The sequence below is a fragment of the Dendropsophus ebraccatus genome, chromosome 9, assembly GCF_027789765.1.
Source record: "Dendropsophus ebraccatus isolate aDenEbr1 chromosome 9, aDenEbr1.pat, whole genome shotgun sequence".
NCBI classification, from domain to species: Eukaryota; Metazoa; Chordata; class Amphibia; order Anura; family Hylidae; genus Dendropsophus; species Dendropsophus ebraccatus.
This window is the reverse complement of record NC_091462.1, coordinates 57,843,753-58,132,110: the sequence shown is the minus strand read 5'-3', so window position 1 is coordinate 58,132,110 and position 288,358 is coordinate 57,843,753. Positions and strand designations below refer to the sequence as shown.

Below are 288,358 nucleotides of genomic sequence, written 5' to 3'. Positions count from 1 at the left end.
CCATATACTAATAATGCCCCCAGAGGTGCCCCCATATACTAATAACGCCCCCAGAGGTGCCCCCATACACTAATAATGTCCCCAGAGGTGCCCCCATATACTAATAATGCCCCCAGAGGTGCCCCCCATACACTAATAATGCCCCCAGAGGTGCACCTAAAAAAAAAACATCCTACTCACCTAATCCGCGCTGTGCAGGCAGCAGCTCTTCCTTCTCCTCTTGGGGCTCCATCTTGTGAGCCGCAGGGACGGGACTTCCGGCAGACGTGATGACGTCACATCATCACGCCTGCCGGAGGGGCACATGATCACGTCCCGGCCTCCCATAGGCTGCTGGTATGAAGTGCCGGCAGCCTATGGGAGAGAATACAGGAGGAGGACGCTGACAGGTCCTTCTCCTGTATTCTGATCGCTTTAATGTTCCGCCCGCTGTGCCCCCCCCCCGTGTCTCTTAGGGTCCGGGCCCCATACGGCAGTACCACTTGTACTGCCCTATCGGCGGCCCTGTATATATATATGTGAGCTGTTGTGCTTGATGCAATGTATATGTATTATTTCAGGACCAGGGCAGGCCAGCGGGAAAAAATGGTAGCACTCATGACACAGTTAAAGTAACATCAGTATGTAGACAGTATGTTGTATGGGTTTTTTTTTTGTTACATGTCCATTCTTTTACTCATAAACATGATGTCATCTTCCAGCTCAATATTCATGTAAGATGTAATGATTTGCATTTCCTTTTAGCTATATGTAATGCAATGTGTTCTGTTTTTATTGTATTAAACACATTGAGTCATGCTTGCAATGACATACTCGGAATGATGAAGCACACCACAGATAGTAAGTGATCTACTTGTCTAAATGTTTTTGCATGATGAGGTCATGTTTGAGAAGGTTGCTCAGAGGGTATCTATATCATTTAGTATATATCATCTAAAATGCAAAGGTAATTTTTTTGTAGTTGTTTTCACCAATATAATGCCTTTAGTATTGGTATATACTGCTTTTCATTCTGTTTTGTACAAAGGACTAGCATGTGAATGTGCAAAGGGCCTGGGCTAAAGCACTGTTTTGCATGCATGGGTTGAGTGTTTCTTTTACAGAGCTGACAGAGTCTGTACACTCCAAGTGAGTGATGTAAGAATGCAAAAATATAACTATATACAGCCCTGTGATTCTACATCTGAACTTCATAGCCTATCTTGGTAGTTGAAAAATGAGGTCTCTGGAGAAAGGACATGTATAATATTATAAATTTAGGTCAGGCCAGGCACAAGTTGAGATGCGGCGTGGGCAAGACCAACCCCCTCCAGCTCTCAGCAGGCATGTGGAAAGCGCACATGCAAGAGAATTAAGATGAACAAAACCACGGAGAAGTACAGCGTCAATTCCTATAAACCCATATTGATTTCTGTCTTGCTGCTCACTCACATCAAGGTGAAAGGGGCTTCAAAGCAATGGACTAGAGTTCTCATGATTTCCTAGCAGTTACTGCAACAGGCAGAGGTACAAAGTGATGTTTGATTCTGCTTTAACTAAATGAAAAAAAGAAAAAACTTCCGAGTGCAACAAGATTGCTGATTGATGTCTAATAGTTCTTACTGGTACCATGCCCCCCCTCCCCCTATTTTCGTCCCTACTGTCCTTAAAAAACATAAACAGTGCTGGAATAATGTGCTGTCCTTGTCAATTGAACTCTCTTATCCTTCAATACAAACATACAGTACATGCGTTGTTTTTTGAGAAATTACTTACAGTATTTACACATTTCTTTAAACAAACAAGTAGAAAGAAGCTCCTTTGCCCTAATGGAAACTATGTCCCAGGGCCGATTAACCATTATGTTTTATAGTACTGATATCCTCCTATCTAGGAGAGAGACTATCAGGGGCTGGGCAACACTACAACCTCTGCATTTCTTGAATGGCCTTATAGAGACACTCATCTAGTATATGTTGGAACTCCTTTGGCCTTCACAACTGCAGTTATTCTTCATGGCATGGATTCCACTAGGTGCTAAAACAGTTCTGCAGGTATATTGGCTCAGGTGGACAGAATAGATTTTTTTTTCAGCACATCAGATGGAGGTACTGATATGCTCTAAATAGCCTGGTTCATCTTGTCCCAAAGATGCTTTATCAGATTAAGATCATGTCATGTTCCTAAAACAAATCCATGACCAATGTTTTCTCTGAGGTTTGGCAGCCGATGAACTGATTGGTTAGATAGCTAGACAATGTTTAAACAAACCTAAAAACCTTTAAACAACCTAAAAACCTATCATAAGAACAGAACGTAAGCCCAAAAGTTAACATAGCGTAGTCCTGCAGTTACTAACAGCTTTATACATTGACCCCACACACCCAGACCACATTTACTGCATCTTCTCCTTCTTCTTCCCTAATGCAACTAATCACTGCAGAGTATGGTAGCTCCTTTAGTGTACAATCAGTGTAGGACTGCGGTATCTACCTGGGAATTTGATTCTTGGGGCCCACCCTACATACACCAGATATACCAAGCGCCAAACTTTTCACATTACTATAGCGAATTTGCACAGAGCTGTGTATCTGACCAGCTAGCATCAGATTACTGCTAGTAACTGGTCAGTCACTCGATGCAAACAGCATAGCGTGCCACTTAGTTTCATGGGACATCCCCTTTAAAGAAACTTACCTGGGGTATTATATATCGTCCTGGAGCTGCTAAACAGGGAGGCAGACCTCCTGCTGAGAGGCCTACCAAAGGGTAGGGCCCACCGGGGGATGCCCCTGCTCCCATGTTGGCCAGTCCGAGCCTGTGTACAATACAATAATAATGATGTCCCAACTTTGCCCCTCACAATAAAGTCACCATGCCATGCCCCTACTGTGCCGTATATAGTAATAATGTCCCCTGTGCCTCCACATATTAATAATATCCCCTATTCTCCTCACTCATTAATAATGCACCATATAGTAATAATGCCCCCATTGTGCCCTTTATATTAAGAATATCCATCTGCCTCCATATAGTAATTATGGCCCCTGTGGTCTCCCATATAATAATCATGCCCCCTGTGCTCCTACCATATAGTAATACCGTTCTTGTTGGGGCCTCATATAGTAATAATGCCCCTGCTGTGCCCCCAAATACTAATAATGCCCACACTGTGTCCCAAAATAGTAATTATGCCCTATGCTGTGCACCCCCCATATAGTAATAATGCTGCCCTGCTGTGCCCTCCATATAGTAATAATGCCCCCTGCTGTGCCCCACATAAAATAATAATTCTGCCCTGCTGTGCCCCCATATTGTAAAAATGTCCCCTGCTGTGCCCCCATAAAGTAATAATGCTGCCCTATGCGCTCCCCATAAAATAATAATGCTGCCCTGCTGTGCCCCCCCCCCCATTTAGTAATAATGTTAAAAGTGCCTTTATGCCATTGGCTACAATGAAAGGATGAACTAGGTCAGCCACAATACTTGGATAGGCTTTACTGCTCAAATGCTATCCACAAGAAGCCAAGTTGTGCCAAGAATACATTCCCCATGCCATTATACCATCTCTACCAGACCTCTCTGTTAACACCTGACTGGTATGGTTCATCCTTTCATGCTGCTTTTGACAAATTAAAACCTTACCATAATCTGGTGCAACAAAAATCTGGATTCATCTGATCGCATTGCACTGCAGTCTTGCCTTTCTGTTTCTCATAGACCACAATACATATATAGTTACATATATTTTGCTAAATGCATTGTATTCCAAATGAAATAAAAAGACTGGACCATCTTTTCCTTAGCACAATGCATTGTGCCATGCAATTAAAGGGGTAGTCCAGCAAAAGAAAAATTCTTGAAAATCAGTTGGTGTCAGAAAGTACCAGAGATTTGTAATTTATTACTATTGAAAAATCCCCAGTCTTCCAGTACTTATCAGCTGCTGTATATCCTGCAGTAAGTGGTGTATTATTCCCCTGAAACAATACTCTCTGCTGCCAGCTCTGTCCGTGACAGAAACTGTCCAGAGCAATATCAAATCTCCATAAAAAACCTCTCATGTTCTCCAGAATGGAAAGAATACACCATTTCCTGCAGGACATTCAACAGCTGATAAGTACTGAAAGACTTAAGATTTTTTAATAGAAGTAAATTACAAATCTCTGGCACTTTCTGGCACCAGTTGATTTAAGGGGATTTTTTTGTGCTGGAGTGTCCCTTTAATATTTTGCCTGGAAATATACAACAAATCTAATATGGATTATACTGTGGTTACTGTGTCTTTTTGGCACATTTACCTTCTGCCAGAGGTAAACAACTGTTTAATGCGGGGTAAACAATTTATGGATTTAAGAAAAAAAAAAAAAAATTGCAAATTGCAAATTGCAAATTCTAGCGTAATTTGTACCACAGATTTGGCTTACATGACTTTGCCATTCTTATTATGAGCTTTAGGCTATGTTGTGCCTACAAATCAATTAGCCATTCACTTTAATGTAATGTGTAGCCCCTGCTGCACATTACATTGCGGGACAGCTATAATTTCTGGACGCTGTCCACTAAAGAATGGGTGTTATAATAACAATGTGTACATACAGCGGGCAGCATTGCATTGACTTCAATGCAATGCCGCCCCTGCAGTAAACAATGGACACTGACTCCATTACAACCAGCATCTGTTCTTTACTGAAAAATTACGTTGTGTGAACATAGCCTGACATTCTTTGGATATCTTTTTGCCTGCGCCTGATCAAAAAAAAGGGTCTAGCCTTCAGAAAAGGGCGCGTTTTGTCATGAGACACAGTGTGCCACAAATGCTCCAGAATTCTTGCATATCTGCAATAGGACATCTGGGCTGTTGTCCTTAAGGCCACATACTGTATCTGTTTTTGTTTTCATTCCCTAATTAGTGTTTAGTTGTAGGTCTACACATTCTACTGATTGCTGGTATTTATGGGAACCAATACCCAGAGCAATAGCATGTCCAATTGTCAATTTATTCATACATATTGAAGAGCAATAACAGAGGAATGCCACATTGCTAAATCTATATAATAAAAATCAAAGTCTGTCTGTCTGTCTGTCTGTCCTCTATAGACTTCCAAACGCCTGAACCGTTTGACCCCAAATTTGGCACACAGATACATTGGGTGCCTGGGAAGGTTATTGCGAAGGTCCAGTCCCCGCCAGATGTACAGGAGGGGAGGGGGAGGGCAAAGAGAGGCGCCCCATAGAGATGAATGGGAAAATCTCCTATATATACATATACAGGACCCCCTACTCCATCTATACAGTACATGTATATACAGGGCACCACAGGTATACCAAACTGTGACTGGGTAACACTGCTACACCAGACCTGACCAATACCGCCATACTGTGCTGGATAACACTGTCATACCAGACCTGACCAATACCGCCATACTGTGACTGGATAACACTGCCAGACCTGACCAAAACCGACATACTGTGACAGGATAACACCTCCATACCAGACCTGACCAATACCGCCATACTGTGACTGGGTAACACCGCCACACCAGACCTGACCAATACCGCCATACTGTGACTGGATAACACTGCCACACCAGACCTGACCAATACCGCCATACTGTGACTGGATAACACTGCCACACCAGACCTGACCAATACCGCCATACTGTGACTGGATAACACTGTCATATAAGACCTGACCAATATCGCCATACTGTGAATGGATAACACCGCCACAACAGACCTGACCAATACCGCTATACTGTGCTGGATAACACTGTCATACCAGACCTGACCAATACCACCATACTGTGACTGGATAACACTGCCATACCAGACCTGACCAATACCGCCATACTGTGCTGGATAACACTGTCATACCAGACCTGACCAATACCGCCATACTGTGACTGGATAACACTGCCATACCAGACCTGACCAATACCGGCAAACTGTGACTGGGTAACACCGCCACACCAGTCCTGACCAATACCACCATACTGTGACTGGATAACACCATCATATCAGACCTGACCAATACCGCCATACTGTGACTGGATAACACTGCTATACCAGACCTGACCAATACCACCATACCGTGACTGGATAACACCGCCACACCAGACCTGACCAATACCGCCATACTGTGACTGGATAACACCCCCATACCAGACATGACCAATACCGACACACTGTGACTGAATAACACTGCCATACGGGTAAATACAACCCTGCAGGTATACAGGACACTACAGGTATGCAGGACCCCAAAACTATACACTACAAGTGCACGGGACCTCCACAAAACTATATACTACAGGTATACAGGACCCCAAATTTTACACTACAGGTATACAGGACCCCCAAAACTATATACTACAGGTATACAGGACCTCCACCAACTATATACTTCAGGTATACAGGACCTCCACCAACTATATACTACAGGTATACAGGACCCCAAACTATACACTACAGGTATGCAGTACCCCAAAACTATACACTACAGGTATATAGGAACTCCACCAACTATATACTACAGGTATATAGGACCCCAAACTATACACTACAGGTATACAGGACCCCAAAACTATACACTACAGGTATACAGCACCTTCACCAACTCTATACTACAAGTATACAGGACCCCAAATATACTACAGGTATACAGGAACTCCACCAGCTATATACTACAGGTATACAGGACCTCCACCAACTCTATACTATAGTTATACAGGACCCTCAAACTATTTACTACAGGTATACAGGACCCCCGAACTATATACTACAGGTATACAAGACCTCCACCAATTATACACTACAGGTATCCAGGACCCTCAAACTATAAACTACAGGTATACAAGACCTCCACCAACTATACATTACAGGTATACAGCACCAACTATATACTACAGGTATACAGGACCCCCGAACTATACAGTACAGGTATACAGGACCTTCACCAACTGTACACTGCAGGTATACAGGACCTCCCTCAACCATACACTATAGGTATACAGCCCCCCAACTATGCACTACAGATATGCGAGACCCCTAAAAACTATAAATTGTGGGTATACAGAACCCCTCCAACTATGCACTACAGGTATACACTAATTTCACTGATTAACTCAGATGAAACAATACCTTTACCTTGGCCTCCTGGGCACCTTAGAACAAATCTAATTAAACACACTGACACTTTATACCCGGGCAGCGCCGGGTACATTTTCTAGTACTTACTAAATAAGATGGATCAGGAGAGCTGACAGATTACCTTTAATTCATGTGCATGATGGCCATGAGTTTACATTGCTTCTGTCAAATGTTTTACAGTGAATTGTATATACTATATTATGTATATAGACTTTTTACATGGACATTTAATTGGCAGGTAAAATAAAAGCTCAGATTGTGCTGCATTTTATAACTTAAGAAATAGACTTGACCCATTGTGTAACCTTCTGATTTAAGTTGCTTTAAGTGTCGGCTTAGATTCATGTCACTTACAGAAGTGAGCAGGATTTGCATGGCATACCTCTTATATTGTGATTAATCAAAGTCTGCACATACTGTGAAATTATTTTTACATTCTGTCAGTGCAAAAATTCCACTGAGGGTCCTAAATGCTCCGCAGCTATTAATCTACCTCAAATGTAAGAAACATGATGTGTCAAAAAGAACCAGTCTATGGGCTTGCAAGATACGTTATAAACCAATTGCAGAGAAAGATTCCAGTGCAGCTCAATTTATTTCTGACCTGCTCAGGAAGCAATCATATTAAGTGTTACATATGTCGACCCTTGGCAGCATTGCATGTCATAAATAGGAAATATAGATAATACAACCATAAACAACAACAACAACAACAATAATAATAATAATATTGCCAACAATCTTATAAATCCATAGTCATTCTTTAAGCTACCATTCTTCAACTTGCAATGCTACATTTTTCAGCAGTACCTGACATATACCAACAACATTCATATGTATCTAACCTTACCTTTCTTACCTACACTTAGATAAATTAAAGAAAACAGTAAACAGAAGAGAATTAGTAAAACCATGGTCTAGTTGACAAAAGAAAACTGAAGATGATGTATAGTTACCCTCAGGGTACCTTCACACATACCGTATCGCAGTGGATTTCTCACTGCAAGTTTTGCTGTGAAATACACTGCAAAACTGATTCCGATTAAAGTCTTGCAGTGGATTTTCATTCTGCTGCCAGAATATATAGTGCCATAGCCTTGTAAAAGTGAACTATTCAGCTGCTGTGGGGTTTAAAATAGCAAACAGATCATTTTTACCAGTCCACGTTCCCCCAATGTTATTCTGTTTGCTTCTCCAGGTTCCCTGCACAGTGATGGCCCACTTGCTACGATGGGACATTGCAGTGGTTGGCTAAGCGGGCCGTTACTGAGCAGGAAACCCAGAGGAGCAAACTGGGTTTGTTCGGTTTGTTATTTTTAACCGCACAGCAGCTAAATGATTTAGTAGTTATAGTACCAGATCAAACAGAGGGAAAATATGGAATCATTTAGTGCTGGATAAATTATGGAATCATAAAAAACAGCAATTAGAAGTGTTGCAAATTTTGCCTGTTTTTTCTGCTGCAGCACAACATAAAGGGAGTGTGCCCCTGCCACCCATGCAGTGGCGTAGCTATAATAGAGGCAGGGTAGGCGGTTGCTTTGGGGCCCGTGCAGGAGGGGGGCCCGAGAAGATAAGAGCCTCTTGTGTCCTTCTGCTTAACTCCTTATGTACTGCAGTGCATAAGTGACCCAATGTTTACTTACATGCTGCAACACAAAAAAGGGTTAACAGGCAGAAGACAAAAAAAAAAACTTTGCTTCCCTGCATTGATAACCCCTGACCTCTGTTCTCACTGCCTGCCCCTCTGTGCAGAGGTCAGGGGTTATCAGTGCACCAGCAGTAGAGCAAAGATTTCCTTGTCTTCTGAACATTGGGTCACTTATACCCTGGAGTACATAAGGTAGTCTGCTCCTGCACCTATATATTTACTCATTAGGGCTCCTAATGGACCCTTATAGTTAAATGGACTGTCAGTGGACTGACATAGCAAGCAGCCATTGTCTCTCTGCTCTGCTAGTCAAAATTTGAGGCTGCAGCCAGGATTCTGCCTCTGGCCACAGAAGATTTTATTTTTTGGCTGGAGTATATATATATATATATATATATATATATATATATATATATATATATATACTTCGTGCTTCGTGTTGTGCATAGGGGAGGGGGGCCCTTACAGGTTTTTTTTTTGCTATGGGGCTCCGTGAATCCTAGCTACGCCCCTGCCCCCGTTCCAAATTTACAACTATTTACACCTGTGCACAAATTTCAGTATGGTTGCAACCTTGGCTCTAGAGCATGGTTTCCCAGCTCCAGTCCTCAAGTACCCCCAAGAGATCATGATTTGAGGATATCCCACACAAAACACACGTAGTAATGCCTGATACACCTGTGACATAATAAGAAAACCCTCAAAACATGACCTGTTGGAGGTTCTTGAGGACTGGAGTTGAGCAACAGTGCTCTAGAAAGTTACACCACATTAAAGGGGTTACCCAGCGCTACAAAAACATGGCCACCTTTTCCCCTCTCTTGTCTCCAGATTGGGTGGGGTTTTGGACTCAGTTCCATTGAAGTAAATGGAGCTTAATTGCAAACCACACCTGAACTGGAGACAAGAGAGGGGGGGAAAGTGGCCATTTTTTTGTAGCGCTGGATAACCCCTTTAAAGTTTTGGTGTTAACTTGGGTGTACTATCTAACAGGCTTTGTAACCACCAAGTTTACTGTATTAGGTTTTAAAGGGGCATTCTGCAGCAGTGTATTGTCCTAGTTTTAGACTGGTTAAGCATGCACTGCATTAGCCTACCTCAAAAGTAATGGTATCAGCTAAAAGAGAATGGTGATAGCAGCTAGCAAAACCTAGCTCTGACACACAGCGCTATACAGAACAGGGCCCTATTCCCCCTATGTAGTGGATAACCTTATAGGCTGACATGACTGCTGTGTCCATCAGCCTCTACACAGCACTGTATAGTGCTGTGCAGCAGTGCTAGATCAGAGTAGGGGTTCAGAAACTACAGGGCTTAGATAGCCCTGCAGTTCCTGATACAAACGTTAGTGGTGGCCGAGGGGATTCCTTACTACGAAAGTGAATATGCTAATGAAAAACTATACATTTATTTTACAAAGATATATTAAAAAAAAATAAATAAAACTTTATTACAGCAATATGTTAAAAATAAATTTTTAGTCTCCGAAGGTCCATTTTGAAGGAGATCCCTAGGATAACAACCTTACAAGCAGGTATTAATTTTCCAAAGGGCATTGACAAATGAACTTTGCATGAAATGGCCCTTTTATTCACTAATTATACAATTTTCACCATAATTTTCAATTGGATTGAGATTTTATTTTCTCTTTGGCAAGAAGATAAAAAATGACTTAAATGGATATTCTAGCGAGGCAGGCCCAAAACAGAATAAAGAGCTATTTTTTTCCTCACTTTCCCATTGTTGCCGGTATAATGGCGCTCCAGTCCTTCTGCACTTCCAGGGCTGGGGTAAGCATGTGGCTGAGGTGTCACACCTTTGCAACAACTGGTTGGCCAAGTGGGCAGTTCCACATGCCAAGTCCAACCCAGGAGGGCTGTACAGTAGAACTGTGAATGTTGGCAGAGGAGCAAAGTCATAAGCAAGTGGGAAACTGTTGTTTTTTATAAATATGAATTCCTTTTTATTTAGCTGATTCTTTATAGTTCTGTCACAACTGATTCCTATTTCTGCCTATTTTCTATTTCACTGCATATACTATTTAATTAGAAAGAAACCTTACCACTTTCTTGGTCTGCATGTATGTTTTTCTTTTATGATTTTTTTTTTTAATCTATTTTCACCAAATTTTGACCACAGTTTTCTGGGAACAACCAAAATATTGTGCCACACAGCCAATCAGACTCCAACTTGAAGAAAGTTTTGTTATTTCTCGTTTTGGTTGATTGTTTGGTTCATGCTTCCTTTCTAGCAGCTAAGCCCAACAGCTCAGTAAGTTTTGTTTGCTGTTCATTTTAAATGAAGATTTATTAAAATTTTTAGATTTGTTCAAGTTTTTGTTTTAGAAATGCAGAAGATAAAGTAATTCCTATTTTGATCTAGAAAAAGATATATCATGTGGCTTTCCCTGATAATCTAAATTAGGTAAACATTGTCCAAATGCTTAATAAATACTCCTAGGTTTAAAATAGAATTTAAAAATGTATGTATACATGTGCCACTCTGAAAAAGACACATTTGGCTCTCTCCATATTGTTGGGCATTTACATAGATTATATGAAAGTATGTACATTCACTTTGTGTTTTCAAGGACTCTTTTGCTCTTAGGCTACAACATTTTTGCATGTTTCACTATATCTATTTCTGTACATTTAAAGAAGAAGTCTGGCAGGGGAGGGGGGGGGGGGGCAAAAAATCATTACGGGCAGGGGGTGGGGGGGGGGGGGGCAAATATAACAGAAGTTCTAGTCACCTGTCCAAGTACCCGTGTCCTGCTCCTGGACCCTGCCAGCTCTCTTCTGAGCTCCACTCTGGCTACGTCACGACCCGGCTGACAGATGCCCTGCTCAGACACTAAATCCCACCCGTCTGTGACATAGAACCTGGGTCATGATGTACAGCCGATGGGGTCAGGGAGCTCTGGGAGCTGACATCCCGCTGCGAGTATGTGACATCCCCGTTAACCCCCCGCCGGCTGGAGCATACAGTACTTGCTCCACGTTCTGGCTTGCTTCCGGGGTTCCCGACTGGACGTCCCGCTTAGTCAATCAGTCCTCTGCCCCGTCGCAGCCACTGATTGGTTGAGTGGGACGTCTAGACACCGGGAATCCCCAAAGCAAGCTTGCGTGTGGAGCAGGTAATGTATGCTCCATTCGGCAGGGGGTTAGTGGGGCTGTCACTTAAATATTTGCAGCGGGATGTCAAAACTAACAGGCAAGGGATCCGCAGCGGATTTCACTTTGAATTTGCATTGTTGAATCCGCTGCGGATCCGGTATGTGTGTTTGTACCCTAAGGCTATGTTCACACTGCGTATGTTTCCGGCCGTAGTGTGAACCGCGAATATACGCACGTAGTTTTGAGGTTGATGCGTTCGCTTGAAAGTATACGATATACGCCCGCACAGTGCACACTACGTATGAGCTTACGGCCGGATCGTATACGGCGCCGTGAAAAATGAACAAGACCATTGTTTGAGGACGGAAATGTTGAAACTCACGGCCGTGGATTTCCATGTGGTCCCGTGCGGAGTACTTATTTCAGCCAAATTGAACTTGATTTTTCGATCCAAAAGGTTCTGTGTGGTTTACGGGGCTGGGCGAAGATTTCCAAGTAAATGACCTGCCTCAGATCGCTTCGAAACAAGCTAGGGAAGCATAACTGTACTTTAACAAGCTAGGGAAGCATAACTGTACTGTAGTTTCAGCCGCACATGTACGGCGGCGTATGAAATGCGGCCGGACTCATACGCAGTGTGAACATAGCCTAAAAATGAAAACTTCTGTTATTCATGTTTTTTTTTTACCTCAAATAGAAGACAACCTTGTCTTCAAAATGAAGGCTTACCCAATAAAACTATCACAAGCCAGTATGAAATTTGATCTATTTCCCAGCACTCTAGTTCTGCAGTAACATTACAATGTGCCGGATTTTCTGCCAAGTTTCCTTTTTTTGAGTCTGATGATGCATTCTTCATTGGCTGTGAGAGCACGTAGAGTAGCTTTTGACTTGTGTGCACACTTTGTATACTTTGGGGTTTCTGTAATTTCATCCGTTTTTAGCTTTGCACAGTAACTGATAATGTATGTGCCTGTCTATAAAACAAGGCAATATGCATTAATAGCTATTCTTAGGCCATTGGAATTGGTTAGAATTACAGTATCTGTACAATAGTATCTCTTCAGTAGTGGCAGCTCAGATAGCATGTACTGGTCTGTAAGCACCTTGATAAAATATAATAACACAATATTATTGTTCCTGTTTAAATGCAAGAATTATATGTAAGTACATAACTAACATACAAGGCTATTTATATAGAGATACTGCTATTATTTGTATTTATTGGATTATATAGTATATTATATGCAGTATTTGTTATTGAGGTGGTAAGGAACAATTCAAGAAGGAAATAGACTACATGACCAAGTGAGCACTTTGTAGGGGACACAGGAAAAGCTTATACACTGGGGCCTAACAACTATAAGATATCTCTCTAAAGCAGCTGGCTGGCAATTACTATGTAATGACTGAAGAAGTAAGGGGACTATAACCTTATCAGTCCTGGTCCAGATCACGCTGAGCCTGCCCATGAGCATGTTTTACATTGGTGCTAAACTTTACTGGTTTGTATTGTAGATCAGGGCTAGAGGTATGATGCTGTATAAGTCTCCTATACTCTCAAGCCACTGCAAAAGGATGAATCTCATATGTTGTTCCAGATTCTCCTGGCAGGTTTGCATCATGGCTGTTTAAAAGTTGGTGAAGTGCAGTGTAAATCTATGCAGTGAGGTATAGCTGTAGCATTACTGACTTTAGGTTAACCCCTTAACCCTTTGAAGTCCAAAATGACCCAGTGGACCGCGCAAATTTTGATTTTTGTGTTTTCGTTTTTTCCTCCTCCCCTCCTAAGAGCTCTAGCTTTTTCAGTTTTCTATCTACAGGGCCATGTGAGGGCTTGTTTTTTAAAGTAGTTGTACTTTGTAATGGCGTCATTCATTCTACCATAACATGTATCATGGAATCCCAAAATTATTATTTATGAAGATATAAATAGGTGAAACTGTAAAAAAGAATGCAATATGGTAACTTTTGGGGGGTTCCTTTGTCTACGTAATGCACTATATGGTAAAAGCGACATAATAACATTATTCTATAGGTCAGTCCGAACACAACCATATGCAGGTTTACACAGATTCTCTAATGTTATATATTTTTTTTAATGAAATCCTTTTTTTTGGCAATTAGTTATTAATAAAATGGGCCTATTGTGACGCTTATATTTTTTCACCCATGTGGCTGTATGGGGTGTCATTTTTCCGCCATGATCACTAGTTTTTAGTAATACCATATTTGTGAAGATCGGACATTTTGATGACTTTTTATTTATTTTTTTTATATATAATGTGACAAAATCGGTAATACGCGCACTTTTCCCCCTCTTTTCGTTTACGCCGTTTGCAATGACCCTTGTTATATTTTAATATGTCGGACAATTACGCATGCTACAGTATATTATATGTGTATTTTTTATTTATTTTTATATGTTTTATTTAAATAATGGGAAAGAGGGGTGATTTAAACTTTTATTGGGGGAGGGGCTTTGGGGTAGTGTAATAATGATTTTATCTTTTTTTTTTAACACATTTTAAGTCTTTTACATACATTACTTTGATTGTAGACACTGATCATTGCTATGCCATAGGCATAGCATCAGGGCCAGACTGGGACTGAAAAGCAGCCCTGGCACAAAAACCCCACCAGCCCAAATATATATCCGCCCCCCCCCCCCCCCCCCCCCACACACACACACACACACATTGCGCCAACTATGTTGAGCAGAAGAATTTTTAGCTCTACTTAGAATTTTCTTACATATGTGAAGCCCAGAATTATCACAGGCGAAAAATAAGTGTACACTACCAATATAATCAATAATACCGCAATACACTGACCATAGAGCCACCAGAATACAGCAGTGATATCACATACCAGGTGTACACAAATGCTGCAGAGTATTACACCCCGCAGACTAGAAGAATACAGCAGTGATATCACATGCCAGGTGTACACCGATGCAGCAGAGTATTACACCCTCAAGACTACAGAATAGAATATAGCAGTGATATGAGATGGCAGGTGTACACAGATGCTGTAGAGTATTACACCCTGCAGACTATAGAAGAGTATATAGTATATATGATCAGACGCAGTCACAGGTAGAATACAGAACAATTACAGAGGATCTGTCCCCACTCCTGTCATTGTGCTGTTCCCCTCAGATTCCTAAATAAATTATCCCAGACCCCTGACTAAATGGAATTTGCCTCTGGTGGTGCGTTTACACAGAGAGATTTATCTGACAGATCTTTAAAGCCCAAACCAGGAACAGACTATAAACAGGGAACAGGTCATAAAGGAAAGACTGAGATTTCTCCTCTTTTCAAATCTATTCCTGGCTTTGGCTTAAAAAAACTGTCAGATAAATCTGTCTGTGTAAACGCACCAAAACTCGCTCAGTAAACACTTGCTGATATTAGTACTATTAGTACTAGTATATAATGTGTGAGCAGCAGGACTGTACTCATAAGATGCAGGGGCAGACACTGACAGCAGGGGCAGACACAGACAGCAGAGGACCCCTGTACAAGGATGTGCCTGAGCCCGCCATAACCTAAGTGTCCGCCCCCATGTAAGTGATTACATTGGACTCACAGGTGACGTCTTCTCTGATCGGAGTTGTTCACTTTCTTTTTTCTTCCCCATCAGGCCCGGCCATCATGACGATTCTCCCGAGCGCAATTCGTCTTCACAGAATCTGCCAGACAAACTATTTAGGCTCCTGGCATTAGCACCATCGTCACCGCTATACACAGTCCCCATGTATTGCCCCACACTCTAAGGCTAGATTCACACTGCGTTTTTGCAATCCGTTTTTTTGCAAAAAACGCATGAAAAACACGGATGCATTTGTGTGCATCCGTTTTTCCATTGACTTCCATTGTAAAAAAAAATGATCAAAACGAATCTGTTTTTTTTAACGGGCACAAAAAAAAGTGTCAGCTACATTTTTGTGTCCGTTGAAAAAAACGGATTGCAAAAACGCAGTGTGAACTCAGCCTAATAGTGCCTACTCTGTGCCCATATAATAGTCCCTCTCTGCGCCCCCATATAGTATACATAGCACCCTTTGTGACCTCATAGGCTCTGTTCACACTGAGTAAGAACGTCGGAATTCTGCGATCCCGCCGTGCTCAGTGTCCTGCTTTGAGTGAATGAAAGGGTGCGTGCTCCTCCTATGCCGCCGCTCTCCGCTCAAAGAAATGACATGCTATTTCTTCGAGCGGAGAGCGGCGGCAGCACCCTCTCATTCACTCAAAGCAGCACACTGAGCACGGCGGGATCACTGAATTCCGACGTTCTTACTAAGTGTGAACGGGGCCATAGTTTTTTCATGCCCCCTCTTTGCCCCAAATACTTTTCTATGTTGTCTCTGTGCCCTAATTATGCTATGCCCCCTCTGTGCCTTGTATTTTGTACCCCCCCCCAGCAGTGCCCCCACCTGCAGTGCCCCCCACCAGCAAAAAACAAACAAACAAGAACTCACCTGTCAACTGTTCCTGCAGCTCCTCAACCGGCAGCGCACGTCTTCTCTCATATTCCGGCGCAGGCAGCTAGGTACAGGAGACTCTGCCTGGGCCGGACATCCCCGCAGCCTCTGTCAGATTCAGCGTGTGCGTGCCGCTCCTCCCCCGGCAGCGGGCATCTTCCCTCTCCTCTTCCGGCGCAGGCAGCTAGGTACAGGAGATTCTGCCTGGGCCGTACGTCCCCGCAGCCTCTATCAGACGTCGGCGTGTGCATCTTAAAGACACACGCACACGCTGACGTCTGATAGAGGCTGCGGTGACGTCTGGCCCAGGCAGAGTCTCCTGTATCTAGCTGCCGGCCCACCACGCAGTCTTCAGCCCGGCAGCGGCCCTCTGCTGCTGATTAAGCAGTACAGCGGCAGAGGGATGCAGCGGTGCTGTTTATTTATAATAATGTCTTTTTTTTTTTTCAGTCCGGACGGCCCACGGACTGGTAATCCGGCCAGCCCAGCGGGCATTTGCCCGCTTTGCCAGATTACCAGTCCGGGCCTGCATAGCATTGATCAGTGTGATAGGCAATCTGCCTGTGCAGGCTCAGTGAGCAGATCGACAATCGGACAGCATAGAAGAAGGTGAGAGACCTTTAGCGGTCCGTTACAACGATCGGGACCCCCGCAGTCACACTGCGGGGGTCCCGATCGGTAAGTGACAGGGGACGGCCCCTGTCACTTACACTTAAATACCACGGTCACACCACAATCGCGGCATTTAAGGGGTTAATGACACAGCGCGATCGCTGCGGCCTGACTTTAACGATGAGGTGCCGGTTGCTTAGTGCAGCCGGCCGCAACCTCCGAGCTCGTTCCGGAGCGCGCTTCATAGCAAAGCACGTACCAGTACCCCGAGGGTAGTCTGGGCACAGACTTCCAGGGTGTACCGGTACGTCCTCGGTCATCTAGGGGTTAAGGACCTATGACACACAGGTACTTCATGGACGCCTGTAATTTAAGGACCCATGCCGTACCTGTACGACATGGAGTCCAGCAGCGCTTTGAAGTGAGCTCAGGAGTTGAGCTATATGCAGCCAGGTCCTCACTGTTTATCATAGGCCGCCGCGATTGCGCCGCGGCTCGCCATTAACCCCTGCAGTACTGTGATCGGAGCACTTACATCAGTGACAGGAGCTGCCTGCCTGACTGCCATAGTTCCCTTAACTTATTCCCAGCAGTCAGATCGGCGATCCATGTAAAGAGTCTAAACAGGCAGGCTCTATGCAATGATCGCAGATAACAATGATCAATGCTATGCTATGGCTTAGTAATGATCAGTGTTAGAAATCCAATGTAAAAATGTTAACCCCCTCCCGCCGATGCACAGTAAATTCAGGTCGCTGCAGCCTATGCCTGGTGCTGCAACGACATGAATTTACTGCAGAGGATGACACAGGCGTAGGAGCTACGGCTATCCGCGGATAGCCGGAGCCTCGCTCCGGTGCTGAGAGTTAACCCTATACATACTGCGGTCAGCAAGACCGCAGTATCTATAGGGCTCTGGAGAGACAATTCTCTCTCTACTGAGGGAGAACTGTCTCTCCGGTGTCCATCGGGGCTCTGCGTACTGATTGCAGAGTCCCGATGGTAGTCATAGAAACTACGGAGGCCGGCAGGGGGAAGGAGGGAGGGCAGAACGCATGCCAGGTGCGCGCCTGTCAGCTCTGCTGCCTCCCCTCTCTCCCTGCCTGTGATACAAGATTGTAAAAGCGGCAGGGGACATCGGAGAGGCGGCAGAGCGTGGGGACATCAGCTTATGGGATCTTTATGATCCTATACGCTGATGTAAAATCACGACCTGGGCATTGAGGCATTAATGATCCCAGGTCGTAAAGGGTTAAATCACCACCTTTGCCATTTTATAAATAAAACATATAAAATAAATAAATAAACAAACATATTATATACCGTAACATGCGTAATCGTCCGATCTATTAAAATAATTCAATATTGTTCCCACAGGGTGAACAGCGTGAACTAAAAGCAGTAAAAAAAAATGGCAGGAGATTTTAAATAAAATGAATAAAAATTGATCAATTATGTTGCATCTACACAAATATGGTATTAATAAAAATGAATTAAAAAGCCCCATACACCCCTGTATGTGGAAAAAATAGAAACGCTAAAAAAGTTTTACTGTTAATAAAAATAGTAAAACATTAGAAAAGCTATATAAACTGCATATGGCTGTATTCAGACTGACCTATAGAATAAAGATATCATGTCAGTTTTACTGTAACGTACATTACGTAAACAGGGAAACCCCCCCCCCCACACACACACAATTTGCAGAATTGGATTTTCTTCCCAATTTCACCCCATAAATTATATTTTAGTGGTTCCATGACACATGGTATGCTAGATTAAAAAGCACCTTTACAAAGTACTCATGTTCCTGAAAAAAACAAGACCTTACATAGCCCAGTAGCTTGAAAAATAATATTATATAACATTATAAGAGTTATAGCTCTTAGAAGGGGAGGAGGAAAAATTGTCCTGGTCCTTAAGGCCATTGTGGTATCTGTCCTTAAAGGGTTAAGATATAGGTATTTGATAGATAGGAATCCAACCTCATTGTTTACTGTATATGGACATTGTAGCTTACCCGTATGAGTAGCTGTGCCTGGTACTTCAATGAGTCCTATTCACTTGTACATAACAAGCTATAGTACCAGAGATGCTTCTATAGATGAGCTGCTGCACCTATGTGAACACTCAAGGGGATGTTAAATAGTTATAAGTAAACATCCAGATGTTTGGTTCGGAAAAATTATTGGTTTTATTTCGTATTCGCTAAACATTCACGAACAAATAACGAACATACAATAAAAGTGTACGTTTCGGTGCGTACAGATTATCAGTTGCAAAGTGTAAAATACATAATAGTGGAGCAATTACGAGGTGTGTAGCATTGCCATATCTTTTATTCGCCCGTGCGTGTATACGCAATGTCGTGCATACATGTATCACGCAATATGCGTAAGGAATGCTATGCCGCAGCGTACAGCCAGATCAGCAAGTCAAGATGTCCCAGCAAGCCTCCGCTTTTGGCCTTGGAAAACTCAAATACATTGTGAAGATAATGGACATGGTGGACTATGATGGCTCCCTGGTCACTACAGGGTTAAGAAATGAATCCACACAACGTTAAGTATTAATCACGGCCGTTGTTGCCGATTTTGCTGGAGCCCTGCTGCGGTCAGGCAGGGGTTAACTGAAGCTAAATTAAAAAAAAAACAAAAAAAAAAACATTTAACTCACCTGGGGCCCGTTCCCAGCAGTGCCACGCCTTCCGTATCGTCCTAGTGCAGGCAGTGTGACATACTCTACCTGCGCCAGAGACGGAGATGGCCAAACCTCTTCCGGGCAGCCAAGCATCTCATTGGAGAGGCTCGGAGACACTCGGCTGCCGGGAGAGCTTCGGGAGAATGAGAGAGGCTTCAGGAACTTCCGGCCTCTCTCATTCTCCCTAAACTCTCCCGGCAGCCGAGCGTCTCCGAGCCCCTCTGATGAGACGCTCGGCTGCCCGGGAGAGGTTCGGTGATCTCCGTCTCCGGCGCAGGTAGTGTACGTCACAGAGGTCGGGAACGGGCCCCAGGTGAGTAAAATTTAGGGTTTTTTTTAAAGTGGTCACCCCATACGGTGGGGATGGGGCATTTTTGAGGCCCCCCTCCCCACGTATGGGGCGACCATACCCGCGTATAAGATGACCCCCGACTTCTAAGAACATTTTCAGGGTTAAAAAGTAATACGCCGGAAAATACGGTACATTACCCGATGTGCCCACACGTTCACTGGCTCTTTCAAATTGTTGGGAGCAAACTTAAGCAGTTGCGCACATTGTAGGATAAATGTTTGCACGCGTTAATATTTTTGAAAATGATCGTTATAATCATTTCAATCATCGACGAACACAAACAATTAGCGTCATACGAACATTTACTTTACGAACATGTTTGCTCATCACTAATGTTAAACAAAGTATAATGACAAATATTACCATACAAAGGACGAAGCATTAGAATGAAATCTTCATATGTACCTTAAACAAATGTAATAAACATACTGTTAAAGAATTCAATCCTAATAAAGGCAAACATGGTGTAAACGGAGTCTCTGAATAATCATTGCTGGAAGTGTGCGTTTTAGGCTATTTTTACACTACATCTTTTTTTCTGCAAAACGCAAAATACGGCCAAGCCATTGTGTGAACATAGCCTTAAGCTTAATTGACTTAATTAGAAAAAGATCCTTCTGTGCCAAGTGAATGATATCAAGTTGGATCTGACCAGTTTGCAAAGTAATAATAAAGTATGACTATTCCTTTCTAATGCTATGTTGCACATAAATTATAAGTAATAACCTGCATGTGATCCTATCTATTACAAGATTTAAAAAAAATCTAATGTTCCCTTTTAAATAATAGATACAATTATCTTCTGTGCTTTAAGACCTAATCTACCACTTTGATGTACAATTAGTCAATAAATATTTTTCCCAAAGCTAACACTACCGTGCACCATAATAAATATTTAACACAAAATGTCTCTAATAAATACATTGAACACTTTCTGCTGTGCGTACACCCATTAATGCTGACATATTTTCAATAAACGCCAAGCAGCTATCTGGAGTAATTTACAGTTTCATTTTGGCTCAAAACTGTGTTTGTTATTTCTTCCTGACATTTTCCATATCTTGCCTAGTGTACAGAGTGCATATTGTGGGAAGCTGTGTTGTGCAGCCTCTGTTCACACCCCTGCAGCAGCTGAGAAGGAAAGGAGAGAAGAGTCAGGAGCTGCTAATGAATGCACCAGCTGTGTGAGGAAATCTCAAGCCTGGCCAGCCTCTGGGCTTTCATTTTTCCACTTGGGTTGTCATCCTACACAGGCTCCAAGCGCTGCATAAAATCGCTGCAAAGGATGAGAGGAAGATACAAGAAGCTGTGATGGAAAAATAGCTTGGAACTCAGATTCAATCGTGTTTGGGGAGCATCAGTCTCGTGATGGCGCTGCTCAAATGTAGAGCAGTAACAGAAATCATAAAGCAGGTTCATGGAATCCCTTATTGCCATGATGCTAAGTGTGTCCAACTCGCTGTCTTGCCTAAGGCTTTAGTTCCATATAATAATTGTAAAACAGGGTATTCTGTACAGTTATGGCATCACTTTCCTACTGCAGTTATTATTCACCACATTAGTTCCTAGCTCAAGGAGCTCTTGTTTATTTTATGCTATGAATTCAACATTGACTTGTCAAGTGGTAGATAAAATGGCATAAGATCCATAGCCTTCTCTGAGCGCTCAAGTAATGGGACACACTTAGAGGCATTCGACCGACCTAAACAGACTAAGTTGACCATGCTCGATTGTACTAAATTGCTGTTTGCTACATATCGCTGTGAAAAGAAGCATTCAAATTATTAACACATTAAAGGGGTATTCCCATCTCAACTAACATAGGACTTGTAGGACTCATCAAGTTAAATATTTCTGCAACTACATTTATTTAGTAAACTTTTTACTCTCCTTTTCCTGATATGCTGCTCTTTCTTTCCTATTGTAGATAGCTTGGTGTCTAGGTTTACACTTACACCGTTTTTTAAATTAAGCCTTCCCCTCATTTCCCAGACCGGATTCACTTCGAGACACACACCTCTTCATTAACCTGGCCAGTCCTGTGCTTCCAGCATGTGTAGATTTTTATCATGATTTACGTCTGCAAGCAGGTGTAAATCATAATAAATCAGGCACAGAAGGAGGCCATGCCTCCTCCCCGCCTTGCCGCTCACCCAACCAATCTGCAAGCCCGATTTCTCCCTAGTGTACACCCCAGCTGCAGCCTTAATAAAGCTCCCCCTTCATCTCTATACACCTAAATTATATAGCTATGTATACACCAGCCAGACCAATTTTTTTTTAGAGCAGAGAGGTGGTCGGTAACCGAGACAACGAGCTGTCAACAATAAGAGAGGAAGAGCTTCATATCAGTAGATAAACGCCAGTTTGCTAAATGAATGTATTTGGACAAATATTTAACTTGACAATCTCTACAAGTGTTACTATATTAGTTGAGAGAAGAATACTCCTTTAATGCTATGTGATATAGCTTAGTACTTTGCATCATTTCCTCCACACCCATCTAAAATGTTTGAAAAGTACATCAATAGGATGATTTACACTATTGATCTTAATAATCTACATAAAGTAAAGCAAAACCCTCTCTGGATGACAGAATTATGCTAAATTACTTGCATACAAATACCACAATATTGGTGGTCCAGTGGACTTGGCTTTGATATAATCATAGGAAGTCGATACTTATAGCCTGGGGGCTCTTCAGATCCTTTGCCGACTCACCGATTGCTACAGACTGCCTTCAGAAACCTGTAGTAATCAAGTGAAGATCAGATTGATCAATGCAGTATCTATGTACTGCATTGATCTTTATGAGCAATCACAATATTTCTCATAGAAGTCCCCTAGGTGGGCTACAAATAAATGTAAAAAAAATTTATAAATATTATATATATTTATATATATATTCCTATCCATTATTAAAAGGTTAACTCTTTTCCCTTTCCTTTTAAAAAAAAATAAAAAATCATAATGCACATATGTGGTAGTGCTGCATGCAGAATTGCCCAAACTATTAATTTATCACATTCCTGATCTTGCATGGTAAATGATGTAAGAGCATCCCATCAAAACCCGTCAAACTGTAAAATTGCTGATTTTTGGTCACATAACAGCCATACAAAATATATGGTCCATGTTGTAGACCAGTAGGTATCTTTACAGTACAACAAAGTGATGAAGCATAGCACAATTTGTTCTCATACATTTTGATGTACATGCCTCAATATAAAATGATATAGCAAACTATTTGCACCTTATTATGAATTCATTCAACATGGATCCATAATTGGATTGTGCACATGACATGAATTTTGATACTGGATTCCTTAATATTCTTCTATAAATAAATGTTCTAAAGATGAAAGCTTTCATAAGATGGCATGTGGGCTAAGGGTACTAACTCACAGATCTGTGTAAAGAAATTTACTATACTTTTCTGTATTATCAATGTATTATTATATTCATTTGTGTTGTGGGCTTAAAGTGACACTGTCACCCCCAATAATGATTTTTCAATCTTTATAGGTGTGTGTAACCCGCCTATATCTCTCTGCATACCTGTAATTGTTTTTCTGTTTCATGAGGTGGCTTTGCCTGAAATTGTAACTTTGCCGAGTATCTTCTAGCGCCACTGGGCGGGGCTTGGTCCCTGAAGCGCCACATAGCCCCGCCCATTACAGCGTAGTTGACCCCGCCCCCTTGGGCACGTCATATGTCCCGGCCGCCGCTCCCTGTTTTGAGGCCTCCTTGACGTCGGTGACGTGCGTGTCCACATCCCCCCGCCGTCTTCCGCGTGCGGGAGCGTCATGTGGCGCGCATGCGCAGAAGGTGACCGCCGGGTCACCCACAGCTGATTACACTGGCTGCACCGTCCTTTGTTGTTTGGGACTCTCCGGAGGCCTCGCTGCTGCTGTGAAACCCTCCTCACAGCCAGCAGCGACTGCGCATGCGCCGAAAAGGACCGCCGCAGTGCGCCTGCGCACTATGTCTGCGCCTTGCTGCTGGCTGTGAGGAGGGATTCACAGCCGCAGCGAGGCCTCCGGAGAGTCCCAAACAACAAGGGACAGTGCGGCCAGTGTAATTGGCGGGCTGTGCGACCGCATGCACAGCCCGGCTGTGGGTGACCCGGCGGTCACCTTCTGCGCCTGCGCGCCGCATGACGCTCCCGCACGCGGAAGACGGCGGGGGATGTGGATGCGCACGTCACCGACGTCAAGGAGGCCTCAAAACAGGGAACGGCGGCCGGGACATATGACGTGCCCAAGGGGGCGGGGTCAATGGCTCTGTAATGGGCGGGGCTAGGTGGCGCTTCAGGGACCAAGCCCCGCCCAGTGGCGCTAGAAGATACTCGGCAAAGTTACAATTTCAGGCAAAGCCACCTCATGAAACAGAAAAACAATTACAGGTATGCAGAGAGACATAGGCGGGTTACACACAACTATAAAGATTGAAAAATGATTATTGGGGGTGACAGTGTCACTTTAAATAATTGTTTTGGTAAAATTGGTCAATACTGTTGTTTTTTTTATTTAGAAAGGGATATAAGTATATAGAAAAAAAAACTTGAATTCAGGACCCATAGCTTTACTACTATGATACATATGGTAGTTCATGGAATAATTATTCGAAAGAAAATGACAGATAAACATATACATGTCCTTTAACTCACACATTGTGTTCAGCACAGGTCACTGTCAAAGGCCACATGTAATCTCCTAAGTAATAATACATTAGTAGTGTAAATATAGGGATGTAGGGTCCATGCAGCAGATAACAATAGAATGAATAAACATACTATTTTATTTTAAAAAAATTGCATATATTGATAACCTAGACGTGTACATGAAAATGTTTAAACATTGTAGGTTAAGCTTAAAAAGTTCTGACGTACATATAATACGATAACTTTGTGTTATTGCAAGTAATAGGATATCAGACTTGTGTAGTTTTCCTAGTAAAGGTGATAAAGAATTATATCTGTTTATATGAGATAGGAAATTTTACAGAGAGGATGGTAAATGTATAGAATAATCTCTGTGTAGGCAATGGTGGGTGCCTCCAATAGATACATCCGTCAGAATAAATGCAGTGGTATACAGAATTATATAATATGCAATGTTACAGTATAGTTAGAAAAGGACAAATAAAGATTCAAAAGGGTATTCCCAGTTTATAATTGATCATTGGGAGCCCAATATCTATAACCCTCACTGATTTTGAGAGTGAAGGGGCAGCACCACATCCCATTCCTATTTCACCCTATACAGCGGCATTCCTGGCTATCCAGTGGAATAGGGAACTGCAGCTGGAGGTAGAAGAAGATGGAGTTGAGGTAGGCAGGGCCAGTAATGGTAGCACATCATGTAATTCCCTGAACAAGCTTACTGTAGAAATGGTTACAAGAAAATTTAAATAAACTGAATGTAAACAAATCTCTGGGGCTTGTTGGATTATAACCAAGAGTTCTTAGGGAACACAGTTCTGTTATTTCTGTGCTCTAGTATAAAATATTCAGTGACTATTTGTTGACTGGTATTGCTGGTAAAGCTCTTTAGGTCTTCCCCAGGTAACTATAGAGCAGTAAGCTTAACGTCCATTGTGGGGAAATTATGTGAGGGGCTTATAAGGGACTACATACAGGAATGTGTGTCACGGCCGCGGCGGCGTCCCGTGTTCCGGGCCGCCGCCGCGACCTCCTCCTGCCCCTTGCAGCCGCTGGGGTCCTTGTGCAGGGACCCGGCGCTGCTGCTTGTTCGGCCCCTGGGGGCGCCTCACCTCTCCTCCGCTCCTGTCTCTGTCTGTGCCGGCCGGCGCGCACGTCCCCGCCTCCTAGGGCGCGCGCGCCGGCTGTCTCAGATTTAAAGGGGCAGTGAGCTCCTAATTGGTCCACATGTCAATCACTCCCCTATAAGTTCCAGCCCTGCCCCACTACAGGTGTTGGAGCCTCTATATGCTTCCCATAGCGTTTGGCCCAGCTCCCTGTTGTTCCTGACCTTAGTCCTTGTCCCTTGTTCCTGTCTTCAGTCCTAGTCCCTAGTCCTTGCCCGCTGCCTTCCCATTGTTCCTGAGTCCTGTCCGCCACCTGCAAGCACGTATACTATCCTCCGCCTGCACTATCTCCTGCCTACTGCTCCTGCCACGCCTCGCCTGCCGTCACTAGCAACCAAGCCAGGGGTAGCGCCCTGGGGGTCGCCTGCCGCAGCAAGTCCATCCTGCCTTGCGGCGGGCTCTGGTGAAAACCAGCGGCCCCTTAGACTCCGCTCCCTGGTGAGGTTAGTGCCATCGCTGGTGACGGTCCAGTGGATCCACTACTCCAGGTTTTACAATGTGTAGGGGGTAATAGAAGTATAAGTGATAACCAGCATGGTTTTACTAAGGATGGAAGCTGTCATACAACCTAATATGTTTTTATGAAGAGTTGAGTAAAAGCCTGGATAGGGGGGTGGCTGTGGATATAGTGTGTTTGGGCTCTCAGTACAGAGATATAATATTACTGCATTATAAAGCTTTGGTGCGGCCTCATCTGAGGTTTTGGGCTCTTTATTCATAAAAAGGACGTCCTAGAGCTGGAAAGGGTATAAAGGCGGCAACTTAATAAGGGCAATGGAACAACTTAGTTATAAGTTAAGATTAAAGCCCCTATTACATGGGGCAACAGAGAGCGCTGTCAGGGTTTGCTTGCTCCTCATTCCCCAGGTGAGTACAGGGGGGGCCGAAGAGAGCTGTGGGGGGGCTGCCTGGGTGATCGTTTGATTGTCCGGGCAGCCCATAGCAGATAGCAGTGGTCTGCTGCTGCCGCTCCTATTCCAGGGAGGGACGGCAGCATATTGCCGCTGTATTAGTTGTTTGTCTTTCAACATGTTGAAAGACAAACGACAGCAACGATCAGCCGACATTGTTCATGTTGGTTGATCATTGCAGTCTATTACAGAAGACAATTATCGTCTGTAACGGCCGATATCGGCCAAGTGCGGCCAATAATCGATTAGTGTAATAGGGCCTTAAGGGAGTTGTTTAGTCTTGAGAAGAGGAGATATGATCAAGTTACTTAAGTATAAAAATGGCCCATAAAATAAATACTGTGAAAACATAGGTAAAACAGGCTTAGGCTATGTTTACACTATGTCAAAAAAAAGAAAAGGCGGCCGATTTTGCTATTTTAAAAAAGTCTGTTTTGCCACGATTTAACTGACTGCAATGGCAATTCATTGAAGTCAATGGAAAAGACGGACGTCTAATGCACACAATGCATTGAAAAACGGACGTTTTTACTGCGGATGTCAAAATAATGAACATGATCATTATTTTTGGACGTCTTTTGCAAACAGCGGACATTTTTTATTAGTTGATCACACACAGTTTTTATTTTGTCACCATTCTTTCTCCCTTTTTACTATTAAATTCAATGGACTTTTCAATTAAGACACACCCAAATGGCCAATTAGTAATCCCAAACTAGAATAATGTACAAACACCAGTCATTACACTAAGGGGAGGCCAGACAGCTAAATGACTTCAGTTATTTTAGACTAAGGGTGGTATTACACGGGCCGAGCAGGGCCCGATAATACCTGTAAACGAGCAGCGATCTGCTAGATCGTTGCTCGTTTACTGGGCCTATTACACGGCCCGATAATCGTTTGACAAGAGCTGCAAGGACATCGTTACCGATGCCCTTGCTAAACTGGCATACATTACCCATCCACGTTCCAGGGCTGCTCCTGCCGGCCGTTTCTCCCGGGGTCCCGTGCGCGCTCTAGCTTCAAAGTGGCCTGTCAGCTGGTAGGCCGCTCAGCCAATCACAGGCCGGGACTGCTGCGGCCTGTGATTGGCTGAGCGGCCTATCAGCTGACAGGCCTCTGTGAAGCTAGAGCGCGCGCGGGACCCCGGGAGAAGCGGATGGCAGGAGCAGCCCTGGAACGTGGATGGGTAATGTATATCGTTAGTCGCCGGCCACGCATCGCTATTGCACGCAGCGGTGCGTGGTCGGCGCCCGACGAAAATAGGGTCTAACCTATATCAACGATCAGCCGATGATCGTTGTCATCGGCTGATCGTTGCATTTATTACACGGAGCGATAATCGGCCGAATCGGGCCAATTCGGCCGATTATCGTTCCGTGTAATAGTACCCTAAAACTAACGGACGTCATTTTAAACAAAGCTGAAAAAACATTGTGTGAACATAGCCTTAGACAAGTATTTAGACCTAAATAACATAAGGCTGGGTTCACACTACGTATATTTCAGTCAGTATTGTGGTCCTCATATTGCAACCAAAACCAGGAGTGGATTAAAAACACAGAAAGGATCTGTTCACACAATGTTGTAATTGAGTGGATGGCCGCCATTTAATGGCAAATATTTGCTGTTATTTTAGAACAACGGCTGTTGTATTGAAATAATGGCAGTTATTTACTGTTATATGGCGGCCATCCACTCAGTTTCAACATTGTGTGAACAGATCCTTTCTGTGTTTTTAATCCACTCCTGGTTTTGGTTGCAATATGAGGACCACAATACTGACTGAAATATACGTAGTGTGAACCCAGCCTGCAGGTGTATGCAGGAGTATAAAATTTACCAATCAATCCACTTCCCCTTATCCATTCCCTGCGTTATGTGCATTGGACGTCCGTCCTCCCATTGACTTCAATGCATTGCCATTGCAGTCAGTTAATAAAGGCAAAAACGGCCTTTTTAAATATAAAAAATGGACGGTTTTTGAGCGTTGTGTGAACCTGGCCTAACTATGTAACTACAGTATGTAACTATGATCCCTGCTCTTTGGTTATTGATAAAAAGCTACTTGTTCCTGAGTCATGGTACAAATATTCTTGAATTGCTGCACTTTACAAAAAAAAAAAAAAAAAAAAAAACGAACAAGCCAACAAATTGCTTACAGATACAGTACACATTACAGATTTATTATTGAATCCTGCACAAAAATGCTGTTTTTTTTTTAACAAATCTCAAAGTTGTCAGAAAAAGTCAACAGGAATGTGTAGGTAGAGAAATTTTTATTATAATTTTTCTTTTTCAGGGGGTATGTCCTACCTCTTCTCTGGCACTCTACTTCATCTGACCATCTTTTGCAGACAAGAGGGAGAAGGGAGCATTGCGCCAGGGTGAAACCACATCTGCATGTAACCCCCACCCCTCCTTTCTTCTGTGGAAGTTATGAGCAGAGGCAGTGAGAGAGAATGTGAAGAGCCAGAGAGCAGAAGACATATGACCTTTTCTGCTCTCCCTTTAAAGTTTTTTTTTTTCCAAATGCATTTGAAGTGTAATGCGGCACTTTATATTGATGTTTCCATTTTTTCCAATTTTCAAAACAAATTGAATATAAGAGAGGTAAGTACAAAGCTCAAAAAGTCACTTGGTAAAAGGTGCAAGGTCCATTGAAGCCCTTCAGGCACTAAATGACTCAGTATACTTGGCGAGATATCCTATTTGAGTGGGTTACTTATTCGTAATAAAGGTAGTAGAGTATCTCCAAACAACCAATATTAAAGTTACATAACACCAGTTGTTTTCCCCGTAAACCAGTATTCACATTCTGGTAAATACCTTACAACTTATCATAGCAAAACTAATAAAAACTAACAAACAAATCCCATGAGCATGGTCCCTGAGGAAGACCATTATGATAAGCAAATTGGGGTCTCCCACCCAACAACCCCCAAGAATAACAGACAAAAATCGTAGATGAAGTGGTGGCAGCGTCATGGAGAAACCATTGGAGGGGAGGTAGGAGAGACATTATCTAAAGGGTCTTAGACTTTAAGTATGCCCAAAGGACCTTTTAAGTCTGTCAAATACCATGTCGATTGAGTAACAGGTTGTACTATGTGCTTCAACTCTGCCCTTGAGAAGTATTTGATAATAAAACATGGTGTTCCTTAATTTTACCATGACAAGTAAATTAGTAAATCTGATGAAAAACACAAGTCACATAATACCTAGATTTAATTTTCTAGATAAACCATAGACAAATATCTACAATTATTTTCTTATGCATTTTAATAGCAATGTTTGTGGTCCTGAAGTGGGCTTGTTATACACAAATTAACATTCAACACATGCCACTTGCTTGCTTGTTTTGGTCCTTGGGATTATTGACATTCACATTATCATTTATGGACTTATGCCCAAGCATTTGGCAATAGTTATTTTTCAGTCTTCCTACTATAAAAATGCAAAGTTAAAGTGCATGATACTCATCACAGCAGGCATAGGAAATAAATCATGCAAATGTCCATCAATTACCAATAATTAAAGAAACCTATTGTATATATCTGACCATTTAGGAAAAACTAAAGTGTCTCCAAAGCTTATGTATTATTATATGTTAGTGTTAGCTTGGTCAGTGACAACCAGTGGAAAAGACAAGGAAATGGACAGTGAGACCTGCTCTGTTCCTTATATGCCTACTTGCCACTGACAGCCTTAGGCAGCTGTGGACAACCATGGTCCCTGCTCTGGTACACGCAACACCGACAGACAAACAAAATAAGGCAGTCGGGTAGTCAATAGGTCAGTCAGAAAGGTCTAGGCATGCAGCAGACAGGGAAGTCAAAGAACTATGGCAAAAGGTCAGAGATTCACAGACAGATTGCAGAGGTATAAGCTGAAGCAGAGAATTAACTCAATAGCCAGCAGAGATATGGTGGACAATGGGTGGTATATGTATAGAACCAGAAGCCTGATGCAGAGATGATTGGACTGGATTCTGATTAGCACACAACACATCTAAGCAAGAAAACCCTGACTGGCAGAGGCACCTCTAAGTCAAGGGAAACAACACAGTACAGCTAAAAAGAACTGACTAGCAGCACACTTAAAGCCACAGAGAATCCAACAGGAGAGTTAAAGAAATAGTACGGTGATTAACTTTTTCTGCTTAATTAACACACATTATAAAGTTATATAACTTTGTAATGTGTGTCAATAAGCTATCTGCCCCCCCCCCCCCTTCTTACAATCCCATGATTCACACAATATTTGTACTCAGGCTATGTTCACACAGTGTTAAAATAATGGGCATTTTTATTGGGCGGCTGTCATTTTAAATCAACGGACATTATTTGTATAATAAAGGACATTATTTGTTGTTAAATGACGGACGTCCAATAAAAATGGCCATCCTTTTGACAGCATGTGAACATAGCCTGATACAGACTTTACATGGCTTTAGAAATATGACTATGACTGTCAGGAATGTGCAGTAGACTGGTGTGAACTGGGCCTGTTTTTGCTTTTGTGTGACACACCCACTTGCTCCTCAGCTTCCAGCAATGCAGGAGTTATGGTGCGTTTACACAGACAGATTTATCTGACAGATTTTGGAAACCAAAGCCAGCACTGGATTTGAAAAGAGGAGAAATCTCAATCTTTCCTTTATGACCTGCTCCCTGTTTATAGTCTGTTCCTGGCTTTGGCTTCCAAAATCTGTCAGATAAATCACTCTGTGTAAACACACCATTATACTAAGCTCTGCTAGACTTGATTGCTGCAGTTGAGCAAGGCTTTTGGTTGACTTTTTCCTCTGCCTGTTCGGAACCTGGAGAATCAGAGCACCGGTCTAATGGGGATCCGGACCGGGCTCTTGATCCTCATAAAAGAAAGCTGAGCCAGTCTCTCAGCGCTGGCTATTAAGGTTCATACCCTGATCCTGTCTATTCCTGCGATCCCTGTACCTAATTCCTCTGCTTGATTTACCTGTTTTCTGACCTCCCGCCTGACCTTTGATTATCTGATTGTTTACTGATTTTGTACTGCGTTGCCCATTTGGTTTTGACTTTGGCTTGTCAACTCTCCTTTGTGTTTGTTTGTCTGTCTTGTTCTCTGTTCCACTTACACCAGAGCAGGGACCACCTTTGTGGTTGTCCATGACTGCCTAGGGCCGATTGAGGCAAGTTGGTAGGGACAGTGGGTGGGTTCAGGCCTTGGGCTCACTGTTGTGTCTTATCCCTACCTCCCTGTCCTGACAATGACATTACCACAGGTTTTAAAGCGTAACTATCATTTCAGGGCCATTTTTTTTAAAAACATTAAATATCAACAGTTCAAGCGATTTTAAGAAACTCTGTAATAGGTTTTATAAAACAAAAGAGTTTCCTTCTGGACTAAAAAAGCAATCTCCCAGCCTCCCCCCTCACTTCAGAAGCAGCAAGATTTCTGTGTCCATTATGTGGCTATGGAGAGGGGAGGGGCTGTTAGGAGTGACTGAGCACGGAGCAGTCTTGCAAAGCACAACACCCTGCAATCTTCTTTCAGTAAGTTCATAGATAAGCACTGACCTTTCTGACCCCAGAATCCAGCGTTTTAGGTGCCCAGAAAGTCTAGAAACAGCTGACCTTCATGTCACCTCTTCCTGCTCCCTCATCTCCCCCAGCCCCTCCCCCCTCCATAAGGATAGAATGGAGAGAGCAGAACCCGTCTTCACTGGCTTCTCTGTAATGAAGACGTGTTTGCCTGATAATGCACAGATAAGAAGTCAGGGGGGGAGGCTGGGAGATTGCTTCTTGAGTACAGAAGGAGGCTTTTTTGGCTGATAAAACCTATTACAGAGTTTCTTAAAATCGCTTATACTACTGATTTCTGCAATAAAAAAAAAATATGACAGTTACGCTTTAAGCATTGTGAAGAATCCAGGACCTGTGGTACATTTAATCTGCTGCAGATTACAAACAAGCACCTGGCTCTCATGAGAACTATCACTATTCTACAGTAATGCACTGCACTTAACTTGGAAGAAGCTCCCATGCACCAGATGCAAGGACATTAAGTTGGAAATAGCCATCAGATCCCCTAGAAATATACTTCAATCCACCAATCATTCTCAAGTGCTTTGAGAAATCATTCCATGTAACCGGCCTTAAAGAAAATGTTGCTAGGAGACAGTAAAGCAGGATTATCAAAAATATTTATTTCTGTTTTCTGATTAAATACATTGAAAAATATGTGTTTTAGCCGAATGCCATATTTATGAAGTTTCTATACAACCTTTTCCATCAAATATAAATGAAAAATAGGACATGGAGAAAGAGGAGCGGCTGCACATCCCACATATGGCTGACACTAGTGCCGCTAGGCATATTTTAAAAACCGTCAGGGTGTCGGTATATAATTTGATCAAACCATAATAGCCCCGTGTACCACGTGCAGGTCCCCTGGTTCACACGGATCCCTACGCTAACTGCACACCGTGTCGGTCAGCAACCGCCACCCCCACAAAGCCTGCACGTGCAGGGAAGGGAGGCCATGGAATGGCCCTGCAACCCCAATGTCACAGGACCAAACCCAAAGTGCCCCCCCCCCCCAAAACCCATCCGGCACCACCGTCGGGGAAGGCTGCCCCCAAACAAGACAAGTATGAATATGGTATTGCACTCACCAATGCTGCTGCAAACAGAATGGGAAAGACATGAGGTACTGACATGTGAGCACAGGTATATCCTGCCAATTTGGATCATGTGGGTCTTAAGGGGGAGTGCCAGCTGCTCAGATGAAAAATGGGCAGACGGACAGTGCAACCTTCCATTGTATGAATACACAGCCAGATTCATAAACAGGACACACCTGATTACTATACCGACCTATAAAAGGGGTTTTAAGTACAAATATGCTCAGACAGGCGGTAAAAAAATAAATATATATATGTACATACTCCCTTGCTCCCTCCCAGTCATTATTTTGGAGCTTTAGTTCCGCTGTTTCCGACGTTTCGAGGGCGTATCCCTCTTACTCACGCATGAGTAAGAGGGATACGCTCTCGAAACGTCGCACGGCAGACGGGACCCACGCCACTCCGTGCATGCATGCCTCCTAAAGCCTCCTCAGCCTGAATATACTGAGAAAATAAGAAAATAAAAAAGCACATGAAGACGACTAAAAGTGAGTCCATCTCCTACTTTATGAATATCTATTGTGGTTAAGCATAAAATACGCTGGCTCCAATTCACATTGAATACGTATTACTGATGACCGGTGGTGGTTGGAATTGTATGAGCCGGATTGACACAGGTTCACTTGCATGGACTTTGCTGTCAGCGCTTGTTTGCTCCTCGTTACCACTCGCGACAGCAGCAAGTGGGTGAGTCCAGAGGGGCGCAGAGAGGTTCGAGGGGGCTGCCCAGGTGATTGCTAGATCATCCGGGCAGCCCATAGCATACAGCAGCAGTCTGCTACCACTGCTCCTATTCCACAAAGCGACGGCAGCATATTGTTACTGTATGAGTAAGGATCAGCCGACATATAGGATATCGGCTGATCCTTGCCTTCTATTACACGGAATGATTATCGGCCGAATATGGCTGATAATCGTTCCGTGTAATAGTGACTTTAGTCTTGTGGTGGGGCGGGGGTGGGGGGTATTCAACATCTATTTATTTAAACCGGATAACACTTTTAATAGCTGTGTGAAAGAAAATCCACACTGCATGTGCTATAGCTTTTTATGGTTGGCACACCCCTAACAGAATCTTGCAGAATCTTGCAGCTGCAATTCAGGTTCCAAACTTTTAGATCAAGCTGTTAGCTCAAGGAGACACACAGTACCTTTTCTATATCTGCCTGTGCTTTCATGATATAGAAAAATGCTTTTATTCTCCTATTTATTCTCCGACATTGTCAGAGGCTTTCCCAAGCTCCTAGTCTGCTGCAAGCGATCATGTCTCCTCACTTCCCATCTCTATCCCTGCTTGGAGGACAGTCAGCTGGAAGCTGATCCCTAACAGTTTGGTACAATAATAACAGCTGACAGATTTCCTTGAAATAACTTAACCCTTTAAGAACCGGGCTAACTTTCGTTTTTGCGTTTTCGTTTTTTCCTCCTTGTGCTTAAAAGGCCATAGCACTTGCATTTTTACACCTACAGACCCACATGAGCCCTTTTTTTTTGCGTCACTAATTGTACTTTGCAATGAAAGGCTGAATTTTTCCATAAAATATGCTGCGAAACCAGAAAAAAATTATATACGCAGTGAAATTGAAAAAAAAAAAGGCAATTATTTTTCTTTGGGGGGGGCTTCATTTTTACGTGTGTCCTATGGAAAAACTTACTTGTTATATATGTTCCTAATCGTTACGATTAAAACGATATATAACATGTATAACTTATATTGTATCTGATGGCCTGTAAAAAATTAAAACCATTGTTAACAAATATATGTTCCTTAAAATCGCTCCATTCCCAGGCTTATAGCGCTTTTATCCTTTGGCCTATGGGGCTGAGTGAGGTGTCATTTTTTGCGCCATGATGTTTACTTTCTATCGGTACCTTGATTGCGCATATGCGACTTTTTGATCACTTTTTATTATAATTTTTCTGGATTTGATGCGACCGAAAATGCGCAATTTTGCACTTTGGGATTTTTTGGCGCTTACGCCATTTACCGTGCGAGATCAGTAATGTGATTAATTAATAGTTCGGGCAATTACGCACGCGGCGATACCAAACATGTTTGTTTATTTATTTATTTTTATTTGTAAAATGGGAAAAGGGGGGTGATTCAGACTTTTATTAGGGGAGGGGATTTTTTTTATTAATAAAAACACTTTTTTTTACTTTCACTTACAGTAATATGAAGCCCCCTGGGGGACTTCTATATACACAGAACTGATCTCCCATTGAGATCAATCCTGTGTATATAATAGAGCAATGATCCATCAGATCATGGTTCTATTATAATGGTCTGCTGCAGACCATCTAAATAGATTGCCGAGCCGGGAACAGCGTCAGAGCGACGCTGAGTCCTGGCCGGCTCAGTACAACGGATCTCCCCGCCGCGATCGCATCGCGGGGGGGAGATCCCCCACTAGACACCAGGGAGAGGGTGCACATTCACTGTTCAAATGCAGCTGTCAGCTTTGACAGCGGCATTTGAATGGTTAATTAGCCGGCAGCGGCGATCGGCCGCGCCGGCTAATACACGCGGTCCCTGGCTGCACATAGCAACTGGGGACCGCGCGCTGCAGAGAGGGCTCACGCCGGAAGCCCTCTCTGTTTACCCTTAACGGCTGCATGACGGGTATACCCGTCATGCGTCGTTAAGAGGTTAAAACATGAAATAACATAAAAACTTCAAAAAGACATTATTTATGGAACACATTTTTTTTATAATTTTTGGAAGTATTTTTTATTTTATTTTATCAGTTCTATGTAATTAAAAATGAAACACAAATTGGTTGACTTGTTGTTGTTGACTTTGGTGCTCCTTTCCCGGCTGAAAATTAAAGGGGTATTCCTGTCAAGCAAAATACCTGTTGAATCATCCCCCTCCTGAAGACTAACACTTAGTTCCATATTTGTTATTACCTATTCAGTCTCCTTCCCCCAGTTGTGAACCTGCTTCTTTGTTGTATTATGAATTGTCCCTCAGGTTTCCTTCTGGTTTCCATGTACAGTATGTATGAGAATTTAAGCAAAAACATGAGCAAAGAAGCAGCAATCTACACCATCTGTAACTGGACTAGCACTTTACTTTGCAGATCTTTTACCAGGTTAGCACATAGACAATATAAGCATGGGCCTCATCCACATCTGCATCTCTCACAGAGTGTGTTCACTGCAGAAAAACTGAGCAGGATGGTCAATTAAATATTGGAACGAAAAAGGTCCCATTGATGTTAATGGGGTCCCTCAGGTATCCTATTGGTTTCTATTTATGTGGCAGGATTTGAGCCAACAAAAAATATCAGACAGCAAAGAAAACAACAATCCACAATATCTGTAACTGAATTAGCACTATACCTCACAGATTCTTTAAGGTGCTCAGTCCCCAAATAAAGTGCCCCTCATTCTTTACATGGCTATCCAGCCTTCCCTCTATATAACACCATATACATGTCAGTCTTTACGTGCCAGGCTTCTCAGCCTCCATAAGGACCACCACACAAAATACAGCTCATAGCCCGCCAAACTATTTTCCATTCCCCTTGCAGACACCCTATGCTGCCCTCACTACCTTCTATTCCTGCCCGATTGTGTTCCTTTAATTCATTTTCACACTCTGCACCATTAAAAAAAAGGAGGCTGCTATTAGACTGTACACACCAAGATTTACTTTTACCATTATTTTCCCCTCTTTCGATCACATTAAAGATAGATAAGGCATCAGTCTTGGAACACACAGTAATATTTCTTTTTTTGTTTGTTTTTATTGTTGACTGAAGGTAAAGTACAAAACCACACCGCTCTCTTACTGCAAAGCTTGATGCGTTTTTCCTTTGACTTGCAGTAACTTTGCGTATATAAACACATTGAGAGATAGGGTCATAATCTAGTAGCACAGCTGTGTTGTCCATAGCAACCAATAAGAGCTCATTAGGATTAAATATAGGCTCTAGTTGGTTGCTATGGAAGAGAACCAGAGATTTACTAGTAGACAGATATTAATGGTCTCCCCTGTTACATAATGTGCTGTCAGTAGCCGTATTGTGCACCTGAGGCCATACACAGCAATATACAGTCACTAATATACCAATACTTCCTCATTGTCTCTATTTATATTGTATTGCCCCTTCCCCCCATAAGGACATCATGTGATGACAGCTCTTGTAATAGGGACAGATGTAATAGCGATAGATAAGTATGCTCATTGACCATAGCAGCCAATCAGATCATGGCTTCAACTGTCAAAGCATTAATCTGATTGGCTGCCACTGTTATTGAGCCTAGCAACCAATCAGATCATCGCTTCAATTGGGAAACCTAAAAGCACTAATCTGATTGGCTGCCACAGTAGTAGGACAAACAAAGTGATGTAACCATGTGGTTGTCATCACAACATCTGTAGAAACAAAGAATTAAGCATCAGATACACAGATGTCATACAATGCTTTCTGCCACCAGAGAAACGACACCACACTGTATTCATCACAGGAGTGTCCTCCATCTCCTGCTACAAAGACAACTCCTCCTGGGACATTGGAACAACGTCCTACATGTGTATGCTGGAAGGCCATAGACCACTGAACTACAATACAGGTGGGTCTATCTAGGCAGACTGTGTGCACTTGGAGGAGTTATTTGTAAGATTACAACCTCTAATTGTTTGTTATGGGAACAACAGTTGCTCTAATAAACAGTATTGATACAAATGTTTCTTCTTTCTTTTAAAGTTTGCGGAGCACTGTAGAGAGAATGATCCTGGGGAAAGACCACAGGTGACCTCTATCTAACATTACTAGAGGGGAGGATTGGGTTATTCGGCTCTGAACACTGGTTGCTTTAGGCTGTGTTCACACTTAGGGGGAGATTTATCAAACTGATATAAAGTAGAACTGACTCAGTTGCCCCTAGCAACCAATCAGATTCCACCTTTCATTCTTCACAGATTCCTTGGAAAATGAAAGGCGGAATCTGATTGGTTGCTAGGAGCGACTGGGCCAGTTCTACCTTACACCAGTTTGATAAATGTCCCCCTTATTGTTTAATTAGCAATAATTAGCCTTATTGCACAATCAAGGATAAACATCGCCATTTTACTGTGACTTACACAATTCGCTGCGAAATAGCAATTATCAACGCTAATTAAACACTAGATGTGAATATAGCCTTATGTAGGTATCAATGTAAATTAGGGGATAGATGGTATATTATCTATGGGGTAATCATAGTATTTTTTTTGTAAAATTTGTTGGGCAAGATATTAAAAAAAATTCTGATCAGTACATGATTTGGTAAGAGAAAACCACAACTAAACATGGCCCATGATCTTGAGTTTTTATTTGTAAAACACTGTATTGGTGGGAATTAAAATCTAATAAAAGTCCTATGGCAAGGGATTATCCAGTAAGGGCAATATGCCAGCTAGGGATAAAGACTGGTACAGTACCCAGATTTGGAAAAGAAGACTACCCTCATAGGAGAAGAAGAAACATAAAGACTGTTTTCGTACCCATCATTTCTTGCCACAGACTACCTTCCAAGTACTGCACATGTGAATGTTGTATGATGTATGATAGTTATGGTTTACATCTGAAATCATGTGCTAGAAGTAGCTGTGGATTCTGCAAGAAGATGCGGTGGCCAGAAAGAAGTATAAACAACAAAGAAGACGTGGGAATGATGGCTACCCTCCTTGGGAAAGAATCCAGCTAAAGATACTCATCATTTCCTACCACAGGCTATCTTCTAAATATTGCACCTGTGAATGTTGTATGATGTATGATAGTTGTGGCTTATGTCTGTGATCATGTGCTAGAAGTAGCTGTGGATTCCGCTCTGCAAGAAGATAAAGGGGTCAGAAAGAAAATAGACCAACAAAGAAGACCTGGGGTATATGTTTACCCTCCATGGACAAGAAGCCAGCTAAAGATGAAGATTGATATGTTATCATACCCATCATTTCTCACCACAGGTTATCTTTCAAATTGCACATGTGAATGCTGTATGCTGTATGATAGTTGTGGCTTATGTCTGTGATCATGTGCTAGAAGTAGCTGTGAATTCCGTTCTGGAAGAAGATTCAGTGATTAGAAAGAAGATGAAAGAAAAGAGTAGACCTTGGACAAATGACTTCCCTCTTTGGGCAAGAAACCAGCTGAAGATGAAGATGGGTATGTTATCATACCCATCATTTCTTACCACAAGCTATCTTCCAAATATTGCACATGTGAATGTTGTATGCTATATGATAGTTGCTGCTTATTTATGTGATCATGTGCTAGAATTAGCTTTGGATTCCGTTCTGCGAGAAGATGCCATTGCCAGAAAGAAGATAGACCTGGGAAAGAGACCTGGGACAGAGGACTATCCTCCATGGGCCAGAAGCCAGCTAAAGAGAGAGATGGGTATGTTGTCATACCCATCAATTCTCACCACAGGCTATCTTCAGAATATTGTGCATGTGAATGTTGTATGCTGTATGATTGTAGTGGCCTATGTCTATTAACATGTGCTAGAAGTAGCTGTGGATTCATGTCCAAAAAGAAGATACACCAAGAAGAACTAGAACAGAGGACTACCCTCCATGGGCAAGAAGCCAGCTAAAAAGAAAAATGGATATGTTATCATATCCATCATTTCTCACCACAGGCTATCTTCCAAATATTGTGCATGTGAATGTTGTATGATAATTGTGGCTTATGTCTGTGATCATGTGCTTTAAAAAGCTGTGTATGCCAATCAGCGAAGACCCAAGAAGACCTGGGAAAGATTCCTACTCATCATTTCTCACCACAGGATAGCTTCCTAATATTGCGCATGTGAATGTTGTATGATGTCTGTGATCATGTGCTAGAAGTAGCTGTGGATTTTATTCTACAAGAAGATGTCATTGTCAGAAAGAAGATAGAACAAAGAGACGTGGGACAGATGAATACCCTCCATGGACAAGAGGCCAGCTAAAGAGAAAGACCAGTATGTTGTCATACCCATCATTTCTCTCCACAGGCTATCTTCAGGATATTGCACATGTGAATGTTGTATGCTGTATGATTGTAGAGGCTTATATCTGTGATCATGTGCTAGAAGTAGCTGTGGATTACATTCTGTATGAAGAAGCAGTAACTAGAAAGAAGATGAAAGAAAAGAGTAGACCTGGGATAGATGTCTACCCTCTATGGGCAAGAAGCCAGCTTAAGAGAAAGTTGGGTAAGTTATCATATCCATCATTTCTTAACCACAGGTTATCTTCCAAATATTGCACATGTGAATGTTGTATGCTGTATGATAGTTGTGGCTTATGTCTGTGATCATGTGCTAAAAGTAGCTGTGGATTCCGCTCTGCAAGAAGATGCCGCTGCCAGAAAGAAGATTCAACAAAAAGACCTGGGACAAAGGACTACCCTCCATGGGCAAGAAGCCAGCTAAAGATGATGATGGGTATGTTATTATACCCATCATTTCTCACCTCAAGATATCTTGCAAATATTGCACATGTGAATGTTGTATGCTGTATGATAGTTGTGGCTTATGTCTGTGATCATGTGCTTGAAGTAGCTGTGGATTCCTTATCTGTAAGAAGATGCAGTGACCAGAAAGAAGATTAAGAAAAAAAGAAGATTTGGGACAGATAACTACCATACTTGGGCAAGAAACCAACTGAAGATAAAGATTGTTACCATTAGTCATTGTGTGGCTGATGTAATGGGTCATGTTATAGGGGAAGCTATGGGATTCATTTTTGTAAAATGATGTATTGGTAGAGTAAAAATGTGTAAACACACAATATCTGGGGTTGGTGAATGTCCTCTATGGCCAAAATGCCTTTTGTAACTATGTATGAATGTGGGGAGTTTTATATGAGTAAATTAGGAGATAATATCATATATAAGACAATACATGTGTAGTTGTGCTATTGAAAGATCTATCAATCTTTCTATGTTTCTATGTTTCTCTTTCATGATGAGCTGAACAAAGAAACTGCGCTCTGGAGGCCACGTGACTCCTGGAAGCTTCTGTGGCGTTCCTGAGACTCTGGCCCTTAATAACAAAGACAAGAACAAGGGGACACAATCTGAGGTTAATTTGGAAAGGATTAGAAGCGATATGAGAAAATATTACTATACTGAAAGGTTAGTAGATGCTGGGAACAGCCTCCAAGCAGATGCGGTTAGTGAATGTACTGTAACTGAATGTAAACCTGCTTGGGATACACATGTAGCTATCCTAGGATAATAATACAGGAAATATTAGAAGGGCAGACTAGGTGGACTCGGTGGTCTTTTTCTGCTGACAATCTTCTATGTTTCTTACAGTACATTTAAACCAGAGAATGGTTGTGCAGTATCTGGAGCTTGGATTACCACGCAGCTATGACTGTCCAGTCACAAGTGGTTGTTAGGCCAAGTGTAATGGAAGAACATCCTAGCTCTTTAGATGCAATCCTACCATGAAGAAAGATGCCGGATTATTGTATTAAAATACTGAATGCCTCATTTGTGTAATTCGTTGTATGGATTCTGACCTGAGAGCTCATGAACATGGTAGAATTTTGGTGCTGTCTTCTAAATTTTTCATTTCACCATCTATATTATAAATTGATCCTGCGATCTTCATCTTTGTTCACTTGGCCTAAAGGTCCCAATACACTTTACCCTTCAGTTAGTGGTACCCTGGACAGTTCCTGGCACAGACAGAGGTGGCAGAAGTGGGCACTGTGTGATAAATCTGGTGCATTATTAGACTGTCTAGGCTAAATATATACTCTCTAATGGTATAAGGGTATGTTCACACTGAGCAAATACGGCGTAATTCCGGGGCGGAAAGGTCCGCCGCTGAATCCTGCCGTGGTCAGTGTCCTACAGTGAGTAAATGAGTGACATGTCACTTCTTTGAGTGGAGAGCGACAACAGCGGAGGAGCGAGCGCTCTCCCATTAAAGGGCAATGACACACTGAGCACGGCGGGATTCCGCCTGATTTCCTCAGTGTGAACATACCCTAAGAATTAGAGTTTTTATGTGCCCCATTGTGTGTCACCAGCTTAAAGGGTTATTCAGTTAGGTAAAATATATGTTGAATCATCCCCCTACCTGGAGACTAACAATTCATTTTATACATGTTTTTACCTTTTCTGTCTTCTTCCCTCAGTTTTGAGCTGCTGCTTTCTGCTAAAGACACAAAAAATTGTGTCTGAGCTCCCGGCATTACAAAGTTGTTACAAAGGGGGAGACAGACACAGAAAAGGTAAAGACATGTATGGTGTGAAATAAATTGTTCGTCTCCAGGAGGGGAAATGATTCAACATATATTTTACCCAACCAGAGAACCGCTTTAAGTATAGGGCTTCTTTTTTTTTTTTTACCACTTCTCCTCTACATATAAGTTATTCTACTACCCCTTTAAGCTGGCTATACATTTATGATAGCTCTTGGATGGCTTATTTGGCTGACAGCTATTGTTCCACTATACATATGCTCCAGCATACTCAACCCTTTTCTCCTCTGACATTTGCTATGCGAGGAGACTGGGGATGCCCCCCTACACAGTAGATGGTTGGTCTGCCTAAATCAGTGGGTTTTGCTAACATACATGTAATGTATATGGCCTTCTTTACAACGCTAACTGAATATCATTGTGTATGGTTTCTCTATATTTCTTAATTGTAGCCAAGCATTTCATGTAGTTGCCTGGTGTTGTAGCATTTAGGTCATTGTGCACATTTACCCTCACTACGAGATCATCAGAAGTTCTATAATACATTATAGGATATATATTACATGGACGAGAAATAAGAATTGAAATGCACTCAGACCTATTTTCAAAAGGCATCCTTAAAAATTTCATTCGCATGTGGAAATGATTTTCGAAAAGTCAGATGTAAGGATTTACACTTTTAAGGTCTGCTTTGTTCACTGCATAAAGTTATTCCCTTTAGTGATCATAACACAGTTTCGCTCTTACAATACTGATATCTCTGCGCATGCAGATAATTACTGCAAAGCCTAGATAGCTATCCAGGGATACATTGGGTATTCCATCTTATTACTAATAAAATGACCTTCAATGGTATTCCTATCGCTTAAAAACACTACACCCACAGCTACAATTTCCATCATAACCCACAGTCTATTTCCAAAAGAATCTATTTCCTACAAAGGAAATGAGTCTCAGGAAACACATTAGAAGCTGCTGAGGTATAAATTGGCTTCAAGAGAGTGATCAAAAGGCTGAGCAGGAAGTCTTGCACTGGGGAAATGACACAGGGATTCGCCAGAAATGTTTGGCTATTATGGCAAGTAGCATATTTGGTGCTACTAGTCATTCTCCATCCTGCTCTTTCATATGTATGTCTTTGTTCTAGTCTTCCTGGTCATACTACAAGGTTTAGACCACACACCTCACCAGGAAGCAAGAAGAAAGAGATCCTAAAAAACAGAAGGGTACCCACGACATGATTGGAAAATCATTACATTAGTATGGATTGTCTGGTGTGTCTCTGAAGATTTCACTGCAGATATACTGGTTTTTCAGCAGCATCGCTGGGGACTTATGCATTGAGCTCTACTTAGATTTCCGCAACAAGAGAGTATCATATTAAGAGGAAAAGAACTAATATTCCAAGAAATAATCAACCCCTCTATCTAATAGGTCCTATTAATCATTCTACTGACAACGTGATACAAACCATGGTTGAGGCAACTGACGTCGCAGAGTGTTACTGCAATTACCACATAATAATACAGATAATCTTACATTGTCTTATGTGTTATCATCATCCAGAGCAATATACTGGTCCTAAACTAAATGAACACATTTGTATTCTAAAGTAAAATAATTATTCATGATTAAAATATGAGATACTTTCTTTTAAAGGGGTAGTGCAGAGTTTTCGTTTTCCGCTTAATTAACACACATTACAAAGTTATATAACTTTGTAATGTGTGTTATTAAGCGGTCTGACCCCATTCCCCCCCTTTCCCACCTCTGGTAAAATGATAGCTGAGCTGTGATTGGTTGCTGCGGGCAGATTACACCTGTTTCTATTTTACACACTTACACAAAATTTTCACATAAATGTTGGCCAGAGTTTTCCATTACAAGGGTATGCGCACACTATCACAGCTGTCGCTGTGGCTCATACCTGTCGCCACGGCCACGCTGTGTTCCCTGGCCATGGCTGCTCTCTCCCCCGCCACACCCACGTCCATCGGGTTCTGGCTCCCCCGGGAAGCTCCTCCTTCCCTCTCAGCCGACGCGCGTGTCCCCGTCTCCTAGGGCAAGCGCGCACTGGCTCTGCTTAAATTTAAAGGGACAGTGCCTCCCTGATTGGTTGCACCTAATCACCTTTCTACACTATAAATGCCTGCACCTGTCCTACCCTGGCTTTGTTGGAGCCTCTGCATGCTTCCTTTAGCGTGTGGTCCCAGCTGCCCGTTGTTTCTGCCCGTGGTTCCAACCCATGTTGCTGCTGTCTGCAGTTCCAGCCATGAGTCCTGCTGCATTCCTGCTGCATCTCCAGCTGCACCTTGTCTGCTGCCGTTAGCAAGCCCAGCCAGGGGTAGCGACCTGGGGGTCGCCTGCCGCAGCAACTCTGTCCCGCCTTTTGAAAGGCTCTGGTGAAGACCAGTGGCCCCTTAGACTCCGCTCCCTGGTGTGTCTTACGCCATCGCTAACGTTGGTACAAAGGATCCACGACTCCAGTCGTGACACACACTGAGCAATTCTCAGAATTCTGCCTGTTTAAAGGCAACATTGCTCCTTTCCATTAAGCAAAATGAGATTTTCATCTGTCCATGCAAACAACGGAAATTTCCGTCCAGAATTCCGTCCGAAATCCGGGTTTAACCCAAAGAATTGACATGTCAATTCTTTGGCCGGATTGCGCTGGAAGAATTCCATAGAACATTATGGGAGTTTATTTTTCCTCAGGATCATTCCGCGGAAATTCCACAAGCACTATAAAATGTGCGAAATCAGTCAGCGGGAATTTGGCACGAAATTCCGTGAGAATTGCTCAGTTTGCACATACCCTAATAGAGAAACCTATGTGATGGCAAATATAAATAATTGTTTATTGGCTACTGTTAAAAGACAGCATTTTACTAGGTAACAGAGTAGTAGAATTTATTTTACAGAGCCAAAGTTTTTTTCTATTCATAGAATAAGTAGGGGAAATCTAGTTGCAGCAGCATTGCGTGAGCCTGTCTTACACATCTCATATAATTTTCGATGATCATTCTTTGACGTGTCATTTCAACTGATCTATGCATAGATAGATTATCCTCTGGACAGATATTCTGTGCACTTTATAGCCTAACTAATTTTATGATGGTTTGTGGAATGGAGCGCATCCTCCTTTAATTTAATGTATACATATGTAGATGCATATGCTATTCAGCCATAACATCAAACCACTTGTTTAATATTGCATAGAGTCCTTTTTTCTGTCAAAGGCACTGGATAGTTGAAGTATAGATATTATAAGACCTCTGAAAGTGTTTTGCGATAGGATGTGGTATGATATTGTTGTCTAATTTTTGTAAGGCCAGGAACAAAGTCTATGATTAATCAAAACATCAGCTAATGTGATTCGGGATGTTCTATACTATTTACAAACCTTATTTAATTGACAATAATAATAATAATTTAATTGACAATAATAATAATAATATTGTTTGGAGTTCCATTATGTTTTTGTATATAGACTCTTGGGTTGTCTGCCCTACCAGTGAACCCTTACACTAGAGCAGAGACCATCTCAGTGATCAAAACATCAAACTTGTTTCCACAGACTTCAATGGAAATCATTGAATATTGAAAACAAGGGCTGTTATTTAAAATTTAAATGGCGGCATGTGAACATGGCCTGAAAAGTAAAAAGTAAAGGACAGCCATATAAACCTATATGACAAAAAAAGAAATTATAAAAAAAAAACATGTTCTAAAGCCCATATTCGAGTTACCGTGCAAAACATTATAAAAAATAACAAAGCAAGGTGTGCAAAGTTCTCGTGACCACAACCATCTGCATCAGCAAGAGCCTGCACTCTTAAAAATGCTGAAATGACATGTATAATAAAGATATAATGCTTCACACCAGAAGTGAATACTATGCCTCCGATATCTACATTTTTGAAAGGGCATAACATTCTAGTAGAATTTAATTATCTATATATCAGACTACCTTCAAGCAAATTTGCATTAAACAGGGATTTTGACAAATTGCACGAAAATGAAATTTGCAACAAAGATGTGTGTTCATGCGGAAGACTTGTGCAAGCCAACTGTACTGTGGGAAAAATTGTAAAATATAAAAAGTTTTTACATACCACATGTCTACCTTTATGGTTGTTTGCTTAAAAAAAAAAAAAACAGAAATGCAACCAAGTTTTGCATGCAAATTAAATTGGGGATTTCATAGGTATCTAATTTTCCATGTCAGGGGCACTGAGTAACATGAACAAACGTCTATGTTACCCCCACCCTTTTGGTTATCCACAGGCAAAGAGAGATGAGAGCAAGACTACCCTCCTCCTGTCTCTACATGTTCATTACATCCTCTAATGCCACTCCCTAGCCCATCACCATTCTCCTGCTCCACACAGCTGAAGTGAAGGCTAGCTTTACTTCAAATAGCCATATCTCAGGCTCTGTAAAGGAATAGTGGCTTTAAGGCTATCTTCCCACTAGGTAAAAATGATCGCCGTTGTTATAAAGAAATGGTCTATACTTACTGTGAATTGATAGCCTTTCAAGTAAAACAGTCATTATTTTGACAGGGTGTGAACATAGCCTAAGACAGGACTAGGATTATGACTGTAACGTTTATACTTCCTACTTTTACAGGCATTACCGCTGGTTGGGTAAAAACTACAGCCAAGACCTCTTAGCTTTAATACAAGCCAGAGATCAAGATTTTATGGAGCCTGTATCTCATATGTCCTTGGCTCCTAAAATGTTACCCTGTAATGAAGTATGAGAAACATCTTTGGTAGTGAAAGAGTTAAAAAATAATGTATTTATTTCTATAGAAAACATGTGATATAGAAAATGATAATATAAATACAAAAATATCCTCTGTGATTTCTTTGGCATTCTTAACAAACTCTGAAAGTGCTCAGACAGATACAGTGAGAGACTACCTGTTTCTTATACCCTTAGGCTATGTCATTTAGCAGCCAAAGATTACATGTTCCTGCAGCCAACACTGCCATATTGGCCACAGGAACGTTATCTTTTTCCCACTAGGATTGCAGGCATCAATGCCAATGTATTGAATTCATTACCAGTGGCTGTTCTTTTTAGAGAAAGGAACGGCCGTTGTTAACAAAATTAATACATAGAATAGTGACAACACAATGCCCCCATTACACCGACTGGGTCTCCAACTAGAATAGTCTGCCACAGTCCAATGAGATCTAATCACAAGCTCGTATTTTGTGCCAGCCAGGAGCCACCCATTTAGTGCTAGTCAAATCCCCTTTAGTACCATCCACAGAGGCCCAATCAGTGCCACCAGCCCTATTGTCCCATCTATTCCATTAGCCATAATTACTGTATCTTGCCCTTCCTCCATGCTGCTACTCCAACTTTGGAGGTCCTGAATAGGGAAGATGCATGAGCAGTCTTAGATGTCTTATATCCGTATGTAACTACAGTTTATTCTAAAATGCTGCAACATTTCAGAAAAAAAGCTTTTTAAACTGAGCTGTGCGGCCATGGCAGGGAAGAAAGATCTGGGAGGCAATATCCCTGGGTCCATTGACAGTTCTCTCCCTATGCAGAAAGCCAGAAGAAGGCACTCCACACACAAGTAGTTAGATGATTCCTTTTAGATTTATTAGAAAAGGAATCAAGGTATTAGATGTTTTGGATGCATGGGCACTGCACACACAGCCACCACAGTACTCTCTTCAGTGACCATCACTACTACACTGGCAGTCCAAATCTAGGTCTTAACGACCCAAATGTCCTGAAATATTTAATACCTTGGTTGCTTTTTTAATATATTTCACAAGCATCATCTAACTACTTGTGCATGGAGTACTTCCTTCTATAGTGATAGGCACATCCCTTCTCTTTCACCTACAGCAAGGGCCCACCGTTGATCCATACTATTACATACAGAAAGTCAGGGGAAACATATCAATCAAGCCAAGCCAAATTGGAGGAGGGGGGTGTATACCACCACACAGACATTTCCAAAATGCCTCATTTCAGTTTAAACCTAAATTGCAGTGAGTAAAACTCAAGTTAGCTGTAATGAGGGAGCCTGTTGGAAATAGACAATGCCCATACAAATGTGGTTCAGGCAGCATGAATGTGCTAACAAAATTAAGAAATAAAAATAATAGAAATTAAGGACATTGACATAAAGTACATAAAATTAATAGGCACTTGACCCCTAAAGAAAAACTCACAGCAAGTTAGAAAAATTTAACTTGGTGTTAAGCTCCCATAGAACAGACAATGCTGGTGAAGAAGCTAGTTTTCTTACCTTTATCCTAAGCACTGTTTTCCTAAAATCTTGAGTTTTATTAATATATTGCTTTGGTGCACTGGTGGGGTACTACAGTCCTCTTCCCACCCCTCCTCAGGAATATTGAGGTGATGCTCTGCAGTGAAGTCACTTCAGGGCTCATCATTGCAGAGCACTGGATGAATAAGGAGGGAAAAGGGGATGGCAGGAAAACCAGTGCACCAAGGGCTGTAGTACCACCACTAGTGCACCAAATTGACTAACATATAAATAAAACGCAATCTATATCATAAAAATGAAAGTCTGTCTGTCTGTCTGTCTGTCCATCTGTCCCATATAGACTTCCAAACGCCTGAACCGTTTGACCCCAAAATTTGGCACACAGATACAGTACATTGGGTGCCCGGGAAAGTTATAGTGATGGTCCTGTCCCTGCCAGATGTACAGGAGAGGAGGGGGTGGGGGAAGAGTGGCGCCCCATAGAGATGAATTGGAAAATCTCCACACTGCACACAGGTGATATAATTAGCTGCAGCTGCCCAGAGAAAATGGCAGTTGGGAGCCTTAGCAACCAATAGGATTACTGCTTTCATTTTCAAAGGGAGTTGTGGTTGCTAGGGAAGCTGCCTCACAACATCCACAGAAATAACTGGTAGACCCCCTACTCCATCTATACCGTACATGTATACAGGACCCCCTACTCCATCTATACATTACAGGTATACAGGGCCCCCTACTCCATCTATACAGTACATGTATACAGGACCCCCTACTCCATCTATACAGTACATGTATACAGGACCTCCTACTCCATCTATACAGTACATGTATATACAGGGCACTACAGGTATACAGGACCCCCTACTCCATCTATACAGTACATGTATACAGGACCCTCTACTTCATCTATATAGGTATATAGGGCAGTATTACCAGCTGCTGCCCTAAGCACTAAACCTGAGGATGACCCATCTTCACTCACCAATTAGCATCAGGACTGGTAGGTAATAGCTCCACACGTCACATTTAACACCGCCACACCAGACCTGACCAAAACCACCACACCAGACCTGACCAATACCGCCATACTGTGACTGGATAACACCGCCACACCACACCTGACCAATACCGCCATGCTGTGACTGGATAACAACTCCATACCAGACCTGACCAATACCGCCATACTGTGACTGGATAACACTGCCGCACCAGACCTGACCAATACTGCCATACTGTGACTGGATAACACCGCCATACCAGACCTGACCAATACCACCATACTGTGACTGGATAACAACTCCATACCAGACCTGACCAATACCGCCATACTGTGACTGGATAACACTGCCACACCAGACCTGACCATTACCGCCATACTGTGACTGGATAACACCGCCATACCAGACCTGACCAATACCGCCACACCTTGACTGGATAACAACTCCGTACCAGACCTGACCAATACCGCCATACTGTGGCTGGATAACACTGCCACACCAGACCTGACCAATACTGCCATACTGTGACTGGATAACACCGCCACACCAGACCTGACCAATATCGCCATACTGTGACTGGATAACACCTCCATACCAGACCTGACCAATACCACCACACTGTGACTGGATAACACCTCTATACCAGACCTGACCAATACCACCACACTGTGACTGGATAACACTGTCATATCAGACCTGACCAATACCGCCATACTGTGACTGGATAACACCGCCACACCAGACCTGACCAATACCACCATACTGTGACTCGATAACACTGCCACAGCACCTCCACCAACTCTACACTACAGGTATACAGGACCCCCGAACTATATACTTCAGGTATACAAGACCTCCACCAACTCTATACTTCAGGTATACAGCACCTTTACCAACTCTATACTACAGGTATACAGGACCCTCTATACACACTGACACTTTATACCCGGGTAGCGCCGGGTACATTTTCTAGTATTATATAAAAATGGGAAAGGTTTAAGGTAAGAAAACTACCTTCTTTCTCAGAGTCCCCAGCCTTATGGGAACATACAGTAACAGCAGGTTAGAATCTTCTTGAAACATGACTTTTTACCTAGTGAATGCTCAGACCCTGACTGGTCATTAGAATGAGCAAGAAGAAAAGCATACTACTGTGAGCCTGTCTCCCATCTCTGTGTCTATGTGAGTTAGTCTTGGGAGTCACAGTCATGGTCACATGACACAGAATTGGGAAAGGATGAACATCGTACTGTCAGTTTTCAGACCTTTCAAATGATTGGTGGGCTCAAACCTATAAACCTATAAAACTCAGTGACCCTTTAATGGCAGAAAATAGTCTTCAATGACAGATAAACTGCCATGTAAGAGATGTTTGTACAAACCATTCCCACATTGTAATACCCCTTAAGCTAAAAGGCGCCATTGAACTTACAATGCTCCATCTCTGCTGTTGCTGTTATGCTGATAAAGCTATTCCTAAGTAACCAACAATCTGCAACATTATGTTAGATAAGCAAAGACATTTGTTAAAGAAGCCCAATCAATTGATACCTCTAAACCAGGGGTGGGGAACCTCCGGCCCGCGGGCCACATGCGGACCCTAAGACCTCCCGATGCGGCCCGCGGCTCCCCTGTGATGTGCGCTGCTCTGGTGGGGCAGGAGCCGGCATACACAGCATCCTCCTTTCTCTGTGACAGCTGCCAGACACAGGAGGATGCTGTCTGTGTGGGCTCCTTCCCCACCAGAGCATGACTGGGGGGTTAACTAGGCTACCAGGGACATGACTGGGGGGGATAACTAGGCTACCAGGGACATAACTGGGGGGTTAACTAGGCTACCAGGCACATGACTGTGGGGGGGGGGGGGGTTAACTAGGCTACCAGTGACATAACTGGGGGGTTAACTAGGCTACCAGGGACATGACTGGGGGTTAACTAGGCTACCAGGGACATGACTGGGGGGGGGGGTTAACTAGGCTACCAGTGACATAACTGGGGGGTTAACTAGGCTACCAGGGACATGACTGGGGGGGTTAACTAGGCTACCAGGGACATAACTGGGGGGTTAACTAGGCTACCAGGGACATGACTGGGGGGGTGGGGTAGCTAGGCTACCAGTGACATAACTGGGGGGTTAACTAGGCTACCAGGGACATGACTGGGGGGGTTAACTAGGCTACCAGGGACATAACTGGGGGGTTAACTAGGCTACCAGGGACATGACTGGGGGGGTTAACTAGGCTACCAGGGACATAACTGGGGGGTTAACTAGGCTACCAGGGACATGACTGGGGGGGTTAACTAGGCTACCAGGGACATGACTGGGGGGTTAACTAGGCTACCAGGGACATAACTGGGGAGGGGGGTTAACTAGGCCACCAGTGACATGACTGGGGGGGGGGGGGTAACTAGGCCTACCAGAGGCATCACTGGGAGTTAACTGGACTACCAGGGACATCAGTATCGGGTTAACTACAGCTACCAGGGGCATCACTGAAGGTTAACTCTGGCTACAGGGCATCACTAAGTATTCACATCAGGTACAAGGGGCATCACATAGGGTAAACTACAATAGAAGGGGCACTAGAGGAACAATACTTTGCCTTGCCCCGGGTGCTGCCAACCCACGCTACTAACTGCCGCGCACAGTATGCTGCCCTTAAATGATTTTAAAAATGCTGGCTGGCCCTCGACATGGAAAAGGTTCCCCACCCCTGCTCTAAACAGTAGCCAAGACTACCCTGGATGACTTCTAATACGTCTTGTAAAGCTGAAATAGATAGACATGAGAATGCCTGTAGTAAAGTATGCTTTGACACTAGATAATTCTTTCTCTTCCATTTCCCCAACCTTCCCCTAGCACAAAGCAATTGACCAATAATTCATACCCACTCTAATGTTCCATTGCTTGGCTTAGCTGAACAGAAAGCTGTTTATATTCTTTATGTAATATGTTCCGTTGTGCGATCTTAAACCTGTAATGAAGGAAGCGATGTACCCAAGAATTGAAATGGTAATACAGGTATTACACTGAAAGCATGCTGGAAGTTTACATAATTTATTCTAGAATAATGTAATCTAGCTGTTCCACTGGGAGCAGGACCAAAGTAAAATTCTTTAGTAGAGTTTATATCCTATAAATCATGGAGTAACACCAGATAGCCCAAGTTTTTTTTGGGTTTTTTTTCGTAAAACATTTCTAATGAGACATTGTCAGGCCCATTATGCAAGAGACTGATAGATACTGCACTGTACGTATTCTGCACCTCTAGAGGCAGCGTTTGCAATTCAATTACATAATATTGCCAGATTTTCACACTAAGAATTACATCTCCAAGCAATGTCTTGAACTGGTGCAGGCAAGAAAGTCAGGGCTGAAATGATTAACCCCGGACACTGGCAGCTGCCAAATTAGTAGCACTTCGATTATTTAGGCACGTTTCGTGCTCAACATATTCATTTTAAGAGGTCGCTGACCCTAAAGCCCTTAGGAATATAGAAAGAACCAATACTAGATAAGCAGGACAGCCGGCAGGAATAAGTATAGTGGTGCAACTATAACTGTCAGAATGCTTAATAAATGACTACATTTTACAAAAAAGACCAATGTAATTTAACAGAGCTGGTAGGTACCCGAAGTGTAAGCATAACTATGCCGAGTCTGACAGAACTGTGCTACAGTCTATAACACATAGAGAGAGTGAAGAGGAAATTGAAAATGTAAGTTTTAGGCTATGTTCACACACTATAACAAAAAAAGAAAAATACAGCGATAATTTTGAGATCCAAATACGGCTGTATATAATATAATAATAATAATAATAATAATAATAATAATAATATAATGCATTTCATTGAACTCAATGGGAAATAGGACAGCAGTGCACACACTGTATAGACTAATGGTTGTAATTGATTACAGCGATCCAAATAATGAACATGCTCATTATCTACAACCTGCTTTTGCAAAATACAGCCTTTTTTCCATCTGTTCACACATATTGTATTTTCCTTCACAATTACAGCCATATTAAGCTTTTACTTTACTATGTGTGAACCTAGTCTTAGACTTCTAGATACATTATGATAAAGGGTATATACAAACCCAGTTTTGTTTATCTGTAAAAACATCAATTTTACAAAAACAAGATTCCAGCTGTTTTTTTCTGCCTTTTACTTTTTTACTTTGTTTAAACTTTTTGAAACCAAAAGCCAAAAATTGACCATGTACTTATGGAATTAGATTTTTTTAAATGGTCTGTCCTGGTGCCCAGTAAGTAGGCATGAGGGCAAAGCTGCAGCTTCATGTAGTCATGCTGCCTCTGCCCTCTTACCAGCCAGCCATGCTTGATTGGCAGCCTGAGCACTGGATTTTACATTAAGTTCTCAGCACTGAGGAAAGTGAGTGGCTGGGAAAGGGGTGGAGGCTCAGCCCCACCAGAGACTGCAGGGCCCATTATCAGAAAGCTGTGCCCAGCAGCTGTAAGGTACTGGGTCAGTTCATACTCCATCAGGGGGTGACTGGTTCCCTTTAATGACAAATAACGATTGTTACGTTATGACAATAGTTACTAACATATGAATAACAGCATTTGTTATAATATAATGGTCGTTCTTTGGCCCTCCAATAAAAACAGACTTCATTTGGACTTTATGAATATAGCTTTAGGCTATGTTCACACTATGTATGTGTGCGGCTGTATTTTTTATGCGGCTGGAAATGTGCGGCTGAAACTACGGCCGTGGGAAAAAATAGACATGCGGCTGAAAACATACGGTCATTTACTTGGAAATCTGGTTCAACTAAAAATAACAAATAAAATCTTTAGAAAGTGATGCAAACACCTCTGGATGCATCTGGGAAAGCAGGGAACACAGTTTACATGAATTGCTATTACCGGGGTTTGCGATCCTCTGCAGTAATGCCGATGCCTCTCATGGTTAATATATTTAATTAATAAAACACATTTTGGTTGTATTAAAGTCCCTTTCATTGTTCAATAATTAAATTTAAAGGAATCCATCATTTTGCAATTAAATATACTGTTAAAATAAATATATATATAAATAAATGTATATTTATATATATATTTATTTTTTGACAGTATATTTATTTGCACAATAATGGATTCGTTTAAATTAAATTATTGAACAACGAAACTGATTTTATTACAACAAAAATGTGTTTTATTAATTAAATATTAATTAGTACAGGAAGCTCCATTAAGCCGTTAATTCATATTGCCAGCAATAGAGCATTCTGTACTAATCATCACTTTACTTCAATTAAAACATCAAATGTTTCTTCTAATTATGTTATCACAATAGCATTATTAGAAGAAACATTTAGAATTATATGTGCACTCAGCTGATTGGCTGATCGGCTGAGCGCACATATAATTAGCGGGTCCGCAGCACAGTGACTTCATTGTGCTGCGGACCAGCGAAGAGACAACATCGGGGTGAGTATACAGCTCTCCCCACCCCCTCCCCTGCACTGCACCCCTCCCAGCAAGGAAGGGGGGTCACTTAACCCTTTCCTTGCTGGGATGGGTGCAGTCTGACATCAGTCTGGCCCCCAAGGGGTTAAGGGGGATGCAATACATCCTCCCTTAACCCCTTGGGGGCCAGACTGTAAGCAGCGATCTGTAAAAATGCTGCATACTGTAAGGAGCACAACACCGCTCACAATGATGGGTGTTGTGCTCCTGTTTGTGTGTTTTTTGTGTGTTTCTCCCTTTTTGTTTTTCAGATATCGATATCCTGGGGATTACGTCGGATTCCGCGGACTACGTCGATGATCAGCGGTTGTTTGGTGTTTTTTTTTTTATAAAATGGTCAATGAGGGGTGTTAAATAAATAAATAATTTAAAAAAAAAACGCATAGGGTCCCTCCTATTTTTATAACCAGCCGGGTTAAAAACCAAACGACAGCAGCATGGTAACACCAGGGTGGAAGGAGCCATTGGTTTAGGCCCTCCCCAGCCTAAATCTTACCAGCCTGCTGCCGCCCGGTCCAGGAGCGCCAATTTTGATGCTCCGGGACCACTGGCACCCGGCTCTTCCCAGTACTTCTGGTGGCATTGGGTACTGGGGTAATAATGGGGGGTTAGTGTTAGCTATTTTATACCGGCTAACACTAGGCCCCGACTTAGTAATGGATTCCGTCTATTAGACGGCTTCCACTACTAAGTCTATAAAGTAAAGAAATAAAGACAAGACACAAGTTAAACATTTTTTTTATTCAAATAAAAACACCCCCACACCCCTCATTGACCATTTTATTTAAAAAAAACAACAAACAACCGCTGGTCATCGACGTAGTCCACGGAATCCGACGTAATCCCCAGGATACCGATATCTGAAAAACAAAAAGGGAGAAACACACAAAAAACACACAAACAGGAGCACAACACCCATCATTGTGAGCAGTGTTGTGCTCCTTACAGTATGCAGCATCTTTACAGATCGCTGCTTACAGTCTGGCCCCCAAGGGGTTAAGGGAGGATGTATTGCATCCCCCTTAACCCTTTGGGGGCCAGACTGATGTCAGACTGCACCCATCCCAGCAAGGAAGGGGTTAAGTGACCCCCCTTCCTTGCTGGGAGGGGTGCAGTGCTGGGGAGGGGGTGGGGAGAGCTCTATACTCACCCCGATGTGTCCTCTTCGCTGGTCCGCAGCACAATGAAGTCACTGTGCTGCGGACCAGCTAATTATATGTGCGTTGAGCCGATCAGCCAATCAGCTGAGCGCACATATAATTCTAAATGTTTCTTCTAATAATGCTATTGTGATAACATAATTAGAAAAAACATTTGATGTTTTAATTAAAGTGAAGTGATGATTAGTACAGAAAGCTCTATTGCCGGCAATATGAATTAACGGCTTACTGGAGCTTCCTGTACTAATTAATATTTAATTAATAAAACACATTTTCGTTGTAATAAAATCAGTTTCGTTGTTCAATAATTTAATTCTAACGAATCCATTATTGTGCAATTAAATATACTGTCAAAAAATAAATATATATATAAATATACATTTATTTATATATATATATATTTATTTTAACAGTATATTTAATTGCACAATGATGGATTCGTTAGAATTAAATTATTGGACAACGAAAGGGACTTTATTACAAAGAAAATGTGTTTTATTAATTTAATATATTAACTATTAGAGGTATCGGCATTCGGCATCATTGCCGGCTATTTTTGAAGTACTCCGTACGGACCGCCTGTCAATCCACGGCCGCATTTCCAGCCGCAAACAATTGTCTTGTTCATTTTTTACGGGTCCGTTTACGATAGGGCCGCAGATTCATACATAGTGCACTGTGCAGCCGTATATCGTATACTTTCCAGCATACGCATGAACCGGAAAAATCCGGCCGATGATTTACCGCCCGCAATACAGCCGCACAGATACATAGTGTGAACCTAGCCTTAATCTGTAAGACTTTGAAAAGACCTGTGGATATGCCCAATCTGACAAAGGGAGTTAAAATTCCCAAAATGCATTATTGACGTTTTTATGTATTATTTTATGTTGGTTTTATACCAATAAATCCCCCTTCAGATTTTACATCACACTCTTGGTGGAGAAATATTTTTTGGCAGCTCCAGGAATTTTCCCATGTATTTTTTCTCTTCTACTGCATTGCACAATTCCACAGGTCCCCAACACTAGGAGGTTTTCCATTCCCTGGATCCTTCGGCTGGCAGCCATAGTCTGATACCACATGCTCCCTCAAAGCGAGGTGATACGTACTAAACCTAAGGGGGGTCTAGGTGGGAGTTCACCTTTAATTCTGTAACGACAAATAATTACAACAGCCTCCGTTGTTTGAAATAACGGCTATTATTTGCCATTTAATGGCGGCCATCCACTCAATTTCAACAGTGTGTGAAGATAGCCTTTCTGTGTTTTCAATCCACTCCTGGTTTTGGTTGCAAAATACTGACCAAACTCCAAACTACTGAGCAAAAATCCTGTTTGGGAACATAGCCTACAGCTGTATTTTTGCTTCAAAATAACGTCCGTCCAAAAAGACAGCCAAAATACATCTGAAAAGAGATGTTGTGTTAACATAGTTTAAAAATGCAATGTGTTGTTCAGGTTTTTTCTCTGTTAAGCTTTAGGCTATGTTCACACACGGTAAAAGAAAGGCCATTCCGTGACCCCGACCGCGTCACGTAACGGCCGGTCTCTGCCCAGATCATCCCTTAAGTACTTAAGTACCGGCCGGATGATCTTTCCAGCCAAAGGGTTCTGATGCGGGCGCATCACTGCACACCTGCATCAGAACCTCCCATAGCACACAGTGAAGCTCCGGCCGCTCGCTTCACTGTGTGAACTCACAGGGTTTCCTACGGCCGCAATTCATTGAATTGCGGCTGCAGAAAACTGACATGTCAGTTCTTTGCGGTGCCGCACGGGATCCCGGTCGGAGCGTATACGATGTATATACGCTCCGGCCGGGATCCCGAAGCAGAATAGGCTATGTTCCACAATGTGAAAAGTACGTCCAGTGTTGCCAATGGCAACAATGGCCATACTTTTACGTAGTGTGAACATAGCCTTAAACTCCAAAATTGTGTTCTAAACCCTATGTTCATACACCATTGAAATGACGTCTGTAGTGATGAGCGAGCATGCTGGTCCGAGCTTGGTACTCGATCGAGTATTAGGGTACTCGATGGTACTCGTTACTCAAACGAGCATCTTGCGATACTCGAGAAAATCTCATCATCCGTTTCCTGTAAGTTTGGGCGCTATTTCTCAGCCAATAAACATGCAGAAGACTCTTTGGTTCATCCTGCGATCACGTGGGACCCATACATGTCGATAGCAGCGATTGGTTGGCCAGATCAGATGACCCTGCCATATAAAACGCGCAGCCGGCAGTACTCGCTTCAGACGCATGCTGTGAGAGATTAGGGACAGAGCTGCTGCTTCTCAGGGAGAGTGTCAGTGTAGGATTTAGGGTTCCAGTAGGCAGGGAATACTAGCAATACAAACAAACAGCCCTTTTCAGGGCTTCAAATCGTTTTTTAATAGTATTACTACAGACTGCTGGCTGGGACTTGCAGTGCTGCTACCACGATTTAACCAGCACACTGTGGTGATCGGCTGCTGGCAGAAAGGGGACATTAGGTGTTGCATACAGGCCCCTAAGAAGTGCTCAGTGTACTCTTTTTTAATTATGGGGCTGGTGGTGCTGCTGTACTACATTGGATTGCTGGGATTTGTAGTACACCTATTTAAAACTTCACTGGTCATTGGATGGGGGTATCACAGTGTGTATCTAGGTCCAGCCAGTACCAGATAGAACCGTACAGCCCCCCCTAAACTAGTGGGTACTACACTGTATTGCTGGGATTTGTAGTACACCTTTATAAAACTTCACTGCTCATTGGACGGGGGTATCACAGCATGTATCTAGGACCACCCACTACCAGATAGTACCGTACAGCCCCCCCCTAAACTAGTGGGTACTACCCTGTATTGCTGGGATTTGTAGTACACTTTTATAAAACTTCACTGCTCATTGTAAGGGGGTTTCACAGCGTGTATCTAGGTCCAGCCATTAGCTCAGCCTCCTTCCCCACAGCCTGGCCCCTCCAGGGAAAGAAGGGATTCTGATCCACCACCATGCTCCCAGGAACTCTTTTCTGGACCCTTCCCTGAGTCACAGCAGCCGGAGCAGTCGATCTGTCCTGATGCCCAAACTATGCAGCTCACGCAGTCAGTGGGTGATGAGAGTGGGGACTTGCAAGAGGGGTTGGAAGAGGTGTCTGATGATGATGATGAGACCCGGTTGTCAGACAGTGAGGTTGTTGTCATGGATGTAACTCAAAGTGAGGAGGAGAGTGAGGAAATGGAGTTGACAAAAATGACGTTTAGGGTACAAACCCACACACCGTATACACAGCAGATACGCAACAAATACGCAGCAAATACGCAGCAGATTTGTTGGTACAGATTTGAGGCTGTGTTCAGTTATTTAGATATAATCTGCTGCGTATTTGCTGCGTGTTTGCTGCGTATTTGCTGCGTATCGCAGCAGTAAATACGCTGCTTATACGGCGTGTGGGTTTATACCCTTAGGATACACACCGCCACAGTTAATAGTTTGTTAATGCTGTTTGTGCCTTAAAGGGGAGGGAAACTATCACTTCATAGAACGATTGATGTGACTATAACTTTCATATTGACATGTCAGTCTCCTAACCTCCAACAGTTGCCAAAATAGGGCAGAGGTGGTCAGGTCGTCACCTTTTTGTTTCTGTTTGTCTATCCGGGAAGTGATGATCAGGAAGGAACAGATGCCGCACTCTGCTGAGGGCCCTCTGCCCCTTCCTTCCTGTCAGAAATTTGGAAATGATGGTTACCCTTCAGTTTAATTTGTTGGGATATATACATATTGTAAGTTTGCACAGTATGAGAGAGAAATCTATCTAGCTGTGCTCATGCTTGTTGGTTAGCACTTAAACCAGTTAGCACTTAGAATTGTCACATTAGTCAACTAGGGAATGGGATGTCACTATTGTTGGGTGACTGTTTTCAGTTCATAGTTCACATTGTAAAAGTTTGAAGTTCTGCACTTATCTCACTTTTCATTGGTTGTTGTTTGATTGCACAGTTTGAGTTCACTTTTACCACTTTGATAGTTTAGAAGGATGTGTGCTTTACCCCCCAAACATTTGCACTATGATGTTCCACACCACCCCTTACTAAGACACCATGTATAGATATATTGTACTTTTTTCTTAATTTAATATTTTCTTTTTTTTTCTTAAAGGGGAACTCCGAATCGAGGCAAGAAAAAATGAAACTTCTGCAGAAGCATATAGCATTATTTATTACCTATCTATCCCAGTTTTGAAACTACCAAAAATCCATTTGTTTTGTAGTTTTCTGTATTTTCTGGTTGAGCAGATGTACTCAGTACTACAGGTTCCAGAATGCATTGCTGTCCCTCTGTTTTAACCAGGCTGTTGCACAGAATTAGGCATAATGGTGCCATTAGGCAGCCTCAGAGGCATGCATACATGCTGCCCCTGCTGTTTCCTGTCCATTTCCGTTGTGTTTCCATCAATTTCTGAGGTTGACAGGTTTTCACACGACCTTCCCTCTACCGAACTTGAGTCTCCTGCAAAAATACTCGAGTCTCCTATTGACTTCAATGGGGTTTGTTACTAGAAATGAGCACTCGAGTATCGGGAAATACTCGTCTCAAGTAACGAGCACTCGAGCATTTTAGTACTCGCTCATCACTAGACGTCTGTTTTTATTGGACTGACATTTTTGTCTTAAACTTTACACTTAAAGATTATCTTTATAGAAGATATAAGTAATATAAGAAATAATAATGTTAATACAGCATGGATTTAGAAGTTTATAGCCTGGCATGATTCCCTTTTAACCTAAAAATAATAATGTTACAATGCATCCTTTTTGCTATTTTAAAGAAGTTAAGGATTTGCCTTTATTACTCATGCTTCGTTTGCAGTAAATGCAAATAGTCTGGGTTAGATGGTATTACTCCAGTACTACATGTACATGAGTATATTGTCTCTGATAGGTAATACACTGTCTGGTTATTAAACATAAAATGGCACAAAAGGATTATTTAACACATTGTTACATTAACATGACATAAAGATTATCAGTGACCTTTCTTAGATATTGTGCAGGTGGACATAACGTAGGAGACAATGATTGGAGCAGGTGCTGTATCAATTAAGTGAGCAGGACGGACTATGAGCCATTCACAGAGTAATCAGATTACAATTCAGAGGAGAAATCACGACTTCCTCACAAACTCCATTTACTCTCATGCTGTAATTTAGATGGCAAGCATTGCTTCTCCTTGCATTTCCATCTCGGAGCTGCATGTGTAGTAGGCATTAGTGGCCTGCTTAAAAAAAGTATAGTATACTGTTCAAATCCCCTTTCAGAAAATTTCAGAAAAACCTATTTCTATAATATGACGCACACTAACCTAATGTGCATCAGGCTTTTGAATAAAAAACAAAAAAAACAAAATAACTTTGCCTCTAGCAACCAATCAGATTCCACCTTTCATTTTTTTTTTAAATTAGGAATGAAAAGTGGAATCTGATTGGTTGCTAGGGGCAACTAAGACAATTCTTCTTTACACCAGTTTGATAACTCTCCCCCATTGTGATTATTGCAAAGAAAGAGAAGTAAGAAAAGTTCATTTTATGCATGAGATTGGCAGCATTTGTAAGGCTTCTGCCAGATGTTTTCCTGATTTTTGGAGTTTTTTTTCTGGCAATTTTTCTGGTATTTTCTTATTTCAGTGTAAATTAGTATAGGTGTGTTTTTATTCCTGGCATTTTATCCCATGCATTTTTAATGTGCAAACCCATGGAAATTTGAGTTTAAAGGGGTACTCCAGCGGGGGGGGGGCATTGTTTTCCTGAGAACAGGGAGGAGGTGGCTGAGGGAAACAACGTCCACTCACCTCCCCGGTTCCAGCGGCGGATCCTGCATTGCGGCACTCCGGTTCCCGGCCGCTTCCTGGTGTCTGACGCGGGCCCGAGACGTGACGTCTCAGGTCTGCTCAGCCAGTCAGTGATGGAGGCGGGATCTGTTTCAAGTCCGCTCAGATCCCGCCTCTGCGCTGGAAGCGGGGAGGTGAGTGGACGTTGTTTCCCTCAGCCACCTCCTCCCCGGTCCCAGGAAAAAAAATGACCCCCCCCCCCCCCCCCGCTGGACTACCCCTTTAACAGTTTTGGCTGAACGTGAAAAAAAAAAACCTACAGATGTGGTAAGCTTTACCTTAGGTTACGTGGGTTGTATACTGAAAAATTGTATAATCTATAATGGGTTTCAAGTACACTACCTGGTTCTACACCCTATAGAACTTTTTAGTAAACAATAAAGATTGGTAGGCTCTGCAGAAAACTCCTTATAAAAATCTTTATATATGCAAATAGTAGCTATGCATATAAAGATAGGGTAATAAAATCATACGTATAGTAAGACACACATGTTAAAATACAATAATTGTATTTTTATAAATAGTTTTCTGGAGAGCCTACCAATATTCTTAATTGAAAAAAAAAGTTCTAAGACTCAAAACCCCATTGAAGTCAATGGCGACCAACATTTTTAGGCCCAAAAATGGCAGTAGGAAGGGGTAGATGGTTGCAAAAGAATGCAAAATGGGGGTAAGGACAGAACAAATGCCTTGCAAAAAATAGGAATAGTATTTGGCATTGGGAGAGAGTCAATGGCACTAAGCCGTTGGCTGTATCCATGTTTTCCAGGACTCCCTAGGGCTGAATCCAACTTCTGCCCCCGGTAATCAAATGCTGCATGCTACTATATGGGACACTATTGGGGGCGTAACAAGTATATGGGGCAGTACTGGGAGGAGTAATCTACTATATGGGGTGCTATTGGAGGTATTAAAAACTATATGGGGAACTATTGGAGGGCTAACAACTATATGGGGCACTATTGGGCTCTAACTACTATATGGATATCCCAAAAGACCACTCAGTGGTCCTATAAATACCTTCAATTTCAAGTGTCAAGCAACACAAAAAGGAGGAGCCTATCATTGGCTGATCGTTGTTTTTCAACATCTTTTGGCCACCGACCGTGCATCACTACATGTATTTGCAACGTGTGGCCAATGGCTGATGAAAGGGTAAAGTAAAACAATAAAGATTATACTAACATGTCCTTCTGGAATCTCCCCACTGACTGCAGCTGCCGCTAAGGCACTGGGCACTGTTCCACCAGTGATTGGCTGAGCGACCTTCAAGGACGGCTTCAGAAGTGCCGGCTGTGGTGAGCACAGACAAGAGGACACCAGGGGAAGCTGTAGAGGTAAGTATAATGTTTATTATTTTACAAAGGACTGTATTAACAGCTGCCCTAGGCACTAAACCTGAAGATTTCCCATCTTGGGGAGCATGGGGGAGAGTGGTTTCAGCCACCTGCATTTCTCTACATGTAAACATTGTCTGAATTACATTTTTCATGGCTTTTAACTGTTTAAAACATAAACAAATTTCCACATTGAATCAATGATCAGAGCAGTCTGCATATTGTCATACCGGACCTGAACAATTCCTCCATACAAACCCCCACCCTCGAAAAGACACCCGATTTACTGGCAAGTCTGAACGGGAGGTGGGACACTAAAAAAAATAAAAACAAAAAAATATGTTGTTTCTTTACCCCTGCTCCCTGGTGCTGCTCCCCACCCCCAGCAAGGTGCTGCCCTGAGCTGCGGACCAAGGGTGCCTAATGGTAAATACGGCCCTGATTTTACACTTGTACACTTTCATTAGCAAGGACATCACTGGCAAAAAATTGTATAACAAAAACAATAACTGCCCAAAGTCTGCATAACAAACGCTCTCTAACTGTTCCTACTTCGCCAGAAGCAGATGCTGGGGCAGATATAGGCTTGACCTCTGGCTCTTGAGAGGTAGTCCATTTTTATGGAGCTCCTGTTCACAAACAAGGTAGGGCCATGTAGGATGTCCCTCAGAAAACCAGACTGTTGGATGCTCAGTAAATCCGGATGACTTAAGTGGGACTGCTGCATTCTCAGGAAAGCTGTAAGGCCCTGTTCACACTAGAGAATCAGCACTAAGATTCTGTGCGGAACCTGCCCGCATGGACTCGGAACCGAATCCTGCCTTCTATTAGTTTGAGTGGGAGGGCTCAAACGCCTCTGCTCTCCTCGTCTCTCCACTCAAAGAATTAACATGTCAATTCTTTCAGTGGAGAAGTGTGGAGAGCGGAGGCACACAGGCTAGTATAAACACAGCAGAACCAAATTGATATAGTTTTTCTTATGTTTAACTACTTAAAAGAATAAATAAATAATGTAGATGGACCTGTCATTAACACCATCTCTATGCACATATGACTTGGTTACTTTTTATTTAATTCTGTTTGGTTTTGAAGAGGTAGCAAAAATAGCATATATGCAATTCTGCCAATTATGGTTGTTTAATCTTTTTAATATTATAACTAGAAATCAGGGTTTTTTTGTTTTATTTTCGGTGGAAAACTACTGGAATCAGAGTTATATCAGATTTGTAATAACCCATAGAATAAAGTTAATGCGTTATTTGTACTACTGCCTCTGGAAGTTTGGGTAACTATGAATACAATCACAAAGGTAACTGGCCTAGCGTGGTGGGGGCTACCTGAAGAGAGGGCATGTAAACAGTATGGGGGAAGAACTACAGAGGGGGGAGAGAAATATACAGAATGGAGGTCTAACTAAAGGGGGATTTACAGTATAGGATCTACAGTGTAGAGGCATACTGTGTTTGGCTATGTTCACACAACGTTCCAAAAAGGAAAAAGGCACCTGCGTTTTGTGTTTAAAAAAGACGTCGGTTATTGCATCATTTTAAGTCACTTGAATAAAATGAATTGAAGTCTATGGAATAACGGATGTCTTATTCACAAATTGTATTGAATGACAGACATCTTTTGAGGCGGACGCATTCAATACAAGTGTGAAAAAGACGTCCATTATTCCATAGACTTCAATGCATTTTAGTCAAGATAATAAAAGGGGAACTCCACATAAGGAAAAAAAAATTCTATTAAAAGTACATTAAAAGTTATATAGATGTGTCTATGTAATGTATTACCGTATCTGCCACACTGGTAGCTGATAAAAATCATTGTCTCCTGCTCCCACCGCTCTTCCACCTTAGGAGACAAATCTTCCATGCCTCCATCTCACATTGTGTTTGTTTGCTGAGCACAGGCTGATGATGCAGACAGGGGGCAGGGTGTGATGTCACAGGAGGCTTGGCTGGATCCCCCAATCCCCTGAGTGATTCACCATCTCTGACCGGCCAGAAGCAGGTGCAGCAACTTCTCTGGGACTGTGATGAACAGCCGAGGGAAAGCAATGCATTCTGGAACCAGTACTGCATTCTGGGAACTGCTCAACCAGGAAGTACAGAAACACAATACAGAACAAAACACCCCCAAACAAATGGATTTTTGGTAGTTTTAAAACTGGGATAGACAGGTAAGTAATGCTATATGCTTCTGCAGAAGTTTAATTTTTTTAACCTCTACTTGGAGTTCCCCTTTAAAGTGATGCAATAACGGATGTCTTTTAAAACACAAAAAAAGAGCCTTTTTTTCCATTACTGGACGTTGTGTGAACATAGCCTTTCTCTGAAAATAAGACCTACCCCGAAAATAAGCCCTAGTCCTTTTTTAGAGAAAAAGGCCTTCATTCCTCCATTTAGGCCTCCATTCTGTATATCCCCTCCCCCCTCTGTAATTCTTCCCCCATACTGTATACATGCCCTCTCTTCAGGTAGCCCCCATTTAGCATTCCCTACTGTGCATCTTCTTACCACTTCTGCCTCCCGAGCAATTTGTGTTAAGCAGGTGGGGGAGGAGTATAAAAAGTCTTGCAATGATTGGCTGGTGCTCAGTTATCCTTTAACTAGGGCTTATTTCTGGAGTAGAGCTTATATTTCAAGCCTACTCCAAGAATCCTGCAGAATGAAGCTAGGTTTTATTGTCTGAGAAACGCGATTTATATATAAACCATTGAGACCATCGCTTTTAGAGCAAGATGGTGGCCTGTAACCTAGACAATGGGCTGTCAACAACAGGAGGAAAAAAGCGGCATATCAGGAGAAGGAGACAAGTTTGCCAAATGAATGTATTTACAAAAAAGTTTAGTTTGATGTGTCCTACAAGCTTAACCATATTAGTTGAAATGGGAATACTCCTAAAATTTTACAAATACTGACATTGATAAACATAAAATCTGTTATAGTATCCTGGGGTTAGTGTCCTGACAATACAGGCCATATTAAGAACTTCTAAGATATGCTGCATTACCAGAAAAGACATCTGTTCCTATAGAAAGATGCAATGGTAATAGCACTAATGAAGACGCCTTCTTTACATTGAGGAAACTCTTGTTCCATTTTAGGTTTGTCTAAATAATAAATGTAAAGTACACATGTTATTAATAATGAATGGCTGAGGAAAAATATTTCAGTTCATACATTATTACTGGTGGATATTGCACTGCCATAATCTCTTCAGTGCATCCTTTGCAGACAGTAAAGATGGCTGTGTTAGAGCAGCCTCCATTGTCTTTTCTGAGCACTTTTCCAGTATGTACAGTATGTAGTTTTTGGTTTGCCTGCAGGAAATGCCAGAAAATGGATCTTGGATGTGAATCAATATTTGACAACTGCTGTTGGGCCTAGCATTGCCATGGTTACAGGGGGCACATGGCAACAGGTCGCCCCCTCTGCTTAGTTGCATTGTCTCTGGAGAGATGACCTTCAGCTTCCTTTCTTTAAATTTTTTTCACTGTCTCAATAAAAAGGCCTCTCCTGTCCTCCCATGTAACTAAGCCCTAAATTGTCTTTGTGAACTCAATTATAGATTGGGGATATAAAAAAAAAGGTCCAAATATAAAAAACACCTGTCATGACCGGTCATTTATTCAATCCACAACCATGTGTGCAATGACAATTTAGTGCTTATCGACAGGAGGACAAAGCACAAGGGCCAAATTAACCAGGCAGACGGACTGACCCTAAAGTGGGACAATGACACAATGCTAGGATGTACGATGCAAACCACATCCCCCAGGAACAGCTATGCTGATGTAATGATCCCAACTATATGGACCAACTATAGAACAGGAGAGAGACGGAATAACACTTGGTGCATGCTTTACTAGCACCACTTAACTCAGATTGTTCATGCTGACAGACAGGTTTTATTTGCAGTCATAACACTGGGATCACAAGGAAAGAAGGCTAGTGACACAACAAGGTGACATCATGACAAATAAGACTATGTTAGAAACAGAAAAAGCTACAAAACACAGGGCTAAACCAAATCAAGTCCAGGTGAATATGGTATCATAATATCTAATGAACCGTACGCTCGCTCATCTCTAAGCACAAGCCCACCAAGAATCACTTGTGCATCAAAATGATAAACACCTGTCATTTCACGTGACTTTTCAGGATAAGTTGTCCTTTATATGAGAAGCAGCCCTTTATCTGACCTCTGTTTATCTTTTATATTGCATTTTTCAGCAGATTTCTGCTCTGAATGTCGTCTTTTACCTGCCGCTGGCCCTTAGTGTGGCGAAACCCCCTTCCTTCTGTGACGTGGCTCCATTAGGATCAATGGAGCTGTGTTACAGAGTGGAGTGGAGTGCTGGGCCGGGCTCAGGAATATACCGGCGCCATGCACGAGAACTGGGTGGTGGCTCAGAAAAAGGAAAAAAACACCTGCATCCCTGTGTCGGCGATGGGCTGTTCATGTAAAAAAAACACAAAGCAATTTACCTAGTGGTCCATTGGCTTTAAAGTGACACTGTCACCCCCTATTTGCATTTTGACTGCTCTCCACAGCTGTAAAGGGTAAATGTTACAGCTTTTATTACTTATTTTCAATATATTTTCATTATTCATTATTTTCATTATTTTCATTATTTTCATTATTCATTATTTTCAATATTTTATAACACACCTCATGGTGCTTGTTCTGGTCAAAAGTTGTTTTTATTACCTGTGGATTGGTATATGTGGGCGGCGCTTTGTGGCCTATGTGCCACATCGCCCCGCCCCTAGTGCCACTTAGCCCCGTCCGTGACGTCATCACTGCATAGGCCCCGCCCCCTCAGCAGCCATTGGTGTGGGACAATCTAGGGGGGTGGGGCCTAGAGCTTTAGGCTGGCCATTCCAATGACTGCTGAGGGGGCGGGGCCTAGCCTATGCGGCGATGACATCACGGATGAGAGGGGGTAATTGGCTCTAGGGGCGGATCGATGTGGCACATAGGCCGCGAAGCCCCACCCACATATACCAATCAACAGGTGATAAAAACGACTTTTTACCAGAACAAGCAACATGAGGTATGATATAAAATAAGTAATGAAAGCTGTAACATTTACCCTTTACACCTGTGGAGAGCAGTCAAAATGCAAAAAGGGGGTGACAGTGTCACTTTAAGGACCTGTTGGTCTTTTGATTCAGATCCTTCACCATCCTTCTCCCTCTCTGTGTGCAGGACTATAGACTGGAGGCTCAATTTCCAACCCCCCTTCAGTTGCAGCAGAGCGCTGCCAGACTTCACTTTGCCTCCCTGCTCCTGTACAACAGTGAGTGGTGATGCGTACATTCTTACATTTACATTCTTAGGAAGGCAAAATTTTGCGTCCTAAGAACTTTATGCCCGGGGCAGCCACCTCCATGCCCCCCCCCCACACACACACACACTACGAGGTATTCTGCTCAAAATGATTATTTTATTAGCATACAGCAATGTCCAATGTAATGTGCTGTGATAATGTTTCCATTCGGCCTTTACTTCCTCTGTCCTCCCATCCGAGGTGCGAATCCCGTGTCCTCCGTCTCTGCTGTGGGTTGGGTTGTATGTGCTAACCTAGCCCACTGCGCCACATGTCCGCAAGGTGGTGGCAACACGTGCGGAGCAACGGCAGGAGGGTGTCCGGATGAAGCCGTTGGGAGTTAAAGCACTCTCTGTTTGGGTTAGGTCTGTGCACACAGGATCTAGGCTGCCTGAAGACCTGAGTAAGAGGGTCCGCAGCATTACTCACACTCAAACCTCCAGCAGCAGGGTGAGGAGATAAGGCTGAGCTGCTCGCTTCCACAGGAGGATCTCCATAGTTCTACAGGGTCCCTGACGTGGACACGAACCAGAGGAGAGCCAGAAGGCATCCGAACACTGACAGAGTTGAACAAGTAGAAGTGGGTTAAAATGAGAGGACTTTCTGCCCAGTACAGTATCAGGATGGGGACATGGCAGCTCATATTACCAAATCTTTCTCATTCATAATTACTTTTTTACTTTTTTTTTTTTGTTAGCTTGTTTTTAAAATGCCCTCAGACCAAGTTTCTTGTTATCCAAGGTTTCACTGTATACAATATCTACAATTCCTATTTTGAACTGTATGAGATGCACATGTAAATTTCAGTTCATAGGCAGAGGAAAATGAATCATGTTTACAAAGAGTCAAACATCAGGTACCTTATATATGTAAAATGTATGTGGTTTAGAGACTAGGGTACTTTAATACAGAAGACATTCACGATTTGTAATAATTTATTATAATTATCAAATTAATCCAATCAATTATAGAATGACCCTGAGCTAGTTTGCAGATAACAACATCCTCCTAATAATAGTTTTTGGGGGTTTTCATCAGCTACATTGTGGCCTGTAAGCTGATTATGTAGATTATCTGGGGATCAGCTGTGACTGTTTTCAGCTATGATACGCTACAGCTGCCATCTAATGCCAGGGGGTTAGCCAGCTGTAATGTATTCTTTCTGGGCAACTGGTGTTTTCCTGGTGTTTGTTCCTTTTCTTATTAGACTTTACTCCCTGTTTTCCCCATTCAATCATCTCTAATGTAATACATTTAGAGGAAAAAATCTATTTAAAGAGAATGTTTTCAAAATTTATATCTCAGAGTAAAGTCATTCTGCTTCATTTTGACATTTAGTTGCTATATAGCCTGGTACTAAATATTAAAATTGTGTGCATATTTTTTCATACCATGAGTGTATAATCATCTAAGTACATTCCTGATTTACAATAACGTGCATAGTTTAATATTTGGGTATGCATATCATTATCGAAAAAATATGTAAATATCTCAACGCGTGGTGCCATATTAATCTGACTATTCATGATGTGCGTAGGCTATGTTCACACATAGCGTTTAATTAGTGTTAATTATTAGTAATTTGGTAAAATAGCACTATTTAAAGTTAACACTATGTGTGAACATAGCCTGATGATGTCAAGAGACATGTTCATATACAGCATAAGGCCGGGTTCGCACTACGTATAACACCAGCCGTTCTGTGTCGGGGCAGCACACTGATTGGCTGAGCGGGACGTGCAGCCGGGAACCCCCAAAGCAAGCCGGATCGCAGAGCAGGTAATGAATAAGGGTTAACGGGGTGGTCTCTCAACATACTGGCAGCAGGATGTCCATCCCGCTGCAAGTATGTCTGCCTATAGACTTTACAAAACACAAATGTTCAGCCTAGCAATGATTTGCTGCCGTCGCTCCACGTTTCAGAAAACAGTATCATAAGTTCCAACTTTCCGTCTCGAATCCATCTCCACATATGCCCCAATATAAAGAAGTCTACAGTGCAAAACTGTGCATTTTAAAGTGACTCTGTACCCACAAACTGACCCCCCAAACCACTTGTACCTTTGGATAGCTGCTTTTAATCCAAGATCTGTCCTGGGGTCCGTTTGCAGGTGATGCAGTTATTGTCCTAAAAAAACAACTTTTAAACTTGCAGCCTGTGCCAAATGGGAGTATCTGTGCCCTAACTTAGCACCACCCCTCCGTCCTTCCTCTCCACCCTCTTCATCATTAGGAATGCCACTGGAACATTTTCTCCATGCTAAACATTGCACAGGTGCCTTAACGATCGAGCCCATGTGCCAGGCTGACACAGGTGGGGAATAGGAGACAATCTGCCTGGAGCATTTCTAATGATGAGGAGCGCAGGGAGGAGGGACGGAGGGGTGGTGCAAAGTTAGGGCACAGATACTCCCATTTGGCAAGGGCTGCAAGTTTAAAAGTTGTTTTTTAGGACAATAACTGCATTACCTGACTTACGGACCGCAGGACAGATCTTGGATTAAAAGCAGCTATCCGAAGGTACAAGTGGTTTGGGGGGATCAGATTGTGGGTACAGAGTCGCTTTAAATACAAGGGCACAAATTTATTTGCATCGTTTGGATAGCTGACCAGATCTTGGAAGGCAAAGTCATTAAAGTTGTCAAGGCTGTCACAATAATTAAAGTACAGTCTATAACTTATATCTTTAAAACCAGACAAAGAAAGAAGGATTCATTGATATGTTTTATACAAATACAACCTTAGAGCAGCGAATCTCACATATATCACCAATGAAAGATAAAAAGAAGCATCAGTGAAATAGTCTGTGCCGGCTTCTGTCATTCCAAGAGAACACACAATGGCTGCTAGATGATGATAGCTACTGTATGCTAGTTCTGTATCAATCTCTGTTAGTGGAGAGCTGCTGTATCATTTTAGGAAATAACTGCAATAAGATAAATGGCCATATCTCATATGGAGAATCCTAAACACATTTTATAGTCATGCATGCAAGGTTAACAATGTTTGATCTGGACATCACTACTTAAAATGGCACACTATTATGTCTTACTATTAGCGTTATCAATTTTACTTTATTTTGTGTTATGTATCAAGTTGTAAATTGCCTGGTTTAGTCTAGTCTGGGCTGTTTTAGGTGGTGGTGTGGCTTAGGTTATATGAGGGTTTGCAACTGAGAATGGGAATTAAGTGCTTTGTGGGGTCTGCATTTGGCTCCTGATACTGATACTGACATCTTTATTCTTATCCCCTTATTCCCAAATGTGTATCTATATGTTCTGTTTTTACCAAAAATTGTGGCAAAATGAATTATTTTATAGACATTTACTAAAAATCAGAACATCTTGGGCAGAGTCGTAAGAACTTTTAATAGGCAAAGAGGGTCACCAGGCCATCTGTACCCAGAGCAAGAGGTAAACATTCGGGCTTTCTGTCCTCTATACTACTGCCGCCCTCATTTCCTCTACCACCCCAATGATTATCTGCCACTAATGTTAAAAGAAAGATACATCCTACATAAGGGTAGCTTCACACACACCGTATTGCAGCGTATTTTATGCAGCGGAGCCACAGTTGAGCTGCAGCAGGTTTGATCTAAATAACTGAACACAGCATCAAATCTGCACCATCAAATCTGCTGCAGATCTGCTGCGGATCCTGTACGTGTGAACACTCCGCTATACAGAAAGTGAACACATTCTAGCAAGTAAAGAGGAGTGCAGCCTAGATAACATTTATTGCCAGCAAAAAATACATTTCTGGGCTGTTAAAACTGCTGTTCCCTTTGTGAATACAAAAATTGTAACTATCAAACATCTACATTAAAGTCAACAAGTTGTTTCCTGAAACCTCATGTCCCCTGACCTTTATTCAACCTTTGGACTTCACTCACATAAAACAACCAATCAGGGATAGTACAGGCGGGTGGGCTCTATCTATACACTTGTTCTTGTGTGGAGTTGGAGTTTCTGAGACATACATACAGTATAGCCAGAAGCAAGCGGTTACTGAAATGCATGTGTGAGGGAATCTACAGTCTCACCTGCTAGCTCCCACCTATCACTACATGACTTTGGCTCTTTTAAGCAGCCAGCAGGAAGCAGTTGCAGAATGTGCTAATTGCAAACGTCGCAAGCTACTGCCTTTAATGTGTTCTGTCCAGTAAGATCCTAATCCTTCTTGAACTTTCTTCAACAACAAACTTTATTCCTAGATTAAAAAAAAAGAAAACTTACCTTTCACCAAATCTTCCAGATAGCAATACTAATGACGAGCTCTTCAATGAGCGCAATAAACAAATTAAGAATAAATACTTGGAGAATAAATATAATGAAGCACAAAAAGGACTAATTATTTGCTTGGCAGAGCTTCAATACATACAATTCAGCTCCAGTTGAGATGTTTTGCAAATCATGTTGGCGTCTCCAAAAACATAATATAATTTAAGTGGCTTTAATTTCCACCAGAATGTTTTTCATTATGAAATTCTGAACTAAATAGTTAGAAGCGAAGGTTTCCAGTTCTTCTAGAGCAGGCAGAAGTTAAGGCCACATGTCTGCAGAATAACCTCTGATCCAACATTTTATCGTCTCATCCCTAAAGCCACTTTTTGCTTACCTGAACAAAGTATTTGTATTGTAGCTCTATTGCTCTAGCTTGAATATAAGCTACAGACTTCACTAAAAAGGCAATATGAGAATTACAGTATAACACCAATTAAATTAAAATTCAGGACTATCAATCAGTCTCTTCAAGAAGCATAAGCCACTGTGAAACAATTTCACCTACTTCAATGTATGTGGAGTAGGCCATTTCCACAAAACAAACCTTGCTCTACAATTGTTGGAGATAGCTTCCTTCACAATCAATGTCTGACCCTTTAGAGCGGCATAAAGGGGTATTCCAGAACTTAAATTTTTTAATATAGCGCTGGGGCTGCATAGAAAATAATAGACATTCTATTCTGACCTATCCAAGCTCCCTTAGGGTCCTCCTGTGGCATCCTCGGGTCTCCTATTGGATTCTCCTGTCGCCACTTTGAAGATGGACACCGAAGGGTACAAGGGGAAGCGTGGTTAGGTAATAATAGGATGTTTTTTTATTTTTTATTCAGCCCCCACACTATATTAAATAATTTTAAATGGATGGAGTTCCCAAGTAAAACATGATAAGGGATTACATCAGTAAACTTTACAGTTGGTGTGTTATATTTCACGCAAAACACAATATGCCATTAGCCACTGGCCACTACTAGCCATTATTCCACACTCCTCTACACTACCAAAGTAGGTCACTGTAAAGACTACAGTACTGAAACTAAAATCAACCCCCCCCCCCTTTTTAGGTAAATAAATGGAGTGCTGTACATTATTGGCAAATTGTGGTGCAACTTGCATAAAAAAAACCCTTCAACTTCTGTTGTGGAAGTCCTATCGCAATAACTGGAGAGGTTATTTTTATATTTAAAAACTTTTATTTTCTTACAGAAAGATCTGAAAAAGTCCTTAAATAAAAAGGGAAAAGGAAAATCCATACCCCTCCAGTGTCATCTGTGTTTATTCCTTAGGAACTTCTGCTTAGGAAACCCCATGGCAGTAAGCAGTTGGCAGCAAAGCAGCTACGTATACAGCAGCATTGATTACTAGGGTTACTAGGGTGCCTGATCCTACCCTGGGAAAATACTGACAGTAAACTAAAAATGAATAAAGAATCCCTAGCTTAGTGTATATGTGACAGGAATTCAATGGGCACCCAGCACAAGGAGCCCACAGTACACATCTCTGCACAAAGTGCATATAGGTGTGCACTGTTCCTGTGTTAGGCATGTCACGCTGTGTGTTACCATAACAAAATGTAGCTTTTGGAAATTAGCTAGTTTGCTTATTGTTTCCAATTGCACAGCTAGTAATAATAATGCTTTAATAATGCTTTTATTTGCAGATTCCGCAGCACTTTACATAGTTTTTTGCCAATTATTGCTCCCTGTCCTCCTTAGGGCTCACAATCTAAATTCACCTATCTGTATGTTTTGGGTGTGGGAGGAAACTGGAGTACACAGAGGAAACCCACGCAAACACAGAGAACATACAAACTCTTTGCACCGTGCCGCCCGTTAAAGGCTCCATATATCAGTTTAGGGGGTCTCCTTAGGGAAAAAGACTACTTTCTAATCCCACCTGTTATGGAGCCAATAAAAGCAACAAAAGGTACACTGATGTAGCCTTGATCACAGCATGCGTCTTGTAAAAAAAAAAAAACCTTGCTGTTGCTATTTCATAAATAAGGAATTGAGTTTTAACCCCTTCACGTCAGCAATCGGTATTTATACGTTTCTACAGCCCGTGCAGTAGGAATGTACATATACGTTCCTGACTGTGAGGGGTTAGATGTGTGCGGGACCCAATTGGTCCCAATTGCTTGTACCGCCAGGGGGGGTAAGTCACTTACCTCCGTCCTTTCGGATGGTTAATCTAAGTATAGAGTCTGCTCTCAGGCAAGCTCTATGCACAGATCGCCGATAACACTGATCTATGCTATGCTATGCCATAGTATAGATCAGTATATGCTTGGTGAATGACACCTCAACCAGCCCTGTAGGTGGAACCAAGTCTCATGCACTTATACTACCTGTAGTTTTGACTCATCAAGCAAGCAGATGGACAGGTGAAAAACTCTGTAGCACACAACAATAATTTCTGGACACTTATAACTTTTCAAATGAATAGCTGTATTTTGCTAAAATTCTGTATACATGTATGCAAAGTTTTAGTTACTCATATATAAATGCACATCCCCTAAGTGCACACGTCAGACTTATTTTCTTTGTGTTATTGCATTTATACTCCGATCTGGGGTGGGTCCTAAAGCGTTGTGAAGCGTGTGTCCTCATACATCATCTCCCTCCCTCAAAGAGACTCTGCAGCTGATCAGAAGTCCAGGAGTGTGAATGCAGTAAAACAAAGAAAAAGAGTCACTTTGGTAACATGCATTTGTATATTAATGACAAATATTTTTTATACATTTATCCACAATATTTGCTAAATATAGAAACTCATTTGAAAAGTTACAAGAATCCTGCAAATATTGTTGTGTAAATTTGAATACATAGAGCTTTGGAAACACACCCAATTATGCATTGAAGGTGGAATTGTTTAGTCATTTGTTTGAAAAAAACCTCTTGCTCTGTAGATCAATAAACTGGCAAATGAATCAGTGTGACTATATTATGAATCAGGAGAAACAGTTCACGGACGAATGGGGGATCCGTAATGCCAGTAAACAGTATGGTCCTGCAGTAACTATAATAACGAATTCACTGACTACTCCAATTACAGTAGACCTAATAAAACTTAACCTTTAATGATAATCTTTAAAAAGGCTACCTAAAATCAGAACCTATCTAACAAAATAGTAAATCAAACAAAATTAGTGCCAAACTGATAACTCCATGGACAACAGGATAATGATGACAACAGGAGGGGCAGGGGGGTATAGTGCATGCTGGTTTCAGTGTACCGGTATCTCTCCCTGCCTTTTGGGGAACCCACCTCCTTAACAGGGTGGCCCCGACCACGATGATGATCCCTTGCCTAGTATAAGTGCCCAGGAGAAAACAACAAACTAGAGAAGTGCATACAGTGTAGGTGCTTAACCAAAACTATACATATATACAAATGCAAATGCAGCAATCAAAGATATATATCGCTATTATTATGATATAGCTTGTTTCCAACGCGTTTCACCCATCGGTTTATAACGGGATCATCAAGGAATTAATGCACTCAATCGTGTATGTCTAGTAATATCAAGTAAACCAACAAGCTGAAAACCAACATATGGATGTGGTTGGATAAAAATATAATCAATAAGAACAGACGATAATACAATATAATGTTAACTCCCCAGATAGTGTTTAGGGGTGAAGAACATACCCCGACTGGTTCTGAATTAGTTTATATATATATGCTCACACATATAGCAGATGTAGCAATATGCAATAAACACTTACGCTAAAGCACTAATATCACTTTCCAAAAACTACCAAAATGAAAAATAGCGGATGTGGACAGATGGAATGGGGTAAATGCCACTATATAATGCACAGATATATAATGCACATAATATGTAGTGGACAGATGGGGAGGGGTAGATGTCAATAAATAATCCTCACAGGAAAGCACAGTAAGGATGATGGACCCCACTGGGTAAGACTGTGTAACATATGATGAAAGCCAGCTAGACAGCATCATGCACAATGGATGTACGGTGGGTTAAATAAAGGATAACTTAGCTGTATCTAGTAGATGAAGTGCATCATTGGCATAGTACTCTCACACCACGTAAACCCCGGTCCAGTCTCCTCACCATCCTGGATTGAAGCATGGTTCACACACACCGCTACTTATAGCATAGGATCCTCTTACTTCCCGTTATCGGCAACCACTCGAGATGTCACTTACGTTTGGTGTCATAATACGTGAAACGCAATCTGCGCTCCACAGACTCTAACAAAGACGTCACTTCCGGATAATGTCATAGTGCATGGATCCCGTTATGCGCTCCAGCAATAGTACGTAACTTCCGGGACATTCAAACATAGAGGGGATAACACTATACCCAGATGGAACGCATACTGCGTTCCAAGGTAAAGGCGGAAGTACACGTTATACCGTGGATGAGGAAGTATCGCAACTAATACCAACTAATTCAGAACCAGTCGGGGTATGTTCTTCACCCCTAAACAATATCTGGGAAGTTAACATTATATTGTATTATCATCTGTTCTTATTGATTATATTTTTATCCAACAACATCCATACGTTGGTTTGCAGCTTGTTGGTTTACTTGATATTATTAGACATACACGATTGAGTGCATTAATTCCCTGATGATCCCGTTATAAACCGATGGGTGAAACACGTTGGAAACAAGCTATATCATAATATCATTATCGGTATATTTTCTTTGAACAAGTAATACCTAATACTTTTGATTGCTGTATTTGCATTTGTATATATGTATAGTTTTGGTTAAGCACCTACACTGTATGCACTTCACCACTTTGTTGTTTTCTCCTGGGCACTTATACTAGGCAAGGGATCGTCATCGTGGTTGGGGCCACCCTGGTGGTGGGTTCCCCAAAAGGCAGGGAGAGATACCAGTACACTGAGAGCAGCATGCACTATACCCCCCTGCCCCATCCTATTGTCATCATTATCCTGTTGTCCATGGAGTTATTAGTTTGGCACTAATTTTGTTTGATTTACTATTTTGTTGGATGGGTTCTGGTTTTAGGTAGCCTTTTTAAAGATTATTATTAAAGGTTGAGTTTTATTAGGTCTATTGTAAATGGAGTAGTCAGTGAATTCTATATTATGAATCATTTTAACCAGTCATTGGAACTAGAATAAGCTAGAATGACGTTGAACTACAGTTACCATAGGCTTCACTAGGTATTTGTTCACTTTCAAATAGTATGATTTGATTGAGAAACTAAAATAGAAAATCATGGTTATTCTCACAGAAAAGTAAATGCCTTGTGCTAATATTCCTATTATGTGTATGATCCCCATTTTGTCCGCCCCATCTGAGATCTGAATATTTCTCAACATTCCATTAAAGTTCAATTCCATCTAAAATTCATAATGTTTTTTAAATTTACTGCACTTCTTCCCTGGTGCATTCAGATAGCCTCCATCCAACATGCTCTTTTCACTGTATACCATTTAGAGACTATGGCATGCCATCAATTACAGTTCTTCTGACAAACTCAGAAAAATTGTGGGAAACTTTGAATTATACTTTTCATTATATATGTTGTCAGTGTGTTTATTTTCACAAAAATCACAGTTTATGGCCCAAGCTAGTGTCGAGACGGTGTGGCTTGGGTCCACTGGGCCCTAGACCTGCAACTTCTATGTGCACCAAATCCCTACCCTCCGGCATATTTATAGGAGGGGTCTGGCTCATACTGCTGAACCATGATAAGATCATGTGCATGTACCATTGCATACAACCATAAAGCATTTGCAGTCAGGGCCTTACTTTTCACCTTCACCACTCATGTTTCTCTGGTGGCATTATGAGAGACAATGAAGCCTTGGCTGCAGTGGTTAACCATGCCTATGTCACAATTATATAGCTACATCTGAGCTGCGGACTGGCACTTAGTTTATCAGTGGTGCCACCTCGTTTCAGGTTTGCAGTTAGATAAAATGGCGCATGAATAGGAGGGTAGCATTTTGTTTGTGTTACCTGGAACCTGCCTATGAATATACAAGTTCTGCTAAGCAAATTCCCACCAATTCGTTAGCGAAATTCGCAAAAAATACAAAATGCAGTCTGGACATGCTTTTTTGAGCGTCACTGGGCAGGAGAAAGGGATTAGCCATAATCCCTGGCGCCCGTCCAATCAGATGGGATCAGTGGAGTGTGTGCTTCAGTGCTCACACGCCACTCCTACTGTGTTATACAAGTTACATTGGATTGAATTCATTAGATTGCATGATTGACTGGCTGATTTACATTTTTTTTTATTGTGATTTTCCAATTTTTTAGTCCAAAATTTTATGAGTTTTCTCATTTTAAGAAAAAGACAGTTTGCTTATTACAAATGTGTAGCTGATGTACATACATTACATGGGAATAGCTTGATACAATGCCATTCCACAAACAAAAGTAAGTTTGCAAGTGGATATAAGAATACACATAGAAAGAAATAAACAAGCAACATAAGGTAACCCTGTGGTACAGCCCAGTCCTGCTTGCATCCATGTTTTTACTGTAAATGATCTAGAGGTCAGGTGGAGTCAAATGTGTCCTCGGAGTAAGCTTTAAGAGTGGAATTTACTCTGTAACCAACACGACCATCCAGCTTCATGAGTGGGAAATATGTGTGTAAGATTGGCATGCATCTTCTCATAAGTCGCAGAGGAGTTGGTCAAGTAAATAACTTCATTAATGTGAGGTGTGTTGTGATTTTCGGAGGCATTCTCGGAGTGTATAAACACCTTCCTTTGTCTTTGTAAAATAATAAATAAATAGGGTCAGAATGACCAGGCCCAAGATACTTTGTATTTTCTTTTTCTTTTTTTTACAAATTTGATTTTGCTGTGTCATCATGGGCCAATGTATGTAGAGTGATGAGAATAAATATTAATATAAGGCAGACTAGTAACAAAGTGTGTGAAACAAATGGTTCTGAATACTTCCTGTATGCGCTGAGACTATTTTTCCATGTTATCACTTTGATTATGCTGTTACTTTTGAATCAAAGGTAAATTACACTTGTGCATTCCAACCCAGAACGACTGATTTAATTTCTTAGCTGAAATGTTATTCCATGAAGCAAATGGCTTGTCATGTGTAATAAAAACACATATAGATTTTCAATCAAACACACATTCAAACATTTTATTAGTGTAATAAAACCATTATACCGCAGACTTGTAAATATATTTACTTTCATTTTGTCTCTTTGTGAGTCACCTTGTGATGTCTTTACTTTAAGGTTAAATTGTTTTTAGCTCATTTATGGCTGCATAAAACTCTTAATTCATAGTTGCTCTATAAAATAAAAAGGATGGGAAACAATTTTAGTATTACATGTTTACAGGGGCGGTCTTGGCATTTCTGGGGCCCCAAGCAAAGTTATGTCTGGGCCCCCCCCCCTCGACACGCGTTCCAAAACAATAGACCGCTGTGTGTTGCCCCCAGATATACATACTGTAACTCTTGTGCGCTACCGCCAGTAATATATACTCCTTGCATGCTGCCCCCAATAGTATATACCCCTTGTGTCCTGCCCCCAGTAGTATATACCCCTTGTTTGCATCCCCCAGTAGTATATACACCCCTGTGTGTTCCCCCAGTTATATATAGACCCCCCCGTGTGCTCCCCCAGAAGTATAGACCTCCTGTGTGCTGCCCCAGTTGTATATAGACCCCCTGTGTGCTGCTCCCAGTTGTATATACCCCCTGTGTGCTCCCCCACTAGTATATAGCCCCCTGTGTGCTGCCCCCAGTTGTATATACCCCTGTGTGCTCCCCCACTAGTATATAGCCCCCTGTGTGCTCCCCACTTGGATATAGACCTCCTGTGTGCTCATAGTTACAGTTCAGATGGCAGCAGCGAGCGGGGCAGCGGCCCTGTCCAGCGGTCTTGAGCACAAGAGCGGGGTGTGGGGGCCCCCCTGGATGTTGGGGGCCCCAAGCGATCGCTTGGGGTGCTTGGTGCCAAAGACCGCCACTGCATGTTTATACAGGGGACATTTATCTAATAACTCCATGTACTTGAACAGAAAGTAGAAATACATTTTTAAAACGGTTTAGACCAGAATTTTGTTCGTATCAAAGTCTAAATTTCAGCAGTATCACTATAGATTATATACTGTATTATATTATGCTTTTCCTTATCACCTTGTTTAAAGTCTATAAATAGAAATACAGATGCAAGGGATCAGAAGACATGAGTATGACTTTTATTTTTTTCATTTAACGCTACCCACAGAAGTTTATTTATTTATTTAATCTTAAAACAAAAAATGTCAAATTGTTACTGAACCTTGTGTAAATAGCCCAAATTATGTGCCCCATACACAGACACACACCAACCATCAAAAAAAATAAGGTTAATATCAATTCATTTGTTTCCTGTAATAATTACATTTATATCAGTATATCAAAACATCACATAATACACATATACCCTACACAACAACAGGTAATACCCCTCCACCACAATGTACAACCAGAGTCCAGTATATAAAGATCCAACACTCTTACTTCAAGCTATCACCACAACAATGGAACAATTCTACAGGTAGGTAGCATAATTTAGCCTCCAGTTCCTGTATGTAAAACCTAATTCATCACTGACATCCAAGATCACTTCAAATATGATAAATTAAAGAGAATGTCCAATGAAAATAAAAAAAATACACTGCAGGCGGGGGGGAGGGTGAATGTAGTAAAGATAGTATAGTTACTCATCCCCATGCCATCGTATCGCCGCTCTCATCTCTCCCTGACAGCCACCATAAGTAATTTTCGTCCAGCTTCTTCATACATTATGGCCCCAGGTCCTACTGCTGAAAGGTCTCAAGCCCTGCTGATGGATTGCTGGCTCAGCCAGTCAGCGACTGCAGTGGTGTCCCTGCCCAGTCACTGATTAGCCGAGCGGGCAATCCATCAATAGGGTACGTGAGGTTGCAACAGCAGAAGCTATAGGAGGCTGGTAGCTGTCAGCTATCAGTAAGGGAGCACTACGGGGGCACAGGGACGGGTAAGTACTCTTCATTATGTTTCAAACTTCCCTTTCTGTTGTATTTTTATTTATTGTCATGAGACTTCTCCTTTAACTGTTTAGATGCCTTAATTAATAGCAACTGCAGCATCTCAACAGTAGTTAGATGTACTGTATCAAAGGTGGTATAGTGGGACTGATCGACACACTTGAAATGTAATCACTGGATGTCGACTGGCTGTCATGGCAGCCCAAAGCCTATGCTAGGTCTGGGTGCTTGTGGTGACTGTAAAACAAATATAAAAATATGATTAAAAAAAAATTAAAAGACATATTTGTCAATGCTATGTGTACATTCTTGATCCTTCATGGTCACTGGTATACATTAAAAGGTTAAAATACCAAACAGAATTTTTGACCACATCCCAGAAAGCAATATAAAGTGATTAAAAAATTACAACTAAGTGATACCTATAAAAACTCAGAAAAATGAGTCAATACAATTCTGTAGATGGAAAAATAAAAAAGCAACATGGGTCAAAACATGTGAACCGTTAAAGTGAAACTGTCACCCCCTTTTTGCAGTTTTCATACCTTATTTTATTTCATAAGTCATCTTTTATCATCTGCACATTGCGCTACCTAGGCAGGGCTTCACGTCCGCAGCGCCACCCACATCAACATCATAGGCCCGCTCCATTATGATGTCATTACTGCATAGGCCCCACCCCCTCGTTGGCCATTAGATGGGGCCAGGCTAAAGGCCTATGCCCACCTTCTCTAGGTTGGCCCATACAATGGCCGCTGAGGGACTGGGCCTATGCGGCAATGAGATCACAGAGGGGGCAGAGTTTACAATGGTGATGTGGGTGGGGTTAAGCAGTGCTGCGGCTGTGAACCCTTGCCCAGTTAGAACTGTCTCTAGAGAACTAGAAAATATACCACTTTCCCATAGGTTAAAAATTAACTTTTATTATGTCTTGTGGTAAAATCGAAAAAATACACCCCGTGAATATTTACAGCAATATGTGAGATGTGTCTGATTCAATATGGCATACGGTGCTGACGGATGGTGGCTGTAAAAGCCCTAACTATCCTGAAAGCTAATGAGCGATTTTGTATACGCTCTCTAGTCCCGAAGAATCAGCAAAAAAGTGCTACAAGGCACAAAGACAAAAATTAAAAGAGCCCAGCCATACTAACATGTTTCGTCGGCTGTCGCCAACTTCTTCAAAGGACAGGCCTGTGCAAGACATAATAAAAGTTAATATTTAACCTATGGGAAAGTGGTATATTTTCTAGTTCTCTAGAGACAGTTCTAATTGATTAAACTATACCTCCCATGTGACAGGGGTCATAGCATCCAACCCTTGCCCAGTTAGCACAATCTGCAGATGATAAAAGACCACTTTTTACTGAAACAAGCACCGTGACGTATGATATAAATTTAGGTATGAAAACTGCAAAATTTACCCTTTACACCTATGTAGAGAAGTCATAATGCAAAAAGGGGTGACAGTGTCACTTTAAGCCCTCAAGCATGTAGGATGATTGGCATACCCATGCCAATGTATTTAATCATGTATGTAATAATAACTGTACAGGTTCTGTATATAATACTCTAAATTGTAGAAATAGCTGTGACAGAAACATAGAAGATTGACGTCAGAAAAAGACCACTGGGTCCATCTAGTCTGCCCTTTTAGTATTTCCATTGTTGCTATCTTAGCATAGAAATATGTTTATCCCAGGCATGTTTAAATTCTGTTATTGTAGATTTACCAACCACATCTGCTGGAGGTTTGTTTCAAGTATCTACTACTCTTTAACAGTCTTTTAAAGGGGAACTCCAGGTAGAGGTTAAAAAATGAAACTTCTGCAGAAGCATAAAGCATTACTTACCTATCTATTCCAGTTTTGAAACTACCAAAAATCCATTTGTTTTGGGGGGTTTTGTTCTGTTTTGTGTTTCTGCACTTCCTGGTTTATCAGTTGTACACAGTACTACAGGTTCCAGAATGCAATGCTTTCCCTTAGCTGTTCATCACAGTCCTCCACCATGCCTATTCCTGGCCCAAAGCTGTTGCATAACATCTAGGCTGTGTTCACACATTGCAGTTTCATAGTGTTACTGAATTATTTGCAGTAATTTGATTTCATTGTTGTTCCACCCACACAGCACGCTGTATTCTCTACCTGTAACACCACACAGCACCCTGTATTCTCTACCTGTAACACCACACAGCACGCTGTATTCTCTACCTGTAACACCACACAGCACACTGTACTCTCTACCTGTAACACCACACAGCACACTGTATTCTCTACCTGTAACACCCCACAGCACTGTATTCTCTACCTGTAACACCACACAGCACGCTGTATTCTCTACCTGTAACACCACACAGCACCCTGTGTTCTCTACCTGTAACACCACACACACGCTGTATTCTCTACCTGTAACACCACACAGCACGCTGTATTCTCTACCTGTAACACCACACAGCACGTTGCATTCTCTACCTGTAACACCCCACAGCGCGCTGTATTCTTTACCTGTAACACCACACAGCACGCTGTATTCTCTACCTGTAACACCACACAGCACCCTGTATTCTCTACCTGTAACACCACACAGCACATTGTATTCTCTACCTGTAACACCGCACAGCATACAGTATTCTCTACCTGTAACACCACACAGCACACTGTATTCTCTACCTCTAACACCACACAGCACCCTGTATTCTCTACCTGTAACACCACACAGCACGTTGCATTCTCTACCTGTAACACCCCACAGTGCACTGTATTCTCTACCTGTAACACCACACAGCACGCTGTATTCTCTACCTGTAACACCACACAGCACACTGTATTCTCTACCTGTAACACCACACAGCACATTGTATTCTCTACCTGTAACACCACACAGCACGCTGTATTCTCTACCTGTAACACCACACAGCAGCCTGTGTTCTCTACCTGTAACACCACACAGCACCCTGTATTCTCTACCTGTAACACCACACAGCACACTGTATATTCTACCTGTAACACCACACAGCACGCTGTATTCTCTACCTTTAACACCACACAGCACACTGTATTCTCTACCTGTAACACCACACAGCACGCTGTATTCTCTACCTGTAACACCACACAGCACGCTGTATTCTCTACCTGTAACACCACACAGCACCCTGTATTCTCTACCTGTAACGCTGATATTGGAATAAAGTAAAGAACTTTTTGAATTTTTATTTCTTTTCATTTCCACGCACATATTATGATCAAGCATCTTTTATCTTTGAAGTTGAGTCACACAATAAGGCTCTGATCCTCTCTGCCGTTTAGCATCATTTACTTGTGTTACTGCATCATTTTTGTGAATACGCTGCAGTACTGCAATGACACTCCAACATGTGTGAACACAGCCCTAATTTCACTGCACACTTCTGCAAAATCAGTTAAATCAGTGCAACACCTGCCTCTGGCCGGTCAGAGATGGTGAATCACTCAGGGTATTGGGGGATCCAGCCAAGCTTCCTGTGACATCACGCCCTGCCCCCTGTCTGCATCATTGGCCTGATCTCATCAAACACACACAATGTGAGACAAAGGCATGGAAGATTTGACTCCTAAGGGGGGAGAGCAGAAGGAGCAGGAGACAATGTGGATTTGCACAGATGCCATGTTTCTTCACTTCCTGGTCTTCTATCAGCTACCAGTATGACAGAACCGTACAGATACGGTAATACATTGTATGGACACATATATTTAACTTTTAATGTACTTTTCATAGAAAACAAGTATTTCTTATCCGGAGTTCCCCTTTAACAGTCCTTTAACATATTTAAAAGTTTTAATCATGTCCCCCCTTTTCCCTTCTTTCCTGCAGACTATACAGATTCCTTAAGTCTTTCCTGATATGGTTTATGCCTCACACCTTCTACCATTTTTGTAGCTCGTCTTTGGACCCGTTCTATTTTATCAATATCCTTTTTTAGGTGAGGTCTCCAGAACTGGACACAGTATTCCAGATGTGGTCTCACCAGAGCTCTATACAGCGGGATGACAATCTCCCTCTTCCTACTGGTTATACCTCTAGCTATACAGCCCAGCATACAATTTGCTTTCCCCACCGCCTGGTTGTACTGGTGACTTATTTTAAAGGGGTTATCCAGTGCTAAAAAAACATGGCCACTTTCTTCCAGAGACAGCCTCACTCTTGTCTCCCGCTTTGGCAAAGTTTTGCTGCTCAGTTTCATTGAAGAGAATGGAACCTAATTGCAAACCGCACCTGTCTCTGAAAGAAATCATTCTCTAGTGAAGTCTTTTCCAACACAGTACTACCAATGTGATACTCGGATAAAGGATTCCTCCTCCCCAAGGGCATCATTTTACATTTGGAAACATTGGAAAATTAAATCATTTTCCATATTACTGAGACCCTGTTGCACACTTTTGTGTCATCAGCAAACAGACAAATTTTACCTACCAACCCTTCTCCTATGTCACTTACATACATATTAATAAGCATAGGACCCAAAACAGACCCTTGTGGCCACCACTTGTAACCAGTCTCTGCTTGGAATATAAACCAGTAACATTAACTGACCCGATCCCCTTTCCCCTGAATACCATGTATGTACTTTAAGTGCTCCCAGTGAATCTCTACTTAGATCAATTGCTTGCATCTGTACATAAGCAGCATGTCTTTTTAAGGGTGCATTCACACGTACAGGACCCACAGCAGATCTGCAGCAGATTTGATGGTGCAGATTTGCTGCTATGTTCAGTTATTTAGATCAAATCTGCAGCGGATCCGCAGTGCGTGTGAAGCTACCCTAAGAGAAATTAGGTTTGCTAGGCTCCAAATAATCCTGCTGTTTAAAGGGGTTATGCAGTGTTAGAAAAACGTCCACTTTCTTCCAGAAACAGCACAACTCTTGTCTCCAGTTTTTTTTCTGTCAAATCAGCAGGTTTCAGAAAGTTATATAGATTTGTAATTTACTTCTGTTTAACAGTCTGAAGTCTTCCAGCTGCTGTATGTCCTGCAAGAAGTGGTGTATTGTTCCCAGTCTCACACAGTGCTCTCTGCTGTCACCTCTGTCCATGTCAGGATCTGTCCAGAGCAGTAGCATATCCCCAAAGAAAATGTTTCCTGCTTTGCTATATAACTTTCTGCTACCAGCTAATTTAAAGATTCTCTCCCCCCTGCCTTAGTACCCCTTTACTTGCAAAAAAGCTGACTGACCCTTTCAATTCTAGGTTTTTCACTTTTCTATATCAGGTTCCCAAACAGTTTAAACATCCTCCTAAATGAATATTTGGGTGTATTAAAAAAAGGGCCATCCCTGTCATTTCTCCAAAATACTATGAACATATTCATAAAAGAGATACGTTTGCAAAGAACTCTTTAAAATATATTGTTGAACTGTACATATTTTTAAATGTGACTGAGAAGAAGTATTTCTTTCCAATGAGCCAAATATATATATATATATATATATATATATATATATATATATATATATATATATTACGATCAAATACACACTGTGTAGACTAGAGTGTGGCAGTGTGCTTCCTCCTGTTTGACAGTTCCATGATTCAGTTGACAAGAATTCAAGAATGTAGTGGTTATATTAAAGCCTAAGTTTCGACAGCAGTTTTACTATAGCTGGCAGCCTTATTGTCAGAAAAGCAAATGTTAACCTTCTACAAGCAGTGACCTGTAATAGTGAAATGTATTGATGACCTATTGGAAATGGCACCATCTGTGTAAGTGAATATACATAACAAGCTGGAGCTGGTGAGTCATCTCTGACCCAAACCTGCAAACACAGTTACACATAATGAAATGTTTCTAACCCTCTGTGACGGAGTGTATTAAGTTCTTTACTTACCTACTTCCTAGTTTTATCTCTTATTTTATTTATGGACTTATCGTGACATGTTTATAATAACTAACAAAATAGTACATTCAATTTAAAGTCATTTTCAAACTATATACACAGTGGGAAAAATAAGTATTTGATAGACTACTGATTTTGCAAGTTTTCCCACCTGAAAAGAGTGGAGAGGCTTGTAATTTTTTTCTTAGGTAAACATCAATTGCAAAATAATTAATTAGCTTTTTTTTTTGGCATGAAATAAGGATTTGATCACCTACCAACCAGCAAGAATTCTGTCTCTCACAGATCTGTTCTCACAGATCTGCGGATTTCGCTGTGAATTTGCAGCGTACAATCTGCTGCTGATCCATTACACGTAAAACTGGCCTCAACATAATTTAGAAAAAAATACAAATTTGGTCAGCTCTCCTAGAACACCATTCACACTAGGCAGGAGCACGTTGCTATGGCTGAAATTGCAAACACACAAAAAAATGCAATGGCAAGATACAGACCCACTATAGATATGAAAAGGATTAAAAGTAGCCCCCCAACTGCTAAAAAAAAACCTTCTAAAAAATAATTTGGCTCTTGGTTACCAAATGCAGCATGAGGCCACCTTGGTGGGGTGGTTTACACTGTTTGCAAATGGTAACTACATTGTTTTTGTGGAGGTTTTAATTTTCTTATCTGCAGTGGGTCTGTGTCTTGCCATTGCGGTGGGCTGTTGCATTTTTTTTATTAAATGAAACTTTTTAGTACAAATACTAATAATAGTTAAAAGGGTTGAAAAAAAGGCAAGAGTCCATCAAATGCAACCCTACTTTGTTGATCAGCTATGCAAATAACACTACAAATATGCTCCCTTTGGTTTTTAACAACGCTTTCCATTTGCAAAACCATTTTTTCTATAGCTGAACACAGTGAGTCAGCTTTGATTGCTACAACACAAATGCTGTCTCTCAAACTTAATACTGATGACACTGATGTCCGTCACAGCAGACCTAGTCCCTCAAGAAACCCCATACCCAGAAGTCAAACAAGGTGAGATTGGGTGTGTGAGGAGGTCCTGCTGTTGGGAAATAATGCCTGATATATGAAAGCAACAATTTATGCAAATAAAATACTGTTACTGCTACAGCGTCTCCTATTGGCGACTTTTTTTTTTTTACAAAATGTATTTATTTAGTAAATGGCAAGTACCTTATTATTATTATTATTATTTTTACTATTATTATTATTAACCCCTTAAGGACAGAGCCTGAAATGGCCTTAATGACAGAGACAAATTTTATGAATATGACCAGTGTCACTTTATTCATTAATAGCTTCGGGATGCTTTTACCTATCCGGCTGATTCTGAGATTGTTTTCTCGTGACATATTGTACTTTACATTTCTGGTAAATTGGAGTCGATACTCATAACAAATCTTTATGAAAAAAACCCAAATAATGTGAAAAAATGTGAAAAAATGCATTTTTCCAACTTTGAAACTTTTTTGCGTATACAGAAAGTGGTTATACCACATAAATTATATATTAAATAGCATTAGCAACATGTCTACTTTATGTTGGCGGCATTTATTAAACTATCTTTCATTTTTTTTAGACGATAGGAAGCTTAAAACATTAGCAGCAAATTTCCAAATTTTCAGTAAAATTTCAAAATCAGATATTTTTAGGGACCTGTTCAGGTTTAAAGTGTATTTGAGGGGCCTGTATGTTAGAAAGCCCCACAAAGCACCCCATTTCAGAAACTGCACCCCCCAAACTCTGCAAAAGCACATCCAGAAAGTGTTTTAACCCTTTAGGGGAGTCACAGAAATAAAAGCTAAGTGTGTAAGGAATTTGAAAATTTTAATTTTCTCTGCAGAGATTTTGTTGTAATCCAATATTTTTCATAATTATAAACCTATTACCAGAGAAATGCACCCCAATAATTATTGCCCCGTTTCTGCAGTTTATAGAAATACCCCATATGTGGCCCTATTGCGCTACTTGACGCAACCACAAGCCTCAGATATAAGGGAGCGCCTAGTGAATTTCAACGCCTCCGTTATATTTGGTCATTTTTGACTGTACCACTTCAGGTTGGCAGAGGCTCTGGGGTGTCAAAACCTAAAAAACACCCCTAAAGGGACACCATTTAGAAAACTACACCCCTCAAGGAATGTAACAAGGGGTGCGGTGAGCATCTGGACCCCACAGGTGCTTCACAGATTTTCCGAACAATATGGCGTGAAAAAAGAAAAATTTATTTTTTACACTAAAACGTTGTTCTAGCCTTCAATTTTTCATTTTTTTAAAGGGATAAGAGGCAAAAAAAGACAAAAAATGTGTAGCGCAGTTTCTCCCGAGTACAGAAATACCCCACATGTGGCGATAGAGTGCCAAGGGGGCGCAGGACGAGCCTCCAAAGGTAAGGAGCGCCAATTGGCTTTTGGAAGCTGAATTTCACTGAAAAGGATTTCAAGGGCCATGTCGCATTTACAGAGCCCTTGTGCTGCCAAGACACTGGAAACCCCCCACAAGTGATTCCATTCTGGAAACTACACCCCTCAAGGAATCTAACAAGGGGTGCAGTGAGCATATGGACCCCACTGGTGACGGGCACAAATGTGGAACAATGTGACGTGAAAGGGAAAAATTTCATTTTTTCACTTTTACGGCACAAATGTGCCCGTCATCAAGGGGTTCATATCCTCACTGCACCCCTTGTTAGATTCCCTGAGGGCTGCAGTTTCCAGAATGGGGTCACTTGTGGGGGGTTTCCAGTGTTTTGGCAGCACGAGGGCTCTGTAAATGCGACATGGCGTTCATCATCCATTCTAGCCAAATCCAACCTCCAAAATCCAAATGGCGCTCCTTCCCTTCGGAGGCTTGCCCTGCGCCCACATGGCGCTTTATGTCCACATGTGGGGTATTTATGGACTCGGGGGAAATTGCTCTACACATATTGTGTGTTTTTTTCTCTTTTAACCCCTTGTGAAAATGATAAATTCAAGGCTAAACCAACATTATAGTGTAAAAAATGTAATATTTCATTTTCACGCCACATTGTTCCACATTTGTGCCCGTCACCAGTGGGGTCCATATGCTCACTACACCCCTTGTTACATTCCTTGAGGGGTGTAGTTTCCATAATGGGGTCACTTGTGGGGGGTTTCAACTGTCTTGGCAACACAGAGGCCTTTTGAATGCAACATGGCCCCTCAAAATCCATTCCATCCAAATCCAGCCTTCAAAAACGAAATGGTGCTCCTTCCCTTCGGAGGCTTACCCTGCACCCGCATGGTGCTTTATGTCCACATGTGGGGTATTTACGGACTCGGGGGAAATTGCGCTACACATTTAGTTTTTTCCCCCTCTTTTAACCCCTTGTGAAAATGATATATTCAAGGCTAAACCAACATTATAGTGTAAAAAATGTAATATTTCATTTTCACGCCACATTGTTCCACATTTGTGTCCGTCACCAGTGGGGTCCATATGCTCACTACACCCCTTGTTACATTCCTTGAGGGGTGCAGTTTCCATAATGGGGTCACTTGTGGGGGGTTTCAACTGTCTTGGCAACACAGGGGCCTTTTGAATGCAACATGGCCCCTCGAAATCCATTCCATCCAAATCCAGCCTTCAAAAACCAAATGGCGCTTCTTCCCTTCGGAGGCTTACCCTGCACCCGCATGGCGCTTTATGTCCACATGTGGGGTATTTCCGTACTCAGGGGAAATTGTTCTACACATTAAATGGTTTTTTTATCTTTTAGCCCCTTGTGAAAATGAAAAAACATGACAAGATTAATGATTTAGAGTAAAAATTTTACAAAAATTACACTAAATGTTGGTCTAGCCTTGATTTTTTTCCATTTCCACAAGGGGTTAAAAAAGAAAATGAACACAAAACGTGTAGGGTAGTTTCCCCTGAGTACGAAAATACCCCACATGTGGGCATAATGTGCCATATGGGCACAGGGCAAGTCACCAAAGGGACAGAGCGCCATTTAGAGGCTGGAATGGAGGATGGAGGCCATGTCGCAATTACAAAGCTCCTGTGCTGCCAGGACAGTAGAAACCCCCGACAAGTGACCCCATTCTGGAAACTACACCCCATAAGGAATCTAACAAGGGGTGCAGTGAGCATATGGACCCCACTGGTGACGGGCACTTACGTAGAACATGTGCCAAGAAAATAAAAAATACAATTTTTTTCATTTTCACGTCCCAAATGTGGCCGTCACCAGGGGGCCATATCCCCGCTGCCCCACTTGTTAGATTCCTTATGGGGTGTAGTTTCCAGAATGGGGTCACTTGTGGGGGGTTTCTACTGTCCTGGCCGCACAGAGGCTTTGTAATTGCATCATGGCATCCTCTAATGGGAATGGCGGCCATACCTATTTAGCTGGGGAAAAGGGACAATTCTAATTTATTTTGGGGGTATTAGGCCAATTATTAGTTTATAAGGTTGGAAATGACAGGTGTCCATCAAATTCAACCTGTGTTGATCCAGAGGAAGGCAAAAAAAAACCCTCATAAGGCAGACGACAGTAGCCTCATCACAGGGGAAAAATTCCTTCCCGACTCCATAATGGCGATCAGAATAATCCCTGGATCAACGTGACCCCTGAAATAGGAATAAGGGACAGAATTTAGATAATGTAGAACCCCAGTGACGTGTGGTGCACCTTGGAGCGATCCAGTATGCAGAGGCCGGGGGGATCAGGACAGGTGTCACACAGGAAAATGGTGTCCTACCTGATCCCCCTGTTACGCCACACTGCACTTCTTCTGGGGTCTCCCTTTCTCCAGTGTGGGGGACGTCACCTGGAAAATGTTGTCCTGGTGGGATACGGGGTCCTTCATATCCAGAAGCGCTGGGTCCGCTCCATGGCTGCTAAATATTAGGGCTGTATTACTACTTCTGATATGTTCGGATCGTGCCGCAAGCTACAGGGCAGCGAGGGACCGGAAGAGGGGGTGCTGGTATAAAAGTTATCCCCGTACAGGTGGTGAACTTTATCCAGCAGTGGGAAGATCAGTTCCCGGACGATCTTCCCACTAACTCCGAGGATGGGGGGGGGGGCATCGGGGGGCTGGATTCGGGTGTCCCTTCCTACATACACTCTAAGGGTACATGCACACTGCGGAATCGCGACAGATAACCCTTCGTGCATTCCACAGCTGGCACCCACCGGCGGACTGATGCAGGCGCACGTCTCCATCCGTGTCATAGACTCCATTCTATGCACGGGCGGATTCCGCTCTCCGTCCAATGTGTTCATTCTTTGGATGGACGACGGATTCCGCCCGTGCATAGAATGGAGTCTGTGACACGGGTAGAGACATGCGCCTCCATCAGTCCACCGGCGGGTGCCAGCTGCGGAATGCACGAAGGGTTATCCTTCGCCATTCCGCAGTGTGCACGTACCCCAAATCTGTAAGTGTACCCTGAGGTACTCTCACAGAGTTTGTAGAATTTCACACCATACCGTGATCTCTTATTGGGACGGTACTGGCGGAAAAGACGTGTCTGGGCGGCAGCGTACGCTACGCTACCCCCCAGACACGTCACTGGATGATGAGGATGATGAGGATGATGAGGATGATGAGGATGAATGGAGGAAAGAAGGATCCACCCATTCATCCTCACTGGCTGTTTCGGTGTCGGAGGTAATAATAACGTATCCCTCTGACGCTGAAAACACCCTGGGGGGCATCTTTATACGGGGACTAGTATATGGGGTATATAGTAGTGTAGTGTCAAACTTTATTCAATGTAGTGTAGTGTGGTGTAATGTAGTGTTTTTTACGTGTTTTTTTACAGTAAGTATAAAAAAAAAACCTACGCCAACAAAGGAGTTGCTGATAAATGCCGCACTTATGTCCGGCACTTATAAGCAGACTGTGGCAGTAGAATATAGAAAAAAAACACCCTACGCCAAAAAGGAGGAGTTGCTGATTAGCAGCGCACTTTCGTGCGATGCTGATCAACACTCAGCGGCGATAGGGTGCGGAAAATAGAAGAAAAAAAAATTTGGAAAAAAAAAAACACCTTTTTCTATATTCTGAATATCCCTGTAGCTGCTGATAAGTGTATTACACATATCAGCCGCTAGGGGGCAGCAGAGCGCAAAATCCGGAAAATGACGAGGCTGGAGCCGAAAATAGCCGAAAGAAGACGACGGGGAACGGCGGAAAGATCCCGAAGACCGAACGGAATGACGGAGGACGCCGCGAACCCGGAAGACGCCGATCAGGAGCCCGGGACAGGTGAGTAATGTACAAATACCTGCTCTGGACCCCTCCGCTACCTAGCTGAGGGGTCCAGGGCAGGTATTTATTATTTTGCTGGACTCTGATCGCCGTGCCACCGGCCCGATCGCCGTGAACGGCCGGCCGACCGTTCACGGCGATCGGGCCGGTGGCACGGCGATCACCATTACTTTTTACAGTAATGGCGGTCGGTGCCGTCCTCGGACAGCACCGACCGCCATTTTTTTCCGGGTCATCGGGTCACCGATGACCCGGAAAGGTTCCGTTCGCCGCTATTGGCTGATCTGAATTGATCAGCCTATAGCGGCGATCGTAAGCACGGGGGGTGTTAACCACCCCCCGTGCTGTGAAGCTAAGATGGCCTGCTATGATTTATAGCAGGCCATCTTCCCCGACCGCTGTGTGTGAACACGCAGCGATCGGGGAAACATCGGGCGTAAATTTACGCCCTGATGCGCCAAGTACCAGGGCGCGAGGGCGTAAGTTTACGCCCGATGTCGTTAAGGGGTTAAAGTGCCCATGGGCATAACATTGATCAGTGTTATTTGTCATACATAGAGTCTGTCTGTGGCAGAGTCTATGTAACAATCGCCGAGCTGACTGCGGGGAGGAAGGTAAGAGACACACTGCGGGGTCCCAAACGAACACAGCTCCTGTCACTGTCTTAAATGCTGGCAGTGCAGGAGTTAACGCTGGCACTGAAGGGGTTAATGGCAGGCGACTGCACGATCGCTGTGGCCCATCATTAACAGTGAGGAGCTGGGAGCAGACAGCAGCCGGTCCCCACGCTCTATGAAGTGAGCTCAGCTCCTAAGCTCACTTCATAGCGCCGCCGCACCAACTGGCATACCGGTTTGTCATGGGTCCTTAAAGGGTTAAAAACAGAGGGGAGGCGTTAAGGAGGGTGCACAGCTGAAAAGCATGGACACTTATTTGCCCAGTTGACACTTGGAACTGCATTAACATATTGCACATGAGCAATTAAAACTATATTTACACAGTTTTGCCAGATATATGAGCAGGAACAATGGTGTGAATACATGTGTACCTTTAGGGGGTTCAAAATTAATGACTTATGATTTTTAATAATAATCTCCAAGCTTCTCCAAACTTTCTATTCTAACATCTAAATTATCTGATTTATTCTAAACATTCACTTGTGAAACCATACGGAAATCTCATATTAATCAATTTTAAGGTTTAGGGTCCTAATTCAACCCAAAATATCACATTAGGTGTTACTTTATAACCTGTAAACAAAATAGCAGTCAATATGCTCATCTCATTCCATAACCTACAAGTCTGCACAAGACGGCTGCCGAGCACGCTGAGACTTGAATCTTAAAGCAAACCCTTCTACCATTTACATGGAGGTGATAAGAAAAAATGTATGCTGCCCTAAAATCTGAGTTTGGTTATTCATTACTCATTCTGTAATCAATTAGTGGATCCATGAATACGAGCTGACATCTGAAAAAAAAAAAAAGGAAACAAATCACAGGAAAATATGTTTTACTTACCTTTAATTTAGTCACCTATCCTAACTCTCTCCGCCGCAGAATCCCATCATGCCAAGTGTCCCAATGTGAATGAGAGGGCGCATGCTCCTCCGCGACTGCCACTCTGCGCTCAAAGAAGTGACTAGTCACTTCTTTGAGCAGAGAGCGGCGGCTGCAAAGGAGCGCGCGCTCTCCCATAGATAGGCTATGGCATACTGAGGCAGGAGGGTTTCCGCCTGTTTTATTCAGTGTGAACATACACATACGTCTTGATTTACATCATGATCATTATTAGTGGCCGTGTATATAAGAGACAGCCGCCTTTGCCCGATATGTTTCCAAACTCAGGTTCCATGTATGTTTGATATACAGTATATGAAATTTGGAATGGATCATTGTAAGGCTATGTTCACAAATATGACATGACGTTGTTTGCATTGACTTCAATGCAACACATTTTTCTATTGCTATTACAGCTCTTTTTTAGGTAGTTGGACAATCTAATAAAAATATAGGAACTTTTTTTTCTCACCTGGATATACAATACAGTTTGTGTCTTCCTAAAGTGCTAAAACAATTGTATATAACCAAATGCTATTCCCTCCTGCGCCGTCGCACGTGCTCTCTCCACTGTCTATTGTGTGCGGATGCCGGAGCCCATGTGCAGGGGCCCGGCGCCACCTGTCCTTCGACCCCGCCTCCTGGTATTTGTGTGCAGATTTAAAGGGTCCATATGCTCTTCATTAGTTTACACCTGACATTCCTTCTTGAAGCCTCTGCATTGCTACCCTAGCCTTGTGGTCCCAGCTTTCCTGCCTGTGATTCCTGCCCCAGACTCCTGGTTTCTGTCCGTGAGTCCTGCCTGAGATTCCTGCGGTGTTTCTGCCTGCTGTCTTGCCTACGTGTCACCAGCTGACCAACGTCACTATAGACTTTGCTCCCTGGCAGACAGGACCGATTTTGTTCTGGCAAACCTCAATTGGCCTCCCCATCACTAGCGCTCGTGAACACTACCTCCCCATCCCCCGATTAACTAAAATGGCAGTAGGGGGAACATTATGCCACCCCCTGCAGGACCGCAGAATCTGACACCTGAGGCGGAATGCTCATTCCGCCTCATGGCAGAAGCGGCCCTGCTGCCAGATATTTTTGGCGGCGTTCTAGTGGATCCACGACTCTAGACATTACACCTCCCTTAAATTGTATTTCAGGCCCTTACTGCTTACGTGTTGTTGTTTTTTTTTTGCTCTTAGCAAGTGGAAAGCATGCTCAATCAGCTGGAGCTCAAGTGAGAGACACAGCCATTGTAGAACCTTTTATGTCTCTACAAATGCATTGCCTAGACTTTTTTTCCCTGATTAGCCCTAGATACTAAAACATGTTATTTTTCTAATCCGTTTCTATATACATATATATATATATATATATATATATATATATATATATATATATATATATATACAGATATGTAGGCTGTACAGATATGGTTTAAAGCAGGCCCCATGCATTTGGACACAATGAACATCTCCAGACCCTATTCTTTGTAAGGGACACATTTGTAAGCATGCAATGTGATCACTGTAATCTGTAAATCTTTTTACAGGGGAGGGGTGACTGAACTGTGAGCTTAATCTATTGTAAGCTCTATCAAGTGACGTCACCTTTCACTTTAAGGCTAGGTTCACACACAGTAAAATAAAATTTAAATACAACCGTAATTTTAAGCGACAGTAATACAATGTGTGAATAGATGAAAAAATAACAGCCATATTTTGCAAAAACAGGTAATAAATGTTCATATTTTTATTATTTGGATTGCTTAATCAAGTAGGGACATTATTGTATACAGTGTGTACACTGCCGGTCTATTTCTAATTGACGTCATTGGAGTGCAATATTATATTGAAAATACATTCGTATTTTAACCTCAAAATTACAGCTGTATTTTATTTTATTGTGTGCAAACTTTGTGCAAAGTCTGTTTAAATCAATTTCCAGCAGCGTCCTGTTTACAAACACACGCACAACAGGAAGGCCCAGAATAATAGTAGGCCTAGTGGCCAGACTGAAAACTAAATGACTTCAGGAATATTTTATAATACCGGAGGAGTTAAAGAAAATGTCACCAAAATTCTTAGAAATGTTTAACATAAAACTTTATTTGGGGTACAAACACACATACCGGATCCACAGTGGATTTCACGCTGTTAATTTGCTGTGAAATCCGCTGCAGATCCCTTGCCTATTAGTTCCTGTGATAATACATATTTGCAGCGGGATTAACATCCTGCTGCAAGTATGTAAGTGACAGCCCCATTAAACCCCCTCCGGCCTGCACATACATTACCTGCTCCAGGCTCCGGCTTTCCTAGGGGAGATCCTGGCTGGGCGCCCCGCTCAGCCAATAAGTGTGCTGCCCCACTGCAGCCACGAATTGGCTGAGCAGGTGGTCCAGGCGCCGGGAGCCCCCAAAGCAAACCGGAGGGTGGAGCAGGTAATGTATGTTCGGGCCGGCGGGGGTTTTATGGGGCTGTCACTTACATACCCGCACCGAGATGTCAATCCCGCTGCAAGTTTGTAGTCTCAGAGAAACTAACAGGCAAGGGATCCGCAGCAGATTTCGCAGCAAATTCACAGTATGAAATCCGCTGTGGATCCAGTATGTGTGAATCTAGCCTAAAACAATTAGATATTTTCTGCCTTAATGGCACACCATTCTATACATTTGCTATCTGAATTTTATTCTAATGAGCCCCCTGTCTGATATGTTTTAAAGAAAACATATCAGACATAATAAAAAATGGCGGGGGGGAGGGGGGGGTAAATAACAAAGCAAACTTACCTATCCTTGTGCCCAGTAGCACTGCTCCAGGGACCACTAACAGCTGCCGGTGACCTCCAGCTCTCCTAGCTGCATCATCACATACCTGGCCCGGGCAATTGCTCAGCCAGGTTGTGACGTTGCAGCTTAAAGGGCCAAGTGCGTGATGTACCCGAGTTCCAGCTGAAGATTACATCCGGCAGCTGTCAACAGGACTCTAAAGTGATGTTAGGGAGGCAAGGGGACTGGTGAGTTTATTTAGTTACTTTCCTGTACTCCCCTGTCTCCCTGTTTTTCACTTTGGTGAGACTTCCTCTTTAAGAAGACCTGGCCAAAGACATCCATCAGGATGTTACAAATAGCAATCTGTAGCTTCCTGTAGAAACCAAGCTCATGACACCAGTGTGAATACAGTCCAACTATTTTTAAATTAAAGAGGAACCATAGCACAAATGAACCATATCATACAGAAAGCAAAAGGGTGTCTAGGGTTTCCAAAATGAGCTCCATCTGTTCATATGGAGGATCAAGTCACTGAATGTCTCTAAAATAATTGCTGTCTCACAAAGACAAAGGCTGTCAATGAAATGATGGAAGGGAAGCTTATACGTACCTAATGACTGTGCACCTCTTTACAGACTCTACAGCACGATGTATGTGCATAATATCAGCCTCCAAAATGAATACGATTACCATAAAGATGTACCTGGAAACGGTTCATGAAGTACAATGACTCTACTTTCTGTGTGAAGTTTCAGCCCCACATCTGTCTATGCATCTCTTTAAGCATTCACTAGCAAAATATTGTATTTCATTTATTGCTCAATCATCTCAAAGCAATAACTTTCAGGAAGCTATTTACACATTAAAGATGGTTTATTGACCTCCAATAATGTATGGCGCAACATAACTTTAGCATGTGCCATAAATAATTGACATTTACGTCCTGCCTGCTGATTGCTGTTATTTTCTAGACTGTGTCTACTTAAGGAGTTATCTCCTTTATATAAATCTATAACATGAACTCGGCTATATAATCACTGTCTGGATTATGAAGCTGTTACAAAAGATGTTGAGAATGCAAGATGCGTAATTCAGAAGAAAAGAAGCCTAAAATGAAATAATGGAGCATGGAATGAATGAACAAGCTTTAGATTTAGGCATTCATCTTAGAAAATGTCTAGCTAAAAATTAAAGGGATTGTCTGAGATTACAAAATGGTTCTGCCTTTTATCCAGAAACACTATAATTCTTGTTCTTGGGCTATGTCTGGTGTTGCAGTCCATCCTAACCAGCAGATGGATGGGGTAGCATTGTTTCTAGAATCCCTTTTTTTTTTTTTTTAAATGTAAAACAATCTATAGGCTATACTAACACAGTATTCATGCTCAGTATTTTGCAACCAAAACCAGGAGTGGATTGAAAACACAGAAAGGCTATGTGCACACACTGTTGAAATTGAGTGGATGACGCCATTTAATGGGAAATAACTGCAATTATTTAAAAAAAACAGCCATTGTTTTTTGTCAGAAAGTTATAAAAAATTTTAAATGACTTCTATTCAAAAATCTCTATCCTTCAAGCTGCTGTATGTCCTACAGGAAGTGGTGTATTCTTTTCAGTCTGCCACCTCTGTCAATCACAGAAATTGGCCAAAGGATAAAAGATTTTCTATAATAATATATATTTTTTATTTTATTTATATAGCTCCAACAGATTTCGCTGCACTTTACAATTCTGGGGGTACATACATAAATCAGACGTTACAGATATATATATATATATATATATAATTATCCATACATGAGGAGTGAGGTCCCTGCTCGCATGCATGAGCTTACAGACTATTAGGAGGGGGTTTGAGACAAAATGGCAGAGGGGCAAAGTGCTTTATTGTTCTTATGGTCCGGCCATCTTTATAAATAAGGCAGTGCAGGTAAGGGTGGGTGAACCTGTCACCAGCCAGTGCCTGCATGAACAGGTCTAAGGGGTTAAATGCTTGGCGTGTGTGTATGTATGTGTGTGCATGCATGTATGTTTCTGTGTGTGCGTGTGTATGGTGGTGGTAGTGTGTGTGTGTGGGGGGGGGGGTTGAGGGTAGCAGTCAAATTAGGGAACCTGGTAATCCTGCATGAACAGATGTGTTTTGAAGCTTTGTGTATTGGAGGTGAGCCTGACAGTCTTGGGTAATGCATTCCATAGAACTGGTGCAGCTCGGGTGAGGTCCTGGAGACGGGAGTGAAAGGTGGATCAAGGTGGATGTTAGTCGTAAGTCGTTAGAGGAGCGTAAGGCACGGGTAGGGCAGTAGACAGAGATGAGGGAGGGGATATAGGGAGGTGCAGCACTGTGGAGAGCCTTGTGGGTGAGCAGGAGGACTTTGTATTGTACCCTGTGTTTAATAGGGAGCCAGTGTAGTGGCTGGCACAGGGGGGAGGCATCTGTATAGCGGCTGGACATGGAGATGAGCCTGGCCGCTGCATTGAGAATGGACTGGAGAGAGGAAAGTTTAGAGGAAGGAAGGCCGATTATTAAGGAATTGCAGTAGTCTAGACGGGAATGAATCAAAGCGACAATGAGAGTTTTAGCTGAATCGACAGTAAGGAAGGGACGGATTTTAGAGATGTTTTTTAGATGCAGATTACAGGAACGTGAAAGAGATTGAATATGAGCAGTGAAGGAGAGATCTGAGTCAAACATAACCCCAAGGCAGCGGGCTTGTTGTGTAGGGGTTATGGTCGCACCACAGATGGAGATGGAGATATCAGGCAGGGGGCGGTTAGCAGAGGGAGGGAAGACAAGCTCAGTCTTAGCAAGCTTGAGTTTTAGGAATAGGGAGGACATAGCGTTAGAGACGGCAGACAGGCAGTTACCGGTGTTCTGTAGAAGAGTGGGGGTGGAGGTATAGAGCTGGGTATCATCAGCATAAAGATGGTACTGAAAACCAAACTTGCTGATGATTTGTCCGATGGGTAAAGTGTATAGTGAGAAAAGGAGAGGGTCCAGGACTGATCCCTGAGGAACCCCAACTGTAAGGGGGAGAGAAGATGAGGTGGAACCAGAAAGTGATACGCTAAAGGAGCGTTCAGAGAGATAGGAGGAAAACCAGGAAAGAGCAGAGTCCTTGAGGCCAATAGAGCGGAGCGTTGAGAGGAGGAGCTGGTGGTCTACAGTGTCAAAAGCTGCAGATAGGTCCAGGACAATGAGCAGAGAATGGTTGCCTTTAGATTTGGCGGTGAAGAGATTATTAGAGACTTTAGTCAGGGCAGTTTCTGTAGAGTGGTGAGGACGGAAACCAGACTGAAGGGGGTCAAGGAGAGAGTTTTCAGAGAGGTAGCGGGTTAGGCGGGAATAGACCAGACGTTCCAAGAGTTTAGAGATAAAAGGGAGATTAGAGACAGGTCGATACTTGGCTGTACAGGATGGGTCTAGGGAGGGTTTTTTTTTAGTAATGGAGTGATGAGTGTTTGAAAGTCGAGGGGAAGATGCCAAAGGAGAGGGAGAGGTTGAAGATTTTAGTAAGTTGAGTAGTGACAACAGGAGAGAGAGAGTGGACAAGGTGTGAGGGAATAGGGTCACTGGGGCAGGTGGTGGGGCAAGAGGAGGAGAGGAGTCTGGAGACTTCCTCCTCTACCACTGGCTCAAAGGATGAGAGGGATGAGAGGGATGAGGAGGAACAGTAAGAGGGAATAGGATTAATATTACCTGGGGACTGGGAGATGATCTCCTAACGGATTGTGGCTATTTTGTCCTTGATTTTCTATGATGATTTGCTACTGCTCTGGACAGTTCCTGTCACGGACAGAGGTGGCAGCAGAGAGCACTGTGTCAGACTGGACTAAATACACAACTTCCTGTATGTCCTGAACTGACAACTAATTGTAGAATTGAAATTTTTTTATCTAAGTAATTTACAAGTTTGTATAAATTTCTGAAATCGGTTAATTTGAAAAAGAAAAAACAAATTACTGGATTATCCTTCAAGGTCCATATAATACAACAGCCTGTCATGAAGGTCATCATATAAATGACACTAATATAATGCAGCAACATGGAAAGTAAATTATAACACAAAACCATTTATTAGTCAAGACATATTTTAACAAACACCCACTACAGGCTGAGCTTACCTGTGTGTAAAGATAGGGGGAATCATAACAGACACAGTTACTGATGATGGAAAGAGATTTCCTTGTAATACATGTCAAGCTCTCATCCGCATGCCTGCCACTCATAAGCTCAATATTGATTCTGGTTCTAAGTATTACTGAGCATTAGCTAAAATTGATGTGTTCACTAGGTAAGGTACAACAGCAGGGTAAAGTACAACAGCTAAATAAGGTACAGTAGCCATGCACAGGATTAACCCCTTGCCGCAATATGACATTTGGGGAACATCATGTAATGCAGGTAGCTCCTGCATAATGACGTTCCCCGAATGTCATCATTGCCCCCCTCACTGTCCCTAATGGCGATCAGGCAGTGGGAGGAGGCTGTCTGCCACAGCCCAGAGGGGAGCCACACTTCCCCCGGGCAGTTAACCCCATAGGCGCCACGGTCCATACTACTGCAGCATTTATGGGAAATCCGGAGGGAGATCCGCTTGAGGCAGGGGTCTGATTGAATGAGCTGTCAGTGTACTGACAGCTCATTCACTCCATAATATATTACAGCACTGATCATGTGCTGTAATGTATTATAGATGTACCTGCAAAAGTTAAAACACACACACAAATACATACATACTGTACATAAATAAATAAATACACAAAAAATAAATTAATAAAATAAATTAATTATAAATATACACATTCCCCATCCCCCTTTATAAATGATCACCTATAAATGAGATACATATATTTGGTATCATCGCATTTATAATGACCCCGTCTTTTAACCCGTTACATTAATTATACCACCTGATTAACGCTGCAAAAAATAAAAAAAGTTATCAAAATGACAATTTTTTGTTAAAGCGACTACCCACGATCTGAGCCCCCCCCCCCCCCCCCCCCCAAACCGCTTGTAACTTTGGATAGCTGCTTTTAATCCAAGATCTGTCCTGGGGTCCATTGGGCAGGTGATGCAGCTATTGTCTTAAAAAACTACTTTTAAACTGGCAGCCCCGTGCCCAACGGCCAGGGCTTAAACTGTGTATGCATTAGGCTGGCACATCCTCTCTGTCCCTCCTCCATCATTATGAATGCTCCAGGCAGATTGTCTCCTATTTGTCAGCTGTGTGAATATGAAACATGGGCTGGATTGTTAAGGCACCTGTGTAATGTTCAGACAGGAGAAAATGTTTCAGTGGCATTTCTAATGATGAAGAGGGTGGGGAGGAGGGACGGAGGGGTGGTGCAAAGTTAGAGCACAGATACTCCCATTGGGCATGGGGCTGCAAGTTTCAAAGTTGTTTTTTAGGACAATAACTGCATCACCTGCCGAACAGACCCCAGGACAGATCTTGGATTAAAAGCAGCTATCCGAAGGTACAAGTGGTTTGGGGGGGGGGGGGGTCAGATTGTGGGTACAGAGTCACTTTAATCCCACCCTCCAAAAAAATATTGATAAAAGCTATCAAAATGTCACATGTACCTAAAAGGTGTACCACTAAAAACGTCAGCTTATGCCGCGAAAAAAAAAAACCTCACATAACTCCATTGGCAAAAAAATTATAGTATAAACGCCATAAACTAAAACAAAAGCTATATAAAATGGATATCACTGTAATCGTATCAACCTGACGACTAAAGATAACATAGCATATGTAATGTATAGTAAACGGCATACAAAAAATTTGTGAAAAACAGCTGCTATATTGTTTTTTTTTTTCGTACCATAAAAAATGTAATAAAAAATGATCAGGGTGTCACATGTCCCCCGAAATGGTACCGATGGAAATGTCAACTTGTCGTACACAAATATTTTGGCACCGCAAGGCCTCTGTAACATGGTATAATGGCTAAAAAAAACCTTAAAATATAAAAAGGTTCCAAAATTCACCAGGTCTGTCATGTCTGAGGCCTGTGGTGAGTCAGGTGACGCACTGCGGCTGCATATGGGGGATTTCTAGAAACATTAAAATAAGCGGAATCAATAGTGCGTGGTATTTCTCAGTTAGCTTTTGCTGTGTTAGAGGAAAAAATGGTTAAAAATAGAATATATGCCCCCAAAAAATGAAATTTTTTAATTTTCCCTTCAACTTGCTTAAATTTCTGCGAAACACCTACTGGAACTGGTCCCTAATAAAATCATAATTTGAAATTTTCATGAAAATTTGAAAAATCGCTGCAAAATTTCAAAGTTCTCTAACATCCTTAGAAGTAAAAGCAAGTTCACCAAATGACATCACCATAAAGTAGACATGTTGTAGATGTTGCAGTAATAATAAGTTTATGTGGCATGACTATCTTTCTTAGGAAAAGAGAATTTTGAATATAAAGAAATGTAAATTTTTCTAATTTTTCCGCAAATGTTGTGTTTTTTACAAAAAAACTACTGATTGTATCAACGAAAGTATACCACAAGCATAAAGAGGAATTTGTCACGAAAAAACAGTCTCAGAATATCTGCGATAGTTAAAAGCACCGCAGATTTATCACAACATAAAGAGAGACAGGTCAGATTTAAAAAATAGGCCCTGGGCATTAAATTGACACTGTCACCCCCATTTTGCATTATGACTTCTTTACACAGGTGTAATGGGTAAATTTAGCAGTCTTTAATCAACTTCAGATTGTGCCAAGTGGGCAGTGATTCACGGTAACAGCGCCACTTAGCCCCGCCCACAGCGCAACTGTTGGCCCCACCCCTCAGTGATGTCCACAGCACATAGGCCCCATCACCTCGATGCCCATTGGTATGGGCCAACCTAGAGAGGTGGGGCCTAGACCTTTAGGCCGGCCTCTTCTAATTGTCGGCGAGGCCTATGTGTCTATGACGTCACAGGTGCAGGGCCAACGGCTGCACTGTGGGCGGGGATAAGTGACACTGTTGCCGTGAAGCCCCGCCCACTGAGCACAATCTGCAATTGATAAAAGATCACTTTTACTTGAACAAGCACCATGACGTATGATATAAAATAAGGTATGAAAACTGCTAAATTTACCTTTTACCATGTAGAGAAGTCAGAATGCAAAAAAAAAGGGGGGGGGCAGTGTCACTTTAAGGCCAAAACAGGCTGCAGAGGCAAGAGGTTAAAAGAGAATCCTGACTACGGATATTATGTCATGATAGGTTAAAAATTCTCAACCCTGGGACCCTTTGGCCTACTGTATTTATGACAGATATTTTTGTCTATGGAGCTGTTTCATTGTATGATTTTTTTCACAGTTCTAATATTTGTACTTATTTTTTTCTTTTACATTTTAAAAATAGGAAAATGTTGATGGTTTGAATTTTTTAAAGTTCTACATTTTCAAGATTAATGATGGCATGTCATCTGTGTACTTCACCACTCCCTGGATGGTGCTATGTTGCTTCAGCTTGTCATGTTTTTTTTTTGTACATCTGTTCCATTTACATGTAGGTATAAAATGTCTGGGAAAACCTGATTGCATGACATAGTATTACAAGTTGTGTGCACTAAATTTCTGGGGAATTGACTCAGTGATTTATCCTGTTTGCCATTTTTGAAGTCAGGAAGTAATATGTCTCCTAACATGAGGACAATTGGCATCTTATGCAGATGGGGTTAGCTTTTTTTTTTGTTTGGATTTCCTCTGGATCAATACTGCAGGATAAAATTTCATTAGATTAATGTAACGCTGAAGTACAGACCTTAAAGGGAACCTGTCACCCCCCGTGCCGGGGTGACAGGCTCCCGACCCCCCGTTAGAGACCCCTATACTTACCTCATCCCGCCGGGTCCCGCTTCTGGATTCGGTCGGGTCCCGGAGATCTCAGCAGCTGCAGCCCGGCGCGCGCGCTGACAGATGAGTCCAACGCTCATAGAGAATGACGGAGCGCTGGACTCTCCTGTCATTCTCTATGGGTGTTGGACTCATCTCTCAGCGCGCGCGCCGGGCTGCAGCGGCTGAGATCTCCGGGACCCGACCGAATCCAGAAGCGGGACCCGGCGGGATGAGGTAAGTATAGGGGTCTCTAACGGGGGTCGGGAGCCTGTCACCCCGGTACGGGGGGGTGACAGGTTCCCTTTAATGTAATGTGTTACTTTGGGAACCATCTTTATTAGCATAAAAGTCTCAGTTTTTTGTTGTTTTTTTTTGGCACATTCTGTACACAAACCATTTTAGTTCATGTGTATAAGTTGTTGTTAATAAACAATCTGCTTAAAACCACAACTTCTTACTTCAGCCACTCTAGTGATTTGCTCATGTTTTTGAACACTGCCTGGTTTTATGACTTAAGTCTTTGTGAGTTTTACATCACAGATGGATGTAACATTTAGGCCAGTGCTTCTCAACTCCAGTCCTGATGACCCACCAACAGGTCACGTTTTGAGGATATCCTATACAATTGTGATAATATCTAATGCACTGGGTATAATTATATTAAAATACTAAGGAAATCCTCAAGATCTGTTGGTAGGCCATGAGGACTGGAGTTGAGAAGCACTGATTTAGAGGGTAATTCCAGAATTGCCTCAATCATGCTACCGGTACTACTGTAACACAAGTGATGGCGACAAGTTTGCCAAGATGGCAGATGAGGGGGATGTCAGATCAGGGATAATACTGCAAGAGGCAAGAAGTTGAATAGAAAAGCAGGAGAGATATGCTGGTATTGAGGTGAACAGATATGATATTTTTCTTAAAGAATATGATCACTGAACAAGGCGTCATCTTCCTGGCTCTTAAAATCAACATATAAAGGGATCGGGTAAATAGGTTACAAGGAAGGTCCTCTGAGGAATCTCGAGCTGTTTGCGGAGCCAGAACATGAGTTTGGAAACTACAGGCCTCTAAACTTACATAAAGTCTGCCAGAAGCATGTGGGAAAACATGTTATGGTCTGAATAAATTTGATATTTTTAGCTATAATTGCAAATAGCATGTCTGGCGCAAAGTCATCATTGTTCATTACAAAACCCAGTACCAGAACACAATACAGTAAAGTACTCTGGAGAAAAAACCCAGGCCTAAATTTATGCTGAAAAATTTCACTTTGTTTTTTCATTGATTTATACAGATTACACAGGTCAACAGCATTTTTGGGGCCAAAGATATTTCAACGAATTTAGGGTAACTTTGGGGTGCTGATTCTGAATATGTCATCAGTTTTGCCAGATTGGCTCAATTTTTTGAAAATTTTCATGAAAAAAAAAAAAATGTAATTTGCTACACGCGCATTAACTTTATTGCTATTGTCATGAATACAATAAATTTTACAAAGTAAATGTTGATTTTAGTTTATTTTAACTAGTTTTAGAAAGTAATCTTCAAAAATGAACAAGACATGAAAAAAAACTTGAGCCAATCTGGCAAAACTGATAGCATATTCAGAATCAGCACCCCAAAAATACCCCAAAATCATTAAAATATTTTGGACACCAGTAAATTTTTTTTTTTTGTTGACCTGTGTTATAGGTGCCATGTAAGGTGGAAAAGGTTCAAAAATTATTCTTCTTGGTCTTATTTTTTTACATGGCATAAACCTAGCATTTTAACAGGGCTGTCTGGACTTTTTATATCCACTGTATAGGCCCAGATTTATCAATATGTGTGAAAGATTCCAGACATTGCATACAGCAACCAATCACAGCTCAAGTTTCAAGTTTCTGCACTGTGACTGCTTGCAATAGGTAAATTAGACCACTTTTTGTTTTACATATTTTTATAAATCCTAGTTGATATACAGTATATGTATTCATACACCAATCAGCCAATATATTATATAAAACATATAGACTATATTGGCCATAGAATACTGTATCTTAGTCAACAGTGTTTAAAGTCGATGTGTTGGAAACAGGAAAAATCGGTAAGCATAAGGATTTATGTAGAGATCAGCAAATCATTTAAAAATTTGGTTCACGACGTTCACAAATTTTTCCTGCAACATTCGTGAACTTAACAAACCGAACTTAATAAATCTATACATACCTGTCCATGCTCCCCTGGTGTCCACTCAGTCCACTGTCACTGTCCAATCAGCCAATCACTGAGTAACTGAGAACGGACATCGCCACAGGCAGTGATTGGCTAAACGGGCTGTTACTCTTGTGCCTCGGGAGTGACAGCCAGTCCAGCAAATCATTGGCTGCGGTGTTGTCCCTTCTCAGTAAGTCAGTAATTGGCTGAATGGGCTGTCATTCTCAGCTAAGCCAATCACTGACTAAGTAAGAAGGGACAGCACTTCAGTGATTGGCTGTGCAGGCTGTCTCTCTTGTGTCTCAAGAGTGCCTTCTGAGTCAGTCAGTGATTGGTTGAGTGGGCTGTCAGTCTCGGCTCCACTGAACACTGACTAACTGAGAACGGCCAGGGCAACTGCCAGTGGTTGACTTAGCCAGTTACTGGCGGAGGTGCTGTCTCTCAGTCAGTCATAAGTTGAGCGTTCGGTTGAAAACAGGAAAGATAACACCAGGGGAGCACAGACAGGTGAGTGAACTTCTTTTTTTTTTTTTTTTTTTTTTTTTTTTTGCGATTTTGTTAACAAATTTAGCAAAAAATTGCTTTGTCCATCTCTAAATTTTAGCAATGATGTCCAGGCAAAATTGTGATACATAGATATCTTGGCCACTGCACCTCCAAAAAGCTTGATTTTGCAATAAAGTTTCCATGCATCTGACTCTTCAGTTAAAGGGGTACTCTGACGCAGCTTTAAATGGAGCTTAGCTCTTGAAAGTCTAGTGTCACGGCTGCATTTCAGCACCGCCACTATGTGCCATGACGTCAGCTGCAGAGGGCTTCTCTTGCTTCAGGCTGTGCCATACTGTCACGGCACAGAATGGGGGTACGGGAACGCAGCTGTGAAGTCACACTTCCGGCGGCTGAGCTCTGTTACAGTAAGCCCTGCTAAAGTACCTCTTTAAAAGTTCAGATAATCAACCAAACAGTTCAAGCCCTTTACCTTGGGGAGTGGGGGTTCTTTGTCAAAAAAAAAAAAAAAAAAGTAAAAACACAATTGGAATCTGGGCACCTAATGCTACAAAGATATATAAGAAACAAAACACTTCTTAGGACTGACCTGAGGGGGTCCTCCTTAATCCCACTGACTGTTCTAGGTGTTAGTTCGCTGTTTTGTCTCTTCTGTTTTATGAAAATTTTTAAACTTGGCCTACCTTGTTGTGGACCTGGATTCCCTGACTATTGATTGGATTATCTACAGCACAGCAGATATGGTTCTGCCTGATTCCTATTAACTGACCCCTGGCTTGTTCAACTAGATTTTTTTCTGTCCAGCATTCTGGATTAGTTAAACCTCGCTGCACCTATCAACCAAATCTGCAACCTGTTCTCATGTAATTTGCTTCCATCTTTACAAGATGCATATTCCTAGAACCAAGCACCTGGCTAACTTTAGCTAACTTTAGGGCACTAAAAACCTATGTCCAGCTGAGTTACTCAATCCAAATTGCATTTGCAGGAATGAGGGGAAGGGTCATATTAGGTTGTACTTTCTTAACTTATTTGGAAACTAGGGCTGAACATACCCTGAGAAACGGGCAAATTGAAAGGTTTGCTGTACTTATGCCTGGACTTGGCTAACTAACGCTAATTAAAAAAAAAAAAAAACCTGCCTGAAAGCAGCTTTAATGTAACAGTATGACTCCACCCAATATTTGGATTACAGAGCCATTCGACTTTAGAATCCACTAAAACAGCTTTTACAACAACGGCCATGCTTTAGTGTTAAATGACAGCTGCTTACTAAAGAACAGCAATTGTTAGAGGGAACAAAGTGCAGTTATTGTCCTAAAGACAACTTTTAATCCTGCAGCGCTGTGTCTAACGGCCGGGGCTTACATTTGTATATGCATTAGGCTGGCACACCCTGTCTGTCCCTCCTCCCCGCCCTCCTCATCATTAGGAATGCTCCAGGCAGATTGCTTCCTATTCCCCACCTGTGTGCATAATGAACATGGGCTGGATTGTTAAGACACCTGTGCAAAGCTCAAACCACAGTAAATGTTCTTGGATCATTCCAAATGATGAGGAGGGTGGGGAGGAAGGACGGAGAGGTTGTGCCAGCCTAATGCATATACAAATTTAAGCCCCGGCCGTTAGACACAGCGCTGCCGGATTAAAAGTAGTTTTTAGGAGACTAACTGCATCACCTGCCGAACTGACCCCAGGACAGATCTTGGATTAAAAGCAGCTATCTGAAAGTACAAGTGGTTTGGGGGGGACAGATTGTGGGTACAGAGTCGCTTTAAGTGTTCCTGCGAGTAGTCCTCCATTGTACACAGCTATTTTCATTCTCTCCATTTCAGGTGGATAAACTATAGCTGACTTGTTTGCAAGCAACTTACACAAGTACTTATTTTGCCTTTGATTCTCTGGCTAATAGCAGCAGAGCATCTAATTGTAAAACCTCCTCTTCTCTTGTAATTGGTAAGGAGAAACTGTGGGGCCCACTGGTCCTCTTCTACTTGAATGATCTGTCCTAACTAGTGGCCTCCAACTGGACAATGGTCCCTATACTTACTAAACTAGGGATTACACTATATAGGTGAAGTCAGATAGAAAGGGTCAGAACCCAAAGGGCACAACAGTGAAAAAAATCAGACACGTGTATTTAAGGCACTATGTGACCATGATTAAAGCAAGGAAGGGGTTATATAAAAGCACCTGTTCTAAGTCATTTACTGATGCTGACACTTTTAATGAAGATGACAAGCTAAAGGGAGGGGGGCATAGGAAGTTACATTTAGGAGGCAGCACTGTGAACAAAGTAAAAACACAAATATTTACATAAGGAATTGCTGCTTAGAACTTCATTGGTGGTAAGAGATCAGAGGGAAACCTTGATTTACCTTTCAGCCACAGGTTGAACCTTCTGGAGAAGGCAGATTGCTTGCACAAAGTCTCTCTCCCTGGCATAATAATATCTAAGTCCTGCTTTCACTTTCTCTGTCTTGTCTCTGTAACAGATTTCTGAAACAGAAACAGATTTCCCTTACTAATGGGCAGTCTGCAGCAGTTAACAGGGATGGGGGAATTTTTGTTAAATTAAGTTATTTAAAAATATGTGAGAAATCACCTAAGCTATCAAATGGAGATGATTTGTTTGAAATTACATTAACCAACGAAATGAAAGGGAAATTGTACTTCGCAGCACAGTGTGGTTCATAAGCAGAAATAAAGAAAAAACAAACAAAAAAAAACAATGGGGGAATCTATTAAGAGCCATATCTAAATTCCACAAAAATGGGGTAGTGTGGAGAGTAACAATTTTATTTAATACATCGCTTCAATAAAGGTATGCCGTATTACTTTGTAATATAACTTCAATAAAATCCTTAGGGTACATTGGTTTTGTGCTGAAATCCCTGGTATCCAGTGGTTTTGTACATTTTTTAAACAATTGCTTTAAACTAAACACTTTTTTTTATTATTCTGCTTTACTAGGAATTACCTGTTTAAGGAAAAATACAAACTGGAGTTAGCTAGCTATAGTCATCATTAATGTATGTGATCTAAAATAAGTCATTTTACCGTACAAGACCTTTTTAATGGAGTTTCACACTTGTGTCAGTTTTTTGTCATCTCTGTCAGCTTTATAAAAAATCAAAAGCCACAAAAATTTGGGTCATGACATAGAAAAGGGATGCATGTTTGAACACTGAAACAATTCGACTTTGTTAAAGTCTCTAAAACATGCATGAAGGAGAGCTTTAACAAAAACATTTTGTGTTCAGTACATTGCTATATTTTTCTATATGCATAAATGATATGAACAAGAAGATTTTACATGTTGTAGTTATTTAGAAAATGTGGTTCCTCTAGGTTAACCTTATGTGTATGCCTATCACACTATACAATTGCTGTTTTCCAGTTTGGATAAACTAATACATAACAACAAATCAATCAATCATTTTCAAACTTGTTGCTAAACATACAGTGCACTATTCCTGTAGATTTGGTGCAGAAATTTGTGGGACTGAAAACCAGTGTTATTCTTTACAGCCTGGAAAGCAGGAGAGGTTTTCTATGGGGATTTGCTACTGCTCTGCACAGTTCCTGACATGGACAGAGGTCTTAGCAGAGAACACTGTGCCAGGCTGGAGAGAATACACCATTTCCTGCATGACATACAGCAGCTGATAGGTACTGGAAGACATGAGGTTTTTTATTAGATGTAAATTACATATCTCTGACACTTTCTGGCACCAGTTGATCTGAAAGAATTTTTTTTATTTTTATGAAATGCCCTTTTAATTGGTTCAGGACGGCTGTTTGAGAACCAAGCAGTGTTTTCCTATAGGAAATAATATAAATGTGTTAAATGGATTCCAGCACCCACCAATAATTAACTACAGTACAGTATTTATTGCAATGAAAAGTGCCCGGTTTAATCACTTCAGTATAGTACAGAACAGTAAAAGGCTATCTTCACATTTACATTTCACATGCTATGCAACAGAAAGTGTTATACTGCTGGATGCCAGGTGACGTTCAGCACGCTCCTACAGCTGATACCACTGTGTCAGCTGCAGGAACATTATCTTTTTACAGTTGAATTGCGAGCACTGTTGTGTGCCTGCAATTTAATTAACCATTGACTACAATGTAAAGTACAGCTGCCGGCCATACTTTACATTGTGTGAAAAGCTACTGTTTACAACAGGCAGACGTTAAAATAACAAGATAGGAACACAGTGGGCGGCATTGCAATCCAATGCAATGCCGCTGCTGCAAAAAAGAACGGATGCTGATTTAATTACAATTAGCGTCTGTTCTTTTCCAAAAAACTATGGTGTGGGAACATAGCCAAAGGCTGTTCACATATAGTGTTTCCATCAATCTTTGGGTCAGTCTTTTATTCAACCAAAACGAGGAGTAAGTTGAAAATACAAGAACGGCAAATCTTTTCGTGGTAATTTTGCCCTCTCAGTTCTATTCTGATTTTGGTTGAAAAAAGACTGACCAAATGACAGGGGGAAACACTGTGTGAACATACAGTAGCCCTATACTGTACAGTACATTTGAAACAAGAAATGTTCAACAAAACCAGCAATTATAGTACAGTAGTGCACCAAATCCACACTCATCCTTTACTGTATAATGCACTTACTGTGCTACTACCGTACTGTACATGAAGCCTCACTAGTGCTAAACTCACCATGTACAGACCAAGAAAAATATGCAACATCACATATAATCTATACCAGTCATGTCAAACTCTGGCCCATGGTGCCATTATTTTTGTCCCATCACACTTTTCCATTGCTGTGTTACATCCGGCCCTCCTGACGTTGCAGCAGATTATAATATGGGTGGTCCGGATGGCCGCTCAGACCGCCCTTATTATAATCTTGAAGGCCGCAGGCTACTAAGAGACTATTTTAGGAACGAGCTTCTACATAAGAGACTATGGGAGAGGGCTGGCTACTATATAAAAGACTATGGGAGAGGGCTGGGTACTATATAAGAGACCATTTGGAGGGCTGGCTACTATATAAGACACTATTGGGAGGGCTGGCTACTATATGACACTATTGGGGTCTGGCTACTATATGGGATGCTATCGGAGGGCTGGCTACTATATTGGGCACTATTAGGTGTGCTGGATACTATATGGGTCACTATTGGGAGGGCTGGCTACTAAGTGGGGCTCTAATGGTAGGGCTGGCTAGTATGTGGGGCACTATTAGAAAGGGGGGCTACTACATGGGGCACAATTATGGGATTACCTACTGCTTGTGTACAGTGCTGGGGAATAGGCCGGTGCTATTATGGACAACAGAACTGCTGAAATTACCAAAATAAACCAAATGCATAATTGTATGCATGAATGATAACATTTGACAAAAAACAAAAACCTTCCTTATTTGAGAGAAAACCTTCCTTATGAGAGAGAAATCCAAAGCTTTATTGTGTCCCCTACTACTCCATCTTTCACTGTGGGATATTTGGTCATCAAAGGTTCCCCATGTCTGCAGAAGCCATGATAGTGCAACAATATCTGACAAGTTCTCTTGCTTGTGTCAGACCTTGTCAGCTCCAGAGCACACAGCTCAGTCAATTTGTCAGTACAGGCCATCTCATAAAACAAGTAAAATCCAGTTCAAATATGTATGAAGATTACAAGCACATGCAGCATTTTATAGTATAATATTTCTATTGCATTTAAAAATGTTCTGGTCTCTAAAACCAAAATGTTAACAATAGGCACAATAAGGGAATTTGCATATTGAGTGGCTAGTACCTTATGGGGATATTTACACAGTGTGGTATAGAAATGGCAGAGAGTGGCTATGTTCACACAATATTTTTATAGTTCCATTTAAAATTACGTCCGTCATTTTGAGTGTAAAGTAACGGACGTCATTTAGCTGTCTGGCCTCCCCTGCAATGACGGCTCTTGGAACATTATACTAGTTTAGGTTACTAACTAGACTTTGGGTGCGGCTTAATTGAAAAGTCCATTGGATTTAATAGTAATACGGAGAAAGAACGGTGACAAAAGAAAAACTGTGTGTGAACAACTAATAAAAAACTTAATATAAAATTGTGTAAAAAACAACCGCGCTCCTGATAGACACAGTTATTCGTAAAAATACCAGTGTCCGTATAGCTGCAGGCTACCAACAAGTGGTTACTGCTCCCACTCAATAAGCAAAAAGGATACCAAATGGATCAACTGGAACAAATCAGGAGAGAAGTGGGAGAGATAGAGAGAGAGAAACTAGTGGAAAATAAAAAAGTGATCAAGATGGATAAACAATACCTACCTAATGATCAATTTGATATACCCCTTATCACTACATACTCAAACCAAGTAAAGAATGTGAAACAGATTATACAGAACCACTGGAACATTTTAAAGCAGGACAAAGTCATAGGCGATTTGATTCCCGACAAGCCAAAAATGATATATCACAAAGCGCAAAATTTAGGGAATAAAATTGCTCCTACAATTCATCAAAATAAAAATAAAAATGGACAAGGAAATGGTATAGTCACATATGGAGAAGGTTTCTTCCCCTGCAAAAAATGCAGGGGGTGTATTAGTATGTCAAACACCAAACGAATGAAGGAAATTAACCATCAGGGGGTTATGCATAAAATAAGAAGTCACATCACATGTAAAACAAAGGGGATCATCTATTTTATCAAGTGTCCTTGTAACAAATTATATATAGGAAGAACAAAAAGAGCACTAAGTAAAAGGATTTCAGAACATATATATAATATCAATAGACAATTTGATGGCCACCCGTTATCCCGACATTTTAAGGAACACCACAATGGGCAAATAGGTATTTCCACATTTGGGGGATTGGAAAAAGTAAACATAGACCAACGTGGTGGCAATTTCATTCATAAGATGTCTAGAAAAGAAAGCGAGTATATATTCCTATTTAATAGTTTGCAGCCGGCAGGACTGAATGCCGACTTTGAATTGTTTGCTTTTTTATAAAAAGAAATTTGGTTGGCATTAAAAGGACATGTACCTATATAAGGAAATCCAGCAAGTGAGGCAAATCCCTCTTGAGAAAGAAGGTTGGAACCTTTGAAACGCGTTGAGGACACTTTTGCCTCCTATAGCGATCCGTACTGTGACGTCACAGAGGACTCCGTTCAGGATTATTCCAACAAGCGGCTGTACGCGCCACCGGCCGGGGCGCACGCTTTGTAAAGTAGTTTAAAACAACCATAAAGAACTATAAAGGACGTAGAGAACTCTAACTAATTCAAGGGACTTTAAAGGATTTTAAAGGAGTTTGAAAGAGAAAGAAGAAGAAAATCAAAAACCTATCAGACGCAGTATTGGCCGATATGGAGGACCACAAGTCAGAGCACAACCAGTACACCAATGCGGTGAGTGACTCTAGCTCTTACAAACACATGAATGCTATTATGCGAAGTAGTTAACCATTTCAGCATAATATGGTAACTTTTTAAGCGCGGCACAACATCATTACTATTTTGTATAACTAATAAAAAACGTCTGCTGTTTGTAAAGGACGTCCAAAAATAATGATCATTATTTTGACGTCCACGGTAAAAACGTCCGTTATTCAATACATTGTGTACATTGGACGTCCGTCTTCCCATTGACTTCAATGCATTGCCATGCAGGGTCTAAAGTTGTCACAGCACCTCCGGGAGGGAAAAGTGAAGTGGCGGTGGCGCTGAAGCAGGGGTGAGAGGAGGGGTGAGTACAGATGTTTATGCGGATTGTGTAACATTTCTTGGTTCCAATTCTGTGGTGCTGAATAGAGAATTAAACATGCTTTTCAGTCCAGACCTAGGTGCTACCTTCTCTTGACAGCTATTAATAATTTTAAGGGACACCTATTGCCATAGAATACAACCTTTTGTTGGTTATATTACATTTATACAGTAAAGTTAAACATTCTGTGGTAATACTTTAAATGGCAATCACTCTTTTATTTCTATGCAAGAAAAAATAAAAAATTGTGTTGCTATGGCAGCTGCCAACAGAGGACTGATCTGAATTCAGATACAGTTCAACCTCCTAGCTTGTGTAGGAGCTGTGGTGTACTGGAATCTCACCAGTCTAGAGACCAGCAACAGTTTGTTTTCTTTGGTTCAAATCTCCTGATGGAAATGAAATATAGTTATTTCTTTTTTCTCATCATTGTATCATTTGTAAAAGTGCAAATAAATCCCAAATAAACAGGTCCAAAGTAGTTTTAAAATTATTTTTTTAATACAATGATAAGAAAAATGAAACATATATATATATATATATATATATATATATATATATTATAATTGATTTGAACCTGATTAATGTTACATTATTCAGGCTGTTCTATAACATTTTATTAGGCTGTTTATCAGGTATTAGACTTTACTATCATGCAACTATATGTAACCTATGCCTGTCTGCTTGTCCCAAACAAAGCTTCAATTTACAATAAAATGGTTGTTCAAAATTGGTAAGAATGGGTTTATTTTTTTCCAAAAATATTGTCACTCTAGTCCATGGGCCGTGTCTGGTATTGCTTCAAGTTTAAGTCGATGAGATCCTTTTTACTATTTGTGGACTACCCTTTTCAATTGTAATAGATGACTTGAAACCCTTTAGCACTTTCCTCTTCAATTCAAAAACCCATAAAGACTGCCTTAAAAGATATACAGTTGTTGTATACAAAGGTTGTATATAGAAGCCAATCAGCATTGGTCTTCTTGTACTGATATATTTGTTTACTAAATCTTACATTTATCCTGTAGTTTGTGTGTGTCCGGTTTATTATGCCATGCTTCATCCAATTTTTAGATCCTAGATAAAATGTATTGCAATAAAATGCTGATGTTTCCATAATAAACATGTTTTTATATATATAAGATACATTTTTAATGCTATGAGGAGAATAATGTTTCTCTTTATTTATCACCAGTATGTGGAACCTTTAACCATACAGTTTAATATTAAATTATAGCTGAAATATAAACCCTATTAACCCTGCTGGGACTGATCCTTGTGGATTTTGATGGCGGCTGACAATATAATAAGATTCTTGCTCTGAGTGGATTTAGGACAGGATAACTATAATTATGCACACTTATGGGAGGCTGAGGGTGATCTGTCTATGTAGATTTCTCAAGCAGCCTCTGTTTATCCAGATAACATGGCAGAGGGTATGAACTCTGCAGAAGGTGCCCAGTTAATCTCTGTTACTGTACTTACCCTGAAGAAACGCATTCAATGAAATAAGAAAAGTCAGAAATATAGGTCAACAAACATTTCCTAACCTTCACATGCAAGACATATCTATAAGGGTTGTGCAAAAACCTAACAAAATGCCAGAGCAAAGTACTTTGCTCCTTATACCCTTTTATGTTTTGAAATGTCTGAAGGATATTTAAAATAGTAGCTCTTTACCCAAGAGACTTCTTTGCATTTGCAATGTGGGGATAAGAAATGTACGTGGATATATGAGATAATGTCTATTTGCTATATTTTGTAAGAATATAAGAAATCACCAAAGGTATTTACTGACCACAGAAATGCATTAGGCCATAGAATGAGTACATTTATTTATGACGGCACTAATCACCAGTGTGTAAGCTCTTTAAGGGTTTTCTGGACAAAACAAACTGATGTGCTATCCACAGGATAGGTGTTTAGTGCCACACCTAGTTGCCGCAGCTCAACTGCCATTCACTTGAACAGGAGCTAAGAACAGTTGATTCTCAGAGGTGCCCGATGTTGGCATCCTGTCAATCAGTGACTGATGGTCTACCCTGTGGATAGCTCATCAGTCTGTTTTGCCTGCAAACCCCCTTTAACGATTGGACTAATTTTCATTTTTCATTTTCCTTTTTTCTTCTTTATATTTAAGAGTCATAACTCGTTTTTTAGGACCAATTGTGCTTTGTAATAACACCCTATATTTTCCCATAAAATGTCATATAAAATTATTTGTAAGGTGAAATGGAAAGCAAAACAAAACATAATTTTACCTATCTGTAGACTTTAGTTCAGTATGATTACAATGATGCACAACTTGTATAGTTTTTTCCTTTACTAGTTTTTAACTTCTTCACGCACAAGGACGTAACTGTACGCCCTCGTGCGGGTGGGGAGTTCAGAGTGGGGCAGCGCAGCGACCCCGCTCTGAACCACCGCGGTCCCGGGTGCGGCATGTAGCCGATTAGTGGGCATGGTCCGATCACCGTGCCCGCTAATTAAGTCTTCAAATGGAGCTGTCAAAGTTGACAGCTGCATCTGAACTCTTACTGCAGCCTCATCCCTGGTGTTTAGTGGGGAGATCGCATTCCCCCCCCACCCCACCCCGTGACGTTGTCACGGAGGAGCGGTCTCCGCATCTGGTGCCGGCCGGGGTCTGCACCGTAATGGCACTGATCACGGCTCGGCATTCTATTGCTTTTGGCTGCAGCAGCTAAAAGCAATAGAACACTGATCTCATCGATCTATGCTGTATAACTATACAGCATAGATCGCAATGAGAGATCAGTGTACTTATACTAGAAGTCCCCCAGGGGGGCTTCTAGTATAAGTGTAAAAAAAAAAGTGTTGTTATTAATAAAAAGCCCCCTCCACTAATAAAAGTTTGAATCACCCCCCTTTTCCCATGTTATAAATAAAAATAAATAAACAAACATGTTTGGTATCGCCGCGTGCGTAATCGCCCAAAATATTAATCACATTCCTGATCTCGTACGATAAACGGCGTAAGCGGCAATAAAAATCAAAGTGCTAAATTGCGCATTTTTGGTCGCATCAAATCCAGAAAAATTGTAATAAAAAGCGTTCAAAAAGTCGCATATGCGCAATAAAGGTATCAATAGAAAGAAAAAAATCATGGCGCAGACACTGACACCTCACACAGCCCCATAGACCTAAGGATAAAAGCGCTATAAGCCTGGGAATAGAGCAATTTTAAGGAATATATATTTGTTAACAATGGTTAGAATTTTTTACAAGGCATGAAATAATATAAAAGTTATACATGTTACATATCGTTTAATCATACCGACATGAGGAACATAAATAACATTACGGTTTTTCCATAGGACACACGGCGTAAAAACAAAAAAATGTTTCAATTTCACCGCGCAGATAATTTCTTTCTACTTTCACAGCATATTTTATGCTAAAATTCAGCCTGTCATTGCAAAGTACACTTAGTGACGCAAAAAATAAGAGCTCATGTGGGTCTGTAGGTGTAATAATGCAAGTGCTATGGCCTTTTAAGCACAAGGAGGAAAAAACGAAAACGCAAAAACAAAAATTAGCCCGGTCCAGAAGGGGTTAAAGCTATAATACTTAAAATGAAAGCTTTAGGCTAGATTCACATGTAACGGGTCTGCAGCAGATTTCACACTGCAAATCAGCAGCGAAATCCACTGTCGATCCCTTGCCTGTCATTTTGAATGAGAAAACATACTCGCAGCTTATTAGCTATAAGTGTAAATGGAAGCTTCCTGTCCATTACTGACTGCCTATCCTTTTCATAAAGAAGGCAATGTTAGGCATATTACATCACTTTGTATGGGTATGGTCACACTGAGTAAAACAGGCGGAATTCCGCGGTGGAACTTTCCACCGCAGATTCCTGCCTGTCTCAGTGTCCCATAGTCTGTCTATGGGAGAGCATGTGCTCCTCCACAGCCGCCGCTTTCCGCTCGAAGTGACATGTCACTTCTTTGAGCGGAGAGCGGTGGCTGCAGAGGAGCGTGCGGACTCCTATTAAGATGCTATGACACACTGAGGCAGGCCTAGTTCCGCTGAGGAATGACGCCTATTTTAGTGAACACACCCTAACAGCTGGGACACTGAAAATATAACACACTACAGCTGCTGAGAATCCCCTTTTTAAGGAAAACATGTCAACATGCTTGATCAGCTCCTTTCTGACATGAAATAACAGTCACTGTCTGTTTAAGAAATCATCAGCTTACAGTATGTAGTAGCCACCCAGCCTGGCATACAAACCGTCCTGTTATTCCCCCTCTTCCAACAAGTCTTTTTATCCGCACAGACTTGCGCCCTAAAAAGCCTCATAATGTGTATAAAAAAGGTCATGGGCGCCAAGGCACACTAATGTATGTTGGAAAGAAGACTCATCTAGTCCAATTTCACATAAAAGTTATTATAGTGCAAACTGCCTGAAATGTTGCTGCTCCTATAATAGAAAAAGGTCACACAGCACAGTACATCACTGCTTTCTGTGTATGGTGCTGTATACTGGTAAGAATACCCAAGCTGAAACCTGTCAACTGCCAAAAGCACCCACACCTACAGCATCAGAACCAACTCTTAAAATAGTAGGTAATTGAAAGTTAAGAAAGTTTGCAATTGCTTCATATTTTTAGTTCTGGCTCCCTGCCAAACTCTCTGATGTGTCTGATGTGATTACAGTTGTTGTCTAGGTCCCCCCCCCCCCACCTCTGCAGTTACCAGATTGATGATACTGCTGATGCGTTTACTAGCGTTGTGCCTACTTGCACAACCCTAGTAGGTGAGTGTGTGATTAACCGATTCTGGGTGCTCATACTTTTCACTTGTATGGTTTTTACAATATTGCACTAGGAACCACCCTTCTGTTAGTCTTTTTGCTGTAGCACATCTGTGTTGGGAGCTAATATCTGGCAAGTATAAAACAGCATGCTGCACTTTTTTTTGCCAATAAAAGGACGGACACCTCAAAGGACGGAAACTCAAGTGACCCGACTATAGTCAACAGGGTCTGTAAGGCACTGTGGGTGTCAAGCATTTGATGAATCTAGCACTGCCCTTATTGTAGTCTTTCTGTTCCTTTGAAGAAAGTGGAAAAGAAATATGAATGCAGAAAGAAACACCTAAGGTAGCATTTTAGAATTCAAATTATGCAACCAAATCCCTCCTGCCTCACTCGCTTGTTTCCAGCAAATTCGATTGTTTCCCAATGTAAGCTTATTCCAGAATAGACAATAGCCACTAGATTTTGTGTTTCGCTGTACTCCTGGCTTGTTTGCGTGAAACTGTCTTATTGACATTTATTCATTGACTTCTCATTGATTTTTACCACTGTTTTAAAAGTAGCTAAAAGCCACAAAAGAATTATCTCTAACCATCAATTAGGCCTAAATTTTCTTTCCATCAGTGTGTGTTCCTGAAGAAGGGGATGCAATCTGGGAAGACATGAGAGATTACATCTGATTGGGATAAGGGACACAGCTTGCACAGCTAAAAGTGAAAAGATTAGATTTCAGCAGGACTGCCCATCATCTAATGTGTATGTGGGTGCCCGGACTTTCGGCTGACAGCAGATGTCCAGGGAAAAAAGGTTTGGACAATCGCAGAACTTGCTGCTCATCCACAGTATTGGGGATAATCTGCTATGAATCTACAGCGTATTCATTATCATGAAATTGATAATGCAGATGTGAAATCCGCTATGAAAGTAAATTTTGCATGGATTTTTGTTTGGATTTTGCATGAAAACTCAAACCACCTCACTCAGTCTAACCATCATTCTGAATGCAACTCAGATCATAATTTAAGTTTTAGTTACAAATCTATAAAATTACTACAAATGATAGGAAAGCGTTATCAAGCAAAGACTACAAGTAGAATCCAGAATCAAGTAGAAGCATTGAACAGTGCTTTTAACCATAATACCATGAACGCGAATATCACATTCTCTTTTATAGAGCATATACATTTATCTTCCTAAAAAATAAATTATTGCTTATATTTACTTACTATCATAATCAGTTGATGCGGAAGGATGCACACTTTTTTGCTCATTATAAACTATTAGCTAACTATCACAAAAATCATGACATTATTTTGGTGAAAGTTAAGAAATTACAGATTTTTTCCTTTCGTCCCTTAAACAGCATTATTAACAAGGCTGGGTTGACACTGCATTTTTGCAGTCAATTTTTGTATACGTTAAAAAAAAACTGATGCATTTTCATCTTTTTTTATAATGGAAGTCAAAGGAAAAATGGATCAAAACGGATGAACACAAATGCATCAGATTTTTCATCTGTTTTTCATCCATTTCTTGCAAAAAAGCAGATAAAAAAAAAAAAGAACCGCAAAAAAAACACTGTGTGAACTCAATCTTACACAATGTTTCTAGCACCTAATGATAAAATATCAAAGTACGTGACAAAGCATTTATATCCAACAACCAGCAACGCATACATGTGGATAGGGAACCAATTTTATCACTTCTCCTTAAACGTAATTGGAGAAATTCCCTTTTGTTTTATATCCTTCGGTTTCAGCACATAGAATTTTATTGTGTGTATCAATGTAATCAGCGAATTCTCCGGAAAAAAAAGGATGTGTCAAAACGGTTTCATTGACATGATTTACAGCTCAATTATAACTGGTATGTGTCAGAAGTTACTTTAGATGCTCTACAATTATCTTGAACGTACACTGAGAACTGTCGTTACACGCAATGGTTGTTAATGCATAAACACTATTTTAACTTCTCTGTCAGTATCAAGGCTCCGCGTCTCCTAGTTTCTGCTACAATAAAGATAGGGACACCTTCAGCTCATTATATTGCTAGCTCATCAAAATGAGAGATGTTTTACTTTATATTACATGCTACTTTGGAGGGCAAAGGGTTAAATGGCTCAGGGTGCAAGCAGTATAGGATGTGACCCGCTGGTCAAGAAAAGGTTTATATTGTTAACAATAAATGTCATTTTGTAAGTAATGACTGCAGATTCAGTAAGGGAATATCAGCTGAAATTGGATACGTTTCTTGATGAAAAAGCACAATGGATTTACAGGAATCTGAAGGTTATGTCTTTTACTCTTCTCAAATGAAGGAGCTTTCTTCACACAGAGAATTGAATTTTTTAACCAGACTCCTCCTTGCGGTCGCTTATCTTCATTTACGCAAATGCTTACTTGGGTTATAATTTTATTAGCTAATGTGCATTGGGTGGGAAATAATCAACATAAGCTCATAAATTATTCAGAGGCATTATTATTATTCATGGGTGTCTCTCACGTGTAGGCCTAGTGTCTTCATAACTGATCAGACTGTTACCACAACCAATTTAACAAGCTACACAATAGCTACTTTTTAATGATAAGATTCTATGACATATCTAGTTTTACTCTACAATAAGCTGTCAGCTTTACAGATTGAAAAGCAAGCAGATAAGCTGATTGCACAAAGAGTATTTAATGCAGAAGCCGAGCAAGGATTCTGTTATTGCCCAGCCCCCGTTGCAAACGTCCACACACTGGACTGAAGACAACTAAATGACACCCGCTGAGTATTGTTTCCTTATTCTATTCTTATCAATCAGACCCCAGCATGATAGTCAGTGGCCTGGACCAACAGTCACTTTTCCAAATGATATTAGTAACTTACAGGTGACATATTCTATGAAGTTGTTCCTTTTCTTCTCCACCTGATCTAGACCACTATGACCTCTTCCATCCATGTGTCCTCCCTGCAGCGTTTGATGCCCAGACATCTTCGGCTGCTCACTTTTACAGCAGATCCTTGTCCTCTAAGAAAAGCTCCTCTTAAGGCTGATAATTGCTTAGTAAAATAGAAGACAGCGATCAGTCGACACACTGTAATACTGCCACACACCGTGCCTCCAAAATATAACACTGTCAGACATAACGTCCTCTAAATATGATACTGCCTGCTTGAAAAACTTCTGTCTTCTTAAATGTCCCAATAAAGACTGTGCTGTGTGGTGTTACAGGTAGAGAATACAGCACGCTGTGTGGTGTTACAGGTAGAGAATACAGCGTGCTGTGTGATGTTACAGGTAGAGAATACAGGGTGCTGTGTGGTGTTACAGGTAGAGAATACAGCGTGCTGTGTGATGTTACAGGTAGAGAATACAGTGTGCTGTGTGGTGTTACAGGTAGAGAATACAGTGTGCTGTGTGGTGTTACAGGTAGAGAATACAGTGTGCTGTGTGGTGTTACAGGTAGAGAATACAGGGTGCTGTGTGGTGTTACAGGTAGAGAATACAGCATGCTGTGTGGTGTTACAGGTAGAGAATACAGCGTGCTGTGTGGTGTTACAGGTAGAGAATACAATGTGCTGTGTGGTGTTACAGGTAGAGAATACAGTGTGCTGTGTGGTGTTACAGGTAGAGAATACAGTATGCTGTGTGGTGTTACAGGTAGAGAATATAGGGTGCTGTGTGGTGTTACAGGTAGAGACTACAGCGTGCTGTGTGGTGTTACAGGTAGAGAATACAGTGTGCTGTGGGGTGTTACAGGTAGAGAATACAGCTGTGTGGTGTTACAGGTAGAGAATACAGCGTGCTGTGTGGTGTTACAGGTAGAGAATACAGGTTGCTGTGTGATGTTACAGGTAGAGAATACAGTGTGCTGTGTGGTGTTACAGGTAGAGAATACAGGGTGCTATGTGGTGTTACAGGTAGAGAATACAGGGTGCTATGTGGTGTTACAGGTAGAGAATACAATGTGCTGTGTGGTGTTACAGGTAGAGTGAGAGGAATGAGTTAATCCATCCAAAGTTAGAAGAAAAATAAACTCTTTTAATAGAAGAAAAATAAACTCTTTTCTGATGAACTTTCCTATTTTTGAACTGAATCCTGTTCAAGGCCATAAAGCTGGTCCACCACCTGTTTTTAGCAGATAATTAATGTTATTTTATTATTCACATTTTTGTAAGCAGATAACAAAATGTTCATGTATCAACATCCTTATGTAAACAATTTTTTAATATCAACATCCTTATGTAAACAATTTTTAATTGAACATTTAATCTTACTGTATGTCCATATCTGTCAAAACATATCTGTAGTTATCCGTTCTTTGAAGTTGATGACTTGCATAGTGTATGACTTTGCATTTTACATTCATATCCATTGGTTTTTTTCTGTATAAATAAAGGTGGGTTCTCAGAGATAGCAGGACACACCAGACTTGTTTGCAAGATACGTTGTCTGTGTCTTCATTCTAAGTGCATGGTGTGGGAGAGGGGATCCGGACCCATTCTCCAACTCAATTAGGAGACAGCCAACAACAGTAGGCCTTCTTTGGGAAGGCACCTCGACATTATTGGCGCCCGTGGACAGGGACACGCCCATTACATCGGGAGATCGGATGACCTGCACTGCTGTACCAGGAGAGAGAGGGGTGAACAAGGAGACCACAAAACCTGGCCAGGTAAGAGTAAAAAATTTGTTTGCTCTTTTCTGTGCTCTCCTCCTTCACATCTTTCTTACCTACCTCTGCAGAGTAAGTTATCAAAAGTGAACTCACGATAGGCGTGTTAATTTGAACTCTGTTTTCCTCTTGTTGGCTGTTCTATGTTTGTTTGTCCTAACCTGTGAGGGATAGTATATAGTAGGCGAAGAATTGCTCATTCAGGCTAAAACTGTTACTCAGGGCCCGGCCGTGGTTGTCACATAGATCCTCATAAACACGGAGCGTTGTGCAGTGGGAACAGTGCCAGTGCTAAAACCACTTTGGAATGAGCCTAGTAGCCTAACTATACAAGGACGCTGGACAGTAGTCTGGTTGTTTCCAAGGGAAAGATCTGTAATATGCTAATCCCTGTCCTCTGTATACTTGGGGTAACTTGTTTTGCAATCTACATAGCAGCAAGAGTATATTTCAACATTAGAAAAGGAAGCCCTGAACCGTGGAATATTCTAAGTCCCAGCTTTTGGTAGTGATCCGTGGTCATAAGTGTACAGGACACAAGAAAGAAAATCATCAGTTGATCATTCTGGGTGCCTCCTGTTATACGATCACGAAGTAATATAAAATGGGACAAACAGAATCAAAAGGGGTTTCTGCAACCCACATAGTGACCTGCCGATATGGCAAAGAACAAGCAAAAAGGGCAAAAGCAATGTTGAAATATTTTAAAATCCAACACGATGCTGTTTTTAACCCCAATACTTGGACTAAAGTCCAAGAAGAAAGGGGAGGATTAATAATTGATAATGGATGGGAAATGACAGTTACCCATATGAAAGATCTATCTCAACAGGCAAAAGACCAACAATGGATATATGACTGGAAAGAGGGAACCTGGGATATAACCCAGAGGGGAGATAACAAAAAGGGACTGAGCCTTACTTCAGTCTCAAATCCCCCCCCTTCTTACACAAAAACAGTACACGTACCCCCGGGATGGGTATGTTTCAACTGTGGTCAACAAAACCCAGACTGGGAAGACACTTGCTTAGCATGTGGGGCACACAAGCCTCATCCTGATGCTTTGCACCCTGTGATTGAGAGAAGGATATTTATTAAGGAACCAATAGATCCTGCCAATCCTGATGCTCCACGAGATTACCAACTAAGAGCATTTGATGAATATAAACCCTGGCAACCTGGGGATCAAATGTCTCTGTTGCAGAATGCACCAAATCCTGGAATAGCTCCTGTTAGTTTTTGGAGGTACCTAGATCAAATTCAAGGTACATATAGAGCCGCTTGGATAGACATGATGGATCTCTGTAGAATGAAAATGAGCCCAGTTCAATTTTCCCAACTCCAGGCACATATTGGCAATCGTGTACCTCATGACATAAGGTCAATGGCATCAGGACAACAGTTTATGCCACATTTAAATGCTTTTTGCCAAATGCAACAGAGACAAAAGGGATCCGCAGGACCAGTAATGCAAGGTCCTCAGGAATCAGTGACTGATTATTCTTTCAGACTAAACCAGTCATATCAAGATGAGGGACTGGATCTACAAGATGCAGCAGTCAGAAGATTGCTAGCAAGAGCTTTCATAGATGGTTTAAGACACCCAATTGCAGATAAACTGAAATTATGTTGCCCAGAGTGGAGACAGGCAGATAATGTGGATGATATGGTTACAAAAGCATGTGGAATCCAATTGAATTTGCAGGAAGGAAAACAAAAAAGAGTAGTGGTAGCTGTGGCCAATGAACAGCAACCTGACCAGAAACCACGGAGAGGTCCCACTTGCTACTATTGTGGTAAGATAGGACATGTGATCAAGGAATGCAGGAAAAGAAAACGGGATAATAAAGAAGAAGAAAAGGAGGAGTCAGAGCCAAAGAGACAACAATGACTATATGCAGCAGAGGATAAAGACACTAGAGGACCATTTGTCACAATACCCATACAAGTCTCTGGAGTTCAAACCCAAGCTCTAGTACATTCAGGAGCCTCAAGATCAATGATACCCTCTGATAAGTTGTCTCCCAATGATATATCAGATGATGCAGTGAGTGTAGTTGGCTTTGATGGTCACCTACAACAAATTTCTCTTACCCACCCACTAAAAACAAAAATAGGTCCACATATATTGGTATCCAGATTTCTTGTGGGTGGATCTGGGACAATGGCACTTTTGGGTGCTGATCTTTTGTCCCGCCTGCAGGGGAACATACAATATATGGAAGATGGGAATGTTATGTTGAAAATTCCCTCAGACCTACAATCTGAGGCACTGTGTCAAATACTCAGCCTTGAAGAGCAGAATGACAGCATTCCTGCTACTTCTCAGTCTACACTCCTTGATTCCTTACCTCCCATTTTATGGGCTAAGGATAAAATTGACGTAGGAGACATGCCAGTAGCACCAGTAAAAGTGAAATGGAAAGAAAATATCACACTGCCTCAACTTCAACAGTACCCTCTTAACTCTGCTCAAGAAAAGTCATTATCTGAGCAAATAGAACCATTGTTGCAAAGGGGGGTACTGATTAAATTAAAATCTGCAGCCAATACTCCATTATTCCCTGTTAAAAAGAAGACCATCAAGGGACAACCAACTGTTTACCGAATGGTTCATGATCTAAGAGCCATAAATGCAATACTGGAACCCCTCACTCCAGTAGTCCCAAATCCCCATACGCTGCTCAATCAAATACCATCTGGAACACAGTACTATACTGTCATTGACTTGGTCAATGCCTACTGGTCAGTGCCATTGCACCCTGATTGTTATCACCTGTTCACATTCACACACAAGGGTGTCCAATATGCGTGGACGAGATTGCCACAGGGAATGGTTCACTCGCCAACTTTGTACTCTGCAGCAATGGCATCTGTCCTAGAAGCCTTTCAGCTGCCACCAGAGACTGTGCTCTTACAATATGTTGATGATTTACTTCTTTGCTGTCCAACAAAAGAAGTTTGTGAAAAAACAAGCATGGAATTACTGAATTTCCTTGTTACAATACACTGCAAAGTGTCCAGAGACAAATTACAATTTGTCCAAGAGAAGGTCATTTTTCTAGGACATTGTCTATCAGCTGGCCAGAAACATCTGAGTCCAAGTCGCATACAAACTGTACAGCAAGCTAAACCTCCAACCAATGTGAAGAAGCTTCGTGCTTTTCTGGGACTCGTATCTTACTGTAGACAGTGGATACCAAATGCTGCAAAACTAATGCAACCATTGTATGACTGCACAAAAGAAATTCCTTTCAAATTTCCAGCAGAAGCAGCAGCTGCATTTCAAACTCTCAAGCAAGAATTGTTGAGAGCCCCTGCCTTGAGTTTGCCAAATTACGGGTATCCTTTCTTTCTCTTTATCAGAGAAATAGATGGGTATGCTTTGGGAGTCCTTACTCAGAAACATGATGGCAAACATAGACCTCTGGGGTACTATTCAGTCAAATTGGACTCAGTGGTCAAAGCAGCTCCCACTTGCCTAAGGACTGTCATATCAGTACAAGTCATTGTGGATAAAGCATCAGATGTATCTCTAGATTATCCTACCACCATTCTCACTACTCATGACGTCTATGCCATACTAACACAGGTCCAAACTAAGCATCTGTCAATGGCTAGACAAGTCCGTATGCAATGTGCACTTCTCCTTCCTCCTAATTTCATCTTTCAAAAACTCACAAGTCTAAATCTGGCTGAACTTCTCATATTCACAGATTTGGACAGGGGGGAAAAGGACAGTGACAATGGTGAAGAAACACTTGAAATCATGGAACACGACTGTGCTGAACTAATAGAAGCAGAGTCACAACCTATTCACAATATTTCAAGAATCCCATTGCCAAATCCTGTGCATGAATTTTTCATTGATGGCAGCAGGTTTGCTGATAAAAGTGGCAAATTTCATACTGGATATGCTGTGGTAACCCTGCATGAGACAGTGATATGTGGCCCTTTGCCGCCAAGCTGTTCTGCCCAGGTCGCAGAATTAACAGCACTGAAAAAGGCCATAGAACAAGCAGGAGATGATGCCACCAATATCTACACTGATTCAGCATACGCACATGGCGTAATCCATGACTCAGGCCACATTTGGGCAGTAAGAGGGTTTCTGACTGCAGCAGGAAACCCTATTAAGCATGGGACTCTGATCAAAGAACTCATAGAGACAGCTGCAAAAACCAGAGATCTTGCAGTGATAAAAGTGGCTGCTCACACACGAGCAGATACCAAGGAGGCCAGAGGGAATGATTTGGCCGACAAAACTGCAAAGAAAGCAGCTCTTCTTCCACTAGAACCTGATGAAGAAGTGGATACTGTGAGTGAACAAACAGAATTACAAAAAGTCATTCAGTCTATGACTGAGGAAGAGCTTGATGAATGCACAAGAAAAGGGGTGTTGGTGGATGGAATATGGCATATTGAAGGGTTACCAGTTTTGCCAAAAGCCTGGTTTCCATCCCTTTACTCAGCCTTACATCTACCTAGCCATGTTAGTGCAAATGTGATGTTGCAACAAAGCAGAAAATTCTGGTATGCACCAGGATTCAGGCATTATGTGAATGAACGCCTAAGGGTATGTCACATTTGCCAGGCCAATAACCCTGGACAGACAGTAAAAGTCCCACAAAAACATTTACCAAGGGCTTATTATCCCTTTCAGAGACTTCAAATTGACTACATCCAGATGCCAAAGTCTGGTCCACATGAGTATGTACTTGTCTGTGTGGATCTCTTTTCTGGATGGCCGGAGGCATATCCGGTAAAGTCAGCCAATGCCAGAAATACAGCAGCTAAGATTGCTATGGAACTGGTTCCAAGATTTGGCCTACCAGAAGTCATTGAATCAGATCGAGGAACGCACTTTACTGGTCAAGTGTTCCAAAATGTGTGTCAAGCTTTGGGTATAGACTCAGCACTACACACCCCCTACAGGCCACAGGCCTCAGGAAAGGTGGAAAGGCTGAATGGTACCCTTAAGCTGAAAATACAAAAAACAATGCAAGAGACACATAAACCATGGCCACAGTGCTTACCAATTGCTTTGTATTCAGTGAGAACAGCCCCTCAGGGCAAGACTAAACTCTCTCCATACGAAATATTGTTTGGGCGGGCACCGCAGTTGGGGTGTTATCTACCACAGCAGTTGGAAATGAATTGCGATAACCTATCTGCATATGTTATCAGTTTGCAAAAGCAACTAAATAATAACCATTCTCGAGTTTTCTCTTCCCTTCCAGACCCTGAGGCTGATACTGGAGGCCATAAATTACAACCTGGTGATCTTGTCTATGTAAAGAAGCATACTCGAAAAAGTCTTGAGCCCAGATTTGATGGTCCATTCCAAGTGCTTCTGACAACACCTACATCTGTCAAGTTGGAAGGAAAGGAGACATGGATCCATGCCAGCCATTGCAAACTTGCATCATGATTTTGATCCTAACTGGGTCAAGTGTATCCTTGTTAAAAAAATCTGAGTCTCGAGAAAACATGTTACTAACACATCACAAATTACTTAACATGGAACTAAATGTATCTGACTGTTGGATATGTACCCACTCCCCAGTAACCGCATCTTCTCTTGCTTATCTAGCTATTCCTGTCCCATTTGAAGAATTTCTTGATGTTGATTCCTGTTGGGACCAATTAGCTAATAATGATACACAGTACAGTAGTCAGTGGAATGTCAGTGTCACAATTCCAATAGTAGGGTGGATATCTTTTCCATGGTGGGCAGGGGAAGTGAGGTCTCCAACCAAAGGTTACCAATACCTAGCATTCAAAGGGGGTAGTTGGGTGAGGAGAAACTCTACTCAAATAATACACATGGGAGATGTGCCCTTAGAGAATGTAAAAATAATATTCAATAGGACAGATGCTAGTAAAGGGACATCAGATGTATGGAAACCATCCCTATTAGAGAGAAAGATCATAGATTCCAAATGGGAATGGTCACATTTATTCAAAGGTGGTAATGAGACAACCTGTCAGAATGAACAACATAACTTGTGGTGTAATGATTCATCGGCATACAGTCCAAACGATCCTACATGTGGAAACCCAGATGCTGGATATTGTAGCCCTTTGGGACAAGATCCTGAGTGGTGTGCAATAAAGAGTGTAAGCAAATTGATTGATCTTGCCCATCATCTAGTTTTACAGCATTCTCACCTATGGGACCTCCCAGGAGGAGTGTATTGGGTCTGTGGAAGGAACGCCTACAAATGGCTCCCTGTGGGGATAAATGGTACCTGTACAGTGGTAAGATTGACACCTGCTACCTTTATAGTACAGACTGACGACCTCCCAATAGGTAAAATCCCTAGACATTCACTGACAAAAAGGGCCAAGGACAATAAACCGCGACATAATGGAAGACCTCATCTAGTACAGATGTCAATGGCCAACAAATTCTTTAGTACTTTATTTCTGTATCCTATGGTGATGCAAACTTGGGACAAATTAGTTGAAGCCACAGATTATTTAGATGATCAGATATTTGACATACTGGATATACTTAACACCTCAGTAGCAGTGCAGAGGCAACTTATGGTAGTTACTAACCAGCACACTGTGGTACTTGATTTTCTGACTGCTGCTCAAGGGGGGATGTGTCAGGTAGTTGGCCCTACATGTTGTCATTATGTAAATGATCAGGGAATAGTGCAAATCACAGCAGGACTGGATAAAATTGCACAACTAAGGAAAAAACATGATGAGATGATTTTGGCAGACCAGGATAAATGGTGGTCAGGGGCATTAGCTAGCTTAAATCCTGCAAATTGGTTCAATGGTATAGGAGGATGGTTCATGGGAATACTACAAACAGTTTTTCAGATCATGTTGTTTCTTTTATTGGTCTATTGTGTAATCAAAGGATTATGCTGTTATTGTCAGAAAGTTACAAAGACTAAATCTTATACTCTATAAGTAATGATGTTTGTTTCTTTTCCTTCTAGATTGGCGTTATGATGAGGAAATTTCTTGGAGGAGGATATGCCCATGTGGCTCTAGGTGATGGTGTTGGACCCAGAAGCATCCGCACCCTGGCAACCCTCGCCGGTCAGAGAGTGTTTAGGGTACATATTGGGATTTAATCCTGTCCAGGACCCAGATTTCTTCATCATCGCCAAAAAGGGGGGAATGAGAGGAATGAGTTAATCCATCCAAAGTTAGAAGAAAAATAAACTCTTTTAATAGAAGAAAAATAAACTCTTTTCTGATGAACTTTCCTATTTTTGAACTGAATCCTGTTCAAGGCCATAAAGCTGGTCCACCACCTGTTTTTAGCAGATAATTAATGTTATTTTATTATTCACATTTTTGTAAGCAGATAACAAAATGTTCATGTATCAACATCCTTATGTAAACAATTTTTTAATATCAACATCCTTATGTAAACAATTTTTAATTGAACATTTAATCTTACTGTATGTCCATATCTGTCAAAACATATCTGTAGTTATCCGTTCTTTGAAGTTGATGACTTGCATAGTGTATGACTTTGCATTTTACATTCATATCCATTGGTTTTTTTCTGTATAAATAAAGGTGGGTTCTCAGAGATAGCAGGACACACCAGACTTGTTTGCAAGATACGTTGTCTGTGTCTTCATTCTAAGTGCATGGTGTGGGAGAGGGGATCCGGACCCATTCTCCAACTCAATTAGGAGACAGCCAACAACAGTAGGCCTTCTTTGGGAAGGCACCTCGACATAGAGAATACAGTGTGCTGTGTGGTGTTACAGGTAGAGAATACAGTGTGCTGTTACAGGTAGAGAATACAATGTGCTGTGTGGTGTTACAGGTAGAGAATACAGTGTGCTGTGTGGTGTTACAGGTAGAGAATACAGTGTGCTGTGTGGTGTTACAGGTAGAGAATACAGCGTGCTGTGTGGTGTTACAGGTAGAGAATACAGCGTGCTGTGTGGTGTTACAGGTAGAGAATACAGCGCGCTGTGTGGTGTTACAGGTAGAGAATACAGCATGCTGTGGGGGGGGGCACAATGAAATGATGCAGTACTACAATTAAATAATTCAGTAATAAAATGAGACTGCAACAGCAGCAGATCGTCCGGGTGACCCCTCCTGCTGCTCCCCACTACTGGATTTGGCTGGATCGCATCATATGGAAGCCATGCGATGCACTCCAGCCAATGAAAAGGCTGCTGGTGCACCAGTAGTCTTTTCTCTCCTGCTCTGCTCTGAAGGAAAATGCTGAGGAGGAAGAAGACCAAAAGCCCCCCCCCCCCCCCCCCCGGCTCTGCCAACATTGACACAAGATGGCGCTGGGAAAAAGAGGACATGGAAGGCAGTTGTTTGGTATGTTTGCTTTCTTTCACGTCCGGTTGGCGGGGGGGGGGGGGTTGCTGAGAACGGGGCAGTCAACTTTGTAATGTGAGTTGAGTAAGCATAAAAAGTAAAACACCGGAGTACCTCTTTAACAAAGACTTTTCGATAGTCCGTTTTGTCTACCGTAGATTATAAGGTGTTTTCCTTGGACACATACTGTATATTTGTCATTGTTTGCTTTCTTTTATCTACTTTTTTTTTTTTTTTTACTAATTTTTACTATTTGATATCATATAATGAAACATCCATTTTTTAATTTGTGTTTATTTTATGGTTGTATATTTTTTCAACTACTTTCTTTGCCTGATTATTAGGGCAGCAATCTTGTTTAACCTGCTACAGATGACTATACAGTGTTTTCACTAGTTCCGTTTCAAAAAAAGCAGTTATTGTAAGTCAGTTTAAGCCCCTTCATTTTTTTCATTTTCATTTTTAATCCCTGTGATCTATAACTATACAGTCTCATAAAACTAACATAAAATAACAAAAAAAGAAACCTTGTTTGTTGGAGTTGAAAAAAAAAGTAATCCCCTAGAGCAGTGATTTTCAACCAGTGTGCCGCGGCAGACACATGGTCGGGTGTGCCGCAGGGAAAGTTCCCCAAACTATGGTGCCCCTGTGTTTTGCTCCCCGGCAATGCGCAGCTATCAGTGGCGGATTATAATGTGGGCGGTTGCGTGGTGCGCTGCGGCGCACCACACTCCCGGTCTCCGCTGGTTGGAGCGGCATGTCCGGGCCCTACGGGCGGCCAGTAGGTGAGGCGGACAGCAGCGGCGACCATCTCGGAGAAGGTGAGGAGGAAGGGGGGGGGGAGAGAAACCTGGGGATGGGGGAGAGAAACAGCAGAGAGAAGGAGGGGGGAGAGAAGTTTTGTGGAGAGAAGCAGGGGGGAGAGAAGTATGGTGGAGAGAAACACAGGAGAGAAGCAGGGGGGAGAAGTATGGTGGAGAGAAGCACAGGAGAGAAACATCAGGGAGAGAAGCAGAGGAGAGAAGCATGGGGGAGAGAAGCACAGGAGAGAAGCAGGGGGAGAAGTATGGTGGAGAGAAGCACAGGAGAGAAGCATGGGGAGAGAAGCACAGGAGAGAAGCAGAGGGGAGAAGTATGGTGGAGAGAAGCACAAGAGAGAAGCAGGGGGGAGAAGTATGGTGGAGAGAAGCATGGGGGCGAGAAGTATGGTGGAGAGAAGCACAAGAGAGAAGCAGGGGGGAGAAGTATGGTGGAGAGAAGCACAGGAGAGAAGCAGGGGGAGAAGTATGGTGGAGAGAAGCACAGGAGAGAAGCAGGGTGAGAAGTATGGTGGAGAGAAGCACAGGAGAGAAGCACAGGAGAGAAGCAGGGGGGAGAAGTATGGTGGAGAGAAGCACAGGAGAGAAGCAGGGGGGAGAAGTATGGTGGAGAGAAGCACAGGAGAGAAGCAGGGGGGAGAAGTATGGTGGAGAGAAGCACAGGAGAGAAGCAGGGGGGAGAAGTATGGTGGAGAGAAGCATGGGGGAGAGAAGCACAGGAGAGAAGCATGGGGGAGAGAAGCACAGGAGAGAAGCATGGGGGAGAGAAGCACAGGAGAGAAGCATGAGGGAGAGAAGCACAGGAGAGAAGCAGGGGGGAGAAGTATGGTGGAGAGAAGCACAGGAGAGAAGCAGGGGGGAGAAGTATGGTGGAGAGAAGTACAGGAGAGAAGTAGGGGAGAGAAGTATGGTGGAGAGAAGCACAGGAGAGAAGCACAGGGGGGAGAAGAAAACCGTGAGTATAAATACATTTAGAATCTATATTATTAACTATATATATAATATGTACTGTTTTAGTGTCATTTTGTGCCATTTTGGTTGGTGGTGTGCCCCGGGATTTTTTAAGTATAAAAAGTGTGCCGCGGCTCAAAAAAGGTTGAAAATCACTGCCCTAGAGTGACTGGCAGCCTCCTACTGAGTACAGTTTATAACAGTACTTCTCAATTCCAGTCCTCAGGCCTCACCAACAGGTCATGTTTTGAGGATTTCCTTAGTATTTCACAGGTGATATAATTATACTCAGTGCATCAGGTATTATCACAGGTGTTCTTCGTATGGGATATCCTCAAACATGACCTGTTGGTGAGGCCTGAGGACTGGAATTGAGAAGCACTGGTTTATAATAATACACTGTTCACAGGGGTGGGGTATGTTGGGGATTGGTATGGCAGGTGGAAATTACCCTGCATTGTATAGCAGTGTGTGGCAGCGTTTGAACAAAAGCAGAGAAACGGCTTTGACAGTATAGATTGCTTATACTGGTCAATGCTATGCTATTGCATAGCATTGATTAGTTATATTGGTGCTCTGCTACTAGATTGTCTGATGCAGAAGCCTCTCATGTCACTGACACTTAAAGGGGTTGTCCAGCAAAAATCTTTTTCTTTCAAATCAACTGATATCAATATATATATAAGTTATATAGATTTGTAATTTACTTGTTACTTAACTATTTAAAAAAAACTCAAGTTTTCCCATACTTATTAGCTGCTGTATGTCCTGCAGGAAATGTTTTATTTTCAGTCTAACACAGTGCTCTCTGCTGACCTCCCTGGCCGAGACAGGAACTGTCTAGAGCAGGAGAGGTTTTCTATGCGGGATTCATAGAAAACCAAGACAAAGTTCCTGTTTCGGATAGAGATGTCAGCAGAGAGCACTGTGTTAGACTGAAAATAAAACAATACTTCCTGCAGGACATACAGCAGCTGGTAAGTATGAGAAGACTTGAGATTTTTTAATAGAAGTTACAAATCTATATAACTTTCTGATAACAGTTGATTTGAAAGATAAAGATTTTTGCTGGAAAACCCCTTTAACCTCTTAAGGACCCATGACGTACCGGCACGTCATGGATCACTGTCACGGGCCCTTAAACCGGTAAAGATGGCTGCTGATTCTTACAGCAGCCATCTTCCTTTGTCACGTAGGGGGCAGTTTCCCTGCCCCCGTGACGACGATTGCTGTGATTGGCCGATGACTTCTCATCGGCCAATCACAGCAATTTCCCTGGTTTCCGGGACCGGACCCCGGCACTAAGCTGTAATTGGTGCTGTCCGAGACAGCACCAATCACAGCCGTGCCCGGGCATCACCTGTCCGTGGATCCGGCCCCCAGATCGCCTGTGATTGGCCGGTAACCACCAGCCGGCCATTCACGGGCTATCTTTACTACTACGCCCATCATCTCCTTCTCTGCTTGCCGGAATCGGCGAGCTGAGAAGGAGATGATGGGAGCAGCGTGCAGTGAGCCCGGCGCCCGGTGCGTACCTGGTGTGTGCCGGGCGCCGGGTGCCTCCTCCCCCGTGCTGCCTCCTCCTCCTCCGCCGCCGATCTCCGTCTGCAATGCAGGGAGATCAGCTAGCAGTTCCCTGCTGCTAGCTGATCTCCCTGTGTTGTGTCTCCTCCCCCAGGCCCCCTTTGCCACCCTGACACCCTCCCACCCTGCTGACAACCTCTCTCCCACCCACCCTGCTGACAACCTCCCTCCCTCCCACCCTGCTGACAACCTCCCTCCCTCCCACCCTGCTGACAACCTCCCACCCTCCCTGCTGACAACCTCCCACCCACCCTCCCTGCTGACACCCTCCCTCCCTGCTGACACCCTCCCACCCTGCTGACAACCTCCCTCCCTCCCTGCTGACAACCTCCCTCCCTCCCACCCTGCTGACACCCTTCCACCCTCCCTCCCTGCTGACACCCTCCCACCCTGCTGACAACCTCCCACCCTCCCTCCCTGCTGACACCCTCCCTCCCTGCTGACACCCTTACACCCTCCCTCCCTGCTGACACCCTCCCTCCCTGCTGACTACCTCCCACCTTCCCTCCCTGCTGCCACCCTCCCTGCTGATGGAACCCACCCTGCTGCCACCCACCGTCTCCTTATTGCTACCCACTGTCCCTGCTGCCACCCACCCTCTCCTGATTGCCACCCACCCTCTCCTGATTGCCACCCTCCCTCTCCTGACTGACACCTACCCTCCCTGCTGCCACCGCCTGTCCTGCCACCCTCTCCACTGCCACCCTCTCTTCTCTTACCCTCTTGCCTCCATCCTGCCGCCTCTCTCCTACTACCCAACCGCTCTGCTGTCAACCACCCTCTCCCCTCTCCGCTGCCACCCTCTCTTCTCTTACCCTCTCTCGTCTCCTCTTACCCTCTCCTGCCACCCTTTCCTTTTTCCTGCCACCCTCACCCCTGGATCGGTGGTGAATAGTGTCCCCTGCCTCTGCCCTCTTCTGTTTCTTTTTTTTTTTTTAGAGTAAATTTTCTTTTCTTTTTCCCTCGGTGTACCCCAAAAGAAAAAAAAAGTTAATAACTCACACAAATAAAATGTAAAAACAGTGCATAAAACACGCACACTAACACTTTCACGTGTAAAAGCATAACACTTACACACCCCTCTAAGGGTACCTTCACACACACACACACGATCCGCAGCGGAGTGCATCCCTATGAGAATACATACACGCAGTGGGATTGACATCCCTCTGCGTGTATGTAAATTAACCCCCCGGCGGCCGGAGCATATATCACCTCCTCCTCCTCGGCAGGACTTCTGGCTCAGCCAATCAGTGGCAGACACCGGGATCCCCAAAACAAGCCAGAGCGGGGAGGAGGTGATGTATGCTCCGGCCGTCGGGGGGTTAACTTACATACACATAGTGGGATGTCAATCCCGCTGCATGTATGTATTCTCATAGGGATGCACTGACACTGGATCCCAGCTTTCAAAATCCAAATTGCGCTCCTTCCCTTTGGAGGCTTTCCATGCGCTGGCTTTGCACTTTGTGTCCACATGTGGGGTATTCCTATAATCGGGTGAAATTGCTCTACATGATTAGTGATTTATTTTTTCTTTTAACCCCTTGTGAACATGGAAAAATTCAAAGTTATGCCAACATTTTAGTGTAAAAAATTAAATTTTTCATTTTCACGGCACATTGTGCCTATCACCAGTGGGGTCCATATGCACACTATACCCCTTGTTAGATTCCTTAAGGGGTGTAGTTTCCATAATGGGGTCACTTGTGGGGGGTTTACAATGTTTTGGCAGCACAGGGGCTCTGCGAACCAGACATGGCCTTAGTCCTCCATTCTGGTCAAATCCAGCTTTCAAAATCCAAATTGCGCTCCTTCCCTTTGGAGGCTTTCCATGCGCCGACTTTGCACTTTGTGTCCACATGTGGGGTATTCCTGTAATCGGGGGAAATTGCTGTACGTGATAAGTGGTTTATTTTTTCTTTTAACCCCTTGTGAACATGAAAAATTTCAAGTTACACCAACGTTTTAGTGTAAAAAATAAAATTTTTCATTTTCACGGCACATTGTTCCACATCTGTGTCTGTCACCAGTGGGGTCCATATGCCCACTATACCCCTTGTTACATTCCTTGTGGGGTGTAGTTTCCATAATGGGGTTACTTGTGGGGTGTTTCCACTGTTATGACAGTACGATGGCTCTGTAAACCCAACATGGCCTCTGTCCTCCATTCTGGCCAAATGGTGCTCCTTCCTTTTGGAGGCCTGTCCTGCGCCCGCATGATATATTATGTCCCCATGTGGGGTATTTTTGTACTCGGGGGAAATTTCTCTACAAGTTGTATGGTTTTTTTTCCTTTTAACCCCTTGTGAACCTGAAAAATTTAAGGCTAGACCAAGTTTTAGTGTAAAAAAAATTTTTTTTTCTATTTCACGGCACATTGTGTCTGTCACCAGTGGGGTCCATGTGCTCACTATACCCCTTGTTAGATTCCATAAGGGGTGTAGTTTGCTAAATGGTAACCCTTTAGGGGTGTTTGTTAGGTTTTGGCACCCCAGAGCCTCTGCCAACCAGAAGTGGTACTTTGAAAATTGGCCAAATGTAAGGAGGCTTCAAAATTCACTAGGCGCTCCCTTATATCTGAGGCTTGTGGTTGCGTCAAATAGCACATTAGGGCCACATATCGTATATTTTTATAAACTGCAGAAGCGGGGCAATAAAGATTGGGGTGCATTTCTCTGGAAATAGGTTTTTTATTATGAGACATATTGGATCACAATATAATTTCTACAAAGAAAATTGAAATTTTCAATTTTCTCACACTCTTAGCTTTTATTTCTGTGACTCACCTAAAGGGTTAAAAAACTTTCTGGAATTGATTTTGAACAGTTTGGGGGGTGCAGTTTCTGAAATGGGGTGCTTTGTGGGGCTTCATAATATACAGCCCCCTCAAATACACTTCAAACATGAACTGGTCCCTTGAAAAAATCAGATTTTGAAATTCTTATGAAAATTTGAAAAAATGCTGCTAAACTTTGAAGCTTTCTATTGTCTTAAACAATTGAACGAAAGTTTAATAAATGCCGCCAACATAAAGTAGACATATTGCTAATGCTATTTCATATATAATTTATGTGGCATAACCATTTTCTGTATAAGCACAACATTTCAAAGTTAGAAAAATGCAATTTTTCACGTTATTTTGTTTTTTTTTAATATAAAGATAGGGTGTAAGTATCGACTCAATTTTTCCAGAAATATAAAGTATAACATGTCACGAAAAAACAATCTCAGAATCAGCCGGATAGGTAAAAGCATCCCGAAGTTATTAATGGATAAAGTGATACAGGTCATATTCCTGAAATTTGCTCCGGTCCTTAAGGTCATTTTGGGCTCTGTCCTTAAGGGGTTAAACTCTGCAGGTTAATGGAAGACTTCAGCCAGTACTCACTGTCTACAAAGCAAACTCAGCTGACTTCATAATATAACAGCAAGGGTATGCGTATAATTACAGCATGATGCCTAAAAACCAAGGTGCCTGTGCTGTTACTGTATGGCATATGTCGGGAAGGGGTTAAGGCCCTTTACTAATGTTGCATGGTAAGTGGTTGGGTGACTGAGGGAGACCCCTCTTTGTTAACGTCTAGATTTTATGGTTGAATTTGCTGCAGCATCTTGGCGATTACATAACTGGTCCCGGAGTTCTCTCCAATCCTGGCCTCTGGCAATGGTAGTGAACTGTATACACTGCTGTCAACTGCCATGCATAGATTGAGGTCAGCTCATGACCCATGCTGTACTTTCATCCTGACATATACTTCAAATGTCAAGAAGGGGTTAAACAATTCTAAAATAAAAAATACATTGTATATTTACCTCACAAGTGACTAGAACTCCCTAAAAACTGTGCCCCTGGTCATCCCGTTATTCTTTTTCTCACTGTACTACTGATAGTCTCGCTGTTCCTAGAGGGTAGGTAACATAAGCCAATGTGTTGGGCTCTTACCCCAACATAGCAAGGTAATCTTCTCCCTCCAGCAACTTCTACATAGAAAAAGACAACTTGGCCTATAGAGCACCATCTGTTTTTCAGCAATTTAGCACCACTCAGATGAATGTAACAGTTTCAGAAAGTTCTACAACAAATCTCATTAAGAGCTACTATATATTATACTGTATATTATACACTGGTGGGAGTGCAGACACTTCTGAAATCTAGGATGCCATTTTGCTCTGATTCTAACCCAGCAATGTCTAACATATCCTGAAGAAAGACACACAAATGATACACCCAAGCTCAGCTCCAAAACATATTTTTCCCGTTTTCGGCATCCAACGCTTTAAAAATGTCACTTATGTTTCCCTAGAAACTAACAATAGCAGTATCAGCAGCTTCATAGTTACTGGGTATGAATAGACGGAGTCCTTACTCCACTGTGTACAATATGAATACATATGACAGACATCTGATTATATACTGCTTTTGTATGAGTAGGATGTGTACTTTTCTTCATACCAGTAGTGAAGTGGGTTTTACAAGATAAAGGAGTATTATTTTCTGATTGCTGCCATTCATTTCGAGGACAGGGCCCCAAATCCTCTGTTTTGAATAAAACAAGTGAGCTAAGAGCTGTGCTTGCCTCTATTGGGCAGCTCCATAGAGAATGGCTTAGTTCACACTAAGGGTGCCACATGCAATCATTGCGTGCAGTCACATGCTTACATGCAATGCCAAGTAGATGAAGGATGTCACTGCAGCATAAGTATAATTGTGCAGCTACTGGTCACTGGGCACTTCCCTATAGTGTTTGTGATTGGCAGCCATCCCCTCTTGTATCTGAAGGCATGCTTCCAAGATGTGGAGAAGGCAGACGTCAGTGCCAGGGAATCAGAACAGGTAAGCCTTTACTGTTCCCCAGACAAACCTTTTAACCCTTTTACTGTTCTATGCCACCATGGATGCAAACAATAACCCCCTTACTACCCTAGATCAAAAGGAAACCGAGCATTATCCCATTCACTGCACTAGACTACCAGGGATACCAACATTACCTGTGCTAGACCACAGCAATGCAGACAATTAATACTACATACCTGAATGTTACATGGCTCTATATATCTGGTTTCTTTATAGTTATTATGGTGGTGTCCTGCCCTATTAAGTAATTGGTTGAGTTGGGCAGACCCTGCAAAGACAGTGTGTCACCAACAACCAGGAGGTAGCCAAGAGGATCAGGGACTGGGAGTGTTGTTACAGAGGCTGTGAGAAATTGAGACAGGTTATTGTAGTTTTTTTTTCTTTTCATTTTTACTCTACTCTCAGCCACATGCCTGTTTTTATTAGGGCCCTGTCCACAAATAGTGGATTTTCTGCAGATTTGAGATTCAGATCCCACACAGCCAATGTTCAATGGTTTACAAATAAGATTTTTTTTAAAATCCCATCCATGTGAAAAAAAAACTCTTACTGAGCACTTACAAAACTGCAACTTTCTTATTCTCCTCCAGAAATGCAGCAGAATTTACCTTTTATAGGAGTAAAAACTGAGTTATCCACAGCTACATCCACATGTGACACATTCAACTATGCAAAAACCGACATGTTACCAACGTTCCTCAAGTCAGTACAATTACAATGATAGGCAACTTATATAGCTTATATTTTTTTTTGACTGATTTCAAAAAAATTAAAAACGAAATCCTTAAAATGCTTTTATTTTTTGGTTTATGGGGCTATTTGAGGTTTTATTTTTTTGTGCCATGATCTGTACTTTCTATTGGTAGCTTGCTTTATTATTAAATAAAAACTTTATTTTATACTACATTATCTTTCTATCCCCCGAGCTACGTATATCCTACATTAATCCATAAATCTGGTGCTCGACTACTAAGGGCTGCTGAAGCCCAAAGTACTTGAGCATAAAGCCTGGATAAGCATCATATTGTTGCTGAGACCCAGCTTGTCAGGTACAAGTGATCGCATTGGGGGATGATGATCAGTACACTATACCACTACCAATAGCTTTTTAACAGCATTTCAATGGCTAATTAGCCAGTGCAGTGATTGGACCAGTGAACGGACCGTGCCAAATAGCCACAGACCCCAGCTGCTGATAGCAGTCGGGAGCGCCACAGGGCGTGACCCCTCTCTTTACCCCCTCAGGGAATTCATGACTTACGGGTACATCATAGATCATTAAGGAGTTAATGCATTGTTGAATTTTTTTCTCTTCATCAATGGGGCAAACAAGAAATATCTGCAATCAAAAATGTGTAAAAAAAACACTGAACACCCAACGTGTGCTTATAAAAAGTCTTACTGGCTGTATTTTTCCAGCTAATTCAGAATAACTTATAGCTGCAATTCTACTTTGATGGATGACACTAAATTCCAGTGCAATAAGACTTGATGTAATTATTACTTTACAACTACTGTACCACAATCGTAGAGGAGGTGACATGAATGAATTAAAAATGTCTCCTCTGATTTAATGATAAGACAGGGCTAAATATGGAGTTTTAATTATGGTTCACTGGGACAGCTATCACGGCTCATTGACTCACCCTTACACATTATTCACTAACATGGTTTTTACTTTAAAGAGACATTGGCACAATTCTAATACTGTGTAAACGTGCTGTGTCCTTATTCTTGATACCCGATCATTGCAAAAAGCCTAAATACCCCCAATAAATTGCATAATAAAATATTTTTTTCAAACTGAAACCTGTTTAGTCATTGAAAGAACAATGCAGTGTCCTGAAATGCTAAAAGCAGCAAGAAAAACTACAGCTTTTTTTGTAAAATGAAAACCTAATGGTTGTTTTTATATCGCATCATTCATTTGTATGTCTGACATTGAGATAGGACAGTCTGTGGTTCAAAGTAATCCTGGATGTTACATGAAGATGCACCATAAGTTGTCCCTATGTGTCTTTGTCAGACTGCCAGCAAAAGTCCTTTGTGTTCTGCCAAGTGGGTTAAAGACTGCAGGTGACATTGTGGAAGAAAATGAATGTCATCATGTAGCCTTCTATTTCACTTTAAATAGTTTATTCTCTTATCTTGCCCCTAGATTATTGTATCCTGCATTTGAAAACAAGTTAAAAACAAAGTTGCACAAAGTTGCAACAAAGTTGTTTTCTGGCAGACTAAAAATACTCCTGAATTATTTGAGGAACATTTTTTAGCCAAGGCGGATTATGAAATTTGCAGTATTGATCATCGATATGGCACATAACTGCTAAATAATACTGCCGCACCATCACTGCAACGCTACATGGCATATAGACTGGGTAAAAGAAAACCATTACAGTTACAGTGTCACTGTTATTATAACTTTCAAAACCTAAATCAAAAGGAGATATAAAATACAGCATGTTTGCAATTAACACTCATTATTTTTTTTTTTGTTATCTTGCTTTAAAACAAAGCTATACTTACTTGTATCTAGGTCCAGTCTTCTGAAGGCAGATGTTTAGTCTTGTGCTGGTTGAAAAGAAGAGACTAAACAGAGGAAGTTCCAGTCATCCTGAATTTTTGCATAAAGTACACTGCGAAACCAGAAAAAAATTCAAAGTGTGGTGAAATTGAAAAAAAAAACGCATTTCTTTTATTTGGGGGAAATGTGTTTTTACGCCATTCGCCCTGGGGTAAAACTGACTTGTTATGCATGTTCCTCAAGTTGTTACGATTAAAACGATATATAACATGTATAACTTATATTGTATCTGATGGCCTGTAAAAAATTCAAACCGTTGTTAACCAATATACGTTCCTTAAAATCGCTCCATTCCCAGACTTATAGAGCTTTTATCCTTTGGTCTATGGGGCTGTGCGAGGTGTCATTTTTTGCGCCATGATGTGATCTTTCTATCGGTACCTTGATTGCCCATATACGTCTTTTTGATCGCTTTTTATTACATTTTTTCTGGATTTGATGCGACCAAAAATGCGCAATTTTGCACTTTGGGATTTTTTTGCGCTGACGCCGTTTACCGTACGAGATCAGGAATGTGATTAATTAATAGTTCGGGCGATTACGCACGCGGCGATACCAAACATGTTTATTTATTTATTTGTTTACTTTTATTTAAAACCTGGGAAAAGGGGGGTGATTCAGACTTTTATTAGGGGAGGGGGCTTTTTTACTATTAACAACACTTTATTTATTTTTTTTACACATATACTAGAAGCCCCCCTGGGGGACTTCTAGTATATACACTGTGATCTCTCATTGAGATCTCTGCAGCATAGATATGCTGCAGAGATCCATGAGATCGGCACTCGTTTGCTTTCGGCTGCTGCAGCCGAAAACGAACGAGTGCCGAGCCGAGGACGGCGCCATCTTGGACGCGTCCCCGACCGGCATCAGTAACGGAGATCGCTCCTCCGGGACAAGGTCCCGGAGGAGCGATCTCCCCCACTAGACCCCAGGGAAACGTTGCCTCCGGTAATCGGAGGCAGCTGTCAACTTTGACAGCTGCCTCCGATTAGCTAATTAGCGGGCACGGCAATCAGACCGTGCCCGCTAATAGCAGCGGTCCCGGGCTACTCGCGGCACCCGGGATCGCGGCACTTCAAAGCGGGGCCGCCGCGCGGCCCCGCTTTGAAGTGCAAGTGCGGACATATGACGTACCGGTACGTCATATGTCCTTAAGAGGTTAAAGCATGATAACTAAAAAAAATTAAATTGTAAATTGAATATATGCCTTATATCACATCTACTGTTGATCTAGATTTTGAAAAATATAACAGTGACACTTTAACTTTCAATTCTCTTCTTCATCTGGTGTATTTGATTTTTTCCAGCCAAGACTAATCTATCTTGATCTTGCCAGACAAACATTTTGAATGTTAAACCCTTAAGGACCCATGACATACAGGTATGTCATGGGAGTCTGTCACTTATGGACCCATGACGTACCTATATGCCAGTGGGTCCGGCGGTGCTATTAAGTGAGCTCAGGAGCTGAGCTTCTTTCATAGCATGTGGGGACCAGCTGCTATGTCCAGCCAGGTCCTCACTGTTAATGATAGGCAGCAGAGATTGCAATCAGCTTGGCGATCGATGCATAGTCTGCCACGGACAGACTCTATGCAATCGTCGAAGATTACACTGATCAATGCTATGCTATGGCATAGCAATGATCAGTGTATTAAATGGACTGTCAAAATGTTAAAGTCCCCAAAAAGTGGAAAATAAAAATATTTTAAAAGTTTTAAAAACACACCGTAGCCCCTCCCCGATAAAAAATGAAATCACCCCCTTACTCATTTCATAAATAAAAGACAAAAAATAAACAAACATAATTTATACCGTAGCATGGCTACGTAATTGTCCGATACTACGGCGTAAACAAAAAGCGGTAAAAAAACGCTAATAGTGATTATTTTTATTACAATTTTAAAAAAATTATAAAATTTGATCAATACATCTCATCTACACAAAAATAATAAAAATAGCAAAACATTAGAAAAGCTATATTACCTGCATATCGCTGTATTCAGACTGACCTATAGAATATATCATGTCAGTTTTACCGTGCATTAAGAGTATTATGTATACACGGAACCCCCCAAAAATGAGGATAGTTTTTCTTCCCCCATAAATAATATTTTGGGGGTTCCGTTATACATATTATCGTAGATTGAAAGATGCCATTACAAAGTACACCTGTTCCTGAAAAAAGCGAGCCCTCACATGGCCCTGTAGATGGAAAAATAAGAGTTATAGCTTTTAGAAAACGAGGAGGAAAAAACTAAAACACAAAACTGAAAATTGTCCCGGTCCTTAAGGCCATTTTGGACTCGGTCCTTAAAGGGTTAAAAGGTGCCTACCACTTTGTTCACACTGCAGGATTCTAAAGTGAGCGTAGTACAAACCCGTTGACAATTCCATAGGCAGCATTGTAAGTAAATTACAATGCAGTCCATGCAGCTTTCAGCCAGTCTCTACTGCACCCACTGTAAAACGGAGTGTAGCCGTAGGAGTTTTTAAAAGGTACCCTACTGAAATTTTCACATAACATGTTGATGCATGGAATGTTACCATAGAAAGTAGGCTTAGAATATTGGTTTATAATGTTGGTATGGCATGTAGGCTTAGAATGGTGACAAAGAATGTTGCCAAAGAATGTGGCCTTATATAGTTGACATGGAATGATGGCAAAGAATGTATGTATTGAATGTTGGCATACAAAGTTGACATACAGTAAAATGTTAGTTTAAAAAATTGGCATAGAATGTAGCCTTAGAATGTTGTCATAGAATGCTTGCATAAAACGTATGAAAAGGATGAGAGAAAAAAAGGCACAGTGCCTCATCGGGTAGTAGGCCAGAGAAAGTATTACAGCTACAAGGCTTTATGGGTTCGGCTCACTTGAGTGGGTTGTGTCAAGCCACAACCACCAATATGCAGATGTAGTCACAAACAAGAAAGCCACAGCAGTGAGGCCAATACCACAACACCAGGTCATGGGCAAATAACAGAATATGCATGGAAAAAAGCACACCCCTGTGCAGGCTGTTGGTGAGATTAGATTTATTGGTCCTTCAAGATAATGCATTTCAAGATGTTTTATATTACCTCTTCCTCAGATCAACAGGACATACAGTACATACAGTAAAAATACTCTGAACTTCATAAAGGAAGTAGAACCAGGACCTTTGCACATGCTCATAACTCTGATGTGTGGCAGATGAAGGAGAGGTCCAACCAAGACGATGACCTCTCCAGGTTAGACCTCACACCATCCACTCTAGTCCGGGACAAATGCCGTTTAGGCTTAAAATTATGCCATAGTATGTAGGCTGATTGTTGACATAGAATATTATGATGTAGCCTTACAATGCTGGCATGGATATTGACAAAGAATGTTGGCATAAACTGTAGGTGAAGAATGTTGATATAAAATGTATACATAAAATGTTAGCATAGAGGAGGCAGTTTATCATTGATATAAACTGATTGGCAGGAAGAAGTCCCAAAATTTATCAAAACTGCACTTTAGAGATAGGCTAGGTTCACACGTTAAAAAACGGGCAGTTTTCTATCAAAAATAACGGCCGTTTTTGCCGCGATTTAACTGACCACAATGGCAATGCATTGAAGTCAAAGGGAGGACAGACGTCCAATGCACACAACGTATTGAAAAACAGACGCTTTTTGCAGAGGTAAAAACGGCCATTTTTCAAAGCGTTGTGTGCATTGGACGTCCGTCCTCCCACGGAATTTAATGCATTGCCATTGTTACCGATGTCCTTGCAGCCCTTGCAGCATACATTACCTGCAGGGCTTCTGCTCCGCTCTGTCTTCCTCCCCGGGTCCCGCGCACTCTAGCTTCAGAATGGCCTGTCAGCTGACAGACCACTCAGCCAATCACAGGCCGCGGGGGTCCCGGCCTGTGATTGGCTGAGCGCTCCGTCAGCTGACAGGCCATTCTGAAGTCAGAGCACGCGGGACCCGGGGAGGAAGACAGAGCGGAGAAGACCTGACAGGTAATGTATGCTGCTGCTTCTCAAATCGTCGGTCGCCCGCCGTGCACCACTATTCAACCGTAGCGATGCGCGGTGGGGGAACAATGATTTTAGGTCTGGCCCTAAATGAACGATCAGCCGATGAAACGATCATCGACTGATCGTTCTATTTCACAGAGCTGTGAAATAGAGAGAACAGTTACTGTGGAATAGGGCCCTAAGAGTAGTATTACATGAAGTGATTATTGGGCAATAATTGTTTAGTGTAATAGCCCATATTGAAAGGCAATGATGAGCAGACATGCACAATGTCGGCTGTTCATTATTTTAAAACATGAACAAAAGTTCCAGTAACGATAGCTACGGCCTGCTGGCCATTGCTTCGCATAATAGGAGAGTCGGCAGCAGACCACCACTCTCTTCTATGGGCCATCTTAACATTGTCTGGGCAACGAAAACCAGGAGTGGGTTCAAAACACAGAAGTGATGCACATCTTTCAATTATAATTTTGTCCTGTCAGTTCCCATTCTGATTCTGGTTGGAAAAAAAAAAATGTGCTTGAGCATGTCAGGCTCAGGCCCTCCAGCTGTTGCAAAACTACAATTACCATCATGGAAAGCTTTAGCTGTATGGCCATTACAGGAATTGTAGTTATGCAACAGCTGCAGGGCCTCAGTTTGGCACCTGTGCAGAAGAGAATTTTGACTTACGACTGATATGCTGGATTTATACCTTTAGTGTATATACACATGGAGTAATTATCATAGAAAACTCCATGCGGAATCCGCTGAACTAACCTGTCATTTCTTTGGGCGGACAACGGAATCCCCAGAAGCATATAATGGAGTCTATGGAGCCGGCGGAGAGAGAAGCGGGAGCGCACAGGGACAAGAGGCAGATTCCGACAGAATTACTCTGTGTGCATATACCCTTAGGGCCGGTTCACACTGAGCAAACGCGGCGCAATTCCTCTCCGCTCAAAGAATGAACATGTTCATTCTCCGAGCGGAGAGCGGCGGCAGCGGACGAGCGCGCGCCCTATCCATTCACTTAACAGCAGGACAGAGAATGTCGGGAATTGTGCCGCATTTGCTCAGTGTGAACCGGCCCTTAGAGTTGGAAACTGGCATTGGGTAAGGGCAGGAGAACCTTACATATAAAAGGAGCAAGCTACTTGATTCACTATCAATGGAGCTGCCAGAGATAGGAGAACCCTGTGTTTTCCGTGCGATCTGACACTGAGTTTCCATTATTCCCAATGCAGAGTAGTTAGACACATCTGGGTCTTCTGACAGTTTCCTCCAATTTCATTACTATTTTCATGAACCACAAAAAAGGATGATTTTTTTTAGTAATAAAAACCCATTGTCTTTTATTCTGTATATCAGGCACAGCAGAAATACAACAAGAACTCAATATAAGGCATAATAAAGCAGAGAGGTTATAAAAACAGTAACAATGTAAACTGCCACAAAAATTGTGCAGCCCACTTATAAATAGGGTGCATTGCCAGATACGATTGCTGTGTGCGGTACCCTCTGCACAGCAAATGGTCACTGCTATCACTACTCCTCCGGGCACAGTATATAAGACTATACAGTACAAGAGGGAGAAAGAGACCCTGCTCTGTATATTGCTGTATGGCATCACTTAAAGGTGCAGTGCGGCGTTTAACATTTCTTCACTAAATAACACACATTACAAAGTTATACAACTTTGTAATGTGTGTTATTTAAGTGAATGGCCCCCTTCCCCGTGTCCCCCCACCCCAGAAGTGTGGTGCATTATATTTACATGTTCGCTGTCAAGCCCGAATCGCTCCAGCCGCCCCTCATGCCGCCAGCCTCTGCCGCGTAATCAGCTGCGATTGGCTGAGCATAACTGTGCTCAGCCAATCGCTGCTGAGCAATTGATGACACGGCAGAGGGGGGCAAGCATAAGGGACAGCTGGAGCAGTCCGACCGGCCTCCCAAAGATGACGTCGTCGACCCAAGATGGCGGCCGGGGTCGACAGCGAACACGTAAGTATTATAAACCAACACTTCCGCGGTAGGGGGAACACGGGGAAGGGGGCCATTCTCCTAAATAACACACATTACAAAGTTGTATAACTTTGTAATGTGTGTTATTTAGTGAAGAAATGTTAAACGCCGCACTACCCCTTTAAGCAGAGCAAGTCATCCTGCCAAAAATGTTTAAATGTTGGTGGCAGCAGATTGTTTGGGTTGTGTAAATATGTGAGCAAAAAACTATACATTAATTTTAATAAAGTTACATTACAAAGTAATATAACATTATTAAAGCAATGTATTTTTAGTCTCTGAGCTATCCCTTTAATCTGTGTTCAAATAAGAAAAAATACATACCTATTTTCCCTGCTTCCTGCCACCTCTTTTAGAGGCTACTTCCAATACGCTGCACTTCAGGGTTCATGGTTAGTGCAAGCCATTGCCTGGTGGACCAGTGACTTAAGTAAGGTGGAAAACTGCTACGGCCTCTGGTTTGGCATGCAATGGCTGGCCCCAACCATGAACCTGGAATTGTGGCACGTCATAGACTGGGCGGTAGGGGAACTAGGAAGGAGGGGTTTTTTTTTTCTTTTCACCCTGCCTGAGCACAAATGTAAAAATTTGTAGCTAACTAGAAAACCCCTTTAATTTATCAACATAAAAATCTACAGCAAATATAGTGCATGTGAACACATCCTAAGGCATAGTGCATACTGAGTAATTTTTGGCAGAAACAAATTTCCACCCTTAGGGTGGGTTCACACTACGGAATTCTCACGGATTCTTTCGGTGGATAGTGGAATACGCCGGCCCATAAAATGGTGTCTATGGAGCCGTCGGAAAGGCGCGCGGCTGTGCGTGCGGACAGCCGACAGAATCCCGCGGATATTATCCGCGATAATTCCTCAGTATGAACCCACCCTTAGGGTCTGTTCACACATGACAAATGCGGAGAGCGGCGGAGCGGCTGAGGCTGATTCCAAAAGGAGTCCACGGCAGGGGCTCTGTGCGGAATTCCACCTGTTCTAATCAGTGTGAACAGACCCCAAGGACTGACATCTCAAATCTTGAGGCAGAAACTTATAGCAGACATCCATAGAGAGGGGTTTGTAATTCCGCTCAAAACTTTTAACCAGAGTTCTCCTTCGCATTACGTATTGTGCACATATCCATGACAGAAAAAAAAATTCTCTGTTGCCCATAGCCATTTGGTTAAAGGGGCTATCTAGGCTTAATAAACATGTCTGCTTTCTTCCAGAAATAAACACACTCTTTTCCTTAGTTTGTGTGTAGTTTTGGAGTTCAGCTTCATTGCAGTAAATAGAGATGAATTGTAATACCACACACAACCTGGGGACAGGGGTTGCGCTGTTTCTGCAAGCAAGTAGTTGTGCTTATTCCTATCATGGATAACTTCTTTAGTAAAATGGTAAATCAGGGTCCTTTGGAGGTTATTTCAATAAATTTCTTTTAAACCTGGTAGGTATTTTTTTTCTTACACCTTTTTGTAGTGTAATCCAAGTGTCCATTACTAAGCTGGGCCTAACATTGGCCTATAAACACAGCTATTTCCAACCTCCATGGTGGTACCCACCACCGAGGTTACTGAAAAAAAGCCAAGTACTGTCAAGCCCAGAGTGTCAAGAGAATGGCGTTTGGAACTGGGCAGTAGCAGGTTGGTAGGGTAACCCCCTATTTTCTATAACCAGCCAAATAGAAAACCAAGCAGGAGCAGCCCAGCATTACTAGGTTGGTAAGAGCCATTTACATTGGACCTTGCTAGATTGCTACCACCTAGTCCAATAGTAAGCCCCAAATGAGCAGCGGACACCATCAGACTGTTTTCACTAGTAAGCCAAAAGTTAGTAAGGAAAATAGGAGACCTTAAATCCCCTTAAGGGTGCCTTCACACCTACCGACTCGCAGCGTTAATAACGCTGCAAGTCTGCTGGGTCCTGGCAGATCACTGTCATTACATACACGCAGCGGTCTGAACGACCGATGTGTGTATGTAAATCTGCCGGCCGCTTAACCCCTTCTGATGCCGGCCGCCTCCCGCTGCGCTCTGTATACATTACCTGCCCTCGCTGCACGGGGTCCCTGCGGCAGGGCAACACACTGATTGGCCGGGTGCGAAAGCAGGACGCCGGGACCCCGTGGAGCAAGTAGGTATGTATACAGAGCGGAGCGGGAGGCGGCCAGCATCAGAAGGGGTTAAGCGGCCGGTAGATTTACATACACGCAGCAGTCGTTCAGACCACTGCGTGTATGTAATGACAGTGATCTGCCAGGACCTAGCCGACTCGCAGCGTTATTAACGCTGCGAGTCGGTAGGTGTGAAGGCACCCTAAGGGTATAAACCCACACACCATATACGCAGCAGATACGCAGCAGATTTGTTGGCACAGATTTGATGCTGTGTTCAGTTATTTAGATCTAATCTGCTGCGAGTTTGCTGCGTATCGCAGCAGTAAATACGCTGCATATACGGTGTGTGGGTTTATACCCTAAGACCCCTTTTATTTGAAAAAAAAAATCTTCTGTGCTTCTTTATAGTATGCTTTTCATCCAAAGTAGTCCTGGCTGGTGTTTCTGTGGAAAAAAAAGAAAAGTAAAGTTAAATTAAAAGGCAAAAAAAAAAAAAAAACATACTGACCAAACCATGCCATCTTTTCTGCATCTGCCCAGGAAACCCCCTATCAGTCAGCAGCCTCTGAGCTGCTCATTGTATAGTAGTGGCATCCACTTAATGCAGTTAAAGTGCATAGGAGATGTTCTGCAGTAACCAGGTGCCTCGACTACACAGTGACCAGTGTAGAGCAGGGGTGTCAAACTGCAGCCCTAAAGCTGTGGGACTGGGGGAGGTAGCCAAGCATTGTACTGTTGTATACTGCCATATGTGCGACTGCTGGAGGTAGCCAAGCACTGTACTGTTGTAAACTGCCACTCTGTGCAACTGCTGGAGGTAGTCAAGCACTATACTTTTGTATACTGCCATATGTGGGACTACTGGAGATAGCCAAGCATTGTACTGTTGTATACTGCCATATGTGGGACTACTGGAGATAGCCAAGCACTGTACTGTTGTATACTGCCATTCTGTGCAACTGGTGGAGATAGCCAAGCACTGTACTGTTGTATACTGCCATATGTGGGCCTACTGGAGATAGCCAAGCACTGTACTGTTGTATACTGCCATATGTGGGACTGCTGGAGGTAGCCAAGCACTGTACTGTTGTATACTGCCATATGTGGGACTGCTGGAGGTAGCCAAGCACTGTACTGTTGTATACCGCCACTCTGTGCGACTGCTGGAGGTAGCCAAGCACTGTACTGTTGTATACTGCCACTCTGTGTGACTGCTGGAGGTAGCCAAGCACTGTACTGTTGTATACTGCCATATGTGGGACTACTGGAGATAGCCAAGCACTGTACTGTTGTATACTGCCATATGTGGGACTACTGGAAATAGCAAAGCACTGTACTGTTGTATACTGCCACTCTGTGGGACTGCTGGAGGTAGCCAAGCACTGTACTGTTGTATACTGCCACTCTGTGGGACTGCTGGAGGTAGCCAAGCACTGTACTGTTGTATACTGCCACTCTGTGTGCTCATCCGCTTCTGACTGTTCAAACAATTATTGGCGTTCAAAGTAATTTTACCCCTACTGGCTTACCGTGTTTCCCCAAAAATTAGACAGTGCCTTATATTCATTTGTGCTAAAAAACAGGCACTATGGGAGAGATTTATCAAACACGGTGTAAAGTGAAACTGCCTCAGTTGCCACTCATCCACTTTTCATGCCTCACAGACTCTTTGGAAAATGAAAGGTGGAATCTGATTGGTTGCTAGGGGCAACTGAGCCAGTTTCACTTTACACCATGTGTGATAAATATCCCCCTACGTCTTATTTTGGGGTATATCTTATTTGTTTGCCCCCAGTAGGGACAAATAAGAAATCCCCCCCGGAATACTAACAAGAGGGCATCAGCAGCAGGAAGTCACGGCGGTGTGCATCAAGCGCGTGGCGTTGTGCAGCGGAATGTTTTAGGAAGGCAGTTTATTTTGGGGAAACACTTGAATACACCTTTAAAAACACACATTGGCGTCTGAGAGGGGGATTTATGTATGCTGAGATCAAGGACTATTGATAGCAGTACAGCCACCAGCCCCCGCAGAACATTGCGCAACAGTACAGCTACCCCTGGCCCTGCAGAATATGACAGAACAGTAGAGCTACCCCTGGCCCTGCAGAATATGACAGAACAGTAGAGCTACCCCTGGCCCTGCAGAATATGACAGAACAGTAGAGCTACCCCTGGCCCTGCAGAATATGACAGAACAGTAGAGCTACCCCTGGCCCTGCAGAATATGACAGAACAGTAGAGCTACCCCTGGCCCTGCAGAATATGACAGAACAGTAGAGCTACCCCTGGCCCTGCAGAATATGACAGAACAGTAGAGCTACCCCTGGCCCTGCAGAATATGACAGAACAGTAGAGCTACCCCTGGCCCTGCAGAATATGACAGAACAGTAGAGCTACCCCTGGCCCTGCAGAATATGACAGAACAGTAGAGCTACCCCTGGCCCTGCAGAATATGACAGAACAGTAGAGCTACCCCTGGCCCTGCAGAATATGACAGAACAGTAGAGCTACCCCTGGCCCTGCAGAATATGACAGAACAGTAGAGCTACCCCTGGCCCTGCAGAATATGACAGAACAGTAGAGCTACCCCTGGCCCTGCAGAATATGACAGAACAGTAGAGCTACCCCTGGCCCTGCAGAATATGACAGAACAGTACAGCTACCCCTGGCTCTGCAGAATATGACAGGACAGTACAGCTACCGCGGGCCCTGCAGAAGATGGCATAACAGTAGTCACAGACCTCAGTCCGGCAGCACATTACATAACAGTAGTCACAGACCTCAGTCCTGCAGGACATTACATAACAGTAGTCACAGCCCCTAGTCCCTGCAGGACATCAAATAAACAGTAGCCATAACCCCTATCCCTGAAGAGCATCACATAGCAAGCCAGAGCCCTGTCTTTCCAGAACATCACATTACAGTCCTGTCCCTGCAGAGCATCACATAACAGTAGTTACAGTCCCTATGCCTGCAGAATATCACATTACAGCCAGAGCCTCATGTACCAACCAAAACCTGGTATTTCAATGCAACCAGTCTCTGCAGAAGATTGCAAAAAAAGTACAGCCAAACACACTGCAGAACATTGCATAACAGGACAGAAACAGCCCTCTGTTCCTGCAGTACATTGCATAACAGTGCAGCCACAGTCCCTTCTCTGCAGAACATCGCAGTACAATACAGCCAGACCCCTTTCCCTGCAGAACATTGCATAACAGTCAGTGCAGCCACAGTCCCTTCTATGCAGAACATCGCAGTACAATACAGCCAGAGCCCTTTCCCTGCAGAACATTGCATAACAGCCCTGCCCCAACCCCTTCCCTGCACAGCAGCACTGCCAGAGTGCGGTCACCTCCGCTGCACAGGCACCCTGCTAATATACCTGATACAGAGCCCAGGACGCCGGCGTAACTCTCCAGCAAACAACTACAGACTGACTACCTTCTCTGTGCTGCTGACAACAAAGCCGGGCAACAGAGCAGCCGGACCATAGCTCCGCCCACACCAGATCTGGTCACATGGGCGTGACGTCATCAAAGGTCCTTTAGCCCACCTCTCCTGAGTGGCAGATTTTTTTTTCCAAGAAATTTTTGACGCATGCGCACTTGGTTTAGCGAGGGGAGGGGGGGGGGGTGAGGAAGGAAGAGGGGAGGAGTTTACTCATCTGCCAGATCTGGAGGAGGAGGAGGAGGTAGAAAGTCTCTTAAGAAGCAAGGGGGGGGCTAGGAGAGAGAGGATGAAAAAAATTGAACCACTTCTTTCCCCCCTTCCTCCTAAAATAGAGAGCAAAGCTTGCATCCATGAGCAGGCAGCTGTAGTACACAACAAATAGATGACAATTCCATGTCAGTGAGTTTGCATCTCTCTTCCTGGTCCAAGCTCTGGAGTCAGCACAGCCAAGGATTCCTGATTTCTCCAATGCTTGGGTTTGATTGATCAGCACTTCTTCTTCTTCTTCCTCCTCTTCTTCTTGTGCTCTTCTTCTCCTCCTGACTGTAAGCAGCACTTGTAAGCACAGGACTTGGGATCTATCTTTGTCATAAGAGGAGAGCCATCCAGGATTATAGAGCTGCTATCTTTCCCTGCAATCATGGATGTTTTGGCTAGTTATAGCATATTCCAGGAGCTGCAGATTGTACACGACACGGGCTACTTCTCAGCAATGCCATCTTTGGAGGAGAATTGGCAGCAGGTGAATGATTTCAATTAATCCTGTAAATCTTTAACACACTGCATTCACTTTCACATTCCTAATAAGCAGCAGCTCCTTCCTAATCTCACTCAGCAGCAGGCATTTCCTTTTTTTTTCTGTATTGTATTCTCCATGTGGCTGTAAATGCATAGAATAAGTTAAAGGGGCTGCCAGTGGCTTCTGACTATGGTCATTTACTATTTCATGGCATTGACACAGATGGGATTTTTTTTTTTTGTTCTAATACATGATGCTTGATCAGCAGAAGCTGGTGACTTCTTCCATGCTACTGCTGCTTTCTTATATCAGCAGAAATCCCATGACACTTAATCATATTATTTCCTTACAGTGGCGTGATCTCATTCACACATGTGATCCCAGCTCAAACAGTGCTGAATAACAGGAAAAAGTATATATATATATATATATATATATATATATATATATATATATATATAGTGTATCTTGTTGCATTTGGCTTGTACCAATTGTCTGTTTCCATGTGCTGCACTGTAATACTGTAGCAGAATGGGAGCTGGGGAAGTCACTTACAGTAATAGACAAAAGAGTTGCCTTGAATGTGAGTCCTATGGTCAGTGTACTAGGTCTATGGGAATGGATTGCTGAAATGTGCTTTATGTTTAGCAGTCGCTAATGCTGGACAGCTCTAAAACATATATACCCATATAGGTTAATAGAAAAGGATGTAAAAGCTTAGGCTGCTCTATATTGGTAAATAGCCTGTCCAAGTGCACTGGAGTAAACCTCTAAACTGACATGTTTATGGCTATAGACGACTAATATGTTGGCTATCACTGATCTCCAGCGCTCCATACTGAACTTTCATGCGGCGGATACATTGCATAGCCTAGATTTAGTGATGACAATGAACAAACAAGAACATAGCTCTTCATTGTTTTGTCCTGATGCCCCATATATTTGTGCACAAGAGCAGTGACATATTCTGCCATGTGGTTGCAGCTAATGAAAGGAATTATTACAGCTTTTCACTCTCGCTTGTTAAAAAAAAAAAAAAAAAAACACAACTTAGTAGGTCAGTACTTTGAATCAGTTGCATATTAATAACAGTCTAGACAGCTCAATGCAAGATAATCTGTTGACATAGCCAGCATGCCCAAGGCACACTGTATGTGATACTTTGGCTGCAGCTGTTGCCTGCCCCAGTAGGAAACCATAACAGCATTTGCACTTTAGAACAATAGATCAAAGTACAGTAGAATCCCCATTTAAGTTTGAAGAGTCATAATAAATGGAAATGCATGTATGTGTGTCAGGTCATCTGCTCCAGCCTCAGCTGGCTATTAATAGAGAAGAAAGCTTGGGAGATGCCTTCTAATTCCTAGCATGTTATCCTCCACTATAAGAGAATAAACCATGCCAGTAAGTGCCAATCGCAGTGTTTGTTGCCATCCTCAATTATACTGCTATCCTGTGACTTTTCCATGCAAATGGTTGCCATGCAGCCATAATAGAGACAGCCATATTTCTCTAGCAGATAAGAAGATGATACTTTTACATGTGTTGTATGTCACAGATAATTGTTCCACAAAGGAACCAAATCCTCCCAGTGTAAAGATTTTATATTGAGCTTTGCATTGACGTTTGACTTAGTTCTCACTAAATAGAGGAAATTCCTGGAATTCCGGAACAAAACAAAGATTCTTGACTTTTATTGCTTACATCCATAGCCTGGTGAAGCCTCGTAGGTGTATTCCTCCAGAGTGGCTTACCACACATTTTGTCAGTTCTTCTGAAGACTTAAGATGTTTCACTGTAGGCCAAGTTTTACAGAATAAGCAATATATTATTATTATTTATGTATCTTTTTACTCTTTGAAGCATGCACCATACGCTCTATTATTTACGCTTAAAAAATGATCCGTTAAGATAAGCTTCCATTCTGCCTCTGAACACCAATATGAATAATTAAAAGAAGGCCCAAAGAGCATTGCCCTAATGTTTAATAATTCAACACCAAATCACTTGCAGTACCATTAGTTTTTGAAGCCTGTGTATGGATTGGAGAGATGCATTGTTTCATCATTAACCTCTTTTTTTTATTACCTATTGGACAAAATAAGATTGAAGAAATGGCGACTTAGAAAGGAGGGCTAGGGTGAGCACATGGTGGCTTTGGAGGATCAGTATTAGCTCTGTCTTTGAAGTGATATTTTCGACCAGGGACACATGGTGGCCAGCATGAATACCTAATGACATTGTCTATAGGAGGACGCTTGTCTCATTTAAGTTGGAAAGAGGAAAAGCATCTTATGGATAACTAAAGCACTGGCATAAGGACACCCAGGACGTAGCCAATGATAACTCATATTTTACAGAATGAGCAGTTCATTGTACAATAGTAATTGTTAAAGAATAGGGTTATGCACTATATTTCATTCTCAGGGTAGTGAAGTCACATGTACCAATTGCAAAAAAATGCAGTCTTCTGGACAGACTGGTGGCCAGATATGCAGCAGATTGCAGCCTGTGAAGCTGATGGTGGCATTGCGTTGTGACATGCATAGTGATAGGAGTAATGGAGCTCACTTACATAATAATGGGAAATGAGCACATGTCAAGAATGCCTGTCTATGTCTCTGCAATAAAGTCACCCATGTAGTATCAGGCCTCCAGGAATAGGAGCTTCGATGGGTATAGCAGAGAAATTATTTATCAATAATTATGTCCAGTAATAATATACAGTAGATCTTAATACTAAATATAAATAAGCATTAATTGATGAAATCCATGAATATTTCAATACCCTTCTGGTTACAGCAGTGACTGATGTATTGTTGTAGGAATCTCAATGTTGATTGATTACAGTGATTGGAGGATTGCTGTTAGGCCCCATTCATGCAGCAGAGCCATATACCGAATGCTGTATAGAGGCACGCTTAATGCCATGTGGCTCTGTACTGTATAGTACTTGTTGGTCACCTATGGAAGCAATGCTTTTAGGGGAGATTAGCTCTGGATTACGACGTCTGATGGGCATATTATGATTTTTTTTCTTGTTGGATTCAACTGGAATATAATAGAAAAAAGACAATGTGCCTCCAGATGCATACAGAGGTACATTTGGCCCTAGATATCTCTGGATGTCATATTACCACCTCCCTCTGTATAGATTAGAGGAAGACATATTTCCTGTTTGAATCAGGATGTTCTAAGATTGTAAAATAGTGTGAAAAATAACCAGCTGAATATCAACAATGTAATATTGAGTCTTCATCACTGTAAAGTCTTGCTGTATATGTATATGTAGATTTATGAACAAGATCATTTGGATGTTTTACCTGGAGGATATCATTTGAAGCCTATGGCTATGTTCACACTAAGTACAAAAAAACAGAAAAGGCGTCTGCTTTTTTTGCAGTAATTTAAATGACTTCAATGCAATGCCATTTTACACTAATAAAAACTTCAAGGGGACATAGCCTAAGAGATTGGGGATTCTGATAAATTTTGTTAGTCAGGTTTTGTTGCATAAACATTGGTAAGTTGCTCCATCATTCTCCTCTGCATTTGTGGTAGGCCCTATCCATATAGTGCGGTTTGTTTAAGAATTTGATGACTTCTGTTATAAGGAAAAACATGCTGATCTAAGAAGAAGAAACACTATGGGGGAGATTTATCAAACTGGTGTAAAGTAGAATTGTCTTAGTTGCCCCTAGCAACCAATCAGATTCCACTTTTCATTCCTCACAGATTCTTTGGAAAATGAAAGGTGGAATCTGATTGGTTGCTAGGGGCAACTGGGGCTACTGTTTTTAAAGGTATAATGTATTCGTTACATGTTCTGATAAAATCACAATTTACTGGACAGTGACCCAATTGCAGTACCGCTATATAGTCAATAAAGTTAGAGGTCATTGGTCAGTGGGCAGGAGGAGCAGCAGCTCATGAATATCCAAGACTACTGTGCACATTCTCTTTACTGAGAGGACTAGTGAGCTACTTAGAGGCATATGACTGCATTGTGTAAAGAGGCCTAATTCACACAGTGAGGTTTTTTAGTGCAGTTTTTAATGTGACTATTTTTTAGCCAACACAAGGAGTGGATCCAAAAAGCTGTTCTTACCTGTGAAAAAGAGGATATAATACAATTTAATAGGATCCATTAGCTTAGAATGAGTGCTATAATAATAGTATTAACAATAATAATAATGCCATTTTTGGGTTAGTTAAAAAAGGCTATGTTTCCTATTGTATCGATAAGGGTAGGTGGGTTTCCATAATTCCGCTATTTTTCCAGAGAAGTACCAAGTGTGTTCATGTTTTCATTGAAACCAGCACAAGGGCTTTTGTTCTGGTTGTTGTGCAGGTAACAAGACCTCCAACAATGTGACCCTCATGACAGTTTAATGTTATTATGTAAATTTCCCTTTAATCACTAGTGATTTATTCACACTGTATACTATAAATAGCCACTCCGTAGTTCACTCTCAACATGGGTATAATAATAGCTTGTCTGCTTCTGGAAATGAGAAGTCACATCGGTTTTCCATGAGCTGACGTCAATGAAGTTTCAACCAGATGAGATTTTTTGTCACGCGTTCCTAATGCTATTTGTATTCAGAATTGTATTGTGCAAATGTGAGTTGGGAACAGACATTGGTGAACAGTGGTAATTTCTAGATTTTCAATATTGTATAATATTTTTCAATATTTTCAATACGTAACATAGGACTAAATTGTGAATGATTTGGCTATGCTACAGTAGATCTTTCTTGCAGCGGAACTATCATTTCTTTACTGTATTCATGTGCAACAGACCTAAAACTACTGCAAGGCCATCAATGGGATCTCAGATTTATCAGTTTCCCTTGATAATGTGTCACCAGAATGCTATTAATGGCAGTAGTCTGTAGTCTGTGAAAGGGACCCAGGCTGCTGTAAATCAGCCACTAGTTCCCTGACAGACACATGGCCGGCTGTTTAACATTCTTCCAGCGATCCTACAGCCAAAGGTAGCAAGTGACTGAAAAGCTGTATTGCTTTAAGCAATATGTTCCTCGCACCATAGATAATAGGATGGTTATGTCCTATCTATATTAACGGCATGGGATTTCCATCTGGCATAATCATAGTTTAATTGCAATTTTCTGCTGCTTTTCTGTCCTGCCCTTGTATGTGTGACCCTTCTTAATTCCCTAGCATCGCTTTACCCATGAAGTAAGAGGAAGCCCTTGGTGATCCTGTACATATAAATATATCATTTTATATTTATATGACATTATTTGAATAAAGGATTTTTTTTAGCTTTTACAGTATTTTGTTATATTTCCAGTAACATAAAAGCAGAATGTTTATATATTGGTCTTTTAAAATGAGCTGTCAGCAATGCAAATAATATTGTGATGTTACAAGAAGTCGTTTAGAAGAAGAACCTTGTTCAACAAATCTACCAAGAATTTTAATCCCTTCACATCCACAATCGGTATATATACGTTTCTACCGCTCATACCCTGTGCAGTAGGAACTTATATATAATATATGTTCCTGCAGTGAAGGGGCTTTAAATGTGTGTGGGATATATATGTTCCTACAGTGAAGGGACTGGGGTCCCGATCACTTACACTGATAATCAGGGGTAAACCATTTCCTGTCGGATCGGCGATCTGTGCATAGAGTCTGCAGAGATCACCGATAGTACTGATCATTGCTATGCTATGGCATAGCATTCTTCAGTAAATGCAATCTAAGCATTGCATATAAAAGTCCCTTACGACTTATATATGCAATATAAATTGTGTAAATAAATAAATAAAAAAAATAAAAAAAAACATTTATATTACCCCCTTTCCCATTATACAAATAAAATATAAAAAAAATTATAAAATACTAAAATATTATGCATCCTTGCGTGCAGAATTGCTCGACCATTTAAAATATAACAATATTGTTCCCGCACAGTGAACAGTGAAAAGGAAAAGAGATACAAAAACATCAGGATTGCTGAATTTTTTAAATTATATATTAGAAAAAAATTTATAAAAAGCAATCAAAAGTTTTCTTCTACACCAATATGATACCATTAAAAGCTAGATATCATGGCGCAAAAAATGACAACCCAATCAGGCGTTTTAGGTGAAAAATTAAAAGCGCTATGGCTCTTAGAAGGCGAAGAGGAACATTGCTGCAATTTTAACTGGACATCTGGGCATCACTGACCTTTGGCATGAAGGGGTTAACTAAAGTATTGAATACTGAATTCTAAATGTGGAGTATTTCCCAAAAGTAATACTAAAAAGACCTAAGAATTCATGAATGTGTTTTTTACTGAGCTGAATATCTGTGTTGGTGCTGATACATAAGACTGGCAAGCCTGTAATATTGTGACCGATGGCACACAGTTGTTATGCAGAAACTGACAGTAAAACATTTTGTGAGACATTAAAAGGTACATCAGGGCCTATAGAAGTCAATGGGTGCCGTATACTTGGAGTTTGTACAAAGCTATAATATCCATGTGTGCATAAAGCCATAGAGTCAATCACTTTGACATTTTTTTAATAGGCCTATAGGCATCTTGTACCTCTCTGTATTTTATAATAGTTATAGCGGTGACATGATATAGCTCTTTCTGAATTACATTAACGTTTTAGCTATAATTTTGTGGTTACTGTAATTTATCCTATTTGTCATCCAGAGGCTCAGGAGTAGGCGTTTTGGTCTTCATATTCCACTAATATCTGTAAAGGGGATTCCTCCTAGGCTTCTGTAATCCCTGGCTTTATTCCCTTATTTCTAAATCCTCTTACATGAGAATTCCTGGGTAGCTGGTTAGGGGACCAGTATCTAGTATTACACTACAGTAAGAAATTAATTGGACGGACCTTGCTTTGTGGTAAACAAGGTAACTTACTGACAAATGGAATATGTCACCTTAACTTTCTTACACTGATTGGGCCACATACTAAAACAGGCTTATTGGTTCTAATCTGTTTTTATTTGTGATTGTAATATTTTTGTACATTACTATGGGGGCTGCCATATTACCTAAGCTTATTGCACAACACTTAGAAACATGGTTTATAACAACCCCACGGACATAAAAAAAAATATATATATAAAAAAGAGCTGACCCATTTATTTCTATTGGGGGGCTTTTCTAGGCATGCTCTGTGACCTGTACAGAGTTTATTGTTCAGGGAGGGGAAGAGGCTCAGCTGTGACCATTGGCTTGATTCTGTCTTCTGAGACTATTGAGAAATCTATTTTCTCTACAGAACAGGAAGTGGCTATGTTCACACAACGTTTTTTTCAGCTCCGTTTAAAATAACGTCCATTATTTTGAGTCTAAAATAACGGACTTTTTTCGAAGCCTGGCATCCCCTTAGTGCAATGACAAGTGTTTGCACATTATTTTAGTTTGAGGTTACTAATTGCCCTTTGGTTGTGGCTTAATTGAAAAATCCATTGAATTTAATAGTAAAAACGGAGCAAGAACGGTGACAATAGAAGAACTGTGTATGAACAACTAATAAAAAACGTCCACTATTTTCAAAAACGTCCGAAAATAATGTTCATGTTCATTATTTTGATGTCCGCGGCAAAAACGTCCGTTTTTCAATGCATTGTGTGCATAGGACGTCCGTCTTCCCATTGACTTCAATGCAATTGTATTGAAGTCAGTTAAATTGCTGCAAAAACTGACGTTTTTTTAAATAGCGAAATTGGACGTTTTTTTTCCATTTTGACGTTGTGTGAACATAGCCAGTATCAGCTTACTATCAATGTTAGCGATAATAATGAGATTTGCAAGATAGTAAAATTGAAAATGAAATAAATAAAAACTATACTTAACATTTTATTTCAGTAGCAGCTCAACATTTTCTGTTGACATATTCCCTGCTGTCAGACAGTTCTTTGCTGTGGGATGCTTAGAGAGCACTCCAGGCATTGTTTTGAGTGCTTTTAGCTCAGCCAATGACATATGACCCTCGACCTGTGTTGTCACAGCCTCTTGCTTCTGTGTGCAGGACTTTTCCCACGTGGCACCTACTCTAAGAAAGTTATTCCTTGAAAGCATTCAAAGTTTTATATACGGCCTTAAAATCTTCAGGGAGGTCTTGGTCAAGTAACCTTGGTCCATATACTTCCTGACTTTGTAACTGACATCTCTAGTCTTCTCTCTTCTCAACTAGTTACCGTTGTAGCATTATTCTGCACTTTATATCCATGTTGGCTCAGATGCTACCTAGGAGATGGCTACATAAACCTTTTACATCTATGACCCAACGAGCTGCTCCCTTGGACACAATTGGCACCATTACCTATTATCTCGTTCTTACCATTTTGTATAGATTATAAGCTCTTAATGGCAGCCATCTTTTCATTTAGTTTTTTGATGCTACAGAATACATTTTCATTATATAAAGTTTATTATCATTATACATCAATAAAGAGTTGGTCACAATCAATGAATTTCCCAAAAAGTTTTGCTCATTAACCCTTTGAGGACCAGGCCCAAAATGACCCAGTGGACCGCGCAAATTTTGATCTTAGTGTTTTTGTTTTTCCCTCCTCCCCTTTTAAGAGCTCTAGCACTCTCAGTTTTCTATCTACAAGGCCATGTAATGGCTTATTTGTTACAGGAATAGTTGTACTTTGTAATGGCGTCTTTCATTTTACCATAACATGTATGATGGAATTCCAAATATATTATTTATGAAGATATAAATTGGTGAAATCGTAAAAAAGAATGCAATATGGTAACGTTTGGGGGGTTCCTGTGTCTACGTAATGCACTATATGGTAAAAGCAACATTATACAATTATTCTATAGGTCAGTCCGAACACAACCATATGCAGGTTACACAGATTCTCTAATGTTATATATTTTTTTTTAATGAAATCCTTTTTTTTGGCAATTAATTATAAATAAAATGGGCCAATTGTGATGCTTATAACGGTTTTATTTTTTCACCTACGGGGCTGTATGGGGTGTCATTTTTTCCGCCATGATCTCTAGTTTTTATTAATACCATATTTGTGAAGATCGGACGTTTTGATCACTTTTTATATTTTTTTTTATATATAATGTAACATAAAATCAGTAATCTGCGCACTTTTTTCCCTATTTTCGTCTACGCCGTTTACCGTTCACAATGACGCTTGTTATATTTTAATAGATTGGACGATTACGCACGCTACGGTATATTATATGTTTATCTATTTATTTATTTTTATATGTTTTATTTATATAACGGGAAAGGGGGGTGATTTCAACTTTTATTGGGGGAGGGGTTTTGGGGTAGTGTCTTAGTGTTTTTAACTTTTTTTTTTTACACATTTGAAGTCCCTTTGGGGGACTTTTACATACAGTACTTGGATTTCTACACTGATGATTGCTATGCCATAGACATAGCATTGATCAGTGTTATCGGCGATCTGCTCATTGAGCCTGCCTGTGCAGGCTCAGTGTAGCAGATCGCCGATCGGACCGCACGGAGGCAGGTGAGAGACCTCCGGTGGTCTGTTTTACCGATCGGGACCCCCGCAGTCACACTGCGGGGGTCCCGATCGGTAAGTGACAGGGGGCAGCGCGATCGCTGCAGCGTGTCATTACCGGTGAGGTCCCGGCTGCTGATTGCAGCCGGCCCCCACCTGCTATGAAGCGCGCTCCGCTCCGGAGCACGCTTCATAGCGGGAGAAACACCCAGGGCGTACAGTTACGCCCTAGGTCGTCTGGGGACAGACTTCCATGGCGTAACTATACGCCCTGGGTCGTCTAAGGGTTAAACTGAAAAAAAAACTAAAACATTCTAAAAATGAAACGCTTGAAACTCTTCATACATGTTTTGGTTCCCTTTCCTTTCACTGCCGTTTTCTATCCATTGCTTTGGACTGAATGACTAATGTCCTCCATTAGAAGTATAGGCAGCCCATGCCCACTGGTCTTTTTTTAAATATATAGTAAAATAATAAAGCCCCGTCTGACAAGCTGTTGCTATTGTATACATTTCACTATGTCCACTCACCCTTTTCTGCCATTCAATCTAACTTTTTGGCTGGCTCATTAATCTTTTTTTAATAGGTTTTCTAAATGAGAAGTTGGATTTTCTCTATTGCGAGGTCTGCGGCCATAGAGCGTGATAAGCACACTATAAGGAAAGATAATGCTTATAAATCTTGTCTCCAGTTCTCTTGCACTTGCCTGTAGGCGTAAATTTAAATTAGGTAAAACAAGGAAAATAAAACCTGGCTTTTTCCTATTAAGATCAAAGAATAAGATTGAAAGGGAAATTGATCATAGACTCTCCTTCCACATCCAGGTCAAGCAGTGGCTTCACAATTGCGCTAATAGAGCTCATTGATCTGCTTCGCCCACCGTGCTTCTAAATCAAGTGTTTCTAGAAGGGTACCATAATGGGCATTGGTTGGCTGTTAATCAAATACAACAATCCATTAACAAAGCTATCAGGTATTATGCTCTTTGAGCTTTTGGAATGCTTTGCAACTTTTTGGTCTGTTTCTTCTCTACCCATTATATTTATCAGTGATTTTGTACCTGTTCTGTGCCTAGTTTTTGCCGCTTTTGTTGTCTTAGGTGGGCAGAGTTTACGTGGCAAGCCTGATTCCAACTGAATCACTATTCACAGCTTTTTGGAAAGTCACAAAATGTTTGCACAACAGCGCTCCAGTGAAAGGGTGGCATAGACATAGCTTAACTAATGTCATTCAATGGTAGGTAGGGCAACATGCTTTGTGACATGTATACATGTGCAAAAGTTCATTAATCTGTGTGAAATAAAAAGTGGTATAATTTGCTCATAGCAGCCAATCACAGCTCAGGTTTCATATGTTATTGAGGTCTTGTATAATGAAATCTGTGTAGTGTAGTGTGACTATGATGCTGATGAGTTGTCAGGCTTTTGTAGAAAAATTAGGCCTTATTACACTTGAGAAAAAATGTTTTGGACTGTATTCATAGCGGTCTTTTTACCCTGATTTGTGCTGCTTCTTGTACTACAAAAAATATTTTAAAATAAAAAAAAAGGGAAAAAAAACATAGGGGGGATTTATCAATTGATGCCCACAGCAAACAATCACACCTCAGGTTTCAGCTCTGGTAAAATAGAAGAGAGTATGTGATTGGGCAGTTTACACCAGTGTATATTTTGCAGTTTTTAAAAATGTGGGCCATAGTTGCATGTTGCATTAATACAGTAGGGTTGGATCATCTGCTTTGCAGATTCCCCACCGATGTCACCACTGCCACATGTGCTGACGTGTGTCTATATGCAATAAACAGAAGTGTCCCTATTTAGCTGTTGAAGGCGTAATGTGACATTTACCAGGATACATTGTGGGGCAGAATATATAATTATGCAAGTGCCCCTCTAAATCATCACAGAATAAGTTGAATTTAATGCAGTTTTGGCAAATAGCTCGTATGATTTTCTATCCATCTTGTGGAATTGTGAAAAGGAGAGATTTATGGTAATTGCCCCCAAATTGCTCTTTAGTAAACGTAGCCCACAAAGACTCATTATAAAGTCCCATATGTCAAGAGGATCTCCGAAATGGTTTTTCTGTGTCAAAAAAGGGATCTTGGTTTTGAGAAAAGAAATTGCCGGCATTATTACATTTGAATCTTTGCTGGCTCCAAATAATTGTGTTTTATCAGCAGAAGCCAGCAACGCTGCATACGTCTGGGCCACTTATTACTCCTCACTTTTATTATCTAGTAAAGCTGCAGAGACAATTAGTAAATGCATTTTTTATGGTTGGGTCTCGTGAAAGTAAAATGGATCACAAAGAATGTGTCCTTTCATTGATTTAATTAACATAGATTTTATAGTGATTCTAAACCTTAAATTTGCTAAATACCCCCTTTTTATGTATGAATAGCCTTGTCCAGGTTTTTTTAATAGACCTTTAATGATAAAGGTGAATTATTTACATTGGGTGACATGGGCTTATTAATCACCCGCCTCATATTATGCTTTGTCTGCTGAATGTACCCATCATTTTCATAGAGAAAAGACTTGATTACTTCTTTCACAAGAGCTTTTGCCCCTGAAAATAGAAAGCTGTGTCATTCACATGCCCTTGAATTGTCCTTTACTGTCAAGTTTTTAATTCTTATAAGCCATTCCTTAGATATAGCAGTTTCTGGATGGCGCGCTGGCAGCTTACCCCTTGGCAGTTTTATAAGCTGGAGTGGGGTATTCTAGGAATTTTAGGGATTAAGCCCACATGGTCTACAATGGTCGCCAGTAACCACTTGTCAGTAAGTGGACGCAATAACTTGAATTTACTTTTGGCAATGGCACCAGTGTGTGGGATGGGATATATTAGACAGCAAATGATCAGTCACAATCTAAGTGACTTTAACCAGAGCCAATATTTGTAAAGATCTTGTGGGGTGTACTCAGAAAGCAGTGGATAGTATCTATTAAACATTGTCCATGGGTCTCTAAGGGTCCTATTACAAAGAGCGATTTTTAACAATTAACGATTAATGATAAACGATCGTAAACTAGATTGTTTATAGTTAAACCGTTAACCTGAAATCGTTCACCATATTACACAGAACAATGGACGTTAGAGTTACGGTCGTTACTACGATCGTTATTGTGATCGTTACTATGATTGTTTACTTCTGATCCCAGCAAAACAATGGACAATGTGCAATTACACTGAACGATTAGTGAATGTGGAATTACAGCGAACGATTAGCGAATGATTAATAATAATTTTAGATTCAGATCTAAATCAACGATCAACGACATACGAACGATTTTTCGATCGTTGCCTGCAATTACACAGAACGATTACCATTTAAATTCGAACGATGTAATGATTTTTCGTGTAATAGGGCTCTAATTCATGGGAGGGAAAGGTACCCAACCTGGTCAGATCCGACAGAAGACAATCAGAATACACAGTGCATTACAGCTTACTGCATATGGGGCCATGTTGCTGCAGACCAGTCACAATGCCCAGGCTGACCAGTGTCCACCACCAAAAATACAATGGACGTATGGGCACCAAAACTGGAGCATGGAACAGATTAGATAGTAAAAGGTTCTGGAAGATGACAAAGCATGCAATGTGTTTGCTTCCACATTCCCTAGATCTGTGGGATGTATGTGAAAAGCAAGTCTGATCCATGGAGGCCGCACCGTAAAACCTACAGGACTTAAATAATCCAAGTATCAAATTGAGAGTTGGCACATCAGATCAGATCATTGAGAATGTCCAATGAAGGCTTTAACTTGTTATATTAGGATTTGTTATATTAGCTGTATTATAGTGAGTGAATGTAGCACCTCTAAATGTCATACTTGGATGTATTATATGGTGGTGAAGAGGTAAAGCAGCCAAGCCTGGCATCCATTTACTAACTATTCTAAGGAGTTGTGCTGTATGACATACAGAAACCTAAGGCTCTCTTGCTAACAATGTCTTGAATTAAACAATGTGCCAGAAACCACAGAACACCTTAAAAGATTGCGTGAAGTCTCGATGGGTTGAGTTTTTTTTGTGGTGTAAAGGGGGCCTATGCAATGTTAAGCATTGTTGCTGCTAATTGTACTGCATATAGTCTTTATTTAATACAGAAAACTATTGAAAATTTTTAGACACACTTCTGCATTTACAGTATTTGTTTTATCTTGATTCCTGTGTTTATCGATATTCGTATTCAATTCATTGTCAAAAACTGATCAATTACATTGTGATGTTGCAGCGACTGCAAGTTATACACCTCAGCATGCTACCTCTGGCTGTATAAATAATCGAATGACATTTTTTTAAATGTAAGGCTGTTTACGATGTAATTCATTCCACATTCATGTTTTTTTGTGTCAGAGAAGGCGTAAACAACCGCAAAAACCTTGATTTAGCTTGTGGGTAAGGTGTTAAGGCTGTAGTTCCATAGTGCAGGTCATTTTTAAATACAATTATAAAAGAATGGTAAAAAAAGAAGTTATAAAAGAATGTATTCATTCTTAAACATCCATAAAGCCTAGAATTGTTGGGTTTTGCACACTTTCATGTTACATTTATAAAAAAAAAAAAGACAGTCGAAAATATCACGGTAAACCTAAACTATACAGGCAATGTCTAATAGTGTGAGCGAAATACCAACTTGCCCACCACAATTATCTGTTTTTCATACTTAATTACAGTCTATAGCTCTATAGTTGACAGTAGCGCAGTGCTCGAAACTTGAGTGAAAGAATGTGTCACCCGTACACTATAATTGAATTCCTAGAAAGCACGACTGATCACGATTTTGATAGAGATATTGGCCTACAAGAAACCACCCATGTAGTTTATGTTTAATGATGGATAACATGCATTTCCTTTTTATCTTTGTATTGCTTTACAATTAAAATGGGTTACACTCTATTGAAAGCTATTAGCTAAATGTTTTGTTTCTGCGTTTTTTTTTATAAGTTTTATGTTTCAGTGTATAAGTACATACTACACACACACATCCTTAATGAGGGGATGTACAAAGCAGGGTCCACCAACATCAGTGCATAGATACAATGGCTTCCATCACAATGGTTTCCATCTTGGTAAGACAATCCCTTACAAAGTCAGGAAGTTATCATAATATATTGTATGTGTAAATAACTTATTTTCCATTTATAAATGTGATATCAGAGGCAATGTTAAGAAAAACTATAGTAGGTTTAGAAAAAAATGAAGTGAGAGAAAAGGCATGTTTTTTTAACATCTGTTATTATCATATTATAATTAAAATCAATGGAATGCATAGTAGTACACATAGTATATTAAATGAGTCTCCCCTCATTGTGCATGTGTAGAGCTGCTGTGCATCCACTCATTGTCCTGTTGTAGGATGAAATTGGCTCCAATCAAGCGCTGTCCACTCGGTATGGCATGGCGTTGCAAAATTGAGTGATAGGCTTCCTTATTCAGAATCCCTTTTACCCTGTACAAATCTCCCACCTTACCAGCACCAAAGCAACCCCAGACCATCACATTACCTCCACCATGCTTAACAGATGGCGTCAGGCATTCTTCCATCATCTTTTTATTTGTTCTGCGTCTTACAAACGTTCTTCTTTGTGATCCAAACACCTCAAACTTGGATTCATCCGTCCACAACGCTTTTTTCCAGTCTTCCTCTGTCCAATGTCTGTGTTCTTTTTCCCATCTTAATCTTTTTCTTTTATTGGCCAGTCTCAGATATGTCTTTCTCTTTGCCACTCTGCCCTGAAGCCCAAAATCCCACAGCCGCCTCTTCACTGTAGATGTTGACACAGGTGTTTTGCGGGTACTATTTAATGAAGATGCCAGTTGGGGACCTGTGAGGCATCTGTTTCTCAAACTAGAGACCCTAATGTGCTTATCTTCTTGCTTAGTTGTGCAACGCGGCCTCCCACTTCTTTTTCTACTCTGGTTAGAGCCTGTTTGTGCTGTCCTCTGAAGGGAGTAGTACACACCGTTGTAGGAAATCTTCAATTTCTTAGCAATTTCTCGTATGGAATAGCCTTCATTTCTAAGAACAAGAATAGACTGTCGAGTTTCAGATGAAAGTTCTCTTTTTCTGGCCATTTTGAGCGTTTAATTGACCCCCACAAATGTGATGCTCCAGAAACACAATCTGCTCAAAGGAAGGTCAGTTTTGTAGCTTATGTATCGAGCTAGACTGTTTTCAGATGTGTGAACATGATTGCACAAGGGTTTTCTAATCATCAATTAGCCTTCTGAGCCAATGAGCAAACACATTGTACCATTAGAACACTGGAGTGATAGTTGCTGGAAATGGGCCTCTATACACCTATGTAGATATTGCACCAAAAAACAGACATTTGCAGCTAGAATAGTCATTTACCACATTAGCAATGTATAGAGAGTATTTGTTTAAAGTTAGGACTAGTTTAAAGTTATCTTCATTGAAAAGTACAGCGCTTTTCCTTCAAAAATAAGGACATTTCAATGTGACCCCAAACTTTTGAACGGTAGTGTAATTAACCTAAGTTGATTGCCCTCAGTTGATATACAACCTGCTTGATGAACAGGTGTCTTTCCTTTGTATGAGCACTAAAAGGAATGGGACTTCCTGTGTTTCCTCTCTTTTTTTGAACAGAGAAAAGTTGAGCTATCGGCGGGGAGGGAGTATGGACCACAGTTTGGCCATATGTATAACGGTAATTTAGCTATAGAAAACTTGATGGTGTATATATTGCAAAACTGCTTGTGATTACAACCCCTGATTTCTTAAAAAAAATCATTTTTGCGCCAGATATGCTATAAGGGCTTAACAATAAGACACATGGTTGTTAGAGGACATTAATGGGTGCTCTGCAGTTTTTCTCCTCCTGAATGAGTGAATTTGTGCTCAATTCTTAAAGGAGAAGTCCGGTGAAAATTTTTATTAAAATATTGTATTGCCCCCCAAAAGTTATACAGATCACCAATATACACTTATTACGGGAAATGCTTATAAAGTGTTTTTTTTCTTGCACTTACTACTGCATCAAGGCTTCAAATCCTGGATAAAATGGTGATGTCACGACCCGACTCCTAGAGCTGTGCGGGCTGTGGCTGCTGGAGAGAATGATGGCAGAGGGACACTGAGGGACACAGGGCACTGGAGGGACACTGAGCATCCCCCTTCCATCATCCTCTCCAGCAGCCACAGCCCGCACAGCTCTAGGAGTCGGGTCGTGACATCGCCATTTTATCCATGAAGTGAAGCCTTGATGCAGTAGTAAGTGCAGGAAAAAAGCACTTTATAAGCATTTCCCATAATAAGTGTTTATTGGTAATTTGTATAACTTTTGGGGGGCCATACCATACTTTGATAAAAATTTTCACCGGACTTCTCCTTTAAATTACAGTCAAGGCTTGTTGCACATTTTGGGCTCTTGATATATTGAGGGAATGAGAATCTATTCTCCCTCTGTTATGCTGGTTCGGAATGTCCATATAGCTTTAATGCTTCACTTTATTTTTACAGAGCGTTAAATGTCTATATGTTTCCTTAGAAAACCACGGACTAGACGCTTAACATCTGGTATCGAATATAAAATATTTTTTATTTTGAAATCTTTGGCTTGTACACATTAAAGTGCTGGAAAAATTGTCAAGCCTACTGTGTCATGTTCTAATGGATTATACAATTGTGGCCTCTCTAGAGCTCTTAAAATTCCACCGAGAAAGAAAGATAGTTTAATAAAGCAAGTCAGGTGCTGGCACAAATAGTGTGGAAGATATCCAACATATTTTCTTCTATCAGGCTATACGTCAAGCTCTGATGGCTGTCTAGTCACTCATCAGATGTTTCTTCAAGTGGCCTAATCCCTCTTCTGATGCTTTGGTGCTTTAGTTTTTTTGTTTTTTTTCTCGCCAAGCAGATTTTTGTTTTTAATTCTGTAGCTGCTGTAGAAATATATGGGACTTTTATCCATCGTAAAGTTTTGTTGCATTTTAAACGCTAAGGTAAGAATTCATCTATGTCCCTGTGTGTTATAAATAGAAAGAACTGTTTCATTTTTCTTCTAAGACCTACATTGCTAGTAACCCACTTTCCTTATACAGTATTGCAACACAAGAGGTTCTTCATTCTTGTTCTTTACCAGAAAAAAAAAAAGTTGATGGTAAAGTAGGGCAATGGGAGACAAATATGCTAGACCTTATAGAATACAAAAATAAAAAAGGCATCGTATAATACATAGTTACACCATAGCTGTGGGTGGGTGCTGTAATGCTTGTCCATGAAACCACCCATTTGTGGGAACCAATGAGTTCCCTTTTCTATAATGTCCTTAACAGTAGTATGCTGGGCTGTAGTGCTATATCGCAAGCTCCTAAACCATTTGCTGTGCATGTATGTGAAGATGTTGAGCCATGAGGATCTGTTTACATCCGTTTTTCCATTGACTTCCATTATAAAAGAAAAAAACAGATGTTTTTTAACGAACACAAAAATGAGGTCAACTACGTTTTTGTGTATGTTAAAAAACAGATCCGTTCTGATCCGTTTTTTTTATAATGGAAGTCAATAGAAAAACGGATCAAAACGGATGCAAACAATTGCATCCGTTTTTTTCATCAGTTTTTCATTGTTTTTTGCAAAAAAAAAAGGATGAAAAAAAAAACGGATTGCAAAAAAGTGGTGTGAACCCAGCCTTATCCAACAAAAAAACAAGCCCTCATATATTGAGAGGTAACTAAAAATTGTATGACTTACTGTATCACGTAAAACATATGTATGGTTTGTTTCCATTTCACATTGTATCACTGGCCAGAAACCAGAAATGACTGATAACCATCACTTTTGACCCAAGTTAAATATTCTGTCTGGCATTGGAGGATCCGTTTATTTGCACATGAGCCTATGCAATGGTTGACCTGGAAGTTGAAATTTTGTTGTGGTTTGCTTTCCAATTGTCACGTAACGTGCTACCCAATTCCCATCTATGGGTAGCATGTTTGTGTGACTTAGTAAGTGTTTTAGTAAACGTGTCCATCATGTAGCTCAGGTCCTGGAGGGACGTCGATGGACCTGGTGACTGACACACGGGGAAGTTATCTGTCTGGAACATTTACTTTTTGCTGCTGCATGATCGGTCAAATGCAAATGGTTTTCCGTGGAGGAAATGAATGTTTATCTCATTTGTTAAATGGGAAGTATTTTCTTCTGCTTAAACACCTGGAAAAAGCATTGTGATTGTCTGGAGCTGTTCCAGTTTAATGTGTGCATTTGATGGTCCACATGACTTTGTGTATTGTGTACTACATGCAAATGTGAGGATTGTTCTCACATGTAATATTCCCTGTACTGAGATGTATCAGTGATTGTGCTGCAAGCAAAGCATAGTGGTTTTATAACACTGGTTGAGAATTTATTTTCTTTTTTTTATGTATTTAGTTTGCTTTTAGCCTTCATGTTTTATGAGCTAATGTTCTGGAGTGCATGTGCTTGCTCTCCCCAGTCCCTTAGTTTATACTGTATGGACTCTTTAGTTGTATTTTAATCTGTGTTGTTCCTAATGTATTTTCTGATTGATATGTTTTACTTTTTATGTTTATTTTAAGAACCCTGTGTAGGCAATATGGACCTGCTATCTACCCCCTGTAGTTCCCGATCCCCTGCTCCGTCCCATTTCCCTTTCGTACATTTAACAGGGGTGGGATGTCTGCCCGACGTACAGTGATCAGTGATTGCTATCACTGCTCGCTCTGCTTCTAGCTTCAGCACAGTGAGCAGTGATATCGGCAATAGTGTTGACAACCCTCTCCCCCAGGTACTGTTTATTAGAATATACAATATACAGGGAATGGGACCCTGCTCTGTATAGTGCTGTGCAGCAGCGCTAGAACAGAGCAGGAGATCAGGAACTGCAGGGCTTAGATAGCCCTGCAGTTCCCGACACAAATGTACGTGGCAGCAGAGCTGTGTTGCACCTTACTGCTTCCCGTCAACGGAAGTGTATATGTAATTAAAAAATAATCCTTTTTTTAAATAATGTTATATTACAAAGTGATATAACTTTATTAAAGCTATGTATTAGCAAAATAAAAAATAAAAAAATTGGATCAGTTTCCGGAGTACCCCTTTAATATAGAAATATAGGACAATGTAGTTTTTCAAATAACCCTTTAAGCCTGTTCGTCACTGTACATCGTTGTCCTTCTTTAATAAGCAGTAGAGAAGAGGAATGTCTATGTAATACATTGTTTGAATGAGCCTGACGCCTGACAACGGTTTATGTTATATGGAATCTGAAAGAACACTAAAAATCTGTATAAAATTAGTGATATATGAAGTACAATAGAGTCTATAGGAGTCTTGTACCATTGTGTAGGTTGTACAAATTCATAATACATTGTTGTGTATGACTCCTAAGTAGTATTATGCTAAATAAATCATGACCTGCTAGTGTTATTATGTTGGATTCCCCACAGAATTCCATACACAAGTGAATGGAGTAGGAAGTAGAATAGAACTCCCAGGGGTTATAGTTTTTAGGCCTCCTGTGTGGTAGTACTTCTTTACCTACTTTGCTGTACATGTAATACACCACAGAGGAGTGATTTCTAGTGAATTTAGTAATCTCCCCAAATATGGAAAGGTTTAGAGGAGACAGGTGACGTTACCATGTAATCTGTGCAATATTCATCTATCAAACAGAATTGTTCGTGTTTACATATAAGAAATACATGACGTTCCACTTGTTCCAGACAAGACATCATGACTGAGGCCTAGATGCTCTGCCAGGGCCTCAAGCTCAAATAAGTGTTGCTGCCAAGGCTTATCTTGTTGGCTGAGAATGCCATTTCCCTAAGGGTTTTAATGCAATTAACATCATCTCCTCAAGCCCATTCTTATTTTCCTTGCTATTTGACATTCAATTTGGAAAGAAATAGCTCAGAATTAGACCATGTCTTCTGCAATTACTAAAATTCACTAAAAACCCATCAGTCTCAAGTGCCTTCTATCTTAGAAAAACAGAAGATGGAATATGCAGCAATTGGGGCAACTCTTGACCACAGAAGGATCCAAGGAATGACAATCTCATGCTATACAGGGAATTGGAGGCATTGTTTCAGGATGTATTACCTACAATATCTTTAGTAACATGTATAGGGGAACTTTCACAATATGCTTGTTGCTTTCCACATAAGCCAGGTTTGCATATGTTGTTTTTTATTTCTCATTGTGGTTTATTTTAAGTGAAACTGGAAATAAATATCAGGATTAGGGATGGTCCGAAACTGGCGAGGTTCGGGTTCGTATGAACCCGAACGCTCGGCATCAGATTCCCGCTGTCTGCCCGCTCCGTGGAGCGGGTGGATACAGCGGGAGGACCGCCTGGAAAACTGGGACACAGCCTATGTATCCCAGTTTCGCAAGCGGTCCTCCCGCTGTATCCACCCTCTCCACGGAGCCAGTAGTGGATTATAATAGGGGCGTTCCGGGCGGAAGCCCGGGGCCCTGAGCTCCTGGGGGGCCCATGACCACCCAAAAAGACTTATACTTTCAGCTGGGACTTGGATCTTTGTTCCTGGTGCTGACAGGCTCTGGTCGGCAGAACAAAGTCCTTCGCCCTTCACTCAAAATCAAAGATTTTTTAGATAGTAATATAGAACAAGATAAATGGAATAACACTTTTTGCACCTAAAACAAATGCTTCTTTGGGTTCTGAATCCAGATTTAGGCTATGTTTAGATGCTGTATGAGACCGGCCGGTCTCAGAAAAGATCATCCCGGCCGGTACTGCTGATGATCTTTAGAACCGCTGAGTTCTGATGCCCGCATCAGAACTCCCTACTGCTCACAATGGAGCGTGCGGCCGGAGAAATTCAATGAATAGCGGCCGCAGAAAACTGATGTGTCAGTTTCTATGTATATGCACTCTGGCCGGGATTCCATACACGGCAATGTAATGTATATTTTCGTATTAATCCCGGCCGTTGTGGCAATCGGCAACAACGGACAGACTTTTACGAAAATAAACATTGTGTAAACATGGCCTTAGACAGGAGGTTGTAAGTGCTGAGGATAAATACCCTTATTCCATAAGCTGCCTAAGGTCAAGCATACCTATGTCCATTGTAAGGCTATGTTCACATTCTTATTTCGTAATTTCAATTAAAACAACGGCCGTTCTTTTCATAGTGAAATGGGTTGCCTCGAAGTCAGTGCTAACAACAGCCGTTAGTCACGCAATGTATTAAACAACTGCCTTTAATATAATTGATTTGTCAATTAGTTCTGGTCGTTATGTATTGATTTCAATGCAATTTTCAATGCTAGAATGGCCGTTGTTTGACACTAAATACAACGACCCTTGTTTTTGAGTGCCAAACAACGGCCGTTGTTTATATGTTCTGGGAACATAAGCTAAATGTGACGACATTGTGCAATGTGAACAAAGACCTGCAGAGGGGTTGCAAAAAGTCAGACCCCCACTAATATATATATATATAGGCATATATGTATTTCGCTGCTGACCTCGCAGTGTGAAATCCCCTGCGATCCAGCCCCAGGGTGATATCTTGAGTGCCTAGTGGCATATACATCCCTGGCCGTAGTGACATTGCCACTTTGAAGGATTTATTTTCATGGATTTGCTGTGCATGTACACTATTATAAATGGGTGCGTTCACACCTACAGGATCTGCAGCAGATCTGCAGCAGATTTGATGCTATGTTCATTTATTTAAATGAAATCTGCTGCAGAAAATCAGCTGCAGATCCTGTAGGTGTGAACGCACCATTAAGGAAGTTTCGGGCCTTGCATGTGACCACTCCAGCCAGTCATAGGTCACAATGTTTTTTTTTCAGCAGGTACAGCAAATGACCATTTCAGCTAGTGATTGTGAAAGGAATAGCATCAGACAAGCATGTCCATACAGTAGATTGCTGCCCTTTAAGGGGCATGGTTTTGAATACTTTTCAGGTTTCAATAACATGTAGCTGAACAATGTTTTTTTCATTAATTATTTTATAATTAGAATTCTATTTATGTCACACCTAGTACAATAACTAGTATTGCTTTTTCTTCCTTAGGGCTCCATATAGCAATAATCCTGCACATTTACATCAGGTGTTTCATCTCATGTCATCATCAATAACTGCAGTTTCGTACCATATTACCTAGACTCTGAAGATGGCATATTATTTCAGTTTTGCAGTGTATTAGGTTTTATGTTTTTGAATTTTTTTATGTCTCCCGGTCTGGGTTTACGCTTTCCTTGTGCCTTGTGAAAATCACCTGAGTCTTTTCTCATACTAGTCAGCGGAGGTTTTCTCATGCGCCTACAGACTGCTTTGTCCTAGGCAAATGCTGTATGCTTTTAATTCTTGCTTCAGGGGTTAAGAGTGTAGGAGGCTGCCTTAGGGAATGACTACAATTTTGTTATTGTTGTTTTCTATGTTATTGTTGCTGTTACAAAGGAATGTGCTGTGATAGAGAAGAAGGCTTTCCATCGTTCATAGTGCTTTCCTCCTTTGTTCTACAGCATCTCTATATTTTCCTTCTTATCCCTATGTACTTTTCCTGTCTTTATTGCTCCTCGCGTTTTATGTATGTCTTTTTCATATGAATGTAAACTTTAATCTTCCATTCATGGCATATATGGGAATCACGATTACAAAACGTGGACTGTTTACATGTACCAAAATGATTTTCCTTTGAGATTGATCTTTCTGCTGTCTCTCTCAGTTCTGAAGCAATATTCTGTGCCGTTGTGGCTTCAATTCCCTTCTTCATTACTTTTGATTACTGGTGATAAAACTGCATGTTTATTGCAGTCTTTATTATTTCACCTTTGCACTGCCCTAAACCCCTCCTTTATCTCGCTGCCCGACAATGATGATATCATGTAATGCCACTTTATCTTTTGGCAGTGAGGTGAGGCAAAATGGATGTTATATTTGTGTGCCAAGATGTTCCAAGGTACATAGCTATTTGGCGGATTAACCCTATCCAAGCTGCATTTGTACAATAAGAGAGGGGTTATGCTTTCTGCTTTTTGATGTACTGTATGTACAAGGCCTTATGATCATGCGGCTGTTCAGTATATTAGAGGGACTGTGGACTCTGTGTGGTTATTGGATTTTTTTTCTAATGTAGTAATCCTCTAATTCTGTTATGTTATTTATTTATTATTTTTTACTTATGCTTACTGTAACTGTGTTACTATTTAGTTTTTTTCTTGTTTCTTATTTTGTATGTTTAAAGTCCTGGAAGAATGTATATTCTTCCTTATCCTGCCTTCAGCATTGAGACACACACTGAGAAACAGATAGGTCATGAGCTAAAATTTTTGCTATATAAAGCTTATTAGAACTGCAGGGTATGAAATGGGAATTGGTAATGAGTCACAAGAAAATGTGTTATCCAAAAATGACTATGGCACTATCCCTACTTAAATAATATACAAAAAAAATTGAAACTTTTACTCCATCCATTAAGCTTAAGGCTATGTTCACACTGCGTATGTTTCCGGCCGTAGTGCGAACCGCGAATATACGCACGTAGTTTTGAGGTTGATGCGTTCACTTGAAAGTATATGATATACGCCCGCACAGTGCACACTACGTATGAGCTTACGGCCGGATCGTATACGGCGCCGTGAAAAATGAACAAAACCATTGTTTGAGGACGGAAATGTTGAAACTCACGGCCGTGGATTTCCATGTGGTCCTGTACAAAGTACTTATTTCAGCCAAATTGAACTTGATTTTTCGATCCAAAAGGTTCTGTGTGGTTTACGGGGTTGGGCGAAGATTTCCAAGTAAATGACCTGTTTCAGAACGCTTCGAAACAAGCTAGGGAAGCATAACTGTACTACGGGCGCATGTTCGCGGTTCGTACGCATCTGGCCGCATGTCGATTTTTCCCACGCCCGTAGTTTGAGCCGCACGCGTACGGCGGCGTATGAAATGTGGCTGGACTCATACGCAGTGTGAACATAGCCTAATAGACTGATGCTTCCTATTCTGTAGAAATTATCTGTCAGTATTCTCCTGATATAGATAACACAGGTTTACACCATTCACTATAGGTAACGGCCCCCTTTCTCCATACATGATGTCCTAAACACAGGTTACAGAGCATACCTAGAAATTTCTACCATAGAACTCAATAGGCTCAGTATTGTTTCCTATGGTAAATCTAGCTGCTCTAAAGCATGTCTTTGAATGGTGTAAAAATCAGCTAGATGGCCACCCTTAAGAAAATGGAATAAAATACCTGTAACCAGAGAATAACATTAGAGGAAAAGCATTTACAAAAAGGGTGCTACATGTGTCATTATCTCAGTAGATACAATGGGAGTTTCAGTATTGCTATAGATTGACTCTCAGCTGAAGTGGTCTTTCTCTGGGCATGGCAACTGCTTTACTGGTGAATCTGTTCCTGTCTTTTGCTTCCTCTGGTTTCTTGCCTCCATCATCTTCCTCATGTGACTTTCCTTGAGTCAGTCTGTGCTGCGTAACATTCTAATGGTCTGCACATGTATTGGCCTCTTAACTCTCTGTGGTTGCACATGATTCAGTAAGTAGGAACCTAAAAGAGCTTCAAAAGTAAAAGTAGGAAGCTAAAATTGTCTATATAATTCCCTAAAGGCCCTATTTCACCAACAGATCTGACCACAGATTATCTGCCAAAGATTTGAAGCCAAACCCAGGAACAGACTATAATCAGAGAACAGGTCATAAAGGAAAGACTGGATTTCTCCTCTTTTCAAATCCACTCCTGGGTTTGGCTTCAAATCTTTTGCAGATAATCTGTCATCAGATCTGTTGGTGGAATAGGGCCTTAAGGCACAGGTACAGGACTAGGTATTGAATACATAGTGTCACACAGTCTTACTTCAAAAGGACTGTGGTAAATGTACATATAGCATGTGGCGGGAAAAGCTCCTAACATATACATGAAGCAGAGGCCAAGACACATATCTAATATTGACCCCCATCACCTATAGAATAGAATACCATTCTTTTAACTCCTCCTTTTATACATCATGAGCAGAGATTAACAAAACGACAGTATGAAAATCCAAAACTGAGACCAACAATTGGCGGTGGATTTGTCTAGAAAAGTGCTTCAATTTTCTGGATAAGGCTAGGTTCACACTGACGTTTTTCTCTCCACCACAGTTCCATTTAGCTGATCCGTTTTTAAACAACATAAATGGAATCTGACGTATCTGTCCAACACCCCATTCATTTCTATGTATTTTTATTGTGCTCTGTTTGTCATAGGTTCTGTTTTTGTGATTGGAAAAAAAATCCTGCATGCAGCTTTTTTTCCTCCGTTTGAAAAAATGGAACATAAACGAGAAAGTGCACTTCCGTTTCTTTTTACATTATAGTCAATGAGGACGGATTCAATTAATATAGACTGATCCATTAGCAAATAAGAAAAGCGTTAGTGTGAACCCAGCCTAAGCCGTTGTGGATTTTTGCACAAAATTAAAGAACTGTAAAAAACATTTGGATGTAAAGCTTCTTCTTCTAGACAGAAGAAATCCACCATTGATGCCTTAGTTACAGTTTTGGTGTTTCATTTCTGTACTCTCACTCATCTCCGGTCAGGAGATTTTCCTTAACTTTTTATTATGTACGTGTTAAACAGTCACTATTGTAGCCTATGAGCAGTTTTACACATACATGTTACTTATATATTTTTTTTAAATCCATGTTACTGACTGCAGGTCTGATGACCAGAGATGACAGCTGTCAGTCCAAGTTGTCAGAAACATAATCAGGCCAGGACCTTTGTAATATGGAGACAAAATATTTATTCATGATGTGCTTGTGTTAGACTTGCCTAAGGGGGGATATATAGTAATCTTAGGCATCTATATAATCCAGACTGTTATGGCATCTGTTTAACAGGTACGTCATTGGACGTTATTGGAAAGCTCATAAAATATAAGCTAAACGCTAGAAGGCTCTATATACATATATATAACTATAAAGGTGATGTGTACATTAAATAGCTTGGCATTACTTGGCAGAAATAGCACTTTATCTAGTCAGATGCTTCTTTGTACAGTAGAACAGCTTATTTAGCACAAAGTACTTATTAGTGGTATTCGCCACTAGACGTCTTCATGTTTTCAATTATTTTTCAGCTTTGAAACTCCTTTTTGTCTGCTTTCGACAGTATTGGATGCGGATACTGGAAACATACATGGTCATTCGCTGAGTAATCTTTTCTCTCTGTCTGTGCCAAAGATGCTGATGTCTCCACTGGAAAAAGCAATTCCAGGAAGACAGATGAAATGCTCTTGCATAAGGCAGCAAAAGGCTATAGTCTATGAAGAAAAGAATATCTCCAGGCATTGGGAGAATGGATTATCGGCTAGCATAGTCTTCTTTCAATTTATTTTTCATGTGGTTGTCTGCATATCTAGTATCTATGGTCAAGTTTTATTGAAATGCTACATCCAGGGCTATAGATAAGCCACGGGTAAGATTGTTTGCACGCTCATAGTCTGATAGGCCTGTAGTAATAGATGTCTGTCTGCTTTTGCAGCATTGGTAATCCTTCAGTTAAGTAGAACCCTACAGGCGATAATCAGCTGCTTCTCCCTTCTAAGTATTATTTTAGATGAAACTTTGCAAAGAGCATCTCGGCTAAAATTGAATTGCCTTTTTCCTATAGTTGTTGCACAGATACACACAGAGATATATTAAGCCAGTTACTAACATAAGATAGCACATAAACAGTATAGCATGTGCAATATCCACCAACAAGGCCCATACCTGGTAGGAAATAGTGCACCTGGCTACTGGACACCCTTAGAGTGCCCCAACACATCCTTTTTGTTTTGCACTTTTAATACAAAAAATCCACAAAAAAAACACCAATGTGGTGCATGGTGTTTTTTATGCATTTGCATTTTTTTCTTGCATTTTTGACTGTGAATTATCTTTTTTGGGTTTTAGCCATTTTTGTGTGCTAAACGAAAGGTGACAAAAACACCAGAGAAAAAACACCATACGCACAGCAATGGTGTTTTTGAGACAACCAGAACGATCCCATTGAAGCCTATGGGAGAAAAAACACTACAGTTTGCTGAAAAAACGCCAACCTCTCAGCATACTGTATTTTACTCCCATAGACTATAATGGGATTCGATATTCGTTTGAATATACGAATATCAGGAGCTATTCAAATCGAATTATCAAATATTTCATATTCGCTCATCTCTAGATCTCAATTCTTAATGCTTCAAATTAAAGCGTATGTACCAGAACATTTACTAAATAAAAATTTGTATACCATCGGATTGGAACAGCTACGCAGATTCTTCTAGCTATGTTGTCCACTCCTTATATTGCTGCCCGGTTCCCAGGATCTCCAGTGTGTATATATATACAAATGTCTTGTTTGGTGCACTGGAGGAAAGCCCAGCGCCCCCAGTGCACTAATGTCTCCTTCCTTCTGTGACACGCCACCTTCAGAATGAACTCCGTCCCCGTCCATCATTGAGGGGAGGTAATATTAGTGCACTAGGGGTGCTAGGCCCGCCTCCAGTGCACCAAACAAGACATTTGCATATATACAAAGCAGAGGACACCTTGGGAACCAGGAGGCGAAACGAGAAATGGACGGAATCGCTAGCATCTAGCAAAATTCTTAACAGGCAGTTCATATCACTTCCACTGGATGATCACACATAGACACGTGTCGCATCTACATCTTATGACACACATTTTGGTTATACTGAACCATAATGAATGATGAGGAACGGCGCATCTGTATATGTTGCTGTCTCTTCTGGGATATTTTTTATGATTGTCTATTGAAGTTGGTATTGCAATGCTTCTGTCTAACAGCTGTAAGTTAACCCCCGTTTATGATATACTGTATATGTTAAACAGATGCAAACGGATGCACACAAATGCATCTGTACCCAGGCTAACAGTAAAAAAAAGTTTCCAGGGTTTTTTTTGGTCAAAAAGCAGCAGGTTATATAGGCTGGGTTCTAGGTCTTTAGTATCTCATAGGTATTTGAGATTTTTCCAGATAAAATCCTGAAGTGAGAACATAGGCCACGTTCACACTTTGTATCACAGCGGCCGGTGTTTGACACAGAACCACGGTTACACTGTACACAGAGTTTATACAGTGCGGCCATGGTTCAATAGAAACCAATGCAGATGGCCCCTGTCAATAAACAACGGCCGTTGTTGCAGTTTGCGGCATAACCACAAATGTGGCCTAAGGTTGTAAAGTTAGAAGACCTCCGCAGGCTATCAGAAAGAACATGGAAATAAAAAATCACTGTTAACTGCAATGATGATACCTACCATGAAGAAGCCATTACGTTAGCATATGAGGCTCCATTATACAGGAGGTTCACCTTGTACACATGGATTCATGGCATAATAAAATGTCTGGACATCATAAATAATGTAAAACTGAAGCTGGGTATAGGGCAGCAGGTTAGTAAAACCTTTGATGGATCATATTATACTTTCTTGGCTTGATAGAACTGGCCTGACATGTCCAGAGATCATTGTAACCCTTGTTTCACACGTAGTAATAGTGCGGCCGTATGTACGGATGTAATAGTGCGCCCGTATATTTGAGGGTTCGTGTGTATGCTGTGAAGTATAGGATATGCGGCTGCACAGTGCACACTATGTATGAATCTACGGCCCTATCGTAAACGGACCCGTAAAAAATGAACAAGACCATTATTTGCGGCTGAATATGCGGCCGAGGATTGACAGGCGGTCCGTACAAAGTACTTCAAAAATAGCCGGGAATGATGCCGAATGCCGATGCCTCTAATAGTTACTATATTAAATTAATCAAAGACATTTTATTTGTAATCAAGACACTTTCGTTGATCAATAATTTATTTCTAACGAATCCATCATTTTGCAATTAAATATACTGTTAAAAAAAATAGATATATAAATAAATGTATATTTATCTATATATTTATTTTTTGACATTATATTTAATTGCACAATGATGGATTCGTTAGAATTAAATTATTGACAAACGAAACTGAATTTATTTCCAAGAAAATGTGTTTTATTCATTAAATATTAATTAGTACAGGAAGCACTATAAGCCGGTAATTCATATTCCCGGTAATAGAGCTTTCTGTACTAATCATCACTTTACTTTAATGAAAACATCAAATGTTTCTTCTAATTATGTTATGACAATAACATTATTAGAAGAAACATTTAGAATTATATGTGCGCTCAGCTGATTGGCTGTTCGGCTGAGCGCACATATAATTAGCGGGTCCGCAGCACAGTGACTTCATTGTGCTGCGGACCAGCGAAGAGGACACATCGGGGTGAGTATAGAGCTCTCCCCACCCCCTCCCCAGCACTGCACCCCTCCCAGCAAGGAAGGGGGGGTCAGTTAACCCCTTCCTTGCTGGGATGGGTGCAGTCTGACATCAGTCTGGCCCCCCGGGGGTTAAGGGGGATGCAGTACATCCTCCCTTAACCCCTTGGGGGTCAGACTGTAAGCAGCGATCTGTAAAGATGCTGCATACTGTAAGGTGCACAACACCGCTCACAATGATGGGTGTTGTGCTCCTGTTTGTGTGTTTTGTGTGTTTCTCCCTTTTTGTTTTTCAGATATCGGTATCCTGGGGATTACGTCGGATTCCATGGACTACGTCGATGACCAGCGGTTGTTCTTTGAATTTTTTTTAATAAAATGGTCAATGAGGGTTGTGGGGGTGTTTTTATTTGAATAAAAAAATTTGTAAACTTGTGTCTTGTCTTTATTTCTTTACTTTATAGACTTAGTAGTGGAAGCCGTCTAATAGACGGAATCCATTACTAAGTTGGGGCCTAGTGTTAGCCGGTATAAAATGGCTAACACTAACCCCCCATTATTACCCCAGTACCCAATGCCACCAGGGGTACTGGGAAGAGCCGGGTGCCAGTGGTCCCGGAGCGTCAATATTGGCGCTCCTGGACCGGGCGGCAGCAGGCTGGTAAGATTTAGGCTGGGGAGGGCCTAAACCAATGGCTCTTCCCACCCTGGTGTTACCAGGCTGCTGTCGTTTGGTTTTTAACCCGGCTGGTTATAAAAATAGGGGGGACCCTATGCGTTTTTTTTTAATTATTTATTTATTTAAAAAAAAAACGCATAGGGTCCCCCCTATTTTTATAACCAGCCGGGTTAAAAACCAAACGACAGCAGCCTGGTAACACCAGGGTGGGAAGAGCCATTGGTTTAGGCCCTCCCCAGCCTAAATCTTACCAGCCTGCTGCCGCCCGGTCCAGGAGCGCCAATATTGACGCTCCGGGACCACTGGCACCCGGCTCTTCCCAGTACCCCTGGTGGCATTGGGTACTGGGGTAATAATGGGGGGTTAGTGTTAGCCATTTTATACCGGCTAACACTAGGCCCCAACTTAGTAATGGATTCCGTCTATTAGACGGCTTCCACTACTAAGTCTATAAAGTAAAGAAATAAAGACAAGACACAAGTTTACAAATTTTTTTATTCAAATAAAAACACCCCCACAACCCTCATTGACCATTTTATTAAAAAAAATTCAAAGAACAACCGCTGGTCATCGACGTAGTCCATGGAATCCGACGTAATCCCCAGGATACCGATATCTGAAAAACAAAAAGGGAGAAACACACAAAAAACACACAAACAGGAGCACAACACCCATCATTGTGAGCGGTGTTGTGCTCCTTACAGTATGCAGCATCTTTACAGATCGCTGCTTACAGTCTGACCCCCAAGGGGTTAAGGGAGGATGTACTGCATCCCCCTTAACCCCCGGGGGGCCAGACTGATGTCAGACTGCACCCATCCCAGCAAGGAAGGGGTTAAGTGACCCCCCTTCCTTGCTGGGAGGGGTGCAGTGCCGGGGAGGGGGTGGGGAGAGCTCTATACTCACCCCGATGTGTCCTCTTCGCTGGTCCGCAGCACAATGAAGTCACTGTACTGCGGACCGGCTCATTATATGTGCGCTCAGCCGAACAGCCAATCAGCTGAGCGCACATATAATTCTAAATGTTTCTTCTAATAATGCTATTGTCATAACATAATTAGAAGAAACATTTGATGTTTTCATTAAAGTAAAGTGATGATTAGTACAGAATGCTCTATTGCCGGCATATGAATTACCGGCTTATAGTGCTTCCTGTACTAATTAATATTTAATTAATAAAACACATTTTCGTTTAAATAAATACAGTTTCTTTGTTCAATAATTTAATTCTAACGAATCCATCATTGTGCAATTAAATATACTGTCAAAAAATAAATATATATATAAATATACATTTATTTATATATATATTTATTTTAACAGTATATTTAATTGCAAAATGATGGAATCGTTTACATTTAATTATTGAACAATAAAAGGGACTTTATTAGACAGAAAATGTGTTTTATTAATTCAATATATTAACCATGAGAGACATCGGCTATAGTGCAGAGGATCGCAAACCCCGGTAATAGCGAGTCATGTAAACTGTGTTCCCTGCTTTCCCAGATGCATCCAGAGGTGTTTCCATCACTTTCTTAACATTTTATTTGTTATTTTTAGTTGAACCAGATTTCCAAGTAAATGACCGTATGTTTTGAGCCGCATGTCTATTTTTTCCCACGGCCGTAGTTTCACCCGCACATTTACAGCCGCATAAAAAATACAGCCGCACAGTTACAGCGTGTGAAACCAGCCTTAATTCTGTAATGTATTTGATACTGTGCTCCTTCTCCATATGCAGACTGAATTTGCAGCCATTCACGATAGGTATAAGAGTTCCCAGCATAACAATACGGCCTTCCTTCACTAATATTGTTATTCCACCATTAGAAGCAGTTGTTCTAGGCAGGGTCGTGTCAGTCTTCAGTATTCAGTGGATAACTCCATTGTCCTTCCTAAACTTTAACATGACCTCTGCCAGCTTGGCGCGGTAAAATTCTTTTCACACTATATAATATAGGTCTGTACAGTGCGGTGTATATATTACAGCTTCTTGGGAATGAGAATCCCTGCCTTTAATAGCTTTCTAGAAACTGCAGACCTTGCTGAATTGGTTGACTTATCTATCAGAAGACATTTTGTTCTACTATATCCTGCATCTTCATGCACATTTCTCTTTACACGTTGAAGGAATATAGGTTTCTAAGTGACAGCTCGAGAACATCCACGAGAGTCGGCTGTTAGTATTTTTCTCGATCCTATACGCTCACTTCTGCATAAATGTATGGAGCTCATTGAAAATTCAAGGGAATGATAATGCATTGAAATAAAAGTGCTCCAGGCAAATAAGTCTTGGGATGAGAGTAACAATACACTGAAGTCACTATAATGCAAATGGAGCATGTAATGAGCGAATATCACTGCCAGCTATATGTTCTAGTCCTTACAGCAAATAAAATATCAAGGTGCCGATTTTGCTGCTGCGGTTTGACACGTCTCTCTGAGAATCCATAAATCTTTCCATTAAAATAATAATTTATTAACATGATAGAAGTTGTTCTATTTAGGTTTGTCATTGTTATGGGGCTCGGAGATGCTGCTCATCTGATGTTCGCTTTGACATTAGAGCTTAGATGGGAGGTTGTAGTTGGTATAGCAAAGAGGAAACTAAATCCAGGGATTTGTCCTGATTGCCATACTTGCAGCCAGAAAGAATTTTACCTCCCTAATATGAGGAAACTTGGCCACTCTTCTGCCTCTTAGGGATTATGGGATCATCCCTGCTGGATAATAGTTTTAACTAGATGGACTAACTCCATTTGTTATTAGTGAGCAGTAAAGTTTGCTCAGTGCAAAATAATTCTCTACATGTCGACTTTTGGTACGTTATTTAGTATGTTAAAAAGCAAACAAACAAAAAACTAGTCTACCTGGTTCCCCATTGATCACTACGGTCACTACGTATCACTATTTCCTAATCTCTATCTCAACACAAGGAGGTGGCCACTTGGTCAATCACTGCTTGAGGAGGAACTAGTGACTGGCTTACGGATCCTTCCTTGTGTATAGATGGACACCAGGCTGGGCATAGGAAGAGTTTTAAGGGCAGTATCAGGAAATAGGTAGATGCTAAAGCTTTTTTTCTCCTTTTTTTAAATCCTGGCCTACTAAAAGAAAAGAAGACGCAAGTTGTCTTTAATGTCATAGTCTAAAAATATGAGTTTTGCAGACATGCCGTTTTTTTCTCTGTTAAGGGAGTAGTGCGACGCTAAACAATTATTCACAAAATAACACACATTACAAAGTTATACAAATTTGTAATGTATGTTATGTATGTGAATGGCCCCCTTCCCCGTGTTTCCCCCCACCCACGCTAGACCGGGAAGTGTGGTGCATTATACTCACCGCATCTCGTGTCGACCACCGTCCGCCATCTTGGGACAATGATGTAGTCTTTGGGAGGCCGGCCGAACCGCTCCATCCGTCCCTCATGACAGCCCCCCTCTGCCGCGTCATAACTGTGCTCAGCCGCGATAACTGTGCTCTGTGTTGTTACAATGCAGTATATATAGAAACACAAGAGAATGGTAGGAAAACACAGAGATGAGGAAAAAAAAAAACAATCCAGGAGCAGTAATGGCGCAATCGGGGGTGCTTTTTTGCCAGGGCTGATAACTATGGGCTCACAAAGTCTGATTATGGTGATTTAATACATATCTTTCCTTCTCTAACTGTATAAGTAGGACAAGAACTAATGTTACTCTTCGGTAGATTGGACCCCCGAGTCGTATAGAGAGGTTATTAAAAGGGCACTAGGATGATAAATGAGATTTTTTCATTCACGCTGCTCTGTTTCTGAACTCTTTGGTTGTTTAGGACCCTTCCAAGTCATATAGAGAAGGTGGAGTTCTAGAGAACATTTTTCACCCATAATGATTGGTGTCTGCACGTTCACCTTGAGTAGCACTTGCGTTGTTATAAGGCATAGAAGAAAACCGCTGCTTCTTCCTGGCTGTCAGGTGGGTTATTCTTCAGCTGTCAGGAGCTTTAGCTTGCTGTTTGTTCTTTTAATCAGTAATTCAGGCTCAATGGATTAATTTTGTTACTGCAGAACAGATAATAATTAGATACAAGAAGGACAATTATGTTTAGCCAATTCATCGAATGAAGGGATTTAACTGTGCTCTGCAATTACATGACAAATATTTGTTGGTGGAGTGTACATCCATAAACCATTTGTAATGTTTATTTGTTTTTACTAAATCTACAAATGAGACTTGCTACTTTAATTTGGACTCTTATCGGAGTTCTATTCCTTCTTCATTTTGGTGGCCTGTGCGCTTCATTACATACAACAGTTTTACGATTTGCATTTAATTCCTATCTTGATTATCTAGGATACCTTTTCCAGTACTATTCCTTATCTGTTTCTCAGTTACCACCAGTCAGAGGCGGGCAATAAATAATTAAGGTAGGAATCAGGGTTCCTATTATTGTCACTTTTTTTTTTTTTTTACATTTAAAGACTAGAAGCATTCCTGTTGTACTTAGAAAAATTGGTAGAATGGTCTGTCCGGTCAGGATTGGAGTTATGTCTTAGGGTCCGTTCACACTGAGCAAAACAAGCGGAAATGCTTTGAGCGGAGATGTGCGAGACATCACATTGAGACAGTAAAGCAGGCAAGATTTCCAGTGAAATCAGCGACGCGGGTTCTGTGCAGGCTTTCCACTTGTTTTGCTCAGTGTGAACATACCCTTACAAGTAGTGTTGAGCCAACCTGAACCTTGACGTCTGAACCCAAACACTTGGCATTTGAAGTTGGATGCCATCCTGTGGAGTCCTGGAAAACATGGATGAAGTCATAGGTGGTCTCCATGTTTTCCTGGCAGCCCTTGGGTTGCATCCAACTTTTTCAGTCAAGGGAGTCAAATGCCCAGCGGTCAGGACAATCATTAGCAACCCCAAACTTTCCTCAAGTTGTCTCATCACTACTTACAAGCGATTCAAAGAGTAGGGCCCTACTATAAAGGGTGATTATTGGCCAAATAGGTCAGTATTGGCCTGTCCTGTCTGTTTCTTTGGCTACTTGTGTTGCTTTAACCTGCTTAAAGAGGATGTACCATCAGGTACATCCTCTTTAATCTGACCCACGGATAGAACAGCGCCGTCATGGGGAAGCTGGTGCCACGGTCCATTTTTTTGATCCGCGGCCCGGTTCCCGTGTCCACGGGAACCGCGGCGCCGTTCTGTCCACGGGTACCGGGCCGGGGCTGAAGCACAGGAGGAAGTGGAGGAAACCCCCTCCCCTCTATGACACGGCTTCATTGATTCTAATGAAGCTGCGTCATAGAGGGGAGGGAATTCCCTCCCACTTGGGGCGGGCCGGCCCGCCTCCTGGCCTGGTACCTGTGGACAGAACGGCGCCGTACTTGGGAACCGGGCCGAGGATAAAGAAACGGACCACGGCACAAGCTTCTATCCGTAGCTCAGATTAAAGAGGATGTACCTGATGGTACATCCTTTTTAAAGCACATAGTTCATTGCCCATGTGTTTCCCCATGTAATAAGAGAGGGGCAGCCAAGAAATTATGGAAGCAGAGAGACACATGAACCCATCATTTGTGCAGAGTTTTTGTCTCGATTTCTCGTCTTTTTGTCAGTAATATTGAAATATTGTAGTTTACATTTAAAGACTAAAACGTTAAACTGGGGTTTTTGAATGGATTCCAGTTTATAGGAATGTTATGTTTAATTCAGATCTACAAAGCCTCTCTGCTTTCAGAAGATAAGGCTAGGTTCACATCAGCGTTTAACCATCCGGCACCATTCCGTCTACCTTTTCCGTTTTGAAGTAAGCAAAATGGAAATTGGCGGATCCGTTATAATCCCCATAGGTTTCAATGATATATTATTGTGCTCCGTTTGACCAAATAGTGCTCCGTTTGCATGCAATCCGTTCAAGTTCCGTTTTTCTGAACGGACGAAAAAATAGTGTTTGCAGTATTTTTCTTTCCGTCTCCGTTTCCGTTTTTTTTTTTTAAATAGTAGTCAATGAGGACGGATCTAAACGGAAGCTATTTCCGTTCACATCCGTTTGCAAGTTAACAGTTTTCATCATTTTTTTTCGGTAAGCATGCGCAGAAGAAACAAGAAACCAAAGAAGAAAAATTAACTGATAGAAAAACGGATGCTGACTGATGCAAACAGATGCAAACTGATGGACAAAAGTCAGTTTTTTTAAGCCAAAATACAAACGGACCATTAAAAAAAATGAACATTTTGCAATCAGTTTGCATCAGTCTGCTCATCAGTTTATGCTCATCCGTTAAATTAATATGGACGCATCCATTAGAAACAAAGAAAAATGCTAGTGTGGCCGAGCCCTAAGTTACTTTTTTTTTTGTTTGTTTTTGTTTCCTGGTGGGTAGGTTTTGCATTTAATTTACTCTTTGCCTTTCCTTATGTGTCAGCCATCTGAGGTCCTGTACCTCTGATATGATAAAATGACACAATGGTTCCTGCATGAATTGTCTGTGAGCAGCTTTGGCATCATAATTCCTGAGGCATGAAAACAAGGCCCTCTGACCTCACCACTAATTTACTTAGGAATGGAAAATCAGTGCAAACAAGTTTTTAGTTGGCTGCACATATCAGTCAGGACGGAATTACTATTGAATGGAGAAGCTATTTCAGACATATATATAACCATATTAATGCTGTTATGACTTACTGCCTGTTCTCTCTGTGCTCCTATTCAGCAGGCTTTATATTGCATCAGAGACGTCCTGATGTCACCTCAGCAGTTTTATTTTGCACTTTATATACTTTACCAGGAAAATAGATGGCGTCACCTTGCATTAGGAACCAGATTGCTTTTAGTTTATGATTTTGCCTACCTTGGTGGTGCAGCTATTGAACAATGTATATCGTTTCCTAAAATTTTTAATATACAATTAATTCAGAAATTTTAAATTGACATATCTATGTGAGACATGCATGTTATTTAATTGTGTATATATACTGTACCTGTATATATATACACACACACAAATAAATAGCATGCATGTCTTGTATGTAATATATGTTTTTAACAATCAATAGTATTTGTTTCATAGCATTTGCTTTGTATAACATATGAAACCACTCCTCGGTTTATTGTTGGGATGAAAGCACACATTCAGCAGTTACATTACAGTGCCGCAATGACATTCTTCCATCAGTTACTATTGGAAACTGATGATATGCAGCTATAAACCACATTGCAACTGCAACACAACCTGATTGTGTGCTTTTACCCTTAGGTTCCTTACCCAAAGATCTGAAAAGGTATATAGGACTTATACATTTAGACAATATTCAATTTGCTATGTACTGTAGACTTTTGCTGAGTTCATATATGTCCAGCACCATCCCTGGTGGGAATGGATGTGGACACCGGATGCCACAAGCTGGATCTTTAGCTGGATCTGACATACAGTATTTGTCCTCCAGCATACATGCTGCATGTAACATTTACAGACCCAGTGCATGTACACAAGATGACAAACATAAGGTATAAGGTATGTAAACCTGCGTAGGATTTTTACTAGAGATGAGTCCGCGCAACTCAAAAAACAATAATAAAAAGCTATTCTCACCTGTCCACGCTCCCCCAGTGTCTTCTTGTGGCTCTTTGGTCCTGTCCCATTGTCTTCTCCAGTGAGGGCTTGCTCAGCCAATCACCAGCTGACTGGGATGGGACAGCTCAGCAGCCTGTGATTGGTTGAATGGGCTGTCACTCTTGTCTCTAGAGTGAAAGCCTGCTCAGCCAATCACAGGTCACTGTGCTGTCCCGTCCCAGTGAGCCTGTGATTGGCTGAGCAGGAAGTCACTCCTAAAACAAGAGTTACAGCCCGTTCAGCCAATTACAGGCTGACTGGGATGGGACAGCACCGCAACCTGTGATTGGCTCAGCGGGCTGTCACTCAAGAGATGAGAGTTACAGCCCACTCACTTTCGGCGAACTTGCCAAACTTAAATTTTAGCAAGTTTGATCATCTCTAATTTTTACTCTAATCTTGAAATGTATTGGAATAATAATGATCAACTAATATAATCTACTAGTATATTGTCTTAATGTAGACAGTACATTAATAAAAAGGTTGTTCACATTGGATCCTTTCTTTTTGTATCACCACTCCTGACATCTTTTGTAGTAATCGCTTGTATTTCCTATAAATTAATAGTTCTGGAACATGTTTACTTGGAATTCTCAGTTGTGCAGTTCCTCCTTTATTCCTCCTATTTATGAATGAATTGACAAATGACATTTACCCTCTGGAAACTGCCCAGTTAGGCCCCCTTCATATGTCCAAAAAATTTGTCTTAGTGACGGACACATTAGTGACAGACACCCTTCAGGATTTTTCCAGAAGGGTGTCCTTCCCGGAAAATAGATCAGGAATTTTTACATCCTGCCCTGTTTTCGTCCAGAAGTTTATGGGAACGTGGAATTCTGGACTCTTTCCTGATGCAGAGAAGAGCAGAGCAAGGCAGGTATTAGGGCTGAGGACGGGACTTCTATGTAATAATTAGCAGAGCAGTGATTACACAGCAGCCACTTAGGATCAAAGGAGGCCAGAGCAGAAACCAGGAGGGGGAGGCAGTGACACAATAGAACTACAAGGGGGACATGCTGGCACAGTACATAAGGGGGAGAATGTGGCACGGTACATGGGTGGAGATGAAAGGGAGGCGGTGGCATGGTATACAAAGGGGAGACAGCATGGTACACAAAGGGGAGACAGCAACATGGTACACGAGGTGGAGACGTGGCACGGTACACAAGGGGGAGGTGGTGGCACAGCGCACTAGCAGCAGTGTGGGTACATATGTACATGTAGGGTACATGAGATGTATATGGAATGTGTGTTGGCATATTAGACCATATTGAAAACACTTTTTTTCCTGATCAGGAAATCCTGAAAGCAATTCCTGATGGTTTCCTGAAGGTAAAAACTGATTACTTTCTGGAAATTCTGATGCTTTCCTGAAGCCTTTTGAGGCCTCCTGATCAGGATTTCCTGTGATTAAAAGACACAGACATGTGAAGGGGGCCCAAGTGCTTACAGTGTGGAGACATATGCCTTTAAAGGAGAATGGTAACACCTAGTTGTCAGTTTATATTTAAGTTTAGAATAAATACAGTATGTATAAACTCTCCCTTCCCCGCAGTGCCTCCGCAGGGTCAGTAAAGCATTACAAGGTGCTCACTTTAAAGGGTTTGAAGAGAAAACCACATGTATGCCAGCTCCTCCAGAGGTGCTCTTTATAGCCAGCTTCTGCTTTTGCTATCTGACAAAGGGTATGAAATAATGGACTATACTCACTATTGCCCTGGAAGAGTATTGACAACGCCTTAAAGTGAAATACTACATTAGGGCGACTTATGTCCAAAATACAGGCCATATTTCAGCATAATGCCTTTGTTTTTAGTCTGCCACACAATTTATGAAAGCAGAAAGTACACAAGTGGATGCCATCAGGAGACCAACCATCAGCAGAAACTGCTGAGCGCCTGCTGATGCCAGGAAGAGGGAAAGGGAAAGTGATTGATGACTGCATCAGAGCTCCATAATATAGCTCCATGCAGCTGTTTCTCACTGTTGTTTACACTGAGGATAGCGCGATGAGCTATTTACAGTATAATTTCATGAGGATTCACAAAAGCACAGCTTTAATTTATGTGCAATTACCTTATTGAGCACGAGCATGGATCGGTGGCTATGTCAGGATAATAAAGAGGAAAATGGATGCAAGTGAGAAGCTGATGGTAGAAGCCACATGTCAGATTGATGCAAAATGATTGGTGATATCAAACGGACAAGCCTATAAAAGATGGTTCCAAATTATCCAAACGTTGGCCAACTATGGTAATGTATTGCTGTAGCATCTAACAGTGTGAAGCTGCAGACATGCCGGTGAATGATCACTTTAGCGCTGAGCTCTAGTCCTATCTGTTTATCAGGATTACTTTAACTGGATAGTTTTCCATTAATCTTGTTATCTTCTTGTACCAGTTTATCCTGTCTACTTATGTACATTTGTTTCCTGTTATATCCAGTCAGGCTTTTGCCTCCAAACTTTTCTTGTGCTATTCTGAAACCCAGCTCTCAATGCATTGAAAATATTAAAAATCAAACCAGTCACTGATTTGTCAGATCTCCCTTAAAGGGTTGCTTTTAGTGAACTGAAGCTAAAGTGAGCCAATGAATCCAATGCCTGCATTATCCGCTTCTCATTTAATTGCACTTTAATTTCCATCACTAGATAGACTGTAGCTTTTCTATGAAGCTTATATGTAGAAAATCCCTCCTCCTCTACTACAGTAACTTGCATATCCTTTCATGGTTTTAATAGTCTAATTGCTTTCATTAGCATAGCAATTTACTATGCATTTTTAACAGACTGTTAATCAATTGTAATCCATTTTTGATAAAACTGCATTACAAAGCTGTACAAAGGCAGTCTGGAAATGTGCAGTTCTGTTGTAACAATCCAATGTGCCCCTGGGCTTGTGTAATGAGTTATGGGAAGGTGATTATCTGCTAATGCCTTGTTATGCAGAAGGCAGTGTATAGAGATGCCAGACCACCATTACCCACTGTACATGCTTCTCAGATCTGCGTTACCTCATATATGTAAAAATATGAACATTTATATTTAAAGGAATTTATCGTAACTACATAATAGTAAGCACCTACCCTTATATAATAATAAGAATGGATAGAGGGTAATGCCAGTGTCTTTGAAACATAACCCAACAAGTGATTGTGTGTATGCCAATTTGAATTTGTTCTATCATTTGCCTAAATGCAAAGCTAGAGCTGAAGGGAACAATGAGGGCTCTTAGTAGGTGCAGAATAAATGTTTACTAATACTTCTCTTATTTAGTGCCCTTATTCTAGACATTTTGCCCTAGGATGTCATATCATTGCTCACAATATACATAGTAGGATGTCAGTTAAGCTGGAAATATATACAAACTATCATTGATAAGTCAAATAAGTCTGATAGAAGTGTTATGTCTATGGTACTCAACGTGATCATGTCAATGATAAGATCAGTAGGAATTTTACAGAAAGTAATTTCTGCTAAGCCAGTCATTGGCGATGAAGGTGAGCCACCACAGAATGAAGACCACTGATGTGGAGCCATACAATTGTACAATACAGTATTTCTTAGTACAGTATGTCACTTTCTAACCGAGCATCTCTATTACAATGGACAGCTCCTTAGATCAGGAAGGAAGTGGGCCTCATTTACTAACAATGCGCCCATTTTAAGCAGTTGTGCTATCTTATCTGTCTTTTTTTGTGTCAAATTCATTGTGGCACGTGCCCTATGTAAATCTAGAGGTTTTTATCGCAGGAACAAAACTAAAACCCAAACCATCCCGCCACACTAAAAGTGGCTGGTATTTAGAATAGAAAACCTGTCAAAAAATTGTCGTTTGTGACGGGTTTTTGGACACTTGGCGGGTTTTTGGACACAAATTATGAGTTTGTCGTGTTTTTGAAAGAATTGTATTGTACACCTTTAGGGTAGCTTCACACGTACCGTATCGCCGCTGTTTTTACACAAGAAAATCGAGATCCGCCCCTGTAAATTTTAGATGCAGAAAAATCGCATTAATTGACCTGCGTATTATGTGCGTAATTTTACGCTGTGTTTTTTTTATATACATAATACGCAGGGGCGGATCTGCGTTTTGATTGCGTAAAATCAGCAGCGATACGGTACGTGTGAAGCTCCCCTTAATAAATATATTGGAACACTTAACGACAAATCAGGAATACAGCCAGGAGTGGAGCAGCAGGGGAGCGAAGGGGCTATGTATGGGTGATACTGTTGTTGTACCCTGAAATTATAGAAGACTAAAATCTAAAAACTTTCTAAAAAAAATTTATTGAAAAAAGTAAAGCAGTTCCTCTGTAATTTAGTAATACAGTACAGCTGTGGTAGAAAGGAAGACTAGAGTCTAGCTGTGGTGAGTGGCAGTGAAGGATCACCATTTGAACAGTTCTGCAGCCAGCAATATAAGGTGTAGGAGTTATGTGTATTATGGAGCAACAGATAGAGAAAGAGATAGAAGTAGCAGTGAATGAGGTAAACTCTCTCTTCAGTGTGGTCCTTCTTCGGAGTGTGCTGTGCCTGCTGCAGGTTGATTGTGTGTATGTAGAGAAAGGCTCAGATTAATCCTTTAAAAGCAGAAATATCCATCTCTAACAGATTAACCCTTTACAATTAACTGTATTAAAGGTAAATCATATAATATGGCTGACACATCATATATCCACCCTGTGCTCCCAGAGCATAGAAAATGGCTTTTCCATAGCAGCAAGCTGGAGTACCCCCCTCCCCTTCATTGACACCTGAAAGTCCCAAGCAGGGTCAGGTTAGGGAGAGGGGGAGTAAGGAGGTTGTCATAGTCTGCAGCAGATCAGGGGCTCAGGAAAGCCTCTATGGGGGAGATTTATCAAACATGGTGTACAGAGAAACTGGCTCAGTTGCCCCTAGCAACCAATCAGATTCCAATTTTCATTTTCCATATAGTCTGTGAGGAATAAAGAGTGGAATCTGATTGGTTGCTAGGGGCAACTGAGCCAGTTTCACTTTAAACCATGTTTGATAAATCTCCCCCATTGTGTCTCCCTGACCTAACAGATATCTAAAAGTGTCAGCAGTTTGGAATGTGAATTGCAGCTGACAGATTTTTTTTTTTTTTTAAAGAATTCCAAATGGAAGACGTTTGCCTGTAAATACAATACTAACAAGGCAGTACAGTATTTAGTTGAATCAGACTTTCATAACTAATGCATCTTTGTATCAATTATGCAATCTGTTCCTCATAGAAATTGATGTAAAGATGTACAATACACATGTTCCACTATTGTTTGCAGCATATATTGTGTGTCTTAACATAAATTACTATTAGGGTGCCTTCACACCTACCGCATCGCAGCAGAAAATCCGCTGCGGATCCGCAGCAGATTTAACTGAGTGAAGGAACACAGCATTAAATACGCACTGTCAAATCCGCTGCGGATCCACAGCAGATTTGTAAGTGCGGATTTGATGCTGTGTTCATTCATTTAGTTAAATCTGCTGCGGATCCGCAGCGGATTTTCTGCTGCGATACGGTAGGTGTGAAGGCACCCTTAGAAATTATTTCCTGGTCCAGCAAATACAACAAGAGAATGGATGTACCTGTTTTTAAATAGCACACATAAAGCTAATCTCAAAGCTGGTATTAGATATGGGCAAAACTTTAGACCAGCTCTTAGCACCATGTAGAAACCTATTGCTTGTGTCTAATTATACTGTATATTGAGGGAATATATGGGTTATTATAGGCATATAGGGGAAAATTTATGAACCCTGGTGTATGCCAGGAAGAAGGTGGTTTATTAAAGGAGAAGTCCGGCAAAAATTTTTATTAAAGTATTGTGATGCCACCCAAAAGTTATACAAATCCCTAATACTTATTATGATAAATGTACATAAAGTGCTTTTCCCTGCACTTACTACTGCATCAAGGCTTCACTTCTGGATAACATGGTGATGTCACGACCCGACTCCCAGAGCTGTGCGAGCTGTGATTGCTGGAGAGAATGATGGCAGGGGGACACTGAGCGACACAGGGCACTGGAGGGACACTAAGCATCCCCCTGCCACCATCCTCTCCAGCAGCCACAGCCCGCACAGCTCTGGGAGTCAGGTCGTGACATCACCATGTTATCCATGAAGTGAAGCCTTGATACTGTAGTAAGTGCAGGGTAAAAAGCACTTTATAAGCATTTCCCGTAATAAGTGTATATTGTTGATTTGTATAACTTCTGGGGGGGGCAATATAATACTTTAATAAAAATTTTCTCTGGACTTCTCCTTTAAGGCACGTGCCTCTTAGTGAGTTTGGCCTAGGAAAGTACGCCAGTCTTGATAAATGTCCCCCTTAGTGACCATTCTCCAAAATCAAAGACTTAAATGTGCATGCATGTCTGCAGAATTATAATGAATATGACATCCTCTAAATTCTGCACCATGTTTACTCATATTTCTGTATTTTCAATTGAAAAGCATATTGTTCAGCAAAATACATTACAATAAAGAAGATGGATTATCCAGTGTGTTTTTGTATACACTGTATTTCCGTCTTCCTGCTTTTCTGATTGGCTTCTGCCAACTATTAAATCACTCAATTTGCCCTTAATTTCAGCAGGTACGTGAGTGCATTTAATTTGTGCAGATGTGCCCATTCCTGGGTTTTCCGCCATGCATCATTTGCTGGAAAGTGGAGTGGGATTCAGGATACTGACTGTGCTGCTTACTTACCAATTAACCATAAGCTGCTCCATTCGGACACCTGGCATCCTATCCATCTGTCGCTGAGTTCCTTTACCCCCTCCCCCTGTCTTTTTAGCTAAAGCCGACATGACAAGTCAATTTCACCTTGATCGCAATACATAGAAACTTCTGTTAGCCAAAACAATGACTTCTTCCTTTAACTCTTTAAATGAATGACTTGAAGGTAACCTTTGCCTTCTGCCCAGTAGTGAAAAGGTTAATGTTGCATATAAAAGTATCAGGTGACACCTATGTCTTTCTGTGAAAAATCCTTGTGTACTACTTATGCTGCGTTTACACGAAGCGATAATTCACCCAATCGATTGTTTAACGATTTTGAAGCAACGATTTGGTTTTTATAACAATCAGCGTTTAGACAAATAAATCGTTAGAAAAATTGTAAGAAAATTCGTAAGAAAAATTGTTATTGCGATCGTTTTTAAGATCGCTTAAGCCCATCTTTTACATAGGGTGAATCTTTGAAAGACTGTTTACACGAAGCGATCTGCAAATTTTTATCGAACAATGAACGACGATTTGTGAACATGTTGAAAGATCAAAATGAACGATTTTTCGCTTGTTGCTTGATCGTTTGCTGTGTTTACACAGAACGATTATCGCTCAAATGCGATCGTTACAGCGAAAATTCGAACGATAATCGTTCTGTGTAAACGCAGCATTAACCTTTTTTATTACAAACAAAACCTTTTTTACCTTTTTCTTCTTTAGCGACTGCTAGAATCCAGCTGTGCATGGCGTCCTGCCAAGCCTGTGCCGAAATGCAGGTGGAGTGCTAATAGACTCCTAATTCTTGATCTCTTTCCTGTGTCAAAAAAATATGTTTGTTGGCTTTGCAAAACCACCAGAATTTTTGCTGCTCCTGATTCATAATAGTCATCTCTCTTCCAGCAGTCAGGGAAAGGTTATTTAGGACAATACAAGTTCTTTTACCCAGTTTATTTTCTTTGCTAGGAAACAAGGGATTTTATCAGTATTAGGCTATGTTCACACTACGTAAGTTCCGTATTAATAACGACCGTTGTAACAACGGCTGTGATTTCTACGGCACTTATGTAGTGCTGCCTTCTGAGGAATCCCGGACAGAGTGTATACACATAGTATATGCTCCGGCTGGGATCCCTAGCGGTGCCGCGAGAAACTGACATGTCAGTTTTCTGTGGCTGCTATCAAATGAATAGTGGCCGCAGAAAACCCTGTTAGTGCACACAATGGAGCGTGCAGCCGCACGCTCAATTGTGTGCAGTGGGGAGTTCTTATGCGGGCGCGCACGGATGCACCCGCATCAGAGCTCAGCGGCGCTAAATATCATCCGGGATGATCTTTTCTGAGACCGTCTGTTCCGTCACCGGGCCAGGTCACAGAATGGCCGGTCTCTTACCATGTGTGAACATAGCCTATAACTGCATCCAACCTTTTTGGCCACCAGTAATCGAAGGCGGAGCAATTTTGTTCAGACAAGTCGGAGCATCCTCAAGGTTCCCTTATCTCTAATGGTAACATGTGCTGTTTCCTGTAGGTACTTCTTAAGCTTATAGACCATACATTCTATAGGATAAGAAATGTTTTATTGATTTACTAGTGAATCTGTATTTGCACTTTTGTTAAGATCACTTTAAATTGTTCTGTAAAGCAGGGAACTAGAAGCACCCATCATTTCTAGTATGATACATCTCTAAACCAATCACATTCATATGTTTAGGAATTGTAAGCTAAATATAAATATCTTTTCTAGATAATTATCTGAGCCAACATAAATAACCATATACTCAAAATATTGATATAGACATTACTACTGCGGTCGGTATAGTTCCCAGGCAATGGACCCTGCAATGACTAGGATCAGGCAGCCAGCCCAGCTAGGAAATCTGAAGATTTAAAGGGAACCTGTCACCCCAGCTAGAGCACCTTATACGTACCTGATCGCGCGCGCTCCTGAGATGAGTCCAACGCTCATAGAGAATGACGGAGCGTCGGACTCACCAGTCATTCTCTATGAGAGTTGGACTCATCTCAGGAGCGCGTGCCGGGCTTCGGGCGCTGAAATCTCTGTCACCGGACCGTCTCAAGTTGCGGGACCCGGCGCTATCTGGTAAGTATAAGGTGCTCTAGCGGGGGGTCGGGAGCCTGTCACCCCGGCACGGGGGGTGACAGGTCCTCTTTAAGCAGGAGACCTGACATTCTAAAGGAACATTGGGAATTTAATGTTAGTACAAAGGTAAAATAAAGTAGTTGACCATAGCTTTTATCAAATTACTGATTTTCAAAAGGCCTGTAAAATAACAGCTGGTATCTGAATAGTTGCTATGAACAACTCTTTCACTTTTCCGTATTATTTAAAGGGGTTATTAGAGAAAGCACAGCTACCGTCTTATCCAAACAGCTCCACCCCTGCCCCCAGGTTGTATGTGGTATTACAATTCAGCTCTATTCACTGGAATGAAACTTAGCTGCAAAACCATCCAAACTGAGGACAAGAGTGGTCATGTTTTTCTAAGCCTGGATAACCCCTTTTAAGTGTCTTACATTTTTTATGTTGGCCATTGTACTTACTGGAGCTTGGCACTTTTACTGTCTTCTTCCTCCGTGTAGTTTAAAACAACCATTACTAACTTATTTAGTGAAACCTAAAGCCGGGAACTGTCTGTAGTCTATCCAGTACTCAATTGTCCACAGGAAGAAGAAATTCTGACACAGTATATGAACTTTACAAATTTACTGTATTTGCTCTTGTATGACATAAGGTAGATCTTTTAAATGCAAGAATACCATGTATTCACTACACGTTCAGACTAAGATAATTTGATGGGTGGGACTGACTCAAAAATGTGGGGTTTAGCTGGCTTTTCCTGTGGAACTGACCCACCTGAGTACCAGAGAATCTACTGGTGGGCCCAAGTTGCAATACCCCTAAGATGGGGCCTCAGAAATCTAGAACAGTGTTTCCCAACTCTAGTCTTTAAGACCCACCAACAGGTCATGTTTTAAGGATTTCCTTAAGCCCCTATTACAGTAGGTGACTGAAAGGAGCAAACAAGCGTTGCCAGTGCTCGCTTGCTGCTGCCGCTATTAGGCGCTTTGGCAGTGAGCGGGTGAGTACGGGGGGGGGGGGGGGGGGCGTGGGGAGCTGCGGGTGGGCTTCCTGGGTGATCGCTAGATTGTCCGGGCAGCCCATAGCAGAAATCAGCGATGTGCTGCCATCACTCCTGTTCCATGAAGCTACTGCAGCAGTTCGTTGCTATATTAGTCATTTATCTTTCAGCATGTTGTAAGATAAACCAATGCGATGATCAGCCGACATCTTTCATGTCGGCTGATCGTTGCCTTCTATTACACAAGACGATTATGGGCCGTAATCGTTTCGTGTAATAGGGCCTTTAGTATTTCACAGGTGATATAATTATACTCAAAACATGACCTGTTGGTGGGTCTGGAGGACTGGAGTTAGGAAACACTGGTGGAGCTTACTTTAAAAACAATCACTGGATGGCTTATTAAACCTTAGATGAGCAATGATTACTTTAAAGTGGATTAACAAAAGTGAGATGGGCTCTCAGAATCATTACCTCTGGGGGTCCTAAGGATCTTCAGTCTGGGGTAGGTTTCTGTTGCAGGTGGAGAGACACATAGATGAACATGATTTTCTTTTACTTTTAGAATCTAATTCTATGATGTGTGTCATAGGTGTTCTATAAATTATTATAGTGTTCCACAATTGGAGTGGAGTGGATCCACAATTTCGGACAATGCACTTATCTTACATGGTCCATACATTTTTTGCAAGAGAACAATGATAGGACCTACACTTATACAGACCGTTTTTAGACTCCAGACTCTATTGGTCTCACAGTCTGTACTTTTGGATGCATTACAGGTCAGAGTTTTTCTCAGGAGGGACAAAATCAGTACAGCTGTGTAAAAGAAGCTTAAAGGGGGTCCATTTCCATGACTGTGGTGTAATAGTAGATTAGTACACTGCAATATATTAGTATTGTAGTTTACTGTGCCAGCATTCACATGTTCATTTCTGGTTGGAAAAAAAAAATATCTTCATTATCTTAGGATACAGATAAAGATATAAAAAAATAACTCTTCTGTCATACATCATTATAGGGTATATGGACTTGAGGAAACCCCTGTTAACTTTACAAACTAAAATAATCTTTTTATTATACCAGATCTAGTGCTATGGATTCCTCAAAGCCGAAGACCTAACTAACAGTATTGTTAGTTTAAGCTCATAATATTCCCTTTTATCAGTAGCAGGGACATATATTTACCATATGTCTGCAGCAGGTTTACTAATGCCATAAAAAAAGTCAAGCAATACGAGTTAATCCCACAGAACGTAGTTGGTGAGATGTGTTGAAATGTACATTACTCATTTTCTGAGTTCCCACTTCCATCTGTGTTGCCTCCTCAGCATTTTAATCCATTGATAACAACTGCTAATTCAGAGAACATGTGGTCAGGGCCAGAGGGCTGAATACAGTCATCTGAGGCTGACGAAACCTCATGGCCAGCTGCAACTTTATGGTTTGATTTAGAACAAAGAGAAGGTAATGCTTAGAGGTTAAAGGGAACTTGTCAGCTAATTTCTGCTGCCCTCTCCCATTAGGACCTTGTTACAGAGGATGTGGATTGTGGTAGCAGAAAAATCTGCTATATAAAGTCTTCAGATGGCAACTAAAATGGTTGCTAATGTGACCCAAAAATTGTCAATTATGTGACTTATAAAGAGGGCCAGTGGCCAGTCCAAACAATGGAAGTTTTATATTACTTTATAGCCCTGGGGGCCCTGATTCTACACGTGTTTTTACTTTCTGAACATTATTACAGACTAGGATGTGAATGCTAAACTAAAGGTGTGAAAAAAATTTTTTGGGACTGACCACAGTTTACTAATATTAAAAAAAACATGGCTGCTTTGTTGCATTAACAGTGAATCTCATGTTGATCTGCAGTGTCTTGTAGGGCTCAGCTCGGTTGAGGTGAATGATCAGTACTAGCACACATGACCTGTGAACGTGTGCACTTTGTGGAAGAAAGAAGGCATGTTACTTTATAGTTGACAAGACTTTAGCACTAATGTACAGACATAGATTGAAGTAAACCTTCTGGATTCTTGTAGCTGTTAGTAGAAGGAGCACAAGCCAAAAAGATAGAAATGGCTGCACATCGCACCCATGGCTGACACGAAAGCTTATTCAGCTACATTTAAAACCAACATTAGAAGTTAGTATATAATTTGGCCAAACCATATTGCCTCATGTACCACGTGCAGGTCTTCTGATACACATGAGTCCCTAACCAAAAAAAACCTTCAGGGCCCTTCAGGGTCTGGTCCTGTGACAATGGGGTTTCGGGGCCATTCCGTGGCCCCCTTCTCTGCTTGCGCACGCTTTACGGGGATTGTGGTCGCTGACCGGCACAGTGATGTTTTTTGGTTAGGGACTCATGTGTATCAGAAGACCTGCACGTGGTACATGAGGCAATATGGTTTGGCCAAATTATATACTAACTTCTGATGTTGGTTTTAAATGTAGTTGAATAAGCATATGTTAGTAGAAGGAGCGAACTACTTACTGTGTTATTATTGAGTTCATTGTAAGTTTCCTATAGTGGTAGCCACAACACAGAGCTTAGTATTACCAGTAAACCCTTCTGTCAATTGGTTCAGTGTAGCATATGGAAGAATGTTGTCTTTTAACCAAAAAAACTGAATTTGGAGTTGGAGTAGTTTCTTATGCCTAGAGTTTTATATCTGTTCTAATTCTTCAAACTGACACCAGTCTTATTTACTCCTCAGACATTTGGTTTGCCTTGACCTTTGCTCTTGAAATGTGCGGTATTCCCATGGGTACAGCCATAGAGTTTCCTTAAACCTGGAGAAAGAAGGCTATGTATGCGTTTGAGTAAAAATACAGGCAGATCTAACTGGGAAATGTGTATAATAATACAAGCCTTATGCCAGAGAGATGCTTATTTAGATGACGTTTCATTTTCTTTCTGGTACTAAATGATGTTCCTTTTAAGGTGGCATTCTTGAGATACTATTTATGAGCTCCTAATTCCCTTTTGTGCCAGGTAACTTGCCTAGAGATGTGTGTATGTACTTTCTATTTGTCAGTCTACGCCGCTCATGTCATTACATTATAGTCCCAGTGTCAAGTCTAACCTCTTTGTCTGCATCTATATAATTTAATACCAAAACCATTAAAATCTATATTATTAGAACCTTAATCTCCACAGGAACCCAAAAAGTAAGGTTTAAGGGGCCATTTGGTAAGATATTTAAAGTGTACCTGTCACGTGTTGTAGAGACATGTACAAAGTTTTGTATGGTTGACTTCTGAGTGTTCAGACCCAACTAAAAGCCTGGACGGAAGTTTATCTCCCTGACTAAGCACTCCCTGCATGACTAAGTTGATCCAATAGACTTACATTGGGTATCCATCTCAGTCACTTGGCTCGGAAAGAACATGGATAGCGACTACATCTCCCCCCATGTTTTAGAGTTAGGGTGCGTTCAAACGTACAGGATCCGCAGCAGATTTGATGTTGCAGATTTGATGCTGTGTCCAGTTATTGAGATGAAATCTAAGCAGAAAATCCGCTGCGGATCCTGTACGTGTGAACGCACCCTTAGGCTGGGTTCACACTATGTATATTTGAGGCTGTATTTGGTCCTCATGTCAGGTCCTCATAGCAACCAAAACCAGGAGTGGATTGAAAACACAGAAAGGCTCTGTCCACACAATGTTGAAATTGAGTGGATGGCTGCCATATAACAGTAAATAACGGCCATTATTTCAATACCACAGCCGTTGTTTTAAAATAACAGCAAATATTTGCCATTAAATGATGGCCATCCACTCAATTACAACATTATGTGAACAGAGCCTTTCTGTGTTTTCAATCCACTCCTGGTTTTGGTTGCTATACAGCCTCACAAATACAGCCTCAAATATACATAGTGTGAACCCAGCCATAGGCTGGGTTCACACTACGTATATTTCAGTCAGTATTGTAGTCCTCATATTGCAACCAAAACCAGGAGTGGATTAAAAACACAGAAAGGATCTGTTCACACAATGTTGAAATTGAGTGGATTGCCGCCATTTAATGGCAAATATTTGCTGTGTTTTTAAAACAACGGCTGTTATATTGAAATAATAGCAGTTATTTACTGTTATATGGCGGCCATCCACTCAATTTCAACATTGTGTGAACAGATTCTTTCTGTGTTTTTTTTTTTTGTGTCCTTCCCAGCCATGTGCCGCCATTACCCGCCCCCATGTATCCTCTCCAGCCGTGTGCTGCCATTACCCGCCCATATATGTGTCCTCTCCAGCCGTGTGCCGCCATATATGTGTCCTCTCCAGCCGTGTGCCGCCGTTACCCGCCCCTATATGTGTCCTCTCCAGCCGTGAGCCGCCATTACCCACCCCTATATGTGTCCTCCCCAGCCGTGTGCCGCCGTTACCCGCCCCTATATGTGTCCTCCCCAGCCGTGTGCCGCCATTACCCGCCCCTATATGTGTCCTCCCCAGCCGTGTGTCGCCATTACCCGCCCCTATATGTGTCCTCCCCAGCCATGTGCTGCCATTACCCGCCTCCATGTGTCCTCCCCAGCCGTGTGCCGCCATTACTCGCCCCTATATGTGTCCTCCCCAGCCGTGTGCTGCCATTACCCGCCCCCAAGTGTCCTCCCCAGCCGTGTGCCGCCTTTACCCGCCCCTATATGTGCCCTCCCCAGCCGTGTGCCGCCATTCTCTTTCTGTGTTTTTAATCCACACCTGGTTTTGGTTGCAATATGAGGACCACAATACTGACTGAAATATACATAGTGTGAACCCAGCCTTAACTTGGTTTCTCACACCCAGAACTCGCCAATCGAAACTTTTCACGTTTCCCCAAAATTTCATTAGTTTTTTAAAGTGACAGTGCCCATTTAAAATAGTTTTACCAGAGTGCCAGTACTGTGGATAGGTTCTGGTTTGTTTTATCTAGTGCTTTTAGGGTCAGACCTAATTGTAGGAAATGATTGTACTTGTTTATTGCACTGCTGTAAAGTAATAGATCATTTGATGTGGTAAACTCCCTGTGTGAAGTGATAAGGAACCACTCCTGTCTGGGAATTCTGTTAGCATTTACATTTCCACATTATTGCTGTGAGTTTTGTAGGACATGGTGAAGAGCAGATAGACCTGTTCTATCTGTTAAGATATCCTACACCAGATGGTGTGCAGAGACCCTCTGAAGAGAAGGAGCCATGGCAATAAGGACTGCAGGTGTTTAGTAGGGTTTCATGGAGAAGGCATTGTCCCATAAGTAAAGTGTACGAGAGCTATGGTACTGGTTCAGGGTATGTTTCACTCTTATGTCTTTAATGCTTTGCATACAGTCATTGAGGAGGAAATAGAATTTCCTGCTTCATGTGTTGATAAGACCTTAAATGTAACTAAATGTATATGTATATTTTCCTAGCCTCCTGCGTTGTCTATCACGCAGATCCAGAAGCTGAGAGTGTGATAAGAGACGGGGGATGGAGGACAGCTGCAGGTGGGAGTCTATAGCAGCTGGGACAGCCATGACTCACACCAACACAGTATAACAGATACCGAGCCTTACATTACACCGCCTCTCTCCATACATTTACAGAATGTACACTCACAGAATTGTTTGAATAAACCAGAGGAATATTATTAACATGGGAAGAAGTCTCTATTTACCTGGCTATAACCAAAGCTCTCGCTATATGTTCAAAAAATTCATGGTCGAGACCTATGTGTACTTGCCATCTGGCCAAGAGGAGCAAAGTACTGCTTGGCCTGTAGCCTGCAAAAGTACATTACCCATTAATGCATTATTTAAATATGAATAGATTTGGAGTCACATTAGGCAGCAGTTGTCAATAGACTTACTTGAATTGTTATCCAGTCAAGGACAGTATTGTTATGGAAGGGATAGGTGGCACCATGTTAGTGGCGATCCTAGCAGTGGCATTGCTATAGGTGTCATGACGATCACAGTCCCGACCAAGGAATATTAAAATTAACCATTTGTTTGCCCTAGACCACAAATAGTGCTTACATTAAAGGGGTAGTTCAACCAGTGACGGAAAGTGCTAGAGATTTGTAATCTCAAGTAAATTTGTAAATCTCTTGTCTTCTAGTATTTATCAGCTGCTGTATGTCCTGCAGGAAGTGGCATTTTTTTCAGTCTGGAGAGAAGAAGAGGTTTTCTTTGGGCATTTGCTCATACTCTGGACAGTTCCTGACATGGACAGAGGTGGCAGCAGAGAGCGCCGTGTCAGACTAGAAAGAATACACCACTTCCTGCAGGACATACAGCAGCTGAAGACTGAAAGACTTAATGTTTTTTTTTTTTTATAGTAAAATTGGTTTATAGTAAAATTAGTTTTATAGTAAATTACAAACCTCTGGCACTTGCTGGAACCAGTTGATTTGAAAGAAAAAAATTGGGGGTGAACTACCCCTTTAACCCCTTCATCACCCTGCACTACAGGAATACTAGAAATAATCCAATTACTGACCTAGACCACCAGAAATTTCTCACTGTGCTAGATCACCAGGTTTACTGACATCAACCATTCACTGCCCTACACCACAAGGAATAGTGCCTTTAACCCTTTCACTGGCCTAAATCACCAGAAATGAAGACTCTAACACACGTAGTTATGTCATCACTCATAGACTACAAGGAATACAGACATTAATCCCTTCACTGCCCCTAGCCCTCTGGACATACAGATATTAACCCCTTCACTGCGTTAAGGCCCTGTTAGATGGGATGATGTGCTGGCGATAAGAAGTGCCAGTCTCTGTGATTGGTGCTTATTTGGTGAGCCTCTACAAGGCACAAACAACCACGTGACTAGGCCATACGAAAGATTGCTAGATCGTTTATTCAGTCCTGAAATTAATGATTGTTGTCAGTGTGCGACCTATAGGGTTAATTAAATGGCCTCACAAAAGATCCAATAAATAAGCTTTATCTCATTTGTTTGCCGATTCACTGCAATAGACCGAGATACTGTGAAACATTTCTTTCTGGATACTGTGTGGCCCTGTATATCTGGATGTTTTATAGCTAATTATTAGGCGGCTGTATAATACTTATTTAATGATATTGTGTATAGTCTGGCCTAAAGGGAGCAATGCTCATGTCTATATCTGCCCCACTTGCTAGCTATAAAGACTTAAAGTAACAGTCCGGCCCTGGTCAGTGTTGCCTTCGAGAGAGGGAACAAAGATACATTTCATAAACCTTTATGGATCCAGTTGATTAGTCATAAAAGTCGGTTGTCAGAAAAAGCAGTCAGTTTTGGAATACCCCATCTTAGTTAGAGGGCTTATCATAATTTGAGTAAATGCTGGTGTAATGCATTATTTTACCTTGAGAAGCATAGCAGGGCACCCACTAGGTTCAATAGCCATCTACTGAACTGTATTGGTACTCTTGAGCTCAAAGCTGAGTACAGCCAGTGTTCTCTGTACAGCCATTTATTATAGCCTTTATTACTCCAAGAAACACTAAGAGGGCATGTAATAAGAGGGTGTCTGATGCAGCTAGTGCAGATACTAGATTCTTTGCTATTTTGTTACACAGCTGGCCTTGTATCGGCCAAGTGCATATGGATACTTGCCCAAATGGATTTTTGTCAGCAGTGCATTTTATTTGACTTTCCCTGAGATTAAAGTGTACACAGCCTATTTTCACTATACAAAGGAACCTGTCATACTTGTCTAAGATCTTCTAACAAGGGATTAGCAGCCCTGTTGGTATTACACCAACAATGTATAAAGTCGTTGCATACTTTTTGATGTTTGCTTTGTTCATTGTGAACTCCTGCCTATCAGAAATCTGCTGGATGTTGCATGTTCACATCTGAGAACGCATACACACGGGCATCAGTCATCCTTTGAAGATACTTTATTTGTTATATCGCAGATAAACAGACATTAGAGGAGGTGCAATAATCGAGCATATAGAAATGTATACCGGCTTTTCCGGGTTTCCATGAATGTGTAATATCCAGAGCTGCGTTGTCAACTGATGTTGGAGTTTTGAATGTCAGTGCATAGAATGTGATTGAAACCCTCCATTATTGTGATGCTATCTATAAGGGCTTCTTAAACATGCGTCTTAAACAGCAGGTCTTTACAGCGATATCATTATTATTATTATTATTATTATTATTATTATTATTATTATTATTATTGTTATTATTCCTCTTTTTTCTTAACTAAACAACTGCTATTCTGCACAATGTCATGCAATATTATAAGCTGCTGCAGTTGCATTCTGAAGGAGTTTAGGAATAGCTAAAATTGCGTCTAGTGCTTTTCTTTGTTATATCTATGGGCAGCCTTTGTGATATATATTAGTTTTGCCCAGAGTATCTTTATAAGAATCAGATTATATTGATCCAGCACTTACTGCCCCCTTCTCATACACGCACCTTGTTTTTCAAATCTATCTATATTTTATACTACCATATAAATTTCTGTATATACAGTAGTATATACATATACTACTATGTTATCTACAATTTACAGTGGTCAGACCCCTAAGATCTCGGGGGCCCAAGTCTCCTGTTAGAATATACTTGGTTGCTTCTATTGAGAATGAATTAAGCAGTGATGTGCATGCACGACCTGCTACTTGGGTCTTCGTTCTTTCTTGGGATCGTAGGGTGTCTGACCTTTGAGGCTCAGGTAGGCTCCCAGTCCAATGCCTCTCGTGGCACTCATCGAGGAATGCCACCGTGCTCAGTGTGTCATTGTCCATCTATGGGAGAGCGCGCGCTCCTCCACTGCCGCAGCTCTCCGCTCAAAGAAGTTACCTTATCGCTATGGTCTTAAGGTTAGGATTAATTTATTACATAATATTTTCCTAGTGTAAATATATCATGTGCTGCATTGGATGAACATAATATACTCTTGATCTCAGCATTTTCCCTATGTTTACTTGTATGTCCTATGGCCATTACAAATACATTGATCAGGGCTGGATTGCATGAACATTGGATTACACCACTGACTCTTAACCCTTTCCCGCGCGAGGACGTACAGTTCAGAGCGGGCGTTCAGAGCGGGGCCGCGCGGCGACCCTGCTCTGAACCACGGCGGTCCCGGGTGCCGCTTGTAGCCCGGGACCGCCGGTATTAGCGGGCACGGTCCGATCGCCGAGCCTGCTAATGCAGTAATCAGATGCAGCTGTCAAACATGACAGCTGCATCCGATTACCGGATTCAGCTTATCCCTGGTGTCTAGTGGCGGAGATCGCTCCCCCGGGACGTTATCCCGGAGAAGCGATCCCCGTGTGTGCTGCCGGCCGAAGAACCTCTCCAAGATGGCGCCGTCCCCGGCTCGGCACTCGTTTACTCCCCTAATAAAAGTCAGAATCACCCCCCTTTACCCAGGTTATAAATAAAAGTAAATAAATAAATAAAAAAACAAACATGTTTGCTATCGCCGCGTGCGTAATCGCCCGAACTATTAATTAATCACATTCCTGATCTCGCACGGTAAACGGCGTCAGCGCCCAAAAATCCCAAAGTGCAAAACTGCGCATTTTTGGTCGCATCAAATCCAGAAAAAATGTAATAAAAAGCGATCAAAAATTTGTATATGCGCAATCAAGGTACCGATAGAAAGAACACATCATGGTGCAAAAAATGACACCTCATACAGCCCCATAGACCAAAGGATAAAAGCGTTATAAGCCTGGAAATGTATATTCGTTAACAATGGTTTGAATTTTTTCAGGCCATCAGATACAATATAAGTTATACATGTTATATATCGTTTTAATCGTAACGACTTGAGGAACATGCATAACAAGTCAGTTGTACCCCAGGGCGAATGGCGTAAAAACACATACCCCCAAATAAAAGAAATGCGTTTTGTTTTTTTTTCAATTTCACTACACTTTGAATTTTTTTCTGGTTTTGCAGTGTACTTTATGCAAAAATTCAGCCTGTCATTGCAAAGTACAATTAGTGACGCAAAAAATAAGGGCTCATGTGGGTCTCTAGGTGGAAAACTGCAAGTGCTATGGCCTTTTAAGCACAAGGAGGAAAAAACGAAAACGCAAAAACGAAAATTAGCCTGGTCCCGAAGGGGTTAAGCTTGCTTGTTACTTCCCTTTGTCCAGTGTATTTATTCAATCTTCACATTCTTTTGCAGTTTTTCTAGGACTTAGTTTTATTTCTTTAGTGCTCCTTGAAGACCCCTGCTGTTCAATGATCATTGTCAGGGGGTTTGATTGAAATGTACTGAGAATTATTTTACACCATTGATAGTATTTTACTAGAATAAGGTGCCTTTTTCTCATGGCCTCCTGAGTCTGCTTGCAGAGTTCTACCTTGAAGCTATATAAATTAAGGTTAATACTATTTGTTAACACTTGAGTGCCTATTGACATGTACTTGTAATGGTTCCAAGAAATGTCCGAGCTTTTGCACTTGTTCTCTGGCATAAATTGAAGTAACATGCAGATGTTTTGCAAGCCATCTTAAGTAAGCAGGAAGCCCATCCTCTTCCTCCGTACACGTGTGTATCCGCAGTGAGTTTATTGTATGTTCATTGAGGATCCCAGTAGGCACATTCTCACGGAAGTGTACTGCAAGGAGTTAACAGTTCACACGAACAATGAATATTGGAGACATAGTAAATGCCTAAAATGACATGTTTTGATATGCTTTACTTTCTGGACGGAAAGAAGTTTAAAATAAAAAATGCAATTCAATGAATGAAGATAGTAGTATTCTGAATACTGGGACTTCAACATAATTTGTACTTGTAATAAAAACTATTATATACTATAGATAGGTAGTTACAATGGGTGCAGAAGAAGAAGTTGGCCCTTGGCCTGGGTGCCAATGGGGGCATATTTTACTCTCTGCCTTATAAGAAAGACACTGGTTATAAATGCCACACATTACACGGAGAGCCTAAATCTTTGCACTGAGCTTTAATTTACATCCGTATGTACAGAAATCTGGTCTAAGAAGATCAATGCTACTGCTTTGAACTCCCTACCACTAAATACTACTTGGCTTCTTCTGGTCTAGGGGCCTTTTTGATCAGCCAACCTGTTCCCTTAAAGGGGTTATCCAGAGCTACAGAAACATGGCAACTTTTGCACCACACTTTGTCTCCAATTCAGGTGTGGTTTGCAGTTAAGCTCCATTTACTTCAATGGAACCGAGTTTTAAACCTCGCCCAATCTGGAGACAAGAGTGGTGCAAAAGTGGCCATGTTTTTGTAGCAGTGCATAGCCCCTTTAAACTGAGCCTTTAGACAGCTCAACTATGGTGCAGACAGAGCCACACGAAGCATCTCTGTATTGATCATGAAGCCTTTCAATTTACATTTCCAACCTATAACACAAGGAGATGTGTGGCCAACTATTCAGGATTTTTTTTTTTACTCTTGCCAATACAATTCAATCAGCTGATAAATGTTTGCTAATATGTGTTTGCTAGTTCAGCAGCTGATCACTGGACCCTTTACACTGTTTACCGATTATCACCCTGTGCGATAGGGCCCTTGCCTATGGATCCTTACACCCTGATTGTTTAAGAGTAATTTCATAGCCCTCCCTGTTTTTTCTGTTAACTGCACGTCCTTCTGCCATAAGAAATATGTATCTAAACAGGTGACCAGGAGATCTATGACATTTGAAGGAAGGAGGCCAAGAAATCCCTAAAAATCTCAACATGATAAGATCAAAGAGAAGTAAAATTTAGGCTGGGTTCACACTACGTTTTTTTTCGTCCGTTTTTTGCAGGAAACAAAACTACCACAACAGAAACAATTCCAATAAGAAGTCTCTTTTCATGGTTGTTGATATTTTCATGGAAAGGTAACCTGCTCCTGCAGAGGCTCCTTCCGATAACTGCTTGTGGGGAAGTTATTCTTGTTGATTGTAAGCCCAAGAAAATGAATGCAAAATGTCTTGACTGATTTATATGCATGTATAAGTGTAGAATTTATGAATACAGAAAAAGGATGTTGATACACCTGCTGCAAAAACAATATAGCTCTTGGGCTTGAATTCTAATCTGTGTCTAATACTTCTATGACCTTGACATTCTTGTCATGCTTTGGCCTTGCATAGAGTCATTTTACAACACCTCTTCAGCTAGGAAAAGTTTTTATGAGACACGGACATACATGGTTTGGGGTTCACTTTGATTTGTAGAACATATGTGGGACGATGTTAGAGCTGCAAAATTGTCTGCAGAATACTACATAGACCACTCACTGCTCCTAAAAATTCTACTAGGAATAAATGAGAATTTATTCTAGGGTTTAGGTTCCATATTTTACTGTTCTCCTATTATTTCTTATGTGCTTAAAGGTTTGTTTGGCTAACCTAAGATGACCTTTTTGTATATGTCTAAACGATGTCTATAGGAGTGGGGTTCTTACTTAGACCTGTCTTGTCCATGTATGAGATAGATGGGCATTTATAGGAACAGCTCTGTCTATTACTATATTTCTACTGCAGTAACTGCAGTGCCAGACTGGCAGCCGCTTCTCTTAAAGATTACTGATGATCTTGGAGGTTCTCTGAAGACAGAACTGACATGAATAGTTGATTGCTGTGCCACCGTCATTTGCAGTCGTAGTCTTCACGAGATGACCTCTTTAAGAATCTTTTCTTCTCGACAGTGAAAGAAACATGTTTTTCATCCTTTCATTCAACTACACAGTGCACGGAAACCTCCAGAGAAAACCTCCTAAAATTGCATTAAAAGTGATCTTCTATGTGGGTTACCTCTAGATATAATGTGCGGTGGACTAAAAATCCATCACGCAAAATTTAGTCTGGACAGAAAGGTATCAAAGACATAGGGGGAATTTCTCATGATCAGTGTCTCATAAGCCGATCCTAAATACCCCCCCCCCCCTCCCGCCACCACCTTGCTGGATTTAATTAGAGTTGCAAGCTTATACATAGATCCTGGAGCATTCGAGCTGCTTATGTGCCCTAGCTGAAATATACACTAGATCAGAGTGGGCATACATTTCAACCATCGGGCAGGTATAAATTGGCATAAATGTGAAGCAAATGGAGGACACATCCCCTCCTCCTGCTTGGCACGAGTGATGTAAATTTTTAAAAAGTCTGCACCTAGCATGACGTCTGATAAATTCCCTCCATGGTCTTTTGGAAAGTTTTCACTGTATTAGACCACAATCCTGTACAGTTGCTTGTATATAATTTGACATTTACTCTATTACTTAAACTCATAGCTTATCATTGTACCAGGCTTTGTAGTTTCTCCAAGTTATGTAATGAGTACTTATTCATTGATTCTGTGTGTTCTATTGTACGTGAATGGGAGCATTAATGGTGACATAGTGAGAAGTCAATGACATTAAACAGAAGTATTCTGGTAGTTGAGAAATCCTTGAAAATGGTAATCCTGTCATCACTCGTTTCCCAATGCAGCCATACACATGTTAGTTCATATTAACTATTATAGTCATTTAGACTTACGGTACACGTCCAGTGACACCAAGTGGAGGGTGAACAATGTTTCTGGGAACATTCCTTCATGGAAATATTATTTGTGAACTGTCGAGTATCAGACGATATCGGACGTTAATCTGATGTGTATGGGTACCGTAACTGTTGCCTATAGTTTAGTAAAGAAACATTTAGAAGCCAGCTTTATCTGTAAGGGGTAATTCCCCTTTATGATATCAAGGCACAGTTCCTAGAGAGATCATCAAAGTAATTGGTAAACAGCATTTCAATCAAGCTTTAAACATGAAATAAATGTATTCATTTACATCTGGGATAGCACAAGTACATTTCTATATGTAATTTTACCTTCTAAAGCCGCAATAACTAGATTTCCTATCTTAGCCTGCAACGCTTTGTGCTCCACTACTTATGGCTGTTCTAAGCAAAATGTTTGTAATATATACGATTTGTCGCTTTCATCTGTTTACACAGCTCTGGTTACGACCCTAGGGCACAATTCACTACCTTTTCATACCATGAAAGAGCCTTTTCAGAAACCAACACTGGCTTTCGACAGCACTAAGAAAAGTTTATTACGCGAACAAATCATCCACAATAGAAAAACTGAACGCTTCAACGCTCGGGGAAATCTTAAAGCATATTTTGTTGAAAGCTTGTGTAACATTTTCTTGGCAGCCTCTCGCTTTCATTCTGCTTGGATTTGTTGAGGTCAAGAAGGCCAGGCACCTAGCTTTTAGTGGACCTTTGCCTTATGTGTGATTGGGGATTTAATGATGCCACATTGGGTTATATCGGGTGGGTTTGAGTGACAGCGACAATACAGGCTTTTTCTTCTTGATAACCACAATCCAAAATTATTGATCTCTGTTCTGTGCAGCTAACAATAAAGGTAAATTCCTCTGGTTAATGGAGGCCACTCTGTTTCATTGCTTTGACGGTGTACAGTAATTGTGTATGAACTATAGGCACCCTTGTTACTGTATGTATGTATGTACTGCATATATGGTTAGTGTTGCATAGACAGAATACACAGAATTCGATCAGTAGGTATCCATTAGTTATGGTAATCTGCACTTATTGACCATCATGTTTCTAGTCTCTTTTGATTTCAATCATATAATTTCTGCTTAAAAAGAACCTGAGGCTGCCAAATTGATAAACTAAGCCAATAGCCAAATAAAGCTTAGCCTTAAGACCAGTGACCATACCTTTTTTGTTTCATGGTTTGGTCCCCTGATGAATAAGGACATCTTTCTCTATAGATATGTAAGTCAGGCGGAAGTTCCCACAGGTTATTCCTCATCACTCCAAATGCATAGGTATTCTCACCCATCACCTTCGCTGCTACGCCCCCCAAGCCTGCCCTGCATCCACTTCTCTCATTTGTGATTGACAGCCACTAAGCTATCATCTCATTTCCCTCAGCCCAGTAAAATCTTGAGCAAGTGCCATCCAATCAAGGGATGGCACTTGCACAATGATGTACTCTTCTGTGAGGGTGTGCAGAACATTTATGAGGCCACCGAGAGAAGAGGTGGGATCTCTAGGCACTTGAGATGATGAGGAGAACACTTAAGCCGCATTTGCATATTTAAAAAAAATCACTTTTATTTTTTGCATAGAACCAACCTTTTCTAATTAAAAGCCCTGAAGCTAAACCCTATAGTGCCATAGGCTCAGTTTAGTAACTTGATAGATAGCTGATGATAGGTCCTTTATAAGGAAAATCTGCCAATGGAGATTTGGTTTTTTTCATGTTGAACATGTCCTACCATGATGCTGGAGTGCCAGTTCCAACCATCAGTATTGTTGCTGAGAAAATAAATCTATATATTTTGGCTTGAGACCTTATACACGTATACTTCATGCTTAGTGCTGTAAGTTGTAAGGTCGTAGATGAACATTGGTATCAGCAAAGGCCATAGTTTCCTAAAAAGCCAAACTATTTTTCCTTTGACAGATCCAATTTCATAAAACACAGTTAAGTGCAAATTGTTTCAGCGCAAGATTTCTCAAAAAGCAATAAATCATGGGTTTTGTCGTGAAGGAATTAGCTTTTATGTGTATGTTCTTGCTGGTAAGACTTGCTATAATAAAGACAATTAAGGATACTATTGAGCGCGATGACAAATTTCATAAGATATTGATCAGCAACTAAAGCTTGTATTATACAGTTCATTTTGTGTTGTACAGAGACGAGAAGAAAGTCTAAGTGTAGCATTGTCACATAAGCCAAGAGCCTGTGCTTTACATAAATTAGCATTCAGTGTATGGAGATTGCTATGGTGTCCCAATACCATAGTGAAACGTTTTAGAAGACTGCTTTCTCTTTTAATGGGAAGAATTAAACATCTTTACAATTTTCATGGGATTCCAGTTCTATCAGTGGCGAACAAATAAACAGAAGCGGTACAGAAGGCTTAGAAATAAGTCTCTGTAGACTGGCTCTAGCTTGATGTGTTAGACGCGTTACCTTGGTAGTGCATTTCCGAGAAGTAGGCAGGGTTGGCTGATTATAAGTAATGAGGGAAGAGCATCCCCGGAGAACCCAGCTCTGTGTGATACAAGCTGACCGTGTCCCTGCAAGCAGATTAGCCACGGCTGGACCTCTCACCAAATGCTGTACAATCCAAATAGTTGACCTGATTTCTCTTATAAAGACTATGAATGTGTGTATAGAGTCTTATACTGAACCAGGACATACTGAAAGCTTAAGGCTGCAGTAAACTTGAGCTCCTCATGTTGTATAATATGCCTCTTGTGCCCACAATCTCTCTATTCCACACTCTCATTGATCATTTCTTACAGCAGATCAGAAACTTTACTGCAGTTTGTTTCCACAACTTGGAAAGATTATTTTGTAGAAAAGCCCCGAGGACCAAACAAGCTTTAAGTTTTTTTTTGTTTTTTTTTTAAAGCAAGGCTGAAATCACTTGTAATGATTGAAAGAAAATCCTGCAGGGACATTAGACCTTTCTCCATAGTCATGCCACAGATACGACAACCTTGAACACGCTCCAAGAATCATACTCTGCTGATGCATCCTTTCAAAGCGTCTATTTCTGACATCAACCGTGAGCCATACTTCTCTTTGCCAGTTTTTATCCTAAACTGGAAATTAATTGTGTTTGTGTTACAATCCGCTTGTAATCGACATTTCCATATGCCTTTCCTTTTATGTCCTCTCATGTCCTGGCTAGTTACTCTTACAGTTGTAATAGACTGCACGTGGAGTTATGCTTGGCTAGCTCTCTCACCAATGCTATCAAAAAAGTTTTAATTTGATGAATTACTTATAATGTATGAAGTATTGGCATCAAAAGTAGCGGCCCCTATTCTTGTTTGATCCAAAGGAGAACAAACGTGGCACTCACCAATAACATGCAAACAACATGAACAATTCTTGTTTAGTCTTCATGTTAGGTGCTCAACTCTTTACTGAAATGTACATAGTTATATCATTGCATAAGTAGCAATTTGCCATCATGGTGTGAGGCTTAAATGAATGTACCAGCAGGTACATCACTTTAAAATTTTTACATCAATTGACCGTCGTTGGCGTAGGGATGCCAGTTCCACAGTCCTTTTTTTGAACCGCAGCCCCGTTCCAGTGCACAGTGCTGGTCTATTCCCAGTCACTGGCCCAGCTTGAAGCACTGGAGGCAGGCCCACCCGTCTCCTGTGGGATGTTCTACCCTCACCTTTGTGACGTGGCTCCATTAGAATGAATAGAGCCACGTCAAAGAATGGAGGGGGTTTTGTCTCACTGTGGGCAGGCCCGCCTCCAATGCTTCAAGCTAGGCTGGTGTCCAGGAATAGACTGGCTCCCTTGGCAGGAACTGGGCCGCAGTTAAAAAAAAAAAACTGCGGCACCGACATCCCTGCGTCTTTTAATGTAAAAATCTTAAAGTAATGTAGCTAATAAATAAATAATAATAAATTGACCACTGTTTTCTATGAACACAAAATAGTCCCCTGTGTTTTAGAAAATGAGGATTAGAGTATCTCCTTAAAATAGAGAGTACAGCTGGCCCCCTTACGATCATACACTTATACCCTATACTGATGTGTTTAATAGGAATACTTCCTTAAGGCCTTAATACTTCCGGGTCATGGAATGGCCGGTCTCAGAAAAGATCATCCCGACCGATCGAATGATCTTTAGCACCACTGAGTTCTGATGCGGGCGCATCTGTGCGTGCCTGCATCAGAACTCCCCACAGCACACAATGGAGAAAACATGTCAGTTTTCTACGGCACCACTAGGGATCCCGGCCGCAGTGTATACTATGTGGGACATGTAAGAAATGCCTTTTTTTTGGCGCAGATGGGGCATATCGGCGTAAAAATATTCGCAAATGGTATTTTTGCAAATATTTTTTTTGCATCTGCCCCATCTGCACCACCTTTGCCAGTGGGGTGGAGACGGGGCGTTACGGGGGGTGTGGCAGCGCACAGAGGAGGCGCGGCCTCTGCGTGCGCTGCATTTACCCTTTTTTTGTGGAAAAATGATACTGAAACCTACGCCGCTCTGAGCTGGCGAAGGTTTCAAAATTTTCGCACGGATGGGCTCCGTGCGATCGGGATTTATGTTGAGGCAATGCGCCTCTACATAAATCCCCTGAGCTCTGGAGCTTCATAACGCCGGACTTCATAAATGTTTCCCTATGTGTATACACACTCCGACCAGGATTCCCTGGTTCTGTAATGGGTTGTTCTAAGTATGGTTCTGTAATGGGTTGTTCTAAGTATGGTTCTGTAATGGGTTGTTCTAAGCATGGTTCTGTAATGGGTTGTTCTAAGTATGGTTCTGTAATGGGTGGTTCTAAGTATGGTTCTGTAATGGGTGGTTCTAAGCATGGTTCTGTAATGGGTTGTTCTAAGCATGGTTCTGTGATGGGTTGTTCTAAGCATGGTTCTGTGATGGGTTGTTCTGTAATGGGTTGTTCTAAGTATGGTTCTGTAATGGGTTGTTCTAAGTATGGTTCTGTAATGGGTTGTTCTAAGCATGGTTCTGTAATGGGTTGTTCTAAGCATGGTTCTGTGATGGGTTGTTCTAAGTATGGTTCTGTAAGGGGTTGTTCTAAGCATGGTTCTGTAATGGGTTGTTCTAAGCATGGTTCTGTAATGGGTTGTTCTAAGCATGGTTCTGTGATGGGTTGTTCTAAGTATGGTTCTGTAAGGGGTTGTTCTAAGCATGGTTCTGTGATGGTTTGTTCTGTAATGGGTTGTTCTAAGCATGGTCCTGTAATAGGCCACATGACCACTGCTGCAACACGTTAGAGTGTGAAATTTTGTCCCTCTTAGATTTTCCTCGATCAGCTGTAAGTAGTATTCTTGAAAAGTGACAGCATGTAGTAACCACAGCAGCTCAGTGGCAGACCTTGTAAAATGACAGAAGGTTTATTGAGTGCTGAAGCCCTTAGTGCATAAAAATCACCATTGTTTTGCTGGCTTCTGCAGAGTTCCAAACCTCACATTAAAATCAGCACACAAACTTTGTACTGGGAGCTTTATGACCTGAGTTTTATGGCTAAGCAGCTGCATGCATGTCCTATATCACCAAGGACAATGGCAAGCATCAGATGAAGTAATGTATAGCTACCAATGGAAATGTGTTTAGTGGAGTAATGAGTCATGCTTCTCTATCCATCTGATGGATTGGTGATTGCCAGAAAAATGTTACCTGCCTGCATGTATTGTACCAAGTATAAAGTTTAGTGGTGGAGGCATAGTTCTGTGGGGTTGTTTTTCAGGGGTTGACATAGGCTCCTCAGTTCTAGTAAAGAGAGAGGCATTTCGGACTATAGGATGTTTTAAACTTTTTGGGAGCAGTTAGGGCTCAGTCCATTCCAGCATGACTGTGATCCAGGTCCATGATGATTGGGGGAGATTATGTGGAGGTCCTTGTCTGCACAGGAGGAGTACTGCCCTCAACTTTTTTTTTTAAATCTTTGGGGTGAACTAGAATGGAGATTTTGAGCCCAGCCCTCTGATCCAACATCAGTGTCTGACCTCACAAATGCTTATGAGGATGAATGGGCAAATATTCCCACAGACACCCCCATAATCTTGTAAAAAGTCTACCCAGAAGAGCAACTTAATTTAAATGTCTATGGATTTAGAATGGTATGTCTTAGAAGCTTCCATTCGTGTAATTTGAACATGTCCTTATGCTTTCCGGGATATAGTCTAGATACTAATACTGTGGCTGTAACATAGTATTTGCATTAGCTGACAACAAGAAGACATTACCTTATTCTAACACCTATATAGTCTCATTAACATCATAAAAATTTTATATATATATATATATATATATATATATATACTGTACATTCTGTCTGTATTTTGTAGTTTTATTTTGAATGTTAGAGTTCCTTGTGCTCTGCAGTTGGTCAGTATCTGGGACATATTGTTAAGTATTCATACTGTCTAATATGTGCACCCTGCTGCCACCAAAGGGTATTATTGCAGACAGTGTACAGACAGGCGTACTGCAGGGCGCTCTACCAGCTGCTTCTCCAAGCTGGCACAGGTGCAGAGACAGTGGGAAGAGTCTGGGGAAGCTGAGGATAATTACAGGTTGCTGGAGCGCCAGACCAGTCTGGAAGGGACTTGGGGAGATGGACTTCTTTATAGAGGCCTGTGTCAGGACACACAGAATCTCTGTCTTCCTCTACATTAGGTCTGCAGTAAGACAATAAGAAAACATTTGATCAGACTGATTATTCTTGTAGCCGTCCCTGTTAAATGCTTCCACCTAATTTGTTGCCCTCTAGGCCTTATGATTGGGCAACAATTGGGAGACATATTGTGTGCTTCCAGTAATCTGAAAAAGCAGAGATTTCCTGACAATGGATGATGACAGATCTTTCACTTTCCTTACAGAGGAAAAAGGGTTGAGGGCCAACAGATGTCTCATTGATCAGTGGTGTCATTGAGACATCTGGCCCTTTATGACCTCTCTTATCCTTATAGAATATACTGTATATATGCAGGCTGATATTTACATATGATGATGCAGCCATCTGCAGTATAGATTTTCCATGTATTTATAAAGTCTCTGCAGGCTGCTGCCCACATACATGTCCAAAATCATCTCAATGACATTGATATCACACACAGACAGTTGGGACAACTAAATACCATTTAGATGTAAAAAAAAAAAGTTCTATTCTATACTATTGTATACTGTTACTATACTATATACTATTATATACTGTTACTATACTATATACTATTATATACTGTTAACAAAGCTTAGATCACATACATGCATACTAAAGCTTAGACATCAGAGAAGATAACCACACATCTTCTAATTCTTAGACTAGACAATCTGAAATTGTCGCCATTTTTCTCAGTGGCATCCGGTGCATCTTTATCTAGTCTAAGACTGCACCATTACTTGGTTTAGTTTCAAGAGGAAGTCCCAAGAAAATGAAAAACGTCAGATAGGCAGACAGGGGGTGTGAGAAAATAACATACAAGTAAACTCACCCCTCCTCGTGCCCCCGTTGCATCGCTCCCGAGTCCCTATGACCAACATTAGCCGCCATCTGCAGCTTGAAACCGGATATGTCACATACCTGGCTTTCCCAGCCGCAACGTCATGCCCCAGTTAAGTGATTGCCCACTCAGCCAATGAATGACTATGCAGTGTCCCATCCCAGTCACTGATTGGCTGAGAGGGCAATCACTCAGCCTGGCCATGACGTTAAAGCTAGGAGAGCTGCAGGTCACCAGTGGCTGTGAATGGGACCCTGGAGCGGCTATACGGGCACAAGGATAGATTAGTTGTTTACTATGACATGACATTGACATTGTTTACTATTTTTCCGCACCCCCTGCCTGTCTGTATTTTTTCACTTTCATGGGACTTCCCCTTTAATGTCAGAAATGTGTGTCAAAATGTTATACATTTTTGCCAAAACCACATCCACTTTAATGTGAGCCACATCCCCATGTCAAACAAGGCACACACGTGTCTAAAAATGTGTGGTCATGTAACACCTTTCTTTCTTTCTTTTTTTTGGTACAGATTGCTGAAGATTTTTGGCACAGGTAGTGTTGATTTTCTCCCCCCTTGGTGTTACTTAGAAGCACATTCTTTTTATATAGTTTACTAATATGATCTGTATAACAGTTCCCCGTGAACTCCTCTTGTAACCATGTGGAAAGCTTTATTACATACTTCAAGAGGATAAATGTTTGTCAGCTGCAGAGATGTTTCACTCTACAATTAATGAGCTTTGTCTGCAGGTGCTGGATTACCCCTTTAAGACAATGCACAGCTTTTCTGTTCAATAGATATCAGACGGTAGCACCTAAAGAATTTTCATTGTGTTTATTTCTTAATCTACGGCAATAACCCCCTGTTCTATAGTAAAATTAATGGGGTAGAAGACGACACATAAAAGGGCAGAAGTGAGCCGGGTGTACAGTCACTAATTGATGGTGTAGTCACCGATAGTGAACACGGCTGTAAATATGATGTCTCATTTGATGTCTCATTTCCGAGGCGATTTACTGAGCTTGACCACTACCTGCATTTTATAGCTTTATATTACAAGTACTTTATATTGTAATGTCTCCTGAGGGGTTCTTCCAGTAATCTGCAGCTCTGTGCCTCGCGTAGGTCTGTCTCAGGCCCCTTGCTTTGTAGACCCCATCTATCTGCAGCTTGCGGGACCTTTCATTGCCCTTGTGCACAGGTCATAATTACCCGTCTGCATTTGCACCGAGTGTCGACACTGACCCGATCGCCCATTTCAGCCGGTGTTATTTTATTAATTGTCGCTGATATTCATAGGTAATCGGCATCATCACATGAATAGCACTTCAGGAAACACCATTAAACACAGGAGCTTAACAGCCTGCTGTTATCCTCAAGTAGCATCAATTCACATTCTAATTGCACTTAGGTTACTGTTGATCTGCTGCAAACGTTCACCATGAACATAATAGTAGCCATTCATAATGGATTAGAGAGAAAAAGAGGAATTAAGGAAGCCAGCATGCCATATTTATATACAGTGCAACAGGACACTTGTCTGATCTACTGGCTTAGGATTATTCTCTTGCTTTGCTTCGCCGGGACACTGACAAGTCGGAAAGTTCATTTAAGGGACAAAAAACACAGCAGAGCCAGAGGGAGCGATGGTGCTAAACTAATGCTTGGAAATATGTCATTGACTTTCAGTGTCAGCCGTGCATTACACAGCCAAAACTTGGACATATCTGAAAAAAAAGACTCCAGCAGAGGAAATCAAAGTCCCACGTCGGACCCTCTGAAAATAGACTACTTAATAAATAAAACGATATATACTTCTCCATGAAGTCCATGACCCATTGCTGCTTTCCAGCTGTCATGTTCCTCTCCTTAGCAGCTGGGACCGGAAGTGCTGCAGACACGGACAAATCTTCAGTGAATTGGGTTGTAAGCTTTGTGTGCTCCGGTTCTGTCTTGTCAGGCCAGCAACAAGATCCATTTAGTTCTTGTTTCTCCTTTCCGATGGGGTTGCAGATGGCAGTGTAGGGGGCTCAAGCAGAAATCATGAGGTTGTTGTATGAGATTGGAAAAATATGTCCACTGTTTTACAGAAACAGCACCCTCTTGTATGTTTTCTTAAAGTGGTTAGCCAGCATTTGTTTTTTTTTTCTTTTAAAGCGGTCAGGCTGGGTACTTGCTGATCACCACTTCCTTGTCCTGTCTTGACACATAGGAAATGTATGTAATGTATATGGCAGTTTACCCCTTTAAATAAGACTGGGCTGTAGTGAGAGAAACAGACTTAATAAGAGTGACTGTGTTTGTGGATGACAGCAGTCATGTTTTTCTAAACTCAGACATTAACTCTTTAATACTGGTATGATCTTTGTAAAGTCTTTCTAAAGGCGTATGACCTGCAGCAAGTGGTATTGTTTCCATTCTGGACAGCAGAAGAGGTTTTCTATGGGGATTTACTTCTTTTCTGAACAGAGATGGCAACAGGGAACCCTGTCAGACTGGAAAAAATACACCATTGTTGGCATACAGCAGCTGATAAGTACAGGAAGAAGTAAATTACAAATATCTGGCACTTTCAGGCACCAGTTGATTTGAAAGAAATACAATTTTGGGAAACAACCCCTTTAAAGTGTACTTGTTACTAAAAGAAAATTTGACTTGTCGTAAAGACATGTAAAGAGTTTCGATATGTCAGGGTCTGGGTGTTCAAACCCTGATCTATCGCTAGAAGGAGTGCTTCCACAGAGTGCTTCTCTCCCCTCTCTCTGTGGGGATGAGATGGTCCCATGAACTTACAATCGGAGTCCATCTGGGCCATGTGACTTGGGGAGTGCTTCTGGCTTCTAGGGATCAGTCATATCTCTTAGACAAAAGTCGTATTTTCAGCTCTATTCTCATGTGATATTGTAAGTGAAAACCAAACAAACCTTTACCTGAGGACTGAGGAGAGCTCAGAATCCCTAAATGAGTGAGTGTTGGTAATGGCCAACCCCCCACCCCCCATCCCAGTTCTCAGTAGACCTCTAGGCAGCATGATCATGCGCTCTGTATATAACAGCCAGCTTTCTAGCTTATTGTAGACCGTGTCTCTAATAGTAGTTGGAAGCAACTAAATGGACAAAATAGCAGACTGAGCCATGCTGTTTTGTAATGAATACAGGTTATAAAGGTTGAGCTTCTCTTGAAGAAAAAGTTTAGTCTCTTGGTTGTAAAGTTGCTGGAATAAAATGCAAATTACAATAATTGCTTTGATGTGTCTAAAGAAACAAAGTGTGTAGTGTATATTGTAGGGTTATATATTGTAAGGTTTTTTTTCCTTCCTTTAAATTTTATTCTTAAATCTATGTGTTTGTGCAATAGACAAGCATCTGACTAACGTCCAATGATTGTGTCTTAGCGAGGATTATGTGAATGTCTACAGACAGGCCTTGGTTATGTGCTATGATTTCCTACCTTGGACAGCTCAGTACTCGGCAAGGTTGTAAAGATTTCTCTGCTAGCAATTATAGCTTTGGAGATTTAATGTATGGAACTTTTAGCCATTTTTCAGTTGTAAAGTTGAGCAGTTTTGTAATGCGATGTAATTCAGAGCTTGCCATATGCCAGGTGCCTAGAGAGCAGGAGATTTCCATCTAATTCTTTATATTAAAGGCTTTGTTCACATCTCATCATAGGGAAAGAAAAACTGAAATAGCAGCAGCAGCAGATCCATCAAATGACAGACACCAACAGCGCAACAACCCCTATTTACTGTAATGGAGTCTGTCTGGTGTCTGCTATGGTGGCAGAAGAAAATAGCATTTTGTTTTAATGGAACCTGTTACCAGTTTGTCTAAGACAACAAGAATTGTCCAGTTGGAAGTCCAACATGTCCAATGCTTTTCTTACTTGGCCCAGATTTACTGATGTGTTTCCGCCAGAATTTTGGCTGAGAAAGTGGTGCACGGGACTTTTCTCCACTTACTTTGCACCAAAAACGTACCTTAATCTGGCTGAAAATTCTGATGGACTCCAAACCAAGTAATACTTGGGGTAAACTATGCAATGAAAAGCTAGAAGCCTGATAAATCTGACACATTTAAAGATTGTCTAGTCTAAGTTTGCACTAAGGTTTAGTAAATGTGGAGCATTGTGTCATTGGTGTCATATATATCTTTGGTGAATTAGGGGCAATATATAGTGTCAGGGTGCCTTCAAGAAGATCTTTTATATAAGAAATTTATTATATGTCTTATTATATAAGCATATATATGGACAGAATGGCTTCCCATCCACTCCCCCATGTGACTTGCTGACTCTTGGATAGTGGATTTGTTTCTGTGCTTTTCACCATGCACATCATTAAACATCTTCTGTCATTGAAAAGTAATAGATTTCATCGCTTTACTCATGAAGGACCATATTCTCAGCCATGTGATTCTGGTGTCAGAAACTTGACTTCAAGTGACAGGTCACACTTTTTCACCTGGTTCTGCCCTGAAGCTCCCATTAACGCTCTAATTTCCCTAAAGGTGCAAATATCCTTTAAACCAGGGGTAGAGAACCTTGTCTCTCAAGCTGTAGCAAAACTACAACTCCCATCATGCCTGAAGAGCCAAAGCTTTAGCTGAAGAGCCAAGGTTCCCTGCCCCTGCTCCAAACAGAAAGATATTGTGCGTCCTTATTAGTACATAACATTACACAACACTGAGGGGTTATAGTTTTATGATCCCAACCTCCACCTCTAAGGAAAATGACCGCTATTGGCGTTCCACTATCTTTGCTTCAATAACTGTAGAAAATCCATTTGAGCAGCTGAACCTATTCCTCCTAAAAGAAGGACTCTTCATAATAATGCAGGTTTCAGCCATCAATAAAATAGCTGGAAGAAAGTTAATGGCAGAGTGTGCTTTATGACTGGATTTGCTATTGTGAAATGGCTTTTTTTTCTATTTGCTGTGCTTTTTGTAATGGTATGTGTGTCAGAATAATCCATCCTGACAACGTTTTTTCAGTCTGAATTCCAGTTACATGAAATATTATAGAGTAGGCTTCTCATAGCAATTCATTAACATATCAGCTCTCTCTTTCTATGTCAGCTTCTAAATCTCCATCATATTAGACTGGCCCTGGGCAACCATTTTAATATCCACAAAATAGCTTATTTTCCAAAGTGCTTAAACTGGTCGGAAATCTATCTATGTTCCCCATTGTCTCTAGGCATCCATTATGTTTTATAAAAGCTGTTATTGTCAGTCTGCTAACCATTACCTAAAGTTAATAACATGTTAATTTCTCACGGTATAACTCCACGCAAACCCCTAATCCAGCTCCGTTTGTCAATGAAAGTAACGTAGAGGAGCTTTTTTATATGGCGTATTTAGAAAGTGTTTTAGATAAATTGGTATTCATGGTGCCGTTTCCTGAATTCCACTGAGAAGTTGTTACAGGCTAGTAAAAAGAAATGGGAGCAGAATGAATGTTATCGCAGCCTTTCAGATATTCCTGGAATGCTTTGCAGAGGGTTTTTTTTTTTTTTTCATCATTTATTGTGCACTAGCAAACAGATGCTGTAAGCCCTTTACATCTCGGTGCGAGGGAGAGAGAATGACAGCAGAATTCTAAACCTCCTGAAACTTATTTACCAGTCTACTTGCAATGTTACCCAGGACAGAATGACTTTCTGCTTAGGAAGTAGCGGGAGTTCTCATAAACCTAGAACAAACGGTGCACAGTGTGGTTTACGCATCCCTGGCCTCATACCAGATGGAAGTACTGCTTTGTTAATGGAAGAAAAAAAAAACATTCCCCCATGTTCTCTGTACCATGATCAGAAGTTCTTACTGAGGACTTCATCCATTCAATGGTCATTCAGCCATACAGCTTATATACCGTCCTGGATCTATGGAACACTTTGTAGTTGTGCAAAGATCCAGAGTATTGGAAGAGAAACAGAACAACTGCAAGCATTGATCCATGCCAACAATGCTATATATTATTTATCATATGCATTCCATTATATTGTATCAGAACATGAAATGCTATGAACTAATCTACAGTATATACAGTATATATGTTTCCTACATAACTTTATGAAAAAAAAAAAGTCCTTTAGGGAATTTCTTCTGCACTGAATTTGTAGAACTTCAGGATGTTGCTTTAAGCCTCTGAGTCCATAAGAAAAATCTTGTCTGCAATTTATGGTAAATTTTCTGTAGATCCTACATTGTACAACAGGCTATTTATATGTTCTTCATTCCCTTCCACTAGTCCTCTCTAAAGAGCAGGGTGTAACTGCAGAGAAGGCAGTGCTACCTGGACCCTTATGTCTAAGGGGCACCAAAGGTCCTCTGCTACACAAGAAAAAATCAGTAATATAGATGGTAAATGGTGGGTTGCAGATTGCAGATTTTGCATTGGGGCCCAAAAAAGGACCCCCCTGTAGGGTTAAGAAGACTAGGTGATAAGCAGTTAAGAACTGCTCCAGAAACAGTGCCACTCTTTCCCAGGGGCTGTGTGTGGTATTGCAGCTTAAAGGAGAAGTGTGGGCAAAGATATTTTTAAGTGCTGGGGAGGATAAAAGAAATAACCTGCTCTTACCTTCCCCACTCCAGCAATGGTGGCTGCAAACTGCTGCTCCAGTCCCTGGGTCCCAGGCCGCTTCCTGGTCTGAGCCTGGACCCAGGCTCGAGGCGGGACCCTGCTACGGAGACTGGAGCAGTGGTACAGGACCAACACCATTGAAGTCGGAGAGGTAAGAGCACATTGTTTCTTTCATCCTCCCCTATTTTGTTCAGGCCAATTCATGACAAAACCCCAAAAGAACCTACTTAAAGTCAATGGCGTCCATCTGAATTTTCTCCATTGTTCAGAGCATGGCAAAGGTAAAAACAGGAGAATAGGGAAAGAGTGATTCATATCATAAAATAAATGTGCCAGCATGGTGGTGTGGTGGTTGGCACTGTTGCCTTGTAGAACTGAGGTCCTTGGATCTGACCAAGCATGAGATCTACATGGAGCTTGTATGTTCTCATCTTGTCTGCATGGTTTTCCTCCCATACTACACCATATAATGAAAGCCTATTTGGCTTCCTATTGTGAGCACATTGTACAGCAACAATTGGTATATTGATGTTATAGGGAATGGAAAGAAGTAAGTACAATGAAGCATAGACTCGTTTTTAATACAGTTTATCATCACGACATCTGTATGATGGTGTTATATAGCGCTGGAGGTAAGCCTGCTACGTCTTTGCATAGATATGGTGACGGAACTAGTAAGTCACACCAGAATTACCCTACAGTTACATTTTGGCCAATTATTTGGATGTTTTGTTAACACGTTACATCAAATATACTTTACTGACTACATTTTTCTCCTGTCGCTTCATAGACCTGTCTGGAATTAGAACGGTATTTGCAGACTGAACCAAAGAAGATGTCAGAGACATTTGGGGAAGATTTGGACTCTTTCTTGAACAGCTCCATTTCTCAAGGTACAGATGGATATGCCCGTAAGCTGGACCCAATTGTAATCCCTGTGGACATCAGTACGTATGAGAAGCGCCCTAGCATGGACCTGTTACTTTCACAAGACAAACTGCTGTCAGAAACATGTGTCAGCTTACAGCCTGCCAGTTCCTCTACAGAATGTTATACATCTGTAAATCAGGCACAGCTAAACGCAGTGACATCACTAACGCCGCCATCTTCTCCGGAACTCAGTCGGCATCTGGTCAAAACACCACAGTCTCTGTCCGCTTTAGATGGAACCGTAACATTAAAACTGGTTGCAAAAAAAGCCTCTGTTAGCTCTGGAAAGGCCACAGATTCCTCATCATCTGCCATAACATCAAAGTGTGGGCTAAGTGACAGTGAGCAGGCCGGGAACGCAGGGGAAGCCTCACCGGAGAATAAGAAAAGGGTTCATAGATGTCAGTTTAATGGTTGCAGAAAAGTCTATACAAAGAGCTCGCACTTGAAGGCCCACCAGAGAACGCATACAGGTGAGTGATATTACCTGATATTCTGATGCTGCTCGGAACCGTGTTGTAGACACTTTCAGAAACCACTTTTGTGCCACTTAACAAGAGGGGTCTTATCTGAAAGTAGGCATAAATGCTTCCCCAGTTTGGCACATTTTTGTCAAAAAAAGAAAAAGCCAACTTAGGCGAGGTTCACACTGCGTTTTTGCAATCCGTTTTTTTTTTTTTGCAAAAACAGATGAAAAAACTGATGCATTTGTGTGCATCCGTTTTGATACATTTTTCCATTAACTTCCATTGTAAAAAAAAGCGGATCAAAACAGATCCGTTTTTTTTTTGGACGGACACTACTTTTGTGTCCGTTTAAAAAAAAAAAACAGATCCATTTTGATCCGGTTTTTTTTACAATGGAAGTCAATTGAAAAACGGATCAAAACATTGCACAGAAATGCATCCGTGTTTTTCAAAAAACGGATGAAAAAAAACGGATTGCAAAAAAGCAGTGTGAACCTAGCCTAATAGACTTGCCATGGATTTCTGAACATGCCTTGATTTGCCAGGTCACCTGGTTATATTGCAGTAGATGATACTAAGGGCTAATGCACACATCCACAGAAAGAGTCCATTCACACTTCAGAATTAGTGCAGAATTTCAAGTGCAGTCTGCGACAAAGTTCTGCTTTGCCATTAATTCATTAGGATGTCTCACACACACTCTACCATCCCCCCAAAGAATTGACTTGTCCGTGCTTATTCCGAAGTGTGAACGGACTCTTTCTGTGGACGTGTGCATTAGCCCTTAGTATCATCTACTGCAATATAACCTGTGACTTGGCAAATCAAGGCATGTTCTGAAATCTATGGCATGTTACAGTATCAGGCTATGTTCACACTACGTAAAAAACACGTCCGTATGTCATAGCAACGGCCGTATTTGCGCAAACAATGGCCGTTGTTATGACATACGGCCATGTTTTTTACATAGTGTGAACCCGGCCTCACAGATGTTGATGCGATGTTAAAACCTCATCTGTGAGTAACCTAAAAAAATAGCATATTGTGAAATCTGCAGCATGTTGATTCTAGTGCAGAATCTTCACCTTTGCAATTCACAGGGAAATGTGTGGCAAAAAGATGCGGACAAAATCCACAACAGAAAATACCTCCCACACCTTGAGAGACTTCTTTTCGCTGATTTTTAGGGTCTATTCACATGTACAGGATCAGCAGCAGATTTAAAGTTGCAGACATCAATGTACATAATGAAACAGTATAAAATCTGAAGCTTCAGGTCTGTAACCTCATGTCCTCTACAGATCCTGTACATGTGAATGGATAATCTGTGACTCACTACCAAAGATGTGAATTAGATTTTAATAAATGTCTTGTACATACCATGAGAACAATGTAATGGAATCTCTGCAAAATAGCAGATTTTAAAGGGTTGTCCTTTTTACAAAACTTCTTATACTGCTGCTGAGACTTGTGTTCAATGCAGGACCTGCCCACTCCGCTAATCACTGGCTGAGAACACACAGTGTGATCGAGGAACCAGGGGTAGGTATGAATAGAACCCACCGCAGTATAGGAAGTTTTCAAAAATACTTTACAACTCCTTTAAATCTGCAGAATGTCAGTTTGTGCTGTGGGTATGCTACACTTTTGCTGCAGAGTTTCCCTATTGACTTTTTTTCCTAGTTGTTTAGGTCTCAAAATAAGGCTCAAAATGATGTATGAACATAGTACGTTAACACGTCTGTGTAACCGACCAAGGCCTGGTACACACTGGTACGCACAGTTTAGTGCAGTTTTTGGTGGAATCATGCTCCATATGATCTGTGTCATTTATTTTGCATTTGTCTTTGTTTTGGCTGAAAAAAGCAGCTCTAAGTGAACCTGATATATGACTCCCAGATGCAGCCAATATGGTTCCGTTTTGTATAGAGCCATCACAAGGTTTCTACTGTATCCTCATGTCTCTGATTTCATACAGGCATGCAGGTTTATATTTATCAGTCTTTCCGAGGACAAAACTGTTGGCTTTGCCCACAGTAAAAAAAAAATCAGAGCTTGGTTTTATTTTACCAGAGCAATCTGATAAATGAAAGCTAAGTTGTGATTGGTTGCTATCCTCGGACAGATTGATAAAGGTTTCATTGTGGTACCACCACATTACCATGGAGCTTCTACTTAAATGTTATGGTACAACAGCACTGCAGTGCAATTGCCAAGGTGTGAACACAGCCTAAAAAGAGAGACTTGAAAAGCATGGTGCACTCCAGGAGATGTCATGTATTGTTGTGTATACAGAGGCATTTTCCATTAAAGCATCACAATAGAGGCTGTAATAGAGTTTACAGCCACTATACACAGGGCTGTGCTGTGTGCTTGAGCCTATATATTAGGTAATAGAATGGACTTTACCAATAGGTCCTACCTACTACTACATGGGTATTTATTATGGGCACTCTGCTGTAGCCATGCTAAATAAGCATAGTTACTAGAAGAAGAAGTGGCATACAGGTAATGTAGCCAAGAGATCACAGAAGACAAGATGCAGAAATGGAAAAGATCAGGCAGCAGATACATTTGAAAACTGAACATGAGCCAGAAATTGATTCTTTCCTCCTCTCCTGTAGTTTTTTCAGCAGACAGTTTAAGCCAATTAGTAAGGATTATCTCCTGAAAATCATAAAATCTTCAGAGCATCCAGAGATATATATAACAGTACAGAAATGTGCAATCCCAGCTCCGAATGGTGTCTTCAAAGAAAAGGCTCGGCATTTACAGTAAACACAATGCAGTCATCCTAGCCTTCCCGGTCTGTCTGATCAGAGAAAATGTAAGCTGTGTCCCATCTCTCATCTGCATGGCAAAAATAGACGGCCGAGAAAAGAGGCACAACCAAGCCGAGTTCTGGATTTAGCTTGGCGGTCCCTATTCTCTTGAATTCTGTCATCTTATGTAAGAGTGAGTGCATGTGTCTGTCTACATAGTGGTGTGTGTACTCAAATGTGTGTGTGTCTGCATATCTGTGTGTACATGAATGTGTATTGTGTGTGTGTTTACATATGTGTATTTGTGTGTCTACATATCTGTGTGTACATGAATGTGTATTGTGTGTGTCTACACATCTGTGTGTACATAAATGTGTATTGTGTGTGTGTTTACATATGTGTATTTGTGTGTGTGTGTGTGTGTGTGTCTACATATCTGTGTGTACATGAATGTGTATTGTGTGTGTGTCTACATATCTGTGTGTACATGAATGTGTATTGTGTGTGTTTACATATGTGTATTTGTGTGTGTCTACATATCTGTGTGTACATGAATGTGTATTGTGTGTGTTTACATATGTGTATTTGTGTGTTTGTGTGTGTGTCTACATATCTGTGTGTACATGAATGTGTATTGTGTGTGTTTCTACGTATTTGTGTGTACATGAATGTGTATTTTGTGTGCATGTCTAAATATTTGTATGTGTACAAGCTTGTATTTGTATACTGTATATGTGTACATTTTTGTGTGTGTCTACATATGTGTTTACATGTATGTGTACTTAAATATGTATTCCTGTACATATTTGTGTGTGTGTATGCATGTACATATTTGTGTGTGTACATATGTGTGTACGTGTGTGTGTATACATGTACATATTTGTGTGTGTGCATATTTGTGTACGTGTGTGTATACATGTACACATTTGTGTGTGTGTGTGTACATATTCGCTATAAAGAATATTGTTACCTCTCCTTTAGTAAATATTTGATTCTATGGGGTAACAATTCTGGAGCACAATTTCTTAAAAACCTGCTTTGTGCTGTTTATCTGTTAATCCTACTGGAAAGACTGGATGTTGTCCAGTCTAATTAGAGATGAGTGAACCTGGAGCATGCTCGAGTCGATCCGAACCCGAACTTTCGGCATTTGATTAGCGGTGGCTGCTGAAGTTGGATAAAGCCCTAAGGCTATGTGGAAATCATGGATATAGTCATTGGCTGTATCCATGTTTTCCAGAGCTTTATCCAAGTTCAGCAGCCACCGCTAATCAAATACCGAATGTTCGGGTTCGGATCGACTCGAACCCGAACCCGGTTCACTCATCTCTAGTGCTAATGTGATCACATCTTATGGACAATCTCATATGTCAGTGTATTCATATTATTCCAGGAGGAATAACAGAGGAACAGCACAGTGCACAATCCTTCTGTCAATGTAACACCAGCATCTTTCTGTTCAGTCGGGAGAGAGGTGAGCTAAGGAGAGAGGGTAACTGTGAGGGGCACTGTGCACAGCAAGGCCACTGAGGATGGCAAATGTTATAGGGCACTATGGCTGGTAAATGTGATGGGGCACTATGGCTGGTAAATGGGATGGGACACTGTGACTGGTAAATGGGATGGGGCACTGTGACTGGTAAATGGGATGGGGCACTGTGACTGGTAAATGGGATGGGGCACTGTGACTGGAAAATGTGATGGGACACTGTGACTGGTAAATGTAATGGGGCACTGTGACTGGTAAATGTGATGGGACACTGTGGCTGGTAAATGTGATGGGACACTGTGGCTGGTAAATATGATGGGGCAATATGGCTGGTAAATGTGATGGGGCACTGTGGCTGGTAAATGTAATGGGGCACTGTGACTGGTTAATGTGATGGGACACTGTGACTGGTTAATGTGATGGGACACTGTGGCTGGTAAATGTAATGGGGCACTGTGGCTGGTAAATGTGATGGGACACTGTGGCTGGTAAATATGATGGGGCAATATGGCTGGTAAATGTGATGGGGCACTATGGCTGGTAAATGTGATGGGGCACTGTGACTGGTAAACGTGGTAGGGCACTGTGACAGGTAAATGTAATAGGGCACTGTAACTGGTATATGTGAGGGGCACTGTGACTGGTAAATGTAATAGGGCACTGTGACTGGTAAATGTGATGGGAACTATGAGAGGCAAGGTGACCAGACGCTGTGTATGACACGACTGATGGGGTTTAGGCTTAATGGCTGTAACATATGATGGGCCACTGTGGCTGGAAGTATGATGGGTGCTGCAGCTGGTGATATGATGGCCGGGCACTGTAGCTGGTTACTGTACTATATCATGTCATATTGTCTGTAAAAACTATATAGTAAATCTTTTTCGCTTCATTTTGATGCTTTTTCTTTTTTTTTAATCAGTTCTTTGTGTCGTTTGATGAATTGGTATGCATTCAGTGAATCATGATATTGCTGAGTCAAGATAGCAAAATAGATTTGTCTGCGGTCCTGCACACTGTGTTCCATTCAGCTCTGCTACATCTGTATGCAATAAACATATTCATGCGACATTCCACTAAAGACATTGTTACAAAGCCATGTCTTCTATGGAAGAGACTTGTTTGGTTTCCAAGCGCACAGGATTTAATTGATTTCTTTGTATTATTTTCCATGAACATTTTCCATGAAATAGTGATGGGGTTAAATTGTAAATTTAGGTTTCCCTTTACCCTCCAGAGACTTAAATAATAACAAGAGGAGGTGAATCAACTATAATTAGGGTTATACAGAGATCCAGAGGAAGGTGTTACAGAAGGAGAAGGAGCTGAGGAGGAGGAGGAGGAGGAGGGGGCGCCATGATGATGACTGTTGCCTAGTAACCCCTTCAGCAGTAGATGCCGTCTGTTAATTGGCCAGCCTGCTAGAAGCTGGGTGCCGGCCTTAGCTTGCTACTCAGCTGTTTCTTCTGTTGCTAGACTACTGCATCTCTTCTCTTGCTTGCTCTACATTCTGACAGCTAATTGGCTGGCAGGCTGGTTGGTGTTTCTGCCGGGTACCAGTCTGAGCCTGCATCTCGGCTGTTATCCCTGGAGGCAGGAGGGGGAGGGGGAGCGAGAGGGAGTGAGAAGGATATGTCAGCAATTAATGGAGCACAAGTGTAAATTCTACACAATGTCTGCCACCTGCGGCCCCCCTGAATCAGCCTAAAAAAAACAACAAATCCTTTCTGGCCCTGAGCACATCACAAGCCTGTCTTTCCCGGATTAGCTTTGTGACTTTGTTAAAGCTGGATGTCATGTTTTTTTTTTTTTTTTGTAATTTCATTTCTTACTGGAAATGCACATAAATTGACTTTTATCTGCAGTCCCCAGATTCTATGGCAAAGAAATGGTTAAATACAGTAAATAGTTGCAATGTTTCAGGGGGAGGACAAGTTTGTTATTTATTTATTTATTTTTTATAGTTTTGTTGGACATTTGTTGCATAAAAAAATAATAATAACGATTTGTGCAGCTTATCAACGATTTGTTCATTTTATAAACGTATAAACATTTCGGCAAGACAGAAAGTGCGACAGGATCTAAAGTGGTATATTAAGTGGTATATATATATTTTTTTTTTGCTAAAGTTTTTGTGTTTTTTTCCCGCCCATGTATCTTTTTCATTAAATCATTTCATTTCTGTTGAAGTATATGAGGAGGGAAAAAGAATATGCGTACATGTTTATACTTGTTTTTTTGTATGTGTCTTTTTTTTGCCCACAGAGACTTACAGAGATCTGTAGGAGAGAAAGGGCTAAAAAAAAAAAAAAAGCGCCAGTCAGGGGACAAAAAATACTATAAACAAAAAAAAAAAGCATAGTAGATATGAAGTTTTTATAACTCCCTAATGACTCCCAGCTATAAAAGGAGTGAGGTCAGTCAGTGTCCATATTGAGCCATTTTAGAACAGATCCATTATAGCTGTCAAAGCTCTGTTATAAATGAAAGCCCCGGTGCTAGTGTGAACGGAGCCTCAAGTTTCTGGGGGCTGCAATGCAGGCAAGTTATGGATCTTTTATTTCGCCCCATAAAAGTCAATAAAGATAGATTAAATACCAACATAGACATGATGGCAGTGATGACATTATGTGCAGTATTTGTCCTGTCTGTCATTCATTGACGATGATGATGGAAAGAAAGTATAAAATGGATCATTGCCCTAAAGATGTAGGATGCTCCATTTTTTGACCCTTGTAAAGCACAGATCTGGCCGTCCTGGTGCAACCTTCACACTTTAAGAGAAATTCAACTGCACTAGATTTGTTATCTCTGAATGAAAATGTTCATACAATACATTTGTTTCATGCTGCATGGGCATGGATTATTATAGGGCTTTTTTTTTTATAAATGGGACTCTAATGTAAATCTACCCTTACATACTCTATTACAGGCTCTATAAAGCTGGGGTTACATGACGACTTTAGTCCAGCGACAACAAGTCTCATCAAGCTTATGCAATCAAAATATTTTGTGCGACATGTCTTTAACTTGCCTGTACTTGTCACACTACATCATTACAGTTGCGACTTGGCTTTTAAAGGAAAACTCCTTACTCACCTCTCCCCATGCCCCTGCTGGGCTCTGGGATCTCCTTCACAGCCAACCTCATGACCCGGTTGATGGACTGGGGTGGGACACCACTGAAGTCACTGATTCGCTGCGCGGGCAATCCATCAGCCTGGTTGGGTATATTGTCCAGAATCCTGACATCATCGGAAGTCGGGAGGAAAATGCCTTACGGCGGGCGTCCCAAAGCCTAGCACATTGCAGGCACGGAAAGATTTTAGTAATGATCGTTTATTATGTTCCCCCCCTCCCCCCGCCCCTGTCGGCTGTCAATTTTATTATTTTTTTTAAATCGCGGAAATTGTCCTTTAACAAAGTAGCCAAGTCAAAGAGTAGCCACAGATATCTTATTTTAAGGTCTATGGTAGTAACTTGTTATATGTGACCAAAAATCTACCAAAATATGGATACTTTCAACTGCCAGATGGCAGTCATGCAGTCACTGCCACGTCACAATGCAACACCATTCACTAATATTAGGTCCTATGTCTTACAGTCTTTGTGTTACACATCCAAAGCCCCCATGCCTAGCCTAAAATCATTATATTAATAATATAAAGCATCTTATGCAAAATAAAAAAGACCCAAAATATCCTTTTTAAGAGTTCTTTTTATACATTTTTGCTGTCAGCACTGAACAATATGTGCACAGTTCTTGTAGAAGTCAGACATTAAATTGTCTATTTTCTTGTAATAAGATGTATTTTGCAGTGTTATTTCATGTAAACAAGAAGCGTGGCTCTCTAGTCTGTATTTAGCTAGCTGCGCTATTGTACTACAATGAAAAGCATTTAGAAGGTGCACTGCTGGCTGCACTTTTCATCCTTCTCTTTAATTCAGACGAGGATGATAACTAAGGGGAGGGATGGAAATAGTAACTTAAAGCTTCTTAAGACTGCACATAGGCAAGATTTTATTTTTCTTCAACGAACTTAAAAAATATAAATAAATGTCTGTGCGTGTAATAGCACAGACAGCGAGTGAGGAGCAAGTGAGCACTGACCTGACAGATCGGCGCTCCTAAATATCGGGACTGTCAGCCAAGCAGGAAGACGGGGTGAAAAGGTAACAGCTTTACAATGGCTTGGGAAAGCCTCTTTGAAACTTTGCTTTAGAGCATAAAAGCATTTTTCTACATCCTGAAAGCACAGACAGATATATGAAAGGTACCCGGTGTCTCCTTGTCCTAACAGTGTCAGCAGTTTAAAATGTGAATTGCAGCTGACAGATTCCCTTTAAAGGAGACCTGTCACCCCCCGTGCCGGGGTGACAGGCTCCTGACCCCCCGTTACAGCCCCCTATACTCACCTGATCCCGCCGGGTCCCGCTTCCTGATCCGGTCGGGTCACGGAGATATGAGTGCCCGAAGCCCGGCGCGCACGCTCGCAGGAGAGTCCGACGCTCATAGAGAATGAATGGGGAGTCCGATGCTCCGTCATTCTCTATGGGCATCGGACTCTCCTGTGAGCACTCCTCTTTAAGTGATTCCATAATTTTTACTTATTAAGTCATTGATTTTGGTGACAATCTGCATCTAAATTCCATAGTTGTAATTTTACTGCTGTGGATTGGCCTAAGGATCCCTACATAGATTGTAGTTTGGTGAAGCTAATCCACAACTTTTGTGTCAGAGCATCTGAATGTGCATAAAATACCCCATGTGCATGCACTGCCAGTCACATGCTTTTAGGTTCTGTAAGGATTTTGGAGATTCTGGACAGAGTCTATAACATTTAAACATGGCATTATGGGTCATTTTATTAACAGCAGAGTGACCGGAGCAAATCGTTAGGTGTCACTGTCGTTATAACTTTCAAAAACTAGATCAGTAGATATTATATGAAGCAAATTTGCAATGTACATTCATATTTTTTTTCTTTTTAGTTATAATGCTGTAAAGCAAAGCTGTACTTACTTGTATCCAGGTCTAGTCATCTGAAGGCAGATTTTTAGTCTTGTGATGGCTAAAAAAAGAGATGAAACACATGAAGTCCCGGCCAGTACAGAGAGTCACGGCTCAATGTGTCCATCATTTAAATTAGTTCTCTGTAAGTCAAAACACAGGAAGTGCCTTGTTTTCCTTGATATCTAAAAAAATATTAATTAATTATAATTGCAAACTTGCTTTATATCACATCCCCTGCTGATTTAGATTTTTAAAGTTATAACGACAGGTGCACTTTGAACTTACCAAAATGCAAAACATTAGGGCATGCTTTGCATAGATGCTGAACAAGCAAGGGATGCTAGTAAATTTCAGAAGTACTTTGAAATACAATAAATGTATACATTTAACATGAAGTTCAATGCTTCGTATTATTATACATTGAATTAGTATTGCTCAATCTGTCCCTATGTGCTTCTTTTTTATTGGCAGTGTCCACATGGTGCAGATTAAAAATGATTTTCTCTTCTTGCTACGTATGTTTATGTAACATGAGGTATTTTGGGATCTGTAAGACAAGTGAGAAGAGTATTCTCACCTCCTCTGCTGTAGCTCACTGTTTTCAGCTTCCTTCGCATAAGGTGTAATTGCAAGAAATTGCAAGATTCCTTTTTCTTTTTTATGGTGTTATATTTACAGTTCTGTGTCCTTATTTGTCATATATTATTCCTTTTTATATATTTAGCCTGTAACTTGAGTATTGAGAGTATCCCAACATCCTGAGACATCATTGCGATCATCAAAGATCTAGAACATAGGTTGGCAACCAATCGATTGCTGAGGGGTGTAGAGTAGAAGGTGGGTTCCCATACTTTGGCTCTGTAAAGTCTATGAAGCCAGGTGATAATTATGGGCATGCTAATGGCCACAGACATGTAGAAAGAGGTAGAGAGGAGATGTGCTGTCAGATTAGGCATTTAAAAAAATGAAATATGAAATGCAAATTATTAGTCTGCATCTATATACACAAATGAAAGTACCGAATAGTGTGATCTCCAGCTGCAACTATGACATCTGCAGACTATAAAAAGGTACTGCACTAAGTGACCCAGTCCATGCAATTACTACTACTAATGTAAATTTTCAGTTATATATTCCGCAGCACTTTACAATTCTTGGGGTACATACAGGGACAAAATCAGACATTACAGAGATATACATGTATTTATCAGGCCGAACATGAGGAGTGAGTCATTATTTTTTGAATAATTTATAACAAACTAGAAACCTTGTCTTACATAACATTTAAGGGATACCTCAGTAAAGCAGCTTTTGTCCATCCGGCTGCCATTTCCAATATTGACCTGACAAAAGGAAAAGAGATATATACTTATTAAGTAATCCATGGTTAAGGGCTTAAACTCGGATTCCATTTTTTCCTACATTGATGGCTTAGACCAAAAGTGTTGTCCTTCATTTTTTACAGTCCCCATAAAAATGATCTGCTTAAAGGTTTTCTCCCATAAAGAACCTCCAGTGATTCGCTATGATCTGCTAAGAAACTTGGAGGTATTAGCCTATAGCACCACCACAGCTTAAATAAAGCATTACATTTTGGCCATCTGGCTGTCCATACAATCCTTAGATAGAAGTCGAACACGACATGGAGAGAAAGGAACGGCTGCACATCCCATCTATGGCTGATACTAATGCCGCTAGGCCTATTTTCAAATTCAACACCAGGGTGTCTGTATATAATTTGATCAAACCATAATAGCCCCGTGTACCACGTGCAGGTCCCCTGGTTCACACGGGTCCCTACGCTAATACCTTATTCATACTTGTGTTGTTTGGGGGCAGCCTTCCCTGACGGTGGTGCTGGCCGGGTTTTGGTGGGGCATTTTGGGTTTGGTCCTGTGACATTGGGGTTGCAGGACCATTCCATGGCCTCCCTTCCCTGCATTGCACGCTTCGCAGGGTTGGCGGTCACTGAACGACACGGTGTGCAGTTAGCGTGGGGACCTGTGTGAGCCAGGGGACCTGCACGTGGTACACAGGGCTATTATGGTTTGATCAAATTATATACAGACACCCTGGTGTTGAATTTTGGAATGGGCCTGGCGGCATTGATGTCAGCCATGGATGGGATGTGCGGACGTTCCTTTCTCTCCATGTCGTGACTTAGATAGAAGTGCCTTAGTGAAGAATCTTGTTATGTGCAATGGGCAGGCACAAAGTTTACAGTATTTCAGCCGTACTAGAAACAATGATGTTGTGCTGGTCTCCATGATCACAACACCCTGCAACTTCTTTTTTGCATGGTTACATCAAACATTTGGTGTATCTGACCCCCATTCCCTCATCTACCCCCCTTCCCCCAGCCACAGAATATGAATGACTTGAGACAACTAAAACAATGGATTCCATATCCAAGGATATGCTGGCACACGTCTGGACAGATCTGGACCACCGCCTAGACATCTGCCATGTCACCAATGGAAATCACTTTAAACATTTGTAATGTATAGACAAAACTTGGATAGACTGTGTGGCTTCTCATGTTTTACATGTGTTATGTTTTCTCGCTTATGAATATTGAGGCTATAATTTTATATCCATCAACCTGTAGAAAGTAAATTCTTGAGCATCCAGATTGTAAACAAAACATAGGAATGTATGGCAGGAGGAAGCTAGCAAACATCTATAATATATAAAGGGAAAAAATAATCGTGCAAGGTCATTTTCCCCTATATTGCCCTGTATAATGTATACATGGTCATAGCTTCTGCTGCACAAGCAAAATACTAACCAAGTATGTTGTTGTAGTGTAAGGTCCCAAATGCAAAATGTTCATATTATTAAAATGGTATGATCACAGGTGGTATCATTTATAAATGAAAGGCCATCTCCATATACCTTACATTGTTTCTTTTCTTCTGGGACTTTAGAAGCCTATAGGAAGCTGATCAAATCCTGACATCTCAAATGACCCAGGAGAAAACTGAGCCTATTATATACTGCAACAAAAAATCCATTTTCTAAAAAAAAGACTAATGCATATTATAGATGACACTTCCAAATGGATAGTTCCATGTCTTCTGCATTACATAATATGATCATGCAAAATGGATTAACAATTTAGTTCTGCTCTCCTCCATATATTGCGCCAGCCTCCTGGTTTATTAGCCGAGACTGAAGTAGCCATAAAATATTTTGTACCTACCTCTTTGTGCTTCCGTTAGCTGAAAAGTATGTTTTTCTTTTTAAAATGATGTCTGTATATTCTAGTAAATAAATTGTGATATTCAAATGCATGCTAATAGACCTATACAATCTAGATTTTTGCGCTTCCTTCTATAACAACATAAGGGGTAGTGAAGATGATTGTACTTTTGGACTTCCTGAGTCCTGCTGGTTGAATGTTGTATTTAAAACCTTCACGTGACTTATTTTTCCTAACATATAACATATTTGTTACAGTGTATCAGTCAATATTTCATATTGAATTGAATATGGCAGCAACTAGGGATGAGTCTTGTTAGAATGCTTGTCAGACTGCTGGCTTTCAAGTCTGTGATGCTCTGTGACGCTCCTCCCTGGGTGCTGGAAAAATCTGGATCCAGTCCTGGAAAACTCCCCCCAGTTTCCCAGGGCTGGATCCAGCTTTTCCCAGCACCCGGAGTGGCACAGAGCAGCATTCCTACTGTAAATTCACGCATCCCTAGCAGCAACACAAATCTTTTCTCTTCCCAAGGTTCAAGTCTAATTGGTCTTTTTACAATGAAAGAAGAAACTTTAAAGGCGTTGTCCATCCTAAACTATTAATCTATGATGCTGAGGGGAACATGAGTTCTGTATACTTATGACTCGCGCTCTGCCGCAGCCGCCGCTTCCCTGGCCGCCCACAGTCCTCAGTCTATAGTCCTCTGCAGCTGTCCTCTTTTTCACAATTTCCGCTGACATATTGTTCTAACAGGACGCGCAGCAAAGACAGGATTATACTGTCTGCATGTTGGAGTTTCATTGCAGTAACACAGTGACAGGATGCAATAGCAAAAATAGACTGCAATGAGTGAACACAGTCTTAGAGAAAAAGTGTTAGGGCCCTATTAAAATAAGGCGATTATCTGTCTAATCAGGCCGGTTTGGGCAGATATTATCCTGTGTAATAAAGACAACAATCTGCCGAGGACACAATCATTGGCTAATCATTGTTTTTCATTAGGTTTAAAAAACATAGGCTGCCGACCATGCATCACTCCATGTAATAGGAGGCACAAGGTCGGCGACTAATGAAAGTGTAGAGAAAATAATAAAAGCTATATTTTACCTCTCCACATTCCCTGGTGTCTTTCCAGCTTCTACCAGCTCACTGCAGCCACTGCTAAAGCCTCTGAAACAGTCTCTGCAATAAAAGGCCACTTAGCCAGTCACTGGCCGTGGCTCTGTCACATCTCGGTCAGTGATTGGCTGAGATGTCTCAGAAGTGCCAGAGGCGGCTGCAGGGAAAAGCCCGAAGAATGGAAGGAAACCGAGGAGAATGAAGAGGTAACATATTTGCTTTATTACTTTATATATATGCAACAAGTGCTGCATTGACATCACTAATGATGTCCATGCAGTCCTTGCTATGCAATCCACCAGCCTTGTAATAGGCTTGGTAACCAAGCGCCAATCTCGCAAATTGGTGCTTGCTTACATAGTGTACTTACATAGACCCTTAGGCTACTTGTTATGTCTACAGAAATCTCCCTTATGTCCAAAGTTATGCAATTTTCATGCGTTTTTTTTCCTTTATAGAAAAATTAACATGCATTAAAATTTTACATGTATGTTATAGTATTTCGCCATTTTTGCTGCCATGTGTTGCACATACACATAGTCAGGGACAACACTGTATATCATATTGTGTAGTGTAAATCTAGTAGCCATTTTTACATTCTCTATCATAATTTGCCCTTTCGACTAATCAAAATACTTAATGAGCATCTGTGGGATAGGAAATAAATCCTTCTGATGAAGGAAAGAACACCCTAATTCACTTCCAGTCTTAAGGTTTGTAAATCCCTTAACACTAGCAGGATTATTACAGCAATAAACATTTCTTGCTCTGTCAGGCACGCAAGGACTGCAGATATCACAGCTTCTCAAGTCATTTATAAATCCTTTCAAAGTTATTGTATGTGTGCACAATTTCCTTGTCAACACCACAAACTGCTCAAAGTGCAAGTCTTGTCCATAACTTTAAAGGGGCTGTCCAGGGATGTAAAATTTTAAAATATGGCTGGTTGTATAAAAATAAAAAATAAGTTATACTCACTCCCCAAATTCCCAGCAGCCTCTGGTATGACATCATCCAGTCCCTGATTGTTAGAACTTCTACCTGCTTCCAGGACGAGCTCAGAAACTGTCTACACAGCCAATCACTGACTAAAGCAGGACATCATTGTGACCAGTGATTGGCTAAGCGGGCTGTTCCTGAGACAGTCCATCACTGAAGCAGGAAGAAATTGTGATAAGCAGGAGCTGTGGGGAATCAGGGAAAGCAAGTAAACCTTTTGGTTGGATCCAGTGTGTGATCTAGCCAGTCAGCTGCCAGTGCACAACACAGTCTGATTAAGCTCTGCCAGGCTTTTCTTGTCACTTCCCACTCAAAGTATACATAAAAGATTTTGCTTATTAGGTAAAGGAACTTCCTGTTCTCATAATCTAAGTTCCCTGCACACAAGTATACACAAACACTCTGGAGATAATATCATACAAAACCAAATAAATTAACTCCTTAACGTCCTTGACAATCTTTGCTTTCTTTTTACAGTTAATTCTAGATATAATGTGAAACAAAAATTATTTGTATAGTAAGAATAAAAAAAAATATATATATATTTTTCAACTTTTTTTGGGGGGGGGAGGGGGTGTCTTTTTACACTGTTCATCATATGGTTAAACTGACATGTTGTTTTATTTCTTTTTTTATAGTATTTTATAGGCTTTATTGTTTTAATTTTTTGGGTAGATTGGACTTTTTGATCGCTTCTTATCCTATTTCTTTGGGATGTGAGGTAATCAAAAGTCTGCAATTATGCATTGAGGATTTTATTGCTTTTACACTGTTCACCATGTGAGATTAAAAGTAATATATACCAGATGTGACTGATATTGGGTCCTCCAGGCTGATTTCACTATTGTACACTGACATAAAAATTTTCTCTTAAGTGTTGGTCCGTAGACTAGGTAAGGGGGTTACCTTGTTAGTGAGAAAGGAACAGGGGGGATTCATGCCTGGCCGCACAGTTTTTGATAATATATTTAGGCTGTGTTCACACTACGTATATTTCAGTCAGTATTGCAACCAAAACCAGGAGTGGATTAAAAACACAGAAAGGATCTGTTCACACAATGGTGAAATTGAGTGGATGGCCGCCATATAACAGTTAATAATGGCCATTATTTCAATATAACAGCCGTTGTTCTAAAATAACAGCAAATATTTGCCATTAAATGGTGGCCATCCACTCAATTTCAACATTGTGTGAACAGATCCTTTCTGTGTTTTTAACCCCTTCGGGACCAGGCAAATTTTCGTTTTTGCGTTTTCGTTTTTTTTCTCCTTGTGCTTAAAAGGCCATAGCACTTGCATTTTTACACCTACAGACCCACATGAGCCCTTATTTTTTGCGTCACTAATTGTACTTTGCAATGACACGCTGAATTTTTGCATAAAGTATACTATGAAACCAGAAAAAAATTCAAAGTGTGGTAAAATTATAAAAAAAAAACGCATTTCTTTTATTTGGGGGGAATGTGTTTTTACGCCATTCGCCCTGAGGTAAAACGGACTTGTTATGCATGCTCCTCAAGTCGTTACGATTAAATCGATATATAACATGTATAACTTATATTGTATCTGATGGCCTGTAAAAAATTCAAACCATTGTTAACAAATATACGTTCCTTAAAATCGCTCTATTCCCAGGCTTATAACGCTTTTATCCTTTGGTCTATGGGGCTGTGTCAGGTGTCATTTTTTGCGCCATGATGTTTACTTTCTATAGATACCTTGATTGTGCATATACGACTTTTTGATCGCTTTTTATTACATTTTTTCTGGATTTGATGCGACCAAAAATGCGCAATTTTGCACTTTGGGATTTTTTGGCGCTGACGCCATTTACCGTACGAGATCAGGAATGTGATTTATTAATAGTTCGGGCGATTACACACGCGGCGATAGCAAACATGTTTATTTATTTATTTACTTTTATTTAAAACCTGGGAAAAGGGGGGTGATTCAGACTTTTATTAGGGGAGGGGGCTTTTTACTAATACTAACACTTTTTTTTTTTTTATACACATATACTAGAAGCCCCCCTGGGGGACTTCTAGTATATACACTTTGATCTGTCATTGAGATCTCTGCAGCATAGATATGCTGCAGAGATCCATGAGATAGGCACTCGTTTACTTCCGGCTGCTGGATTACGTCGGATTACCGATTACCAGCGGTTGTTTGTTGTTGTTTTTTTTAATAAAATGGTCAATGAGGGGTGTGGGGGTGTTTTTATTTGAATAAAAAAATTTTTTAATTTGTGTCTTGTCTTTATTTCTTTACTTTATAGACTTAGTAGTGGAAGCCGTCTAATAGACGGAATCCATTACTAAGTCGGGGCCTAGTGTTAGCCGTTATAAAATGGCTAACACTAACCCCCCATTATTACCCCAGTACCTAATGCCACCAGGGGTACTGGGAAGAGCCGGGTGCCAGTGGTCCCGGAGCGTCAAAATTGGCGCTCCTGGACCGGGCGGCAGCAGGCTGGTAAGATTTAGGCTGGGGAGGGCCTAAACCAATGGCTCTTCCGACCCTGGTGTTACCAGGCTGCTGTCGTTTGGTTTTTAACCCGGCTGGTTATAAAAATAGGGGGGACCCTATGCATTTTTTTTAAATAAATAATAAAAAAAACGCATAGGGTCCCCCCTATTTTTATAACCAGCCGGGTTAAAAACCAAACGACAGCAGCCTGGTAACACCAGGGTGGGAAGAGCCATTGGTTTAGGCCCTCCCCAGCCTAAATCTTACCAGCCTGCTGCCGCCCGGTCCAGGAGCGCCAATTTTGACGCTCCGGGACCACTGGCACCCGGCTCTTCCCAGTACCCCTGGTGGCATTGGGTACTGGGGTAATAATAGGGGGTTAGTGTTAGCCATTTTATACCGGCTAACACTAGGCCCCAACTTAGTAATGGATTCCGTCTATTAGACGGCTTCCACTACTAAGTCTATAAAGTAAAGAAATAAAGACAAGACACAAGTTAAAAAAAATTTTTATTCAAATAAAAACACCCCCACACCCCTCATTGACCATTTTATTAAAAAAACAACAACAAACAACCGCTGGTCATCGACGTAGTCCACGGAATCCGACGTAATCCCCAGGATACCGATATCTGAAAAACAAAAAGGGAGAAACACACAAAAAACACACAAACAGGAGCACAACACCCATCATTGTGAGCGGTGTTGTGCTCCTTACAGTATGCAGCATCTTTACAGATCGCTGCTTACAGTCTGGCCCCCAAGGGGTTAAGGGAGGATGTATTGCATCCCCCTTAACCCCTTGGGGGCCAGACTGATGGCAGACTGCACCCATCCCAGCAAGGAAGGGGTTAAGTGACCCCCCTTCCTTGCTGGGAGGGGTGCAGTGCTGGGGAGGGGGTGGGGAGAGCTCTATACTCACCCCGATGTTGTCTCTTCGCTGGTCCGCAGCACAATGAAGTCACTTTGCTGCGGACCCGCTAATTATATGTGCGCTCAGCCGATCAGCCAATCAGCTGAGCGCACATATAATTCTAAATGTTTCTTCTAATAATGCTATTGTGATAACATAATTAGAAGAAACATTTGATGTTTTAATTAAAGTAAAGTGATGATTAGTACAGAAAGCTCTATTGCCGGCATATGAATTAACGGCTTACTGGAGCTTCCTGTACTAATTAATATTTAATTAATAAAACACATTTTCGTTGAAATAAAATCAGTTTCGTTGTTCAATAATTTAATTCTAACAAATCCATTATTGTGCAATTAAATATACTGTCAAAAAATAAATATATATATATATACATTTATTTATATATATATTTATTTTAACAGGATATTTAATTGCACAATGATGTATTCGTTAGAATAAAATTATTGAACAACGAAAGGGACTTTATTACAAAGAAAATGTGTTTTATTAATTTAATATATTAACTATTAGAGGCATCGGCATTCGGCATCATTGCCGGCTATTTTTGAAGTACTCTGTACGGACCGCCTGTCAATCCACGGCCGCATTTCCAGCCCCAAACAATGGTCTTGTTCATTTTTTACGGGTCCGTTTACGATAGGGCCATAGATTCATACATAGTGTGCACTGTGCAGCCGTATATCGTATACTTTCCAGCGTACGCATGAACCACCAAAAATACCGCTGCACAATTACAGCCGCAAATACAGCCGCACAGTTACATAGTCTGAACCTAGCCTCAAAGTGTATGCGAATATCCAGACGGAAGAGGGGCGGTCCCACTCCATCCTGTCACTAGATGCCACTAAGGCTTTGGCAGGGGGGAGTGGGACTACCCACTCCACCCTTTCAAACGCCTTAGTGGCATCTAGTGACAGGATGGAGCGGGACCGCCCCTCTCCCGTGGGTGTTGCTCTCCCGGGTGGAATTAGAGGAACGATTTATTCAGTATGTTAAACTCCTTTATGCAGGCCCAGAAGCGAGAGTGGTAATAAATGGAGTTCCATCTAGTGTGTTCAATCCTAGCAGAGGTCCTCGGCAGGGATGCCCCCTGTCCCCCTTACTGTATGCTCTGTATGTTGAACCACTATCAGTGTGGGTAAGGCAGCGATTGGAATTTAAGGGTTTCGGGGTGCAGGGGATTAATCCAGTTTAGAATTGTCCAGACCAGTTTTAGTTCACCACAGGGGTTATATAGAATGGGGATTCGCAATTTGGCGGAATGCCCCAGGGGTGCTAGAACCAGAGTAGAAGCAGACATGCTACATCTGTTTTGGTCATGTGAGGTAGTTCAAGATTTCTGGAGGAAAGTGTGGGAAATATTAGAAAAGAAATTAAAAAAAATACTATACCATATTTATTAGCTGCTGCGCTCCTGGGGGACATTTCTGGAATACAAACACATAGGATACTACTTAATCGATTACAATTTTATGATTGTCGTCTGTAGCCCCTTCTATAACAGAATGGTGCAATAGGGTTAATAAAGTTTATAAATTCAAAAATATTTGGTTTTCTCATAAGAAAAAAGAGGAGGATAAATGTAAAAATATTTGGGAGAATTGGTTGGGTTAGAATTTTTTTTTCTCACACACATGCTCTCAGGGTGGGGTAGATGGGAGGATGGGGGGAGTTCGGGCCGGTGGCACGGCGATCAGAGTCCACAAAAATAGTAAATACCTGCTCTGGACCCCTCAGCTAGGTAGCTGAGGGGTCCAGAGCAGGTATTTGTACATTACTCACCTGTCCCGGGGTCCTGATCGGCGTCTTCCGGGTTTGCGGCGTCCTTCGTCTGTCTGTCGGGTCTTCGGCTATTTCCGGCGGTCCCCATCGGCTTTTTTCGTTTTTTTTTTCGGCTCCAGCCTCGTCTTTTTCCGGATTTTGCGCTCTGCTGCCCTCTAGCGGCTGATATGTGTAATACACTTATCAGCAGCTACAGGGATGTTCAGAATGTAGAAAAAGTTTTGGGGGTTTTTTTGCAATTTTTTTTTTCTATTTTCCGCACCCTATCGCCGCTGAGTGTTGATCAGCATCGAACGTAAGTGCGCTAATCAGCAACTCCTCCTTTTTGGCGTAGGGTGTTTTTTTTATATATATTTTACTGCCACGGTCTGCTGATAAGTGCCGCACATAAGTGCGGCATTTATCAGCAACTCCTTTGTTGGCGTAGGTTTTTTTTATACTTACTGTAAAAAAAACACGTAAAAAACACTACATTACACCACACTACATTGAATAAAGTTTGACACTACACCACTACATACCCCATATACCAATCCCCGTATAAAGATGGCCCCCAGGGGGGCGTGGTTTGCCACTGAGGAGCTCGGACGCACGCTAGCTGAGCTCCTACACTTGAGCTACTTTTGAAGTGATTTTCCCCGCAAAAGCCTTGATATTTTCCACTACTGGGACTACTACTGCAACATCCACCCTTTCTGAAATGCGGACGACTTCTAGAAAAGCTACAGCGGCGGTACGGAGGAAGACACAGGCGTCTCTCCCCTCGGCGGCTGTGAAACAAGATGGCGCCGGCAGCCTTTCAGATCGGCTCCTGGACTTTCTGCTTGCAGATGCCGGAGCGGCGTGGCAAGCCCCTCCGGCATTAGAACCTCCCGCACATCATTAGGTGAGCCCAGCAACCAGGCAGCCAACTCCGAAATCAGCTAAACGGATGAACCGGAGGAGAACGAACAAAGACATAAGCTCCTGTCAGCTGCGTCCCACTGACAGACCAAGTCAGCAGTGCTGTCTCACCTCTCCTACTCACTCCCCGATCCCCCTCCTTCTCCTCATGCCGACACTGCGCTGCAGAGCTCTTACTCTGATCTCTGCCTCCCTGAACTATTTGGTGAGGGGACCTCCTCAACCTCCGACCTTGAATCAGCCTCTTCTTTCATGGCAACGACTTCTACTGCTGAGAGCTTGCCCCGATCTATTTACCCACCTCTGAACTCGGATATCTCATTGTCACCCGTGCAGGACCCCCTAGATGTTCTGCTGAGCTCTGATGACTCCCTTACTAAGCCTTCACTCAGACTGATGCTACTTGCCCTTAGATACTCCATAAGAGCTGACTTAGACCACACCATTTCAGCCATGAAAGCCTCTATTAACACTTTAACTGCCAGAGTACAGCGTCTGGAGGAAACTATGTACAACGTCATCAATGAACACAACTATTTGTTAAATTCTCACAAGCTTATGGAAAAGGAATTGTGCTGAACGAAACGTTCCCTAGCGGTGGTTGATGACCGCTCCTGCAACCACACTATTAAAATGCGCGGCATTCCGGAGGCAGTCCCTCCTTCAGACCTACCTGACTTTGTTAGGGGCTACATTAAAGAATTGTTACCAGAATGCCACCCAGACGATCTTACAGTGGACTGGACACGCCGTCTACCAAAACCCTCCCAGATCTCCCCTGATATGTAGGTTTGCTGCTACACGACGGTCCGCATGTTGTCCTGTCGGTAGCACGCTGTTGTGTCTCTTTAATAGCACTGTTAACGCTTCTTATGGGCTCTTTAGTTTTATGTCTACGTATTACCTAAAATCTTTGCTATTGTTAGTATGTTACGTTTATTCTGCAACTAAGGTTCACTCATTTTAATGTACCGTATTTCCTGTGCGCCCACTGTGACTTTTTCTGTGTCAGTGTTGATCTGTCTTGTCTTCTTGGTATGTGTTGTTCGTTTCCTGCTGATCATACAATAATGTTAGGCACCTATCTTAGTTATTATTAGTTATTACTGGCTATTACTTGCTTACCATGCCCTCGTTCAGCTGTTACTAATTTTAGCGTTATCTCTGTGCTACTAATTCTGATATATGTATTTACACCTAATACCCAGAGAGGGCATCGACACTTACTTATTACACCACTGTCTGTTCTTTTTCAAAACTTATTTGACCCGCAACATGTCTATTATTGTCGCTTTCCTTTCTTTAACACGTATTAGAGAAACTTCGCAAACACACCAAGGATGGTTTGTCTGTTTGTTTTTACTTGTTGTTTGTCAGTGTGTTAATTTTCGGCTGTTAACAATTCAGCTTATATTAGTTTATTAGCTTGTATATTCAACCTCCTTGTTTAACGTTATCTCGCTTAAGTATATGCAAGTTATGTTTGTCATAAAATATGAAAAAATCCTTTCAATAAATAATATTGAAACATTAAGAAAAAAAGAAAAAAAAAAAAAAAGATGGCCCCCAGGGTGTTTTCGGAGTCGGACGCATACGTTATTATTGCCTCCGACACCGAAACAGCCAGTGAGGATGAATGGGGGGTCCTTCTTTCCTCCATTCATCCTCATCATCCAGTGACGTGTCTGGGGGTAGCGTTTTGGGGTTTGCCCCCCAAACACGTCTTTTCCGCCAGTACCGTCCCAATTAGAGATGACGGTATGGCGTGAAATTCTACAAACTCTGTGAGAGTACCTCAGGGTACACTTACAGATTTAGGGTACGTGCACACTGCGGAATGGCAAAGGATAACCCTTCGTGCATTCCGCAGCTGGCACCCGCCGGCGGACTAATGCGGGCGCGTGTCTCCACCCGTGTCATAGACTCCAATCTATGCATGGGCGGATTCCATCGTCCATCCAAAGAATGAACACATTGGTCGGAGAGCGGAATCCGCCCGTGCATAGAATGGAGTCTATGACACGGATGGAGATCTTTGCCGGTGGGTGCCAGCTGTGGAATGCACGAAGGGTACCCTTAGAGTGTATGTAGGAAGGGACACCCGAATCCAGCCCCAGATGCCCCCTCCCCCCCATCCTCGGAACAAGTGGGAAGATCGTCCGGGAACTGATCTTCCCACTGCTGGATAAAGGTTACCACCCGTACGGGGATAACTTTTATACCAGCACCCCCTCTTCCGGTCCCTCGCTGCCCGAGCTACTGTAGCTTGCGGCACGATCCGAACATATCAGAAGCAGTAATAGAGCCCTAATATTTAGAAGCCATGGAGCAGACCCAGCGCTTCTGGATATGAAGGACCCTGGATCGCCCCAGGGCAACATTTTCCAGGTGACGTCCCCCACACTGGAAAACAGAAGACCCCAGAAGAAGTGCAGAGTGTGGCGTAACAGGGGGATCAGGAAGGACACCATTTTCCAGTGTGACACCTGTCCTGATCACCCCGGCCTCTGCATACTGGATCGCTTCAAAGCGTACCACACGTCATTGGAGTTCTACATTATCTAAATTCTGTCCCTTATTCCTATTTCAGGGGTCATGTTGATCCAGGGATTATTCTGATTGCCAATATGGAGTCGGGAAGGAATTTTTCCCCTGTGATGAGGCTACTGTCGTCTGCCTCACGAGGGTTTTTTGCCTTCCTCTGGATCAACACAGATTGAGTTTGATGGACACCTGTCATTTTCAACCTTATAAACCAATAATTGGCCTAATACCCCCAAATAAATTAGAATTGTCCCTTTTCCCCAGCTAAATAAGTATGGCCGCCATTCCCATTAGAGACTTGCCATGATGCAATTACAAAGCCTCTGTGCGGCCAGGGCAGTAGAAACCCCCCACAAGTGACCCCATTCTGGAAACTTCACCCCATAAGGAATCTAACAAGGGGGGCAGCGGGGATATGGCCCCCTGGTGACGGCCACATTTGGGACGTGAAAATGAAAAAAAAATGGTATTTTTTATTTTCTCGGCACATGTTCTACGTAAGTGCCCGTCACCAGTGGGGTCCATATGCTCACTGCACCCCTTGTTAGATTCCTTATGGGGTGTAGTTTCCAGAATGGGGTCACTTGTCGGGGGTTTCTACTGTCCTGGCAGCACAAGAGCTTTGTAATTGCGACATGGCCTCCATCCTCCATTCCAGCCTCTAAATGGCGCTCTGTCCCTTTGGTGGATTGCCCTGTGCCCATATGGCACATTATGTCCACATGTGGGGTATTTTCGTACTCAGGGGAAATTACCCTACACGTTTTGTGTTCATTTTTTTTTTTAACCCCTTGTGGAAATGGAAAAATTCAAGGCTAGACCAACATTTAGTGTAATTTTTGTAAAATTTTTACTCTAAATCATTAATCTTGTCATGATTTTTTCATTTTCACAAGGGGCTAAAAGATAAAAAAAAAACACTAAATGTGTAGCGCAATTTCCCCTGAGTACGGAAATACCCCACATGTGGGCATAAAGCGCCATGCGGGTGCAGGGTAAGCCTCCGAAGGGAAGGAGCGCCATTTGGTTTTTGAAGGCTGGATTTGGATGGAATGGATTTCGAGGGGCCATGTTGCATTCAAAAGGCCCCTGTGTTGCCAAGACAGTTGAAACCCCCCACAAGTGACACCATTATGGAAACTACACCCCTCAGGGAATGTAACAAGGGGTGTAGTAAGCATATGGACCCCACTGGTGACGGGCACAAATGTGGAACAATGTGGCGTGAAAATGAAATATTAAATTTTTTACACTATAATGTTGGTTTAGCCCTGAATTTATCATTTTCACAAGGGGTTAAAAGAGGGGGAAAAAAACTAAATGTGTAGAGCAATTCCCCCTGAGTCAGTAAATACCCCACATGTGGACATAAAGCGCCATGTGGGCGCAGGGCAAGCCTCCGAAGGGAAGTAGCGCCATTTGGATTTTGGAGGTTGGATTTGGCTAGAATGGATGATGAACGCCATGTCGCATTTACAGAGCCCTCGTGCTGCCAAAACACTGGAAACCCCCCACAAGTGACCCCATTCTGGAAACTACACCCCTCAAGGAATCTAACAAGGGGTGCAGTGAGGATATTGACCCCTTGATGACGGGCACATTTGTGCCATGAAAGTGAAAAAATGAAAATATTCCCTTTCACGTCACATTGTTCCACAATTGTGCCCGTCACCAGTGGGGTCCATATGCTCACTGAACCCCTTGTTAGATTCCTTGAGGGGTGTAGTTTCCAGAATGGGGTCACTTGTGGGGGGTTTCCAGTGTCTTGGCAGCACGAGGGCTCTGTAAATGCGACATGGCCGTTGAAATCCTTTCCAGTGAAATTCAGCTTCCAAAAGCAAATTTCACGCTTCTTCCCTTTGGAGGCCCGTCCTGCGCCCTGTGTCTTTTTTTCCTCTTATCCCTTTAAGAAAATAAAAAATTGAAGGCTAGAACGTTTTAGTGTAAAAAAAAATATATATTTTTTTTTCACTCCATATTGTTCGGAAAATCTGTGAAGCACCTGTGGGGTCCAGATGCTCACCGCACCCCTTGTTACATTCCTTGAGGGGTGTAGTTTTCTAAATGGTGTCCCTATAGGGGTGTTTTTTAGGTTTTGGCACCCCAGAGCCTCTGCCAACCTGAAGTGGTACGGTCAAAAATGACCAAATATAACAGAGGCGTTGAAATTCACTAGGCACTCCTTTATATCTGAGGCTTGTGGTTGCGTCAAATAGCGCAATAGGGCCACATATGGGGTATTTCTATAAACTGCAGAAACTGAGAAATCAATATTGGGGTGCATTTCTTTGGTAATAGGTTTATAATTATGAAAAATATTGGATTACAATAAAATCTCTGCACAGAAAATTTAAATTTTCAAATTTCTTACACACTTATCTTTTATTTCTGTGACTCCCCTAAAGGGTTAAAAAAAACTTTCTGGATATGCTTTTGCAGAGTGTGGGGGGTGCAGTTTCTGAAATGGGGTGCTTTGTGGGGCTTTCTAACATACAGGCCCCTCAAATACACTTTAAACCCGAACAAGTCCCTAAAAATATCTGATTTTGAAATTTTACTGAAAATTTGGAAATTTGCTGCTAATGTTTTAAGCTTCCTATTGTCTAAAAAAAGTTTCAAAGTTGGAAAAATGCATTTTTTCAAATTTTTTCACGTTATTTGGGGCTTTTTCATAAAGATTCGTTATGAGTATCGACTCCAATTTATTAGAAATGTAAAGTACAATATGTCACGAGAAAACAATCTCAGAATCAGCCGGATAGGTAAAAGCATCCCAAAGTTATTAACGAATAAAGTGACACTGGTCATATTCATAAAATTTGTCTCTGTCATTAAGGCCATTTCAGGCTCTGTCCTTAAGGGGTTAATGAGCTATGTAAACTTTTTCTTTGTTGACTTGGAAAATAAAAGATTAATTTAAAAAAAAGTGTAAAAAAAAAAAGCATTATATACCAGATTTTTATTTTTTTTAATAAACCCAAAGGGGTGTTAGTTGCTTATATAGTACACTGCAACACTATAACATTGCAGTATACTGTCAAATCACTTATATACTAATACAGATCTAGCATGGCATTTAGGTTTCCATGGCAACCAATCTGCACCCTGTGATTACATCAAGGGGTAATGATTGAACTTTAGAACTGCTTCAAATATTATTATTCAAATATTTTCAGGGTAGTACTGTAATCTAGGTGAACTAAAAGCTGCCTCTTATAACATGTCATTTTCCTAACTTTGGTTGTGCATCCCCTTACTAGACTTCACCTTTTAATAGATTGACTTCAGATAAATGAAAAATCAGGATACACATTGTTTGGTACACCTCCTCTGGTTGTCATATTGTGACCTACTGGGAATATACTAGGATAGAATCCCTGTCTTTACGGCTCGAAACCTTTTTCACATTCAAGGTCCATCTCCATCAGTTGCCTTATTAAAAAAGCTGTTACCTCTTTTAAAGCATAAAGGACAAAAAAAAAGAAAATAACATTTCAGATTTCACAGGGTCAAGTATGCTATTAAAGCACAAGGCCTCCCTTTATGGTTGCAAAAAGTAGAAGAGAATGGAAAAAAAAGGATTTTCCCAGTGCACATTTTCCCTGTGCTATTATTAAATTTTCACCAAAGCTGAAATATTAATAAAATATGCCAATTTGTGAAATTAAAGAGATATTTCAATGTAAGGTTCATGTTGAATATCACTTTACTTACCATTACATAGACTTTGGGGGTCTTCTTCGACTTTTTCCTTACAGCATAAAACCATTGTGACCTTTAGTGGTGTCATGATCTACCCTGCCTTCTGTATAAATCAGTCAATCGCCCCTATAATTTGTATTCCAGACTAAAGCAGATGAAGTATCTATGCATATGACTGGGAAATTCCTGTCTGAGGTTGAGGCTTCATACCACAGAAATAAAGAGAAAGCCCACTCCCCCCTTTCCAGATCTCTATGGGATTCAAGTAAACATGTATTTACACATGTAAGGTCAATCCTAAACCAGTTGTTAAAAAAAAAAATCAGGTTTTTCATGAAGAAATAAAGTATGGGATGCATTACTATGGTTGTTCGTCACCGAGACCCTCTATTATATAATGTTCTGATGGCACTGCAAGGGATCCAAATACATTTGGTTTGTTGGCCAGCAACAAAGGCCACCACCACCAGATGACACATGCTGTTCTCCACTCACCATAGTCAATGACTATGTTGGAAATAGACAGGTAGAATATATTGATATATTAGAACAGCCACTACTATGTTTTAGGCTCACACAGCGTAAGACACCAACCGTTCTGTGACATGGCCATGTCACATAATGATCGGTGTCAATGATGTTCATCCTGGCTGGTACTGCAGTAGCGGCCGAATGAACTTCATTTTTTTTGTTGAATTAGGATGCTCACTTCCATCTCTGTTTTAGGCAATAGGCTCCTGATCTTGGGGCCTATTGCCTGAAATAGAGATGGAAGTGAGCCTTGGGGTGAAGCTCACAGCCATTTGCTTATGGCAGCTCATTCTAATGATCAGTTGGGGCCTTGAGTCATCAAAACTTTAAACGTGTCTATGACATGTTAAAGTTTTTACAAATTACAGGGACACTTTTAACCACAATGTGCTAGATCATCTTTCATGTCTTAAAGGGGTTATCCAGTGCTACAAAAACATGCCCACTTTTGCACCACTCTTGTCTCCAGTTGGGTGGGGCTTCAAAACTGAAGACAAGAGTGGTGCAAAATGGGCATGTTTTTGTAGTGCTGGATAACCCCTTTAAGTCATGGGACTGGAACTGTATAAAGTCCATGCACCCAGAGAAAACCAAGCTAACAATACCAGCTTAGCTGGACTGTTTTTTTCGGCAACAGTACGAGATTCAATAACAGTACAAGAGAAGTGTAACTTTTACGTAGATCAACTCTACATAGAAAACTTTAAACCTATGCTTATAGGTGAATACACACACTACACACTATACACACTATAAGTTGCAAGCATGCTTCAATAATGCACCTTGAAAATATAATGCTCTATATGAAAGAAGACTGCAAATAATGCAAGATAAACTGCTTTAATTTCATTGCATTGAGTTCATGGCTTCACCTTAATGTATTGTGTTTAAAAAAAAAAATCCAAAGTAGTGCATGTGAGCTACCTCGAGTGGCAAAAACAACCTCTAATCTACTGAGGGTCGAAAATCCCATTTGACTGGGTTTAATAGGTCACCTCCACATTTAGCTTTAAGTAATACTGGAAGGATTGTATCCTAACCTTTCTACTCCAGCCCCAGGCAGGGCAATGACTCACTGTCTACCAGAAGACAGACGTTGCCTTATAAATGGTGGATAACAATGAGACAAATTTATCAGATCCCAAGTATTCTTCTAGATGATGACTACCCGAAGCTTAGCAGAAATAATTCCTTTTACGGAGTCTCAGATACAGCATGCGTTTATAAGCATTCTTTAGCAATTACCTTCTTTTTTTTTTTTTGTGAAATGACAAACTGGCTAAATTTGGGTTTAGAGAGTTTTTTTCTATTAATGTTGACTTAAACATAGCAAGACATTGCAAGAAACATAAACTTAATTAGTGGGAAAATTTTAACCTTACATAAAATATTGCATCATATTATTTGGAGTATTTAAAGGGGTTATCCAGTGCTACAAAAACATGGCCACTTTCTTTCAGAGACAACACGGCTTTTGTCTCCAGTTCAGGTGCGGTTTGCAATTAAGCTCCATTCACTTTAATGGAACTGAGCAGCAAAACCCCACCCAAGCTGGAGAAAAAAGTGGGTCTGTCTCTGGAAGAAAGAGGCCATGTTTTTGTAGCGCTGGATAACCCCTTTAAGATCAATGTAGTTTACTAACAGGTTGGTCTGTTGTAACTCAATCAGCCAAGCCAGGATTTTGTTAGTGACCACCTAGAATTAGAAAAATGTAAAAGAAGGAATCAGTCTTGAATCCAGGGGACTATTTTGACTCAAGATTAGAAGAACAATACAACTTAAGTAGCTATAAACTGGAAGTTTTAGCATTCCAAAGTCAATTACAAGCAATTGCTGTGGTTGACGGATCTTCCAGAAATCAGCTTAACTATCCATTAGCAGCCAAACGGCCCACAGACTGGTCAACTTGTCCTGCTGTGAAGAATGATGCACACCCCCTCACAAATTTGTCACTCAAGACAACTTAAGAATGGTGTCCAAGTTTCAAAAGCTATTGAGAGGATTACAAGTAGGTGGTCTTGTTCACAACCAAGAAATTAGCCGATGTGTTTTCTTCCACTATTTACTATTGGGTTTACTAAGGAAAACAAAAGCCATGTCTGATCTCTGTCCTTGTCGAGGGCCATTGTTAGATGCCGAACACTAGACTGTTTCAACAAAAGGTTCATTAAGTACCATTTTTTGTTGGTGCTTAATGAGATGAAACATTAGTGCAGAAGATTAGCCTCATCCTGTTACTTCTAAAGGTTTAGTGGTTATTACTGTTTCCTTCTATTACTTCAACATGAAAAGTAGATATGGCATTATTTTAAAAATCTGTCTTAGTTTTTATTATATTAGTCAATAATTTTAGCCAAACCCAGAATTTGATGCTTCAGAATGGAAAAATGCCTTTTGCTCAGTATTTTGGTCTTGGCTTTTTGAGTGACATCCTACATGACCATGCCGTGTTTGTGAACAGGAGCTCCATAAAAGGGACTATCTGCCGGAGTACCTGCATGACCTGGAACTTGGTTAGGAGCTAGAATACACCTCTATGCAAGGGCCACATGGATGGTGGGCTACGGCAATCACCCAGCCTTTTTCTGTCCTCACGAGGTCGAAAGAGTGTAACAAGAAATATACCCTGCACCAATGTCAAGCCCTGGTTGACACACATATAAGGGCCTGGGCCTTACACCAGGACATGGAAACCACCTCACAGAAGCAGAAACCATCCCTGCAGTGGCCGGTTTCACCCTCCATCTTAACAGCTCCTACTACTATCCAGGGAGTCCCTCAAGTGAGAGACATCATCTCACCTTCTCTCATAGTGGCAGTCCTTCCCGCAGAACCCACCTCTACATCCCCAATTGCTTAACTGTATGTCCTATCAGGGGTGAGAGGATGCCCAGAAGTCTCAGGGGCCAGAGGCCAAGCCTATACTGTATCTTGTCCCAGCATCAACGGCTTGCAAAGTAGGGACTGTTAGAGAGCCTCTGTTATGCACCCTTTGGGCAGTTATTGTTTCTATTATTAATGGCCAGTTGAGTAAAGTATTTAAGTTGTGCCATGGTGGCTACATAATGTTACATATAAGAAAAGTGCCTGGTCATTACAGGAAAGGCAAACTGCCTCCTTTATATCCATTATACTCTTTATTTATATTGCCTTTATTGTGATGTATATGTTGCTGTTTCATATTGCATATGAAGTATATGTGCTGTTTGTGAGAGAGAGAAATTAGCACTTTTTGGCCCATTTTAAGTAATCCATCTTTGGCCAGTAGCCATTTTGTAGATACCTTTTTTTTGCATCATTGTACACAAGTGATCCACCACTGGCCACAGCTTTCCTGGGTGAAGTTAACTCAGTGAGTCACCTATCAGGTGACATTTATGCTGCTGCCAGACACGGTTTTAGAACAGGCCACCTCAGGTAGGCTGACAGATGACTCACAGGATTTCCTTCACCCTGAAGAGCTGCGGACAACGTATACTGACACACAAAGTGACACAACAGGAACCATTTAAGGGCTACATAGCTTACTACTACCCTCACACCATCCACCTGTTCCTGATATACAATAAAATTTCTATAACCTCTATAACCCTGCCTCTACCTATCTCTCTCTATCTAAGGTAAATGTATGTGTTCAGTTCACTGTACAGGAGCTGACTTGCTCCAATATATGTATATATTGTGAAAGAGAAACTGTCATGTTGCAGGGGGGTGCCTTGAAGCCAATTGCCCAGCTACAGCTTTTGCTGTAATGTAATGTACTATGTGCGACAGCCATTTGAGACAAACTTTGTGACAAATTTGATTTGTTTCAAATCAAATTTTGTTGTAAGGTTTGGAATGAATCTCTGTTTGTGAATTTTGGTTCACTCATCTCTACTGGATAAACAAAGATTCAGCTGTCCAGGCATGGAATTGTACTTTGACAACAATTAGAGGGCCATGGGCATTTGGACATTGTGGTAATAAGGGAGATGTAAAAAAAAAAAAAAAATACATGGGAGGATAAAAGTTTAGAGCTCAGAATTGTTAATATAATGCTGTTAAACCTGCCAAGTCATCTGAAGTTACTTAAAGATCTTACTTTTTTTTCTCTTTTCTTTTGAATGTGTGCAGAAGTCACTTCCAATGTGTGAAGCTAGCAGGAGGCTTTTAAAAATTTAGCGTTAAAAAAAGTGATTTTTAATAGTCTTCTGTGTTATGATGAACTGGAAGGCGATAACTGGAAAACCTTGTTTTAGCTTCAAAAATAACCTAATTATCAGGAAAGGGATTACAGAAGCAGTGCGATTTCAGGAAACACAATTAAAAATGTTCTCATTGAGGTACAGTAGCTTGGGCTATGCTCTGCTGTATCCAGAACAGATCACTTCAGTGCTTAATGATGTATTCTTGATGTTGGCAAAATTTTTGTTTGGCTTGTTCCAGCAATGGTGCACTGACTGCCTCTTAATACTTGTTCACCCATAAATGCCTAATTACATATGCGGATTTCCAGAACATTGGAAGCTTATAAATACTTGAAAAAATTACTATGACCTGTTCTCTCTGTCTAGAAATAAAATATGAATTGTACTCAGAGGAAAGATGTGCAGAACACCAAAACCCAGCACCTGCAATAAAAGCCACTTGTCACACTCTATTCTCCATAACACTGTACACAGCATTCTCTCAGGCTGGTGATTGTGTGAATATACCATTGGAAGATATTATCCATGCAAAGGTGACCTTACATAAGGCTTCGAGCACTATAATAAGCTTCCCAGCCTGGTCACCAGGGAGTGGATGAATTTATAGTTATTGATCATTTACCCTATATAGCATAAACTGTATTAAAGGTGATGTTCTTTTGCTAGCTCTGTTTATAACACTGGATTGACATCTACTTTTTATGCAGCGTCCACCTTTCTTTGATAATTCTTCTGGTTACCTTACTTTTTGGGGGGTTTTTTGTTCGGGACGTCAGTGCTTTTTGGGAAATATCATGTAGATAGATACAGTATATGTAAAATAACATTATATGCATTCTGTCTTTCTAGGTGAAAAGCCATACAAGTGCTCCTGGGAAGGGTGCGATTGGCGTTTTGCCCGGAGTGATGAACTTACAAGGCACTACAGGAAACACACAGGGGCAAAGCCATTCAAATGCAACCACTGTGACAGGTGAGGTTTAGCATGGCTGCGACTCTGTAATCCGCTTTGAAAAATATTACACGTAATATTATTTGGGGCAATGAATTTGTTGAAATATCCAAGTACATAAATGGTAAATCGTGAAATAAAGACCCTAATAGACAGGGTGATTATCAGCCGCACAGGCCAATAGGGTTAAATAGTAATAGGTTCAAGCGATTGGCCTTCAAACAGGCAAATGCGTCATGGTTGACTGTTGGCATCTATTAAGCTGGTTATAAAAAACCACCCGCACATGTCTCCATTTGGTTGGGGATGTATGACTAACAATGATGTACGTAAAGGGCCGACCAAACAATCCTGCCATCGCTTGGGTGGCTTTGCTTACCCAATAGTCAAGCCATGTAATAGGATTGCCAATTTACTTAATTGGCACTTAGATCTGACCATGACAGCAGTCTGACCATGTAATACCACCCTGTTTCATATTGTTGGGGATAGCTCAGATAAACCATACCGGTATGCTTATTATATGCTAATCCAGAGGCCTCACTCTATCTTATCAATAAATGGACAGTAGCTGGAGTCAGACACGCTACCGTTGCGCAACGAGGTCACCTCTATTTTTAGATGTTTTTTTGTTCAGTTTTGTTTTTCTCTCCCTTGATAGCTGGGGGGTGAGAGGGGTGGTTTGGAGAAAATTTAAGCGGATGAAATATAAAAATTGTTAAAAAATTTTGTAACAAAAAAATTAAATTGAAATGATGTTAAGTTTTTTGCTTTTAATGAAAAATAAATAAAATTTTATATAAATAAAAAATAAATGTACAGTAGCTGAGGTTGCACAACTATATAATCATTCTAGTTGGAGCCACATATCTAGCATGGCATCACCATACATATACTTTAAGTGTTTGAGGTTCAGTGCTGGGTCCAGTTCTAGTTTTAGCATTGTAGCTGTGAAGTGTTAAAACTGTGACCCTCCAAATAACATTGATAAATGGATATTACCGAGACCTTATCTACCTGTATAGAGGACAGAAGCTTAATGGTGCAGCTCCTATTTTTATGGACAGATGCTTCGCAGCAGAGGCTTCTACATGGAATATGGGAGCCTAGGAGACAAAGCCCACGCAGTTACTGCTGCAATACCTACAGCAAACATGTTCTTGGAATCAAGTATATGAAGAAAATATTCAGCTAGTTATACCCTGTATTATATCAATGCATTGCTTTGGCAGAACAAGAGCTTTAACCTACACCAATGATACCTATACCCGCTGTACCTTTGTTACCAAGGAGAATTGTTTCATATCCCTTACAACAATCTCTATATACATTGAATGTGTAGATTTTAATCTACCTTAGTCATCATACATGGTTTATAATTTATAAAACTCCTAGGGATAGCACTGACAGGCATTTTTATTTAACACTTTAAGTGCAGTCACCTAATTAAAATGCAGTCTTCATTATCAAGCATCTGAACAGCATGAAATCTCCCAGAAGGTAGACGTATTCTTGTGTGGGGATGGGAAGTAGAAGGGTGAAAGGAACAGAGTGCTAGAATAATTACAATTGACAGCCCTGACATTATCATCTTATGAAAGCTGGATAGTTGAGGCCTAGCAGGCCAAGCAAAGCCTCGGTCAGGCTATTGTCAACGTTATTGAATAAAGATGTGCTTTTAATCGCATTAGAAAAGGGCTGAGGAAGATGAGTTATCAGGCCAAAGAACCCGGGAGTAGCATTAAAAGAAAAGGCCAGGGAAATGTCTGTAATAGAATCACCATTATATTTTTAGCTACTGGCAAAATAACAGGTCAGGAAACAGGAAGGCAGTTTTTGCCTTTGATTGCAAGGAAATGTGTTTTCATGAACATCCTGCCTTCCCAAGCCTTGGCCTCCCCCCCTCCCGTGACATGGTATTCTTTAGTGACACACTCCACAATAGATAACAGCCCCCTCTATTACATATAGCTTGAGCCGGAGATTCTCATCATTATGTAATTACCATTTTTGTGAATTACGGTGAGGATTTTTGTGTTATCTTTTTAAGTATGACAGAGATTTTATTTAGCTGCTTTATATTCACATTTACCACCCTGAGAATTGGGAGAAATCCTTATTCAGTGATTATACAGAATGCAGCCTTTTATGCTGAACTACTCTAATTCCTTGCCCACATATATTATTCCAGTCCACACTCATTTACCAGTGTGTGCCAAAGTACGTTGTACCAGTCATGTAATTATGCTTAAAATATATCAAATGATGCAGAAAATCCTGTGGCCGACAAATAATATACCAGCATGTGTGTTCATGCACTGTGCCAACTGTCCATATGCAGTATATAGCAGGCTATGCAGATTGTCTGTACTGTTAATTAGACCATATATATATATATATATATATATATATATATATATATATATAATCTATAGAGCGATATAAATCATATAGCAACCCATTACATTTTATGTCTAGTGCACCTCACAGAACATCTAATACATTTCTTTGTTTCATATACTATGACGTAGCTTGTGCACACATGTGGACATTTGTACACTTTAGGATATACAGAAAGACCCCAATTGACTTTTTAAAACTGAAAGGTTTAAAGATAAATAAAATAATTCAATACAATTAACGTGTTATTTTTACATTTTTTGCAAAACAGAAGTGCATTTTGCTCCACAATTTTTGGGCTCCTTAGTAGAGATGAGTGATCCTTGAGCACACTCGGGTTCGTCTGAACCCAAACTCTCAGCATTTGATTACTGGTGGCTGAAGAAGTTGACTGTATCCATGTTTTTCATGACTCTCTAGGGCTGTATGGCTGCATCCACCTTTTTCAGCCACTGGTCTTCAAATGCCGACAGTTTTGGTTTGGTCCAGTATACTAATAAACAGCCTATGTGTTTTCCCCTGCAAACTGCTTGGGTCCGATTGAGCGGCATTTGAATACCGGTGGCTAAAGAAGTTGGATGCAGCCCCAGGGAGTCCTGGAAAACATACAGTAGATACAGCCTGTGGCTATGTTCACACACTGTTGAAATTCAGTGGATGGCTGTCAATTAATTGGAAACAACAGAAATGATTTGCCAGTCATCCACTGAATTTCAACAGTGTGTGAACATAGCCTTTCTGTGTTTGCAATCCATTTCTGGTTTTAATTGAAAAATACTGGCAAAAATACTGAGCACAAATACCGCGTGGGAACATAGCCATTGGCTGTATCCATGCTTTCCAGGCAGCCTTAGGGCTGTATCTAACTTCTTCAGCCACCAGTAATTATATGCTGAGAGTTCAAGTTTGGACCAGCCCAAACTCATCTCAACTCGTTAGTAATGATACCTTTATCTATATAAAATCCCAGACTACAGGAAACCATCACTACCAAACCATCACTTATACACAACATTAGAAATGTGCCATATATAGTACCTCAGCTACATGTCAGTGTGTTCCACTGTGTCTTATATAAGTGTGAACAAATTATTATGCTTTATACCAGTTTATTTCAAAAGGTTATTTTAAGATTACAATTTATCACTTATCCACAGGATCGAGAGATGTCTGAACACTGGACCCCCCTCCCCCCTCCCCCCCCCCCACACACACACCAATCACAAGAATGGTGTCCCTTATGCCTTTGTAAGGTCCCAGTGGTTGGATACTTATCACCTGTCCTGTGGATAGATAGATAAATAGAGGGTAGATAAGGTATGACATTGGGGTAACCTATTTAAGTTCAGTGGTATCTAAACCAGATATGTTTCCCCACTACTGCAACAAGGCCAACTATAACTCCAAACTACTTGAATATTCTACTTGCCCCCTACTGTCCAGCTCTACTGTCACTTAAATATATGTGAAGTCCTTAGTCTTGATGGACTCTTATCTTTTTTCAACCTTATTAACTATGCTTCTATGCTTCTTTTTGTTCATGTTAGTCTGTCACATTGCAGCAAAGCCGTTGATCAGCTCCTTATAGCTTTAAAGGGGTACTCCAGGCTGGGGGGGGGGTTTCGGCTATGACCGGGAAGGAGGTGGATGAGGGCATCGACGTCCCCTTACCTCCCCGGTTCCAGGACCGAGTCCGTTAGTGGCAGAGGCGGGATCCTGCCTCTGCCTTTGACTGGCTGAGCGGACTTGAAACATTACGTCTCAAGCCCGCGACAGAGACCAGGAAGTGGCCGGGCAGCGCGGACCAGTGCAAAGCGATCCGGGACCCGGCGCTGAAACTTGGAGGTAAGGGGACGTCGTTGCCCTCATCCTTCTCCTCCACCTCCAGCCTGGAGTACCCCTTTAAGGACATGTTAGCATGGGCAAAAAGCATACTGAAATATGGATTTTTCATGCAACATTTAAAGCACTTAGTGGCAGCTTCATAGTTACTGTACATAATTAATACGGTTGAAAAAAGACACATGTCCATCAAGTTCAACCAAGGAGGGGATGGATACAGGGAAGGGGGAGGGATGATAAGTTCTATACATATGCATCTATATTATTTTGGTCTAAGAACTTGTCTAGCCCTGTTTTGAAGCCCTCTACTGTTTTTGCTGTGACCAGATCCTGTGGTAGACTGTTCCATAGATTCACAGTTCTCATTGTAAAGAAGGCTTGTCGCCTCCGGATCTTTTTTTCTCCAGGCAGAGGCAATGCCCCCTTGACATTTGAGGGGGGTTTACCTGTAACATCTTTTCCCCATATCTCTTGTAGGGGCCATTTATATATTTAAATAAGTTAATCATGTCTCCCCTTAAACGTCTCTTCTCCAGACTAAACAAATTTAATTCTTTTAATCTCTCCTCATAACTAAGATGCTCCATTCCCCTTATTAGTTTAGTTGCCAGTCTTTGTACCCTCTCCAGCTCTAGAACATCCTTTTTATGAATCGGGTTCCAAAACTGGACAGCATACTCCAGATGAGGCCGCACCAAAGCTTTATAAAGCAGTAATATTATATCCCTGTCCCGAGAGTCCATACCTGTTTTAATGCATGACAATATCCTGCTGGCCTTAGAAGCAGCTGACTGACATTGTGTGCTGTTCTGTAGTCTATTATCTACAAGTACACCCAGATCCTTCTCCATCAGCGACTCTCTCAGAGTAACTCCCCCTAGGACATATGATGCATGCGGGTTATTAGTACCCAGGTGCATAACTTTACATTTATCCACATTGAACCTCATTTGCCAAGTGGACGCCCAAACCCTCAAGAGTGTCTAAGTCATCCTGTAACATCTGCACATCCTCCATAGACTGTACTGTACTACAAAACTTGGTGTCATCTGCAAATATAGAAACATTGCTGTTAATTCCATTCTCAATATCATTAATAAACAAGTTAAACAGAAGAGGGCCCAGTACTGCCCTTGGGGTACACCACTTATTACCGGGGACCATTCGGAGTAGGAATCATTGACCACCACTCTCTGGCTATGATTATTAAGCCAGTTTTCAATCCAGTTACAGATTAAACTTTCCAAACCAATAGACTTTAACTTACCCATCAGACGTCCATGAGGAACTGTGTCAAACGCTTTAGCAAAATCCAGGTACACAATATCCACAGCTGCGCCCCCATCCAGGCTTCTACTCACCTCTTCGTAGAAACATATCAGGTTGGTTTGACAGCTTCTGTCCTTAGTAAAACCATGCTGGTTATCACTTATAATACTATTAGCCACTACATATTCCTGCATGTAGTCCCTTATAAGCCCCTCAAATAGTTTCCCCACAATGGACGTTAAGCTTACGGGTCTATAGTTACCTGGGGAAGTTCGAGAGCCCTTTTTGAAAATCGGCATTACATTTGCCTTACGCCAGTCCCTCGACACAATACCAGTAAGCAAAGAATCACTGAATATTTCATACAAGGGTAGAGAAATTACAGAACTGAGTTCCCTAAGAACTCAGCTTCCATGTAGAATCATTCAGAAAAGTGACATGCGCAGTACAAGTAATACATACTGCCACTGGATGAATCTAAAAAGCCCTTTTTCTTATGACGACAGGGTAAAAAAAAGTCTTATGTGATAGTAAATTCCTTTTAAGCATCTTTCTTTGATTTAGGGGACAGATGTGGTGACCCAAGCAAGGAAATGTTTCTTCTGGTTTTGATCCTTGGCAATAGTTGGAACTAACAGGACAAGATTCTACACGATTGTTTTTGAGTCATTTAGCAGACAGAACTCTCCCTTTTATCCGTTTAGGATTATGCCGTGGACGGGATGCCACTAATATCTCTTACTTGGGCTGGGCTTCAAACATACCAGTTTTGAGGCAAAAATAAGCACCTCCATAACATCTTTAAAAAGTTGACAAAAATTATTTACTATGTAACTATACATTGCACAATTAGAAGGAAGGACGTATAACACACTATCAGGCCTTAGTTTTAACTCTCTTCTCCTCCTCCTCCTAAATGTATATACTGTACATTACACTACCCACTGGTTAAGAATCCCTTTAGGTTAAATTCATCATAAAAGGGCAACTTCATTCTCTACTTGCATCCTGTCAGTGTGATTTCTTTTACAGCTGTAAAACTGTGCTTTTCAGGAACTAAAGGGAAACTGAGACAATTGACAGCAATGGCAGAAATGGCAACGTTAGAATAGTTGTGTAAGAAATTTCTGTTCCCTGCCAAACCTATTATTTACTGAAAATATAAATTCTGCTTCTACAGATAGAAGCCAAATGGCTCGTTTTACTTTAGATTCCTAATACGCATTAGAAAAATGAGAGCAATAATTTTGCTACTACACTGGCAATATGGGGAAATGCACTCTTGTAACATACTTAAAATATATTTAATAATTTATATTTACATTAGTTTTCAATTAATTTTGTAAATGTTTAATGAGTTAAACGGCATCCATCATTGGTGGAAATTGCCGCATAATTCTGTATAGTCTAGAGTTGGCTTCAGCTAAGAACTGTACTGAACACTGTTTAAATTCAGAACACATACTCTCTATTGTCAGCATTGTCCAGCTTACATAGAAGTCGACACCCTGTTAATTGTTGTCCTAATAAAATAAAGTGCATTAGTTGCAAGAGGAAAGAGAAAATCCAGAGACCTTAAAGCAATGCCTGAGGAACTCAGTCTATCTGGGAGGACATTAAGGATATGGAAGCTTTCAGACTGAGACTAATGGATCCTCAACAGATGGTTCTGAAGGAGCAGAAGGCTCAGGGCAGGGGTGGGGGTAGCGGAAAGGTAAATACGTAATGAAACATTCATGGAGTACTCACAGAGTAGGATGAAGTCCTTTTTTGTGTCTTAAATTCTTTACTTTCTTCAAATAACTAACTCCTATTTCAACTATGTATTTCTTCTCTTGATTTAAGAAATAATTTTAAGTCTTCCAGGAAGTTTGTTCAAAGTCGTCACTAGACAATATCTGCCATGGCTCCTGAGATTGCCACTTGGGAACTAAATTTCAACACATAAAAATGATAAAATACATGCTTTAATGCCATCCCGAAAAGCTCCTATAAGTACATAGAAACATTTATGCAGATCATTTCCCTAAGGTTACCCAAAGGTTATGAATGTCAATCTTGTGCCCTACAAATAAGTTTCATCTTTAGCCTGGCCTTTTGAAAGATATTAACCCTTATGGTGCAGTTATTTTAGACCATGTGGACATTACAATTTCTTCCCATCTTCTTCTGCGAATAATGATTTTCTTTTCTCTTTCCATGAGGGCTTCTTTTCTCACATGATGATCTACAGTAATACAGTTTTTTTATGGTGTTCACCGTGCAGTGTAAGACTATGTTCACACTGTGTAAAAAAAAGAAAAGGTGTCCTCTTTTTCTTTTTAAAATAACGTCTGTTGTTATTGAATCATGATTGAAGTCAATGGAATGCACTGAAGTCAATGGAATGACAGACGCCTAATACACATAGGGGGAGATTTATCAAAGGGTGTAAAATATACACTGGTATAAACTGCCCATAGCAACCAATTACAGCTCAGCTTCCAGCTCTGGTAAAATGAAGGCTGAGCTGTACTTGGTTGCTGTGGGCAGTTTATACCAGTGTATATTTTACACCTTTTGATAAATCTCCCCCTATGTGTATTGGGCGGACATTATTTCATTGACTTCAGAGCATTCCATTGACTTTAATCATAATTCAGTAACAACAAGTGTACTAAATAACAAACGTTGTTTGCGGGGACATCAAAATAATGTTCATGACAATTATTCTCAGACGTTATTTTTAGTTGTTCACACACACAACGTCCTTTCACCGTCTTTACTACTTAATTAAATGGATCTTCAATAAAGAACCACACCCAAAAAGGGCCTGAACTAAAATAATGTACCAACAACCATAATTGTATTGACGTGCGCCTAAACTGCAAAATGACGGACTCATTTTGAGAAAACAAAAACAGACAGGAAAAAACGTCATGTGAACATAGCCTATAACATGTTATATTGAAGCAATACAAAATTTATATAGATTTTTTTACAGCTTTTACACGACACAAATCTTTAGTTTTTGTGTCACCTTGTTCTCAGAGCCATCACTTTTTTATGTTTCAGCTGACAAAGCTGTATGAGAACTTGTTTATAAAGTAGTGAAGCAACATTTCCTATAGTACCATTTTGAATTATGCATGATAATTTTTTTACAGGTTTTTAATCCCTTTTAGATTAAAAAAAAGTGAAAAGGATATAGATTGGATCATTACAAATGTTACAATAAAATGTGTATTTTTTTCTTTCATTGTCTTACATTTTCAGATGTAAACGTTTAATGAAATGTAAAAAATGGATAAAAAAACTGTGTGTAAGAAGCCTGTCTGTGTATATTAACACTTGTGGAAGAACAATCAAGGTTATTGTTACATACAGTATAAGGAAACCCTCATTCACAATGGATGCATATGTTACATAGTATAAAGGGAATGTGTATCAATATGTATATTTTTTTCTTCATTTGATCATTTTGTAGCAATTCTTTATTCGTATATTGCCCTTTTTTGTTCTCTAAAAAAGATATTTGATAGTTTCCTCACATCATTTAAAATTTTTGCTTTAACATTTGTGTCCCTCTCTAAACACTTAAAATATTCCCTAGAGTGGTCACTATGCAGCTCACCACATATGGTAAAAAGCACATATGCTACAGGCTCCAGGCCTTCTGTAAGCCTTTTTACCCTCTCCTTGCAATTAGGAAGCACCAGGAGGGCGGCCGGCTAGAGTGTGGCTGCTTCACCACATGTTGCCTGGAATTAAGTAGGTGGTGCCTAGCACTTTTCAAACCCTTATGAATAATCAAGAGATGAAGATGAATGACGAAAAGATTTTTAATACATATTTTTAATTATCACGCCTGGGCTATGACAGGATACTTACATTGTTTTAGGATTGACCATTTATGACTTTATAATATCTGCACATCTAATATTAATGTAGCAAAATAACATTTCTATTGTTTTAATGTCTGAAAAATGTAGGTCTTGAAATTTTATAATTTGTTTGTTGAGTGTATACAGCAATACTGCAGGAAACATTATACTTAAAGAGAACTTTTCACCAAGACAATGCTACCTAATCTATCACCGTCATGTTATAGAGCAAGAAGAACTGAGAAGATTGATATATATCTTTGTGGTAAAAGGTTCAGTATAACTTTGAACATGTTGATTGAATCCCTGCTCATTCTGTGTTAAGTAGTCCAATGGGCGGTGTCACTTTATGGACTGGCCTCTTTAGCATGGAAATATCAGAGATTTCTTCCAATAAATTGCAAGGTATACTGAATCTTTTCCCATAAAGATATATATCAATCCGCTCAGAACCCCCTGCTCTATAACATGATGTTGATAGCTTAGGGAGCATTTTCATTGTGACTGGTTCCCTTTAATGTGAACAGAGATTGTTGCTATTTATGAACAGCTCTCTATAATAAATATCTTAATAATTTGCTTTCTTGTAGGTGCTTTTCCAGGTCTGACCACCTTGCCCTGCATATGAAGAGGCATATCTAAGGACATTTTGAGGCGATAATGTCTCTTCTGCCTTGGGAGGACCAAGGGTTGCAGTGGACACTTGTCATTTTGTCCATGGAATTACAGGATATAGAGAACATTTTTACATGTAAAACCCTGTACACAAAACTCCATATCAAATCTTCATGCACCGTCACATGCTCCAATATATTTGTCTGTTATGCCTTACCCTCCAGCCCGATTGAAAGAGATGCACAGTGGTGGAGAGTTGGACGATCTGAAAACAACCGCATACAGTACTAGGTGTTTTAAAGCCTTGCTGTAGAAGTGAAAAGCAGAACAGTCATCTTAAGGGGCTCTGATGAACTCATCTTTACTGAAACTCAGAAGCTGCTAGAAAGTCACCTTCGAGTTGCATTGTTGTAGCACTAATATTATTTTTTCTTATACTATGTAATTTAAGAGAAAATGAAAAATGGATTTCGATCTAGGAAACCAAATCCGAGCCTTTTGGTTCATAACTGAAGACTCCTGAGAAGGAAACATTCTAGATCTACTTAGATCCTGTCAAGTGTTCTCCACCGGTTTGGCCTCATTATAGAGCTTTGAAAATCACTTTAGCTCAATGCCATAGGCCTTACTGGCACTGGACTGGTGGGGTAGGACAAATAAACCATTTATGTGATTCTTAGATCTATTTTTCAGATGGACATATGGATGGAGGAGCACCCATAGAATTCCCAACTAATTTATTTTTACTTCTGTTGGCTGTAGCACATCTTATGCACTAGAAACTTAAATAAGCCACTGATGTTGACTAAAAATAGAGCTTATCTGTTGCATTAGAGCACCCTACCACCAGTGTGTGCACTTCCAAAGGTTAAACAACCTTTCCATTATTACATTTTCAGTTGAGATGTCCCCATTGTTTTTGATTTAGAAAGCTTTTTCATAAGCTTTTACTATATGCGCTACATGGACAAGTATCTTGGTGAACAATTGAATCTTCATCTGGACAGTTTGAATTGGACCAGCGACCTAGACTTGGCTCCTGTCATCGAATGAGCGGCAAGCCTTCTCCTACTGAACTTTCCATACTTTGTGCTCGATCATTGACTTCTTCTCCTAACAATATAACTAGTTAGAAACTTGATGTTATTTCCAGAGCAGCTGCATTTTTGTACTTAAGATTACCTTTTGAGTGTCAACAACAAAAAGCCAAATATATTAAATCATACAACATTGGGTAATGGAGGACACTTTAAGCAAGTTGATTTTGCCCTACTGACTCATGAAGCAGACACTTTCTTGTTTACTGAGGTCATCGCCTGGAGACTAAATTTAGTGTAGTAAACATTAATAGGATTTAGCCAGGTTATTGATAAATATTCCACAGGGTTATTTCAAATAATACAGAGTACAGGTCTTTTCTGACTTTTTGCTGGAAAAAGTTAAACCTAAACTTTTCCCATGAGTGCATAGTCATTAAAGTATCTATGTACATACTACTCATCAGTTGTCTCTGGTCTTTGCTCCAAAGACTGCCAATCAGACCATATCAAGTGGTCAATTCAAGTAGGTGTCGCGGGGAACAGGTTGTATATTTTGTATATTCTGGGACCACCCCTAAGCAGCTAGTAAAATTGCACATTTGGTCCCATTTTGTCCACATAAACGCAGCTCTTTTACCCCAGCCGGCTGGCATCTTTTTAACTTGTTTTGACTCCTTGACTGTTAAGCAAAAAAAAAAAAAAAAGAAAAAAAAACCACAAAAACAACAAAAAGGTAAAAAAAAAATCAAAATCAAAATACAAAATATAGCATAAAAAAAAATAGTAAAACACCTTAAATATCTGAATCTTAAAACTGAAAGGAATAGATTGATACATGAAAGAGTTTCCATGGCACTTAAGGCTTTAACCTAAAGATGCCAGTGGGTTAAGAATTTCCGTTGATCAACCCCTCTGGTTTCTATCCAAACTTTTCTTAAAAATGAGACGTGGACCCTGCATAAAATAATCCTTTTACCTTCAAATACTTATAAGTTTCTATTATTTCATTGGATTTAGTGAAGGGGTAGGATGTTTAATATGACCTGAGACCAAAACATAAGAAGATTATAGGTGTTCCTAAGAATCTGATGGAGGAAGAAAGATTATAAAAATAAAGTTTAATTCCAAAGATTTAAAAATCACAATGTACTTACTATACCTGAAGCACTGCTTGTCGACAATCCTTGTAGTCCTCTGCTTCTGCATACTAGATATACATATTTTAATGTTGTGGCCATTCTGATGGATTTTAATGTTGTGGTAAAAACCAAGGAACATTGACACACACCGTGTAACATAAGACATTACATTATTACTGTATAGTGCATTTCAGGAGGCACCTTCATTGTACATATTTGTAACACAGATGGTTGACTGAGGAGCATGTAAAGTAGAGGAAATAACTCACTCAGTTGAAAACACTTCCCACCAGCTTCGTATACCTTTGGGTATGCAAATTTTAGGAATGTGGAAAATATCTTTTAATGCCATTACTACAATTTATTTAGTTATTTTTTTTTATTATTTTTTTTTTGGGGGGGGGGACTTTTAGCACTGTTTTAAGCTCTTTTTCAGGGTAAGATTATAAAGATCAGTATTGACCCCGATGCTTGTGTAGATTTTATAACACAAAATTGTTGAGAATATTTTGTTCACTGCTAGAGCTGATTAACCGCAGAAGGTGCAAATTTTATGCAGCACTATAACTGCTTTAGGCCATCAGATATTTTTGAAATGCATATCTTTGTTTACAGTAGTACAGTACAGTAGTAATGTTAGCTACAGTCATATAACCCAACGATACCCCAGTTTAATGCCATTCTGTGCTCTATTTGGTCTTACCATGCAGACTAGTGATATGTGTGGACAGCTTATGAATGTTATTTTGCCATATGTGTTTACCAATCTTAAACTGCAGTCTAGGTTTCACATTAGTGTCCTAAATATTCATAGTTGACAAAATCAATGCATGCAAAGCACATAAGTACAACTAGTCCATTGTTCCAAAAGCCCAAATGCTAAAACATGGCACCTTCTGTATTTGTACCTTTTGGCTACAAAGAATATTTGGATGTTCACATTTTAGGTAGTCATTAGGGGACATTTATCAAAGTCAGAACTTTTGAATGAAGCTCCAGCTTGTACAAAAATGTTGCTATTTTTACTGGTGTGCACCTGACTCATCAAGAGGGCTTGAAGGCGACATGGCTGTGCACAAGATTTATTAAAATGTCTGCCTACACACAGGCGTAAATTGTAGTTAAAGGGGTTATCCAGCGCTACAAAAATATGGCCCCTTTCCCCCTACTGTTGTCTCCAGTTTGGGTGGGGTTTTGAAACTCAGTTCCATTGAAGTAAATGGAGCTTAATTGCAAACCGCACCTGAACTGGAGACAACAGTAGGGGAAAAAGTGGCCATGTTTTTGGAGCGCTGGATAACCCCTTTAAAATCTTTGCCCACCCAATCATCAGCTTGAGATGCCCTGGATTTATTGAGACCAATGCACCTCTTGATAAATCAAGTGTAGTAGAGATAAAGTGCTAACTGCTCGGGATATGACTGGTGGGACCCCCATGGATCCAGAGAAAGAGGGGAAAGCAAACTAAGGAATAAAAAGGATCGTATCATGTGTGCACAACCAGCTTTCCATTCATTCTCTATAGGGCTGCATAAAGCGACTCTGTGTCAACCAACCCACCCAACCAAACCGCTAGTACTATCCGTTCGATGACAGTAAATCCTTATTGGTCGTGTCTTTTAAAATGCACCTGGTGGCTTGGTTACAGCAAAAAATGATCTTTTAATCTGCAGCGCTGTCTCAAACTGGTGTGTCTTTGCCCCAGGTCTGCTATGCCTCTCCTTCCTTTCTCCCCACCCTCCTCATTATTAGGAAGGCCTCCTGGCAAGATTTTTCCTATTCATCATTTGTCTAACTGCAATGAGCTGTAGCGACACAGGTGCAGTTTAGACGAGCGACAAACAGAAATCCTGCCTGGGGGTGTTCCTAATGAGGAGGAGGGTGGGGAGGAAGGAAGAAGAGGCGTCGTAGACCTGGGGCACAGACTCTTTAGGCCACGCCAGTGTGACACAGCGCTACAGATTAAATGCTAATTTTTTCTCTCTAACTAAGGCACCAGGTGCATTTTAAAAGACATGACCGGTAAGGATTTACTGTCATCAAACGGATGGTACTAGCGATTTGGTGGGGTGGGTTGGTGGATATAGAGTCACTTTCAAGTGCAGCACTTAGAAATGATCCCCATACAGAGAATAAATGGAGCACTTATGCATGTGCCATTCATTCTGGGAACAGTTTTGTCAGCATTGTTGTGATCAGCATGTTATCCTGTAGATATGGGAAAACATGCTCAGATGGAAATACCCTTTAATTAGTGTTAGTTCCTTTATAATGGTATAAACAGCTGGTGGACCTCTCTCTCTGCGGTAATCCGTGTTTCTTGATTTAAAAATATAGGGAGTACATACCAAACCCCCTTTAAAAGTTTAGTTGAATATTGGGAAAAATTTCCTGAAATTGGTACTAAGAAATGCTTTCAGAAAAATTGAAAATGAGAAACATTAGTTGAAGTTCCGCAATATTTACCCAAATTTTTGCTCTTACCTAAAATCTTCTTTCCATGTTACGACATTCCATATTCTCGATCTACCTTAACAAGTCTAATTTTTTATATTTAGTTTTATGGACAGTTGTGTCATGTCACAATGATACACCAGCTGTGAGCTATATTGAAAATGACTGTGTCGGTACATCAAGGCCTTTTTGACTCTGCCTAGTTTATCCTGTGTCGGGCATCATGAATTACTTTATAGCTAGAGTGAAATGGATCTGAACAGAACGATTGGTTCATTATTGCCTAGTTCACACACCTCAATATCATCTTTAATATTTATTATGTGTTTTCTTGGCTGCTTCATGGATTTGTGCAGCAGATTGCAAAAAGCTTCCTCCCTTGAATGTGAAATAGTATCCATGGGAAATGTTTCATGAAGCGTGGGATAGCTGATGCTCTTCTCATCTGCGCAGCATTTTTAAATGTATGTGTATTTTTATATTTTGTTTGCAGTCTATGTTCTGCATACATGATTGGGATGCCCCCATTAATTTAGCTGTCGTAAGCATTCTCCACCATATTTGAACACTACATTGAATTTATTGATGAAGTAGCAACTACTTATGGTAGTTGATGGAAATATATATTTTTTTCCCATTTCCGTTTGCAAGGTATAAATAGGCCCTAATAGCATTTGATGCATTTCTTGGCTACAGATATTACAAATTACAGAAGACGTTTCATTATATAAAAAAAAATGCACAATTCCTATTGACCATCCTTTATGGAAGCAGTCCTTCCAGCCACACAAACATGTCTATAAAACCACATTGTTCAGTTTAGTTCAACTGGGTGAACTAGAGATTGCAGATGGGACTGGAGTTAATAAAATCATATATAGCAAAACAACATCCATACAAAGTTATGTTTATTGGACCATTCATTTAGGCTAGTTTTGTGAACTTCTCTGATAGTAATTCAACCCTGTAAAGTTCAATTGTAAATCATAGCTTTTGCTATAATGGCTAAATTTTCCTTTTGGTATGTGCCAAAGCAGTCCTGAGGAGATGAGACTTGGTCTCTCCCACCTTATATACAGTGTAGACTGGCAACATTAAGTCAATTACATATATGAAAGAAGCGTGTCTTTACAACAAAGCCTTTCTATTGTTTTCTTATGTGATTCGACATGCCCTATGATATGGCTTACTCTACCTTGGCAGAATCATTGATATAAGAGGGGACCCTTGATTCGTTGTGTCTGCTGTTAGGAACCCTCTAAAAACGTATGACTTTATTCTGCTAATTCAGTGTTCATATTCCATAGACAAAACCGATAGCGATGTACTTTACAAGCGTTGATTACTATCCAATAACTAACTGTGGCATTCATGCATTTCCTGTTTATTGACCACCATAGTTTTTCATTTTGTCTATAGTTGTAGAAACAAGGTATAAAAAACTGGGAATATAGTAATTCCTAACATTATCATGTTTTATCCCTAAGAGAGCTTGATGGGAACCAAGGGAAAGCTTCAGGATGTCTACTTATATCTATTCCTTTAGTGAAATTTCTTACATCTAAAGTAGCTGTTGTTTCTAACAGATGACAACGTCTATCGATTGGTAAAAAAATAATACATTTCACATTCCTGGTTAGTTAACATTTTTCTATATATGATAGATTTACCCATTTTCTCCATATACAATAGATTTTGCTTGCTGGGACTTGGCTCATTTTTACTTTCTCCTCTGCAGTGTACCCTAAAATGAACACTTTACGATGACGCCTAGTGTAGTATTCCATAAATGTTGCACTTTTTTCAATCTTGTATTGAGACCAGAGAAGCAGAGAAGGTAGACTTTCTTCCTCTGTCTTCTTCGCATGAATGAAAGGGAAGAGTGATTGCTTGCTTTGTAAACTCACCTATTGGTAACTCTTGGTAAGCAGATATCCAGTGAGTAGGAAATATTTCTGCTGCCTTATTTTCAGATCCCAAGAGTGGAGATGTGTAGTTAGGTAGAACATTTAGAAGCCTGAAGCAACTTATTCTTTTTAACCCCTAACATAAGAGAAAGATCAGTGATGCAATGCATTGCCTGGTCTTATGGCACTGGAACGTTAACACATTATGATTCATTTATCACTCCCTTTCAGGCCTGTTTTGTGTGTGCAAAGAGTTGAAGAACATTCAGAATTTTTGACTATACTGTTTTACTGTAACTACTGTTCCTACTTAGAACCATTTTAATAGTGACACCTGATGTTTTGTGAGTAGTTTTAGTTTATAATATTTTTTTTTAAATGTACCATTGTTCTGCCATGGTTTCTTTGAAAGGAATATGGTATCACATAATACAGTTTGTGTCCTTTGTACACTCCAAGGAGTTATTTATTCACTTTCAAGTGGACATCTTTTCTACAATTCCATATAAAACTAGACTTCCAATCTTAGAGATTTACAGTAGAAGTGATATATTTCAGTGGATTATTTTTTTCAAAATAGATTACAATGCAGAACTTATAAATGCCATTTTATCATAAGAAAAAGCCTTGTATATTCCTAATATTGTGCTGTATTTGTAAAGCTGGTGATACTGGTTAGTCAACCACCAACTTCTCTTTAAAGGGCATGTTCACTTTTATACAGTAAAGGGAGGGGGCCTCATAGAATAACCTGAAATGTTGCCCAATTTTTTCTTGCAAGATAGAGCCCGTTTGATTCCTGCCCCATGAATGTTCCATAAGCCTTGGGCTAGTTCCCCTATTCATTGGTCAGCATTTCCTCTGAGGAGGAGGCCCTACATGGGTCTGTGATAGCCAAAGGGATGGAACAACCAGTGCTTGGCCCCCTCTAACTAGTATGTATCCCCTCCACTACAGCCTAATATATAATACTTTGAAAGAAATAGTTCATTGACATTTAGATTACAAAAAAAGTGTGTGCAGAAAAGCCAGGTTCATTCTGCTTAAAGTTTCAGATGATGCTAAGCATTGTGGTCTGTAATTGAAGTGTATTGGTTTGTTAAAAGGTATCACAGCTTGCAATTGATCACCATTAAAATTCAGGACCAAAATAACTGCAGAAGTGGAATAGATTCATCAATTTGGACATATTGACAAGCGCTGTCATTCCATGTGATATAGGTTTGCATTTAGGATTGTTGATTGGATAAGTAATGGTATGCAAAAAGCTTGTTACTGAATCTAAAAACCTAGAAAAGTAATGTAATGGCCTGTGAAATTATTGGTACACAGACGATCATTTTACATATGACAAATTATTGTCCATTTAGATAAGTGGACCATAAATTGCCTTAAGGCTCAGCGTAGCTTTTGCAATCTGGTCCTTGATGTTACATTGCCAAGATGTATTGCTAATTTGGATTGCACATTTTAAAAGCACTTTTGTGCTAAAATATGAAAATGCAAATATGAGAAAATTCTGAATGCTTTTCAAACTTGAGAAAATTGCTTGAAGGAATTTAATTTTGCACTATAATTTTAGGATTTTTATTTCTCTGTCTTATTTTGGCCAGGCGTGTCGAACAAGTGCTTATTGGAGAGACCCTCAATTATATTCTCTCAGGCCTTTATGGTATTTCTCCTATATCTCAGAAATACCCAATTTATAGCTCTCCGTTCTCCCTTTATGATTTATTGTGTTTTTGTTGATTTTGTTACCTTTTATTTTTTAGTCTTTTTTTATATATAAATATATTACTTTGTCTTTTTTTTGCTGTACAAAAAGTCTTAAGATTTAAATAAAATATTATTTGTATTATATGATGGTGGTATGTTAATGTTACAAAATTATTAATGAAGAAAAAAATTATTTTTGTTACTGGTCTGTTTCATAATTCTTTTTTAAATTGGTATATTGTAAGATATCTATGCAAAAATGTTATGTGACGCATTTTTATTTAAGAATGTAATATGTGTAATAAACAGTAGAATGTGTTTGGCCTGGAAATGATTAAATGTCTCTTGTGCATTATTTTAAGATCCTCCTATATGAACAGCTACTGTACCAGATGTAACAAATGTATTTTCTAGGTATAGGTATCACTGAGATATATACTTCATATATAATACAACAGTCTAACTAGTTACTGTTGACTGTCCTGAAGAATCCCTTGTAGTTTCACATACCGGTAATACTGGTGGTAAAAAAAATTAATGTTCTGTCAGCTTTACATTATAATCAGAGCTCAAGTGTCAAGGAGGCAGTGCCAAGCCACAGCATGCATGCCTTCATCCTCCCTTCTCCACCTCTCCCTGCCCTGCATAACTGATGTACAGGATATGGCTTATAACACTGAGCATTGTACATCAATAATGTAGAGTGGATGGGGAAGGCATTCATGCTGTGGCTTGTCCCTGACTACTGGACACCTGATTTCTGCGTATGATATAGAAATGACAGTAACCCTTAATATTTTAGGGTAATATAAAAAGATTGCAGATAAGTTACTGTTAATAAATTAAAATAGTTGAAAAATTTCATATGTAGTCAGGACTGCATGATTGTCAAGTTTTTTATGACCATCACAGGCTTCAGCTTTGCCTTAGAAGGGGCAGTGGGGACTCTCCAGAATAGGGGCATGTGGGAGTTCAAGGCTGTGGCCAAAGGCTGACTCCTTATATTTATCTCTGGTTACTAACAATGGTCCCTCAATGGTTTGGCAGCCGCTGAGTAAGGTGGCTAGATATAAACAAAAACTATTCTCTCCAGCTCTCTAAAAAGTCAATCCTTTATTCATATAATTTAAAAGGTCCATTTTAAATTATATGAATAAAGGACTGAATTATTAGAGAGCTGGAAAGAATTTTTTTTTTTTTTATCTCTACGCTCTGGTACCCCTGGGTCCGGGGTTAACTTTCTGTACTCCCGGAGTGGCCTACAGCCAGAAAAATACCCCACTATCTGTGAAGGGATCCGACCAGAGTGCTGACCAGCCACTGCTTTTGGAGTGGCTAGATAGGTGGGCAACGTTCCAGCAAAGGTGAGTGATCTAAAAATCTATGATAACATCAGTCAAAAACAGCACTATACAAGAACCAAATAATCCCTGCACATCATGACCATCATACTGTACACTATATCTACCACAAAGACCAGTATAACCATAGATAGATACTAGTATTTTATAGGAGCCCATATAAGTGATTACAGTTACATCCAGTGACTCACCGCTGTTATCTTCTCTAATCAGAGTCGTTCTCTTTCCTTTTTTTTTTTCCTTCTGACTCAGATGGTCATGAAGACTTTTCCCTAAGGCTAGGTTAACATGTCTCTTTAATGTTAGTTGTATGCCATAATGCAGCATCAATTTTCATAGACTTACATAATAAAAAAAACTGATGGAAAAGGATCTGTTAAAAAAAAAAGTTTAGCTTATACAAAGAAGTTGTTAACCATGTTTTTCTGTATGTTAGAATTAAAATGGATATAGTTAAACGGGTGCAACTGTGATTTCTCTGTAGAGTACTGCACCCCTATTAGTATACAATACAATAATGGTGTGCTCACTAATTGTGCTCCATATTGTAATAATACTCCGGCTGTGCTACCCGCCACTCCCATATAGTATTCATGCCCATTGCTGTGCATTCCCACCTCAATATAGAACTAATGCCCCTGCTGTGCACCCCACGTCTATATAGAAATAATGCCCCTGCTGTGCACCCCTGTCCCATACTCAATTGAGGAGTGAGATGCTGGCAGCTCTCACTCCTCCATTCTGTTCACTCTGATGTTCAGCCCAATATGCAGTGATGGGTGAGTAGGCTGAACATTAAAGTAAGCGGGACGTCCCTAGAAGCTGTATGGCCGTGCAGCCCAAAGGGAACACTGTTTACAGATATAAAGTTTTCATGCTAGGCAGCTACTTTCTATGCAGATGTTGGATGGTTGGAACTTACCATTGAAAATGACCTATATCAGCTAAATTATGCTTTCAGTATTGCACAGTGCTCATTCAAAATCATGGATATCCATTTATTTCAGTTAGTGTAATGATATTTTAGTAATTCTGCCAGTATAGAACTTAGTTAGGTTATTGTTCTATTTATGAAGAAGTCGCCTATGGCAAGGGCTGATTATCGGATCAATGTTCATAGCAACGTGTGTTCCCAACAACTGACCTGTGTAAATGACCCTGCAAACAGCAAATGAACGAGAAAATATGTTAGCTGTCATATTAGTTTTGCTGGCCTAAGAATATATATTAGTCGGCTTCACATTGCCT

General features: G+C 41.2%; 1 protein-coding gene across 2 annotated transcripts; it reads left to right on the top strand.

Annotated features, from left to right (window-relative positions):
• Positions 1–157,589: 157,589 nt before the first annotated feature.
• Positions 157,590–280,072, top strand: KLF7 (KLF transcription factor 7). 2 transcript variants are annotated; one of them, XM_069985261.1, is made up of 4 exons: positions 157,590–158,057; positions 234,303–234,731; positions 267,402–267,525; positions 277,469–280,072. In XM_069985261.1, exons 1-4 carry the CDS (start codon positions 157,956–157,958, stop codon positions 277,504–277,506), a joined length of 693 nt encoding a protein of 230 aa, XP_069841362.1. In that variant the 5' UTR covers positions 157,590–157,955; the 3' UTR covers positions 277,507–280,072. The 2 variants fall into 2 exon arrangements, with proteins under 2 accessions (XP_069841362.1, XP_069841361.1); XM_069985260.1 differs by having other exon boundaries at positions 234,303–234,915.
• The last annotated feature ends 8,286 nt before the right edge of the window (positions 280,073–288,358 follow it).

Coding starts and splice junctions, on each gene's coding strand:
- KLF7 (XM_069985260.1), top strand. CDS start 157,956: ATGGATGTTTTGGCTAGTTATAGCATATTCCAGGAGCTGCAGATTGTA. Junction 158,058..234,302: donor TGGAGGAGAATTGGCAGCAG/GTGAATGATTTC, acceptor GTCGCTTCATAG/ACCTGTCTGGAATTAGAACG. Junction 267,526..277,468: donor AAATGCAACCACTGTGACAG/GTGAGGTTTAGC, acceptor GCTTTCTTGTAG/GTGCTTTTCCAGGTCTGACC.